At 37.3% G+C, this 288,358-nt stretch overlaps 2 pseudogenes; both read left to right on the top strand.

The window, feature by feature from the left end:
- The first annotated feature begins 111,229 nt into the window (after positions 1-111,229).
- Positions 111,230-212,039, top strand: LOC131046001 (general transcription and DNA repair factor IIH subunit TFB1-3-like; annotated as a pseudogene).
- Positions 151,182-153,393, top strand: LOC131046036 (potassium channel SKOR-like; annotated as a pseudogene).
- Positions 212,040-288,358: the final 76,319 nt, after the last annotated feature.

The raw sequence follows: 288,358 nt of genomic DNA, 5'->3' as shown, positions 1-288,358 counted from the left end.
GACAACTGAAAGTATGTCCAAGTGGGTGTCTCTGTCTATTGATTTTCCCAAAAGATCATCAACATAATCTTCCACGGTTATGTGCATGAGATCATGAAAGATAGTAGTCATCGCTCGTTGATAAGTGGCGCCTGCATTTTTCAACCCAAAGGGCATGACGTTCCAACAGAAGGTTCCCCATGGACAAGTGAATGATGTTTTATGTTGATCTTCAGGTGCAATCCTGATTTGATTATATCCAGAAAATCCGTCCATTAAGGATAACATTTCATGACCTGCTGTGAGATCAACGATCAAGTCTATGTTTGGTAATGGGAAATCGTCCTTTGAGCAAGCCTTGTTGATATCTCTGAAGTCTGTACATATTCGGATACTGCGATCTGGTTTGCTGATAGGTACCAAATTGGAGATCCATTTGGGATAATCAATTGGTCGTATGAATCCGACATCCAATAATTTCTCCAGTTCTGCCTTGACGAGTAATGCCACTTGTGGATGCATTTTCCTCAATTTCTGTTTTACTGGTTTTGCCCCCGGTTTGACTGTCAAATGATGCATAACCAAATCCGGATCCAGTCCAGGCATATCAGCGTATGACCATGCAAAGTTAACTTGTCGTTCCTTGAAGAAGCTTATGAATCTTGCCCTCTTAGACTCTGTCAATGATTGCGCCAAGAATATGTTGTGTGGAACCTCTTCTATACCAATATTTGTCTTTATAGTCTCCTCTACCAACATGGATGATTTTTCCTCATATGATGCTGGGAGAATGTCGAGCCTTCCATCTTCGGGTGCCTCAGAGAGGTTTTCGCCCTCAGATACGTCCTTTCTTTTTACTTTTTTGGGGTCAGATAGCGCCATAGTGTGGTTTTCGCCATAAGACCCTTGTTTTGTTCTTATTTTCACATTTTTGCGACTAGAAGGCCCGACACCCTCATCGAAGTATGCCATGTTGTTGAGTTCTATGGTGTATCCTGCTTTGTGGTCTCCAGGGGGAAGATTATCTCGAATGCCAAGATAGTCAACAATAGCTTCGTCATTTTGAAATGTATCAAATTGTGCTGGTCCTTCATGATCCCAGTCAATGAGTTGGGGGTGAACAAGGGGAAGGTCATTAGTGTTTTCAAAGTTTGCTGGACTAATAGTGAAGATGTGGTTATATTCAGGTATGTCAAGGCAATCGTCGAGGTCATCGATGGCACTCTCCTCATCAGTTTCGATCGTGAGCGAATCCAAATTGTCATCTCTAGTAGCGCCTTCTGGGACAGGTGTCCTCATCCTATGCGATTTCAACCTAGGACCTTGAAACGAAGACTGTGCGGGATCCTTATGGGTTGGTTCTTGACCAACTCTGAACTTTTTGTAAAATTCCTCCTCCTCTGTAGGTTCATCTGGCTCTCTGAATGTCTCAGTGAGCTCATAGTCACTGGAGGATTTGTCTGAACCCCATTCCCACTCATTAGAATCTGTGGAAGGATAATCCTCTTGTTGAACTTTGGCAACTTTGATTCGCCATGCCTCTTTTGTTCTTTTATTGTGAATCTTGGAATTCAGAAAACCAAGTCCCTTGGAGCGTTCTCTTCTTGTAGTTAGCTCAGGTTGTAAGGGTTCCATGACACCTTCTTTGCGTAACCCGAGAGGGCTTTTTCCATCATACCTGAATTTTTGTAGAATTTTAAAGCCTTTGCCATAGTTCTCACAGGGTATAATAGTCTGATCATGTGTGTCCTCTTCAATATCTTTATAAAGCATTTTGTATAAATTTTCCTCCTCTAGTTCGCCTCGTCTTTGAAAGATGGTAGGATCCCATTTGAGTATCATGATGGAGATTTGCTTGTTAGGATGTGGCCTCCCATATTCTTTTGGAGAGCTCATGACTTGTCGTAAAAACATTGTTTGATTCAAAGTGTATTCTCCCATGCCTTTGTCTTGAAACTTGCCTCTAAGTTCACCTTGTTTGGATGTCGAGGGTTTTAATGACTCAGGATCAATGTATGCTGAAGAAGGAGTAGCCTCACGATTACTGGGAATGATAGTTTCAGTATGTGACCTCAAGTTATTGCAATATATGAATGGATTTGGATCACCATTGACTGTTACCTCGACTCCATTATGAGGAAACTTAATGCATTGATGGTATGTTGATGGGACTGCCCTCATTTCATGAATCCACGGACGTCCTAGCAATATGTTATACGTGAGATCTAGATCTAGGACTTGACAAACCACATCCTTTGTGACTGGTCCTATTCTTAGCGGTAAGGTGACTGTGCCCTTGGACGAACGCTCTTCATCATCATAAGCCTTAATGGTGATTTGGTTTGTAGAATTCACAGCCTTGTCAGAATATCCTAATTGTCTTATGGTACTCAAGGTACAAATATTTAGACCTGCTCCTCCATCTATCAGGACTCGCTTGATTCTATGTTTATGTATGAAAGCTTCAACGTGTAAAGGTGCATTATGTGGTTGACTTATGGAGGCGTCATCGGCTTCTGTGAACGTAAGGGAATGTGGAATGGATAGGTATCCCACCATGGCTTGAAACTGATCCACGTTCAGATCCGTAGGGACAGCAGTGTCTCTCAAGATTTTGTCAAGGATAGCTTTATGTGCAGGGGATATACATAGAAGCTCCAGAATGGAGATGAGCACGGGTGTCTTCCCTAATTGTTCTACAAGGTCGTACTCAGGCTTGATTGATAAAGGATTGGTATTCTTAGTGGAGGTACCTGGCAATGTAATCTTACCTCGACGGGTTGTAACATGACATTCAGAGGTAGATTCGGAGGAAGATCCCACACCTTTTAGGACAATCTTGGGTCTCTGAGAAGGATTCTCAGGATTTTTGTTTTTGATAGTGATAGTAGAAATATGATTGTCCATCGAGATGTGATTGATAGTAGAATCATAATTGTAAGGTGCTCTAGTGTAATTGGCTTGATCATCTGTGACTTTGCCTTTTCCTTTGTCATGTTTTGGGAATGGTTCCTTAAACATCTCATGCTCTTGATTAGATGAATGTCCCTCAATCTCAATGTCGCCTCTATCAATGAGATCTTGCACAATGTTTTTCAATCGATGGCAATTACTTGTCTTATGACCCTTGCTCTTATGAAACTCACAAAATTCATCATCATTCCACCAATTTGGTTTGACCTTTGGTTCATATGGAGGAAAATCTGGAACTGTGATCACTTTGTTTGCCACAAGCTTTTTGAATACTGATTCAAGTGGTTCTCCCAATGGGGTGTACTTCCTTCGCGGTTTAGCAGTTGTTTGATTGTTCACCTGATTGTTGGTAGAACTTGATCCAGAAAAGATGAACTTTGGTCTCACTGTATTGGCATCAACAACGCCATCATTAACTGTGTTCTTGTTCTTGTTCCAAAATTTTGGTTTGTCCTTTCCCTTAAAGTCCTCTTTGTTTTCTTTGAATAGCTTGGTAACTCCTTGTTCAATTAAGACCTTTTCTGTTGCTGGGCCCTTTTCAATAACATCCTTGAATGTAGACAAACAAGCTTTCCTGAGATCATATCCAATAGCCTTGTTAACATTTTGTGTGAACATTTCTACCATTTTTTTTTGCGGGATTTCGCAAGAGCATCTGCTAGCTAAGTTTCTCCATCTCTGTAAAAATGTTGCGAAAGATTCTCCTTCCTTTTGTTTCGTATTGCACAAGGTAGTAACTGAGACATCTGTTTCAATGTTGTAAGAGAAATGCTGAATGAATGCCTCTGCTAAGTCACCCCATGACTTAATACCAGGAGGTAATTGAGAAAACCATTCCATAGCTTGATCTCCTAAGCTCTGTGGGAACAACCTCATCAAGTATGTTTCTTCTGCTGCTACCTCAATGCAAGCTGTGAAGAATTGTCGTATGTGTGCCTTGGGGTCTCCTCTCCCTCTATATTTGTCAAATTTTGGCGTTACAAAGTGTGGAGGAAATGGAGGCATTGGAATGCTCTTATCAAAGGGATAAGGACATATATCTCTCATAGTGTATGTAGGTTTTGATGTACCCATGTCCTCCATTTTCTTTTGTAGATCCCTAATTTGTTTCTCCAAATTATTCTTGGGAGGGGATTGATTTCTTGTAGCATACCCCATGTTTGAAATGCCCATTTGAGGAGGAGCTTGTTGCATGTATGGATGATACTGATCGTAGACATGTCCATATGGAGGTCTATATTGTTGCGACATATATGGAGCACTTGGCATAACTTCATGTTGAGGGACTCCATATCTGTTTTGTGTATATAAACCATATTCAATAGGCCTTTCATTTTCCATTGTGTTGCCCCCAATTTTGACATGAGGTCTCCTTGTGTCAAAATTTTGAGGATGTCTTTGAGTATCCACTTGTTTTGATTGATCCACACCTTGAGCATGTGTTTGAGCATAAGGCCTCCATGATGGTCTTTGAGTGTAAGTATCATATGTTTGAGCTTGTGTATGTGGGATTGCTGGTTTTTGAAGCAAAACTGATGGTGACTCAGGCATCATATTTGGTCCTCTATTTCCTCCACTATTTGGTCTCCTTTGATCCATGTTGGATTGAGTTTGTTGTGAGGGTCGACTTTCTATAAGTTGAGATAAGTCAAAATCATGCGGTATTTTAGCTCCACTTTTTGCCATCATGTGTAAAAAGTATTGACGATCTCTCCTCATTATCTCTTCAACCAATCTATTGAAATGAGGATTCATTATGGATTCTTCTATGTCTGCTGATAGTATTGAAGAGTTGTCCACATTGTCATTGTGTGTAGTATTGTTGTTTATAGTGTTTGCACTTTCCACATTTGGATTGTTTCTATAAACATCCATGTCTGGTAATGTAGTGTGCTCAGGATTGAAGAATAAATCACTGTCATACTCATAAGAACTCATGTTCGCGGATTCTTGAGCTTCTTTAGCTATTCTCCTAGATTTTTGAAGGCGTGTTTCAACCATGAACTAGGTATTTGACCAAGATGTGAGAGACTAGATGAAAAATGGAAAAAGTATGGAAGACCAAGGGTTGTATGGAGTGTAAGTGAATCTTGAGGTGTACTTGCAATGTCCAAAGTGTAAGACCAAGTATGTAAGTAGTAGAGTAGGTGTGACTTCCAAAGAGAGGATCGTTTCTCTTGATGAGGTAAGCTGACCTTGACTCTAAGTAAGACCAAATGAGACCCAAAGGTAAGAAACCTTGATGAGGGACCACTTCGCAAAGTGTAGTTGTATGTAGTGTGTTGAAAGAGTATAGTGAGGACAAGCAAGTGACCTTTTTGACTCAAGTTTTTAGACAAGTATGAATGTAAAATGAGATGTAAAGCAATGATGGACTATATGAGACCCAAGGACAGGTTGAATGCTAGATGAAACCTGAAGAGACCACCTAGGAAGCTCAAGTATTCCGAAACTGATTTTCTTTGTTTGCTGGACTGTTAAAGTTTTCAATTCCTGACACAGACACCTCTGTATGCTTCACAGACGCGATTCCCAGACATAGACGCTTCTCTGTTGGACACAGACGCTGATAAAAACACAGACGCTATTCTGCCCTTCACAGACGCTCTTAGATTATGCAGACGCGGTTAAAACAGACATAGACGCGTTTTTGTAAACTTTGTGCAATTTTTCCAATCTGTGAAGTTGTTTTGTTGTGACCAAATCCGACTGTTTGACTATTTTTTTCGTGACAAGAGGACACAATGTTGATGACTCAATGTTTGCAAACTGTCTAGACTCCAAAAGTGTGTTGTTTGATGTAAAAAGTTTTGCATACACTTGAAGACACAAAAGACACAATGTTTTGTTGTTTAGTCTTGAATGTTTGAGTGTTTAGCATAAGACAAGCACAAATCTTAGGGTTGGCCAAGACAATAGTTGTTGATCCCACATAGGGTTTTACCCCCGAGGCTACGCTATTCAGAGCGGATACTTAGATGCTTGACCTCACTGGCTCCACCCTCGACACTCACTTCTCGGGTCAGCCAAGCATCAGTCCCCATGAAAACTCCCCATGGCGAACTTTGTATCTCTACTAAGAACCGTATGTGTGTGGGCCGCTACCAGAGGTCCGACCTCCTGCCTCAACAACTAGAAGGATTTGGGCTTCTAAAACAAAAAGGTGCTAGTAAGGGCATCCGCTCGTGTGGCCATACATGTGGCACTTTCAGCTTTGTAAATACCGAAGGCTCCCAGCCGGTAGGGGTTACGCCCTACAAATGATCAAATAAATTTGATCAAACGGGTTTATGGGGAGACAGTGTCGGTATGAACTAATCAGCACACGTTATTCATAGTTTTCACCATGAATACATTTGATTATAGTGGTTTGGATGAGGTGGGTTTTACTCGCTACCACTTGGGTCGTTCTCTTCTCACTAGTAGTCCTAATGACCACACGGGAAGACAGACCCTCTAAAGATTAAACAAAAAGAGCCTATTGCTCAAGACACAAAAGACAATGATTCAATTTTAGCACCAATTGAAGTGTTTGCTAGTCTATGAAAACAAGGCACACAATAAAAATCCAAAAACCCTTGCCAAGGACCTGCAACAAAGATTTATTAGTAGTTTGGATTGTTTCAAATGATCACCCCTTCCTGCAAGCACACAAGTTAGGTAAATTTTAGATCCAAAAGGCTTTGTGAAATAGGGGCCTTCAACAATGTGTTTTGTTGACCAATTCAAAGACCCGATTCATCATAAAAAAAGACCACCTGTAAAATTTTAAGAGATTTCCAGAAATGTAAGAAAATCCAAAAAATTTGCTAATTTGCTCCAAAAATTAATTTTTTATGAAAAATCATAAAAAATTAATATAAAATACAAAATCAATCCAAAAAATCTCAAATTTTTAGTGAAGAGTATTGATGGTCTTCCAAACCTGCACAAAAAATTTCCTGCAACAAATCCAAGCAGTTTGTGAGATATGAGTAAAATAATGCAAAACTCTAATTTTCAAAGATCTGATTTTTGAAGAATGATTTTGCATCAAATTTAAAATCACAAAGAACAGATCCTGTGTATAATTCTGAGAGATATCCAAAAATGTAAGAAAATCTGAAAAATTCTCTAATTTTCTATCAAAATTAATTTTTTATGAAAAATCATAAAAAATTCATATAAAATGCAAAATCGATCCAAAAAATATGAACGTTTTAATAAATCTTTTTGATACTGTTCCTGACTTGCACAAAAAATTTTATGGAAAAATTCAAAGCCGTTTGTGAGATCTGATCAAAATAAATAAAAACCCTAATTTTTAAAGATCCAATTTTTAGGGAAATATTTTGCATCAAAATTAAATTCACAAAGAACAGATCCTGTGTATAATTATGAGAGATTTCCAAAAATGTAAGAAAATCTGAAAAATTCTCTCATTTGCTCTCAAAATAAATTTTTTATGAAAAATCATAAAAAATTCCTAAAAATTGAAAATTTGCTCCAAAAATTCTGAATTTTGGATTGAGAGCTCCTGATACTTTCTTCAACCTGCAAAAATAAATTTGGTGTAAAATCTCCAAACCGTTTATGAGATATGATCGAATCTCTCCAAGATCTTGATTTTGTGTCCAAAACCCTAGCTGCACAAGGTTATTCTCCAAATTGTTTTACAAAACAACAATATAGGGTTAGAAAAATCTGCAAAAAAACATAGATCTAAGCAAAATTCATGTCCCACCGGGCGTGCCAAAATGTTTATGGTGAAAATGGATAACAATAATAACAAAATTGAAAGGCTAAATGAATTCAACCACCAAACCCTAGCCTAACAATCAACAAAGATCCACCATAACATATGAAGATTACCTAAGACAATGCAAATCAAATGAAATCACAAAGATTATACCATCACATGTCCAATAGGGTTTTGATCTCCATTCTTCCTATCTCCATTGATCTTGCTTGATATATTTGCTCTCAGATTTTTATATGCACAAGAGCTCAACAAAGAATGGAATGTGGTTGCAAGTAGGATCGTAGTGTAGCCAAGTACTCCCAAATTGTCGATTAGTCATTAGCATGAGTGATTAGGCATTAGGGTTTGACAATGAAGAAAGCATCTTCTTAAATAGAAGACACACTATGAAATGGAGGGTTAAGATTGAGAGGTGTAAAAAGAGAGGTCGGCTAGGATTAGAGGGTAGGTAGAAGAAATACCAAAATAATGAAAGGGGTAGGTAGTGTATGAATTAAGAGATGAATGACATGTATCATGTGTAGAAAAGGCTAATGAATTAATTAAATAAATAAAGATTTATTTAATTAATAGAAGAAATAGGATAATTAAATAAATAAAATATTTATTTAATTTAGGAAAGGAATAATTTAAATAAATAAATGTATTTATTTAAATGAGAAATAAGGCTAGAAGAGGATAAATGAATTAATTAAATAAATAAGGATTTATTTAATTAATAGAAGAATTAGGCTTAGATAATTAAATAAATAAAATATTTATTTAATTAGACATGACAATTTTAGGTGTCTACAGTTCTTATTGTTGTTGTTGTCCCGAGAAGAACCAGAGCCTTTCAACTAAGAAGATGGAGCCTTCCCTTTGTTCTTAGCAGAAGATTTGGTAGAGAATGCTTGCTCGGTGGAGGTGGAATTGGCACTACTTCCAAATTGTTGTCGCCACCGATCTTGTTGTAAAAGCTTTTTACAAAGATCAAGAAAATTCAAGTCAACGTCAGTAGAAGTGATATTTAGCGTTTCATTGAAATGCTCTTAAGATTTTGGCAAACTCTTCAAAGTGATGACGACCATGTCCTCTTTCTCCATTGTGCGACCAATCACCTCAAGTTGATCACGGATGTCCTTGATCTTTGTCAAGTGATCTTGTAGAGGTGTCCTTTCATCCATCATAATCGAAAAGAGCATGTTCTTCAGAAAGAATGCTCTGCTCTTGTCAGAGGTTTCATGGAGACTCTTCAAATGATCCCATATCTCCTTTGCAGTTTTTCTGGATGGAGCTTGAGGTAGCTTCTCATTGGTGACAAAGAGTTTAATGAGCATGATTGCTTCCCGGTTGCGCTCATCCCATTTGTCGCGATCTTTTTTGACAGTAGTTGGATGTTGAGACGTGCCCAGAACAATTGCATCAAGAAATTGATACTAAAAAATTGTCAACATGCGTTGCTTCCAAGTGTTGTAGTTGTGGCCGTTGAATTTATGGCTACTTTCAAGCACAATGTTTGTCAGAGATGCCATTGTTTATGGTGAAAGTGGAAACAATATTGAAAGACTAAATGAATTCAACCACAAAAACCTAGCCTAACAACAACAAAGATCCACCATAACATATGAAGATTACCTAAGACAATGCAGATCAAATGAAATCACAAAGATTATACCATCACATTTCCAATAGGGTTTGGATCTCCATTCTTCCTATCTCCATTGATCTTGCTTAATATATTTTCTCTCAGATTTTATATGTGCACAAGAGCTCAACAAAGAACGAAAATGTGGTTGCAAGTAGGTTTGATCGCATATGAAAGTCCGAATGCTAGAATTCTTGATTATATTGATTCGTCAGGGGGGGTTGATAATGAAGGAAACATCTCCTTATATAGAAGACAATATAAGAAATGGATTGAGAGGTGTAAAAGATAGATGGTCGGCTATGATTAGAGGGTAGGTAGAGGAAATAAGAAAATAATGAGAGGGTAGGTAGTGTAGGAATTAAGAGATGAATGACATGTGTCATAGGTAGAAAAGGCTAATGAATTAATTAAATAAATAAAGATTTATTTAATTAATAGAGGAAGTGGGATCAATTAAATAAATAAAATATTTATTTAATTTAGGAAAAGGATAATTTAAATAAACAAAGGTATTTATTTAAATGAGAAATAAGGCTAGAAGAGGATAAATGAATTAATTAAATAAAGAAAGATTTATTTAATTAATAGAAGAATTAGGCATAAAATAATTAATTAAATAAAGATATTTATTTAATTAGACATGACAATTTTAGGTGTCTACATTTTGCCCCTCTTTGAGACAATGCAACTTGTCGCGTTGTTTCAAAGAAGATAATATGAACTGATACAAAGTTGCCCCAAGATGGGAATGATATGCCCCCTCAAGAGATTGGATGAAAATGTCTGAAAAGATCACAGACAATCTCTCGATAAGAAAGAATGGATAGAATGGACTGACCAGATAGGATAGAGTGATAGAGTCATGGGATAAAGAAAATTGACCCAAGAGACTAGGGCTAGGGTAGTTTATAATATAGACTATGAGGGAAAACATCCTCATTGTCATCCACACATCCAAGAGATCAGAGTGCAAAGAGCAACCAATAGTCAGCAGCGATGGCATTGGTGCATAGATTCGATCGCGTTCGCCAATTTTAGAGGCTAGCAGATGCAGGAGAGCCGGTAAGTACCGTAAAACTTTCTTGTACTTTGTTGCAATAAATGTTGTCATTAATGCATGTTAGGTAGGGCATTAAATGCACTCTAGGTATGTATAGAAAAATGTCAAGCAGGGGGAAAACGTCAAGGTGCGTCTATGTTGGTGATAGGCGTGTTTGCGATTGTAATAGCGTTTGTGTTCAATGTGAGCGTGTTTGCGTCTTAAAGGACAAATTGACAGTTCTGTGATAAACATACACTGTTGATTGAATAAGCTGCTGAGAGGATACACTCAAACAGGTCCTCTAGGGAAGACTAGGATAGTAGATAGGGCTAGGATTGACAATTCTGTGATAGAACATAGTTGCCAATCAAGAAACTACTCAAGAGGATACACTCAAGCAGACGCACTTTATGATGAACATGGAGTACCAAAGAAATTGGCAATTCTGTGATAGAACATACGTTGCCAATTAGAATTAGGCTGAAATTGACAATTCTGTGATAGAACATACGTTGTCAATTAGATAAGCTACTCAAGAGGATTCACTCAAGTAGGTGCCCTAAAGAATAGGATCAAAGCAACAATTTGTGATGAATAGGGAATGCTACTAGGATAGAAAGCAGTGTTTTGTGATGAACAGGGAATGCCACTAGGATAAGAAGCAACACTTTGTGAAGAACAAAGAGTACCACTAGGATAAGAAGCAACACTTTGTGATGAACAAGGAGTACCACTAAGATAAGAAGCAACACTTTGTGATGAACAGGGAGTGCCACTAGGATAGAGTGCCATAAGTGCTAGGATAAAAAACAATATTTTGTGATGAACATGGAATGCCACTTTGTCTAACACAGTTGATTTTCTTGACTGCAGGAGGACCTACCTATGTTGGAGTCATGGGAGAGGTTCCTTTCGACTCAGAGTTTGTGAGCAGAGCTTACATTCAAGGATAGAGCAGCAGTGGAGGCTATGAGATTGCGATATATTTTGTATGTGCCTGAGGTTTTGAGTGAACATGGGATTGCCGACTGCGTTGGTTGAGAGATGGCACTCAGATACATGCATGTTTCATTTGTCGATGGGTGAGATGACAGTCACCTTAGAGGATGTGTAAAGGATACCGAGGATATTGATTGTTGGGGAGTTAGTTCCTTACGATCGAGAGGGAGACAAGGATGCACTGAGACAAGTGTTTCAGGATCCAGGACTAGATATGAGGGCGGGACATGTGGCTTGGGATACCATGACAATGATAGGATTGGCACTACCAGCAGTGTTGGCAGGAGTGATCAGTGGGTTCCTTTGTCCGGACAGGGCGACACGAGGGTTGGCTATGTAGCCATATGTATTTTGACATCATTGTATCATGACACTTATGATTTTGATATATGTATATGAGATGATTCATCTTTGCGGTGGCTATATGCATGTGTACCTATGTGATGCATGTTTATATGTGATACTAATATGTACATGATGAAATGCAATATGTTTTTGTTCTTTTATGTTTTTAATATGTTATGCATATGTGAATGTATGAAATGCAAATGAATATGATAATGCAAATGACTATTTACATGATGAGAATGTAAAATGTACTAACATGTGGTGTGTGCATGATGTGATGCAATTGTGATATCTATATGTATGTATGAAATGCTTAATATGTGGTAATGCAAGTGCAAACTACATGAAATGCAATTGTTTTTCGTGTGTCATTATACTCAGTCGTGTGATAGCGGGCTCCACAGACTCAAGAAGGAAGATGGAGGTCAATCAAGAAAGGGGGATGAAAGATAGAAGATATGGAAGTGAAAGAGCTTCTTGTGCGTTATCATCATTGAGGTTTATCATGGCAAATAGGTTATGACAATCTAGATATATGTTCGACCCAGAAAGTCATTGTACCCATTTGCATGGAGATAAGACAGTCACAAACAAGGAATGCCCCAGTTCACACTAGACTCTCAGTGTCCTCATATCCTTGGACAAGTCATAGCATTACTAAGAGACAATCCATGGACAACAAAGAAAAATAGGCGACGATACCCCATCCTTTCCTTTCTAGTCAAAGACATCCTGGAGATAGAATCTCTAGTCAGAGACACCCCGGAAAAGCTAAAAGACATGTCACCAAAAGATAAAATCAAAAGAAAACCAAGACTCGACACCAACATCCACTGTAGTCCTCAAGTTTAGTGTCTCTTGTCACTCGTATAAGTCTATTTGATTGTGGTCATAATGTTTTCATTCACAAAATGATAGATAGCACTGAACCATAATGTTGTCTGAGTCTGCTGAAAAATTTGATTTGTTGAAGCCCATTGTTGCTGTTGTGTCTCATCTAAAACTGACTTAATCCATGAAACTGATACTTTATTGCTGAGGACAAAACTTTATTGCTGATTGGCGATGCAAATGTTGCTTTGTTGTGGATTGTGCGCAGATAGACTGAAGAAAAAATGGAAGAAACTGTACTCCTCAGAACGTGTGAGGCTCTCAGTTCCACACCCATCACTAGACGTAGGATTTTCCTTAGCCACAGATAGGAGCTGATTTATTATGGATGGAAAGGGGTGAAAAAGAGGGATTATTATGAATGGCTAACCAATCTTAGGTAGATCAATAATAAGCCATGATGGGAATGGGTAAGTTTATTATGGATGAAGAGTTTGCGAGTGTGTGCAAAGTAAAAGGATGTGATTGAATCCTGAAGGAGGGAGGAGCAATGTCTCTACGCATGGCGCCGGTGACCCATTTTTCACCATGGTACTTGCCTAGGGCGCCATCGAAGTGGTTTTCACCGTTGGACGAAATGTTTTCTCTTTACTTGTTTTGATTTTTTTGATTTTTTTTTTGTGTCACAAGGCGCCTGTTTGCCAGGTTTTCACCAAGTAACGATTTTTTATGTTTATGATTTTTTTGTATTTTGATTTTTTTTTTTTTTTGTATTTTTGGATTAGGATAATCTGAAGAGCTATGTGTAAAACCTGCGAAGGTGCATGTTGTTAATAGGATCCTCCAAAGGTTCACCCTTTGTGGTTGAGAGTCGATATACACCGGATCCATAGGCTACTGTAATGATGTAAGGATCAAGCCAATTTGGTTTGAACTTGCCCTTCTTTTGTCTATCTTTCTGATTTTTAGGATTTTCTTTGAGAACTAAGTCACCTACCTCAAATGTGTGAGGCTTCACTTTATGATTGTAACTGCATTGTTCCTTGACTGAATGATGTGTAGCTCAAGTAACTGTCTTCCTTGATAAAGGAACTGAGATAGAATTACTAGAGTGTGAACTACATAGGCCCATATGCATGTCGCCTAAAGAAGTTTGGGCATCCCTGATAACAAAGTCCCTCAAGGAATTTCCATTAAAGGTCCATGATGTATCACCAGAAGGGAAAGGATGTATGGAACAAGTGGATGAGTTATGAAGGCTTATGATTGTGAAAAGAAGTGAAAGTAAGATGGCATGATGGAGACATAGGATCAACAAGTATGCGTTTTGATTTAAAATTGTAGAACTTTTGCTCCTAGTTATTTTGATATTAGGGGAGATCAACTCTTGTTCTTTTTCCTTTGTAGGATTTTTATCCTTGACTTTAATTTTTGCAGAGTCCATTAGCTTTTGATTTTGATTTGGACTAAAGGACTTTTCTTTATTTTTGACTTTTATATTTTTATTTTCATAGCTTGATTTTTGATCCCCAATGAATAAGGGGTTTTGTAATTCTTGTTGATCCAAGTCTGGGAGAGGAGTGGGAATGAAATGAGTGGATGAAATGGCACGGCTATGTGAGTTCTCAAGAGGGCTGGCAATACGCTCAACAGATTCTTTGTTGGAACCACTCTTAGGACTATTGATATCAAGAGTTGCTTGCACCACTTGAGGAGATTTGCATTCAGAATTAGTAGCCACAACACTAGGTGGTTCACACCCAATTCCTTGGTATTGCAAATTGTTTGTAGGTTGTTCTTGTTGACTGAATACCTTAGGAGATAGTGGGAGTTGATCAACATGAAAAATATACTCACCACATCCCAGCTCTTTAACCTTGAAATTTTCTTTGAGCTCTTCTTGTTTGGATGTCGAAGGTTTCAAGGATTCTGGATCCACATATGTCGAGGATGGAACAACTTCTCGATTGACTGGGATTGTTATTTTTGATCTAGGTCACATATTGTTGCAATATATGAATGGGTTAGGGTCAGATTTGAGGGTCACTTCAACTCCATTGTGTGGAAACTTGATACATCGATGATATGTAGATGGTACTACACTCATCTCATGAATCCATGGACGTCCTAGCAATATGTTGTATGTGAGATCAAGGTCTAGGACTTGACAAACCACATCCTTTGTAACTAGCCCAACCCTGAGAGGTAAGGTGACTGTGCCTTTGGATGAACGCTCTTCATCATCATATGCCTTGATGGTAATTTTGTTTGTAGAATTCACAGCTTTATCAGAATATCCCAATTGTATTATTGTGTTCAAAGTATAAATGTTTAGACCTGCTCCTCCATCTACCAGGACTCATTTTATTCGATGTTTGTGTAGGAAAGCTTCAATGTGTAAAGGTGCATTATGTGGTTGGCTCACGGAGGTGTCGTCAGCTTCTGTGAATGTAAGGGAGTGTGGAACAGAAAGGTATCCCACCATGACTTGAAACTAGTCCACGTTCAGATCAGTAGGGATAGAAGTGTCTCTCAAGCTTTTGTCAAGAATGGCTTTATGTGTGGGGGATATGCATAAGAGCTCAAGGATTGAGATAAGCACGGGTGTCTTCCCTAACTGTTCTACAAGGTCATACTCAGGTTTGGTTGTTAAAGAAGTAGTGTTTTTACTTGGAGCACCTTGCAAAGTGAATTTACCTCGATGATTTGTAACATTACATTCAGAGGTAGGTTCAGAAGAAGATCCAATTCTTTTTAGGACAATTTTGGGTCTTTGGGTAGAATTTTTCAGGCGTTTTGTCCTTGATGATAATGGTGGAGACATAATTGTCCATTGAAATGTGATTGACATTTGAATCATAGTTATAGGATGCTCTAGTATAGTTGGTTTGGTCATATGTGGCTTTGGCTTTTCCCTTGTCATGTTTTGGGAATGGTTCTTTAAACATTTCATGTTCTTGGTTAGATGAGCGTCCTTCAATCTCAATGTCACCTCTATCAATGAGATCTTGTATGATGTTCTTCAGTCGATGACAATTTCCTATCTTATGACCCTTGCTCTTATGAAATTCACAATACTCATCATAATTCCACCAATCTGGTTTAACCTTTGGCTCATATGGAGGAATATATGGAATTGTTATTATTTTGTTTCCCACTAGCTTCTTGAAAATTGACTCTAGTGGTTCTCCCAATGGGGTGTACTTCCTTCGTGATTTTGAAGTTGTTTGAGTATTCACTTGATTGTTTGTAGAGCTTGATCCCGAAAAAATGATTTTGGGTCGTACTGTATTGGCATCAACAACACCATCATTGACTGTGTTCTTATTTTTATTCCAAAATCTTGGCTTATCTTTTCCTTTAAAGTCATCTTTGTTTTCTGTGAATATTTTGACGATGCCTTGCTCAACTAAGACTTTCTCTGTTGCTAAGCCTTTTTCAATGACGTCCTTGAAGGTGGACTAACAAGCTTTTCTCAGGTCATAACCAATGTCTTTGTTAACATTCTGGGTGAACATTTCTACCATTTGTTTTTGTGGAATTTCACAAGAGCATCTACTGGCTATATTCCTCCATCTTTGTAAAAATGATGAAAAAGACTCTCCATCCTTTTGCTTGGTGTTGCACAAAGTAGTGACTGATATGTCTGTCTCTATGTTGTATGAGAAATGTTGGATAAAAGCCTCTCCTAAATCACCCCAATACTTAATTCCAGGTGGAATTTGAGAGAACCATTCCATAGCTTGATCACCTAAGCTTTGTGGGAATAATCTCATCAAATATGTCTCTTCTGCTGCTACCTCAATGCAAGCTGTGAAAAACTATCTTATCTGTGCCTTAGGATCCCCTTTTCCTCTATACTTATCAAACTTATTGGAATGCTTTTGTCAAATGGATAGGGACATATGCCTCTCATTGTGTAAGTTGGCTTTGGTGTATTTATGTCCTCCATTTTCTTTTGTAAGTCCTTTATTTGTTGTTCCAAACTGTTCTTAGGTGGAGATTGACTTCTTGGACCATATCCCATGCTTGATCCACTAGGTGGAGGAGGATGATACTTCATATATGGATGATATTGATCATACACATGTTCATATGGAGGAGGTCTATAATGATGTTGCGTATAAGGACCACTTGGTATAGAGTCATGATGAGGAATAGAATATCTATTTTATCCATGTATAGCATACTCTATAGGCATGTCATGAGTTTGTTCTAGTGTGTTGCCCCCAAATATGACATGGGGTTTCCTTGTGTCCAAATTTTGATCATGCCTTTGGATATCCAATTACTTTGATGGTTGGTCCTTAGCATTGGTATGTGATTGAGTGTATTGTTTTGCATAAGACTTCCATAATGGTCTGCGAAGGTGAGCATCATATGCTTGACCATGTGTATGCGGGAGCTTAGGTTTTTGAAACAAAGATGATGGTGATTCATGCACCATATGTGGTCCTCTATTGCCTCCATTACTAGGCCTCCTTTGATCCATGTTGAGGTGAGGTTGTTGCAAAGGTCGATGTTCCATTATTTGAGACATGTCAAAATCATGAGGAATCTTGGCTCCACTTTGTGCCATCACTTGTAAGAAATATTGTCTATCTCTCCTCATTATTTCCTCAACCAATCGATTGAAACAGGGATCCATAATGGAGTCTTCCACTTCTGCTGAATGTACAGAAAAGTTGTCCATATTGTCATTGTGTGTGTCATTTTTGTTTGTGTTATCCATGTTCTCAACATTTGGAATGTTTCTATAAGCATCAATGTCAGGTAATGTGGTATGATCAGAATTGAAAAAGACATCATTCTCATACTCATAGGCACTCATGTTTGCGGACTCTTGAGCCCCTTTAACTTCTCTCCTAGATTTTTGGGAACGGGTTTCAACCATAAACTAGGTCTTGACCAAGATGTGTGAGACTAGATGAAAATGGAAAGAGTATGGAAGACCAAGAGTTGGATGGAATGTAAATGAATCTAAGGTTTACTTGCAATGTCCAAAGTGTAAGACCAAGTATGTAAGTAGTAGAGTAGGTGTGACTTCCAAAGAGATGATAGTTTCTCGTGATGAGGTAAGTTGACCTTGACTCTAAGTAAGACCAAATGAGACCCAAAGGTGATAGACCTTGATGAGGGACCACTTAGCAAAATGTTGTTGTATGTAGTGTGTTGACAAAGCAAGATGAGGACAAGCAAGTGACCTTTTGACTCAAGTTTAGACAAATGTGAATGTAATGCAAGATGTAAAGCAATGATGGACTTTGTGAGACCCAAAGGTAGGTTGAATGCTAGATGAAAATCTAGAGAAATAACTTAGGAAGCTCAAGAATTCTGAAACTGATTGCTCTTGTTTGCTGGACTGTAATTTTTTCAATTTGTGAAGCTGTTTGTTGTGAGCAAATCTGAATTTTTTGACTATTTTTCGTGACAAGAGGACACAATGTTGATGAGGACTCAATGTTGGCAAGTGTCTGGACTCAAAATGACCCAAAGAAAAGTGTGTTGTTTGATGTAAAAATGTTTTGCATACACTTGAAGACACAAAAGACAAAATGTTTTGATGTTTGATCTTGAATGTTTGATTGTTCAAAATAAGACAAGTACAATTCTTATGGTTGGCCAGGACAATAGTTGTTGATCCCACATGGGGTTTCCCCCGAGGCTACGCTATTTAGAGCAGATACTTAGATGCTTGAACCCACTGGCTCCACCCTCGGCACTCACTTTTCTGGGGCAGCCAAACATTAGTCCCCACAAAAACTCCCCATGGTGAACTTTGTATCTTTACTATGAACCATATGTGTGTGGGTCGCTCTAGAGGTCCGACCTCCTGACCCAACAACTAGAAGGATTTTGGCTTCTAAAACAAAGGGTGCTAGTAAGGGCATCCACTTGTGTGACCATACATGTGACACTTTCAGCTCTGTAAATATAGAAGGCTCCCAGCCGATAGGGGTTACGCCCTACAACTAATCAAATAAATTTGATTAAACGGGTTTATGGGGAGACAATGTTGGTATGAACTAATCAACACACGTTATCCATAGTTTTCACCATGGATACAGTTGTTTATAGTAGTTCAAAAGATGATGGCTTTTCCTCGCTACCACTTGGGTCGTTCTCTCCTCACTAGTAGTCCTAATGACCACACGAAGAGACAGAACCTCTAAAGATGAAACAAAAAGAGCCCATTTCCCAAGACACAAAAGACATTGTTTCAATTTTAGTGCACCGATTGAAGTGTTTGATAATCTATGAAAAAAAAAGGCACACAATAAAAATAAAAAACCCTTGCCAAAATTCTGCAACAAATATTTGTTAGTAGTTTTGCAATAATACCCCTCCTACAAGCACACAAGTAAGGTAAATTTTAGATCCAAGACTTTGTGAAATAGGGGCCTTCAACAATGCATTTTTTTGACCAATTCAAAGATTCGATTCATCATAAAAAAAGACCACATGTAAAATTTCAAGAAATTTCCAGAAATGTAAGAAAATCCAAAAAAATTGCTAATTTGCTCCAAAAATTAATTTTTTATGAAAAATCATAACAAATTCATATAAAATGCAAAATTGATCAAAAAAAATCTAAGATTTTTACTGGACAGTCCTGATGGTCTTCCAAACCTGCATAAAAAAATTCCTACAAACAATCCAAACAGTTTGTGAGATATGAGCAAAATAATGCAAAACCCTAATTATCAAAGATCCGATTTTTGAGGAATGATTTTCAATCAAATTTAAAATAAAAAAAGAAAAATACTATGTATAATTCTGAGAGATTTCCAAAAATGTAAGAAAATCCGAAAAATTCGCTAATTTTTTCTCAAAATTATTTTTTTATGAAAATACATAAAAAAACTCATAGAAACTTCAAATATGCTCCAAAAAATATGAAATTTTTACTGAGCACCTCTGATAATGTTCTTAACTTGTAAAAAATATTTGATGCCACAATTCAAAGCCATTTGTGAGATTTGATCAAAATAATGAAAAACCCTAATTTTTAAAGATTCAATTTTTTAGGAAATATTTTGCATCAAAATTAAAATCACAAGGAACAGATCCTTTGTACAATTATGAGATATTTCCAAAAATGTAAGAAAATCCAAAAAATTCGCTCATTTTCTCTCATAATTAATTTTTTATGAAAAATCATAGAAAACGAAAATGTGCTCCAAAAATTCTGAATTTTGGATTGAGAACACTTGATACTGTCTTCAACTTGCAAACAAGAGTTTGTACAAAAATTCTAAGCCGTTTGTTAGATCAGATCAAATCTCTCCAAGATCTTGATTTTGTTTCCAAAACCTTAGCTGCACAAGGTTATTCTACAAATTGTTTTACAAAACAACAATATAGGGTTAGAAAAACCTGCAAAAAACATAGATCTAACAAAAATCCATGTCCCACGGGGCGTGCCAAAATGTTTATGGTAAAAGTGGAAACAATATTGAAAGACTAAATGAATTCAACCACAAAACCCTAGTGTAACAACAACAAAAATCCACCATAACATATGAAGATTACCTAAGGCAATGCAAATCAAATGAAATCACAAAGGTTATACCATCACATTTTCAATAGGGTTTGGATCTCCATTCTTCTTATCTCCATTGATCTTGATTGATATATTTGCTCTCAGATTTTATATGTGCACAAGAGCTCAATAAAGAGCGGAAATGTGGTTGCAAGTAGGTTTGATCGCATATGAAAGTCCGAATGTTAGAATGTTTGATTAGATTGATTCGTCAGGGAGGGTTGATAATGAAGGAAGCATCTCCTTATATAGAAGATACTATAAGAAATGGAGGGATAAGATTGAGAGGTGTAAAAGATAGATGGTCGGCTATGATTAGAGGGTAGGTAGAGGAAATAAGAAAATAATGAGAGGGTAGGTAGTGTAGGAATTAAGAGATGATTGATATGTGTCATAGGTAGAAAAGGCTAATGAATTAATTAATTAAATAAATATTTATTTAATTAATAGAGGAAGTGGGATCAATTAAATAAATAAAATATTTATTTAATTTAGGAAATGGATAATTTAAATAAATAAAGGTATTTATTTAAATGAGAAATAAGGCTAGAAGAGGATAAATGAATTAATTAAATAAAGAAAGATTTATTTAATTAATAGAAGAATTAGGCTTAAAATAATTAAATAAATAAATATATTTATTTAATTAGACATGACAATTTTAGGTGTCTATAGCCATCATGTACCCCGAGGTCGAACTAGTGAAGGCACAAATTCCAATGCATGAAAACTAGCAAATGAAAACAAAGGGTTTTTAAAAATTCTGCAAGTCAGATTCAAAGGCAGAAATTGAAACCCTAGCATGGTTTTTTAGGCAATTTTTTTTTGGAAGACCCATAAAAGTTCTCAAAAAACCCACTAAGAATCTGCAATTGAAATAAATGTTCGACTTGATCAGAGGGTTCAAAACCCTAGTCGAATTTGCAGAAACTCGTGAAAAAAAATCTGCAAACCCAGAAAATATTAATGGTCACCAAACATAAATTGGGGTTATTTGAAACCCTAGGCGGCGGAAATAAGACCAAGCTACAGAATAAACCGCCAAAACAATCGCAACGCCCAAAAAAAAACAAAAAAATCCCGTCGGCAGAGAGCAATAATTGCGATTTTTAAAACATGAAATTCGTCGGAAGAAGTCTCGAAACCCTAGGCTGTAGAAAATCGTGAAACCGCTGCCAGAAATAACCTAGAAAGTGAAAAAATGTCGCATCGCAATTTTATAGTCGCATAGAAAAAAGAAGCCGCTAGAAAAATGAAAGACCCTGGTCAGAATCGCGAAATAATGACAAACACACAGGCTGAGATGCAAAAACGGGAGGTCGTGGCAGAGAATAATGTGGGTTTTGTCAAGGAAATCGCGCAAAAAACAGAGAAACCCGACGCGAAACTATTAATTTTTTTCTTAAAAAATCCGTGATTTTAGGGTATAAAAGAAGAAAAAAATGATCTTCAAAGGCTTTTAATTTTTTTTTTTGAAATTTCTGAAGACCAAAATTTTATTTTTTTGGTGCTTGCGCTCTGATACCATGTTCAGGAAAGAAGTGGTAATTCTTCATTACATTAGCAAAAGAAGGATTACAATATAAAGGGATTACAAATTACTATAGATATTAATGAAACCGACTACCTCTAACAACCTGGTACTGTAGACATCTAATATGCCTACTAACTAATTACATATTGACCATTAACAGTAAAGAAATATTATTCTAACATAATATACTCACAAAATAGTGTGTGTATTTGTACGAATGATATCTTTAATTTTATTTATATGATGTAAACATTGATACTCTAAAACCAGAAAATATAAGAGTATTGTCATCTACAAATGACATTGACCAACCCTGAGAAAATCAATTCATTAAAATAAACCAGCAACAAGTATACCTTGGACAAAGGAGTACGGTAATTTATATTATAATAGGGCATACAAATCTAAACAGATTAAAATGTTGCTGCCATGCGAATTATGCCCTAAATGAATAAAAAAAATAAAAATGAGGAATTGGCTGAAATTAAACCTACTTAGATTTCACTGCCTCATACTATAGTTGTTCTTTATCAGATGGAGTCCTACACCTTCTTCCATTTTCTTATATGAAGGGCATTTCACAGCCTCACAAATAGTTTTTACTCTGATACTGTATTGAAATGGTGAGCTCATAAAAGTTGCATATAACACCATTTTTGCATAGGAGGCAGAAGGAAAAATACAAAATAATATTATTGATTTGGAATTTTATTCATTCAATCTTTTATATTGTTTGATTTAAGTGCTTCTTAATTTATTACATAGAATGATTGTTTACTCCCAAAGGGAACTTACTTGATTACATAGAGTAAACGGAATACAAAAATATAAACATAGCAGAAAATAATACCAATTAATAGTACTCAACACAACATATGGCAGAAATATATTCTTTATTATCAAAGTGTAATGTGTACGATCATGAATATTTTTCGATACAACAATTAGAATATATGTTGTGCCTGGCAGTTGGTTAAGACTGCCAACAGTTGGCAACTACCAACAACCTCTTGGGAACAAACCAATTACATTGCCAATTATGCTAACAAAACATTATTTATTATTACAACAGTTTTGCCAACTACATCAACACCCCCCCCCCCAAAAGAAGTCATCTTCTAGACGACAAAAACAAAATGGGGCTGGACTTTGCAAAATCTGTCATAACCAAAGTTCCCAGACTCGGACTCGACTTGGATTCGGCAAGGCTGACTCAACTCGTGACTCGGCAACGACTCGACAATGACTTGACAAAATAAAAAAACCTTGAAATTTAGAGATTTTTAACGATTTAAAACTTGTTTCATGCACCCATTATTGAATAAAGCTTAAAGATGTCTATAACATCATCAAATAGAAGCTAATTTGATCACATACATAAACATACATCCATCACATGCGTAGAAATGTAAATTGTAGCCGAAGGAAATAGAAACATAGATATATAGAGTTATAAATATTGTCAAATGTATATAAAATCCATGATATCAAATGTTCCCAAACATATATGTAACTGTAAACAAAAACAAGTCTATGGCTCAGGCTCTAGCTCTAGCTCATCCTCAGCCTCAACTTTAGAGTAGTTTGTCTCCCTCCTAAAAATGCATCTAAGGTAGGCCCTGGATGACCAAGTAGCCATAGTCTCCACCTGTGAGGAGCCACAATGATCAACATCAGTTGTGCCTGTGCCAGATCGTTCTCTATCCTCCTCCTCTGTCATAGCCACAACCTCAACCTCTCTGTCTTCCTGGTCAACCCACTCGTGGTCCTCCTAAGTGAAGACGAGATCAGTAGACTCAGTGACCCACTCAGAGTCTGGATCGATCTCTACTAAAGTGATCGGAGAGGAGTCAGTGTCCAAAATCTATCTGGTCCTAAGGCGGAGGTTGTAATGAACAAAAACAAGATCATTCAACCTCTGCATACATAATCTATTACGCCTCTTCGAGTGGATGTGCTCGAACATGGACCAATTGCGCTCACATCCATAAGCGTTGCATGGCTAACTCAAAATACAGATGGCAATTTTTTGAAGGTTTGAGGTTGAGGGCCCAAACATTTGCCACCATCTATTTGAAATAACGAAAAAAAATAAAAATCAATCTCATTTCCAACTTTAAGGCTAGATTATAAAATCAAAAACTAAAATGCATAAGCCACAAACTTAAGAATCTTAAGTTTACATATATTTCTACCTGGCTGCAATTGTGTCCGAGCCTCTATGCACATGCTGCTTGCGAAGATTGCCCCTTCTTGATTATAATATTTATCCAGTTGGAGCATTGTACTTGAGGCTGTGCCATTAGTTCACAACTTTTGTACCACTATATACAAGCCACTAAGAACCTCCTCATCCACCTTCAAGTCATCACGGAATCGAAATGCCAGATTGAGGTAATAGCCTGCTACATGGATGGGCCTGTGAAGCTGGTTCTGCCATCTCCTTATCCTCATCTACTGCATATATGGACCTAATGGCCTCCTTGGCCCTATCCATACCCTCATATATATAGCCCATAGAGGGCTTCCCCCCATCAACAACTCGTAGGAGAACTACGAGGGGTTTAGTGACCTACACATAATGTTAAACAAAAACAATTAAGTCACAAATTAAATTAAAAAAAGCAAAATTGCAAAGTTAAATTGTTAATAAATTAAAAGTAAATTACTAAATAGTAGATACTAAATGTTAAATTGTAATAAATTAACCTGCACGATTTCTCCACAAGGGGTCCAAAAACCTGGCTCATCAAAAATGCAATTTACCACATCTATCCTTGTAGTGATTGTAGCATAGGATGAGTAGGTCCACTCCTCACCAACAAACATACGCCTCAAAGCTGCCTTTGATTTCATCAAGGATTTTAGTGTGAGGAAGTTTGAGGCAAACCTTGTGATTCCAGGGTGAGCCAACTCCTTTTGCCCCGTATATTACCTCATAATGCCTAAGGACCAATGCATGATTGTAGATGATCTTGCTGATATTTTTGGCCCTTTCAACTATTGATTTCACCCATTCAAGATTACCAATTTCCTCCTGTATATGGTGAAAATGGATAACAAATAACAACAATATTGAAAGACTAAAATGGATTCAACCACTAAACCCTAGCCTAACAATGAACAAAGATCCACCATAACATATGAAGATAACCTAAGACAATGCAAAATAACTCAAAATCATAAAGATTATACCATCACATGTCCAATAGGGTTTTGATCTCCATTCTTCCTATCTCCATTGATCTTGTTTGATATGCTTGCTCTCATATTTTTGTATGCACAAGAGCTCAACAAAGAACGAAATGTGGTTGCAAGTAGGATCGTAGTGTAGCCAAGTACTCCAAAATCAGTCATTAGCATGTGTCATTAGGGTTTGACAATGAAGAAAGCATCTCCTTAAATAGAAGACACAATAAGAAATGGAGGGTTAAGATTGAGAGGTGTAAAAAGAGAGGTCGGCTAGGATTAGAGGGTAGGTAAAAGAAATAGCAAAATAATGAAAGAGGTAGGTAGTGTATGAATTAAGAGATGAATGACATGTGTCATGTGTAGAAAAAGATAATGAATTAATTAAATAAATAAAGATTTATTTAATTAATAGAAGAAGTGGGATCAATTAAATAAATAAGATATTTATTTAATTTAGGAAAAGGATAATTTAAATAAATAAATGTATTTATTTAAATGAGAAATAAGGCTAGAAGAGGATAAATGAATTAATTAAATAAATAAGGATTTATTTAATTAATAGAAGAATTAGGCTTAGGTAATTAAATAAATAAAATATTTATTTAATTAGACATGACAATTTTAGGTGTCTACATTTTGCCCCTCTTTGAGACAATGCGGCTTGTCGCGTTGTTTCAAAGAAGATAAGATGAACTGATACAAAGTTGCCCCAGTATGGGAATTATATGCCCCCTCGAGAGATTGGATGAAAATGTCTGAAAAGATTGCAGACAATCTCTCGATAAGAAAGATGGGATAGAATGGGTTGAGCGAATAAAGTGACAAAGTCACGGGATGAAGAATACTGACCCAGGAAATGAAGACGAGGGCAATCTATAAGATAAACCACGGGGGAAAATACATCCTCATTGTCATCTACACCCTTAGAAGATCATAGTGCAGAGCGAGAAAAGAGCAGCAGCAGTCAGCAGCGATGGCATCCATTCATAGATTCGACCGTGTTCGCCGATTCCAGCGACCAGCCGATGCAGGAGAGTTGGTAAGTACCTGAAAACCTCCTCGTACTTTCATGCATTTCAAGTTTTGTCATAAATGCATGTTTAGTAGCAATAAATGCGCTAGGAATAGGGTAGTTGAAAAATACAAAATCGCGCAACTGCGTCTGTGTCAGTGCCAGGCGCGTCTGTGTCCGGCAGGCGCGTCTGTGTCGGGTCCAGGCGCGTCTGTGCCTGGAACCGCGTTTGTGCTGAATGCGGACGCGTTTGTGAAATGTAGAAGCGTCTGTGATTTGTAGGAGCGTTTATGTCATGTAGGGACGTCTGTGTTCCCTGGTCACGTTTGTGCATGGCATAGGCACGTTTGTGTTCAGAAAATGCGTCTGTGTTGCAGAAGCGCGTTTATGCAGTCTATAAGCACGTTTATGAGTGAAAAGTGCGTTTGTGTGTCTAAATGCATGGTTTTAGTCTTCTAGGTCAAATCGGCAGTTCTGTGATGAACATCCGCTGTCGATTGGATAAGCTGCTGAGAGGATACACTCAAGCAGGTCCTCTAGGAAGAGTAGAATAGATCAAGGCACTTTGTGATGAACAGGGAGCACCAAGATAGGCAGCACTTTGTGATGAACAGGGAGTGCGAATGTGAGTGACACTTTGTGATGAACAGGGAATGTCACACACGTAGTACTTTGTGATGAACAGGGAGCACTACTAGGGTAGATAGCAACACTTTGTGATGAACAGTGAGTGTCACTAGGATAGATAACCAGATGCATTTAGGTAGCAAGTAGCATTTTGTGATAAACAATGAATGCCACGATAACGGACAAAATTAATTGTGTGACTGCAGGAGTATTTGCCGATGTTAGAGTCACGGGAGAGATTCCCGTCGACTCAGAGACTGCGACCAAAGTTGTCGATTCAGGACATGATATCCATTGAGGAGATGGGTCTCACACATGTGCTCTATGTGCTTGAGTTTCGGGCAAACATGGGGTTGCTGACTGCGTTAGCTGAGAGATGGCACTCGGAGATGTGCACGTTTCACCTGTCGATGGGTGAGATGACAGTTACATTAGAGGATGTCTACAGGATTCTGCATATCCCTATTGATGGAGAGTTGATTCCCTATGACCGTGACGGTGTCAGGGAGGCATTGAGACGGGTTTTTCAGGATCCCGGGTTGGAGATGCGAGCAGGTCATGTAGCCTAGGATACCATGACTGCCACAGGTTTAGCATTGCCGACAGTTATTGGGAGAGCCATCAGTGGGTATTTGTGTCCAGACAGGGCCACACGAGGATTGGCAGTGGGCTGGGGAGGGGCATTGGAGACGCTGATGACAGAGCACACCAGGTATGCATGGGGGCCATGTGTCCTGGCACATTTGTATTATGAGCTGCATCAGTTTGTGTACCACGGATCAGTGGGCTTGGGCTGCGGAGTGACTCTCCTTCAGGTGTGGGCATATGAGCACCTGCCGATCACACGACCCATTCATTTCAGAGGCAGAGGACAGGGACAGAGCTTCGTGCACTTGTACGACATGATTACTTCCCAGCCTCGGATTGGTAGATTGGAGCATTGGAGGCGCGTCATAGATGACATAGACATGGTCATCTGGAGGCCGTACCTGGGGTGCGAGGAGTGGGAGGACGACGCATTGGAGCTACCATATGTTTTCAGGAGCAGGTATCTGATGGGGCGGATGCCCTATATTCTGGAGAGGCAGCTTGTTGACAGGGTATGCAGGCAGTTTGGGCGGATCCAGCGGATGCCACGGGGCTCGGGCATGTATGCCCGTACGGTCAGAGATCAGGTGCAGTTTGGGCCGCTATTATCATATGATCAGGCGGTGACACAGCTAGCAGAGATGATGCCGATGCCATGGGACATGTGGCCAGAGGTAGATGATGCAGGGATGGACGCAGAGTACTCTGCGTATTGGGCAGAGTATCCGTTTCCCAGGTTGACAGATCCGGTAGAGCCACTGGAGGGAGAGGGTGGAGGAGATGATGATGATGGTGGAGGGGATGGAGGTAGGGGCCGACAGAGGCAGAGGGGAGTGGTGGGAGAGAGGCGAGTAGCACCTCGGAGGGAGGGAGGACAGGAGAGAGCAGCTCCGGTGGTGAGAGGACGGGGTGGACTGCCCCTACAGGTACCAGCAGCACAGGGTCCTAGACAGGGACCAAGACAGGTGCAGGGACAGGGACAGGTACAGGCACAGGTACCTATTCAGGCACCTAGACAGGTGCAGGCAGAGGCACAGGGACAGGCACCTGTAGAGGAGGAGCCACAGACAGAGGCTGAGGGCGGAGATCCTGAGGAGGATGAGTTGTTGAGGCTGCGAGAGATCTGCCAGGGCCAGGCAGATGAGATTGAGGATTTGGTGCGGGAGAGAGATCACCTCAGGATCAGGGTTAGAGACACAGAACGGGAGAGGGATCAGGCCATCCAGAGATATACTGAGGCCGAGACAGCTCTGAGGGCAGGGAGGCGGGCAGCAGAGGATGCAGGGGCAGGCTACGCATATGTCTTGCGAGCCGGAGAGGAGATCGCCTACTGGAGGGATCTATACTATGCAGCCGTGCCAGCAGATCAGCGGGCTAGGAGCTTCCATAGATCATCGCGCACAACGACGGCTACGGGAGGGAGTCGCAGGAGGCAGGCATCCAGCGGTGGGGTCATGGGGCCTCCACCACCACCAGAGAGACAGGGGGATCCTGGGGCGGGACCATCTACAGCTCAAGACTCCGTCGAGGCCAGCGGCTCCGAGGGAGGGAGTTCCTCATAGCTATAGTGGGCTCGCATTGTATCAGTATATATATCACTTCTTGTATTGTAGACACCTGCGGGTGATTCTTTGTAGCCAGATGATTCTTTTGACATCATTGTATCATGACACATTTTGATTATATATGAGAGATGATTCATTTTTGCGGCAGCTATATGCATGTGTACCTTATGTGATGAGATGCTTCTATGATGTATATGTTTTATGATATGGATGCTTATATGATGCAATGCAATATATTTTTGTTCTTTTATGTTGTATATGAGATGCATGATGCAAATGTGAATGTATGTAATGCAAATGAATATGATAATGCAAATGATTATTTACATAATGAAAATGTGAGATGTGCTAACATGTGTTATATGCAGGATGTGATGCAATTGTGATATCTATATGTATGTATGAAATGCTTATATGTGATGATGTAGGTGCAGCTACATGAAATGCAAATGTTTTTGGTGTGTCATTATACTCAGTCATGTGATAGCGGGCTACGCGGACTCGAGAAGGACAATGGAAGTCAATCAAGAAAGGGGGATGGAAGATAGAAGATATGAACGTGAAAGAGCTTCTTGTGCGGTATCATTATTGAGCTTATTATGGCAAAATAGGTTATGACAATCGAGGCATCTGTTCGACCCAGAAAGTCATTGTACCCATTTGCATGGAGATAAGACAGTCACAAACAAGGAATGCCCCAGTTCATACTAGACTCACAGTGTCCTCATATCCTTGGACAAATCATAGCATTACTAAAAGACAATCCACAGACAGCAAATGCAAATAGGTGATGATACCCCATCCTCGCCTTTCTAGTCAAAGACATCCTGGAGATAGAATCTCTAGTCAAAGACATCCTGGAAAAGCTAAAAGACATGTCACCAAAAGATAAAATCAAAAGAAAACCAAGACTCGACACCAACATCCACTGTAGTCCTCAAGTTTAGTGTCTCTTGTCACTTGTATAAGTCGAATTTTGATTGTGGTCACAATGTTCACTTTCACAAAAAGGGATAGATAGCACTGAACCATATGTTGTCTGAGTCTGTTGAAAGATTTGATTTGGTTGAAGCTCATTGTTGCTGCTGTGTCTCATTTGAAACTGACTGAATCCATGAAACTGATACTTTATTGTGGAGAAGATGGAACTTTATTGTGGACTGGCGATGCAGATGTTGCTTTATTGTGGATTGTGCGCGGATAGACTTGAAGGAAGCTGGAAGAAACTGTATTCCTCGAAACATGTGATGTTCTCAGTTCCACATCCATTACTAGACGTAGGATTTGCCTTAGTCATAGATAGGATCTGATTTATTATGGATGGAAAGGGAGTGAAAAGGGAGGGTTATGGATGGCTAACCAATCTTGGGTAGATCAATAACAAGCCATGATGGGAATGGGTAAGTTTATTGGTGAGTGAATAGGTTGTGAGTGTGTGCAAAGTGAAAGATGAAAGAGAATCCCGAAGGAGGGAGGAGCAAAGTCTCTCTACGCATGGCGTTGGTGACCCAGTTTTCACCATGGTACTTGCCCAGGGCGCCATCGAAGTGGTTTTCACCATTGGACGAAATTATTTCTCTTTACTTTTTTGATTTTTCAATTTTTTTTGTTGTCACAAGGCGCCTGTTTGCCAGGTTTTCACCAAGTAACGATTTTTTGTTTTTATAATTTTTTTGTATTTTTGAAATTTTTTGATTTTTTTTGTATTTTTGCATTAAGATATTCCAAAGAGCTTATGTGTAGAATCTGCGAAGGTGCATGCTGTTGATAGGATCCTCCAAGGGTTCACCTTCTGTAGTTGAGAGCTGATATGCCCCAGATCCATATACTGCTGTGATGATGTAAGGACCAAGCCAGTTGGGTTCAAATTTGCCCTTCTTATCTCTGTCTTGCTGATTCTTGGGGTTCTCTCTGAGGACTAAGTCACCTACCTCAAATGTGCGAGGCTTGACCTTGTGATTGTAACTGCGACTCATTCTTTGTTGGTAAGCCTTGAGATGATTAAAAGCAGTGTGTCGTCGTTCCTCCAGCAGTTCTAGTTCTTGTAAGCGAGAGACCCTGTAGTCTTCATCGTTGATTATGTTTCTCAAGGAGACCCGTAAAGAAGGTAACTCGACCTCAATAGGCAAGATGGCTTCAGCGCCGTAGACAAGTGAGTAGGGTGTAGCTCCTGTAGGTGTGCGGACACTGGTACGATAGGCCCAAAGTGCGGGATTGAGTTGGACATGCCAGTTACGGCCAGCGTCGTCGACTGTCTTTTTAAGGATTTTGAGAATTGTTTTATTAGACGCCTCAGCTTGGCCATTACCTTGGGGGTAGTATGGTGTGGAGAAACGGTGAGAGATATGGAAGTGCTCATAGAGTTCACGAACATCCTGATTTTTGAAGGGACGCCCGTTATCAGTAATAATGGAAGTAGGAATCCCGTATCGACAAATGATGTAGTTCAGGATGAAAGTAGCGATTTGTTTCCCAGTAACTTGTGTGAGAGGCACGGCTTCAATCCACTTTGTGAAATATTCTGTGGCTGTGATAATGAATTTATGTCCATTGGAAGAAGGAGGGTGAATCTTGCCTATGAGATCGAGTCCCCACTGACAAAAGGGCCAAGGAGATGCAAGTGGCTGTAGTTCCTGTGCTGGTGCATGTATAAGGTCTCCATGAATTTGACACTGCTTACACTTTTTGACAAACTGATATGCATCTTTTTCCATAGTAGGCCAGTAGTATCCAGTCCTGATGAGTTTCTTGGCCAAGGTAGGACCACTAGTATGCGGACCGCATATCCCTTCGTGCACTTCTCATAATGCAATCTGAGCTTCGTCACTCTCTAAACATCTAAGGAGGGTGCCATCTAGACCTCGTCGGTATAGGATATCAGCTAAAATGACGTATCGAGAGGATTGACGAATGAAAGTGCGGCGTTGGTTGTTCGATAGATCGGGAGGTAAGATATTATCGCGAAGGTATGTGAATATGGAACCATATAACTGGGATTCAGGACCAACAACACATATCATTTCCATAGGAGTGATCTCATATGAAGGAATCAGCAGGTTGTCTACCAGGAACTCATAGCAGGTCTCATTTTGCGGTAGATCAATGAGCGAAGCAATTGTAGCCATGGCATCAGCAGCACGATTCTGTTCTCTTGGTATCTGCTCAAACTCTATCTTTGCAAAGTGTTGTTTCAGATCATCTACCGGTTGTTTGTAAGGCATTAGCTTTTCATCTTTTGTTTGATAATCATCAGTTACTTGAAGGATGACCAGTTGAGAATCCCCAAAAACATGAAGCTCTTGGATCTTCCACTGAACTGCAATTCTTAGCCCAGTTGTTAATGCCTCGTATTCCGCTATATTGTTGGTGCAAGGAAATGATAAGCGGTATGACTTTGGTATAGAATCGCCTTGAGGAGTTATAAAGAGTATACCCACTCCTGCCCCATGCTGTGCGTATGAGCCGTCAAAGTATAGTTGCCATGGCTTTGCAGGTGATATTGTTAGAATGGACTCATCTGGAAATTCTGACTGTAGAGGAACATCATCTATCATGGGAGCATCTGCCAATTGATCTGCAATTGCTTGTCCTTTTATAGCTTTTCTGTCCACGTATTCAATGTCGAATTCACTCAAGATCATTACCCACTTGGCTAGCCGCCCAGTAAGTGTAGCTTTGTTGAGAAGATATTTTAGTGGATCAATTCTGGCAATCAACTTAGTCTTGTGAGTGAGCATATAATGTCATAATTTTTGTGAAGCGAAGACCACAGCGAGACATGCACGCTCAATTGGTGTATAGTTCAGCTCATATCCCACCAATGTGCGACTGATATAGTAGACTGCTTTTTCCTTGCCGTCAGGTATTTGCTGTGCTAGGAGTGCCCCCAATGCTGTTGGAGTAGCTGATATGTAAAGTAGCAATGGTTGATCTGGAATTGGTGGCATCAAAACTGGCGGGTTCAAAAGATAGTCTTTAAGGGCCTGAAAAGCCTGTTGACAGTTCTCATCCCATTTGAACTTGATGTTTTTGTGTAGCAGGTGCTGGAAAGGATTACACTTATCTGCAAGTTGTGCTATGAATCTTCGTATGGACTGGAGTCTCCCTTGTAAGGACCGAAGTTGACTGATATTCTTGGGTGGCGGCATGTCCAAGATAGCCTTGACTTTTGCTGGATTAGCTTCTATTCCTCTTTTAGACACAATGAATCCTAGGAGCTTCCCGGAGGTTACTCCAAAGACACATTTCTTAGGATTTAGCCTTACCTTGTACTTTTCCAACCGATCAAAAGCAACTGAAAGTATATCCAAGTGTGTATTTCTGTCTATTGATTTAACCAAAAGATCGTCAACATAAACTTCCACGGTTATGTGCATGAGATCATGGAAGATAGTAGTCATAGCTCGTTGATACGTGGCACCTGCATTTTTCAGCCCAAAGGGCATGACATTCCAGCAGAAGGTTCCCCATGGACAAGTGAATGATGTTTTATGTTGATCTTCGGGTGCTATCTTGATTTGATTATATCCAGAAAATCCGTCCATTAAGGATAACATCTCATGGCCTGCTGTGAGATCAACAATTAAATCAATATTTGGTAATGGGAAATCATCCTTTGGACAAGCCTTGTTGATATCCCTGAAGTCTGTACATATTCGGATGCTGCGATCTGGTTTGCTAACAGGTACTAAGTTGGAAATCCATTTGGGATAATCAATTGGACGTATGAATCCGACATCCAATAATTTCTCCAGCTCTGCCTTGACTAATAATGCCACTTGTGGATGCATTTTCCTCAATTCCTGCTTTACTGGTTTTGCCCCCGGTTTGACTGTTAAATGATGCATTACTAAATCCGGGTCTAGTCCAGGCATATCAGCATAAGACCATGCGAAGTTGACTTGTCGTTCCTTAAAGAAGCTTATGAATCTTGCTTTCTCGGCCTCTGTCAATGATTGAGCCAAAAATATGTTATGTGGAACCTCTGTTGTACCAATGTTTGTCTTTATAGTCTCCTCTACCAACATGGATGATTTTTCCTCGTATGATGCTGGGAGAATGTCAAGCCTTCCGTCTTCGGGCGCCTCAGAGAGGTTTTCACCCTCAGATACGTCCTTTCTTTTTACTTTTTTAGAGTCAGATAGCGCCACAGTGTGGTTTTCGCCATAAGACCCTTGTTTTGTTTTTATTTTCACATTTTTGCGACTAGAAGGCCCGACACCCTCACCAAAGTATGCCATGTTACTAAGCTCTATGGCGTATCCTGCTTTATGGTCTCCAGGAGGAAGATCATCGCGAATGCCAAGATAATCAACAATAGCTTCGTCATTTTGAAATGTATCAAACTATGCTGGTCTGTCATGATCCCAGTCAATGAGTTGGGGGTGAACGAGGGGAAGGTCTTTAGTGTTTTTAGAGTCCGCAAGGCTAATAGTGAAGATGTGGTTATATTCAGGTATGTCCAGATAGTCATCGAAGTCGTCAATGGCACTCTCCTCATCAGTTTTGATCGTGAGTGAGTCCAAATTATCATCACTAGTAGCACCCTCAGGGACAGGTGTCCTCATCCTATGTGATCTTGACCTAGGGCCTTGAAACGTCGACTGTGCGGGATCCTTATGGGTCGGTTCTTGACCAACTTTGAATTTCTTGTAAAACTCCTCCTCCTCTGTAGGTTCCTCTGACTCTCTAAATGTCTCGTTGAGCTCATAGTTGCTGGAGGATTTGTCTGAACCCCATTCCCATTCATTGGAATCTGTAGAATAGTCATCTTCTTGTTGAACTTCAGCCACTTTGACTCGCCATATCTGTTTTGTTCTTTTATTGTGAATCTTGGGATTTAGAAAACCAAGCCCCTTGGAGCGTTCCCTTCTTGTAGTTAGCTCAGGTTGTAAAGGCTCCATGACACCTTCTTTGCGTAGTCCAAGAGGACTTTTTCCATCATACCCGAATCTTTGCAGAATTTTGAAACCTTTGCCATAGTTCTCACAGGGTATTATAATTTGATCATGTGTATCCTCTTTAGCGTCCTTATATAGCATTTTATATAAATTTTCTTCCTCTAGTTCGCCCCATTTTTGAAAGACGGTAGGATCCCATTTGAGTAGCATGAGGGAGATTTTCTTATTAGGATGTGGCCTCCCATATTCCTTGGGGGAGTTCATGACTTGTCGTAAGAACATTGTTTGATTCAGAGTGTATTCTCCCATGCCTTTGTCTTGAAACTTGGCTCTAAGTTCACCTTGTTTGGATGTCGAGGGCTTTAATGACTCAGGATCAATATATGCTGAAGAAGGAGTAGCCTCACGATTGCTGGGAATGATAGTCTCAGTATGTGATCTCAAGTTATTGCAATATATGAATGGATTTGGATCACCATTGACCGTTACCTCGACTCCATTATGAGGAAACTTAATGCATTGGTGGTATGTTGATGGGACTGCCCTCATTTCATGAATCCACGGACGTCCTAGCAATATGTTATACATGAGGTCTAGATCCAGGACTTGACAAACGACGTCCTTTGTGACTGGCCCTATTCTTAGTGGTAAGATGACCGTGCCCTTGGACGAACGCTCTTCATCATCATAAGCCTTGATGGTGATTTGGTTTGTAGCATTCACAGCCTTGTCAGAATATCCCAATTGTCTGATGGTGCTCAATGTACAAATATTAAGACTTGCTCCTCCATCTATTAGGATTCGTTTTATTCGGTGTTTATGTATGAAGGCTTCAATGTGTAGAGGTGCATTATGAGGCTGACTTATGGAGGCATCATCGGCTTCTGTGAATGTGAGGGAGTGTGGAACAGATAAGTATCCCACCATGGCTTGAAACTGGTCCACGTTCAGATCAATAGGGACAGCAGTATCTCTCAAGGTTTTATCAAGGATAGCTTTATGTGCAGGAGATATACGTAAGAGCTCAAGAATAGATATGAGCGCAGGTGTCTTCCCTAGTTGTTCTACAAGGTCGTACTCAGGCTTGGTTGATGAAAGATTGGTATTCTTAGTAGAGGCACCTGGCAATGTAATCTTACCTCGACGGGTTGTAACATGACATTCAGAGGTAGATTCGGACGAAGATCCCACACCTTTTAGGACAATTTTGGGTTTCTGAGAAGGATTCTCAGGATTTTTGTTTTTGATAGTAATGGTAGAGATATGATTGTCCATTGAGATGTGATTAATAGTGGAATCATAATTGTAAGATGCTCTAGTGTAATTGGCTTGATCATCTGTGACTTTGCCTTTTCCCTTGTCATGTTTTGGGAATGGTTCCTTAAACACCTCATGCTCTTGGTTAGATGAATGTCCCTCAATCTCAATATCTCCTCTGTCAATGAGATCTTGTACAATGTTTTTCAATCGATGGCAATTACTTGTCTTATGACCCTTGCTCTTATGAAATTCACAAAATTCATCATCATTCCACCAATTTGGTTTTACCTTTGGTTCATATGGAGGAAAATCTGGGACCGTGATCACTTTGTTTGCTACAAGCTTTTTGAATACTGATTCAAGTGGTTCTCCCAATGGAGTATACTTCCTTCGTGGTTTAGAAGCCGTTTGATTGTTCACTTGATTGTTGGTAGAATTTGAACTAGAAAAGATGAACTTTGGTCTCACTGTATTGGCATCAACAACACCATCATTAACCGTGTTCTTGTTCTTGTTCCAAAATTTTGGTTTGTCCTTTCCTTTGAAGTCCTCTTTGTTTTCTTTGAATAGCTTGATAACTCCTTGTTCAATTAAGACTTTTTCTGTTGCTAGGCCCTTTTCAATGACATCCTTGAATGTAGACAAACAAGCTTTTCTGAGATCATAGCCAATAGTTTTATTAACGTTTTGTGTGAACATCTCCACCATTTGTTTTTGCGGGATCTCACAAGAGCATCTGCTAGCTAGATTTCTCCATCTCTGTAAAAATGTTGCGAAAGATTCTCCTTCCTTTTGTTTCGTATTGCACAAGGTAGTAACTGAGACATCTGTTTCAATGTTGTAAGAGAAATGCTGAATGAATGCCTCTGCTAAGTTGCCCCATGACTTAATACCGGGAGGTAATTGAGAAAACCATTCCATCGCTTGATCTCCTAAGCTCTGTGGGAACAACCTCATTAAGTATGTTTCTTCTGCGGCTACCTCAATGCAAGCTGTGAAGAATTGTCTTATATGTGCCTTGGGGTCTCCTCTCCCTCTATATTTGTCAAATTTTGGTGTTACAAAGTGCGGAGGAAACAGAGGCATTGGAATGCTCTTATCGAAGGGATAAGGGCATATATCTCTCATAGTATATGTGGGTTTTGATGTGCCCATGTCTTCCACTTTCTTTTGTAGATCTTTAATTTGTTGCTCCAAATTATTTTTGGGAGAAGATGGATTTCTTGTAGCATATCCCATGTTTGAAACACCCATTTGAGGAGGAGCTTGCTGCATATATGGATGATACTGATCGTAGACATGTCCATATGGAGGTCTATATTGTTGCGACATATATGGAGCACTTGGCATAACTTCTTGTTGAGGGACCCCATATCTGTTTTGTGTATATAAACCATATTCAATAGGCCTTTCATTTTCCATTGTGTTGCCCCCAATTTTGACATGAGGTCTCCTTGTGTCAAAATTTTGAGGATGTCCTTGTGTATCCACTTGTCTTAATTGACCCATATCTTGAGCATGTGTTTGAGCATAAGGCCTCCATGATGGTCTTTGAGTGTAAGTATCATATATTTGAGCTTGTGTATGTGGTATTGCTGGTTTTTGAAGCAAAACTGATGGTGACTCCGGCATCATATTATTTGGTCCTCCACTATTTGGTCTCCTTTGATCCATGTTAGGTTGAGTTTGTTGTGAAGGTCTACTTTCCATAAGTTGAGATAAGTCAAAATCATGCGGTATTTTGGCTCCACTTTGTGCCATCATGTTTAGAAAATATTGACGATCTCTTCCCATTATCTCTTCAACCAATCTATTGAATTGAGGGTCCATTATAGATTCTTGTATGTCTGCTGATAGTATTGAAGAATTTTCCACTGTGTCATTGTGTGTAGCATTGTTTATAGTGTTTGCGCTTTCCACATTTGGATTGTGTCTATAAACATTCATGTCTGGTAATGTAGTGTGCTCAGGATTGTAGAATACATCATTGTCATACTCATAAGAACTCATGTTTACGGATTCTTGAGCTTCTTTAGCTATTCTCTTAGATTTTTGAAGGCGGGTTTCAACCATGAACTAGGTGTTAGACAATATGTGAGAGACTAGACGAAAATGACAAGAGTATGGAAGACCAAGAGTTGTATGGAGTGTAAATGAATCTTGAGGTGTACTTGCAATGTCCAAAGTGTAAGACCAAGTATGTAAGTAGTAGAGTAGGTGTGACTTCCAAAGAGAGGATAGTTTCTCTTGATGAGGTAAGCTGACCTTGACTCTAAGTAAGACCAAATGAGACCCAAAGGTAAGAAACCTTGATGAGGGACCACTCAGCAAAGTGTAGTTGTATGTAGTGTGTTGACCAAGTATGATGAGGACAAGCAAGTGACCTTTTGACTCAAGTTTAAACAATTGTGAATGTAAAATGAGGTATGAAGCAATGATGGACTGTGTAAGACCTTAGAACAGGCTGAATGCTAGATTAAACCTGAAGAGACAACCTAGGAAGCTCAAGTATGCCGAAACTGATTTTCTTTGTTTGCTTGACTGTTAAAGTTTTCAAATCCTGACACAGACGCCTCTGTATACTTCACAGACGTGGTTTTAAGACACAGACGCTACTCTGTTTGATGCAGACGCTGTTAAAAACACAGACGCTATTCTGTACTTCACAGACGCGCTTATCCGACATAGATGCGGTTTGAACAGACACAGACGCGTTTCTGTAACCTTAGTGCAATTTTTCCTATCTGTGAAGTTGTTTTGTTGTGACCAAATCTGATTTTTTGACTGTTTTTTGTGACAAGAGGACACAATGTTGATGACTCAATGTTTGCAAACTGTTTAGACTCCAAAAGTGTGTTGTTTGATGTAAAAAGTTTTTGCATACACTTGAAGACACAAAAGACACAATGTTTTGCTGTTTTGTCTTGAATGTTTGAGTGTTTAGCATAAGACAAGCACAAATCTTAGGGCTGGCCAAGACAATAGTTGTTGATCCCACATAGGGTTTTACCCCCGAGGCTACGCTATTCAGAGCGGATACTTAGATGTTTGACCTCACTGGCTCCACCCTCGACACTCACTTCTCGGGTCAGCCAAGCATCAGTCCCCATGAAAACTCCCCATGGCGAATTTTGTATCTCTACTAAGAACCGTATGTGTGTGGGCCGCTACCAGAGGTCCGACCTCCTGCCTCAACAACTAGAAGGATTTGGGCATCTAAAACAAAGAGGTGGTAGTAAGGGCATCCGCTCGTGTGGCCATACATGCGGCACTTTCAACTCTGTAAATACAGAAGGCTCCCAGCCGATAGGGGTTACGCCCTACAAATGATCAAATAAATTTGATCAAACGGGTTTATGGGGAGACATAGTGTCGGTATGAACTAATCAACACACGTTATCCATAGTTTTCACTATGAATACATTTGATTATAGTGGTTTGGATGAGGTGGGTTTTCCTCGCTACCACTTGGGTCGTTCTCTTCTCACTAGTAGTCCTAATGACCACACGGGAAGACAGGCCCTCTAAAGAGTAAACAAAAAGAGCCTATTGCTCAAGACACAAAAGACAATGATTCAATTTTAGTGCACCAATTGAAGTGTTTGCTAAGCTATGAAACAAGGCACACAATAAAAATTACAAAACCCTAGCTAAGGCCCTGCAACAAAATTGTTAGTAGTTTGGGTTGTTTCAAATGATAACCCCTTCCTGCAAGCACACAAGTTAGGTAAATTTTAAAAAACCCAAAAAGACTTTGTGAAAAGGGGCCTTCAACAAAACGTATTTAGCCTCCAAAGCAAGTTGCACACAACCAGGTTAGCTAGATCTGCAAGGGTTAGCCGAAAATAAACCAGATCTGAAACCCTAAGTACAAAATCCGAAAACCCGAATCGAAGGAACTTGAAAAAGTTGCAAAACAGAAAGCACAGACGCCTTTATACCAGACACAGACGCGTCTGAACTACACAGACGCGGTTCTGTAGTTCACAGACGTGATCAGAGACCACAGACGCCTCTCCCTAACGCAGACGCGATAAGATCAGTCACAGACGCGGTTAAAATTCTCAGACGCGATTCCAGAAACCTGCAAAAATAAAAATCTGGCAAAAACACAGGCGCGATTCATGACATCACAGACGCTTCTAAAACACAAAAACGCGATCCGAACACTCGCAGACGCGGAAAAAAACCTAAAATGTCGTCGAAATCGTCCGATTTGCAACTTCAAAAATGCAAAATCTGCAACAAAAATGTTAAATGCAAAGGGACAAGAGTCCCACCGGGCGTGCCAAAATGTATATGGTGAAAATGGATAACAAATAACAACAATATTGAAAGACTAAAATGGATTCAACCACTAAACCCTAGCCTAACAATGAACAAAGATCCACCATAACATATGAAGATAACCTAAGACAATGCAAAATAACTCAAAATCATAAAGATTATACCATCACATGTCCAATAGGGTTTTGATCTCCATTCTTCCTATCTCCATTGATCTTGTTTGATATGCTTGCTCTCAGATTTTTGTATGCACAAGAGCTCAACAAAGAACGGAATGTGGTTGCAAGTAGGATCGTAGTGTAGCCAAGTACTCCAAAATCAGTCATTAGCATGTGTCATTAGGGTTTGACAATGAAGAAAGCATCTCCTTAAATAGAAGACACAATAAGAAATGGAGGGTTAAGATTGAGAGGTGTAAAAAGAGAGGTCGGCTAGGATTAGAGGGTAGGTAAAAGAAATAGCAAAATAATGAAAGAGGTAGGTAGTGTATGAATTAAGAGATGAATGACATGTGTCATGTGTAGAAAAAGATAATGAATTAATTAAATAAATAAAGATTTATTTAATTAATAGAAGAAGTGGGATCAATTAAATAAATAAGATATTTATTTAATTTAGGAAAGGGATAATTTAAATAAATAAATGTATTTATTTAAATGAGAAATAAGGCTAGAAGAGGATAAATGAATTAATTAAATAAATAAGGATTTATTTAATTAATAGAAGAATTAGGCTTAGGTAATTAAATAAATAAAATATTTATTTAATTAGACATGACAATTTTAGGTGTCTACACCTCCAACATGACTTCAAGGCAATGGGCCACACATGGAGACAAATTTTTTTTCGAGTGCCTCTCCATCAAAATTTTACCTACAATAATTTTAAATTAATTAAAATTTTTGATCTGTTAAGAAAATTTTAAATAATCATAGATGCCTCTCCATCAAGACTTGAAAAGTTCAAAGTTTACCTGTAACAACATAACTTGTTGCATTATCTGTCACCACTTGCACCACATTTTCTTCCCCCACCTCTTGTATGACTTACTCAATAGCCTCACATAAGTATGTGGCATTTTTCACATGTGAGGAAGCATCAATAAACTTCAGAAACATGGTGGATCATGAAAATAGAGCAAAATAATTATCAATTATCATGTATCAATCAAGTTTCAACAAATCAAAATTTAATTTTTTCAATGCATTTAGGGAAGTACAAATTAGAATGATCAATCACCTCCACAGGAAACAAGAAAATTTAGGAGTGTTCTATTCCTCCTATCCGTCCAACCATCTGACATGATGGTGCAACCCCTTTTTCTCCAAGACTGTCGGTGGTCCTCTAGCTCAACTTTCATATCCTCAACCATTTCTAACAAGAGGGGGCCACTTAACTCAGCATCAGTAGGGGCTTTAAACCTTGTACCACAAATGGTTATGGCATCTGCCATGCCTTGCTAATAAGGAGACTTGTCACAAATAGATTATGATTAGATAAAGTAGAGTTCAAATTCAAACTATAAATTTACTTTTAAACTTAAAACAATCAATTAAAAAAGAATTACATAAATGGAATGTTGCAAAAGTACCAAAACTTTCAAATTTGTTTATGTGTAGTATCATGAATCTCCTTGTTCCAACCCATGCTCTCAAGCGAGGGTTGTGCCCCAGGAGTATTGCGTGGCACAAAATAACTATCCAACCTAGATTTCCGAACTCTAGGGCCAAAGGTAATAGTGCCACTAGGAGGAGTAGAAGTAGAAGCACCAACACTTGTAGAAGCACTAGGACAAAAGGGAGCTATGGAAGAACCCTCTCCAACACAGCCTATGGATGTGGATGCAGGTGCATGGGAGCCAATAACACTTAACTCTTCCAATTACTTTTCTTGTTCATGTGTTTCTAATTGGACATAACATAAATGTTTCGCCTCAACAGTTTGTAATTTGTATACCTCAATATCATGGCCAGGTATGCCGACAATATGGTATTTAAATCTATTGATGCCACAAAAATTAATTTCTTTACAAAAAAACATTTTGTTTGATTTTTTTGTCTGCTAGGAAACTCTTCAGTATATTTCCAAGCCTCATCCTTTTTAGGCATTGTGAAAAATGAATGTTTTTAAAATGCAAAGGCTGCTGCAATAAGAAAATTTTATAAAGTTATAAAGTAATAGAAAAAATCAGCAAACCCTACTTTTTTTTAAGAAAAATTTGTAAATACATGTTTACAATTTTTTTCTAAAAAAATATAGGGTTTGCACTTTGCTATTATTTTACTTCTCATTGAAGTTAAACTAAAAAAATAAAAAACATTCAAGATTTGGAAAGTTAACTGTTAAACTAAAAAAACTTAACAAACAAATGAAAAAAATCCATTAACATACCTAAAAAAACCAACAAAATCTACAAAGTTTAACACTTACCTCTTTCAAATGAGTTGATAAGTCTGGCTATGGACTCCTTGATGCTCTCAATGCAAGCCTATGGCTTCCCCAATGTGATTTGTGGTCTCCTTGATGCTCTTCTTCCCTGCTGGTTGCAAACCTATGGCCTCTTGTTTTCCTTCGTCTATCTCACTTTTCATCTATTGTTCTCACAACTAGCAATTAGAAGACCTTTTAGGGTTAAATGAAAAAGAAATTAAAAAAAACATGTCAAAAAGATTTTTTTTTGCAAGTCAAAATTTGCACATGCTGCGGTGCGAGTCCTGGAGCTCGGACTCGATGAGTTTTTCTATAACTCGCCTAACTCGTGAGTCAGGAGAGTTATAGGCAAAGATCACCGAGTCTGAGTCTTGAGTTGAGAAAACTCGCCTAGCTTGGCTCGACGAGTCAGGCGAGCTATAGCAAAACTCATCGAGTCTGAGCCTTGAGTTGAGAAAACTCGTCGAGCTTGGCTTGACTCGGCAACTTGGTGAACTCGCGGCGAGTTTGGGAAATAACCTCTAATTTGAATTCCTAATTGTTTGACATGATGAAGGTTTGACACAAGGAAGGAAGTGATATCTGCATTATTGTGGGAAATAATAGAGCAAATGTATTAAATGATTGTGTGTTAAGTGTTAACAAATTGCTTTAAGGCAACAATCATGTCTAGAATGGAGACATCACCTTTCAAGGAGAAATTTTCCCAAGGGACACATCTTCCCACAATGGAAGAAGGATATAAAGGGAGGCATCGATGAGAAGTGAAGTGAGGATCAGAAACTCAAGAAAAAGGAAGAAAAGAAAAGTCTCAGCCAGTCCTTGATCCTTAGGAGATCAAACAACAACATTAAAAAGGGAAGATAGTTATCACAATCAGATAAAGTACTATATAGTCTTCTACTTGTTTTAGTTGAAAATTAATCATCATTCTGTGGTATAATTACTGCCTCTTTATTATCTACTAATAATTACTTGCATATGAACACTCTGCCTATATTTAATTAAGACTATGAATGTAATCTTATTGAGGAAAGAATAATTGGAAAGTGTGTCTGATTGAATACCACCATATAGGATGGGCCTCTAGTGTAAGCAATGAAGGATGAACTTGGAGGGTAAGATACTGTTCTAGGTGGATCAAAGGGATCCAAAGAACCAGGGGCACTTACCTAAAAGGCCAGGTAGTCCACTTACGATCCCGCCCAAGCCCCTTAAGCTGGCAAGTGACTTTAGGAGTTCTAATATGGATGGGGAATGCAGATACAAGACACCAAGGGGGAGGGCTGTGGTATACAACCCTCTTAGGCTTGGTATAGGAAAGTGCTTTGGGTGAACCCTCCACATCCCTTCTCCCATACTGCTGTATGTTTATATGTTTTAAAATATGAGAAGTAATCTAAAAGTGGAATATATCTATGTATATCTGCATGTGTTCTTTAAGATGTGCTTGTAGGTTTCAGGCTTTGGGACTGCACCATCAAAAGAGACTCATTTGGTAAGATGACATTCTAATCTTAACTGATCACAAATATGTCTTTAGGGTAAATCTTAGGGAAGTACAGTAAGGGGACATCACAAAATCACTGGGAAGTAGGAGGGTGAGAGGACCTCCTTGGTAGTAGAGATGATGTTGGGGTGGATGGCTCCTACCTTGCTCATATGACTCCTTCCTTCAGCTATACGCCTCATTCCTCTCTCTGTACGAGGTCCTTCACACATCGCACAAAATCTTCCTCCTTTGCTACGTACAATGATTTGTTTATGTGCAGTAATGTCCTTACTCATACAATGTCCAGATTCAACCCTTTGTGATATCCTCATCTATATGTAATGTCCTTTCTCGTACGATGTAGAGATTCAACCGTCTACAATTTTTTTGTCCCTAAGGTTGTTTTGCAATTTCGTGGCCACCTACTGCTCCCCATACAATGTATGTGTTGGCATTTCTGTTGTTTATGTTGTGATTGTCATTGATGGACACACACTTGTATTGAGATCCCCTTTATATGTATGAGCTTGTGCTCAACCGGTATTTGTTCCAACCGGTATGTTGTATACTAGTCTTTAGACTAGTGGTGATTTTCTAGAATGTGTTTCCCAGTCTGAAGCGGCATGTCGACCCTAAGCGTTTCATAGATTCCAAGCAGTATGAGGTAGCAAAGCGGCACAACACATTCTTACCAGTCTTCATTTTTGTCAAACCGGCAACTGGTATTTTGTATGAACCAGTAACACTCTGTGATGAGTTACCAACTGACATTTTGTGATGAGTTACCAATCCACCGATTGTTTGATGGTGTCGACACATTGACGGTGCTTCTTGTGTCATGTTACTGAGTATGTCTAGATTCATTCAACCTAGGAAATTGTAATGTAATCCTATTGGACCAACATGAAATCAGATTCCTTTAAAAGGACATCATGTCTAGGGTTTTAAGTTGTTGCTGAAAGGGTTAATGTCGAGCTAGGGTTTAAGGTGGAAGTTGAGAATGATCTTATCTGAGAAGATCAAATTGTAACTGTGTGAGAGAGAGAGAGAAGACTGAAGTAATGTTGGAATGCATTAGCTGTGAGCAATACTAGATCTAACCAAGCAGTTTGTGCTATTAGATAGATCAAACACTTGTTGATTACTCACATCTTTGACAAGTCTGTAGCCCTTAACCGGGTAGGCCTCAAAGCCTTTGTAAAATCCTCTAACAAGGTGGTTCACACATGTGAATCTAAAATCCTCTAACAAGGTATTCTTTAATCAGACTTATCTCCTAATAGAGATTGAGATTCCTAATAGGATTTGTTCTGGTGAAGAACATTGTAAGACCTTAACCGGTCTGACCTTAACCAGTCTGGTTTCTATTCTGTAGATAGTGACTTGTGAGTTCCATCTCACCGTGGTTTTTCCCAGATGGGTTTCCACGTCAAATATCTTGTGTTATGGCTGTATTGCTTTTGTGGGTGAATGCTTTATTTGCTTTTTGGTTTACATGTGTGGTAATCGGTTTGACTGTTAGACTGCTTTACCGGTTTATCTTTAGACTATGTAAGTGTTTTCGTGCAGTGATTTTTGGCATACTAATTCACCCCCCTCCTCTTAGTATTCATCAATTGGTATCAGAGCCTACCTTTCTATAAGTTTAACCACTTGGAAAGAGATATGGGGGAATACACCATGAGGGAACTTACTCAATGTCTCACTAAGTCTGAGCAAGCCTATGATGATCTTATGGTCAAATACAAGGCATCTCAAGCAAAAAGGAGAGAACATGCAGAAAAGCTGATGGAACTATCTGATAGTAGTTCTGAAGATGAAGCTAACATGGAAGCCATGATTGCTGAAGTAAATAAACTAAATGATTCAAACTCCAATCTGAGAAAGGAGTTGGAAGGACTGACTATTAGGTTTAGTCAAGAGCTTGAGAACCGGAGAAAAGGTGAAGATCGGATAAAGGATAGAGATCATGAGATCTCCAAGTTGAAACAAGAGATCAGTGCACTGACTGCTCACCTTCATGAGAGCAGAATGGAAAAAGAAGACATGCAAGGAGAACTGAACATAGCCATCTCAAAAAATGCAAGTCTAATGGAGACAAACACTGCTATTTCCAAAGAACTCTTTGAGTCAAAGGAAATACTTGCTAAGTTTGGCAAAAAAACTGTCAAGCTAGAGCAAAAGCTTGAGGCATCTAGACTGGCAAAGAATACCAATGGTCTTGGTTTTTCTGGACATGAAGAAGGAGAATCCTTAGGAACAAATGCTGAAGCATCAAATAAGCAACTGACACTCAAAGGAAAAGGTAAGCGAAAATTCAAACCTGTTTGCTTTAACTATCTTAAAGAAGGACACACTGCCAATGTATGTAGGAGCAAAGCCTACAATAATTTTCCTTATTTTATCAACAATGTACCTAGATCCAATAAGTTCAATGGTCATTGTTATGCATGTAACAAGTTTGGGCATAGAGCATTTGAATGCAGGTCTGTAATGGATAACACTGGAAGATATCCTCAGAGGACCCAAGGAACTGGTCCTAAATCTTTTATGAACTGGAACCACAACCGGTTTAATGTCTTCAATCATCAGTCAAGAAGCGGTGGCCATCAAGCGGCAACCAGATGGAGAGAAAGTTGTATGATCTGTCATGGTCATGGTCACACTACTGCAACATTCAAAAGGAAGAATGGAAACATGTACAATGGACCTTGGAGAGCACCTGGAATTGTTTTCTATCATTGCAACAAATCAGGTAACATTGCAAGATTCTGCAGAAGCAGAAAAAGTATATCTGATGATATACTAGTCACTCAGGAACGAGAAATCGATGTTGAAAAAGTTCAAGGGGGCATGAAGAAAACATGGAGGAAGAAACCAATAATGTCGGAAGAGGAACCAATTTCTGCACGTAGTGTGGAAATATCAGAATCGGCAAACTAAGCCTTAAAGGCTTAGGGGGAGCAAACGGCGAAATGCTTTCGAACCCCCGGTTGACACCGGTAAAAGACCTTAACCAGTATGCGACACCTGTCGCTTGGCAGAAGATCAAAAACAATAAAGAGGCAAATTAGGGTTCACGCCCTAATAGAGGAGCATTAATGGCGGTAGGTGAGAGACATGTATAAATATATTTTTCAAATCATTTCTCACTGTCTGTTTTCGAGCGAAGAAAAGTTTTCAAGTGCAGAACGAAGAAAAGGCGATTTGAGCTTAGATTTCAAGAAATTGAATAACCTTGAAAGAGATTCAAATCTAGTTTGCAAGCGGTAGTAGAGAACATAAAGCAGTGATTTGGCATCCGACAGAGAGTGAAGTGAAGCAGAATCAGGAAGCCCTAAATTTGCGTTTGAAAGATATTTTTCGTGTTCTTGAAATACTCTTCAATGGCTTCCGCATCTCATACCAGTTCGATTACATCAATTGAGTCGGAAAGTTTTATTCAGAGGAAGTCTAAATATAATGTTGTCACAAGTTCCGACTGGAGTCATAGCCGAAAAAGGAATTTCGGATTATATTGATTGCAAAATAGAAGGCCTAGGGTCTTTAGCTATTCATACTCAGTTAGGTCTATTTTGTGGCAAGGACAAAAAGATCAAACCGGAGTTCAGTATCTTAGAGAAGAAGAAACTCCATAATGCAATATATTTTCTGGAAGACTTCACAGAGGATCACATCAGGATCATCTTGAGCAGAGTCCATGGTGACAAGATGTACCTGGAGAGGACGCATGATATCACGCCTCAGGAAATTCATGCAGTCATCAGTTTCTGCAACACAGGGGAAGTGCCAGCCCTAAGAACGGTAAGCAAAACGGAAATGACCAAGCTCACCAATTCATCTAGTGATTCACGAGGTATGACAATTAATCCTATCAAGGATGATCTGGTGAAATACACCTGTAAGGTGATAGGCTATAGAACATTCTGAACCAGCAGGATTAATTCTATATCTGCTACAACGATAAATGTCGCTTACTGAATGATTAAAGAGGATAAATCATTTGACCTATGCATCGGTATGCAAAGGCACCTCCTGTTAAATCTTAAGGCAATCAAACATGACAATTCATTGAGGTTTAAGTTTGGACAACTACTGGTAGGGTTGTTCTTTTATTTCCAAGGCTACTTTTCGGGTGTAGGAGATGTCCAGTGGTCCCCTGACCAACCAGTAACCAAGCAGATAAAAGAAAGTGTACAAGCCATTGGAACCGGCTACCTCGAGGTATTGAACAAATATTTTGATGAGTTCAGAAGAAAGATGAGTCAGAGGGTAAGAATCTCAGGTGACATAGTGAAGAAATACGAAGATGACATCTGTTTCACTATTCAGGTGGACAAATGTTTAATGGAGGTTGTTGAGCCTAGAATGGAGGAGGTAGAGCCAATGGGCTATGAAGTTATGTTTGACATGATGGAAGGGTATGCCTCAACCCTTATTGCCTCGCCTCTTGATCCAAAGGCTAAGAGGACCGAAACCTACTTGGAGAGGATTGCACAGGTTGAAGAACCATCGGTGAAGAAGGGAACAAAACCGACAGCTAAGAAAGCTAAGGCAGTGCCTGCAGCATTGACACCGGCTACCATTGCAACTCCAAGAGTGACCAAGTGGTCACCGGCAAAGAAGAAATCGGAGGTAAAACCGGCAAAAGTCTTCGAAAGAAAGAGGAAGACTAAGGCAAATGAACTGGACTCCGAAGAAACTAAGTCTGATGAACATCCAAAGAAGGCAAGACAGACAAAGAAGATGAAGAAGAATGAACCGGTAGCATCCGCACCGGTAAATATAGACATCTCCTCATACAAACCTTTGACACATTGTCAAAGAACAGTAAAAAATATTAGGAGAAAGTTACTTCATGATCTAGTAGACTATTATGATGAATTTAATAGTGAGGAAAAAGATGAAGTACTACAGGAAATCATTCTTTATTTATGTAAAAATGACTGGTCACCATTAGAGATTAAATCTCAGACACCGGATCCATTATTTAAAGCATTAGATAATAAATGGTGCATTGCCATTGAAAAGGAACAGGAGATTAGGGAGAAAGTCTTTGCACAGTACTTCCCCGAACTCTCAAATTTTATTTGATGCCCTGGATCAAAATAAAGGTCTCTTCTTCACAAGGAGAAGAAGACTCTGGTTGTTGGAGGGGAGAGTTGATGATGTTGAAAAAGATACTCATCAGCATATGGCTCATGCTATCAGCTCTCACAAAGCACAAATGGCCAACCTCCAAGCGGAAAAGGAACTGGTTATTTCCAAACCGGATGAGGTCTTTGATGAGGAAGGAAACTTGGTGGAAGAACCAATCGACACCATCGATGTCGATGCCCTAGATGTAGAAGATGTCACTCAGGACATACCTTCTGAGGGAACTAAATAGGGGCAACAAGCAGATCAGGGTGGTGAACAGGCCGAGGACACACAACAAGTGGCAAAGGAACAGGAAGAGAAAAAGAAGAGGGATGAAGATGAGCAAAAGAAGAAAGAGGAAGAGAAGAGAAAAGAGGAAGAGGAGAAACAAAAAGATGAAGAAAAGAAGAAGCAAGAAGATGATAGGAAGAAGAAAGAAGAAGAGGATAAGGAAGAAAAGAGAAAGAAGGAAGATGAAGAGAAGAAGAAGAAGGAACAGGAAGAGAAGAAGAAGAAGGAAGAGGAAGAGAAGAAGAAGAAGGAAGAGGAAGAACAGAAGAAGAAGGAAGAGGAAGCACAGAAGAAGAAGGAAGAGGAAGCAAAGAAGAAGGCAGAAGTAGAGAAGAAGCAAAAAGAAGAGGAAGACAAGAAGAAGATGGAAGAGGAAGAGAAGAAAAAGAGAGAAGAGAAAGAGAAAGAAGAGAAGGAGAGGAAAAAGAAGGAAGAAGCGGACAAGACAATTGAAGCAATGAAGAGCACACATATGGAGACTCCTAAGGCAACCAAGAGCCAAGCCAAACCGACTGCCATCTTGATTCCTATTGATCTCCAATCTGCAAGTGAGTCTGAGCTTATGCAGAGTATCAAGGTTGCCCAAGAGCGCCTTGAAGGCATTCACAGGAAAAGGGAACAAGATATTATTCAGGCGGCTGTAGACACACTTACCAGTTTAATCCTCGGTACTAATCTTCCTGACAGTGAATCATCACTAGCACAACTCAAACTTCTGTGTACTGTAGTGGATGATCAGGTGCAAAGTCTGGAAGAAGCAACAGAGGCCAATGTAAAGAAAGAGCACCAAAAGGCTCTTAATGTTGCTCTAGTGAAGAAGTTGAATGAGCTTAGGACTGAACTGCTGAAAGATCAAAAGGACATAAGGAATGCCTTGGATGAGGGGAACTTGCTACTTAGCAAAATCTGTCAACCTCATTTGTTCTATGATGATGTGCTAGCCAAGAAGCCACAGCTTCAAACGGACTTACAGTCCTACTTGGGCACATTCAAGATGCCTTATGATTCCTTTGTAGCATATGGGCAAACCGTTCACCGGTTCCAGATCCAGTTAGCCAAGTTGGAGCAAGAGATCAGCACACGGTCTAGGGATTTGCAGGAGCTTCAACTGGTATTACTTCCACGACTGCAAATTCTTCAGAAGTGTTATCTAAACCTGGATGCCCTGACAGTCACACAGGAACTGAGCACAGTAGATGCCATGGAGGAACAGGTATCCCAGATGCAGTCAGAGAAGGAAGTGGCAACCTCCCTACTTGATTCTTGGTCCCTATCCATGAAACAATTTTTGCAGGACTATAAATCAGTTTTTGACAAGTATTATTCATTATTGTCATAAAATTATATATATATATATATGGAAACAGGGTTTTCAAGCGGTACTTTGTCATTGTTGGCAAAGGGGGAGAAGTATATCTGGTTTTTGGTTTTAAAATTTTGATCTTCTGCCACAAGGGGAGAAGTATCTGTTTTGAAATTTTGATATATGCTATGATATATGCTATATGCTCTGATGATTATGCTCTGTATGCAAAATTGCTATACACCGTGTTGTTTAAGGGATAGTGTATATGCTTAGGGGGAGCAATTTTGTTAATGGCAAGTTTTTGTTGTAAAACACTTAGATGTCAAAATTTTATTTTCCTAAATGTTGCCATCAATGCCAAAGAGGGAGATTGTTGGCATTTCTTTTGTTTATGTTGTGATTGTCATTGATAGACACACACTTGTATTGAGATCCCCTTTATATGTATGAGCTTGTGCTCAACCAGTATTTGTTCCAATTGGTATGTTGTATACTAGTCTTTAGACTAGTGGTGATTTTGCAGAATGTGTTTCCCGGTCTGAAGCGGCATGTCGACCCCAAGCGGTTCGTAGATTCCAAGTGGTACGAGGGAGAAAAGTGGCACAACACATTCTTACCAGTCTTCATTTTTGTCAAACCGACAATCGGTATTTTGTATGAACTGGTAACACTCTGTGCTGAGTTACCAACCGGCATTTTGTGATGAGTTACCAATCCACCGATTGTTTGACGGTGCCGACACATTGACAGTGCTTCTTGTGTCGTGTTACTAAGTATGTCTAGATTCATTGAACCTAGGAAATTGTAATGTAATCCTATTGGATCGACATGAAATTAGATTCCTTTAAAAGGACATCATGTCTAGGGTTTTAAGTTGTTGCTGAAAGGGTTAATGTCGAGCTAGGGTTTAAGGTGGAAGTTGAGAATGATCTTATCTGAGAAGATCAAGTTGTAACTATGAGAGAGAGAGAGAGAGAAGACTGAAGTAATGCTAGAATGCATTAGCTGTGAGCAATACTGGATCTAACCAAGCAGTTTGTGCTATTAGATAGATCAAACACTTGTTGATTACTCACATCTTTGACAAGTCTGTAGCCCTTAACCGGGTAGGCCTCAAAGCCTTTGTAAAATCCTCTAACAAGGTGGTTCACACATGTGAATCTAAAATCCTCTAACAAGGTAGTCTTTAATCAGACTTATCTCCTAACAGAGATTGAGATTCCTAACAGGATTTGTTCTGGTGAAGAACATTGTAAGACCTTAACCAATCTGACCTTAACTGGTCTGGTTTCTATTTTGCAGATAGTGACTTGTGAGTTCCATCTCACCGTGGTTTTTCCTAGTTGGGTTTCCACATCAAATATCTTGTGTTATGGTTGTATTGCTTTTGTGGGTGAATGCTTTATTCGCTTTTTGGTTTGCATGTGTGGTAACCGGTTTGACTGTTAGATTGATTTACCGGTTTATCTTTAGACTGTGTAAGTGTTTTCATGCAGTGATTTTTGGCATACTAATTCACCCCCCCCTCTTAGTATTCATCAGTATGGATTTTGCTCTCCTAGTCTCCGTACAATGTATGGACTTGATGTTGCAATGTTCTGTTCTCGTTCTTCGTATGGTGTACGAACTTGATGTTGCAATGTTCTGTTCTCCTATTCTTCGTATAGTGTATGGACTTGATCCTACACTCATTTTTTGGGACTTGGCAATTTGTACCCTGCCGAGTTTAGCTTTTTGTGCTCGTATCCTTGGTATGGGAAAATGTCTTCATGCTCTTTCTTTATAATGATTTTCGTCTTTTAGGGTTAGGGTTAGCTTTTTGATATGCAATTTATTAAATTTATAAAAGATAATCACCTCCTTTTGATTTCCTTTGCATTTTTTACTGTTAATTTTTTGCCATCTTTTATTTTTAGCCTTCGCACTTCTACCACATTTTAAAACTTTTTCATAAAAAACATTTTCCTTATTCTTTTCATGTTTAACTTTTTAATGTCCAACACTTTGTAAAAATTATTATGTTTTAATTTCTTGAAGTGCGAACAACTTTTGCTTACCTCCACCACTTTGCTTTTTTATTTCCCTTGTCCTTTTTTCTTTTAATTTCTTAATTTTCAGGATGTCATAATAACTTTTTCTTTTGAATTTTCTAATAATCTTGCTAGCTTTTCTTTTCTTGTCTTTTGCCTTCTGCCTTTTGTCCCTTATGTTGGCTTCGTCAACTATTTGTCTCTTTGTCCCTCTAGGCTCATCTTGGGGTCTCATTTCAGTCTTGAAGTCATATTCCCACCAACATGTGAACGAGATGCTTATAGCACTCCTACTCACAACACGTGCCCACGTATTCTAAGTCAAAAAATATGTCTACCAAAGGTGCGGGCCCAATACCTTTGTAGTGCTCATCGATGTATCGACCTCCACACTATTGGTACCACGTCACTTCTTCTCCATTAACTTGTGGTGGCCCAACTGGGTTGGGGATCCCTCGCCATAGCAAGTTGGATGTAGGTTCCATATCACCAGAATGCATTTCTGCGATAAATCAATCCTCCACCTTGATTACAACTTTTAAACGTGACCCAAGAGTCCATATTTAGTGAGGTCAATTTATTCTTCGAAGTCCTTTGTTAGTTCTTCTTCCTTCGTCACTTGTTCGTCCTTTCTTTTCTTCTTGACTTCCTCGTTGATCTCATAGGCCAAGTATCCTTGGCAGGTTCTTTGGTACACAGCCTTCCATTTCTAGCATCCCCAAGGCCATACCTATGATGCAGGTGCACCAAATAGGCATTTGTCAAATGTTTGTATATGCGTGGTACAAAAATGCCTTCCATGTGCTTCTGTACCAACCTTTCCTCTAGTGTTGTTATAGGTTCGGCCTAGGCCTCATTTGGTCTATATGGTTACTCCTTGATCATTGGGTCTTCCTCCAAGACTGCCTCCCTTCCGATCGTCCAATCTTCCTGAGTGGAATATCCCAAAATGTTTATTATGATGGTGAGTCCTTTCCTTTCCTAGTAAATTTTGAGTTTTGAGTCGTTTACTGGGTCCCAAATGGGGTTATCATCAAGTGTTTCCAGTTTAATGGCCCCATTCTAAGCAACTTCCCTCACTTTATAGTGTTCCACTCCCAACCAGTGAACTCAAAAGTTCCTCAGTTTGAGTTCGTTGCAATTGTTATACTTCAACATTAACTGCCCTGGTTTAAAGTTCATTCATTGGAGATGTTTGTCATGCCAAATTTTCTGCCAACATTGGACAACCTCTATCACCCATTGTGCCATCACCCATTGATCATCCAGCTTGGTGAGATTCAAAAGAGGATCCTTTAGGCTCTCGGTGTCCCTGAGATGATTCTCCATAGAAATTCCCCGGTTGGGAACCATGTAATCCATCAGATTCACCGCCTCTTGTCCGTACATGAGTTGGAATGGAGTGTGTCCTATTGTCACCTTGTACGTGGTGCTATACGCCCATAATATTGCTGAGAGTCTTCCACCTCAACATTGTATGACTTATATATGATAGAGATGAGGACTTTGTTTGTGGACTCGACTTGGCCATTGGTTTGAGGTTAGCATGGACTAGAGAGATTGTGGATTATTTTGAACTCCGTCGTCATGGATTGAATGACGTGATTCATGAAATGCATTCCTCGATCACTTGTAATCTGGATGGGGATTCCGAACCGTGTCACAATCTGTTTGTAGATGAACCTCGCTGTACTGATGGTAGTGTTGTCCAAAATTGCTCTGGCCTCTACCCATTTTGTGAGGTACTTTGTTTGCACTACAATGTACTTACATTGATGCATGTAGCTCACCTTCAGTGTTCCAAAGAAGTCAAGACCCCACCTTTCAAACAACTCCTGGGGCTGTGAGGGTAATAGTGGCATGAAATTCTGCTTTAGTGGTTCATTGATTGTTTGGCATGTGTCACACCCCACTACCTACTCACAAGTGTCTGTGTGCAGTGTTGGCCACCACAGTATTGCCAATAGTACTTTACATGCGGTGGAATCTAGCCCCATGTTGCCTCTTGCCAACTCCTCATGAGACTCCATTGGAATATTCTCCTACATCATGCACCTCTATATTAGTACTTGGTCTGTACCCATCTTGTATAGCAACCCATTAATGAGTTGGAAGGTTTTACTCTTCAGGGTCATTTTCCTTCTTTCAGTCAGTTACATGTCCTTTGAGGTGGAATTGGACATTCTCATACCATGGCGACAACGCAACAATTTGGAATAGGTGAGCATCAGGAAAGTCCTCATTCATCTCGTCAGGTAGGTCTCTTGACTTAATCTACAATAACTGTTCAATGATGAAATGACTCTTCCTTGGCCGTACAATGATGGTAAAAGTGAATTCTTGCAACAAGATCAACCACCTACTCACCCTCCCTTGGATGATGGGCTTGTTTACAAGGTACATTGATGCTTGAAGGTCCACATGAAATGTAAAGGGTGTTGCTAGTAGGTACTGGTGGAAATATAAATGGAGTATACCATAGCAATTGCCTCTCTCTCCATTGTATTGTAATTCCTTTCGGCCTTGGAAAGTAGGCGGTTTGCAAAGAAAATTGGATGGTCCAATCCCTACATGCCAATTTGTGCCATTGTGGCCCGAATCGCGTAATTGGAGGCATCCATGTGCACATGAAATTCTTTGTCCCAATCCAAGTATGCCAGGATTGGTGCACTCACCAGCGTGGACTTTAAGTCATTGAACACCCTCTCTTGTTCAACTTCCCACGTGAACGGTTCTCCCTTCAGTGTTAGCATGTCCAATGGGTATGAAATTTGTGCAAAGTTTTTTATGAATCATTGGTAGTAGCCTTGCCCAAGGAATGACTTTACTTCTGTTACATGTTCGGGGCTTGCATCTGAATGATGACCCCCACCTTGTCAGGGTTTGTCTTCAGCCTCTCCTTTCACACTATGTGGCCAAGCAATTTCCCTTGTGGCACTATAAATCTACACTTTTTTGGATTTAAAGCAAATTGTGCCCTTTGGAACCTTTCCATACATTCCTGAAGTGCGGTGGGGTGGGTCTCCTGCATGCTGTATATTGTCTAGTCATCCAAGAAAGCATTGAAGTTGCCCATCGATATTTTATCAAAGATGTGAAATATTATTTGATGGAAAGTGACAGGGGCATTGCACAAGCTGAACAACATCTTGTTGTATGCATACCCATCTTCCAGCATGAAGGTAGTCTTGAGTTTGTCTTCCTCAACAATTCTTATTTGATTGTACTTGGAGAATCCATCCATGAAGGATTATATCTCATAGCCTGCAACATCTTCTAATATGGTGTCAGTGAATGGAATCGGGAAGGGGTCCTTGATCATTATCACATTAAGACACATGAAGTCCACATAGATCCTTATTTGGTTCGCTTCCTTCTTGAGGGATATGGGGATTGGGGAGACCCATTTAGTCGTTTCCACTTTGAAGATTATGCTTTCCTCCAATATTTTTTTAATTTCTTCCTGTAACTTGGTGGCATAGTTCTTATTCATTTGGTACAACCTCTTTTATACGTGTTGTGCACCCAATATGAGGGGGATTCTATGTACGCACAACTTTGGAGGTATGCCCTTTAGATCCTTGTGTGTTCATGCAAAGTTGTCCTTGTACTCCATGAAGATTTTGAATGCAGAGGCCTTCAATACAAGATTCTAGTCATCACCATCCAATATCATCTTTGGATTGTCTTCATCATTGAGGTTCACCTTCTTCACATTCGGTTCTTCATACTTTATGGTTTCATCTCATTCCAAGTGGTGTGCTGGTGTGTTGTCTACTCATGCCACTCCATCCTTAGATTCTTTATACTTCAAGGAAATTTGGCACTCTTTGTACCCTTATCAACCTCCTCAATCTCTGAGATCTATAACATGTTACACTCAAGGTGGAATACTTCGTACTCCTCTATTGCCAATGAAACAACTCATTCAAAGAACTTGTATTATCCTTCAAGCAATCTTCTAGTTCAAGTACACCTTCGTCGTTGGGTTCCATCGGCTTCCACCCTTCATCCATGCCGAAATCTCCACTCTTAGTCTTTGAGTCGATGCTAGTTCTTGTCTCACCGCTTGTTTCCTCAAGTCGATGATGCACAAAGTATATGCAATGCTTGGTGGTTGGTTAAGGTTGCCAACCATCAGCAACTACTAGCAACCTCTTGGGAACAAACCAATTACACTGCCAATTATACTAAAAAAACATTATTTATTATTATAGCAGTTTTGCCGACTACAATGATGTAATATACTTATAAAGCATTGCATTCCCATGAAATTCCTAAACTATCTCAAACTACTCCAAACCACCTACGGGAAACTATTTCCATACTAATTATAACTAACTTTTAAATATATTATAGAATCTTGTAACTAACTTGCATAATTTCTCTCATAGGATTATCTGTTTCTTGGCACTTGTGTGTGGGGCAATAAAGGCATTTCTTCATTTATTTCCTCATAAGGTGCTTATTCTTGCTTCTAACATTGCATTTGTCCTATGAGTTGCTATTGTGATGAAGATTGTCAATCTATGCACTTAAGGTTCCATTTCATTTTGTTCAATTTACTTACTTCCTTGTGCTTTATGTGCAAAGATTATTGTTATTTCCTTCGATGGAGCAAACATGAGTTTCTTGCATCTAGGAGTCCTTTAATGATTGACACCCATTGCCATTCTTGAAATCCCTCTTGGTGCACTCTCTATTAGGAAAAGCCCCTCTTTAGACATTGACACTAAGCTTTTGTGTACTAATGTTAGTTCTTTTTATTTTATTCTAATTTAATGTATTCTCAAAATCTTGTCGTTACCCCTTGTCTTTGTCCTCTTCATACATTGTTGGAAGAATTATTTTGGAGTTGTGCACTAGGAAAGTGGCTGATGGTGAGGAGATTTAGTGGAGTTCATCAAATAGGTATGTTGCCCTCCCCAAGACAAAGATATTTGATGAGGTTGTTTGTTCAATGTTCAATCGTCTACCAAAAACATATCATCCATCACATTTGTAATACAATTGATAGTTCTATTCCTAATAAGGATACATTTATTATTTAATGCTCTTGCCAAGCTTCATCTTTTTGTATTAGATATGGAGGTTTTTGAACATTTGGAGAGCAATAATCTTGTAAGGGGCTTTGTAGCTTTGCTAGAGACTTCTATATTATTGATTATTGTAGCGTCGTAAATTGTACGCACTTGCTAGGGTGGTACAATTTCACACCTAGTTTAGCACCCGCCTTGGCGCATTTTGCATTTTGCATTGCATTTCCCCTTTAGCACTTAATTAGTCAAAATTAATTAGGTCTAAGGTTCTATTTCATCATCTCCCACATCATAAAGTTGGGCCCTTTCATTAAAGTGTGCCCCTTTCATTTTATTCTTCCAATACATCATTTAATCAAAAACCCTAATTAGGTCCTATTTTGAACTCGGGGGCTTGGTTTTGGGATTCAAAACATCTCGAAATCAGCTGTAACTTCAGGATTCTCTCTAAAATCATCACATCCGATGGCCCTGAAAATTTGGTGAAAAGTTGTTGGGACCATGGCGCCCGGAGTGCAACATGGTCCCGGACATTTTTCCCAAAATTTTAGGAGTGCGATCCAATCATAAAATAAAGCTTAACCCCAAGAAATTGGCAGGAGATTCAATCTCTAGGTCGGCCAAAAGTCGAAATTAAGACCTAGGGTTTCATATATAAGAGCTCTCTTTCTTCATTTGAAAGGATCCAATTTTCGTTTTCACGAACCTCATATGCAGCGAAAGAGTAGATCTTTGAAGACTTCAATAACATTCAACATCCATCCATCAAGCATTCATCAATTTCATTCATTTAGGGCTTGGGAGACATTGAAGAACAATAGGAGATTACCGACTGAAGATTGGCTTGTACTCCTCCCTTAAGGGTTGGGTATGATTTCATGTCTTTGCATAAGCTTCAATATATCCTTTATTCACTTTGCATCTTGATTTAGAGCATTTACATTATCATTTACAAACAATTAGGGTTTACTTTCTAGGTTGCTCTAGTTTGCTTTCTTGCATTTAAGGACCTTGCACACACACTAGGTCTGCACACACAATACATTTTACAATACAACTTGGCTATTCGTGGAGGTGGAAATCACCGAAGCGGGGGTTTGACTAAGGCAAAACCCTATATAGCCGCCCACCACACCTTTTCAGATATAAGTGCAGGTTTCGGAATTCGGACGACGCCGCAAGTTACAGATCCGGAAGAAGCAGACGAAGACCGAACTTCACACCAAATCTCAGAGCAAAAGACCAGGACAGGGGCGTGGGGCGCCCTGGTCCTGCCAGGACAGGGGCGCTGGGCGCCCTGGTCCTTCTGACAACATTTTCAGCATTTTTTGATAGCTTTTTCCAGAGTGCAAAACAACAGTTTTTGGAGCAGTTTTAGGGGCAGAATCAGGACAGTGGCGCCCGCGCCCCCGTCCCGAACATTTTCAGTCAGATTTTAACTCCAGGTACGCATTTGCATTCTTGTCTTATCCTTGTATTTACAGCTTTCCATTGTTTAAGTTCAATTCTGCAATCTTGTTATTAACTCATACTTACATTTTGGGGTTAGGAATTGAACTTGTATCATTTTATCTTTCAATTACAACAAAGGAATAGAAATCCTAATAGGTAGCCCGTGGCTCTCTCTTCCACAAGAAGAAGTAGCCAATTGTGTGATACCTCTAGGCTCTTTCGTATTCCACAAGTGTGTGGTTGAAAGTGAGATTAGGGCATGTTTGCTTAGTGTCACTTTTTCTCCCACACATTTTGGTGAACCCGACGTGAATCTATCATTGCTTCCTCTTGCATTGCATTTGTTAGATCTAGATCTAGATTTAGTGTGTTTTCATTTCATTTTCATTAAAAAGAAAAAAAAAAAGTGTTTTTCTTTGCATTGTGTGTTTAAATTTTATGCAATTTCAAAATGTCAGATTTTTATTTGCAAGATGTTCATATTTGTGATGATTATGAGTTAGATGAAGCTTTAGATGAATTTTTCAAACCTAAATATACCAAACCTTCATTTTACCAAAAACTCATAAACATTGTTACTATGCCATTTCGTTGTGATGAGAAAGATAAGTCGAATGATTCCTCTCAAGGGTACATTCCTATCAGCTCTTCCACTAAATCTAGTAACATGGTTGTTTTCAATGATCCCCTCTATGAAGAGATATCTCCTTTTGAATCAAAAGATAAACCTTTTAATAGATATGATCATGCTTTGTTGAATGATGCCCTTGATGCCTTTACGTCCCCTAAAAAACACTCCCTTCATGAGGATCCTGTTGTGCAAGAAGATGGCATTATCCCTACATTTCCTAGTGATGGCCTTTCCTTTTCCAACAAAATTCCCACTAGAGATGATGAATTAATGATAAATGCTTACCCTTCTCCTAAAGTTTGTCTTACCCATAAGCATCCCTTAGAGAAAGAAGATGAAATAATAAGCAATTTCCTTAATTCTCTCTCCCCTAAAGATCATATTGAACATATTTTGAGGAAAGAGGATGAGTTTAACACATCTATTGGTGCTCTCCCTCCTAAGGATGAGGAATTAATAAACAATGTTATCTCCTCTCCCGAAATTGACAATACTTCAAACATTCCTTTCAACAACCTCACTATTTGGGATGAACCGTTAGAGGAAGGTATAGATTATTCTCTACCCCTAGCCAAAGGGGATGAAATCAAGATTGAAAACTCCCTTGATAGTTTCTCCCCTTCCTTGAATCTCAATTATTCTCCCTCTAAAAATAAAGCATATCCCTCTCCTCAACTTGGTTCTACTCATAAGGAAACCCTAGTTCAAAGCAAGATGGTTAACATTTCTTTCAAAGACCTCCCTCTCAAAAGTGAGACTTTAGAGAGTAGTGTTGGTCCTTCTCCTAGAGAGTTTATTCCCCATGTAGATCCTTTGATAGAGGATGATATGACTTTTCCTAGTATTACCCTTCCTACTAGAACATCAATGCCTATCCCTTGTCTCTCTGCTAAAATTGATCTAATCTATGATAAGATTTTAGTGCAAGAGAAGACTATCAATAATTCTTCCAACACTTTTGTTCATTCCTCTAAACCATCCTCAATCAATTTGATACATGTGAATGAAACACCTAACAAACCTCTCTTCATTGTCCAAGGTGCTTGTCCTTCTCAAAATTCTCAACCTTTAAATAAGCCTATCTTAGTAGTTCAAGGTGGTTATGCTAATGATTCTTTTTGCACTCCTAAGAAACCGGTTATTACTGTGCAAGGAGGTTATTCCTCTAAGAGCCCTTATGAGTATGCTAAGCAATTGACTAGATAGAGTTATCATGCGGTTGCCCATACTTATAATACTAGAAACAATAGGCAACCTAATCCTCCTCCAGTTATCCCAACTTCACTTCCTCCTTCCCAACCTATTCTTCCTCAAGCTCCTCGTATTTCACAAGTTCTCGGTAAGGAATATGATCTCATAGAACAACTTAAAGCTACCCCTGCTAAGATATCCCTTTGGGATTTGATCCAAACTTTTTCTGCTCATCATGGAATGTTACAAGATGCCTTGAAAGATTTGAATGTTCCTCCACCTAATACATCTAGTAATATAGTGTCTTTGGTTAACTCTGTGATGAATCCTAAAGCTCAAATTGTGTTTACCCAAGATGAGTTGCCTACTAGTGAAATTCAACATCAATATGATCCCTTGATGATTGTGGTTATCATAAATGACACTGCTATAAGACGAACACTGGTAGATAATGGCTCTGGCCTTAATGTGTGTAGCATTAATCTATTGCATAAGATGAATGTGGATACATCCCTTATTGAGCCTGACTCTCGTCCCATTCGAGGCTTTGATAATGTGGCTAAGTCTTCATTAGGTATTATCACCTTACCCATCACAGTGGGACCTGTTACTTTGCCTACTCCTATCCATGTTATGTCGGGAAATTTAACATACAACTTGTTATTAGGGAGACCTTGGATTCACAGTATGCAAGCTGTCCCCTCTACATTGCATAGACAAGTTAAATTTATTTATAACAATAAGACATATACCTTGATAGGTGATACTAATCTTTAGGCTTGTTTGCAAACATCTACTTCCAAAGGGAGTTCTTCTAAGCCTTCCTCTTCTAGTAATGACTCTTTGAACAAGATACCTATGGATGAATCCTTACCCTCTGATAATCAAAATTCTTTGGATGAGTCTGAAGCTCCTGAAGAAGATCCTTCTCGACTTGAATATACGCATAAAAAGGCTTTTGATCCTGAGAAGGTTCTCGCAGAAGATGATTGGGGATCTCTTGACTTTAATCCCACCTTTGTAGGTGAGTATAGGGTTCCTCCTAGAGAGTTTAAAGTTAAAAAGAGGGAAGAAACTAAAAAACAATCAATCTTACTTGAACCTATGAGCAATAATTTTGTGGCCGCTTCTCAAACTTCTTCTCCTCACACCTCTGATTATGAAGGGTTTGATTCTTTGTCTTATGAAAAACCACCTTCTCTTCCTGAAATGGTTGATCGCTATGGTCGTGGCTTTCGCATTTTTGCTAAGCATGGGTATCATGGAAATGGTTGTGGCGCTCATGAACAAGGGATAAAAGTTCCTCTAGAGACTAATTTTCACAATTATGCCTTTGGACTCGGCTATAATCCCTGCAAACGTACCAAAGCATCTAAAAGACCATCTCTCAATGTGAATGCTATATTTAGTAGTGATGATGATCTCACTTCAACTAAATCATCTTCTACTTTTATCAACTCTCATTCCCCTCATGAGGAAATCTTGGCGATGAACAAATCTCTTTATGACTCCCCTCAAATTTCTAAATCCACTTATGAATCTTTATCTCCTATTCATCATAAAGCCCTTTCCTCCAGGGATAAGGCTCTAATAAATTACACTTATCCCTCGTCTAAGATTTCATGTGACTTTTCTTCTTCAATCTTTATCATTTTATACATGTTCTTGATCTCACTTATAGTTGAGCATTTAACATGTCATATTCAAATACCTCATTTAGTCTATCATGTCTTTAAATAACATTAATGGCTATTATGTTGCTCATCATTATGTGACATTGGTAGCTCATTTACTGGGGGCTCATTGTCATTCATGATGGTACAATTTCAAGTGCAATCATATTTTTTGAAGCAACATAATAGCCTAATTTTCTTGTTCCTATGGGGACAAGAATGATTTCATACATCTCTTCTTTTGCTTATGTCCAAATCTCTCCCTAGAAGATTGTGTAAGTCCTTCTCATTTTCCTTATCCTTGGGAGGCAATGATCTTTCCTTATTTTTATCTAAGGATCCACTTTTTCCTATTTCGTGGATGGTGTGAACTTTATTATTTGATGTTATTCCTTGTATGCATTTGTTGTTGTTTGTTCAAGGATTCTCTCTTACAAGAGGTGTAAGTCCTTGACTACAACCTCTTTTGCACTTGGTAAAATACATCCATAATGAATTCACTCTCTCGATTGGGTTAAAAAGAGCGTCATCCTTCATTAAGAATCACTTTCACCTCGCAAAAGAAGGAAGTATTGCATTCTTATTCTCTTCTTTGTCTTATTCTAGAAGATGTTATATTTGTCTAAGACAATTTCTCTCAGGGATAGGTGTCTTTTGTACAAATATCTCTTCTCCTCTAAGGATCTCCTTTACACATACTACAAGATATCCCTTTTCAACTATCTAATCCTTGCTTAAAACTCTCTTGCTTGGATCTATGACATTGTTGCATTTTTTGGGGTATCTTCTTTTGTGATGAAGGTAGGTATCCTTGTTCTACTTTGCTTATGACATTACACTTTTTGAGCAACGGGTCATTCTCGGAACCAGAGCACAGACTCTTAGAGCGAGATGTCTCCATTTTTTTCTTTTATGCAAAGTGATTATTCTCGGAACCAGAGCACAGACTCTTAGAGCGAGATGTCACACTTTTGTACTATACATATACAGGTTGTAGCATACTCGGGCATAGACTCCTATGAGATGCTTCTAACCTCACTTACACACACATGCACGAGGTTGAGTGGAACTAGCGGCATAAGGCTAGACTTTCTCACTCTCCTCCCTTACATGGATCACCTAGACAGACTCTAGGGGCTAGTTTTCCATGTCCTTGTTCCCATGGATCACCTAGACAAGATCTAGGGGCGAGAAGTCCATGTTTTTCTCTCTCACTATTCTTCTCATGGATCACCAATGTGTGTATTCATGCTTTTCTCCTTTCTTTTCTTCTCTTTGCATTTTGTTTCCATTTACATCCTTCATCTTGTGTTAGAGAACTCTCGAAACCTCACACTCTTTGTTGTGTTGGAATTGAGATTTAGTCCTCTTTCTTACCAAATGATTCTCCATTAGTTTTTGATCTCATATCAAATCTTCTTGTGAGCATTTGTCATCAATTTTCTTTAACAATTCGAAGTGGTAAACATGATACCTTGTTTCAACTCACTAAAATTAGCAAGCCGAAATAGGGGGGGGCATATAGCTACCCTCGAATTTTCATCACCTTCCTTCATAAGCATTAGGTGATTTTGTGATCTAACGTGTGTTTTGTAGGGTGCGGTTCCTAACCGTGTACTGCAGATACCTCTGGGGGCTTCCTTCGACAGACTTATGGATATATCCTTTTTCAAATAATGTTTACTTTTCTGTACTTTAGCTTGCATATGCACGTAGTGTTCATATGACCGCTAAAGTGGGGGCTAAATGTAGCATCGTAAATTGTACGCACTTGCTAGGGTGGTACAATTTCACACCTAGTTTGGCACCCGCCTTGGCGCATTTTGCATTTTGCATTGCATTTCCCCTTTAGCACTTAATTAGTTAAAATTAATTAGGTCTAAGGTTCTATTTCATCATCTCCCACATCATAAAGTTGGGCCCTTTCATTAAAGTGTGCCCCTTTCATTTTATTCTTCCAATACATCATTTAATAAAAAACCCTAATTAGGTCCTATTTTGAACTCGGGGGCTTGGTTTTGGGGGTCAAAACATCTCGAAATCAGCTGTAACTTCGGGATTCTCTCTAAAATCATCACATCCGACGGCCCTGAAAATTTGGTGAAAAGTTGTTGGGACCATGGTGCCCGGAGTGCAACATGGTCCCGGACATTTTTCCCGAAATTTTAGGAGCGCAATCCAATCATAAAATAAAGCTTAACCCCAAGAAATTGGCAGGAGATTCAATCTCTAGGTCGGCCAAAAGTCGAAATTAAGACCTAGGGTTTCATATATAAGAGCTCTCTTTCTTCATTTGAAAGGATCCAATTTTCGTTTTCAGGAACCTCATATGCAGCGAAAGAGCAGATCTTTGAAGACTTCAATAACATTCAACATCCATCCATCAAGCATTCATCAATTTCATTCATTTAGGGCTTGGGAGACATTGAAGAACAATAGGAGATTACCGACTGAAGATTGGCTTGTACTCCTCCCTTAAGGGTTGGGTATGATTTCATGTTGTTTTCATGTCTTTGCATAAGCTTCAATATATCCTTTATTCATGCTTTAGATCACTTTGCATCTTGATTTAGAGCATTTACATTATCATTTACAAGCAATTAGGGTTTACTTTCTAGGTTGCTCTAGTTTGCTTTCTTGCATTTAAGGACCTTGCACACACACTAGGTCTGCACACACAATACATTTTACAATACAACTTGGCTATTCGTGGAGGTGGAAATCACCGAAGTGGGGGTTTGACTAAGGCAAAACCCTATATAGCCGCCCACCACACCTTTTCAGATATAAGTGCAGGTTTTGGAATTCGGACGACGCCGCAAGTTACAGATCCGGAAGAAGCAGATGGAGACCGAACTTCACACCAAATCTCAGAGCAAAAGACTAGGACAGGGGCGTGGGGCGCCCTGGTCCTGCCAGGACAGGGGCGCTGGGCGCCCTGGTCCCTGGGATAGGGGCGCTGGGCGCCCTCGTCCTTCTGACAGCATTTTCAGCATTTTTTGACAGCTTTTTCCAGAGTGCAAAACAACAGTTTCTGGAGCAGTTTAAGGGGTAGAATCAGGACAGTGGCACCCGCGCCCCCATCCCGAACATTTTCAGTCAGATTTTAACTCTGGGTACGCATTTGCATTCTTGTCTTATCCTTGTATTTACAGCTTTCCATTGTTTAAGTTCAATTCTGCAATCTTGTTATTAGCTCATACTTGCATTTTGGGGTTAGGAATTGAACTTGTATCATTTTATCTTTCAATTACAACAAAGGAATAGAAATCCTAATAGGTAGCCCGTGGCTCTCTCTTCCACAAGAAGAAGTAGCCAATTGTGTGATACCTCTAGGCTCTTTCGTATTCCACAAGTGTGTGGTTGAAAGTGAGATTAGGGCATGTTTGCTTAGTGTCACTTTTTCTCCCACACAATTATATTTTAACCTGTTTGGCTATTAATTTGGAAGCTTGTTAATGTTATTTCAAAATCTTTTGTTTATTTATTTATTTTAGGAATATTTTTGATGCAATTCATTAATGCTTAACCAAAACCTACAAGATCTTGGTGTTTTCTATTTCCTTCACACAAGTCTCCTTGATATGGTTATTAGCTAATTTTAGGCTATGCATGGTCTTTTTAGCTTTGTCGAGAGTACCATTAGAGCCAAGGAGAAGTTCAATCTTTAACCATTTGTTATTGGTATATACATAGATGGCTTGAGGATGTTCTTTGATAATATATGTTTGTTGGCTATAGTTATATATTATATTATATATTTAGATTGTCATAATATTCTTTGTTTATGATATGCTCCCACTATCTCAGTGTCCTAATTGTTTATGGGGACAAATTGATGCTCTTTCTCACTTTTGTGACCTTGCCAGCTAGTGGTCACAAGCTTGAACACTTCCATGGATGCTCTTTCTATATTTCAGTTCCATTACAAAGGGAAACTTGTGGACATCATGATGGGGTGCACCTACTTTGGTTTGCAATTTAATGGGCTATTTTTACCTACCTCCTATTTTATATTAATATCTTTGCAAGAGGTATGTCTCACTTTCTATTTTGGATAATAATTACTTCCAAGTACATTTTCACAATATCTTGTTGAAGCACTTCTTGAATGCATTGACTAAACGTACAATTTTCTTTGGGTGATAGTTTTGGGATCTATTCAAGGATTTAGTGAAAGGAACATATTGAGAGGGTTTAAGCCATCATATTTCAATCTATGATCTAATGTACATATATACTCCCCAATGCATTGCTCATGGCATGTTTTCTTCCTAGCCTATTGGCATCAAGAGTATCTTAGACATGTATTTAACATTCACAAACTCAAACCCTTATGCAGATCAACCTTTGGATGTAAGAGAGCCATATTTAATTCTTGCATCTTCTGAATTAGTTTGCTTTCTTGGGTCTCTCTACTAGCATTTCTTTGCTTAAGTATAAACATACTTTGTCCACAACTATTACTTTGTTCTCATATCAATGATGGGCATGCCTTACTTTTTACAAGCTTCAAACTCATTCAACCTCTCTTGAACTTGCACTTGCGTTTGGACTCATCTTCTTAGTGAAGTTCTCTTGTATTAATGATTTCTTAATTCATTCTTTCTTTCTTTTGTTGTGGCCATGGCATCATTAAATTGAAGGGACAAAAGCAAAATAAGTCTCAAAAGTAGATTTTTAAATAGAAAAATGAGTTGCTCAATTTTCAGAATTCTGAATATATGCTAAGTTTTCATCTGTCATCTTAGGATGCTTCCCATTATACCTTTTTAAGAGTTACATGTAATGTCCCCACTTTAGCAGTTGACCAAGTGTATGTGCGTTAGCCTAGTTCTACATTGTACCAAGGGCTAACAAAGGGTTTAAGGGGATCTTGGAGTTTTTGGCCTAGTCATTTCCAGTTTGGGCCAAAACGGAGTTGATTTACTTAGTTTCAAGCATACTTACTATTTTTAGTAAGTCAGCAGGACACAACAGAGGCTAGTTTTGGTGATTGGATTCGATACTCCTCGGTGAGAGCTTTTTGACGAGCTCTCACTCATGCTATTCGGAGTCCGATTGCTAATATATTTTAATGCCTGAAGTGTTATTAAAGTAACATTTAATTTAATTGTAAAATATTAAAGTGTTACTTTAATATATATTTTATGGGGATGTGTGCAAATCAAAGGGGCACCCAAGGGAGACATAAGTGAATATTTTAATATGTTTTATATTGCACATCTTTTATCCCACATTGCTCAAGTGAGTTGGCTCGACCCTTGGAGAAAGAATAAAAGGAAGCTTTTGTGGCTTCATTCAACATGTTGAATATGAGAAGAAATTGATGTGTGAGTTGTAGGTCCATTCTTGGTATTAGGGGACATCTATCCTCTCTTGTGACATTCTAGATGTCATTCCTTTGGGGTTTGGCCTTTGGAATCCATTGCTATCACCTTCATTAGTAGGTAGATTGGGTGCATCTCCAGCTACAGGCAGATTTGATGTTTTGCTCATACCTTCTTCACTTCTTGTCCAATGCTTATGCCATTCTGAAGGGATGATTTTATGAAGATATTGGATTGATTGAAGACTAATTAATACTATAGTAGCACTGTAGCACAACACTATTCATGTTACTGTAGTACGTCACTATTCACGCCACTGTAGCGTGACACTATTCACGTTACTGTAGCATGACACTATTCACGTTACTGTAGCATGACACTATTCATGTTACTGTAGCAGCAAGATGGGAAGTCATTGTTGGAACATTATGTCAAAAATGCTGGAGTATTTAGCGAGTTGAAAAATCTGCTATGTATTTGATTTAATAAATTCAGGAAATAATATCATATCAACAGTAGTTCAATCTTCATGTTGCATATTATTGTAATTTCCTTCTAGTTCATGTTATGTGATTTCAAATCTATGCAAAGACTTAAAAACAAACAAACATTTTATCTCCGAAGCCATAATGGGTCTAAACATTAAAAGGAGAAATAAGGAGTTGGATGCAAACTGTTTGACTAAATTCCTATCAGCAGTTGGTTTAGTTTTTGGGCATTCTAGGGTGCCCATTATAGTTCCTACCATCCTGTGAGGGTTTCATGCGTCCAACACATCAATATTACTTGAGGAGAAACAGGTCAAACCCAAACTTACAAAATTCACCAGAGATTGAAGAGGAGGGTGACCCTTTTTCAGCACCAGCCATGGGTGACAGAGATGGGGAAAGGGGAGAACCTAGCACTAGGGAGATGCTCAGTGATCTTGCTAGGGGTCAGAGGGAACTCTAGGCTACATTGCAGCAGATGGCTATAGCCATTACACAACATTTGATGAGAGCAGATCAAGGCAATAATCCCAACCAAGGTAATAATGGCAACCAAGGTAATAATACCAACCAGGGTAATAATGCTAACTAGGGAGGTGGACAGGGTAATGGAGGTAATGAAGACACATCGGTTAATAGGGGAACCAGGACATATGCTAGAGCAGGTTCTTCTACTACGAGACCACTCATGCCACAGTTTCCTCCGAGATAAAATGACTAGAATAATGCCGGTCCTACACAACAAGAGATTCAAGATATGATTATGGATGATTGGAGGGAGTCTAGCCCTGAGTTACAGGTTGAGATGACATTCAGGGAATATATGGATGTCAGACTCAAGAATATGCCCATGAGAGGAAACCAACAACAAAATTATGAGATGAGGAAGAAGTTGGGAAAGTTGTCTATTCCATACTATGATGGTACAGGGAAGGCTTCAGCACGAACATGGGTCCAAAAATTAGATACTTATTTCCAGCTTAATTTCATGCTTGAGGAGGATGCGATTAAGTATGCTGCATTGCACTTGGATGGAAGTGCACATGAGTGGTGGCACCATGGTATGGTCACATTGGGCCATAACCAGGTAAACACATACGCAGAGTTCATTGAGAGGTTGATTGACAGGTTTGATACAAAGGATCCAGAACTCCATTTCAAGGAGTTAGCCCAGTTGAGATAGTGGGGTCCTATCGACAGTTACATCTCAGATTTCCAGAGTCTATCAGTGTTGGTTGCAGACATTTTGGAGAGGAGGTTGATTGTAGTGTTTGTGGATGGATTGTCAGAGCCTCTTCGTGGTTGGGTGAAGGGACATGATCCCCTCACATTGCATGATGCCATTCGGAAGGTGAGAGATCTTGCACCTTCTGCTTCTAGGAGTAAGTTCACTCCTAAGGATCCACACTTCAAGAAGGATAAGGATGAGAAACCTCTACATAAGGATTCTCAACCTCAGAAAAAAGAATCAAATACGTTAGATGATGAGACACTGAACGAGTTGAGGCGGAAAAAACTATGTTTTCAGTGTAGGGAACTGTGGAATTTATCTCACAAGTGTCCTCTGAAGGCTAAGGCCAACCAGATGGAGTACTTCTCTGCTGAGGAGTCACAGTCAAAGGATGAGGAGCAACAGTCAGAGTCTGATGGTGAGAGCAGTGCCACTGAGGAGGGTTCAGGGGATGAGAAGTCCCTAGCTAGATTGACATGTGCTCAAAAGGAAATTACTTTTAAGGTGCATGGCACCATATAGGGACAAAAGGTGGTTGCTTTGTTGGACATTGGGGCCACACATAATTTCATAGATTCACAGTTAGTGGCTAGGAGAGGGTGGCAAACTGAAGAACATTTAGGATTTCGAGTCATGGTAGCTAGTGGTCACAAGTTACTATGCACACAGAGGATTACAAATCTTCACATCAGATTGGGAGATGGTTATGAGCTCTAGGATGAGTTCTATGTTGTGGACATGGGTGATTATGATGTTATCTTAGGGATGACTTGGATGGCATCATTGAGAGAGTTTACTCTCAACATGGAGAGAGTAGAAATGAGGTTCCAGCATGAGGGCAGGACCGTGGTACTTAGAGGATTATTAGATGGCAGTTGTAGGGTAGTTTCTTTGAGGAGGATGGAGAGGTTGTTCAGACATGATGATGTTGAGTGGCAGCAAAGTGCTTGATTATGCCAGCATCACTAGAGCCATAGGTTAAGAGTCATCCACCTAATATGCAGGACATCCTTGATAGACATGCCAAGGTATTTGGTAGTATTCCACATGGCATTCCTCCAGATAGGGGGATAGAGCACGTCATTGAATTAGAAGAGGGGGCTAAGCCCATTATGATCACGCCCTATCGTCATCCAAAGAAACACAAGGATGAGATAGAGAAATCCATCAAGGAGTTGTTGGAGATGGGGCACATTGGGCCAAGCAAAAGCTCTTTTGCTTCAGCAGTTGTTTTGGTTAAGAAGAAGGATGGAACAATGCGCATGTGTATTGACTACAGGGCCTTGAACATGAAAATCATTAAGAACAGGTACCCCATTCTGAGGATAGATGAGTTGATAGATGAGCTACATGGGGCATGCTTCTTCACAAAGATAGATTTGAGATCAGGGTATCATCAGATCAGTATGAGGGCAGAGGATATTGAGAAGACAACTTTTCGATGTCACTATGGTCATTTCGAGTTTCTGGTTATGCCATTTGGGCTAACCAATGCTCCTCCTACTTTTCAAAGTTGCATGAACCACACTAGTACATTCGGAGCTGATTTCTGACGGCCGTTTGTCGGATTTTTGACGAATTTTCGTCGAAGTGTCAACAAAATCCACCGTCAAAAACTCAGCGTCGGATTGGTCAACGATGCCATGCCCGTCGGAAATTTGACAATCCAATGGACTCTATCGACGGTCAAAGAAGTCATCGATCGAAAGCTTGGTATTCGTCATAATTCCGACGATGATCATTTTTATTATAAAAAATAATTATCATCGATAGAAGCCATCTCTCTTTGTTTCATCTGATCGGACGGACAACGTGGTTTCGTGATATCAAGCTAAACGTGTTTAAACCTTAACGAAGTGGCAAAAGGGTTTGGTGGGTCCCAGAGATAAGCGGTCTTCTTTGGTTAAAGAATGATTGGGTTGGAAAAAGATCAATGGCTTCTCGTTGTTTCATGGCCAGGAGATGCACGAGCTATACCTTCAGCGAAATAGCGAAAAGGTGGAGGGTCCCGCTAAGAGTGGTAGTAAATGTGGTAACCCCAGTTGGTGATGACATGGCGGTGACAAGGCACTCAATTGGTCCAGGCAAGTTTGTCATAAAAAGAGTAAACAACGAGCAAGTTCTTGAGATCTAACGGCTTGCGTGAATTCGCGAAGATAAGATGCTAGCAAGTTAGTCATTGCGAAGTAGCGAAAAGGTCGATGGGCCCAAGGGACAGGCATGGCATGAAGTTAAAAGTAGATCAGGTTTGTTTTGATCTAACGGTTCTCATGGTTTTGTGGCTGCAAGCCAAACGAAGAATAATGTTCACGAAGTCACAAAAGATAGGTGGAAATCACACGGAGGAGTGATGTGGCATAACAACTGCCACTTTTTGTAGAGCTTGATAGTAATGTGTTGAGTGACACGTGGTTTAAAAAAGTGGTTGAGGGCCCGCCTAGGTGTAACCGATAGTTATGTGGTAATAGTAAAAGAGAACATGTGGCGGATTAAGGGTGGAACCAAAATGAGTTTCCAGGGTTAATGGCTGACTGCCATGTGGCGTTTATTAACCGGAGAACAAGTGGGGTAAGTAATTCTTGGATAAAGGGCCCACTTAAAAGGCATTCATCTCAAGATTGATCCAACGCTTCTCGTTGTTTCGTGATCCGAAGATGCCCACATCTTAACCTCAGCGAAATGGCAAAAACTGTTAGTTGTCAAGATGAGGCGTGGTTAGTTAAAAGGATTGACGGTCTCGGTTGGAGTTAAAGGCCGGGTGATTTGAGTTTGATCTAACGCTTGGCGCGGCCTCGTGAAGGAAAAGTGCACGACTGTTAAACTCCGTGAAGTGGCGAAAAGGAGGTAGGGCCCGACACTAAAGCAAAGAGATTAAACGAAGATAAAGGTGATGTAAGTTCTCAAGATCCAACAACCAGCGTTGTTTTGCGAAATAAAAGAGCACGGGTTTTATGTTCTGCGAAGTAGCGAAAGAGCAAAACAGAGGAAAGACTTAGAGAAATTATGACCCGTTGGAGCCTATTTTGAATTTGATTTGGCTAACTTAATTCTAAAAAGAAAGCCAAAGCATGCAGAGTTAATATCTAAAAACTTAAATGCCAACTTGCCCTTTTGAGTCCACATCAACTTGATTGCTAAGTATTGTTTCATCGAAGTTTGTTGCAGAGCGATTTTCTTCAGGCGAATAATCAAGCTTCTTGTGCTTTTCTTGATAACTCTTGGTTTGTTCTCAACTACTGTTGTGTGAATTACTTCATTAGAGGTCTATGTTAGCTTCTAGTGGTATAATTGTTTGACCAGAATGACACCCAGAAGAGAATTTACAGGGAAACTGGATTACTAGGACCGAAATATCTATGATGATTTTTTAGGGCAATTAACCATGTCCACCAATGCTAGGGCTAAGGCCAAAGAGCTAGTACCTAAGAACCCTCATCTAAAAATTGGAGATGGCCTTTATGATAAGGGTAATTGGTTGAGGGACCCTGAAATAGGATTGTCAGGCTTAGGAATCTTCAAAGTTGGTTTTGGGTAGAGGAATTCCCTAGCTCCTTTGAATGGCATATGGGAGCAGGATGTAGGAAAGCTTGTGGTTCAAGGTGTTTTTATGGATGTAGATCTATTAGCCTTGATTGCACAGAATTATGACTCTGTGGCAAGATGCATCAGGAACATAAAGGGATCAGTCTTGATTGAGATAAACGAAGATGAATTCAGGAAAGTGTTTAAACTCAGTGAGTCCTCCAATTTGTTAGAACCTATTGACTTTGAGTTGTTAGCCCAGGTTTACAACACAAAAAGGGACCATCTTAGAAGTGGCCCATTGAAAGAATTCTTTGTAAAGATAGGGGGGTTAACAGTTGTAGGCCCCAACACAATGGAACCATTCTCTCTCAACCTATTCATTGTGAGAGATAAGGGTATGTATTGGGCATTATGCCAGATTTTTGGAGAGGACACTGAAAAGAATATGCCAACCCATTATATGTTAATGATTGCACAAATTCTAAACCCCTCCCTAGCAATAACATTTGATTATGTCTCATACCTTGCTGATGCAATTCATAAAGGGCTAGTAGGAATAAAAAATGGTAAGGTGGATAGGCCATTTGGATGGTACTCCATGTTAATGAATATGTTTTTGTTCAAAGGGGCTGATTATTTTGGAAAGGAGATGGACTTGATTAAGGTCAAGGATAAAGAGGAGATGCCAGTGCAATTGTGGAGTACTATTCTATCTTGGGATAGAGAAGATGCAAGTTATTTAAAGTTTGATAGATGCTTTGCATCTAAAATTAGGATTCTTCTATGCAGAGAAAACCCTAGAATTCCTAAGGCTCTTTTGGAGTTTCTCAGACCAAAGGAGTTTGCAGAGGATATCAAGATTGTTCACAATTGGGGAGACATATATTGGTACCCTGTGTCTACTATTTTTAGAGTGTTTGGATTTAGAGGCACCCCCTTTTTACTACCGTATCAGGTTCCATTGAAGATAGGGATTGCAGAAGTCCTGAGATAAATTGGGGGAGTACAAGAAGCAGAGCTAACCAATAAAGGTAAAGGGACTATTTTCCCAACTATTACCATGGCTCACCATTTTGTGATCACTAAGGGTGGATGGATATTTTTTGAAGAATTCTTTAAGCCATATAGGCTGTCTACTGTAGTGTCAAGATGTGCAGACCCCAAGGATTTTTTCAATGGAAAGTTCAGAAAAAGAGCAATGTGCAGAGGTAGGCCACATCAATTTTAGTTCCCAGAAGATCTGATTAGAAATGAATTTAGCTTAGATGAGCAAGAATTGAGGAAGGAGAAGTGAGTGGCATATAAGAAAGACCTTGATTTTATCCATCAATTTGACACTGGCTATGACCCCCTTTCTAGCTTTAATCCATTTGAGGAGAAAATAGAATTCCTGATTCTTTATTTTGAAGATCTCATGCAGACCCTAAAAGAAAAGAGGGAGGCCATAATGCAAAATGAGCCTGATAAGGCTAAGATGGTATTGGCTAAGCCTGCCTTTGCTAGAGATATCCCACATGGTGACTATGTAATGCAAAAAGGTCAAAGTACACTGTGATAATGCCAGTGATAGGTGAGCCTTCCACTTCAAAAGGGAAGAGGAAAATTGAAGATGTCATTGACATCTGGGATTCCCCTAAGAAGCAGAGAGTGGGAAAGGAAATTGAAACTAATGAGCCTCAATATTCTCCATCTTAGTCTCCTATCCACATTGGAGATGAACAAGTTGTGGCTGAACAATTATTGCAGTTAGGGAGTCTCGGTGAGATTGCCTATACCTATGAGGAGACCCAAGAGGGGATGCCCGAAGAGCCACCTAATGCTGAAATGGATATGACTGATGGTGAGTTAAAGGGCCAAGAAATGGACCTTACTGTTAAGAAATCTAGTGAAGAATTCCTAGCTGACAGTAATTTTGTCACATCAGGAGCTTTTATACAGTTTCTATGGATGCAAAATATTGATCAATTCAAGACTAGATGTGAACAACCTCTTAAAAATATAACATAGGTAGAAGAAGAGGTTAAGCAAGAAATGATGGAGGAGTTCAAAGTAATCACCCCTGAGAAAGAAAGAGAAATGGTAGCAAAGGCTGGTGTGTTGATTCTCCCTGAATGGGATATAGCTGATGCCTTAGTGCTTGATGCAGTGAGGAAAGAAACAAAGCCTATGGAAGGAGTGACATTCATCAAAGATAATGCTGCTCTTGTCATGTGGTGTTTAAAGAAGGATGAAAACAAAAGAAGGAAGTATGCATTGGATTCTAGCCTCTTAGGAGGCATGATAGTTAAAAGAGTCCAAGGCACAGGGGTAGTGGAAGCTGCAAGCACAATCCTAGAGACTGCAAAATTTAGTGTTGCGGTGGCAGAGAAAGAGGCACAAGAAAAGGCTAATCTCCAATTGAAGTTGGAGACTATTTTAAAAGCTTTCAATGATGCTAAAGAAGGAATAGCCAATAGAGACAACATAATTGCTAGACTCCAGAGTCAACTGGCAAGTCAATGTCATCCCGGTGAATCTTCTACACTCATGATAGCCTCCTCTCCAGCAAGACCCCCTCCTACTAGTCCCATCATTGAATATCCCCCTTCTCCTATGCCTTTTAGTTCCCAATTACCTAAAAATGTCCAACATGAGTTGGAAAAATTGAAACAAGCTCAGACATTGTATGCAAACAAATATGAGGAGAAGGTGAAAGCCACCATCTTGAAGTTTGCTAATGTAGTCAAAACCTCCAATGTATACATAAATATGAAGATGATTCTTGAGATTTTGAACAAATTGAGAGAAGAAGAAGCCACTTTGGAACCAATCCTGAATAAGTGGGTGCCTAGAGGTAAAGAGTTAGAGCTCATGTGTTCTTCCCATGCAGATGCAGAAGATAATGACAATCTAAGGTCCGCATGTGAGTTTATAAAAGAGATGAGTATTCTTTCAGTGGAAGGAGCAGGTATAAAAAGAAAAGCTCAATTTTATAGGAAAGAATACTCAAATCATAAATTTGAAATGTTTCCAAGAGGTTTCATTGGTCCTGTCCAGCTAAAGGAAGAGAAGACTTGGTTAAAGGAGGTGGACCACAATTTGTCCCTAAGGATCAATTAGATTATTAGTATTGATGACACATCCTTATTTGTCCAAACAATTGAGGAAATTGAAAAAGTGAAATCTCATTATGGTTTCATAGAAACAGAGATTGGGCAAGTACGAGTCACTTGGAAGTGGCTAGAAGATATGAAACAAAAGATTGCTAGTTTTACTTGGCCTAGTGATGATGTGTATCAGGAGTGGAAAGATAAGTATATGGGATAGAAAGAAGATGCTCAGGAGTAGTTACAAGAGGTAGCAATAGAACAACAAGCAGAGGAAGCCACAAATGCTGAAAAAGACTTATAACTGCTTCTTGAAAATGACCGGTTGTTTGTAACAAACTTTCTTTTGAAGGGTCCAAAGCTTGTATGCATCCATACTATTATAAATGGATGCCAGGAATCCTAAAAAAATGATCACAAGTAATTGTAAGAAAATGTTGCAGAAATTTATCTGAGCTTTTTTCTAGTCTTATGGAGAATACTCTGAGTTTTGTAATATTTTCGCAAAATTAATATCAATATATAGACTAGAAATAGTGTATATACATAAATGTGCATAGCAGTCATAGAGAAACTCATGTCAAATGTGCAACTCAATATAATAAATAATCTTAGTTTGTAGCCCTATAGCATCATAATGCAGTCTTTGACTAAGTGTGCATACAAGAAACATCTAGTTCTATTAAGGCACAAGCATCAAAGTCAGAGGTTATGACAACTAGTGAAAAACATCAAGAACAAAAAGTTTAGTATCAAGAATTAGGAGTTGTAATAAAAAAACTTACAAGGATGAGGCATATTCATAACTTTTGCAGTCCCACCTTGGATATCAACACTAGAAGCAACTCATATTGTTCGTGTATAGACAAGACAATATGGGAGTTCATTATACCCAACAACTCGTGGTGTTGTTGTTCGTGTTGGCTCTATTGGACCCTGCAATTAAGATTCAATATACATTATTCAATAAGATTAACTGTGCAACATAATGAAATACTGAAAAGTGTGTTACCTTGTTGAGCTTCGCTTGGTTTCGAGAATAGTTTAATATTCTCTACTTAACAGGGCCAACCACGTGAAGGTGGAAGCTCATTTGCCCCCCCCCCCCAAAACATCACTCTAAATTCCCCATTAACATCTTATAACATTCATTCATTAATTCTTTCTACCATTAATAAAATATAACATTCATTCATTAATATCACATAATGTTCATTAACACATAACATTGATTAACATTAATTAACACACAACATTCATCAATAATAATTAACACATATAATCCATAACCATTAATTAGCACATAATTACATTCATTAACACATAAAAATCAGTCATTATCAAATAAGTTAGATTACAATCATTTCTTTCTTTGTTTTTTCTTTGAAGCTATGAAAAGACTAAGTGGAACATCGGTGTCTTCATCATTTCCCCCCTCTGCAGATGTTCCACCAACTGCTCGTGATCTCAATGTATGCCTATTCCTATACTGAGGACGAGGACACTGAAGCGAAGGGGGGTCCTCTGCAATAACAAAGAAATGGGTTAAATTCAAAAAATAAATAAATTATTGTTACAAGTATTTCATTAATTTAGAGAACATAATTGTTGTGCTCTTTACCTGATGGGGCCACATCATTTTGTGTAGCCTCAACCTCAACATGCTGAACACCACGGTCCTCTTTACCTGAGTGGGGAACATCACATTCTTGAGGTTGTGTACCCAGATCATGCTCCACTTGCTCACCACCGACTACATGCTCTAAAATATTAACAAGAAAGGTTACATTAATTACTACTCTAATTACAAATTAAGATGTTTAATTGTATTAATAGCTAAATAAATAAATTTGAATAGCAAATGAATACCTCCACTACTAGGATGCACATCTGGACCTTCATGTGCAGGTGGTGTTTCACAATTAGCAGGTTGCATTCCAATGACATGCACATTGTTATCATTGCTTGCTTATTTAAAACAAATATAGTCACTTTATGTTGGAACTCAACATCAATTAGATTATTGGTAAAGTAGTCAATTTGAAACAACTTCCATTTAGCATATTTACCTGTGTGATGGATGCACTTGAATATTGTGTATGCCCACTCAATTCTTGTAGCCGATTAGCCACGACTGAATAGCCTTGCTGGTAGGCAATTCTCTTGTCATCTTCTGTGGGCGCTCTATTGAATTCAGAGCCTTGCATTTTTGCTTGGTACCGTGAATTTTGCTTGCATTGTTTGATAAAAAAAAACGTTTGCAATTTATTAATATTTTGAGACAATATGGGAGTTTACATGAGATACTTACAATTCGTGCAACAAGTTTCATGTAACCACCAGAGCTTTGTTTGTGTTGCTCGTGCTTTTCTTGCCTTGCCTTGGTTGCCATTGACGTGTCACTTAGTCTATAAAAAGTTTGAAATATGTTAGGTTATATAAATATAAAGAGTAATTAATTAGTACATAATTACATTCTTAATAGTATCTCGTACCTTCTTCTGTCGTCTACTGGTGTATTTCCTTTTTTCCTTTCAATTATCTCCTTGGCATCCAAAATCAGGTCCTTCCACTCCCTCTCTGGAATCGTGGGGGGATGCTCGTACTTTAGATTCCTCGCCAAATGGGTCTTGTATTGGTCCCTCACATACTTTAGATATGTGCTAGCTTTTTCAAGGAGCCTGGTTTTGTCAAAGGTGTCATTTCCAAACCACTCAACCATTTGGTTTGTCAATTCATCTTTTAACCTTTTTTCTTGGTCATTCCACCTTTTAAAACAAAAACAAACCTATTAGATTCAGAAATGAACTGAAGCTACATTTATTACACTTCAAGAAATGGATCAAAGGAAAAGCATTCTAGCAATGATATGAAATCAAAAGTGGATAAGGGTTAGTTCACATATGATGTACCACCTTTTACGTATGGTGGGCCTAAATATCTGCAATGCAATGTCACTAAGATGTTTATAGAAAATATCATTGCTTGCAAAAAATTCATGGGATCAATATTAGTCCAAAATGAGTGATCATAAAGTAAATTACAATTAGAGTATATATAATAATAATTTTAAAGTACCTGGAACCTTTTGTATCTTTAAGGGAAGCATTTATTCGTCGCTCACCATGAATGTGGCCTGCAATGTTCCCATACTAGCAATACGAGAAGATCCAGGAAACAATGCTGTGTTATTAGCAGTAGTCGCCTGTGGCACATCCTCATGTGCATCTCCTCCTGCAAAAGATGAATCCACTATGAAATGGGATTATAATTCAAGAAAGAACGCTTGAAGGGAAATAAACACATGACAAAAGATAGAGCAAAAGAGGGATCTACCAACAGTGGGCGGATGAATATGACGTGCATGAGAGGATGTCTGCATGCTATGTGTTGCCGACATTGCAGTCGACAATACAGGTGAGGGTTACCTCTGATGAGGCGGCGTCGGCAATTGCATAGTAACATTGACAACACCTAAAGAATAATACATTAAATATATCAAACATTAAATATATGAAAAGTGCAAGAATTGTAAACAAGGATGAACCTTTATTTTGAAAATTGAAAGTATCAAGTATGATGTGTCATCAAGTATCATCACCTGATCCTGCAACACCCTGATCATAGGAACGACTTTCATGAGGGCGGATAAATTGTTGTAAAAATAATACGTACATATTTTAGTTAATGACATAAAAAGAAAATAAAATATAAACCATTATTGAACTTTTGTTATAATTAAAGCTTTCATTACTGCTTACTTGCAAGTTTTCTGCTGTCTTATACAATAATTCCACCCTTTGTCATATGTCATCAGTGGTAGGATGCACGACTACCAAAGCAACAATCTCTTTTCTAATTTTTATAAGAGGCATTTTAAAGAATTTTGCAAGGTCTGTGGGATCTTCAGGGTCATCATTGGTTAACCCTAATGATTCCACATCCGTAGAAAGGTGCTTAGGTACTGCAACTCCCTTTCCCTTTCCCCAAACATCCGTTTGTGTCAAGAATATCATTAACAATTACAAAATTAGTATAAATCACTAAAAAAAAGAACATAATAATGTAACAGTTTGCTTCTACCTAATTTGTACAATTACAATGAGGTTTACCTGCTCGGTAGAAGTGTCGCAAGTTACATCTCTGTTTGCGATATGTGATGGATCCATGTCGGCATGTGACAAAGAAAAAATATAAAAAAGGTTAGCGCAATTACATCATACACAACATGAACAACATGAACTTTGTAGACAAAAAGAGTATTAAATAATAAAAAGATGTTGTCATCAAAATCATTGTAAATTTTATAATTCCTTACCTTTACTTTATGTAGACTATGCAGGATCCTCAACTAAATGGTCACATAAATAGACACCTAGCTAATAAACAATCCAATTTCCATAAATAAACACAGTTTAAAAATTGTCACATAAATAGTCACACCCCCTATCTCCATCTCCATATTAAAAGGTGCATCATGAATTAATTATGTAATGGCATTAGAATTCAAAACATAATGAATTAATTATGTAAAAAAAATTCTATCAAGAAGTCAATATTCAATAGATAATATACTAATCGCATTCCTCATACATTTCATTCATCATCATCATGAACATCAAGGTCATCATCACCATCATCACCATCATCATCATCATCATCATCATCATCATCATCATCATCATCATCATCACCATCATCATTATCATCATCATCATCATCATTGTCATCATCATCATCATCAACGTCTTCGCCATCATCATGACCATCATGACCATCGCCGCCATTGCCACCATCATCATCATCATCATCATCATCATCATCATCATCATCATCATCATCATCATCATCATCATCATCATCTTCTTCTTCTTCTTCTTCTTGTTCTTCTTCATCGTCATTGTGAAACTGTCGATCATGATCATCATCCACTTCATCTTCTACTTCTTCGGTATCTTCTTCTTTGGTATCTTCTTCTTCCATCACATTATACTTTATCGGCCTTCCTCTTGGATCATGTCTAACAACAAATGACCAACCCGGTTTATGTGGAACCTTTGAGTAAAATACTTGCTCACATTGGCTTGGAAGAACATAGGGCTCATCCCCAACTGGTTCAAATGACCTTGTATTTAACATTATAAAACCATTATCATGTTCAATAACAGTTCTATCGGGATCATTTTTATTCAATCGTAGCCTGTACCATTTGACGACGAACAAAACTAATTTGAAGGAATTAAAGTCACACTCAAGTATATCATCCAAAATGCCATAGTATTGATTTTGAGACTGTTGAGGATGAATGTCATTTCTCGATGAAATATTTGTCACCTCAAAGACTGCAGTGATGCCAGAATCACAAGTTTTCTTCGTGTCATCCAATTTTTTATGCGAAATTTATGACCATTGTAGCACATAGCATTGTGGTGTTTGACCTGCGATATGTCAAACATGTAAAATTTATTGCATTGTGAGTTGATAAACATATGGGTGATTAATAAATTTATACGTACCTGTTTATCTCTTAAACCATATGCTAAATCAATTTTCCTTTGCATAACATTGGAATCTCCATTATGATGTGCTTCTTTAACCAATGAAGCCACATCTTCCCATGTTAACGTGCGTCCAGAATGTTGACAACGTTCAATCCATACCGTCATCCAATCAAGATTGTTTGCAATATACAAATGTAGTGCATTCCACTCTTGACCAACTATACAAAAAATAAATAGACGACTTACAATCGATTTATTTTGAAGATTAAGAATTAATTAACTACAATAACATCTTATAATTACCTCTCACTTTCCTCAATCTACCTTTCCCTGTCAAGTACTCCCCTTCGAATTTGTTAATGGTCTTGGGATCCCAAATGCGATCCATGTGGATCTTTGCTGCAAACTTAGGAAGACATTCATAAATGTACACCATAGTCTGGTATACCATATATCCCTCCACCATAGAACCCTCAGGATGTGCTCTTTGTCGAACCAAAGCCTTCAAAAATTTCAAGTGCCTCTCAACCATCCACATTGACCTAGTGTGTACAGGTCCACACAATTCAATCTCCTCAACTTGGTGTATGAGGTAGTGTTCTTGTGCATTGAAAAAAGCCGGAGATAACCACTTTTGCATTTCACACATTAAATGAGGAATTTTTCTCTTCCAATATTTTATATCGTCTTTATGGATTTCTTTACATGACAACCACCTACAAGGTACTCAAGACACAAAAAAATATATTACATAAGAAGTAAAACAAATCGCAAATATAATATCTATACAACGAACTAAACAAATATCATTACTTACCTCATGTATTTTCCAAGATCATATATGACTTGCTTGACATTATTGTTGAAGTCGTCTGGGAGAGATAGAGGTAGAACGTACTGCAACAATTATAAAATTATCTTTTCATTTTTTTGTAACATAATGAAAAGTACACGTACGCTCAGTACTAAAATACATACTAAAAACACAAGAACATGAATTACCTTAATGAAGGTATGCCAATCATGCGTTTTCATCCCTGACCCAAATTCACTTTTCTTTGATATGAGATTGTTTATGTTCGTAACAAATCCTGTGGGAAATCAATTTTTCGTATGACTTCTTTTATAGCATTGCTTTGCTGGTCCGTTAATAACCAAGGAAGCTCACTTATATTAATCTGGTCTCCATGGCTATTTGATTGAATGACATTTATCATTGCATGATTGGAATCCTGAATGTCACTACATATTTTGACAATTTTTTCTTTGTCACGCCTTCCATCCAATATTTTCCATAATGTCACTGTTATATTCTTTCCAATATGCATACTATCAAACAAATGAACAATTTATAACTGCTCGTAGTAGGGCAACCTACTAAATTGTTGGGGATAACTTTTTATTCCCTTAGGAAGGTGGTCATTTATGCCTTCACGACCTTCATAATCATCAATCACATCATCAGTAAACAAAACAAAATAGAAAAGATGTTTTATGACAAACCAATAGATGGAATGACATTACCTTGACGATTAATTCTATTATATTCCAAATTCCATAGGTGAGGTGTCATTCTTCATGGCTTTGATGTATTCTCTTCTTTCCCATTGAAAATATGTTTTTTAGTATTTCGATACTTATGATTTTTGTGGAGAAAGTGCCTATACTCATCAAACACCTGCTTTCCTAAACTTTTTGGATGATGAGATTTCATCTTTGGACCACAAACAGGACATGCAAATTTTCCCTTTGTTTGAAGACCTACAAGATAATGTATAATTGGATTAAATATGATAATTTTTTGAATTATAATGTTCATTCACAACTTAAACACTATAACATACCACAAAAATGTGTTAGCCCCAGGGCATCGTGTATTGTCCATAGAAGCATCGCATGGAATTGAAATTGTCTTTGTCCTATTGGTCTAGAGATGTCATACATAGTGACACCATTCCATAACTCCAGCAACTCGTCGATAAGAGGCTCGATATATACATTCATATCTTTAACTTGGTACTTACCTAATCGAATGAACAAAAACATTACATAATTATTATGACCATTTTACTGCAATATTTATAATTAAATTTAGATGACTATATTTAAAAGATAAAATACTTGGAACAATCATTGCCAACATTATATGCTCCCTCTTTATTGACATCCATGGAGGAATATTATTATTGATAACAAAAACATGCCATACTGAGTTAACAGATCTCATCTCTCCAAATGGATTGACACCGTCCGTTGCCAATGAAAGCCTGAGATTACGAGGTTCTTCTTTAAAGTGTGGCCACTTTTCCTCTATGTCCATAAATGCTGAACCATCCACAGGCATTCGAATAATGTCATCTCAACTTCTATTGAGTGCATGGTAATCCATAAATTGTGCCAAGCTAGTGCACTTGAATAATCATTGCATACGTGGAATAATGGGAATATAGCCAAGAACCTTACGAGGAACCCTTTTTGTTATTTGATCTGTTCGATATCTATTGATATGACATTCAGGGCATTCAGTTCAGAATTCATGTTGTTTGTGATATATAATATGATCATTGGGACAAGCATCTATTGCTTGATACTCCATTCCAATATCTTTCATAACGGCAGATAATTCTCGGTATGAGCAAGGTAGAATATTTGATGGTGGTAACAAAAACTCACCTATCAATCTACAACAACAAAATATAATTTGTTATAATAAATAATATTAATGGTACAACATGATTCACAGTTTATTATGACATATATGACATGCCTTAACATACGTGACATTGTTATGTTGGATATACCATTCATAACCTTCAAGTTCACCAACAACAATACAACGGAGAGAAGAGTTTCCTGCGAGCCTTCATAAAGGGCCTCAGATGCCTTCTCAAGTAGAGGGACATCATGAACAACATCAAGGTCATCTTCATCATCATGATCAGCTGCGTGAGTACTAAATGAGTCATGGATCAATGTATTTGTACCATCATCTTCAATTGTGTTTTCTGGCTCATGATCGTCATCTTCCATGGGATCATTATCTTCAGCTTTGATATTCACACCTCCATGTTCGTCCACTTCAAAAACCATATTCTCAGGGTTGTGTTGATCCATACCATATGCTCTAGGGTGCTCGACCTATATAAAATTGATATACATAAATAAACCATGATCATGATCTCATCATCACGTGATTTATTATGTATATAAATTGTCAAAACGATATAATGAAAAACTTACCAATGGATGATAATCATGTCCACCTTCAATGTGACCATGCACCCTACAATGTTTCTTCGCTGTTTTGATTAGAAGTCTTCTAGTCTTTAACCCCTTACAAATTTTGCACGGACAATAACATTTTCCATCACCTTTTCTTTTCAAGTTAGACCACAATCTAGCAATTGTCTCCTTATTTTGTTGTTTGTTGATATTGTCTAACATGGTCTTTCTTCACAGGCAAGAAAATAGAAATTATTGTCTGACATGGTCTTTCCCTCAGGAGCTGGCAGATCCTGCTTCTATACTTTAATTCTGTTTTCTAAAAGGACAATCCTAAAAATCCATGCATTGCAAACAACTTTTTACACCTTTGTTGGTTGTGGTGGCGTCACAGAGAGTTTACATCAATAAATGAAGAACATGCCAATGCTTTTAATGCAGTAGTAGAAGTCTATCTCTTATTCAATATCTCTAGTGATCTTTTGTTGGAGTAGAATTTGTTATATTCTAGAAAGGGTCTTGTCCTTTGTTGATGGGATATTCATCTACCTCAAGAAATAACTGTTCTTTTCTCCAACAAGAAGTGGAACTAAATGAAGATCTAGCACCATGAAATGAATCCTCCAAAGGATTACTATAGTTAGTTCTGGTAGATAATGATCTGGGTAAAATCCTAATGTGGCTTTACGAAACATTATGTACTAGCTTAGCATACTCTAACAACTTTGGTGCGACATGATACATCCAATTAAGTCTCCATTGGTATCTCTATTGTGTTTATGGATTGGGATTCAATGTACTCTTTTTATACATAGATTTTACGTTCAACTGAGGAGGTTTGTGTGTACTTACTTGTCTTTCAATTGTATCCCTATTTCAAGAATTTCTTCTATCAACAAATCATTTGTTGTAAGTTGTACAAGTGGAAGCTTGAACATGCCTTCCATGCTAGCCTTGTTGATACATTGAACACCATCTTGTGCAACAAATCTTTAGAACTCCATTTTTCCGAATTGAAGAGTGAGTAGTAGGGACAATCTAGGACACTTATAGAAGTTTTGCAAGAGAGATAAATAGACCTAAATATTATGGCTTATTAATGATCAATAGGTAAACAGATAAGAAACTCTTAGAATCAAAATGACTTTCTCAATTGTCTTTACTAGAAATGGATAGATCTACTAATACTGGCTTTGTGACTATATGTCAACTTTAGACTCAATCCAAGAAGAGCTATAACTAATATGCGATATCTAGATTTATGATCTCTATAATATAACAATCCCATAATTATGTTTCCACGCATCTATACCACAACACAAACATCATGCTAGTGTTCAGCCATAGCAATTTATATCCTAATTATAGAATGTGAAATATGCACATAACTATGAATAAAGATTAAGAAAAACAAAGAAAGATGCTTATTGCAAACATAAATGACTAATGGACAAGAATTGAATTCATTGTAGATACTAGTTTTGAATATCAAATTCACTTATTTGTGTGCATTTAGTAACTCATGTACTTGTGGCCAACCATTTATCTCTTTCATAAATTAAACACTTATTAATAACATTAAATGGCTGAGTAATTATGTTTTAGTTGAAATTGAAAATAAAATATTTTATTTCAGGACAACTCACACTATTCCCTATCATATTTTAGACTCTCGGTTTTGTTAGTAGTGGTTTCATGTCTTTGGAGCTGATCATTGCATTTCTTTAGTTACGTTTGCCAGCCTACTCTCAACCTATGCCAAAATGGGAGCTTTGGAATAGGGTATGGACATCCATCAAAGCATAAAAGATAGAGGAATTTTGTTAGATGTAGTTGCAACTGCACAAAATGGATTTGTTGAGAAGGCTTTAGAAACTTTCAAGCAAATTCAATCGACAGGTGTAAAGCCAAATTCCATGACCATTGCTACTATCCTCCCTGCCTGTGCCAAAATGGGAGATTTGGAACAGGGTATGGACATTCATCGAAGCATAAAGTATAGAGAAATTTTGTCAGATGTTGTAGTTGTAACTGCCTTGGTAGACATGTATGCAAAATGTGGAAGCATAGACAAGGCACATGAACTATTTGATAGAATGCCTGAAAGAAATGTTGTCTCGTGGACTGTAACGATTGCTGGATATGCACAAAATGGATTTGTCAAAAAGGCTTTAGACACTTTCAAGCAAATGAAATTGGAAGGCATAACACCAAATTCCACAACCTTTTCCAGCATCCTCCTTGCCTGTGCAAAAATGGGAGCTTTGGAATAGGGTATGGACATCCATCAAAGCATAACAGATAGAGGAATTTTGTTAGGTGTTGTACTTGCAAATGCCTTGCTTGACATGAATGCAAAATGTGGAAACATGGACAAGGCTCGTGAATTGTTTGATACGATGCCGTAAAGAGATGTGATCTCATGTGAACAATCAACATGCACGTATATGGGAGGAAGGGATTGCTGATACAAAATTGAACGCTCACTCCTCAATCAAAGTTCTATGGTTTTACGAGATTAAACTAGGACAATTAACCACCACATGTATGTTTTTTGCAACATGAAATTAAAAACTAGGGCAATTTGAATCTACCTCCTGCATGGGATTGCCTTCGACGAGGGTTTGATGTTCTTGGGGGTTGAAGTCGCCACGGATGCCTATGCGGGATTGCAATTCACAAATGAATTCCCCGCCTCTTTTTTTATTTTGTAATGGCCGCTGTCGTCGGAATTACGACGAACTCGAGCACTTTTTTGAAAAAAAGAAAATTCTCATTGCTAATGCCTTCTTCGTCGAAACCAAATGGGTAATTTCCATCGGAATTACGACGAATGAGGGCATTTTTTTCGAAAAAAGTCAAATTTGGCCACAGTATACCTTCTCTATCAAAAACCTCAGTCAGAAATCTAGTCCAAATGTATTAGTGCTAGGTGTTCAGGGGACAATTGAGGAGATTTGTTTTGATTTTCTTTGACGATATTTTGGTCTTTAGCAAGACATGGGAGGAGCATTTGTAGCATCTTGAGGAAGTGCTATGTATTTTGGAGAGAGAGTCATTGTATGCCAAGGAGTCTAAGTGTGAGTTTAGGATGACAGATCTTTTGTACCTTGGTCATATTATCAGTGCAAAGGGAGTTCGGGTGGATCCTGAAAAGATTAGAGCTATTGTTGGTTGGCCCATGCCTATGAACCTTACTCAGCTTAAGGGGTTCTTTGGCTTATGTGGTTTTTATAGAAGGTTTGTTAAGGGGTTTTCTCAGACAGTTGCTCCCTTGACAAATCTTACTAAGAAGGGGGCCTTCATGTGGACCGAGGCAACATAAAGGTGTTTTGAGCATTTCAAGCAGGTGATGTCTTCATGTCCAGTTCTAGCTCTACTAGACTTCACGAAGCCTTTTGAGCTTCATTGTGATGCATCGGGTGATGGGGTTGGAGCAGTATTGATGCAGGAGAAGCACCCCATCATTTTTGAGAGTAGGAAGCTCTGAGGTGTGGAGAGGAGCTATTCTATTTATGATCGTGAGATGTTGGCTGTCATGCATGCCTTGGCCAAATTCTGATCCTACTTTGTTGGAGGGAAGTTTGTGATCAAGACGGATCACAACATCATAAAGTATTTCATGAGCCAACGAGACTTGAATGACAGGCATCAAGAGTGGGTCACTAAGTTGCAGGCTTATGACTTCGACATTGAGTTTGTCAAAGGGAAGAAGAATGTAGTAGCTGATACCTTATCCAGAAGACCTCACATTTGTGCTCTTGTAGATATTATAGGAGATTGGAGGGATAAGATTATAACAGAGTATGTCAGAGATACTTGGGCTTCTAGTTTGATTTCAGGTACTATACAAGATGATCGCTATGAGGTGATAGATGGATTAATCAGATTTCAGGACAGGGTTTATTTGATTTCGTCATCACAGTTGCGAGAGGCGATATTGAGGGAATTTCATGATGCACCTACAGCTGGGCATCCTGATGGGACGACTCTTGGGATAGACTAGCCTAGTCTATGCTCTTTGATCCTTACCTTGGATCACCGAGTGCTCTTTGGCACACCCCAGGGTCTCTAGGACTTCCCTTTCCTGTGGAATCCCCTGACCTTGCCCAATCCACCCACCAATAATAACTGTTTCTTCTCCTAAGCTCTCAGCTACACACTAGCTCCAAAAACCCTTACATAGACTAATAAGGGCTTAACTCTTCCTACACCTTCTCAGGTTCTAGCAAGGATAGGATAGGTCTTAGACATGTTTTTGCAACCCTTCATGTGCCCTCAAGAGGTTTTGACAATCCTCTTTGTTACCAATTTCACCATTTTGTCTTTTTCTTACAAAATAGGGCTACAAGGAATGAGCCCCTATTAGGCCTCCATTCCAGACTTCTAGGGCTTCCTCTTGCAAACAATGTCTAATATTTCAAAACTCCCCAAAAGGACTGCTATTCATTTGTCCAAGGCTCAAGTATTTTCCTGGTTTTGGGACCCCCAAGTGTTCGTACACCGCCCTAGGTGAATTTAGGGTTTTTAAGGGTTTCTAAGCTTGCCAGGGTCACAGAGATGGTTTGCTGTCTTCACCACCTCATTTGTATTGGTGGGAACTCCTCCTTCTCACCAATGATGCACAACACACTCTTTTTCAACTCCTCCAAAGGATGGCTCCTTACTTGACCTTCCTTGCTATTTACTGAGCTCGATAACCTTGACCCTTCCTAGCCGGGCACAGACCAGTCTCGCCTAGGAGTGGGTCTTTGATAGGCTTCCCTGCATCTTCCAGGGGCTTGCTTCCTTTGAGCTACTGTACAAGGTTTGAACTCCTTTTCCCCATGGTTTCATGGTGTTTCCACAATGGGGAAAGGAGTGCTCAGCCCATTCTCACAAAACAGTCCAAAACTGGACAGTAAAGAAGGAAACTACAAAATATTTACAAACACTCAACACTGACAAAGAAAAACCTAGATAAAATGCTCAAAAAGGAAGTATATACACCATACAAGTTTCTCAACATGGTTTTGTTTGCAAATCAAGCCGTTAACTTTCTTTCTTTACTCCATTTGTGTCGACTGGCAACAACAAAACAATTACAGTCCAGGTCTTTTTCCTTCTGCCGTACAAATTGACATTCCAACCCCTCTTTTTAGGGTTTGAAACAATTTATATTATCTATGCCTCAATTTGTGCACCAGGGTTAGGGTTCCCAATGCCAAACTTAGGTTTAAGACCTATTCGGAGGAAAAGTTGCATGACAACTTTGAAAAGTTGTCAAGCAACTTTTTGCAACTTTTGCAATGTTGCTTTTCTTGGCTTTTAAGCCTACATTGGTCTATTCTATGGACTCAACCATGCTAAAGGGACCCTAAACTCATCAAATAGGCTCACATACCTCAGCTGCAAAAGAAAACTCAACCTAGATCTGAGACCCTAGGACCTAAACTAGGACCTAAAATAAAACCAACGAGCTCTTGGCTCTTATTACATTTACAGGGCTTCATTAAGAAGCAAAATCACAACAAAATCAAATGGTGGGAGCCCTTAGAAGGGTTCTCCTGCACCATACTCCCCCTCTACACAAAATTAAGGAACTAAGGGAGAGATGAGAGCCAGATCAATATCAAGCTTCTTGAACCTGCCCTCTTCAACCCAAGTAGCTTCAGACACAGGTTGACCAGCCCACTTCACCAAGTGTTCCATGTAGACCTGGTGTCTAGTAGACTTCTTCACTCTTGACTCCAAGACCTCCTTTGCTATGGGCTGCTTCACTTGAGGCAAAGCATTCACATCCAAGTCCTATAGTACCTTGGCTTGATTCTCAGTCTACCTTGCTATCTCTCCTTTGTACAATGTCAGATCAGCAACATTGAATACAGGTGATATGGCTAAATCTGAAGGAAGATCCACCTTGTAGGCATTCTCACCATATTTGGACAAAATCTTACAAGGTCCTACCCTCTTCATCTGCAACTTAGTAGTCTTGCCGCTTTGCATTCTAGCTTTGCTCAAATGGACCATCACATAGTCACCCACCTTGAACTGAACCTCTCTCCTTTTCTCAGCCACTTTAGCTTTCAGTTTTTGAGTAGACTCTATGATGACTCTCTTAACCTGTTCTTGTACTTCCTTGATGGTTTGAGTGAAATCCTCTGCTTGTCCACTCTTCATCTCAATTGAACCAAGTTCTCTTAGTTCACACACTCCTCTAGGATGGCTGCCATAGACAACCTCAAAAGGACTCCTTCTAGTGGTCCTATTTACACTATCATTGTAGGCATACTCAGCTTGTGGAATAACTAGATCCCAAGTCTGCCCATACTCCTTGGTTAGACACCTCAACAAGTTGCTTAACACCTTGTTAATGACTTCAGTTTGACCATCAGTTTGAGGATGGTAAGCTGAGCTGAATGATAGATTAGCTCCTAGTCTTCTCCATAAGGTTTTCCAAAAATGGCCCATGAACTTGTTGTCCCTATCTGAAACAATACTTAATGGGAGTCCATGAATCCTCTTCTTGAGAGACTGAACTAGAGCATACAACTCTAAATCATATGCTAAATACCTCTTCTTCGCCTCATTAAGCTTCTGACTAAAAAATGCCACAGGCCTTCCCTCTTGACTCAATACACCTCCTACTGCAATTCCACTTGCATCACACTCCACTGTGAATAGATTGTCAAAAGTAGGTAAGAGTGGGATGGGTTTTGTGGCTATTTCTTGCTTCAACAATTTGAATGCTTCATTGGCTTGTTCAGTCCATCTGAACTTAGTTTTTAGTCCTCCTTTTATAGTGTCAAGTACTGGTGCACATATGCCATTGAAGTTCCTCACAAACTTCCTATAGAATTGGGCTAAACCATGGAAACTCCTAACTTCAGTCTCTATTTTAGGAGCAGGCCAATTCAAGATTGCCTCCACTTTGCTTGGATCCATCTTCAAGGTTCCCTTAGACACCACAAATCCCAAGTAAACTAACTGTTGCTTCATGAAGTCACATTTCTCTAAGTTGATTGCCAACTTCTCTTCATGCAACCTCTCTAGACCTAACCTTAAATGTTCAAGGTGTTCCTCTTTGGTTCTGCTATAGATAAGTATGTCATCTAAGTACACCACCACAAATCTGCCTGTGTAGTCCTTCAACACTTCATTCATCAACCTCATGAAGGTGCTAGGGGCATTGGAAAGTCCAAATGGCGTCACAAGCCATTCATACAACCCTTTTGTGGTCTTAAAAGTGGTCTTCCACTCATCACCCTCCTTAATCCTAATTTGATGATAACCACTTTTAAGCTCCAACTTAGTAAAATACAAAGCACCTCCTAAACAGTCCATTATCCTCTATTCTAGGAATTGGAAATCTGTACCTTATTGTGATCCTATTTATTGCCCTTGAATCAGTGCAAAGTATCCACTTACCTCCCTTCTTTGTTGCTAGCACTGTCGGGACTGCACATGGGCTGATGCTCTTCTTGATCAGTCCTTGATCCAACAATTCCTGCACTTGCCTTGCCACCTCCTTGAAATGTTCAGGTGTCAGCTTATATGCTGCCTTATTGGGCAGGGATGCTCCGGGTACAAAGTCTATTTGATGTCTTATAGACCTTCTTGGTGGAAGTGTTGCAGGTGCTCCATCACTCACAATGTCCTTGTATTCTTGCAACATTTTCTTTACCTCCTTAGGTACTTCTGACTGCAACTTACCTTCCTCCTCCTTTGGCTTCACAAAGATGGCACATCCCATTGTCTCCTCTTCATGCAGCAAGTGTAAGAATTATTTACCAATGTTAAGTAAGACACTAGGTGTTCTTGAGGTTCCTCCCTCATTCTCTGTCAGAGACTGAATCTTAAAGGTTCTACTATCCTTCTTGAAGGAAATGGAGTTCTCCACTCCATCATAGATCACCTTCCTATCAAATTGCCAGGGTCTACCGAGTAGCAGATGATAAGCATCCATGGGTAACACATCACAAAGGATCTTGTCCTTGTACCCTCTAATAGAAAACTCCACCCAAGTTTGTTCATTGACAAGCACACTCTGCTCTTGATTCAACCATGTCACCTTGTAGGGACTAGTGTGGGGTATCTTAGTGAGTTTCAACTTCTTGGCTGCCTCCTCTGATATGATGTTATCAGTTGACCTTGAATCAACTATCACCTTGCAAACCTTACCAAGGATTTTGCATCTCACCCTAAACAATGCTCTCCTATGCTTAGGTTCTTTCTTAACCGGCTGTCTCATCAGGACCCTATTGAACATCATGTTTTCTCCAATTTCTGACTCAATATGGTCCACCTCAAGTGTTTTTCTACTTGATGTGTCTTCATGAGCATAAGCAACCCTCTTTCCACTGTTTGATGAGGTAGGCTTGTCAGGACATCTATAGGCCGAGTGTCCCAATTGACCATAATTGTAGCATTTCATGGTTGCAAAGTAGGAATTACCTCTATCGGTACCTCTGCCCCTGTTTGGACCCCCTTGTGCACCTCTTCCTCTAGAATGGCCTCCTCTGAGATTGGTTTCGTTGTTATGCTCAGTCAACTTGGACTCTCCTTGATTCCTTTGCTCATTTCCCTTGCTTTGGTAACCACCTCGGTGATTCATTTGTTCTCTACCTCTGCCTCTATCCCTATTGTTGGAGTCTCCCTTCCTTTTGTTCCTCTTTTCCAACTTAACAGCAAGTTGATGACACTTTTGGACAGTGGTAGGAGTCCATAGACTTATCTCCTCTTGAATGTTTCACTTTAGACCACCTAGATACCTAGCCACCTTGATTGATTCCTCTTCTTGGACTTTGGATCTAAGACAAAGCTTCTGAAACTCTTATGTGTAAGAGGCTACATCAAGGTCTTTCTACTTCAATCCCTGTCTCTTCTTATGAAGTTGAACTTCATAATCTCTGGCAAGTAGTTCTCCTTGATCTTACTCACCATGGCCTTCCAATTTGCAATAGGTAGCTTTCCCATGCTGATTCTCTCTTCTTGCAAGTACTTCCACCATGTCAAGGCTGCTCCCCTTAGTCTTGATTTGGCAACCTTAACCTTTTGAGCTTCTATCGCACCTTCACACTCAAAATGGTTCTCCATACCCTCAATCCATTCCATGACGGTATCAATATCCATCCTTCCACTGAAAAGTGGCAATCCTTCAAAAGATTTTGTATTCAAGGCCTTGATGGCCTTTAGAAAAGGTTCTTCATTGATCAAGGGGTCTGGTTCAGGTATGATATCATCTATATCAATATCTTTCTTGCCTCTATCACTGGTGTCCACATTCCAGAGTCCTTGTGCCCTCTGATCAACCACTTCTTGCAGCTTATCCCTTATCTCACTCATAGCATCTTCAAGGAGTCTATTTTTCTCCTTTTGTTCTTCTACCTCCTTAGCCAACTCTGCATTAGTGACCATTATGTTCTCCCCTACTGATTCACCAAAATATAGAGACATGCATGGTCCACCAAATCTTTAACTCGCTCTGATACCAATCTGATGGGACGGCTCTTGGGATAGACTAGCCTAGTCTATGCTCTTTGATCCTTTCCTTGGATCACCGGGTGCTATTTGCCACACCCCAAGGTCTCTAGGACTTCCCTTGCCTATGGAATCCCCTGATCTTGCCCAATCCACCCACCAATAATAACTATTTCTTCTCCTAAGCTCTCAGCTAACACACTAGCTCCAAAAACCCTTACATAGACTAATAAGGGCTTAACTCTTCCTACACCTTCTCAGGTTCTAGCAAGGATAGGACAGGTCTTAGACATGTTTTTGCAACCCTTCATGTGCCCCCAAGAGGTTTTGACAATCCTCTTTGTTACCGATTTCACCATTTTGTCTTTTTCCTACAAAATAGGGCTACAAGGAATGAGCCCCTATTAGGCCTCCATTTCAGACTTCTAGGGATTCCTCTTGCAAACAATGTCTAATATTTCAAAACTCCCCAAAGGGACTGCTATTCATTTGTCCAATGCTCAAGTATTTTCCTGGTTTTGGGACCCCCAAGTGTCCGTACACTGCCCTAGGTGAATTTAGGGTTTTTAAGGGTTTCTAAGCTTGCCAGGGTCACAAAGATGGTTTGCTGTCTTCACCACCTCGTTTGGATTGGTGGGAACTCCTCCTTCTCACCAGTGATGCACAACACACTCTTTTTCAACTCCTCCAAAGGATGCCTCCTTCCTTGACCTTCCTTGCTATTTACCGAGCTCGGTAACCTTGACCCTTCCTAGCCGGGCACAGACCAGTCTCGCCTAGGAGTGGGTCTTTGATAGGCTTCCCTGCATCTTCCAGGGGCCTGCTTCCTCTGAGCTACTGTACAAGGTCTGAACTTCTGTTCCCCATGGTTTCATGGTGTTTCCACAATGGGGAAAGGAGTGCTCAACCCATTCTCACAAAATAGTCCAAAACTGGACAGTAAAGAAGGAAACTACAAAATATTTACAAACACTCAACACTGACAAAGCAAAACCTAGATAAAATGCTCAAAAAGGAAGTATATACACCATACAAGTTTCTCAACATGGTTTTGTCTGCAAATCAAGCCGTTAACTTTCTTTCTTTACTCCATTTGTGTCGACTGGCAACAACAAAACAATTACAGTCCAGGTCTTTTTCCTTCTGCCGTACAAACTGACATTCCAACCCCTCTTTTTAGGGTTTGAAACAATTTATATTATCTATGCCTCGGTTTGTGCGCTAGGGTTAGGGTTCCCAACGCCAAACTTAGGTTTAAGACCTATTCGGAGGAAAAGTTGCATGACAACTTTGAAAAGTTGTCAAGCAACTTTTTGCAACTTTTGAGCAACTTTTGCAATGTTGCTTTTCTTGGATTTTAAGCCTACATTGGTCTATCCTATGGACTCAACCATGCTAAAGGGACCCTAAATTCATCAAATAGGCTCACATACCTCAGCTGCAAAAGAAAACTCAACCTAGATCTGAGACCCTAGGACCTAAAATAAAACCAACGAGCTCTTGGCTCTTATTACATTTACAGGGCTTCATTAAGAAGCAAATCACAACAAAATCAAATGGTGGGAGCCCTTAGAAGGGTGCTCCTGCACCACATCCGGAGGTCTTCAAGACCTACAGGTAGATCCGAGAGCGGTTCTCATGGAGAGGGCTCAAGGATGATGTTCAGAGGTATGTCAGGGAGTGTGCAGTTTGTCAGCAGAATAAGGGAGAGAACACGTTTCCTGCAGGTTTACTACAACCCTTGTCCATTCCGGACAGGAAATGGGAAAGCATTTCTATGGACTTCATCATTGGTTTACCATGAGTGCAGGGAAGAGATTGCATTTATGTGGTTGTAGACAGATTGATGAAGTTCGCTCACTTCTTTGCTACTCCTTTTACTTACACAACAACTCAAGTAGCATATTTGTTCTTTAGAGAGATTTTTAGGTTGCATGGGCTACTGAGATTTATTGTTAGTGACAGGGATAGCAAGTTCATGAGCGCATTTTGGCAAGAGTTGTTCACGCTATGCGGTACAGATCTTACACCTAGTACGAGCTACCATCCTTAGACAGATGGGCAGACGAAGATAGTAAATAAATGGGTGGAAGGTTATTTACAGAACTATGTGACTGCACAACAGAGAGCTTGGGTCAGATGGTTACACATGGGGGAGTATTTTTACATTACCACATATCACATGACCATCAAGATGACTCCATTTATGGCATTGTATGGGTATGAAGCACCAAGCTTCATGGATTTGGCTTTGGGGGACAACAGAGTGCCCAAAGCCAAGGATCTGTTGCAGCATAGTCAGGATATCCTGAGAGCGCTCAAGGAGAATATATAGCAAGCTCAAAATCAGTAGAAGTTGTATGCTGACCAACATAGGGTAGAATGCAGTTTCGAGGTGGGGGACATGGTGTATTTGAGGCTACATCCATATAGGCAGTCATCGCTCAAGAGGAGCGGAGCAGAGAAGCTGAAGCCTAGATTTTATGGTCCATACAGGGTGATTTGCAGAGTGGGCGAAGTCGCCTATGAGCTTGAGCTTCCAGAGGGTAGTCGAGTACACAATGTATTTCATGTGTCTAGGCTTAAGAAAGCCATTGGTCAGAATGTAGTGCCTTTTGAAGATTTACCCCCTTTGGATGAGGAGGGGAAGCTCGTGTTAGTACCTGAGGCTATTCTGGACACCAGAGAGAGGAAACTCAAAAACGGGATAGTGAAGGAGTATTTGGTCAGATGGAGAGACCTGCCGGAGGAAGATGCTACATGGGAGAATGAGCAGATGATACAACAGGCTGGACTGAGATTGCTTGAGGACAAGCAATTTCAAGGGGGGCGGACTGTAATGTCCCCACTTTAGCAATTGACCAAGTGTATGTGCGTTAGCCCAACTCTACATGGTCTCGAGGGCTAACGAAGGGTTTAAGGGGATCCTGGAGTGTTTTGGCCTAGTCATTTCCAGTTTGGGCCAAAACAGAGTTGATTTACTTAGTTTTAGGCATACTTACTATTTTTAGTAAGTCAACAGGACACAACAGAGGCTAGTTTTAGTGATTGGATTCGATACTCCTCGGCAAGAGCTTTCTAACGAGCTATCACTCGTGCTATTTGGAGTCCGATTGCTAATATATTTTAATGCCTGAAGTGTTATTAAAGTAACATTTAATTTAATTGTAAAATATTAAAGTGTTACTTTAATATTTATTTTATGGGGATGTGTGCAAATTAAAGGGGCACCCAAGGGAGACATAAGTGAATATTTTAATATGTTTTATATTGCACATCTTTTATCCCACATTGCTCAAGTGAGTTGGCTCGACCCTTGGAGAAAGAATAAAAGGAAGCTTTTGTGGCTTCATTCAGCATGTTGAATATGAGAAGAAATTGATGTGTGAGTTGCAGGTCTGTTCTTGGCATTAGGGGACGTCTATCCTCTCTTGTGACATTCTAGACATCATTCCTTTGGGGTTTGGCCTTTGGAATCCATTGCTATCAGCTTCATTAGCAGGTAGATTGGGTACATCTCCAGCTACAGGCAGATTTGGTGTTTTGCTCATACCTTCTTCACTTCTTGTCCAATGCTTATACCATTCTGAAGGGATGATTTTATGAAGATATTGGACTGATTGAAGACTAATTAATACTGTAGCAGCATTGTAGCGCAACACTATTCATGTTATTGTAGCACGACACTATTCACGCCACTATAGCACAACACTATTCACGTTACTGTAGCATGACACTATTCATGTTACTGTAGTAGCAAGATGGGAAGTCATTGTTGGAACATTATGTCAAAAATGCTGGAGTATTTAGTGAGTTGAAAAATCTGCTATGTATTTGATTTTATAAATTCTAGAAATAATATCGTATCAGCAGTAGTTCAATCTTCATCTTGCATATTAGTGTAATTTCTTTCTAGTTCATGCTATGTGATTTCAAATCTATGTAAAGACTTAAAAACAGACAAACATTTCATTTCCGAAGCCATAAGGAGTTTAAACATTAAATGAAGAAATAAGGAGTTGGATGCAAACTGTTTGACTAAATTCCTATCAGTAGTTGGTTTAGTTTTTGGGCATTCTAGAGTGCCCATTACATTACACCACTGTTTGATTAAACACTTAAGGTTGACCATTCATTTGTGGATGAAAAATATAAAATCCCAATGAAAATTCCTATCCTAATGACATAAAAGAAATCGATGTTGGAAAATACAATTCCAAGATTCTTTCATTAGGCTTGCTTATGCTAAACAAAACACACCGACTTATGAATTTTGCAACATGAATTTGCATGTTTGACGAGTTACACTGATGTTTGATTAGCGACTTCAGTTTGACCATTCATTTGTGGATGAAAAATACAAAATATATTTCTATCCTAATTGCATAAAAGAAACCAATGTTGGTACATACAATTCCAAGATTCTTTCATTAGGCTTGCTTATTCTAAACAGTCTACACTCCCTTATGAATTTTGCAACATGAATTTGCATGTTTGGGCCTATACATACGCCTTTGCAAATGTGCCACTGTATTTGTCATATCAAATTGACTTGCAACATATGATAGATGAGGCTTCTTCATTGGCTAAACTCTTACCTCTTGAGGCACACAAAGCCATCCCAACTTTTAGAGGAAACCTCCTTTGCTTTAGTAAAATTCTTTCAGCTCAAAATATGCACTCCTATCCCCTTGCAAATGTGGGAATAAATCCCCACAGTTTGTATCATGTTCTTATTCTTAACTATATGCTTCATGGACAATGGTTCAAGATGGTATACACTGCCCAAAACAAAAATAAAAGGTTGTGTATACAATACATTAACCAATTTGATAGTCATCTTTTTTAGACTTGATAACCAAATAAAATTTTTGCAATAAACCTATACATTTATAATGTCACATTTGCTGCAATTTGAATGGTGCTAGCAAACATTGAAGTAGTTTGTGATCTGTGTGGGTGGTTTTTTGTTTTCCCATTAAATAATATTTTCTTTTCTCAAGTTATTGAAAAGGGGCACAAAAATACTTGTCGTAGGTGTAGTAATTCAAAATTCCTCCATTAAGCAACTTTGTATGATAACAAACAAGCTTATTTCCTCACAGTAAGACAACACCTATAATATAATTTACTTGCATATGTTTTCACCTCAAATGTCAGTTGCAAGTTAAGTAGTGCCAAATTTGGACCATTGTTAATCTTTTGCCACAGCTCAACATATGGATTTTATTGATCTCTTCCGAGCAAAGGATTTATTCCTTGTTGTAATGGAAGTGATACTCTTACAGAAAAGGATATGTTTCTTTTTTTCAAGAATTAAACTCTCAATACAAATCTCACTTTGGCAGGCTTGAGCCAGTTAAAATGGCTTTTACTTTCTCTGGATTAACTTTATACGCATGAATCATGCGCTCCAGATAGACTAGTATACTCACATATCTTGTCGCTGAGGAATAACTTGAAAAATATTGATCATATGTGTCAGATGCTTATGATAAGATTTGCTAATACCAACAAATTGCCTCAATGTCATTTATTTCTTAAAATTTTCTATCTAATTTATTAAAACAATGCCACCTAATCCTTATAATAGCTGGCTTGTCCAATTTCCCTTATAATTTTCCTAAGATCAAATTTGTGGTTAGAGTTGAGATGGTGAAGTGCAGTGATAACAGATTATTGTATGGATAATTTACATCAAATAGGAATTAAAAGCACAAGAACAAAGCATAAACATCAGGTTATCTTTGAGAACTAAATGTTGGAAAGAACTCTAGGTGAGTAAGGACCTTTTCTTTCTCTTGCCACTTTCTCTTTGCAATCTTATGAGGTACTGGCTATAATGGCACATTCAACATGATTACAGTATATTTACACTTGCGATTGCTATGCACCTCACTGCAAATACAAACTCTCTCACTCAACTCTGTAGAGCATTCTTAATCAAGATCCTTATAATTTCTTAGAAACTCAATAAACTTGGCTTTCCGTGGAAATTTTCCTTTCATTCCCATGCCAATTGTCCTTCTCTCCCTTCATGAATATTCTTACATGCTTCTGCAATACATCTTTGCCTAATTCTTTTTGAGAATTAGGTAATAGATCTTCAATGTAGGACAACGGAATCCCTTCTTTGTCATCTAGCAGAGAAGGAATACCTAATGTATGGAGGGAGATATAATCTGAATTTATTTTTACCAACTTGTTCAAGAATTTAAAATGAACCACACATAAGGGTTTCAACTTTGTTTCTTAACTTGGAGGCTTTGTTTGGTTGAGCAATCATGCTTTGTCTGTAATCTGGAACTTTTGGTAAACTCCATGCCTATCATGTTGCTCTTTGTACTTAGATTTATCATCCGTTAACCTCTTACACTTGAGGTTTATTTATTCCATCTTGTCAATAATGATCTTAGTGCTACAGGTTTTTGAATTCACTTTTTCAGATTTTCTTACTTTTCTTGTGACAGTTCCATCACTATGTCTGAACTACTAGGAAGCAAATAACGAAACCATGTTTAAGGATGCTCTGCTACAGGATTGCTGATGTATAATCTTAATATTTAAGATGATTCCTATTATAAACAAGTGCTGCACTAATGTTATATTGATCAATTTGGTCTGATCATCTGTTTGTGGATTAAACAAAGTTGATCTCTTTAACTTTGTATCCTTTGTTTCTCACAATGTGGCCTGACACTTTCTCATGATATCCATTAATGAAATGATAGAACTAGGTTCACAAAAAGTAAACCCAATCATTAGTGAAAAACCAAATCAACCAGACAATTGCCTTTAGTTGTTTGCTTGCATGAAATGAGAAAACACACCTTACCGGTCTCTAAATGGTAAAAAAAGTAATCACTTGTTTTTGTTGACAAAGACAAAGTTACTGCAAAATCTTTGAAGCTCCTTTGCTATGGTCTAGAAGGAACCGGTAGGGGCATACACTATCCCGACTTTTTTTTTTCTAGGCTTACTAGTTCTACAAAAAGTAAATCCAATCATCAGTGCAACAAAAAATCAGCCACACCATTTCTTTTATTGGTTTTCTTCATGGAATGAGAAAGCAAGTCTTACCGAATCGGCCTACAATGGTTAAAAAGTAATCACATTGTAATGTCCCCTTTTTGGGATTACCCTATATTTTGCTCTAGAATCACAAGTTCAATAAAAACAAAGAACATAATATAGTTAAAGATATAACTTTACCCAAAGAATGTAAAAGAAAGATATATCCTGGTTGAGATCCTGCAATCATGGTAGACAATTATTGAAGATACAATTTATAAAATCAATTATTACCTCTAGGGTTAAAGAACATATATTCAAAATCATCTTAATTATATAATATCTGTAATTCATTATACGGGTTCAACCATAGCGGGACTCGGATAAGGAGACATGATAGGGTGCTTGAAGTGATCCTCACACTAGGCCCAAGAGTGGATATAGCATCCCTCTTGGCCTCATGTGGCCTTCCGCCATCCATATTTCATGAGGTCATGTACCTAGTGAGGAAGCTTGTACCTGCCCTCCCTATTCGTGCCACCTTATTCACCCTCCTATGATTGAGACTTCTTTGAATCCATTCCAACAATCAACCATTGTAGAGGTTGGAGGGGAAACTACAATAGGGTTCCCGGATCATCCTTCCCATCTAAGCCTAAGGGCGGGATACACCTTGCCCCCCTTGGGCTCATGTGGCAGGCCACCAACCATCCACCATGAGGTGTACTTAGAAGAGGATCTCATATCAGTTTCTCCCTCCTTGTATTCCCTCACTCAATTCACCATGATTGATTGCAGCAATTTGATAAATAGACTAGAAATCTAGATATTCCACATTATCTTTTATAAGATGTTATGCATCAAATATATTTATTGTTGTATGCATATTGTTTCTTATATTAGTATCTGAGGAAGGATGCATTAAAAACATTATCACGCTGCATACATCAAGCATACATTTTAACATATATCCTTTCATACCACAATGTTTACTAGATCAGGTATGGCTATATTCTGAATTGCAGATTTCCTTAATTTTACCTGCCTATTGTTATCTTCCTTGTTATTTGATCCTCCTGCTTGATTTCTGATTATATACTTATTTTTGTCTTGTTAGTTGCCCCCTCTTCCTTGATATGGTGATCCTTTTATATCCCTCAAGAGGGAATGGAGAGTCGTGTCCCTCACCTCCGGTCACCTCTTTTCCAATACAGGTGTCTCTTGTGGACTACCCAATGCCCTTTTGTTAACAAAATCGCTGCTTAATCATCACTCTTTGACAACCACTTTGTGTGGTGATTAAGTATTTTATATGATGATTAAGTTTATTTACTTGTCGATTGGTGATCTCCTTAGGTAGTGGATCTTATGCATTGTTTTATTCCCTTCTAGGAGATGGTGGAGAATGTAATCCTAGTGGGGCCATGATACAGATGCCTTTATTGACAAAGAAAGTTACTGCAAAATCTATGAAGTTTCTTTCTTATGGTCGATAAGGAATCGATAGTGGCATACACAATCCCAATTTCTTCTTTTCTAGGTTTACTTGTTCTACACAAAACTCATTCCCTTGTGAATCTATCAATGTTGACTTGTATATTTGGCCAATATAAATAGCTTTGTAAATGTGCCAATATCTTTATCATACCGATGTGATCAACAACCTTTGAAGTGTGAGGCTCTCTCATTAGCTGAATTCTTCTTTTGAGGCACCCAATACTTCACCAACTTGTAGCATAAACCTCTCTGGATATGGTAATCTTCCTTGGAATTAAAATCTTCACTCTGAGCTCCATATAAACGTTAATGCATTAGATGGTCATAATCAATTTGGCCAAAAATCAGTATATCATTCAAGACAGAATGGCAAATACCTCATGAAATTAGTCGGAGCATTATGAAATGCAAAAGGAAGTACAAGCCACTGATACAAAACTTGCTTTGTTTTGAATATAATTTTCCATGCATCACCCTCCTTGAGTCTCACTTGATGATAATTGGATGCAAATCTTCATTTAGGAGAGCTCAGTCACAATAGCAATTTATTGACTTAAGATTGTTTTCAACTTTAGTTAATATCAAATATAGACAATTGCTTGTCTCCAACTTATATGATATTGATACAAATAGAAAAGGATGAAGTCATAGACTTAGTTTTTTCATATGGTTCAAGAGAAAGAGTTACCAGTATCAGGAAATGCTATTGTTTTTGAGACAGAATGGCAAATACCTCGTGAAATTAGTCAGAGCAGTATGAAATGCAAAAGGAAGTACAAGCCACTGATACAAAACTTGCTTTGTTTTGCATATGATTTTCCATGGATCACCCTCCTTGAGTGTGACTTAATGATAATTGGATGCAAATCTTCATTTAGGAGAGCTCAGTCACAATAGCAACTTATTGACTTAAGATTGTTTTCAACTTTAGTTAATATAAAATATAGACAATTGCTTGTCTCCAACTTATATGATATTGATACAAATAGAAAAGGATGAAGTCATAGACTTAGTTTTTTCATATGGTTCAAGAGAAAGAGTTCTAGCATCAGGAAATGCTTTTGTTTGTGTTAATACTGAATGGTTGATGATGAAAAATAAATTGAATGAATGATTCAATAATCGGATAATTACATTGAATGCTATACACACGTATATATAGAGGTTACAAGACGATGTTCTATAATTAGAACATAACGTTAAAGTAAAAGACTAAAGAGCTAAACGCTAAATTAAGCGTGAAAGCTAAATTAAGCTTAAAAGCTAATTACATAAAAAAAGTAAATTTAACAAGCTAAATAAGTCGACTAAAAGCTAAATAGCTAAATAAGTCGACAACTAAGATGACTGCTAAAAATAGAAGATGACCATTATAGAAGATACTAATATTATTTTAACAGATGAATTGGTGAAAGAAAAAGGAGTGGCAGCAAAATATGTTGATAAAGGAAATGAGTGTACACGACTGCACTTTGTATCTATATGTTCTGTAATGTCCCCTTTTTAGCTCGTTCCTATTCTTGAGTGATTAGCCTATCATTCTGATCCTCATAGGCTAATAATTGTGGATAGAGGGTCTTCTAAGGCAGAGGCTTGGTTAATGGAGGTTCTTGTTGTTAAGGATATAGCTTCATTCGGATTGAAGCAAGTAATATATATAACGACATTGAACGAAGGGTCATGTCCCCGTAGGGTGGTCATGTTCTCGTAGGGTCATGACTCTACATAGCATAAGCCACGTAGAAGTCATGCCCCTAAGTGGACATGACTCTTCATCCTTTTATTTATAGGCATCGATACTTGTTGTGAACCGAAACCAACAACTGTGGCAGTTTCACGAACCAACAAGCTGTCGATATTATCATAGAAAATTAATAGTTAGAGTTATATATATATATATATATATATATATACACATTGGAGGTAAAACATACTCATTGCAGTGATCTTATTAAAGTCTATCCTCACTACATATTACCAGACTATTGTATTCCCTATCTTTGATCTAAATTCCTTAACATGGTATCAGAGCCACGTTGGTAGAGAAATAATAAAATAGTGACACCTCTTTTCTAAAAAAAATTCAGACTTGCACTCAGTATCAAAGGAAAATCAATCATGGTGAATAGTGTTAGAGTGGAGGATAGACTCGAAGGCGCATCCAACTTCGTCTCATGGAGAATTCGAATAACAACATTATTCAAGAACTCGAACTAGATGCATACATAGAAGAAGATACGAAGATGCCCAAAGACGAGCCAGATAAAACAACCTGGAAAAGACACAACAACAAGGCTAAGAAAATCATAATTGATGCTGTTAAAGATCACATTCTCCCAACCATCTCAAAACTAACTACAACTTATGATATGTTCAAGACCATTCAAAACTCATATGAAATAAATAATACAAGCAGATTGCTCACTTTAAAACAGCAATTAATGCATATCTACATGAACAAAGGAGAAACAATCACATCCTATTTCATGAGGATTTCAGAATTAAAAGATCAATTGTCAACTATTGGGAATAATATAGATGATATGGAGCTATCTCTAATAGCACTTAAGGGATTGCCATCTAGTTAGGAATCCTTTATTCAAGGCATTAGTGCTCGTCTGACACTACCAAAATTCGATCAACTCAAGAATGATTGTAAGAGGAATCTCGACTAATCACAAGAGGATTGGGTCCAAACAAAGGGGGAGAAATTCAAGCACTACATGCTAACACAAGAAACAAAAGGAAGAAAAGGAAGTTCGAACGGAAGAGAGGAAATAATCACAAAAGCAAAGACTTCTCCAAGATTCAATGCTACAAGTGTGATAAATTTGGACACACTCACAGGTTCTGCCCAGAAAGAAAGAAAGCTCAAGAAACCATAGTTGAAGTCAAGGAAGTAGAAAATCCTCTATTTTCCTTAGCCTTATCAAGCAAACTAAACTCAAAAAAACATATGTGGATAATTGACAGTGGAGCATCTCGACACATAACCAATTTTAGAGATCAATTCAAAACCTTTGAAGGCCACTCAACTGAAGAAGTTACAATGGAGACAATTCGACCTATCCAATGAAAAGAATTGGGACTTGCTCAATTCAATTAAGAACATAAGTTACATTACAATTGAAAGATGTTCTCTTTGTACTAGGTATCAAAAGGAATTTGGTCTCTATTTCAGGACTAGCTAATCAAGGATATCGTGTCACCTTCCATGAGGATAAAGTTCTACTCTGGCCTAAAAACTCTAACATAAAGAACGCTATTCCTATAGGATCTAGAGATGGTAGTTTATACAAATTATGTGATACTAAAAAACAAGCACTAAATCATGAAGTATCAAACTCTAATAAAATTTGGCATAGAAGATTAGGACATCTTCGATTTAGTGCCCTACCTTCTATAGGAAAAATTACGGATTACCCAAACTAAAATCTGATCATGTTGGAACTTGTAAAGGATGTGCTCTAGGGAAGAATTCAAAAGGGTCCTTTCCCTCAAGTGAACACAAATCAAAAGTTGTCCTAGAACTTGTCCACACTGATTTGTGTGGTCCAATGTCATTACCATCACTAGGGGGATTCTTGTATTACCTGATATTTGTTGATGATTACTCTAGGAAAACTTGGATCTATTTCATTAAACTCAAAGAATCAAATGAGGTGTTATTGAAATTTAAAGAATTTAAGGCACTAGTGAAAAATCAAACTGGAAAGAAAATAAAGACTCTAAGATCAGATAATGGTGGTGAATATATCTTTGAAAATATTAAAGAATTCTGCATTTCTGTTGGGATTAAGAGGGAGTGTACTGTACCTTATAATCCTCAACAAAATGGAGTTGCAGAAAGAAAAAACAGAACCATCATCGAAGCTGCTAAAGCCATGATGCATGATCAAAATCTACATATCTCATTTTGGGCTGAAGCCTCAAATACAACTGTGTACATTCAAAATAGATGCCCTCATTCAATCCTAGAGAATATAACACCTGAAGAAGCCTTTACAGGAAATAAACCAAATTTAAGGCATCTAAGAATCTTTGGTTGCCACGTGTATATTCACGTTTCTAAAGAAAAGAGAACCAAACTAGAATCCTCTAGAAAGAAAGGCATATTTGTTGGTTACAGTGAAACCACTAAAGGATACTGAGTCTATATTTCAGGATGAAGATCCATTGAAATCAGTAGAGATGTCAAATTTGTTGAAGATGTTGCTTATAATCTATCTCTAAGTGCAGAAGATGATCTAACCGCAAAATCATATGAAAATCCTACAATTGAAAATTAGAGGGAGAATGGCATAGAAAATCATGAACTTCAATCACCTAATTTCGAGAATGAGTAAAATCCTAACAACAAGAAAAGACCACTATGGGCAAGAAAGTTGATTGAAGAAAATAATGTGCAACCCGATGAAATCTTCAAAGAGAATAAGAAAACAAGAAGTCAATCATCCTATGTTTCCCTCATGACCGAATTTACAAAATCTGAACCATCAAATGTTGAGGAGGCTTTAACATGTCAAGCTTGGAAAGATGCAATGATTGAGGAATACCAATCTATCTTAAAAAATGATGTCTGGGACATTGTACCTAGACCAAAAGACAAATCAATTGTCTTATCAAAGTGGTTATTCAAAATCAAATATGCACCAGATGGTAGTATTCAAAAACACAAAGCCAGATTCGTTGCCAGTGGGTTCTCTCAAAAGGCTGGAATTGATTACAAAGAGACATTTGATCCAGTTGCTCGATATACTTCTGTAAGAACCATCATTGCCATTGCAGCTTCCAAAGGGTGGAAGATACACCAAATGGATGTGAAGACCGCATTTTTGAATGATGTTATTGAGGAAGAAGTATATATAGAACAACCTAAAGGCTTTGCTACACATGATAGAAATCTCTGTGTGTAGACTAAAAAAAGCTCTCTATGACCTTAAGCAAGCTCCCAGGTGGTGCAGGAGCACCTTCACAATTTTGGTTTGTTTGACCCTGATGGGATCAAGAATTGAATAAAGGACTATTGTAAGAGTCCAAGTGTGTGTTTTAGGTTTCATTATGGTTTAGGTTTATCTTAGAGTGTTTAGATAGTTTTTCTCAAGTTTTCTTTTCAGTTTTGACCTTACAACTACCTCTCATAACCAACTTTTAACCCCTTTTGCAACTTTTGTTGCATTTTTGCAACTTTGCTTGACAACATTTTGTTGTCAAGTTGACAACTTTTACACTTTTGCACAAGTGACTTCATGGATTTATAAAAACACTCAATACATGTCCAAATGAACTATTTAATTCCTTTTACATACTTGCTAGCCTTCTCGTGGCCTTTTATACGATTTTGACCTTTTGACCAATCTAGGCCTCTAGTGGACAACTTTTGCAAATTGGCTTGATAGCCTTACATATGTTGGTTCAATGACCTTAGTAACATTATAACAATATCAAAAATGACTTGATTGTCTTCCAATCTTCCTTTATTGAAAATGTACCTCCTGGTAGTGCTCTTGTGCCTAGGTGCTCCTGCACCACCAGGGCATGGTACGGAAGGATAGATAGTTATCTCTCCAAACTAGGATATTCCAAAAATGAAGCAGACTCTAACATATACTTCAAAATATCGGATGGTGACATGTTAATACTTGTTCTCTATGTTGATGACTTGTTGATAATAGGAGAAGATCACCTCATTGCAAAATGCAAACAAGATCTTGTGGCTGAATTTGATATGAAGGATCTAGGTCTACTACACTATTTTTTGGGCCTAGAAGTATGGCTAAAAGAGAATTATATTTTCCTAAATCAAAGAAAATACATCACTGATATCCTGACCGGATTTCGTATGATAGATTGTAAGTCTCTATCCATTCCAATGGAAATAAATCTTCATAAGCTCAAAAGTGAAGCAGTAGATTCAGAACCTATAGATCTTACATACTATAGACAAATTATTGGATCTCTTATGTACTTGGTAAACACTCGCCCTGATATTTGTTACACTACCAATGTGTTATGTCATTTCATGTGCGAACCTAAGAAGATTCACCTAATGGCTGCTAAGCATATTCTGAGATACTTACATGGCACTATTTGACTTGGCCTGAAGTGTAAAAATGTTGAGATACAACTCCAAGGGTATCCTGATTCCGACTGGGCAGGAAGTTCCATTGATCGTAAAAGTACAATGGGGTGTTGCTTTAGTCTTGGATCAGCTATGATATTCTGGTTTAGCAGAAAACAGTTAGCAGTTGCTCAGAGTTCCACTGAAGCCGAATATATGGCTACCTCCATGGGAGCACGTGAGGTAGTATGGTTAAGGAAATTGCTAGTTGGACTATTTGGGAAGCCCCTGAACCCCACTATAATTCACTATGATAATCAAAGCTGCATCAAACTTCTGTAAATCCAGTTTTTCATAGTCGATCCAAGCATATAGAAATCCCATATCATTACATAAGAGATATGGTAGACAGAGATGTCATCAAATTGACCTACATCAACACTGAAGAGCAAAGTGTCGACATATTCACCAAACCTCTTGCAAAGTTGAAAGTGGAGTACTTTAGAGGTAAACTTGGTATGACTAAATTATAATGGAAATGTCTAATATTAATCTTAATCATATGTAATTGATATATTCATGAATATCTTGAATGCAATATTGCATGTATGTGTTATGTCATGGAAGGTGACAATCTTTGATGTGATGTAAGTGTAAGATTGCTATTGTAAGGTGACGACTTTCACAATAGCCTGATTTGTTATCAAGATTGACTACATTAAGTTGTTGTCCCAGAATGTGTCGAAAATCTTGATACTAAATTTGCTATGATGAGTTATTGAATTGTTATCATTAAATGATTGTTCCAAAATATGTCGGAAATTTTTGATAACAATCATATCATGATTGACTACATTAATTTACTGTCCCATAATGTGTCGAATATCATGATACTAAAATTATTTCACCTGTGATAATGATTATGTTACAATTGTCACTAGAATCAAGGTTGTAATCTGATAAGACTTCAAGTAGTTGTTGTCCCAGAGTGCTGGATATCAGATAATCCATATTTCTCTAAGATATGAAGTATTTCACTAGTAAGTGTTACTAAGTGAATGATCACGTCAAATGAATGTGTATATCTAGAATGTTGTTCCTTAAAACTTAATTATGAAATTCAATCCTCTTTTGCAAAGAGGAAGTGTTAAGGATATAGCTTCATTCGGATTGAAGCAAGTAATATATATAACGACATTGAACGAAGGGTCATGTCCCCGTAGGGTCATGACTCTACGTGGCATAAGCCACGTAGAAGTCATGCCCCTACATGGACATGACTCTTCATCCCTTTATTTATAGGCATCGACACTTACTATGAACCGAAACCAACAACTGTGGCAGTTTCACGAACCAGCAAGCTGTCGATATTATCATAGAAGATTAATAGTTAGAGTTATATATATATATATATATACATCGGAGGTAAAACATACTCATTGTAGTGATCTTATTAAAGTCTATCCTCCCTACATATTACCAGACTATTGTATTCTCTATCTTTGATCTAAATTCCTTAACACTTGTCTTCTCCAGAATTCAGTTTGTTCTAGTTTGGTCTTCGTTTGGCTCAGATTGGACTTCATTTGGGCTCAGTTCCATATACTTACTATTTATAGTAAGTCAGTGGATGTTAGAGAGGGACCCTTACTATTTTAGTAAGGCGGTTGGATGCGCAATGGATGCAGCGTGTTACCTCCTAGAGAAGACAAAATTGAATTATATGCATTATTGTGGAAGTTATGGCATTTTCATTATTATTAAAGTTGTACTTTAATAATAATAATTAATTAATTAATTAAAAAATGCACATCATTTAAATATCTATTTGACTTTAATAAGAGGGGATTATTTAATGAATGATGAAGTCAATTATTTAAAGTGCATTTAAGTTATATTGGGGGCCCACTTTAAGAGATGATATATTAAATTCTTTAAAAATATACTTTATTATAAGTGATAAAGTGTTATTTAAAGTTAGATATAAGTGTTAATAACTTAAACATCAAACGGAGGGAAAAGTAAATGAAATTAAAGTGAAATTTAATGAGATGAAGCCAAATGCAAATTAAATATTATATAAAGGCATTTGAAAAGGGATTTCATTCATTCTGGGAGCATTTGTTATTTCTTCATTCATGAACTGTGGAAGAAGATGAGGGTTATCTGCCATATCTAGCATTGGAGAACGTAGCCTCTTCAGTGTTTAGCAATTTTGAGGCTGTGAGATACCAGCTGAGATTATTGCCGGAGTGTGGGCTTCATCCAGGAGTCCAATTTGTGCCTAAAGTGAAGGATTTTATCAAGGGTTTGGGGAGCAATAAAGGTTAATCAACTGTAGACCTGAAGGTTCATTATTGTAGCCATTATAGATCAGACTGAAGCTTCATTTCCATATTTTATTGTTGCTACAGCCTGCAACATTCATCAGTAGGTTTAGGCGTGTTCTTCATCAGACCTAAACGCCTATCAAAATGTGCCTCTCTGTTCATCTTGGTGGACACCACAACTAGTGCAGCCTTGGTGAATGTTATATGTTGAAGAATTCTTTACTAGCAGGCGCACTGTCAAGTATTTTCAACAGCAAACTGCCATTACATTCCAGGTTTCTCATTATATATTAACATTATTTAGTTTGACACGTTGTACTTGGCTTTGGCATTCGAAAACAAGGAGCTACAAGGTTGCACAATAACTGTTTGATGAAATGCCTTTTCTGTAGTTATTCATTTCAGTTTATATTGAATCACTAGTATGCATGCCAAGTGTTTGTAGAAATGCTTATTGGCTGTAGGAATCAGTAACAATCATTTTCAATCTTCATAAGCCATTGGAAATCCAAAAGAGAAGTCTTGCATTGCATCTCTGTTATTTGTTAAGCTTATTTACATTCTTTTTAAGCCTTTGGTCATCATTGGCAATCATCAAAACAAAACCAAACAAACTGAAACAAAGAACAACAAGTATAGACTTTGCAAGACAAGTGTTTGACAATATTCCTTGGAGCTCAAATCATCACAACATGATCAGATTTACCAAGGGATATTACATGTTCTTTGCCCCTAGGTTTAACATTCTATGTCAGTAATTGAGTACATAACTCTCATTTCAATGGCAACAATGATTAGAAATAAATTATGTTTTTGCTTGAATTTGTCTTCCATTTATAAAAAAATTAGCTAAACTGAAATGTGAGATCATACAATTAATATGATTTTTTATTGATTTACTATCATATTCTTCATATGCTTGAGATGTTTCAGTTTTTCTCCACATTTGGGCCATACGTTCTGATTTTATCTATTGTTCTTTTACAGATTAGGAAGGTCAACCCAACTGTAGACATGGCCTCAGATTTTGCAAACGATTATACACACTTACTGGTAATCCAATTTTCTAATATAACTCAAAAAAGTATTAGAATAATGTTAAATATTAAAAGATATGGTTTACAGTTGTGATATTAAGCCACCTTTGTGGTTAGTGTTTTCTTTTGATTTTTTTCGTTTTCTTTTTAGTGAGTCGTGTAATGTTTTTCTTTTTGGGCGAAAGTTGTAATATTAAGCCACCTTAGTGACAAGTGTTTTCTTTCTATTTTTCTAGTGTGCTTTTTAGTGAGTCATGTAATGTTTATTTGTTTGGGTGGTTTTTTCTCGAATCTCTATATAACACGATGAAACTCTTTGTAATAGTCAATCTTGTTATTTGATATAATATTAAAATATTGTGCTATATTAATTTTGACAATATGATATGAGCAGGGGTTGACCTACCATTCGAGTTCCCGTAGTTCAATGACATGGTTAGGGGATTCATTCTGAGGGTCATGGAGCTTTGCAGGGGCTTTGTGAGCTCTTTTGGACCTTCAGGCGATAGTTCCTACATTCTAGGGAGGTCTCCTATTGTTTAGGGAGAACTGGCAGTTGATTGAATGACAACCTGGGGGACCAAGGAGTAGAGCATGATCCTTTTGAGCAGTTATAGGCATTTGGAGAGAGGTTCCTACTTTTTAGGGCAATTCCCTACTTTATAGGAGGTTGTGGCAGTCTCCATATTTGAGGTTCCACGGGACCATACCATGGTTTCGGTTTTAGGAAGATTGGGTGTGTTTCCTAGTTTCTAGGAGCATCCCTCGATTTTAGGGATGGGACTGGCAGTTGGCCCATCTTGTCCGGCATCAGTCACAGACAGTTGGACATAAAAAGAATCATCATGACGAGGTTATGTAAAAATAAACAAACAAGAAGGGAATTTGATCAAACACTTTGAAAGAGTTCAAGACACACTAGAGGTACAACTACATCTAAAAGTACAAGGAGGCCTGCTGTTAAAACATTCAATGATACAGTCATAAGCAACTATCATGGGTATTGCTCCCTTCCAAAAAAGCTACAAGATATGCTTACCTTCACCCAATTTATGGGTATTCTAGATGAAGCTGAAGATGCTATGAATTCATATCAGCGGCAAATAAAAAGAGAAGAACCAATTGACTCATCCATAAATGAGGTTTGTAAAAATCTCTATGAGGAATTTGATGAACATGCTACAAGGGATGAAGTGGTGCCTATGAATGTTGAAAACATGTCACAAAGGTATGGCAACCATTCTGACTTTTATAATAGCAGTCCTTCATATGAACACAATGATAATTCAAAGGTCATGGCACATGAGGATGAAGTTGTAGGAGGGATTCCTACAGTTGGCTTGCAATATATGAGTGTTAAACAAGAGGGATGCAAGGGGAAAACAAGCCATAGCAGCCCTGACTTTTATGACAGCAGTCTTGCTACTAAGCATAATCAAGATTTCGATGCTTTGGTGCATGAGGATGATGGTTGTGAGGGGTCATCTCATGCAAACACTCATTGTTTAGGTGTTACTGATGCTTTTGATATTGAAGATACATGTCATAATGAGTCTGATTTTTCAAATTAGACCTTAGAAGATGGGAACGAAACAGAAAATGTGCCTAATGGTGATGGTTCCGGGGAGAGTTTGACGGATGTGTGTGAGTCTATCTTGATAGGGGAGGTGTATGTTGAACTTGGCAAATCAACAGCCTCTAGCATGTCATTCGAGCCACCCCACGAGGTTCATAACAAAAGTGATATAACTTCTCTTCCTCAAGATATGGCAGCCTTTGGTCAAGAAGAGAATAATGATTTGCATTCTAGACTTGAAGGTACACATGGTGCAATCATGGGTTATGATAATGTGATTAATACAATCCATCATAAATCAGATTTTGTGCATTTTGGGACAGCTGATATAGAGCAATCTCAGAGGATGAATGAAGGATGGTTGGCAAGAGCCAAGCAAGCCAAGTTGATAGCTCATCAGGCCAAGCTTCAACTTCAGCACATTCATGATACTCATCACCATATTGGTAAGGAGGAACAAGAGCTATCTATTTCTGATTTTTCAGCTGATATTGGTTATTTTTTTTATGGCGGTGATGGAATTGATAGTGAGGCTCATAGTGGACCAGCCACTAATGGGTTATCCTTGATTGGCATAGGTGTTCCCTATGCACCTTTGATTTTGTCACCTCTTTCATATGATAAGGCAGCGTTGTACTTATTGATTGGTGACTCAGTTTTCTTAGATTTGATAGTCGGCTATGAAGATCAGCATGTAAGGGACTTCATTTGTTACATGACTCAACAAAACATTTACTTAGCAACCTTTAATGAAGGCACATTAGTTTGTGAAAATATAGGTAAAGTTACAACAACTGTCTGGAGGTATTGGAAAAGTATTCAACACACTTTACTTGTTGGAAATTGGCTCATTGATGGATTCATATCAGCATTGATGGTTGGTAGTACTTGTGGCTTCAATTGGAGTGAAGTTCTTAGCTGGTTAGATGATGTTCAGGTTCATAACAGCAGTATAATGAGTATTGACATGATGGATGGATATGACAGTGCAAAGATTTTGGATCCTAGTATTGTCATGTGTGGTGTATTTCTTCAGTGGATCCATGATGAGTGTTTCACTTTGGGTATACAAATGTTTATATCAGAGTAGCGCAGCGGTTGGGTGAAGCAACGTTTATCAGATTGATATGGGATCCAGTGAATTGGTTTTCAGCGTGCAGGTGCAGATTGCTTGAGGGCAAGCAATCTTCGGAAAGGGAGTTGTAATGTCCCCTTTTCTAGGTGACATGAGATGAGCAGGGGTTGACCTACCATTCGAGTTCCCATAGGTCAATGACATGGTTAGGGAACTCATTCTGAGGGTCATGGAGCTTTGCAGGGGCTCTGTGAGCCGTTTTGGACCTTCAAACGACAGTTCCTACATTTTAGGGAGGTCTCCTATTTTTTAGGGAGAACTGGCAATTGATTGAATGACCACCTGGGGGACCAAGGAGTAGAGCAGGATCCTTTTGAACAGTTACAGGTGTTTGGAGAGAGGTTCCTATTTTTATGGCGATTCCCTACTTTTTAGGAGGTTGTGGCAGTTTCCATATTTGAGGTTCCACAGGACCATACCATGGTTTCAGTGTCAGGAAGATTGGGTGTGTTTCCTAGTTTCTAGGAGCATCCCTAGATTTTAGGGATGGGACTGGCAGTTGGCCCATCTTGTCCGGCATCAGTCACAGATAGGTGACAAAGTCAGATTCATGTTTGGTTGGTTATTTTGGGCTATTATTGGATCTATGGAAATATTTTAATATATTTACATATTTCCTAAGTTAGCGATTAAATAAATTAAAATTAAGGCTATGTATATAGCCATTTCAGAGTAATAAGGGGTTTTTGGCTTCATCTAGTTTGATATGCCTATGTGTTATAGCTCGTTAGAAAGGTCTTGAACTTTGCTACATGATTCTCACCTCTCGGAGTCTTTTTGGATGCTTGAAGCTATTTATTCACAATAAAGTGATATTTTTCTATAGTTTGACGTCATAATTGGGAAAGTGTCACTTTAATTATAAAGCGCAAGCTTTATTATTCTTTAAGGTTCGACTTGCAAAGGGAAAGGAGTTATAAGGAGATGAAAACCTAATTGATAGCATCTTTGATCATTTTGAAACTTGCGAATTTGGGAATTGCTCTGGAAGAGTGATTTTGGTTTGGGACGCAAACCCCAGGTCTGAGCTTGCTAGGACGTAGCCCTCAACAGGAGTTGACAGTGGATTTATCTAGGATTGCACAGAGATTGTCAGAGGTAGAAGACACATCTTCTTGGCCTGAAGATTCAGCATGCATATTGGGGGTTTCAACAGGGCAGCTGGTCTATTTTAGCTGGCACGTGATTTGCAACAGCTTCCACACCTCCTTTGCAACCACGCTTTGTTTGTATGTTGACTTGAAGGGTTGTATTCAACTTATTTGGTCTTCCTTGTTCGTTGCCAGTAATATTCCTCCATCTGGCATCAATCCAGATTGAGAACAACTCCAAATAAATGTATGGATTCTTGCTGAATACAAAACTAGGTTATTTGCTTGGTATGATTTGCAGTATTTTCAGATTGCTTAAGTGTTCTTACATATGAACATTGTTTACTATTTTATTTCACAGTTGTTGCTATTTATCACATACTTTACTTATAACATCAAAACCCAAAAAGAAACAATCCCTTTCTGCAACTTCTGTCTATTCTATAAGATCACCGAAAAATTACAAAAATATAGTATGTTTAATTAAGAATTTACAGTAGCAACAGCAAAAGGATCCATTTGGGATCTTTCATAACGTGATGAAACTCTTTGTAATAGTCAATCTTGTTATTTGATATAATATTAAAATATTGTGCTATATTAATTTTGACAATATGATATCAGAGCAGGGGGTCACATGCATTTACTAGTTGAAACAAAGGGTGAAAATCTCAAGTAGTTCTAATCATTGTTGCTTTTAGTAGTTTGGGAGTCTAATTATGGTTTAATCATGGGTTGGCTTTTTTTTTTTTGTGTCAGTAGATTTTTTTATTTATTTAAAGAATCATGTAAGAATTTTGATGCAAAATAACTTGCATGTGCACATATGTGAGTTGTGTGTACTTGCATTTTGCTTGCTTGCCACTGCATGCGAAGGATTAATGTGCTTGAAGTTTTGAGCATTTCTTCTATTATAATTTTTTAGCCTCGCTAGCTTTTGGGAATTTATTTGAAGGAATTGCAAATTGTTAAAGGCTTGTGGATTGCAGTGGATGTTTTGTGTGATGCTTTTATGCAGATCAGTTTCTTAAAGTTATTCAAAATTTCATCAAGAAGGCACTAAGGTTTGAAAATATTCAGTCTTATTATATTTTTTCGCAAATGGAAATTTTTGTTGGTGTTGCTTTACACGACCAACACAATGAAGATGGAGTAGACTTGGAAGGTTGGAAAACCATGCACTCGGTCTATGGGTATCTTGAAGTAAAATTTGTTGAGGTACTTCCTGAAGCTAATGCCAACGCACTTTGTCGCCATGTTGAAGATCGTCCAGATGCATTTCTAGGAGATCTAGGAAAGATTACAATGCCAAATGAATCACACATGTTGAAAGAATCTCACACTTTGAAGACAATAAGGGATTCATAATAGATAAAACTCAAAATGGATGGTTGCAGTTAGTAGTTTGGGAGTCTGTGATCTTGGGAATAATACTTTTATGAGGGTTATGAGACAACTTGATGGAGCTCAGTGCAGTAGCTCAACATGGATTTTCGTCCATGTTAGAATATTGTCATTTATGTCAAAAGGTATGGGAAAGATTGTTGTCATTGATGACGAAGGTGTATGAGAAAGATTAGTTGTCATTGATGTCAAAGTAATTGTCTGAGTTTGTCATTGATGCTAAAGGTGAATTAGAAACAATGGCCTCACAAGGCTACAAAGTAAAACAAGTGAGACGTTTCTGTAAAACAATCAGAAGAAAAGAAGTCTGCAGATGTACAAAAGAAAACATTATGGAAACAAACGCAAAATAAGTAAGATTTTGATGGGCGTAGTTCTTATCATTCAGGGACTGCATCCAATATCAAATATGTTAGAAAGTTTGTGGCACGAGAGCTTGTTTGTAGAGAACAATGTGGCTGCTATTGAGAAGAATTATAAGTGTCAAGATGCAACAAAAGAATAAGATTGATAGCATTGATGGCATCATTATTAATAGGACTGATTATTGGTTAAGGCGATAATACGACAGCGATGGTGTTGGATAAAATATTAATAATCAGTGCTTTACATTATGGAGCAAGTTCACAATTAATAAACATACAATCGAATTGATGTTTATCTCCATCAAAGACAACTCTATTGGCGATAAAGAATATATGAAATTTAAATTAAATATTTAAATTTATTTGTTTTGGCCGAAACCCATGATAGTGATCAACAGCAATTCTCATCCAAACATGGACAACGATCATGAACAGCAATATATGGATATAAAATTAATATTAGCAGCAGCGTATTAGATGATTAATATGAGCCACCATACATAATTAATTTGTATAAAATCAATATCGGCATCACCCAAATAAAGCAGCAGCTAAGATAAGAATTCGTTTTGTTTATATTAACCAGCGATTTCATCATGAGCAGTGATGAGATAATGAAAAGACAATAACTCAAAAGGTGCAGTGATTAAAGGAAGTGATCCATATTAGATAAGAGAAGTGATTAGTCAATGAGATATTAAGTCACTTATTAAAGGACAGCAGTGATTAATATAAGTCATCAGTATTTCTCATTAACAAAAGGCAGTGATTTATTATAAAAAGGTAGTGATTATCAAAGTTTGAGATTACATTTTCAAAGGCAGTGACTATATGGAAAGGCTGTGAACCTTTCAACATAATTGATATAAAGAATAAGACACTTGTGAGATGAGTAAGTGTGGAGATTTGAAGATATAAAAGGAAATAAGGAATATGTAGAGAGCAGATCGGGTATGGAAGAAAAAATGCATCAAATGGATATATAAAGAAATACAAAGAATACTATTTAATTGGGAGTGTTGTGTCAGTGAAATACAAAGAAAAATTCATTCTTCATAAGAAGATCGTATGAAGAGTTAGGGAGATTACTTTATGCAAATTGGTATGAAGAGATTGAGTTAAGGCAAATTTGTTCGTGAAAGACATGACTATTCAAATGGTTGTATCCATTTCACAGTGTTGCATCCATTCATAGAATCATTAAAAGAAATAAAGACAGATTGTTCAAGTGGAGTAGAAGTGAGGAATAAAAGGTATATATCATATGCGTACAGCAGATTAAGGAATTGAGAAGAAGCAGATGTAAAGCGTATATATGCAGATATATATAGGGAACATTTGCAAGAATATATGAAGAAGTGGAAGAAGAATGTATGCAGATTTGTTAGCAAGAATATATGAAGATTGTAAGACAGATTTATAATATATTTTCTGAGGAGACTATGATCAGTTTTGTGGCAGATTTATGATCACTGTTATAGCAGATTGGAGAAGAGAATTATAGCAGAATTTAGAGGAGAAAATGAAGGGTTTTTGCCTCTAGTGGGTTGGTGCTCACAAATCAAGTGAGGGGTTTGTGCCTACAAAGTTTGTGAGAAGATTTTATATAAAAGCGACATTTTTGTGTGTTTTTCTCCCACAAGGATTTCCATGTAAACCTTGTGTTCTACTTGTATTGTGTAATTGTTGCATCTTATGTTGTTGAATTTGTGCAATTGATATGCTTATGGTATTAAGTTTTAAAAGGTAAAAATTGTTGTTATACTGATTCCTCCCCCTGCCCCGCCCCGCCGCCCATCACAGTATAACTGTGTTCTCATCAGTCCAATGGCGTGAGAGATTTATGGTTCAGGATTTCGGGTAGGTGGTAATTCGGGAAGTTAACAATTCACCTCAGGAGCTACACTTTTATGGAGGTTCAAGGCAGCTTGATGGAGTCTACCTGGTGTATGGTCTTCTTTCAAAGAAAAGCTTCTGAAGAATGGAAATCTATAGATCAGGGTGTTTTTAGTTTGATATGTTTTGTTTTGAGTGAAATAAGCCTTAAGGGGGTTTATTAGAATAATATTAAATTACTAAAAGAAAAGGCTTACATTTGTAATAGAGCCAGCTCAGTGGCAAGTCTTTTCTTTCTAATTTTTTAGTTTGCTTTTTAGTGAGTCATGTAATGTTTATCCGTTTGGGTTGTTTCTTCTCCAATCTCTATATAAGGAGATGAAACTCTTTGTATTAATCAATCCTGTTATTTAATAGAAAATTAACAAGAAAAGGTTCCACATTTGAATCAACAAGAAAAAGTCTTCATTTATAGGATTATGCTATCGGTGAAATTTTGTTTTCCTTCTAATGGGAATTCAACATTTCTTATTTTTAAGATTTGTGATACTAATTTATTATAGTTAAAAAGGTGGATCGTAGTCTGTGGCACTTAAGTGATGCTTTACCCACACAGTCTATCCAATAAAAGATATTATTGCCCAAGGACTCGAGGTTGACATTACAAACTATTTGTTTTAACTAATCAAATAATGTAATTGTGCAATAATGGAAGGGAAATGAAAAAATGTTTATATTTGGCCTGACATCTCTTTCTATAATGCAAGAAATTTTTGTTATTTGGTGACAGATGTGGTCTTTTTGTTGTGATTTTTTTTTTGATTAAGATGCTTTGTCAAAATTGTATCAGGTTTCATGCTATAATATAATAGATAAAAGTTGTCTCTTAAGAAGAAAGAAAATATACTGTTGTCCACAAATAGATTAGTGGAAGTTGAAACTACAGTTTGAGATTTTTCTTTTATTTAAACTACTTTGTCAAATTTATTTCAATGGTTGATTTGTATAAGTGTGCGTTTTCCTTGTAGGTAGATGGAAAGAAGAAAATATGAGTGTTCATGAATGCTCAAGTAGATCAAAGGGAATTTAAACTACTTGCTTTTTGGATTGAATTACTTACACCTTGGTAAAGAATTAATATGATTGTTGTGAATTTCTCTATGTTCACGCCCACGTTTTCTAACAGTGTGGGAGCAACTTGTGGCCTTGAAAATATACTTTTCAGATGCATATATTTTCATGAACATAGACACTTGTCTCGGGTATGTCATTGCCAATCACACTTCGAGAATCCAATTCTAGAAAATCTGGATCTTAGAGATCAAACTGGTAGGCCAGCCCTTTAAATGAAAGCTAGGTTGTCAATTCGGGTATGGGTTTAGGGCTCGAGTTTGCTGGTACGATACTTATTTTTCTTAGGTTTGTTTTATTGTAGAACTCACAATCTTGTCAAAGATACTCTATTGCATTTGGTGATTATGTGAATTACACTTGGCGTATGAGTCTCATATGATTGATGTCGTTGATAGATGGACTCATGAGTTGAACTGACTCACAACAAGTTTGGATTGAGTTTCTAGCTATGGCATCACATTAGCATAAAATGGAACAATGGAGTAGAATTGTAGGGCTCTTTGCAGATATGTCAAACTAGGCATTGAGCTAAAGATTGAGAATCTCAGCATTAAAGGTAACCTACTACTCTTAATCAACATGATTTGCAAGTTCCAAAAGAATTCTTGTTATTTCATGATACCTTAGATTGTTCTATTCATGAATGAAATGCAAGAATGCCACCATCAACACTATAAACATCACCACAATGTGGCCAATTTTTTGGCCAAAGAATTAGTTGGCACTGATCATGTTAGTGATCTAACTATCATACTATTATGATCAATCCTCTCCTTGAAATTTTTTTTGGGAGCATTATTGAATGTAGAATCAGTGGGTGGGCTGAAAAATAAGGAACGAGAGCAAATGGACAGTCTGACTTTAGGCCAAGACACGTGACCATTGACCACTGCATCACTCTTAGACACTTCATAGAAAAGGTTTGGGATGCTCAAGGAGGAGAAACCTTTTGTTGCTTCGTTGATTTCAAAAAAGCCTTTGACATTGTTCCTAGGAACAAGCTTTGGAGCAGAATGGAGGAGCTTGGGATTCCAAACAAATTTGGAGCAGCAGTCCACAAACTTTATCAGCAGGTTAGAGCCAAAATCAGAGCTAAAGAGGGCATGTTAGAGTGTTTTGGCAACAATATTAAGTCAAACAAAGATTTCCTTTATCCCCTACATTGTTTGTCTTATATATTGATAAACTTGAAGAATGGTTAAACAAGACCATGGGAGAAAGCTTCCTTTGGGCAAGTTTCGTGGTGAAGTTACTTTTGTATGTAGATGACCTTATTCTAATTGCAAAATCTGCTCATGTTTTGAGAGAACACTTGAAGGCTTTAGTGCTCTTTTGTCAAGAGGTCAGGATGCAGGTAAACACCAGCAAGACCAAAGTCATACTCTTTTATTTGAAAAGAAAGAAGCAATAGGTTAACTTTATCTTTGAGGGTAGCCCATTGGAGATAGTGGAAGAATACAAGTACCTAGGAATTGATTTTCACAATAGATTCAGTTGGGAGACTTGCAGGATAAAAAGGATCCAAGGAGGATGGAGAGCTTCTTACCTACTTCAAAACAAGTGCAAGAAAGTGGAGCTATGGGATTAGTAAACCAAGAAAACTCTTTTTGGTTTGTTGGTTATGCTAGTTGTCCTTTATGGTTGTGAGGTTTGGGGGAGTAGCATGTCAAACCTCAAATGGAGACAATTTGAAAGAATCTAAAAACATTTAATCACTAGCAGTCTTAAAGTCAAATATACAATTCCCTATAAGATCCATTTGGCTGAAGCGGAGATGTTTCCAATGGAAGCATCTGCAATAATATGTTTGCTAAGCTATTTAAAATAAAGTTAAAAACATGGACAAGCATTGTTGGCCCAAAATGGTTGTTGAGGAGGAGCTAGGCCATAGGAAGAAGACTTAGATGAAGCAGAACAAGAAGTGGATGAACAAATGGGACATTAAAGCACATGAATGTCCTAATACCATAGTTACTAGGAAGACCTGTTTCCTACCCCTGGAGATCCATACTGGTACCGGAGATGTACCAGAGACATGTCTTCGGTCTCGGATACTTCTTCAGAAACTTCTTGACACATAAGGTGCTTTTGGCTGCCATCTCTGAAGTCTCCCAACTAAAAATTGACATCTCCTCCTAGGAAACTTAGGGCAAAGTGCAGTAAAAAGGCAAAAAACTAAAGCAAACAAATAAGATAAGCTTGCAACAAAGCAAAGTCGTAGGGAAATGACTAATAAGGAAATTGTTTCACAAGAAGACAAAAATCCATGCAAAGTTATAATGATCAGATCTATTGATAGTTTAGACTTTTTGAGAGGACTGATTTCTTATCATTGTAATAGTCTAAAGAGAAATTGCCTTTATTATTTAGCTGACAATATTGAGTGTACTCAACATCTATATTACCTTACTTTCACTAAACAATTTAGACTGGCTATGGTATGAGCAATATAAGCAATTTTAATTTCAATTTTTGGTCAATTTTGACGTTAATGTTTAACTTTACCATTGCCCTTGTTTTCAAAGTTTTCTATCATGATATGTTTTGGAAATTATTAAATATTATTTATTAAAACAATTGGTGTCTCCAAGTACACCTGTCTCCTATTTTTGAAAATCAATCGTACTAGTCTTCGGAGTCTCCAAGTACCTCTGTCTCTTGGTAACCTTGCCTAATACCAACAAAGAGATAAAAAGCTTGTAGACAAAACAAACTTGGATGAAAAAAAACACATTATATCAAAGAGTTCAACACCTTGTGGGAAAATGATGAAGAAGCTTATTTAAAGGCTGCAATTAAGGGAGGAGTAAGGATTTTAGTTGCTCAGCTGAGGACTGGGTCTCATCATCTTAGATGCGAGATGGGCAAATGGGCGGTCCTCAAGGAAGATTGGGAAGAACGAATCTGTATTTTCTGCAACAAAGTGGTGTTTGAAACTGAATGACACTTCATCCTTGATTGCACAACATATGAAGATATTCGTATTCAGTTTGGAAACATTTTGCAAGTGGACAGTCTGAATGAGATCTTTGAAGAGACAATGGTCCACAATATCGCAAGTTTCTCAATCAAGATACACAATAAAAGAGTCGACATTGAAAGAAACATGAAAATGGATTTTTAATCTGCCTCTCTTGGCGACCACCTATTTGTGGATATAATTAAAATTCATTCATTCATTGTTTCCCCTACTTTTGACTGTATGTCCTTGCAAATTTTTAAAGACATTGCCTTATAGAATCAACGTTTATAGATTACCCTTGCATCCATATCCAAAAATGTTGTCATCTTGGATTCACTTTTTCTTAGAATTTCTAAGTGATTCCTTAAGTGCTCTACTCAACCTGTTATATTGGCATTAATTTCACTCACCCTTGTGTGGCAATCCACACCAAAAGGCACCGTAGTCCCTTATATTTTTATCTCCTTATTCTTTTCTCAATTGCATCTCTTTTCATGATTGGTTGACCTTCACCCTTTTATCATCCCTTACCATCATAAGATTCTCATCTATTATTGTTTAAAAATATTGATGGGAAACGATTGAACATTAAATCATAGCAAACAAAAAAACAAAAAACAAATTAACACAAAACCATATAATAGAACAAACATATACCATCTCTAAACAATGGAACTGTTATTGTGGCATTTGTTTATATATCTTTTTTATGTGCTCCAAGAAACAAGAGTATAGGTTACCATTAAATTAAATTGTCGGGAGACTTTGATGATTGTTTTCAGTTGCTTATAGGAAATCCCATTAAGCAGGCTAGTTATATCTTACTTTCTTAGAAAGTAATATTGGTTTAGTATAATGAATATGATTTTCTAAACACTATCATGGTTAGCATCAATTTGCTTTACATTGCTTTGTGGTGACATATCTGTGACAATGCAAATGTCTGTTGCTAACTACTTGATCTTGTGTTCTCATGATTGTATACCATTTGTCATAGGATCATGGAATTGTTCGGGATGCTGGTAGAGAAGGAGCTGAAATAGGTATCAAACAGCCAAAACGAACTTTATTACAAGATATCAATCGACATGCAGCTGTCGTTCTTGAAGGGAAGGCTTTTGGTAGGAATTTTTCAATGGTTATGGTTCAGAATTTTTTCATTTTTGTATATTTGAATGATGACTTTTTTATTGACTTCTTGTTGTGTCCACAATCTTTGCATTCTCAGAGCCTTGGAGTGTTCTGTTTGGATTCTGGACTATATTCTTAACTTTATGTTTTAAATATTCAAATTAATTTGTTGCCACCTAAGAATTTAGGATTGCAGTTGCTGCAGTATATTTGCTCTTATGATTCAATAGCATGTGTGAACTTTTTAGCCATTAGTGCTGAGCAAGATTTCCTTCTAGTTGCTTGACCTAAAACTTTCCTGATTCTTAACTCTAAAATATTGAGTTATCTATACTTTCAATGTTTTCTTGGATGAGAAAGGAGATTGTAGTGATGGACCTTTTCATAATCAATGTTGTGTGGGAATATGGCAAAGAGAGATTTCGTCATGAATGATTGGTTTTAAAAGTTCTTAGATGTTCACATTGCGTAGTTCAATCCTCATTTTTTTGGCAAACTAGCAGGTTATGAGTTACACTAGTATTTTCATGTTTTGAGAGACTTTCTCTTATATGTAGGCTTGTAGTTAGAACTTACAGATTTTTTCTTCAAAGTTATATGTCACCAAGGTTTCTCTTGTCAGCAGTTAAACCATATTGTTAGTAATCTTTTGGCAAACAAGAGTAGTACTGATCACATTTTAGAGGTTACAGTATTTCTCTAGGCAACGTTCAAGGAATTTGGGAAGTTGGTTTATGTGAATTTTTAGCTCATATAATCTATGATAGGAAAAGCGAAGTGAATTGTTCAGTTAGTAGACAATAATGTGTCTGCTAACATGACAATTAGCAATATTTGATGTGATGTCCCCACTTTGAATAAGATTTAATTAATAAATAATAATAATAATAAAATTGAAAGATCCCTAATAGATTCCCTTGCTGATCTGCTGTAATTTTTAAATTAATAAACTATATTTTCCTGTGATTTTGCTGATGGTCTTACAGAATAGAGAGAAGTTGCAGAATGTTTGGTTTCTTTTTGTATTTTTTTGAATATATAAGCAAGAAATGAATAAAGAACAGCAAATAAGGAAGGAAGCTGAAACAAGTATGAACATTCAATTAAATCTGAATTGATACAAATTGTACCAGGCAGATTTCTGATTTATAATATCTAGATTATTCCCCACGCATTGGGGATGTGCTTACATCCAATAATGGAGCCAACTAAAGGGTAGATGATGAACACAAACCAAGAACACCAGCTATGGCTGAATGAAAGTATTCACCACTTCCAGTGTAAAGTGTACCTGCTGTAATGGTGGCATCAAGCTGAAACAATCACGCCCCAGCTGGGAAATTCAACCACCTTGCTGAAACCCTCACCAAGCAATCTGAATCTCCACAAGGAATAGCGCATACACTCTGACCAATAATGTCAATGCCAAAAGAATCCACTGCCAATCAATAGCTGAGGGCTACGTCCCAACCAATACCAATCATGGGGTTTGCGTCCTAGATTGAAGAATTTTCTCTATCAGAGCAATATCGCACCAAACAAGTTTTCAATATGTAAAAGATAATGAGAAATTAAGTTTCCTTCTCTTTATATCTCTTTCCTTCCAAATCGAACCCTGAAGATATATGAAAAGTGCGCTTTAATATAAAGTCATATTTCCCAATATTGGGCACCCAAGTATAGAGAAAACACCACTTTTTCAATATAAAATAACGCCAAGCACCAAAAGGACCCTGGAAAGTGAAAATCATTTAGAAAATTTCAAGTCCTTTCCAATGAGCTATAACACATGGGCATACGAATCCAGATGAAGCCAAAAACCCCTTATTACTCCGAAATGGCTATAGACATAGCCTTATTTAAAAAATTAAAACGCTAACTTAGGAAATATTTAAATATATTAAAAATTTAACCCAAATAGCTATAGAAAGTTCGAAACACACCAAAAGCCTGAAACTGGACCTGTCACCTGTCTGTGACTGATGTCGAAAATCATGGATCAACTGGCAGTCTCATCCCTAAAATCTAGGGATGCTCCTAGAAACTAGGAAACACACCCAAATCTCTTGAAACTGAAACCAAGGAATGGTCTCATGGAACCCCAACCCTGGACGCTATCACAACCTCCTAAAAAGTAGGAACTGCCTCCTAAAATGTAGGAACTACTCCCTAAAATCAAAGAACTGATCCAAATTGGTCTACTACTACCAGAAACACCAAATCCAAACACTGAATATCCTAACTGAGTCTCTATATGCACTGAATGAGTCCCAATCAACCTCTGCTAGCCTACGAGACTCCAATGATAGGCCAACTCCTCCATCTCTGATGTCCACTCTAGAAAGGGGACATGACAAAAATTAAAATACAAAAGAATTCTAATGTCCCCTTTTTGGGATGATATGGTTTATGATTGGATTAGTCTATTATTGGCCCTTGTAGGCTAAGACTGATGGTTAGAGGGTCCCAGTTGGCATTGCAAGAGGCTTATTCCCATTCTGGAGGTCAAAAGTGTTCAGGATCGCTCTTCGTTTGGCTCAATTTCACACACTTACTATTTATAGAAAGTCAGTGGTTGATTGAGAGGGACCCTTTTTATTTTTAGTAAGGCATCCAAATGAATAGTGGATGCAATGGGCTACCTTTTGATGTGTTTTTTATGCACATGCGAACACAGAATAAAATACCCCAAAGTATCTTATCCTCTTTTGAACAAAGTTACTTAAATGCCGAAGATTAGCTTAAGGATCACTTGAGACAACTCTAAGGTTCTGGTATGTTGGGTCACGACATGTGGATAAGCTCAATAGTTTGATGTGATTATGCTAGAATCACAAGGGGACTTACATTGAATTGAATGCTTGAATTGTTGGAACTTGATCATCTGATGTTACAATCTTGTGATGTTTTTTATCCTAAACTAGATTGAGTTTGAAAAAAAGGGGCAAAAGAAATAGGGTTGAGGAATTCTATCCTAAAGCCAAGAATGCAAGGAGATGGGTGAATGATTAGATGGAAACCTACTGGGCAAGGTCTCACCAGTTTGAACGATTTGACAGAAGCTCAGTGCAATCTTCTAAGGTGAAATTCAGAGATGTTTAAATCATTACCATCAAACATTGATTACCATTCAAGTTAATGCATAAACAATGGATGCATAGCAATTGAAGTTAAGCTCATATAATTCCAATTGACCACACAAGGCACACTTACAATCAACAAGAGGCTAGTGGTATGGACTAAACGGATTCCACACAAATGCATTCAACAAATTCTTCCATTCAATTTAATAACATGAAAATGAATAAGAAGTAGAAACCATGGGACTTGTTGAAATAAAACATTTCACCATAACTTCAATGAAAAAAGTATCTCATTTACAAGTCATAACAACAATTTCTTCTTCTCCTACTCTATTCTAATTACTTGCTATTTAACATCTATCAACTATTCACTATTTCTATGCTACTAACTCTTCTCTATTCACTATTAACCTTTACAAATGAGAAGCTTGAGCCTTATATAGAGAGCTCATTACAATTCTGTTGGTGTAAATAATTATTCATCATGGATATTATTACACTTACTTAAGTTTACTTAGGATAATGCATTTCATAGTAGTTTGGATATGAGACACTTGGGTGTTTGTGTCACATTGGGATAGTGTGTGTAGGAGAAATTCCACCTCTTATGGTGTTGATCTTGTTATTACACTATCATATCCACTTATTGTGGAGTGATAATTCCACCTTCGGTGGGTGATCCACCTCATGTGGAATATTATATTATTTCTCCTACCTACCCACACCTATTTCCTACCTACCCTTGTTTCTTATTGAGCCACATGTCATATTTGTGTGCTCATACATATCCCTAGCCTTGCCTATATAAGCAGGCTCATCTACATTGTATGTAAGAACGATAATCCAGTTGATTGTTGATCATTTTTCTATTGATGAGAATACAGTTTTTTCTTGTCCCATATTATGTCTCTATCTTGTACATTTCAATGACTTCTTGATCTTGGCAAAATCCAACATGGTATCAGAGCTATTGGAGTCTCATTGATTCGTCTTGAAGAGGCATTATTGTGACGTCAAGAGGCAGATCTGAGGAGCAGCATCATTTGGAGGCATCCTAGACCAGATCCGACCTCGCCATTGCGTCCGGAAGGCCATTTCCATGAATTTTGGTTATAAAGTTGGCCTATTTTGGTGAGGAAAATTTTTTTCCCCAATTTTGCTAATCGTACGGATTTTTCGAATATTCATATTTTTTCAAAAAAAAAATTTCATTTCTCTGAAAATGTTTTGAAAAATCGAAAAAATCAAAAAAAAATTCGAAAAAAAAAATCAAAAAAATTGAAAAAGTGATCAAAAATTGAAAAGGCAAAAAAAAAATCAAAAATTGTTTTTTTGGGGGGTCCGCAGACCCCCCCCGTGCCGATTGTACCATTTTTTGCAGGTTCGGCAGCCCGTACCTGTCACACCGCCGGCGTCTCGTACCCTGTCTGCGCGTTGAAGCCCGCGCCACGCTCCCGGCTCCGCTCCCGGCAGTCTCCAGCGCCTCCCAACTCCGGCGTTCTCCGTCCGCGCCGCGCCGAAAACCCTCGCGCCGCCTCCCGACACCGGCAGCACCTCCTCGGCGCTCCGCTCCCGCGTCCTCGCCTCCCCGTGCCCGAGGCTCCCTCCTCCGCCGGCTCCTCCTGCGAGCCGCCTCCACGCCACTCGTCTCAGACTCCTCGGATCCTAGCGCCTCCTCCACTAGCGGCTTAGCCTCCGGGCACCGCCACGCGGACACAAACCGGCGAATACCGCGCCCGCCACGTGGCAGGCGGCCACTGGCCCGCGGGTACCCTCCGTACAGACATGTCGGATTTTTCCGTACAGTGCCACATAGAAAACCGTACATACAGTCAGCAGTACGGACTGCCACATCACTCTGCACAGTCATCATTTCCGTACAGTACGGAATATCCAGTCAGCTTGCCATGCAGTCTGTCCGTATGGTACGAACGCCCAGACAGCCAGGCAGCGAAGTTTTGGCGACGGTCATATGGCCGTCAAATTTAACACAGTGAATTGCTGACGTCAGTGCCACATCAGCAGGGTTTGAAAATTTTTGGACCCCCTCTCATTTGCATTTTTGATTTTGCAGTTCAACTTCAAATGGCCATAACTTGCTCATTTTTGCTCCTTTTTTTGTGCAATTTTTTTTGAAATGGGCTAGAATTTCGTTCTCTCCGTAGTGGTGAAGAAATTTTTTGATTTTGATGCACGGATTTTTCAGAAAATACAGTTTTTGGTGACTGTCCCTGAGTAATCCCAGTTTTTGCAACTTCAGAGGCTTCGTTTGGGGTCATCCGACCTCCTTTTTAGGTGCCGTTTTTTTTGAAAGTGCGTATTTTTTCGTCTAATTTCACATGATGCTATCAGATTGATGTCATTGTAAGTAGAAATTGTACTTTCAGATTTAGGCCATTTTTGGCTCTCTTGGTACTTGTATATTTGCTTGAATCTCAGTTAGATTCATTGCACTATTGATTGAAGTCTCTTGTATCTCATTTGAGAAGTTGTAAAATTTGCATCATAAGCCCACTTTGCCTTGTTTTGCAAGTGGCTCATTGTAATCGCACTAAGTATAAAGTGCCAAAATCATCACTTTTGGGGGGGGTACTTTGATTGATTGAATTTGGGGGGTGTCTCTTGTGCTCTTGTGCTCTTGTGTTCTTTCCTTTTTGCTGCTATGGGTTCTTCTAAGTTTCCTCTCTTAACTCCACATAACTATGCTACTTGGAAAATTGATGCATGGAGTAAACTTATGGAAAAAGGACTCACTCATTACATTGATGGAACTATTGTTGCTCCAGCTGATCCTAAGGCTGATCCAGTTGGTCACTTAGATTGGCTCACTAAAAATATCATGGCAATTGGTACCTTAAGAAAGTATGTATCAAAGGATCTCATATTTCATATTGAGAAATGTACTCTAATCAAGGATGCTTGGCAAAAGTTTCAAGACTTGTATGGTCAAGTTGATGAGATTAGGGGATATCAAATTGATAGTGATCTCACCATGTTAGATCCCAAGAACTTTGATACTATACAAGATTATGTCACTAAGGCAAATGAGTTGAGGGCACAACTCAAAGATTGTGGCATTGATAAGAAGGATACTCAATTGATATTCAACTTGATAGGAAAACTTCCACAAGAATATGCAGCATTTGTTTCTAGTTTCCAAACTTATAGGATGACAATGGGTTCAAGCTACAAAATGCCTACATTTGATGCTTTCAATGAAATGTTGATGATGGAACAAACTAAGTTGATAAGCATGGGCATTCTTAAGGCTTCTTCTAAGTCTCAAGCATTAGTGGCAAATCAAGGGAACAAAGGAAATCAAGGAAAGGACAACTCAAACAAGAAGAAATGGCAATCAAAGCCTAAGGACAAAGCACCATCTTCTCCACAACAAGGAGATTCATCTTCTTCCAAGAAAGATAATTCACCAAAGAGAGAGAGACCTACTTGTGCTTATTGTAAAAAGATTGGTCATGAGGAACATCGTTGCCATACTAAGAAGATTGATGAGCTCACACATATCATCAAAAAGCATAACATTGATTTGCCTAAAGTCTACAAGAAGGATGATTCATCAACTTCCACTTCCTCACATTCAAAAGGAAAAGGGCAAGCATTCATGGCTTCTACAAGTGGAAAAACTCACTCTTTTGGAACAAGAAAAGGAAAAGCTCTATGTGCTACTATCAGTCATGATTCAGAGAGATGGCTTCTAGATTCAGGGGCTTCTCATCATATGGCATCTTCACAGTCTATGTTCTCTACATTTGAGCCTTGCAACATGCCTCAGATTTTGATGGGCAATCATACATACATGGATGTGATTGGGAAAGGATCTATTGACATTGGGGATAACTCCTTCAATGATGTGTTGTGTGTACCCCACTTGACAAACAATCTCCTTTCTATCTATCAAATCACACATGGCACAACTAAGAGAGTTGTGGAATTCACACCTGACTCAGTTTTCATTAGAGACATGGAGACTAGAGCTATCATTGCAACTGGGGTGGTTGATCATGCATCTCGGTTATACACCTTTTCAGATTTTGTTGATGATGATGATTTCACATTTGATGATTCTACACATGTTGATCACACTTATTGTGATGGTTCAGACTTTGAGGAGAACTTTGGACACTTGAACATGGGGATTCTCACATGTAACCCCGTTCTTGAGTCTTGTATTTCATCTTCTCATATTGATATCACATCACCTATTGCACCTGATGATGCAGATAGTGCGACAGTTTTGCCTTCATGTGATTCAGTGCAGCAGGATATTCATTGTCTTCCAGCTTCAGATTCATGGGATGATTACTTGACAGATATTGCAGGTTTGTTTGTGGAATCCTACATTGCAGATTTGGGAGACATCATTGATGACATTCATCTTCTCTTTGATGAAGATGATCCTTCTTCGATTGTTGCGAGGGCACACTCTGACCCTCTTGTTCATTCTCTACATGATCATTCTTTCGAGGTTGACATGATTGTGGATACTTATGTACAGCAGTCGGAGGAGGTCTCTTTATTCTTTGAGGAGACACATGAGTCTTTGGACATTGTTCTACATTCATCTTCACTAGATGTTGGAGTGCCTTTTTCAGCAGCGTGGAGCAGTTCACCACCTTTGGAAGGGGTATCTTTCAGCATCGACATGGGGACACTTGAGCAGTTTTCAGAGATTCCTTTCATCATGAGTTTTCTTCATACATCTTCCCTTCATGATTGGGGAGACTTCATGGATACACCTTTGGTTTTGTTTCTTCCTAAGGGGAGGAATGTTGTTCGACGTTCGTGGAGTAGTTTCTTCATACATCGAGCTTCTATCATTGGTGCAGATTCTTCATTGAGGGAGGATCACAGTTTGACTTCTCTTCTTCTCTCATATGGGGGGGACTTTTTCCTCACATTGGGTTTTGTTCCTCACATACTTCTTTGAGAGTTCTCTTGTATAGCTTTCATCTCTCTTTTTGAGGGAGGGTTTTTTCCCATTGGGTTTTTCTCTCTTTCCCCACTTTGTGAGAGATTTCATTGCATTGGTTTGCATGCATTTGCATTTGTGCATGGGTACCTAACATGGCCTCGTAGCCAGGACCCATCTTGCATTGCTTAGTTGCATTGTAGACTTAAGTGCATTCCCCTAAGTTGCACTTAAGGGGGGGTGTTGGTGTAAATAATTATTCATCATGGATATTATTACACTTACTTAAGTTTACTTAGGATAATGCATTTCATAGTAGTTTGGATATGAGACACTTGGGTGTTTGTGTCACATTGGGATAGTGTGTGTAGGAGAAATTCCACCTCTTATGGTGTTGATCTTGTTATTACACTATCATATCCACTTATTGTGGAGTGATAATTCCACCTTCGGTGGGTGATCCACCTCATGTGGAATATTATATTATTTCTCCTACCTACCCACACCTATTTCCTACCTACCCTTGTTTCTTATTGAGCCACATGTCATATTTGTGTGCTCATACATATCCCTAGCCTTGCCTATATAAGCAGGCTCATCTACATTGTATGTAAGAACGATAATCCAGTTGATTGTTGATCATTTTTCTATTGATGAGAATACAGTTTTTTCTTGTCCCATATTATGTCTCTATCTTGTACATTTCAATGACTTCTTGATCTTGGCAAAATCCAACAAATTCAAAGGCTCAGATTGATTTGAGATCAATGGCCGAGATTTTACAATAAAACCCTAATTAGGGTTTGTTACAACAAACTCTATTTTGGCCAATGAAACAATTACAACCCTTGGACACATGTCCTATTTAGAATATCCGACCAATAGATAGTGGGAGTAGGTACATTGGAGTTTGTGCCCTCATATGATGAGTCTGGTGCATTGCATTTAGATATGCTGATGTGGAACTCTTTTGATTGGTGGGATGATGACTGGGATGCCACCTCAATCTACTTGTTCTTGTAGACTTGATTCATCATCATGAAGGAATGTTTGAGCAATATCTCTTGATACTCAACATTATCCAGTTTGCTCAATGTGATGATGATGTGAAGCATTGTTATGATCTAGCAAATTTTGATTAACTCTTCTGAAACTATCTATTTCCTTGATCATGCTTGATATAGACTTTGTGTGATGACCTTGATTGATCCTCCCTTCAATGAATGGTGCAACTGGTTGGGGTTAACTCCTTAATGCATTGACTTTGATTCTTGGATTTCCGAAGGGAATTCAAGATTGTAAAACTTTCTTTCATCATGTAAGTTACCTTTTCATGCTCCAGAACTTTGACTCTGATCTTTGCATTGCAAGTCTCGAACTTGGTCTTGATGTTGAACGGTCTTTGATTCAATACTTAATCACCTCTTTATAGCGCGAACCTTGTTTTGATATTGTCTTCTTATTGAACCCATGTCCTTCATCTTTTTAATATCCCGAATCTTCCTCCATGCTCTTGAATTGTTCTTGATGTTGTTTGCAGTTTGTATCTTCATCCTTTGTCACCTGCAAAATGAACACAGATGGTATTAAACATACATAGATAGATTTCCCAAATCTATAATTTGGTAAATCCTCAAGACAATGATGAGATGATGATTCTATCTTTCATTTCCATATCTGATTTTGAAGTGCTCTGAAGTCTGAGTCACATGTTTGGAGATCTCGTTCCACCTCTTATATGCAGATGTAAAAGTGATTATACACAGATTTTGATCTGAAATGTCTTCAAAATTCAAATAAGGATTCTCAAATTGACCCCTTGTGAATGTGTTTGATCAATGAAATGATCAAACTTGTATCTAAAATCGCTAATATGGATAACTTAACCATTGATGCTTGCTGTCAAAATTGCAGAATGTGGATGAACTTGTTCTTCAAAGTAGTGATCTCAGGGATAAAGATCTGAATGTTGCTCTTTGAAATCGATGTTTCCTTCCTATGCACCCTTCTTAAAAATCAGAGAATTCCCCTTATGTAATTTGTTGCCTCTTTAATTTGCAGAGCTGATTGAGTTTGTTTGTTATTTCAAAATGGGACTGAGTCTTCTTATATAGGCTTTAAGACTAAGAGGTGTGTCCTTTCACTTCTCAAACCTCCTAGGGTGACTTTGTATCCTTATTAATTATTATTTTTAATTCTTGCAACTTTGGCAGATTTTAGGAGTGTAATTGCAATTTTCGGAAATCAAGGGGGTCTTTGCAACTTTCAGAAATGAAGGGAGTCTTTGCAACTTTTTGGAAATGAAGGGGGTCTTTGCAACTTTCGAAAATCAAGGGGGTCTTTGCAACTTTCAGAAATCAAGGGGGTTTTTGCAATCAAAGATCAATTTCGGAAATCAGGGAGGTCATTGCAATCAAAGATGAATTTTGAAAATTAGGGGGGTCTTTGCAAATTTTGGAAATCAGTCTTTGCAACTTTTTGGAAATCAGGGGGGTCTTTGCAAATTTCGGAAATGAAGGGGGTCTTTGAAACTTTTTGGAAATGAAGGGGGTCTTCGCAAATAATTACCTTAGCAAAAATTTGAAAGAGCATTGCAAGTTGATCTTCGCGTCAGAATTTAGACTCCCCTTTGCAACTAGACATCAATTCGGTTTTCGCACTCACCTTTGCAATTTGATGGTTGAGTCAATATTTTAAGACATCATTACAGGTCATTACTGTAGGTAGCATTTTAAGTGAGTATTGCAATTTTTAACTTGGGCGGCAATTTGGGATACCATTGCAAGATTTGCTTCAAATTAGAATTCAGTATATCATTTGCTTTAAGAGGTAATTTGGAGTAGCTTTGTATCTCAATCTCTAAGTCGGATTTCAAAGGCACCTTTGCAAGTCAATCACTTGATCAACCAACTTAACTAGCTTTGCAATTTACTTCTTTAGTCGATCAATCAGGTGATATTTGCAACTTGTCATCAAGGCGGATTTAGGAAACACCTTTGCAGTGCAAAGCTCAAGTGGTGAAATTGACTTGCTTTGCAGTTTGAGACTTGATCGATCAAATTAGATAGCTTTGCGATACAAACTTGAAATTGTTAAGCTTAACATTTATCAAGATCGATCTTTTGAGTAAACTCGTGGCTTTGTCAAGTTTCACACCAAAATCCTAGTTCATGCCATCTCGAACCCCTAATGCTCTCTAACTTGCAAATTGACAACCTTCAACAACATTAACCACCTTGACAAGGTTGACAACACAACCTCAATCATGACTTGACAAGACATATTCACTCCTCATAGACAAGGGTTAATAGCTACTAAGCCTATCACGCTAAGACGACCTAACTAAACACCTAAGCCTAAGCAAAAAGTGGGGGGTCCCCATTTGCAATGAGGTGATGTGTGAAAACATCAAAACACTACCCTATGGTGTTTGCAGAATTGAGAAATATTGGTTATTATTGGAGTTATGATACTTTAATAATGATTAATTATAAGTGAATAATAATGATTAACATTTATGAAATAAAGTTAAATATTAATACAAAAGTTATATCTTAATGTTATATTTGCACTTTATAACTCAAGGGTCCATTCATCATTAAAAGGGGGCTGTTACCTATTTTTCGCTTCTAGCTGAAAAATAGGTTAAGAGATGCTAGTTTTTACAAAATGAAACAAGTGTGTACTACTTCTCTATTTTTTTGTTTCCAACTGCACTAAGGAGTGAGCTAAAGATGGTATTTTTAAATACTTCTAGTCTGTAACGACAAAAGAGAGAGACATCTCATCAAAAGGAGAAGTATTTTTTTTATTAATATTCAAACATGCATCCCACACAGAGCCGTGAGACTAGCTACATGCATCCAGTGCAGAAAGGAAATATACAGATATGTATACACAAGTACAAAAAAAAAAAATGAAGAAGGCATGTTGAGAATGGAACCAGTCATTGCCTGAATGACTGGAACAATTGAAGTAGACTCAATGTTGCCTTTGTCTTGCTGCTTAACCCCGGTCCGTATCTGCAAAAGAGTTAAAATATGCAATGCATTAGAACATTTTGTTCTAAGCAATGGCTGACTACATTCCTAACATGTGTATTAATGCGCATATATATATATATATATATATATATATATATATATATATATATATATATATATATATATATATATATATATATATATATATATATATATATATATATATATATATATATATATATATATATATATATATATGATCCCTACATGCATCAGATGCATATAACTCACATCACAAAGGGATCTCGAAAGGCAAATATCAGATCAAAGGAAAATCACCATACATATGTATATTTTTGCTAACATGTTTGTTTCATGTGCAGGATTAGGAAAAAGGACAGCTTGCTGGTCATAAAATTCACAAAAATGAGTGGAGATGAATGAGGCTCCCACAAGGGTTGAGCCCAGCTCATGTGAAACGATAGCAAGGTCTCATACAATGAAATTATATCAGAGCTGGTGATAGAAAAAGAGTAGCAAAATGTGAGTATGCGATCGCATGATCAGCCAATAAGCATGATAAGACTCTCCTTTTAAAGGACGTGGACAAGGTATTTATGCATGCTAATGGGATATGCAGTGCATACAGAAAGCTGTACACTAAGTATAGAAAATGCAACATTCAGTTTTTCAGACTCAGTGGGCAGCGAATAATAAGGAATACAATGCATTTTCAGAATCATAACGAAGACATTTTCTAACACAATGCAAGATACCATTAAACACAATTATAGAAGGGATGCATATAATCAAAGATACAATCACAGTGATCAATTCACAAAGGCATGCAGTCATATTTCAGAAAATGATACAGACAAGAAATAAAGTCAGCATGGACAGCAATCATTCACGCCACAGGTCACATGTCTTAGAGGATGTAAGCAAGGATAGTGAAATCCTATCAAGCAAATGTTGCTGTTGTTGATACATACAAACCCTTGCAAATACGATGCAGTCACTTTATAAGGAGTACAGGGGATAGTCAAAGACAGCAACAGATCAAGAAGGACAATCATTTGGAACAGTCATAAAAGGAATAACAAGTGACAGTTACAAAGGGGTCAAAGCTTGCATCAATAAAGGAAAGACATGAAGAGGATCTCAAAACATCTAATGTTAGCCCTCATAAAAGAAAAAGTCAATACAACCTGCCCAATGCATTCACTGTAGACAGGGAGCAACCCAAAGAACAGTTGACAAGCACAAATGTGGCAGTGACGGCAACATCTCACAGCCATTTAGAGTTTTTCAAGACTGTTATTTAAAAAGGGCAGCATGCATGAAGATAGTCCACATGAAAGTCTGAAGGACTTAAAGGTCACCCAAGGAAATCAAAGAAGCACAGAAAAGTTCAGTCCTGAAACTTGTAGAGGACAGCAAATGAACACACTACCAAACATAATTGTTAGAGGGATCAAGGTTGCAGTTTTTTAAAAATAAAAGTCCATATGACTCATAAGGTCATGACAGAGAGCTCCGTGGTGAAACAAGAAAGAACCTGAAGTGATCTATCATTATTGATATCATGAGTGCATAGTTACAAGGTCTTGTAGAGGAAGGAGATATTAGTCTTATTCAAGACACTAATAAGATGAGATGCCACAGTCACAAGTAACAGTGGCAATGTTAAGGGGAAACAGTCTATTGGCGACATTATGGGAAAGCATTCTACAGGATTAGTTATCTTTGACAAGCTAAAGTGAGTGTTTTTCCTTATATTGCAGTTAGAAGATGACTTTGAAGAATATTTGGATTGTGAAGAGTTATCTTTGACAAGCTAAAGTATGGACAAAGGTTCAGGTTTATGGAAAGTATCAAGAACTTCATTATGCATGTAACCGAAGAGGCACGAAAAGACAAACATATCATAGTCAAAAGAAAGCAGAGTCTTTTAAGAAGAAATCATGTTCAATGCATGAATAAGAAGCATAAAAGCACAAGGGATAAAGAGCAAAAGATAGCGCACTTCTAAAATCTTAAGGGTTCATTGGCATGTCATGTGGTAGAGCCTTCATGTTAGTAGATCATACTATGGAATATCTATCTCAATTACAGATCATTTGGAGTAACAATAATCAGTTTGAGGGTAGTAAATGTTAACAGTGTGGACTGTTAGAGATTACTATTCTTAAATTAGTTGTCTTCCTCTAAAATTTTGTGGAATCCAAAATGAATGGCAATAATTTCATATACATGGAGATTAAAGCCATTATTTTCGGAAAATTATTCTCAGAAAACCAGAACCAGAACAAAAAATGTCAAAGGGGGTAAGCAGTGGCAGCCATTAATGGCAAAGATACCTGCAATTCTTTCTAAAAACCCATGGAGACCTGAAAGTGTGCAAGAAATCAGACAAAAAGCGCCCAACTTCCAAAAGTTTGCATCGCAGCAACAGGAGGGAGTCTCAAATACCAAGGAATGAAGAAATTCGCAGATTTGGCGCCCAACACGCACAGAAAGTCATCAAATTGCACTTCGTTTTGCAATTAATTGTTTCCAGCAGAGCCCAAACCCCAGCCCCTAGCGGTGCCCAGAGCTTTACAGCAACAAGGATGAATATCGAACGCCCAGGAAATACACAAAAAATACAAGAAAATCTCCGCGGCGGCTCCCTAAAATATGCCCAGAATCAACAAAAACACAGAAAGGAGATCAGGCTGTAAACACCCCATAGGCCCAACACTCACAATTACGCCCAGCAACATCAAATGACTGATATTTTCCTCCTTCCATGCCCAGTTCAAACCCTAGCGGCGCCCAGCAGAGCTTCCAAGTGAAGTTTCCAGAATGTCGAATGAAGTGGGGAATGAAGACTTTAGGTTTTCATTTAGCCTTTGTTCTTTTTCATTTCCTCTCTCTTTCTCCTCTTGAAATACCTAAGAGGAGGGGAGCGATTTAATGTAACATTTACATTTCTTCTTAAGTGATTTAATATCACTTATTTTTTATTTATTTCCACATATCTTATTAAGTGATTTTAAATCACTTAAGAAGTATGTCCTTCAATAAATGTAAATGAATGTTTTTTTTAAAGTATTTTAAAAAATAAAATAAAAAAAATCATTACCTAATTAAACATGTGTTTTTTCCCATTTTATTTTATGTTTATAGTAAAAATGTAATAAATATAATAAAGAAAAATTATTTACTAAAGTGTAAAATAAAACACTTTAATTAAATATATTTTTTATTATTACATTTATTATTTAATAAATAAAGATAATAAAATTATCTTATTAAAGTGATTTATTTTTATTTATCACTTTAAATAAAATAATTTTATTGTTTTTATGTTATTAAAACCTTTACTTTAAATATAAATAAAATAAAATCAAACAAATGTTCAATTAGGTAATGATAATTTTTAAAATCACTTTATCAGATATTTGTTTTCATTTATTTGGAGGTCAGGGAGAGATATTTTTGCATTTATGAGGGCTTGCAGGCCTGTCAGAGATATTTCAGAGTCATTTATGATGCATTTATGGGGTTTTATGGTTGCAGAATGGGTGGCTTGACTTTTTGGCTCAAGTACATTCCTTTTCAGACATGTTTGGGGCCCTAAAGGTGGGTTTTTTGAGTCTGCTCGACCTAAAAAGAGGAGGTGGAGCCTTTTTGATTGCCTTGGAAAAAAGCATATATACTAGAAGCCTTCTTTTTGGTTGGGGTTCTTCTTCATTCATCTTTTTAGCAGACTATAATTTCTGAGTTCTCTCTGTAGGAAGGAATGTTTTTGTAAGACATTTTCAGGACTTATAAAGCTTGGTGATACCTTTTTGGTAGGGATAATAGCTTGGCTTACCTCTCTACTTCTCATCTTTTCTGTTATTGTGTCTTTAGTGTTAGTTAGTTCTTTGTGGTTGGCTTTTTGCCCCCCTTAAAATTGCACTTTCTATTGATGCCTTATACAGAAATACATATGTTCTTGCAGGTCATAAGCTGTGTTTTTTTTTTAGTAATTATCAGTCATAGGTTGTGAAAGGAGTTTTTCCTCTTAGGACTGTGATTATCCAGCCTTCTTATGAAGCATTGATGCAAAGATCATGGGTTGTTGGTTAGTGTAAAAGAGCTTTATTATCACTGTTATACTGTGTATCTTTTGCTTAGTTGGATTTCAACATATCATCTGGTGCAATCACCTTAGATTTAGATTTCAGTTTTACATGTTCTCCTCCTTACTCTTTTCCCTAAAGAAACTGTTAGTTTAGGTGCAGAATTTGAAAAGAACCAGCTTACTCTGGAGGTTCACTCCAATTTTTAGGCAACCCACAAGCCTAGGAGGGTTCCCATGTGTCACAAGCCTGCTGAGTTGATAGCTTAGCAAACAGGGGTGCAGGTTCAAGGATAACAGGGGCCATTTTATTTAATTATTTAGGGGCCTAAACCAAGGAGGATATTAATTGTTAATAAAGTGCAAACTTGGTAATGTTATTAAATGATTTAAAAGGTGCTTTTTAGAGGGAAATTGACCCTTTCATGAGAAATATATAAAGTGCCAAGAGAAGATTGAATTCATTATGATTGAGCATTTGTTATTCCTCTTTCTTGAGCGGTGGGAAGAAACCAAGGGTTTCCAACACTTCCAACCATTAGAGAACGTCAACTCCTCAGTGTTTGTGAAATTTTGAGGCTGTGAGATACCAATTAAGATTATTGCCTGAGTGTGGGCTTTATCCATGAGTCCAAGTTGTGCTAATAGGTGGAAGATTTCATCTAGGGTTTGAAGGATTGGGAGGTATATCTACAATAGACGTGGAGATTCACTTTGGCTACCATTATACAACAAGAAATCAAGCATTTAATTTAGAGATTATATACAGCTACAGCAGGGACGTGTTTCTTCAGATTCTTCATTGTGGAGGCATCTTCATTTCTGCTAGGTCTCCCTTGGCATCATCGAATTATAACAGCATATTACTCCAGGTTCATTACTTGCATTTTTATTTGTCTAAAAGAATAAATCTGATCGCTGCCATCAATAGTGTTGTATGTGCACATTTTATATTAGTCATTGGAACGACCTTTGATTGTAAGCCAAGAGACTTGGCATTGCAAATAGATCAGTTGTATATCAACATTATACTTGTTTTAGCATATAAATGAAGGAGATACAGAGTTGCATGCCATTTGTTTGTCAAAATGCTTAATTTCTGTAAGTGACTAATTGGCATAAAGATTTGCATTTGGGAATTGAAAGATGCATGCTAAGTGTTTGCATTAATACCTAGTTTCTGTAGGTGTATATTGGTTATCCTAGGATGCATGGAAAGTGTTTGACAATATGTCAACTCGCTGTACAAGTTGATTTCAGTCACTTATATGTATGAGAAAGGTCAAAAACAGTTAGTGTATCTTTCTATTATATTATCAACCAATCGTGCATCATTAATATAAAAGGGGAGAAGGTTTCATTTGATGAGGACATCCAAGAGAGATCAACTTGAGAAATAATTTATTATTCTCAAAGGTAGCAATGAAGGGTGGTGATTCAAGTCTTATGAAAGGTGGTGACCCTTTCACCAATGAAGTATAAAATAGATAATTCCAATCATTCAAGGATCACTAATCAATCATCATTCCAATCATTTAAATCAAGCAAACAATCAATCAACAAATCATTCAGTCATCATCCTCTAATATATCAAACCAGTAATTCATTACATTATCACTCACCTATACGTTAAATCATACAATGAAAGATATTCATTCAATCAATCAATCACTCATCAATCATTCAATCAATTGAACAGAAGAAGTAATCATCTATACAACAGATTATATATATATATATATGCAAGACTGTATGCAGAATTTGTTTTTCAATATTCTATATGCTTATAATGATTATATGTGAGTGAATGCATATTTATGTCTATAAAGTTGATAATATAATATACCTACAATAATCGACCATAATAGGGAATGAAAGGAAGTGCAAGTAGGGGGAATGGTGAGACCTTACTAGGTACACCATCTCATGAGAATGGTTAAGGACCACATGAGGCCAAGGGGGATAGAGGTTCCACTCTTGGGCCTAGGGTCAAGTTAAGGGCACCCTATTTCAGTCTTTCCTACGAGCCCTATATGGGTTAGTTATTGAGGTAAACTAGAAGGGATCTTCAATCATAAGAGGTGAGAAGGATAACGTGATGGAGGGGAACAATGTACAAGCTTTGGAAGTACACCACCTCATGAGCATGGTTAAGACCACATGAGGCCAAGGGGGACAGAGTTTCCGCTCTTGGGCCTAGGGCCGGGGATATTTAGGGCACCTCATCATGGCCCTCCTATCTCAACCCTCGTTATGGTTGAACCCATGAGATCATTTAGATTTATGTGCTATAAGTGTCTTCCTCCCTTGACCATAGAAATGGATGCATTACATGTATTATGTCTATATTATCATCTAATTTGGTTGCAGGTTTCCAAGACAGACTTATCTCATCCTATTCTTAGGTGAGGATTATATCTTTAACTATATTATGTTCCTTGTTTCATTTGGATTTTGGGAATTTAGGGCAAATTACAAGGTAATCCAGAAAAAGGGACATTACATTTGAACTGGCCTATTCTTCAATTCCACAAATTAAATTTGGGATGCTATACATTTATGGGTTTGCTTTGTGTTTTGTCATGATGGTCAAGTCAACTGTGAAGTGGCAAAGCCCATGATATTTTAGTTTATATCTTTGAGATATTGCACTCTTATGTATAATGAACGTTTCTCCAACAAAGAAAGGGAATGAAATCAAACTAAATTACAGGTTCTGTAAATCTTTTGTGGGCTCAATGTCTTCGATTGACACTAAATCTTGAATAAACATGGTTGACTGGATGAGGGATCAAGTCCAATATCATGATTGGCATTTCTCCTTACATTTTTAGTCTCACAATTGGCATTTGTCCCTGTTCTGGACATGTTTATCTTGTGAGATCTTGTACAGGCTGTCTATGTGTCATGGACTGTGTGTTGTTTGTTTCTTTCTTGGCAGGGTGTAAAGATCTTTCATGGTGTTGCTTGGTGGTCCCATAGACCTGCAATCTTTTTGATTTTATTAAAATCTTTCATTTCATTTCAATTTGTGTCACAATTTGTTGATGGTTAATAGTTCCAAGGGTTTTATTCAACTCATCATCCAATATTCAGGTGATCATTCATAAAGCCATCACATGCATGTTCAAGTGTATCAGCATTTTAGCAGATTCCGTAATCTCCTTTCTGGACTAATCTTTTTTTTTCAGTCTTAATTGTTTATTAGCATGAATTATACACTAGATCTCCTGATGCTTGTAGATCCCATGCCAACATTTCAGTGGCATTAATATGCTCATCAACAAGTCTTGCCTCATGATATCAACATTTTAGAGCTGCACAACAACATTCACAAGTCCAGAAACAGTCAAACTTTTCAAGAAGTCTAAGAAGTGGAACATACTCACAAGTTTGTAATGAATTTGTCTACTTGAGAAGCATTATAAATTGGATGGTTAGTGACTTTGGGCAAGCTTGAGAGTAGCAAATCATGCACAACTTGGTATTTATGAATGAATATAAATGCTCAATTTCTCCGAGTGAAATGCTGCATATGTTAGAGGTTACATGTTAATCTTGTAATTCACAAGTTTTGAAATTAAATTCACATGTTATTTTGTAGAATATTGTTAAGCATGTGCCTGTGGTTCTTTAATGGAGTCTAATATTGTTAGATAAGCTCGCTTTCACTGACTGATACAAGTAGACTATAATAGATTTAGACATTTAGTATCTGTGGAATATTGTCTTTACTGTGGAATATTGTCTTTACTTGTGTCCACTTACAGTGCCAATTAAATCTGTAGAGAAAATTTCTTATAAGATGCAAATGCGGTGTTTATGCATTTAGACGATGTTTAAAATAGGAAGCAATGGTCTATAACAATGAATTGTAGTTTCTAAAATGTGAAAGATAGCTAGTGGTACAAAAAAGATATGATTATATCCTGTTGGTGTTTTCAGAGAGGAAATAAAATATCCATTGAAATATATAATATCATGTAAAAAATACAGAAAACCAAGCTCTGCTATTTCCTGTACAAATAGACACATATACATGAGACATTATATCCTGTTAGTGTTTTCGGAGAGGAAAATAAAATATCCATCGAAATATATAATATCATGCAAAAAATACAGAAAACCAAGTTCTGCTGTTTTGTGTACTAGTAGATAACGTATCCATGAGTCAAGACTAAGAAGCAAAATACTTGATTTTTCTCTATCCAGTTAGCAATGTCTGCTCGATGAAGTATGAAATCTCCAAGTGGTCCTTTAGCTTTGGAACCTACAATGTGAAAAAAAATATGCCCTTATTCTTTCTGATTTTGACTATAAAACTGTGGGTCATTCCTCAATAGTTGAACTACTCCATCTAATGTTACAAGAAAGACTAAAAGATTGGAAGTTGTCTATGGTGTAGCTTTGAGCATTAGTGATAAGCATAGAAAATTTAGGCTGATTTACCTTAGTAGAACATTGGAATAAGGTGTTGGAATATTACATCTTTGGAATATCTCAATAAAGGCAAGAAGATGCTACAAGGTGGTCAAGACCATGAGATCAAGTGATCTTTAATGATCATGAAGCAAAGGGAATGAAGGAGACGATTAGAAGAAACACTTGAGGAAAATGCAAATGTATGATTACCAAGTCAGAGCCCTTCTCAAGAACACAGTTAAGTTGAAAAGTCAAGACAATCTTCTCTGGACGAGGGAAGTTTGGAGACAAAGCCGCATTCCTTCATAGAATTGTACAAGAGTAGCCTTTGAGGTATTGAAAGGCTATCAATTGAATGAGAAGAAGCTGAGCCAAGAGTGTATAAAAAAATCTGAAGGCGAAACAATTGTGCAAAAGGTAGAAGTTGAGGGAAGAGTTGTGTTGAGCTGAGTTTGCAAGAGAAGCATAGAATGTTTGAACCAAAACTCCTTGGCAAGTAGATTCTTGGTGCTAGATTGTGTTGTGACCTTTTTCACACATCGCCCCATTGCAAATGGGGACCCTCTTTTTTCCTGCTTTCTAGGGTTTTGTTAGTGTCTCGTGACCTTCTGCTGCAGTTTCACCAAGCCTTGCTCAGTTTTGAGCAATTCAGGTCCTCACGATTGAAAGTTAGTTTTTGCAAACCATGTGATTCCAGAGTATGAACACCACCAGAGTGCTTAGAAAGGCCAAAGGATGAAGATCGCAATTGATTTGGATGAATTTGGACAACTTTCTATTTTTAGAAAGTTTGCTTTTTTGCTTTTTCCTATTTTGTAGGGAGTTTTGTTTTTGGCACTTTCAGCCCGATCCCCGGTATGGCTATTTTTAGAAAGTTTTTCCTATTTTTTAGGGATGCTTGCTTTTTGCTTTTTCGGGATGGGAATCTAGGGTTTGCACTTGCACCACTGACCGGGACTCGAGAATTCCAAGTTTTGACCTAAAAAGCCAAATCCCTAGATTTTAGGGATCATACTGCTTTTTGCTTTTTCAGGATGCGAATCTAAGGTTTGCACTTACACCACTGACCAACTTTGATCGGAACTCAAAAATTCCAAGTTTGACCTAAAAAGCCAAATCCCTAGATTTTAGGGGGCGTGATGCCTTAGATGAGCCACCTAGGCATGGATTTCAAATTTCAAGTTAATCCGGTTAAATTTGATTAAGCTGTGAAATTTTGAATTTTTTCTAAGAAATTTGGCAACTCTGGAATGTCATCCTAATCTTGAAATTTGACTGTCTGGAAAATTGGAGAATCCTCCAACAACTAGATTTTGCATTATTAGTCCTAGAGATCTGAAACCACTCTCAAACATCCTGACAATATATATAAAATATAACTTAAAGTATAAGAACATACTTAAATGTTATATTTCATATATAGTCCGCCCTCTTGAGAGCCTTCAAAAAGTTCGCCTTGAAGAGAGAGCTCTAAACTCCACCCTATGTTGAGAGATGTCTAAAGTCTGCCCATGAGGGAGCACCTTCCAAAGTCTGCCATGTGTGTGTGGGGTGCTTGGGGAGATGCCTCCAAAGTCCACCATGCCTTGAGCCCCCTCCAAAGTCCGCCATGTTGGAGGGAACTCCAAAGTCCACCATGCATGAGGAAGTAGTCAAAAGTCTGCCTTGGTGATGTTTTAAAACTCCACCCTCCAAGCATGTGGGAGCCTTCCTAAACTCCGCCCTATGTTGATGACCAACACTTAAAATCTGCCATGCAAAGGAAGGGCATCAAAGTCCACCAAGATTCTAGCAATGGAGAGGTTCGCCTTGTTAAGGTCACCCAAAGTCCGCCTTGGTGGGGGTAACACCAAAGTCCGCCCTATCCAAGGAGATGATAGAGAGCTTCTAGAAGTCCGCCATGCTGGTTGAAGACCAGAAAAAGTTCACCATGTTGAGGAAGATAGAACTCTGTCCTAGGCCTTCAAAGGTTGTAAAAGATGTCATAGAAGTCCGCCATATAGAGGTTAAGTCCAAAGTCCGCCATGTAGAGGTTGACTTAAAAGTCCGCCATACCTTGGAGAAGCCTTGGGAGTGGTCTTAAAACTCTGCCATGCAAAGGAAGAGCATCAAAGAAGACCTTCAAAACTCCGCTCTAGGCCATGTGAAGGCCTTCTCAAAGTCCGCCATGCCTTAGTTAAAAGGTCCATCCTATGCTTGAAGGAAAAGTCTTCAAACTCTGCCCTTGGTAACCATGTCTTAAAAGTCCGCCATGCCTTGGAGAGGTAAGGAAAGTCCGTCAAAGTTTGATGAATATGAAGGTGAGTCTTCAAAAGTCCGCCTAAACATAAAAGTCAAACAAAATCAACAAAAATGCAAGTGATGTCATAAAATCCTCCAAGATTTCGAACTTAAAAAAAAAACCAAAATGGAAAGTTTTCAAAAGGAGAGTATTGGAAGATTGTTAAGGATTTCAAACCTAAATCCAAAATAGAGAGTTATGAAAGAGAATATTGGAAGATTAATAAATATTTCAACGTATAAACCAAATTGGAAACTTTTGGAAGATATTTTCTTCAAACTTGGAAACATGACAACACTTTCCTAAAGAGTGAAGATAGAATTGGAAGTATGAGTTGGAAGATTTTAAGGGTTTCCAATTGAAGAGTTAATTTTATTTACAAATACTTCATTACAAACTTCATTTTTAAACCAAGAAGTTCGAAGATATTAAGGAGAGCATAGTAAAATACTTTCAGTTTGGAGTTCATCTGGAGAAAGTTTTGGATATTGCTGGAAGTTGGATAAACTTTTTGACAAAAGTTTCACAGATTTTTGGAGAAAGACAACCAGTATAAGGAAGAATTATTGAATCTCTCCTGAATTTTTGAGTATTTTTGAGAAATTTCTAGCCTTACTTTTGTTTATTCGAAGGTGAAATTAAATTCATGATGCAGATTTATGTATTTTCTGAGTTTCTTTCTAGAGTTTGAGAAATGATTTTTAGTGAATTTGTTCGAATTTCTAAGGGGTGAAAATCCATTTTTTATGGCTAAGTATGAAAATGAAATGAAATCTCCAAACACTTAGCCATTCGCAACCTCGATTTTCATTAATCCAAGATAGATTTCTAACTTATTTTCCTTTGGTTTTACAGGTCGCAGGATGAAATAGAAGCGGGATCATCATAGAGATCGTAGCTGGATTTTCAAGCCAAATGGAGGATTGTGGACAAGTTCATGGGCAAGGTTCATCCGGGCGTGAAGATGGCCAAAATTTGGCTAAGTATGGGAAATGTTTCACAGAGAAAATTCCGATTTCCCCAATTATGATAAAGGCATGGAGAAATCCTTCTCCAAATTTCAGGGTATCAAGAAGGAGGGCATGATCACAGGGAATGTCTGAATAGCTTGATCCCATCATTTTATATTTGCAAGAGGTTATCTAGAGCTTTTACCCTCCTCCCACGCAACATAAATTGGCAGCTGAAGGCAGGATCATCACAAAAAACACAAATGGAGTTTCAAGCCAAATTCAGAATTGAAGACGAGACCACGAGCAAGGTTCGTCCGAGCATAGAGAGGGCCAAAATTTGGCTAAGTATGAGAAATACTTCGCGAAGAGATTTCTTCTCCAAATTCGAGGCACTTGAAAGAATCTCAAGGTATTAAGAAAGAAAAGTTCTCAGACTTGGTGAAAATATGGAAAATCTAAATAAACTTCCAACTTCTTGAAGGATTTCATCTTTGGAAGGAATTGAAAAAGACAAGCTCCCAAGAAAAATCAAATGGCGAGAAGAAGGAATCAAATTTCGATACTTAGACAATTTCTTGACACAAATTGGAGAATTCAAGGAAGACGTCCAACACGTTGAGGTGGCGCCTCATCATCTTTCGACCAATCAAATTGCTCCAAGTCAACATGTCTAGGTTCAATGAACCTGACTTATCCAGAAGCTTCTAGAAGGGCACACTTCACAATGCAACAACCTTCTATTTTCATTGATGGTTCATATTTAGCAAGAAGGACAAGTGTCTCAAATGTAAATTTCTCATTGGTCGAGGGTAGTCAGTTTTGAGAAACCCTAATTAGGGTTTGTAGCTTTCAATCTGGGCCCTTGATTGCTGTTTGATCTCGGCCGTTCATTTATATTTGAAGAACTATATAAGGCTACCTCCTCTTATTGGAGGGTGTGAGGTTTTTGATGTATTGTTGCTTAAGGTCATTTCTAGATAATATATTGCATGTGCGCTGCTTTGTAATCTCTATTATTTGAATGATTTGCATGGTTTCAATTTCCTCAACACTTAGTTAGAATTAATCTAGATTTGCTTTCATTGTTGTTAATTTGAATGAAGGATTTGATAAGTGTCGATTGATGGTGTATCTCCGCTCATACTTTTGGTAAATGGATGATTTCCATTTTATTGTGCAAAGTTAGTCTGAGCCCATCCTCTGTGCATCCCAACATCTCGATCATAAGCACAACCCATTGAAGATTGCACCCGCTTTGTGTAGTTGTCCCTAGTGTGGCAAAGCAAGGTTTGGTTTCTCGAGAACACCCAATTGATACCTGTTACCTATTTTTCGCTCCTGGCTGAAAAATAGGTTGAGAAATGCTAGCATGAACAAAAGAAAGCTAGTGTATACTTATTCTCTATTTTTGTGTTTTAAAGATGGTGTTTCTAAGTACTTCTATTCTGTAACAACAAAGAGAGAAGCATCTCATTGCAAAAGAAAAGTATTTTATTCATATTCAAAATTGCGTCCCACACAAGGAGCCGTGGGACTAGCTACGTGCATCCAGTGCAGAAAGGAAATATACATATATGTATGCACAAGTACAAAGGAAAAAATGAGGAAAAGGCATGTCAAGAATGGAACCAGTCATTGCCTGAATGACTGGAACAGTTGAGGGACGCTCGTCGTCGCCTTTGTCTTGCTGCTCCACCCTGGTCCGTTGATGTTTTCCTTTTGATATCTGCAAAAAGTTGAAAACAAACAATGTATTAGAACATTTTGTTCTAAGCAATAGCTGGCTGCATTTCTGACATATATACTAATGCACGCATATATATATATGATCCCTATGTACATCAAATGCATATAGCTCGCATCACAAAGGAATCTCGAAAGGCAAAAAATCAGATCAAAGGAAGGTCACCATACATATGCATTTTTTGCTAACAGGTTTGTTTCATGTGCAGGAAAAGGAAAAGGGACAGCTTGCTGGTTATGAAATTCACTAAGATGAGTGGAGATGAATGCGGCTCCCACAAGGGTTGAGCCCAGCTCATGTGGAGAATGGCAAGGTTTCATGCAAATGATCAACAAAACGACATTTTATGCATCAAGCCTAAAAGATTTTTTATGATAAGCTGGAAAAGGCGTGATTGATCAGACATTTCAACAAATTCAAGTCAGCTGCGTCCTTGGAAATAATATTCAGATTTTAAGAGAATAATGTTTAAATGGCAGCTACAGTTTTTATAAAATATCTATTTTTAATGCACAGCATTGAATGGCAAATGACAAAAGGATGGTTTCTAGTGTTTGTTTTTCACCATTTTCAGTCCAAACAGTCATTCAAAGATGCACACAGCAGTAAAGTTATCAAAGGAGTACACAGTGGTCATGATCAGACAAGGATGTACTTGAATCAGCTGTGAGTGTCAATGGCAATCAACTTTTAGAATGGTGAGACAACCAAGATGGGGGCACATTAAAGATCTACATAGAGCCATTAAACCTTGTGAACCAGCTACGATAAGCTCAGACCCTAAATATCGCTATTTTGGACCTGGTTTAGAGGCACACCTTTACTACACAGACTCAGAAACATATTCAGCATTCATTGCCAATACTGATCAGACAAAAGATTTAGCTACAACATTTGATGGAAACACTTATAGCTTGTCTGCATGGTCTATGAGCATCCTTCCGGATTGTAAAAATGTTGTTTTCAATACAACCCTTCCAGAATCAAAGGAAGGATTTACATGGATTGGGAGCTTAACTTTGGGTGATTACCACTTTGGAGATTTCAGAGAGATCAGTGTTGAGAGGCGGTACATAACATCACTTTATTTTGCCATTGTTACCATGGCTACTGTTGGTTATGGTGACATACATGCTGTGAACACAAGGGAGATGATATTTGTTATGATATATGTTTCATTTGACATGATTCTTGGTGCCTATTTGATTGGTAACATGTCAGCACTAATTGTTAAGGGATCCAAGACTGAAAGATTTAGAGATAGAATGACCGATCTCATCAGATACATGAATAGAAATAAGCTTGGGAGGGACATAAGGGCACAAATTAAGGGCCATGTGCGTTTGCAGTATGAGAGTAGTTATAGTGAAGCTATTGTTCTTCATGATATTCCAATATCTATTCATGCAAAGGTCTCCCAATCATTATATATGTCAGAGGTTGAACAGGTGCCTCTTTTCAAGGAATGTAGCTCTGAATTTATAAGTCAGATTGTAACGAGATTTCATGAGGAGTTTTTTCTTCCTGGTGAAGTCATAATGGAGCAAGGAAATGCGGTAGATCAACTTTACATTATTTCTAGTGGTTCTTTGGAAGAAATACTTGCTGCTGGGGATGGATTGGAGGGTACTATTTCACGGCTTGAACCACATAGCATATTTGGTGAAATTGCTGTGCTTTGCAAGATTCCACAGCCTTACACAGTTCGTGTTTGTGAGTTGTGTAGGCTTTTGCGACTAGAAAAAACAATCTTTTGTTAATAATTCTACAACTTTATTTCAAAGATGGACGACAAGTCCTAACCAACCTCCTTGAGGGAAAAGAAACAGATCTGAGAATCAAGCAGCTGGAATCAGATATCACTCTTCTAATTGCAAAGCAAGAAGCCGAATTAGCATTACAAGTAAACAGCGCCGCTTACCATGGTGATTTATATCATCTAAAGAATTTGATTAGGGCTGGTCAAGATCCAGCTCGGGATGACTATGATGGAAGGACAGCTTTGCATTTGACTGCATCTAAAGTATATGAAGAAACACCAGAAGTCTGATTCAGACAACCCAGAGAAGCTAGGCAAGGCAGGCCTCCAAACAGTGAAATGGAGAAGTTGCACAATTACTCAGAAAAATGGAAAACACAACAGTTCGAACTATTATTCTCATAAGTATGATAGAAAAAGGAAAGATAATCCTGCAGTGCTGAGTTAATAGCTTACAGAAAGTGCAACAAATCACATAAGTAGATTTTTTACAAATAGAAGCAAATGCCGAGCAAAGTCGAATGCCATGAAATATTTCAGAAAGACACAGAGAGGAAAGCCATGCATATTACATTGAAAAGCATTTTTTCCTTCCAGAATCGGTAAAGAATGGTGAACCTGTGAGGAATAACAGATGCAAGGTGAAAGGATCGCGCCCAGCAAGGAAGGAGTCACTTCGAACACCCAAAAAATGCTCAGAAACGCAACAGATTTTCACAGCGACTCCATAAAATGAGCCCGAAACTAGCAAAAATGCAGTCAAAGAGTAGGCCGTAAGGAGAAAAAGAGGCCCAGCAATCATTTCGGCACCCAGAACAGAGAAGAAATCGACATTTTTCTTCTTTCCACGCCCAGCTCAAACCCTAAGCGGCGCCCAGAAGGATGCAGAGCCAGTTTCCAGAATTGTCGAAAGACAAAAGTGAAGAGCAAATGAACTTTAGGGTTATGTTTTCCCTAAAATATCTTCATAAAAAAAATCGCCATGTTTCCTTCGCATTCTTTCTCTTCTTTTCCATGCCACGCATTATGCATGAGGGCCACATGGTAAGGTTCGCAACATGCTTCCAAGTGATTTTAATCACTTTATAACTTTGTAATTCTTTCTTGTTTCCTAAGTGATTTCATATCACTTAATGTCTCCCCTTGCAAATTTCTTAGCAAGGTAACTTTTAAAACTCAAGAAATACGCCCTCTAAGAGATGTAAACAAATAAATTTTTTTAAAGTTTTTCTTTTTAAATTTTTTTTTTTTTTATTATTATTTGATCAAACATAGGTTTGGTTTTATTTTTATTTTATATTTAAAAAATTAATAAAATATAATAAAAAGATTTTATTTATTAAAGTGTAAATCAACACTTTTATTAAATATATTTTTTATTACATTTTATTATTTAATAAATAAAAATAATAAAATTGTGTTATTAAAGTGATTTATTTATTTTGTCACTTTAAATAAAACGATTTTATTATTTTTATGTTATTAAGATCTTTAAATATAAATGAAAAATAAAGTCAAACAAATGTCTGACCAGATAATAATAAATTTTTTTAAAAAAATCACTTTATTAGATATTTTGTTTGGAGATCAGGGAGGGATATTTTTTGCATTTATGAGGGCTTGCAGGCCTGTCAGAGACATTTCAAGGTCATTTATGTTGCATTTATGAGGTTTTATGGTTGCAGAATGGATGACTTAGCCTTTTGGCTCAGGTTTATCCCTTTTCAGATATTTTTGAGGCCCAAAAAGTAGGTTTTTTGAGTTTGCTCGACCTAAAATGAGGAGGTGGAGTCTTCTTGATAACTTTGGGAAAAAAGCATATATACTGGGAACCTTCATTTTTGTAAGGGTTCTGATTCATTCATCTTGGAGCAGACTGTAATTTTTTTTGTTCTCTCTGCAAGAAGGGATGTCTTTGTAACACATTTTCAGGAGTTATAAAGCTTGGTGATACCTGTTTGGCAAGGATAATAGCTTGGTTTGCTGCTCTACTTCTCATCTTTCTCTGTTACTGCATCTTCAGGGTTAGTCGGTTCTTTGGTGGTTGGCTTTTGCCCCCCTTAAAATTTACATTTCCTTTTGATGCCTTATGCAGAAACATATATACTACTTGCAGGTCATAAGCTGTGTTTTTAATGATTAATAGTCTTAGGTTGTGAAAAGGATTTTTCCCTCTTAGGACTGTGATTATCCAGCCTGCTTTTGAAGCATTGATGCAAGGGTCATGGGTTGTTGGTTAGTGTAAAAAAGGGTTTATTATCACTGTTGTACTGTGTGTCCTTTGCTTAGTTAGATTTCAAAAATACCATCTGGTGCAATCACCTTAGATTCAAATTTTAGTTTTACATTTTCTCCTCCTTACTCTTTTCCTTGAAGAAATTGTTAGTTTAGGTGCAGAATCTGAAAAGAACCAGCTTACTCTGGAGGTTCACTCCATTTTTTAGGCAACCCACAGGCCTAGGAGGGTTCCCATGTGTCACAAGCCTGCTGAGTTGATAGCTTAGCAAACAGGGGTGCAGGTTCAAGTGATAACAATACCATCTCTGGAGTTCCTAGGATTAGATTAGCCTTCTTGAACCCTATCCCTTTTCTCCTTTCTTTTCGAAAGTCTAAATCCCAGAAAATCCAAAAAAAAAAAAGAAGAGCCTAAAATTGCTAAATCCATATAAGTCCAGTAGTTCAAGACAGTTGTTAAACGTAAGTCCCCCTTGAAATTTCCAGCATACACTACCCAAGAAGCTATTCCACTAAAGTCGCTTGTTCGCACATATAGACCTTGGAATCAGTAGTGATTTTTCAGGAGAGGATAGAATACCTTCGGGTATCCTATTCTAATGTTGGGTAGATGATAAAACAGACACCAATAGGTTGCATATAAATAAAATCACGGTAAGACCTGGTGGAGAAAAGCTAAATTTGTCCAAGTTTATAGGCAATGGATCTGAGGATCTTGTTAGGCACTGTAAGACTTGTGAAACAATCTGGACAACAAATGGGGCAAGATGATAAAACAATATGGCTATGATCTTTTCCAGCCATAGTGCGAGGTGTAGCATTTGAGTGGTACACGAAAATTGACCAAGCATACCGAAATGCATGGGAGAGATTAAAGAAGGCCTTCAAAGAAGAGTTTAAATTACTTCGTGATGATAAGGAAATAGTAGCAGAAATTTACAATACAAAACATGGTAAGCACGAAAAACTACGAGCTTATCATCATAGACTTAAAGAATTGCTGGTAAAATTGGAAATAGAACTGGCTAATGATCTAAGTGGTGGTTCATTGAAGATATACTTCCATCATTAAGAAAAAAGATGAAGGTAGTACCACCCTTGTCCTATTTTGAAGCTTATAGTTGGGCAATGGACATAGAAAGTGAAGATATAATGTCCTTGCATAGTGAAAGAAAAATAGGGAAAGATGAAAGTTTGGATGACAATAGTGACAATGAATTGGGAATGGTACAAGCACTCCAAAGGGACATTCCCTAAATGATGAAAGAATTGATAGTGAAGAAGGAAACCAACACAAAAAGTAATGGACTTTGGTGTATTGAGGGCAAAATTGAGGGGCACACAAAAGATAATCATTTGTGAAAGATGTTTTGTGAGATTTGTCAAGTTATGGGTCATTCAATATTGGAGTGTCCATGCAATTTGAAGACTAGGAGTACACAAGTACTCTTTACGTAGGGAGAGAAGTATACTCCATTAAAGCAACAAAATATATCCCCAGATGATTATCGAAATTAAAGAGGAAGTTGAAGTAAAATATAGACCCCAAAGGATGTTGTATCATACAATGTCGACAATGTAGTGAATGGGGACACTTTGTGAGAGAATACTAAGACAAGTAGGACAAAGTGCAATAATTTTGCAAATGGTGTAGACTTGGAGACCATGAAGACATTGGATGTTCAAACCAAAAGGCTAGCATTAACCTAATTAACATTGATATGCAAAATTAAGTACCAACTATCACTCGTGCCCAAGCAAAGAAGGCTATGTATTTAGACCCACGTACAAAATAAGATTGGCTTTGTGAATCAAGGTTCGAAGTGGAGAATGATTTGGATACCAAACACTACCATTCAAATGCAAACGCAAGTATAGTAACAAATCAATTGCAATCCAAGAAAAATATTACAAGGCAAGTACTTCAAAATATTGTACTAGTTAAAGTAGTGGTTTTGTTACAAAGTACTTTTGAGCTTCAAAATACTATTGTATCAGGGGAGAATTGGACGGTACATGCAATGACCCAATTGGAATTTGATGAGTATGAATATCGAATAACCAAATCTCCACTATTGGGTAACCATGTGATTGATCCAATGTTAGTGACCGTTAATAGAGCAAGGAGGCCAACGGTGGTGAATATGGAGATCCTTGAAAGGAATCTCACCAATACAATTGTTGATGGTGGGTTTGGCACGAACATACTTCTAGAAGACAGTTGGAGAAGTCTTGGCAAGCTGACCATTTGGCCCCCAACCGTTTTTAGGCATTTTGCTCAAAGATTTTCCTTTGCATCGCAATCTAGGAGACTATACTTCATCATCATTGTCTGATCTTCCATACATAGGCCATGATGCTCTTCACATCTTTAATCAATTTGTTCCCATCAATCTTTACTTTTGGCTCCTGCTTGATTATGCACCTCCTCTTGCACTTATTCATCACACCCATAGATGGCACACTCGCAGAGTACTCGGCGAGTTTCAAAAATTCGCCGAGTTTTTGAGCTCTGCGAGTTTTTACGACTTTAACTTGAGGCAAAAACTCGCCGAGTTTTTTGCAAAAACTCGGCGAGTTTCTTTTAAAAATTCGGCTAGACTAAAAAAAGAGGCCCAAACATGTGAACAAATTATCAATTTTTGTTTTTTCAGGTCAGTTTCATTCTCTTCATTAGAATATTCACATGAAATATAACATTTAAGTATAAGTGGCATTTCAATATGTCTTTCACCTTGACCCCAACTTGGGGGCACTGCCCCCAAACCCCCGTCGAAAAATATAGGGGGAAACCGCGCTGATGGAAGTAGGGAAAATTTAACCTTCGAGTCTGATTAGGCTCCATGTAACAACTAATTAGCATTGAAGAAATCTTGGTATTATACATTTTAGAGTTGAAAGTTTGAAACTATGAGTATGAATGATGAAATTTCAAATATGATGAAAGTTTGAAACTAGTTTTAGCTAGAGCTGGGAAGAGGAAGTTGTAATTGTAATTTGTAATGATGTATTTACTTTTGGTTTTACAAAAACTATTTACTATTTTGCTTCCAGCCATCAACATTTCTCATGAGGATGTGATTTTGTAGACACTTTGCATTTAAATATATCTAGAATCAGCTTGTTTCTTTTGTGTTATCATTTATTGACTCATTGGATGCATCTTCTCATTAAATTTTGCAAAAAAAATGCATTTTTTATTAAAATTAAGCGTGTTTTTATGTTGCCGAGTTTTTCCGAGTTTTTGCCGAGTTTTTTTCTCAGGGACTTGGCGAGTTGAGCCGAGTCGCAAGTAGTCCAACTATGATCACACCCATTTATTAAACATTATTTTTTTCTGACAGATTAGATTATTGAAAGGCTGGCCACCCAGTTTTTAATTATTGTGTTTCAACTTCTTACATGTTTTTACCTTGGAACTAATTGATATCTTCTTGTTTATAACTCAACAACGCAGGCAAGTTAAGCTTTTTTTTACTAATGCTTGTTGATTTCCAAAGATAATTGTTTATTATATTGTTTCAGATCCTACACTACAATGTTCTTTGTTACCAAATGCACACTTCCACGATTCTAATCTTTGTGCTTGGAATGCAATAATTCTGAATCATTTATTTCATTGGGACACTGTATTTATTCAACCTGAAATGTTGTGTGCTGTAGCATAAAAACCAAAATATGTTCAGATTCTTTTTGGATAACTCTACCTAATTTTACATCCCAGGACAGGATCGAATCTTTTTCTAGTGGCATGTTATTTTAATATTTTGGAATGTTGCAGTTTTGCTCACCAACATTGGGTTAGGCATAATTGTCTTATGTTACTAGATAATATCTTTCATTATCTCAAAAATTCTTGACAATCATTATTTCACTAAATATAACAATTTCTATTTATTTACAATTTTAGATTCTGAGCTAGGAGATACAAGGACAGTAGCTGAGGCACTTAAAAGAACAAAGCAAGGTGAGGATGATGTATTTTGTATTTGTTTTTACTGTCCTTTTGTAATTTGAGTACATAATTGGAAATTTATTTGGGTTCTCCTTTTCATGCTTTCTTGTATAGAACAAAGGAAAATGAGATTGTTAATGATTTTGGCTTTTTACACAAGGCTTTTCTTTCTTACATTAGGTTGTATGTTCTCTCTGCAGCTGAAATAACAGCTGAAACAGTAGATCAAGGAACTGAGCAAAGACGTCTGGATAGTCTTAACAAAATGACTGAAATTGATGACTTACAGGGCCCTCGTGGCCTTCCATTTGTTCCACTCTACATAGAGGTGAATTGTTGTAACTTATCTTGTTTTCAATGTGACTGTTGCAGTATGACTGGTAGCTGCCTCTTAAACTTATAACTGGATTGCTTATTTCAGGATCCCCGTCAATATTTTGATTCACAACAAGCCAATGCAGTTAGAGCTCTAGGAGAGGCAGACTCTTCCATAAACTTAAATAGGGATCAATTTCATCCTGATGAAGTTTATACTTCCATAGGACGACAAATCTTGGAGATCAAAAAACATGGCATGAAAGATCCAGTAATTTATCCTGATGTAGCGCTTAAGGAAACTTGAAAACTCCCAATTCTACAACATCATATATTAGTTAAATGGGAATTTTGTAATAGAGAAGCTTTCTGAAGGTGTTAATGTTACCTAATGTTTTTTGGTTGCTGGTATTATATTTTGGCTATATTGTGAAGACTGTTGTTTCCTGCTATTTAAGGATATAAGGAATGAAGTTCACACATGAAAATATTAAAGTGGAGTTCTATCTTGTTGGATGACATTACTCGAGTCTTTGCCATAAGGCATATTTTTTAATTTGTAATGTGTCTCTTGAAATGGACCAAAATTTGGCTCAATGTCTAGCAAAATGCTTATGACACAGAACCTAGGAATCTTCTTGTTATTTTTCTGATCCATAATTTCTGCACCTTGATTAGGATATGATCAAAATAATTTTGGATAGCAAAGTTGAGTGTGAATAGAAACTTTCGGGATGACATAATGTGTTTTAGTAATGGAGTAATGCACAGGGATTGGCTATCAATAATAGACATTTTTAATATGATCTAAAAACTAGAAATGGTTACTTGATATTTTGATACTTCTAAGATAATATATAAGCATGCCATATAGTTATCAAATCTATTTGACTGTGAGCAACTAAGTTTCACAAAAAGTAGGATGTTTTTACTAAAAAATGGTCTCATCACTTTTACACATCTTTGAAATGGGATATTGGCTTATTTGCCATTTTTTGTTGTTCTTGGATTCCACAAACCTAGACTCTTGTTGCACTGGAACCTTATTTTGGGCCATTCTGCATTTCCAAATGGTTTGGTGCAGATATTATTTACCGCACTAAACTATTACACCACCAATTGCAATATATATAATGCATACCCATGGATACCAAGTGATTGTAGAAGAATCGTGATTGAGTTTTTTCTTGGTAGTGCTTTTTACATCAAAGTGTAGAATGAGGAGGACCGTGTATTGATGGTTGCCAATAATAACACAACCATCAAAAATCACTTAGAACTGCGCCAACAACCCTAGACAAGACTAGAAATTACACACATTTCTTTTTAACATGATTCTGTCAAATCATGATAACATAATGAGTAACTTTCATTCAGTGGCAGCAATACAAAGTATTTATGTAAATTCTCATTGTTCATATATACCCCATGTTATCTACAATATTACAATTTGATTACATCATGATGACCAATGGAGGGTTAATGGTCAATGATACCTAAAGCATACCATAAGTGCTAGCATGATCATGTAGACTCCTTTTATTTAATCTTCCATGGTTCACCTTGGGGTGCAATACGAACCCTTCAATGTGGATATAATCCCTATCTACCCCTCCAAATGGATTTTGTGGCCTGTGGTGAGAGTGGACATTTAGTTTTTCTTGCAATGCATAGGGATAACGTCCGAAAGACCAATAACCCAAGGTGCTCCTACCATTGGTAAACTAAGATATCAATTCCATATCAAGCTATACCATCTCAATGCTTCAAAGTGGGATTGATGTGTTACCTGCTTATGCTTCATTAGAAATTCTCTTTCTTGCAGTCCATTAGATGACTAAGCAACCAAGGACATCCATCGACAATGTGTTGTTGTCCCCAAGGCAGACATCCTCTTGGAAGAATCCGTTCTACTAAGTGGTATGAGTAACAATCTGTCAACATAATATGCTTCTCTACTATTGTCAATCTCAAGAATGGATAAACTTATCTTTGAACAGGTCATAAGATCTAACCATCGATGATCACTTAGATGGAGAAGGGTAGCTTGCATAATAGAAGTATACAACCCTTATAAGCCCTCATAGGGGCGTTACTCCATCCATTGGTGTAAAATTTAGCACCTGTAATCGACTTAGCACTATATCTGGAAGAGAAGATCCTAATTTGAAATAAGTAGTTCCCAAACCCAACCATCTCTATGGTTCAACTACTCATTCTGGTGTTGTATGACATGAAGTGTTCAATCCATTCATTCTTGAGTTGTTATGGCTATTAATCAACCAATAGGAGATAACCATTCCAATGAGATCCACAATGCCATTAGGACACAATGTATATATACTCATAATTCTCATTCATAATTAGTAGTTTTTACATAACATGATGATGATTAATTAATACTACCTAATTGTCTCACACTCACAGTTCAATTACATTGTAGGAGTTTTCTCCTCTTTGGGATCTTCCTCATCCAAGGTACCTATAGTTATAGTCATACTAGTATGGACATAGTTATCTTCCCGAATGGCTATTTTGGAGAGAGCAAGAGAATTGCATCTATAGCCGAAAGGGATGTCTCTAATAGCTGAGGGTTTTGTCTTCGCTATTGGACACAAAATTTCCTTTGGTGGCCCTTGACTCTTTGAAAGTTTGGCTAGTTTGTTTCCCTTTTGGATTTTGAGTCATTTGATGGTTTCTTCTAAAGGCATGGTGTTTGATATCATCTCTATTTTAATTTGTGGTGGTATGGCCGCAATTTTCTTGGATCCTTTTGAGTCAATTTGTTAGGGGTTCAATTTTCCTGTGGATTTCTTGTTTCCTTTTCTTTTACGACCCTTGGTTGCCAACACCAAGTAGCCATATTATTGCAAGGAAGGTGTCATCACCTAGGTCCTAAGGCCATAATCTGTGCTCTAATACCTAAGGAACCCAACTTCTGCTATTGTTTGATGGCCAATTGAGAGGCATAAATGAACAAAGAGGATGAGCATCCAAAATGAAGGATTTCAGCTTGGTATTACATATGACAATACTTAGATCAGTGTTACTATGACTATGGCATTTCATAGATAGTGAAAAAAGGGGTGATTGAAGATTTTTTAAAGTTAAAAGTGCAAAGCCACACCACCCAACACTCATAATAAAGACTTTAAATTGCTGTTAAATAATTTCTAACCCTTGCACAACATTGAAAATCAGAAATTCAACTAGACGAAGAGATATGAGTTGGACTAATGGCATTTGAGGGGTTTCCAAAGCTTGAAATAACAACTTCACCTTGTTGTTGTCATGCCCTCTGACCTAGCTTCCTATTTTCTGCTCTCCCTCTTACTTGACCAACTCCAAATTCTTCTTCTCTTGCTCTTGTTCCTCATGGTTTTCCTTCCTGAAGAAGAAATGAATAATGAAATCCATTACTGGGGGTTGTAGCAATTTTATAAATGCTAGGCACCATGTCTTTTCCTTTAAAACTTGCAATCTTCTGTTGAGTTTGAGGGTTTCCATTCTTCTTAATGGTACGGTTAACCGTTTCCTACATGCCCACGCCTTACCCATTTACTTCCTTGGTGATCTCTTGGCCACCAGAATCAATTTTTGCCCTTGTCCTTTCTTGTGAACGCATTTCTTCCTTTTGTTTGTTCTTTGGCTTATTTTTGCTTAACTTTATTTGTTTGGCAATTGATTTGAATTTCATTTAGCTAGCACCCTCCTTTCCACATGATGCATAAGGTTCATTAATTATAAATGTTTTTATTTATATCTTTATATATATTGTTGTCCATTATTTATGTATGTGTTTAATATATATTTGTTTAATTTGTTTAATTTGTCTTTTGCAGGAATATTGTTATCCATTACCTATTGTCAATAGGGACTAAATTTGGTGAATATCAATGTCTTGAAACATAATCGGAACAACTAAATAATATCGATAGAATAAACGTCTATGGTATTAGTGTTAAAAGAACTTTAGGTTATCGAAACTTATAGGCAAGGTGTAGCAACTAAAAGGGTGTTTCCGTTTGTCTATTTTTCATAATGCAACCGAAAAATCTACTTCATCTTGCACCCCGAGTACTTGCAACCAATAACAAACTTCACACAAGTTCAACCATTCATTAGTTCGGGTTAGTCTAAACAAAATCAATGCGTTAAATTTACAAATACATGATAAGGATAGCAATTACATTCAATATTATTAGCATAAGGTTTTACAATTGACACACATATGTGGCCCACATAACAAAATCAAAACTCCACCCCTAGTCCATATTACATCGAGGCTAGAAGGACATTTGTAGTTTGTTTAATTTTTGAAAATGGAAATTCCAACGGATAAATATTATGTTTTCAACTTTCACGCTTGGAAAGTATAAATCTAAATGCAATTTACACACAAGAACCAATGTGGAATAGTAAATGGAAATGAGAAACTTCCTATAGATCGTAATAAAGTATTACCAGTCTTACTCTCTTCGATTTTGAGATGCATCATATAGATTTGACAAAATCATGTAAGGAAATTTAGGAGAATTTGAATACACTATTTGAAGCAGCAATGGTTAATGCAAAAAATTCTTTAAAGTTTCAGCCTTTCAAGTTCAAGATGATTGGCAGAGTCACCATGTGAAAAGTTTGGGATCTCGTCTTCGACAACTAGAAGAAGTCAATGCTGTAGTGGATGATGAGGATGCTGAAGCCATTTTACTAAATAATTTATCTTCAATTTAGCAATATCATAGCTCAAAATGGATGGTTAACTAGCTAGCTTAGGAGATTGTGGATCTTGGGAATCATACATGTTGATATGTTTATATGCATTATGCAACATAGAATAAAATACCTGTTATCACTTGAACCTGCACCCCTGTTTGCTAAGCTATCAACTCAGCAGGCTTGTGACACATGGGAACCCTCCTAGGCCTGTGGGTTGCCTAAAAAATGGAGTGAACCTCCAGAGTAAGCTGGTTCTTTTCAGATTCTGCACCTAAACTAACAATTTCTTAAGGGAAAAGAGTAAGGAGGAGAACATGTAAAACTAAAAATTAAATCTAAGGTGATTGCACCAGATGGTATTTTTTGAAATCTAACTAAGCAAAAGACACACAGTACAACAGTGATAATAAACCTCTTTTACACTAACCAACAACCCATGATCTTTGCATCAATGCTTCATAAGAAGGCTGGATAATCACAGTCCTAAGAGGAAAATCCTTTTCACAACCTAAGACTATTAATCACTAAAACACAGCTTATGACCTGCAAGTAGTATATATGTTTCTGCATAAGGCATCAAAAGGAAATGTAAATTTTAAGGGGGGCAAAAGCCAACCACCAAAGAACTGACTAACCCTGAAGATGCAATAACAGAGAAAGATGAGAAGTAGAGAAGTAAACCAAGCTATTATCCTTGCCAAACAGGTATCACCAAGCTTTATAACTCCTGAAAATGTGTTACAAAGACATCCCTTCCTGCAGAGAGAACTAAAAAATTACAGTCTGCTCCAAGATGAATGAATCCAAACCCTTACCAAAATGAAGGCTCCCAGTATATATGCCTTTTTCCAAAGTTATCAAGAAGACTCCACCTCCTCATTTTAGGTCGAGCAAACTCAAAAAACCTACTTTTTGGGCCTCAAAAATATCTGAAAAGGGATAAACCTGAGCCAAAAGGTCAAGTCATGCATTCTGCAACCATAAAACCTCATAAATGCATCATAAATGACCCTAAAATGTCTCTGACAGGCTTGCAAGCCCTCATAAATGCAAAAATATCCCTCCCTTTGTCCAAACAAAATATCTAATAAAGTGATTTTTTTTTTAAAATTTATTATTATCTGGTCAGACATTTGTTTGATTTTATTTTCATTTATATTTAAAGGTTTTAATAATATAAAAATAATAGAATCGTTTTATTTAAAGTGATAAATAAATCACCTTAATAAGACAATTTTATTATTTTTATTTATTAAATAATAAAATGTAATAAAAATATATTTAATAAAAGTGTTTGATTTACACTTTAATAAATAAAATTTTTTATTATATTTTATTAATTTTTAAATATAAAATAAAAATAAAATAAAACCTATGTCTGATCAGATAATGATAAATAATAATAAAAAGAAAACTTTATTAAAACGTTTGCTTACATTAATTGGAGGGCGTATTTTTGAGTTTTAAAATTACTTGCTAAGTAATTTGCAAGTGGGGACATTAAGTGATATAAGATCACTTAGGAAACAAGAAAGTTTGCAAAACTTTAAAGTGATTAAAATCACTTAGAAGACATGGCGAACTCTACCATGTGGCCTCCATACATCTTGCGTGGCATAGAAGAGAAGGGAAAAAAAAATGCGAAGGAATTAAAGATGATTTTTTATGAAGATATTTTAGGGGAAACATAACCCTAAAAACTCATTTTGCCTCTTCACTTTTGATATGCGACACTTCTGGAAACTTCGCTCTGCATCTGGGCGTCGCTAGGGTTCGAACTGGGCATGGAAAGAAGGAAAAAATCTCGGTCTCTTCACTATTCTGGGTGCCGAAATGAGTGCTGGGCCTCTGTTTTTCCTTACGGCCTGCTCTTTGTCTGCGTTTTTGCTAGTTTCGAGCCTATTTATGGAGCCGCCGTGGAAATTTTCCTGTGTTTTTGAGCATTTTCTGGGCATTCAAACCTGGTTTCCTTGCTGGGCGCGATCTTTTCTCCCTGCATCCTTCATTCTTCACAGGTTCGCTATCTCTTACTGATTATGCTATTTGAAAATCGCTCCTCTGAATCATTTCATGGCGTTTGAACTTGCTTTCCATACTACCATGCTTTAAGACTTCTATTACATAACTGATAGCCCCTGCCTGAACAATCAATCCTTTGTTACTACTATGAATAGATAAATTTAGAAGTGCAGTCACGGCATGCTCCTGAATCTTCGCATCAGTTGATGATAACAACTTCACCAAGTGTGGAATAGCTCCTGCCTCTACAATTAAAATCCTGTTATCTGAATTTCTCTTTGCAAGTAATCGAATTTCTTCTGCAGCAGCTCTTTGCACATCTGTCTCTCTACAAGAAAGTTTCTGAACCAAAATATCTATACCTCTTTGATCTTCAAAACAAACATTAGAGCTGTTATTGCATACACTGGAGCCACTGGGACCTGCTTTACTTGGTACTTCAACACCATGAGTTTCACACCATTGAGCAATCAAGCTTTGAAGCACATAATTTGGTGTCAAAATTATGTGAGGCAAGACTTGTTGAGTCTTAGGGCATGTTTTGTGGCCTGAATCAAACCATTTCTGAATAAATAATCGGTCATACGTCTGTCCTGTAGCAACAATAATAGGATCTTTCATCAACTCTAATGAAATTGGGCAACAGAAATCTTCTGGAACAGTAGGGGAAGCAGTCTCTAAAGCAAGACATTCAACACCATACTTATCTTCTTCCAGGCTCCCAATCTCCTGAATACCTTTCATCTTTTTCAGAAGATAGATAATATGTTCAGCAGTTTCACCCATCTCACCACCTCTTTCTTTCAAGAGATCTTTCACTGCCCTTGACTCTGTTGTTAAATCGGAAATTGTTGATAGCTGCAGTTTGTCTGCTAGCCTTTCTAAAACAGAAGAATCTGCATTTCTACCATCCTTGTGTGAAAGGACAATCATGATATCCATGAAAAGCTCAATATCTTGTGTATCAACTCTTCCCTTGGATCTCTTTAATTGGAGGTGCATTAGTTCAACCTTGCAATCCAATCTGATATGTCCAATTTGTGGACAAGTCTATTGATCCATTTCGAAAGCCTTCTAATTTGACCTTGGAAATGCCTGCTCCCACAAAATCATAATGTGGTCCACCATTCTGTAAATCCACTGTCATGCTCAAGAAAACAATGTCATTTTTTCCTGCCCTTGAATGAATAGCTTTTTCATACTTGAATGTGATATCATCCCCATTCCCTGATGCACTTCCTATAAATTCATTATTGATGAAGAGGTGCATTGCATGTCCCCTTGACTCAACTATTAGCACTGGCAGCAACCCATTACTAAAAAAAAAAAATGGTTCCTTTTCATCAACCTGCAGACTTGTTGTGTACCACAAATAATCAGTGGTGTCTTTTGTTGTATTAATTTGGTCTATAAGAGTGTTAGTAGTAAAAGCATCATTTCCCCAAACTCCAACTTTTTCCTTGAATGTCTCCCAATGTATTGCTGCATTTGACTCTTCTTCTAGCAAGGAATTTGCGGACATCATATCTATAGACTGCATTTCTACAATAGAAGTCTGCACTCCAATCTTGCAATCCAATCTGATATGTCCGTTGCCACATTGAAAGATCTTGTGTACCACTTTTCAAGCCTTTCAAAGTAATCGGGCCAGTAATTCCTGCACCTTCTGTATCATAATATGGGCCAATATTCTTTAGGCCCACAGTCATACTTAATAGGTCCAATGTATTCTTTCCTGGTTTTACAAATATTGGCTTATACATTGTAAATTTTGGATTTGAATTACTACCAGTCCCAGTACCTATGTACTGTTTCTTGATAAAAATATGCAGTGCATGTCCCAATGTCTCGACATTTAGAAATGGCCAGGTGCCATCAGCAAGTTCATCGCTGGTAACTTCAAAACTTATTGGGTACCATAAGTAATCACTTGAGTCGCCTGTCATATTTATTTGGTCCACTAGACCATTTTTTGTAAATGCATTAGGCCCCCATATTCCTATAGGCTCTTTGTACCACTTCCATGTTGGGCCTATTGTCCCATTAGTGCTCTCCACAAATTCCAATTGTGCAGAAGTGGTGAGTGTGGTAACCTTTGCTGTATTGAAGACAACATTTTTACAATCCGGAAGGATGCTCACAGACCACGCAGGCAAGCTATAAGTGTTTCCATTAAATGTTGTAGTTAAATCTTTTGTCTTATCGGTATTGGCACTGAATGCTGAACATGTTCCTAAGTCTGTGTAGTAAAGGTGTGCCTCTAAACCAGGTCCAAGATAGCGATATTCAGGCTCTGAGCTTATCATAGCTGGTTCACAAAGTTTAATAGCTCTATGTAGATCTTTAATGTGCCCCCATTTTGGTTGTCTCATCATTCTAAAAGCTGATTGCCATTGACACTCACAGCTGATTCAAGTACATCCTTGTCTGATTCTGGAACAACATCACTCCAAGATTCTGGGTACCTCATGTCCACTCGGACCAATTTATACCTTGGAGCATTTTTATTTGTCTGGAATGTGAACTCAGTATCATTATTTGCAACAAGGGCATATTCTGCTTCAAAATTATCAATGAGCTTCTGGAATGGAAGCATCTCCTCCTTGCCTTTGAAACTCTCAATACCTTGAGGAAGGATATCGAGATCACAATAATAGAGCCTATTCACAGGATCACAACCCTCTGTAATATGTAAAAGAATATACTTTCCATCCTCAGATACATCGGCCCCAACAATTGATAATTAAGGTTGACATTAATTTCTGTTCCTGCATCTAGCTCTCCATCTGGAACAAAGCAAAATGGGTCAACAAGACTTGTCTGATCATGACCACTGTGTACTCCTTTGATAACTTCACTGCTGTGTGCATCTCTGAATGACTGTTTGGACTGAAAATGGTGAAAAAACAACATTAAAAACCCTCCCTTTGTCATCTGTCACCTAATGCTGTGCATCAAAAATAGATATTTTATGAAAACTGTAGCTGCCATTTAAACATTATTCTCTTAAAACCTGAATATTATTTCCAAGGACGCAGCTGTCTTGAATTTGTTGAAATGTCTGATCAATCACGCCTTTTCCAGCTTATCATAAAAAATCTTTTAGGCTTGATGCATAAAATGTCGTCTTGTTGATCATTTGTAGATATTTGCACATCTTATTCACGTTCTAAAAAGAAGTCTCATCATGTATATTGGCTGATAATGTGATTGCATACTTGCGTTTTCGTTACTCTTCTTCCTTTTATCACCAGCTCTGACATGATTTGATTGTATGAAACCTTGCCATTCTTCACATGAGCTGGGCTCAACCCTTGTGGGAGCCGCATTCATCTCCACTCATCTTAGTGAACTTCATGACCAGCAAGCTGTCCTTTTTCCTTTCCCTGCACATGAAACAAACCTGTTAGCAAAATATGCATATGTATGGTGATTTTCCTTTGATCTGATATTTGCCTTTCGAGATTCCTTTATGATTCGAGTTATATGCATCTGATGCATGTAGGGATCATATATATATATATGCGTGCATTAGTACACATGTTAGAAATGCAGTCAGCCATTGCTTAGAACAAAATGTTCTAACGCATTGCTTGTTTCAACTCTTTTGCAGATATCAGAAGGAAAACATCAACGGACCAGGGTGGAGCAGCAAGACAAAGGCGACATCGAGCGTACCTCAACTGTTCCAGTCATTCAGGCAATGACTGGTTCCATTCTCGACATGCCTTTCCTCATTTTTTTCTTTGTACTTGTGCATACATATATGTATATTTCCTTTCTGCACTGGATGCACGCAGCTAGTCTCACGGCTCTTTGTGTGGGACGCATGTTTGAATATGAATAAAATACTTCTCCTTTTGAATGAGATGTTTCTCTCTTTGTCGTTACAGACTAGAAGTACTCAGAAATACCATCTTTAAATCACTCCTTAGTACAATTGGAAACACAAAAATAGAGAATTGGTACACACTAGCCTTCTTTTGTTCATGCTAGCATTTCTTAACCTATTTTTCAGCCAGGAGCGAAAAATAGGTAACAATACCATAGGCACTTTATCCTCTCTTGATCAAAATCTCCTCAGATGCTAAATTATGTGATCAACCGAGATGACTCCAAGGTTTCTATTGTCAGATCTTGACATGTAGATAGCTCAATGGTTGATGTGATATTGCTGGAATCACAAGGGGACTTATGTTTATACTTGAATGTTGCTGGAACATGAAGACTTACTTGATTTGGAAAACAAGTAGAAAAAGGAATTAAGGGTTAAGAAAGCTAATCTAATCCTAAGAATGTAGGAACTAATTGTTGATTAGGTGTGACCAAACCAAACTTTGTTTCGCCATCAAGAAACGAGTATACAAAAATGGTGCAATCTCCTAAGGATAAACAAATGATTTTCATATCACCAATGCACATCAACCACACTAACAATGAGCATAAAGTAATAGAAGTTAACCTTTTACAAAAGTTCAGTTTACTACGCATTGCAATTTGCAATCAACAAATTACATGTAGTGTGAACATTAGGTACACCATTCATCAACAATGATATCTTCCATTCATCTAATCAACTTTGAAGCAAATGAGAAGTAGAGACCACACAACATGTTGAATTAACATAGAGAATTCACCATAACTTCAATGAAAACAAAATGTCTCTTACAACAAGATCTTAGCAACAATCTATGCCTTCTCCTACTCTACTCTAATTCCTAACTATTGATTGCTCTTGCTACTAGCAATTATCTATTCTTTCTATTACTCTACTCTTCTCTATTAACCCTTTACAATGAGAGAGTTGAGCCTTTTATGGTACTCTCAATACAATTCAATGGCTCAGATTGATTCTCCAATTAATGGCCGAGATTTACAAGGCAAAACCCTAATTAGGGTTTGTTACAACAAACTCTATTCTAGCCAATGAGATAATTAAAATATTTGGAACACATGTCCAACTTTGAATGGGAACCAATGAAATATGAGGTTAGGTATCTTGAAGTTTGTGCCATCATAGGATGAGTCAGATACATAGAACTTATACGAGTTGATGTGGAACCCTTTGATTGGTTGAATGATGACTGGGATGCCACCTCAACTTGCATTGTAGACTTGATACTTCATCATGATGCTTAGGTCTTGGTCTTCCTTTTCATAGCTCCCCTAGGGACGTAGACTATGTGATACCACATGGTTGCTTATCTTGCACAAGTTCACCTCCTAGCTTGGAAATATATGCTTGCATGGTGCTTGATCTCAACTTTCTCTCATTGAAGCCTTGAGTTCCTCACGTTGCAATGCTTAGCTCTTTGAATGCTTCACTGTGTTACCCTCGCTCCATGCCTTGGTTTTTGATGTTGTTGATTCATCTCATTGAGTAGTCTTTGTGAACTCTTCTCTTCAAGTCATCACCTTCCTTAAGCCCATGAGGTGTTCTTCTTTTCTATCTTCGCATCGAAATTTGAAAGATAAAAGACCTGTCATTATACACCAAGGTTTGAATGAGATAATATTAATACCTAACAAATCAGGTCACTATAAAAACCCTATCATTCTGAAAATAACATCGAGGAACACCAGGTGTTAAATCCGATTTTGCCCTTTCGAAGCTTTAGAGATTATCTGCAATCAGATCTACCTCCCTAAATCAAGTTTGCTCTTCAAATACTACACTCAAAAATAGAACGATTGATGTTTAAAATACACATTTGATCTTTTCTTTATAGCCCTGTCTGAATAACAATCCCTCATCAAAACATGCTTGGTATGCCTTGTATGTGCTAACTAGGTTTCAAATTTAGTCTGATTACTGAATTTTCTAGATCTGATTCTCATGTTTGGAGGTCTGAATTGATTGTTTGCAGGTCTGATCTTACTGTCTCTGGTCTGAGCGCATGATGTAGAACAGATTCTAGGTGGTGTTTTGCACAAACTTAACCCCTGAGCGCATAATGCCATGTGGCCTGCACAATGCAGAGCGTATAGTGCATATGGTGATCATGCACAGATGAATGGTCTTGCCCAGTGCACATAGCTGGTCGCACAATGGATATATACATACACTAAGCACCAAGGTTTAAACTTAGTAAATTTTGCCATGTTGTAATACTAGATTCTGAGTTTGGATATGGTACTAATTAGCCTTCCACCCTTTATGGCGCATAATGTATTAACCCTTGCACAAAGATTACATTGTTGCTTGCACAGCTATGGTGCAGATTACACCTGTGTATGCACAAACTTGAGTGCGTTTTTCATGTAGGTGCACAAGGATGGAGGCATTTTCGGGCTGATTTGCACAACTTAATGAGGGCGACAATTTGATCTTCATTTGCACAAGTTAGACCTATATTTGGCCTTTGCCTTAGACAAATTGATCATCAAGATGATCATTTTGATGCCACTTTCCCTCAAACCATCTCTAGCTTGGGCACAATTTCACCTCTCATTTGCACAAATTTGATCTTGGTAAGCACACTAGCATCATGACCACAACTTGAGAAAAAACCTGACTTGGTCAATTTTCGTTTTTGCACCCCAATTCATCAACCTTGAACACTTATATAACATTGCCCTAGCTTATCTCATGGTTCTTGCCTCTCTAGCATGGGTGCATTTCTAGGGTCCATTTGCACAAATACTGCTTGATGAGCAAGGTTGTATAAGGACCATGAACTAAGAAAAATTAAACTTAGATATTTTTCTCCTCCAAACTTGCGATGAGTTCATTGCTTTCACACTGTCACTTGGATGTATCTCACCATTGAAAGCAATTCTTGACAACATTAGAAACCTTGACATCACCTCGTGACCTAACTTAAACTACTCATCTTGGACTGACAGAATCAACCCCACTCATAATTAAAGGTTAACGACTAAGAGATTGACACTAAGTCAAGACCACCACACTAAAACCCTAAGCTAGGATCGAAAAAGTGGGGGTCCCCATTTGTAATGGGGCGATGTGTGAAAACATCACAACATCTAGCACCACCTCGAATAAATGTTCCTGAACATTTCAAAGATAAAAACTCAATCCACAGTTAGAACCCTCGAAAAATTTAATCCAACCTATCAAGAGACTAGGAAAAGTACTCAAAAGGAAGAATCCCCAAACTGGATCAGGGCACTTAGTCTTTGATTACCCCATGTGTGTGTGAGTGTATTCATTCCGACTCACAAGAGCATTGTGACTACTTAGAATCCACCATGACTAGCTACATAGTTTGGCCAAACTTCATAAGCATCCTGAATAGAGCCTCGTTGCCAGTGAGCGTGTATAGCCCCAATGAGGTTATCTCTGTAATCTCACGAATATTGCTCCATTGCCAGTCGGGCATCCATAGTCCCGATGGAGTTATTCTCATATCCCCAAAGCCAAATACTTTGATATTTCATTTTTCATTTCTTTTTCTTTTTTCTTGATTTTTATATAAAACCCGTGAGATGATTTGGGCATCAATTGACTAGGACGATAGATCATATTGGCTATGATCCTTCCCAGGAATCCTAAGAGGCATAGCTATTTATTGGTACATGGAGTTTGACTTGACTTCCTAAACTACTTGGGAAATATTGAAGAAAGCTTTTGAAGAGGAATTTAAGCTACTATAGGATGATAATGAAGCAAGGCAAACACAAGAATGCCAAAGCCTATAATCATAGGCTCAAAGAGTTCTTTGTAAAGTTAGACAAAATATGAACCAATAGCTTCAAGAAGAGATCTTCATTGAAGGCACTATGACAGAAGATGAAGGTAGTACCACCCTCTTCATATACATATGTGTACAATGGGGCTTCGGATATAGAAAATGCAGAGAAAATGTCTTCTTGTGGCAAAAGAAAAAAAGAAGATGATGAAAATTCGGATGATAGCAGCGAGAACAAATTTGGAACTGTACAAGCTTTAGAAGGGACATGATGCGAATGATGACTGAATTGAAGGAAGAAAAAAAGAAGATGAAAAAGACAAAGAACTATTATGTACAAAATACAATTGTGGAGGGCATATTCAAACAAATTGTTTCAAGAAACTTTTCTATGATATTTGTCAAGACTTGGGCCACTCAATCAAAGAATGCCCATATAATTTGAAAACGAGTACTCAAGTACTCTTCGCATAAGGCGTGCAGTCCACTCCACGAAGTACATTGCCATAGCAATAAATTATTAACAATGGAAATGGTGGAAGCATTTAGTCAAATACAATATGATTCTAAAAGACGCTCTATTATGGACATTGAAATCCAAGGTCTAATAATAGATTCAACATCAATACTAGTGGAAGAAAGAGTTAGATACAATATGATTGAAAAGGACACTCTATGAGTGGGGACACTTTGCGGGAGACTACTAAAGCATTCAAAATAAAGCAGGGCTCTTGTGCAAATGGTGTAAACTAGGAGACTATGAAGATACTGACAACCGAAAACAAAAAATCTACCATTGATATGGTTGGTATTTAGCAGAAAAACAAAGAGGTTTTAGCAATCATGAGGGCACACACCAAAAAAGCAATATATTTGAACTTGTGTAGGGAGAAAGAAATTCTTTGTGAAGCAAAAGTAGAAGTGGAACAAACCATAGAAAAAGAACAACGACCCTCTAATGGAAACATAATTGTTTCCTTTAAACTCTTGAGTTTGCTAAAAATATTGCAAGGCAATTATTGCAAACTACCATAGCCATCAAAATGGTAGATATTTTGCAAAGCATGCTGCAATTAAGAACTGCAATTACTACCACAATAGATAGCAATTGAAGAGAAGGAAAAGTGAGCCAAGAGAAGGGCAAAGATTCAATAATGGAATTTCCACTGCATGGTGACTAAATAATAGAACCCAACGTTGAAAAACACTTAGCAATAACTCTTTTGGCCCAAAAATTTCAAAAACTTGGGACTCAGGAAAAACTTAGAAATTTTATTGAACATTTTATATACATAAATGTTTAAAAATATTCATCAAAAACACACATATTACTAAATTTGTTGAGCATATTACTAATTTCAATCATATATAATTCAAGATTAGAATTTAATACATACAATAGACAAAAAAAAAAGTTCAATTCTAAATCAGTTATAATGCCATTTCCACTAACCATGTCATATATAGAAGTTGCCTCATGTAAAGAGATTTTTGGCAAGCTATGCAATAATAACATGCAAGTAGGCACACTCAAGAGTTATATCCCAATTCCCCATCACCCACTCATTACAATCAAGTTTTTTATTTGACATATTCCAATATCTAACGAGGATTTGGGAGTGGAGACTCAAATGAGATCGAGGGGTAGTGCCCCTCCTTGGGGTCAAGAGGCAATGCCCCTTGTGGGGGTTTGGGGGCAACACCCCCAATGGGGTCGTCGAGAGGCAACAGATTAAGGCCTTTGAAACCTGTATCACCAATGAAAATTGTGTTTTATCAACTGCAAGCAAGAAAAAAATAAATTTTATGAATTTGTAGGAGTTTTTAATACAAATCTTGAGATTTTTTGCATTTACTTGTGAGTTTTATAGGAAAAAATTGCCAAGAGTTTTTCAAAAACTCGTTGGAGAGTTTTTGGATGAGTAACTTGCCTAGCATTTTGGCTCAAGAGTAAGCACGAGTCAAAAGAGATTTTGGAGAGTTTTTCAAAAATGATATTAGAATCCATGTTGCTGATAGCTAATGTGATGAAGAAACTTGCAATAGTGCACATGGAGATTTTCAGGTAGAATCTAACAAACACAATCATCAATGTATGGTGTGGATTGAATGTACTTCTCAAAGATAAGTAATTAAGTCTTTGTAAACCTACTATTGGGCCATCGACCTTCCAATTTATGGGTGCCAATCAACAAGGAATTAATGTATTAGGGGTCCTAAAGTCCCAAAACATATTGATAGGGACTCAATCATTTTTGTTGAATTTGGTTGTTATTTCCTTACATAAAAAGAAGCATATAATGCATCATTGTCAGGGATTTCTGAAAGCATCCTAAGTTGACCACAATGGAAGACCACAATATCTATTGAAAAGAAAGGAAGAAGAATATGATAGATTTGAGAAACCAGATTGTAAGCAAGGAAGCAACTTTCTTAGACAGACTCGGACTTGAGAGAAGATTGTGTTGACAGAGGAAAGGGTCCCATTGCTCTGATTTGGTTTGTTGTTTCCAACCCATGGTTTGAGACCTTTTGTTATGGGTGCAAAGTTTATAGATAGGTTGTTACATCTTCCTCATCAATCTTTATTGCACTTGATTTGAACCCTCATGTTACAAGCCTAAATTCTTTGGCATTTATTGTTTATATACCTTGGGATATCGTCTTAGGCATTTATGGCCATCCTAAGTTTGGGGAATGTTCTGTTAACATGAATTTACTATATTAAGATAAGTTATGATGAACCTAACAGTTTTTTAATTGTTTTCATATTCGCTTTCGAAGTCATAAAATCAAGTCCTCGACCCTAAAGAGAAGACTACTGGGTGCAATTTCATGCTTTGCCGCTATTCAACCTGGCATAGTTATGATGACATTGTTGTCTTTGCCATAATGATCATTTCAATTTATTCATGAGAACTTTGTGTAGTAACCAATTCTTTTTGAAAAACAACACTTGAGGAGTGAAAAGAGAAAACACCTCTGCATCTATTGTTGCTTTGTGCCTGATTTATTCATGATCAAGTTGTGTTTAATGATCGAGTTGTACAGTTTAGTTTATGGCCAAAGTTGTTCAAATTTTTGTAATTCTTTATAAGATTATTGATGAAAAGTTGAGTCAACTATTTTGTTTATTTGCTTATTTATTAGTAGAAACTTTATTTATAATTTATTATTGTATTATATATTAAATTTATTAGTATTGTGTATGGTTTGTAAACATTTCTATACATTAAAAATATTAGGAAATAAAATTTTGTTATTAGGCATGCAAATACTTTGATACTTTTGCTATGTAATCTTCACTGAATAAATTTCTACTTATATAATTGCTTTCCCTAAAATTTAATTCTCAAGGCTATCGTTCTATCAACTGTACAAAAGCTCATTATGATAAATGTAAATATCACCTGACTTATTTGAAATGATGTGTTTTGGAAGTGGAAGATTCTACATATGGTGGGAGAAGATTGTCTTGTTCTTTCTTTTACAAAAGCAAAAGTAGATATGGAATCAAAACGTATAGTTTTTTGTAGTAAATAGAGAGGGTCTTCCATACTTTTATTTTCTTATCAACTATGTTTAATTCCAGGTTCTTAATAGCTTAACTCAATATATTTCAAGTACACGGTATCACCTTGGGAAGAACCCTGAAAAGGACATTCTGGATAAACTTTACAGGAAAACAAAGGATGAATTGTTGGAGGTAAGAACCCTTAGGCTTTACCATACATTTTACATTCATTTTGCTTTGGGTTTCAAGAGATGATATTGTATGTTCAGGTTAATTCTTGAAATTGATGTACATTTGAGAATTGCTTTGTATTGTGATGTTTTGTGTTATATTTAATGATATCATTATCTGCAGCAATGGACAACAATTCAGGAACTACTTCGACATTTTTAGGCTTCATATCCACTTACTACTGCATTCCTTACCAATAAGGTAACCTTATTTCTAGTCATCTATACAGATTGGATATTTTCACATATTGCATTTGATACAATGGGTTTAAGACAGACACAAATTTCACCTTTTAGATGAATTTTTCCCTTTAAATAAAAAGTTAGGAAGTAAATATGTTTAGTCCTTTCCCTAAAGAATTTACATGTAATATATTATTTTAGTCTTTACTGCTTGTTTATATCCATGCATAGTAAATATTGTGTTTGTTTGATGATATATAGGCCATAAATCTTGCCCCCTCTATTACTTTTACGATCTTTGTCACCTAGAAACATCAGGAATTTTTGTAGTTTTCTCATTTGCTTTGCTATTTTCTTTTCATGGATCATCAATGAGTGTGCATTTAAACCTATTCTTTTAACCCTGTATTTATGTTTGTTATCAATTGTTTATTTATTATTCTTATATATTGAAATCCTCCTTTGCATATATTTGAACGGACCCTCAAATAACTCATTATCAGACTGCTTTATATGAAAACTCATCTTGTAGACAATTCTGTACAACCAAACCATTAATCATCCATTCCCACAGTGTCACACCAAGAGGCCAAAACCTTCTTCCAGAGTCGAGGTCTTGGCCTTCTCACAAAGAACACATCCCAAAAGTCTAAATCAGAACTTAAGATCTTTGCAGAAGTTTTACAAGGATTTATCTGGTTCCGTGACAGAATGATAAAAATAAAATATGTGTTCCCTCAAGATGGATAGGTTACAAAAGAAATTATTCTCAACAGATGGCTCAGAGTAACAAAATAAAAGTTTTAGATTTGTTTATTTTGGGGAGTCTTCCTTGACCAACAACTTCAAGAATCTGGGCTCAGAAGAACAGGAAATGGTTAGACCTCATTGAGATCTTAATGATGCCAAAGGCAAATGTAATGGTGATTGTCTCAACCAAACAAGAAAAAGTTCAAACTTTTCAAGTTGCATCATCTCGTAAAGAAATCAGGTCTATTCATGAAACATTGGTCTTGTGCCTTGCAAATAAATAAGGATCTTCCAAGAAATCACAGTTTGGGTAAGATTGATTGTACATCCAAGAGAATAGAAAACAAAACACTCTAAAGAAGATATGAAATGCCGTTGAGGATATATAGCAGCTTCAACATTCACTAGAAATTGGGTACTCAACTATATATAAATTTGGGTCAGTTTGTATCTAGAGTAACCTTTTCCAAATATGATAATTCTGGAAACAGGAGGGAATTTAATAATGAAGCAGTGAACATGAGAATATCTCCTTTAGATGACAGATCTGTTATGAATGCTAACATCTTTGCTATGTTTTACCAAGTTTCTTGGAAGGGGATAACAGGGGACAACTATGGATTTTTGATATTTTTTAGGCTATTTTAGGGGATGGCAGGAAATGAGAATTAAAAATCAGGGAAGTTTAAAAAATATAGGGAAATCTGAAATATTGATATAATAACATTGATAAGGCATTCATCATATATATATATTATAGATCCTTAATACATAACAGTTACAACAAAATGTCCAAAGTGTCATGGCCCGATCCAAGTAGGGAATGAAACATTAGAGCACAAGGGTGGAATTGTCTTACGGAGTAAGACTTCACAATTTCTTGAACGTACTACCAATCACCTGTTGACTTGGCTAAAGTCGGATAACCAACTCCTTCTAGGCAACGCAAAATAGAATGTTCTTGCTGAGTATTCTATCCTCTCTTGTATAAGGAATCCCTAATGCTGTTTTAGTTGATCAAAGGGGACAACCTCAAGGTTCCAAATGTCAGGTCATGACTGCGAGATAGTTGGGATAGTTCAATGGTTGATGTGTTTTGCTGGTAACACAAGGGGCCTTACATTTACAACAAGTTGGTCCGCTGTGATTCTTAGACTGTGGAAAATAAAAGCAAAAGAGAAGGGTTTAGGGATCCTAAGTGCAATGATAGGAATGACTAGTGCTGCGGGTAGACAGATTTCCATAGCCAATTCTTGTTTCGCTAGAGACACCCTCCCAACTTGACAAGAATAGTGCAATCTCCAAGGGGATGAAGGATTTTTAGACCAGAGATACTCATTTAGGCACCCAATTGTGGCGCAACCTAAAACGAACACCTACAATTGAACTAAGCACAGTTTTGGGTTTAGAATAATCATGCACGGTGACCTACAATCAGTAGGTCCCCAATGGTATGGACATGAAATGCATCAAATACCCTCACACTTCGCTATTAAAATCATTGAACTCTAACTAACCAATTGAAAGGAAACCATGCAAACATAAGAAAACAAAGACAACAAACACCATATTTCAATTTTCATATATTTGCTTCAACTGCCATTACAACAATTTTTTCAGCAGCTCTATTCTATTTTTAGATATGCTAACTGCTAAATACTTCTAACTCCTAAAAATATAACTAACCATATGTCTACTCCCTACAATCTAACTAGAATCTAACCCTTTACAATAAGAGGCATCCTGCCTTTTATAGAGTTTACAAATTGAACCAGAGGCCAGGATTGACTACATCCAAGGGCCCTAATCTTCCTTCTAGAACTTGGCAACTTTAACCCATCCCCAGTTATTCTTCAGTTATCCTTCCAACCATATTTTCAACTACCTACAACTATTTTGCATCAATTCAGGTCAATCCAGTAGTTGGAAATAACTAACCTATGTCCCCTCATTTTAAATACATTAGATGGTGCCCACATGTAGTCCTTTTACAATAAAGCAGTTCAGTTTTTAAATTGATTTTTTGGAATTAAATCCAACTATGCATTTCTGAGAATGCATACACTTGTTGCATTCTCAGTGTTCTTTGTCTTCGGTCTTGAGGGTGGATCTCAGCTTTGTGGTTTAGGTGGTAGTGTGCTTCTCCGTGCTTCGTCGTTTTGATCCTCCGCTCCTGCATCTTCGCTTCCCGACGTTGATCGCGATCACGTCTCCAATTTGCGTTTCAGGTTGTCACCTTAACTCTTTTCAGCGACATCGATATGTAAACAAATGATTACGACTTGAATCAATCACTTCGAAATATTAAATAAATGATTTTAACAAATATTAAATTTTCAAGGCAATGTTGGGCATTGTTTCGACGAATAAGAGGGTAAAATGAAAGATATTTACTTTTTAAAACAATTTGAATCCCTTTACTTCATTTCACTTTTTGATTTAAAATTGTGCCACTTTTAGGGGAAAACTTAGGTTTTGAGAGCAAAAATGCAAGAAAGCCCCCTTTTCACTTTTTGGGCTTTTTTGTAAAAGTATTCAAATTTATGTTCAAAAGTTGAATGTTAAGGATTTTGTCTTTCTTTTAATTCCTTAGACAATATTCAATGCTATTAATGTACGCTCTCTAGTTATTTCTGATTATGAACTGAAACTTCTTTGTTTGCAGGTGGTTGTAGATAATATTTATTGATTTCGATATTTCTCCAGCATTCTTCATGACACATATATATAGGCATTGCCTTGTAAGATCAAGGCATGCCTTGACCGGACATGTCTCATGACATGTCCAATCAAGACATGTCTTGATCAAGGGTGGTGCCTCTTCATAATGCAAACCGATAACTATCGGTTAATATAAATGTCGATACATAACAAATGATAATCGACGCCAATCGGTTTGTAATTTAATGCAGTTTGATTATCATTGTAACCGATAATGAATCGGTTAGTTTCCAATGCAATTTTAGTTATCATTAACCGATCACTAATTGGTTTATTCTTAATGCTATTTCATGGTAATCGATGGTAAATGCAACCCGATTATGGATCGGTATAAGAGCAAAAATATGTTAATACAATAACTACTATTGTAGTTATCATATGACAACACTAATTAGTGTTGTCATATGACAACTAGAATAGATATGCAAAACCAATTACAATCACGACATATAAATGAAATCACTGCATAGCAAATACGATCATATCTCGATCAATGATAGAAATGCTTATAAAGATGATTATGATGTCTACCATTAGCATGTAGATTTATCGATAGGATAGATGATTGAATGAGAGACTTCATTTATCTCTCATTCAATCATTTATCTTACTGAAGCTACATTTTTCACCAAAATGTGCGATTTTGGATTTGACACTTTAAAATGCCTCTTAAGATGAAATTCGCCCATTTTACATTTTTTGCGATATTTTATATTGTAACAAATGCCTTCCTTTTTAAACCTTTGAGTGAATTGGTCAAAATGAGAGATTTTGTCTTTAACCTTAACTCTGTAAAATTTGGGCTAGTGGACCCTTTTGAGCAATTTTTTTTATATTTCCTTTAAGTTGCAAACTTTGCCCATTTTGGCTTTTTTGCGAGATTTTGACTTGTTCTCTTTGCAAACTTCGCCCATTTTGGCATTTTTGCGATATTTTGACTTATTCTCTTTCATCAAGTCTCAAACTTAGCCCATTTTGGCATTTTTGCAATATTTTGACTTATTCTCTTTTATCAAGTTGCAAACTTCGCCCATTTTGGCATTTTTGCGAGATTTTGACTTATTCTCTTTTCTCAAGTTGCAAACTTCTTCACCCATTTTGGCATTTTTGCGAAATTTTGACTTATTTTTTTTCTTCAAGTTGCAAACTTCGCCCATTTTGGCATTTTTGCGAGATTTAGCATTTAAGCTTTAAAGGCCTTTTTCCTTTCAATGTAACTTGCGCCTTTTGCTCCCTTTGTGTGGTTTACACTTAGCTTTCAAAATGCCTTACTCTTTAGTGAAATTCGACCAATTTAGCCAAAAGTGCAATTTTTATTTGCCTTAGGCATTTTCACTCAGATGGGCAAATTTCTCTTCAGTTTCAAAACCCCCTTGTTAGCTTGGTCAACCGAATTAGATGCAAAATTTTGCTTTCTCATTTTCTAGGTGTGAACCCTCTAGGATTTAGGACTCAGGCTAGCTCAATTTTTAGGTCAAATCATCTTTTCTAGCTCAAATTTCCCACTGCTACAGCTTACCCTGCCTACTTACAAAAATCCTACTCAGGACCTCAACGAGGCAAAGACGAAAAAAGGGGAGACCCTGTCGATGACGGGGAGTGTGTGCCATGAGCACAACATCACCAATCTTCAACAATTGGGAATATCGCAAGGTAAATATGATGAATTAATATGTAGCAAATAATATCTATTCAAAAGGAATCAATCCTTTCCTCCTTGTGGTGATCTCCTCTAAAATGGGATTGAGGAATTAGTTAGACCACAAAAATAGTGAATTAAGAAATGCGATTAAATTATGAAGAGGTGCGGTTGACAAGGAGAGGGCATATCTCACCCCAACGGTCAGAATAGTCGCATCATTGAATGAGGTCAGATTTGGCATTTATAAGAAATTGAATATACAACTATTTGATTTTGTACTATGGCTTTGGTATGAGTTCAAAATACATAACATCATGAATATTGTTTATATCTGCACATTGCTAAGTAATGATGTTGGTTGTTTATGACTGTTTAATATGGCATAATGAATATTATTTCTATTTGTTCATTGTTGATTCATATTATGCTGTTGCTTATGACTGTTTAATATATAGATGCATAGAATATGTGACGTAATATAGGATGTTCTATATATATTCTTCTTTTCAGCCATGGTAGGGGTAATAAGGGATTAGGAGGGGAATGGCAATGGGGTATGTTGTGAGGTATTCACACATCGCCCCATTGCAAATGGGGACCCCCACCTTTTCTTCTTTCTTGGGTAGTATTAGAGTCTTTTGCTATTAACCTTTGCATTGAGAGGTTTGGTTGGTTAAGGGGCCAGAAATCAGGAGGATAGTCCTTCTTGTCAGGGGTAGATTGAAGTGATGAGAGATGAGGAGTCAAGCAAGAGTTTGTTGGAGGAGCACTCAAAGAACAAGTCCAATCAACAATGCAAGAGTTTCTTCACCCTCGAGTGACTTATATGCATCTTAGTGAGAAGTGATCCCCATGAGTGAAGCAAGCAAGAGTTTGATGGAGGAGCACTCAAAGAACAATTCCAATCAACAATGAAAGAGTTTCTTCACCCCTGAGTGACTTATATACATCTCAGTGAGAGGTGACTTATATTGAGTAGGAGTGAATTTTGCTTCTATTGCTCCTCTTTGTTGGGGCTTGAAATTTCCAAATAATTTCAAGCACCCTACTATTGAAAATGGTGGTCACTTTATGGAATGATTTGAGCACCTAGAGAAAAGAAGGATAAGATAAGGATATGAATAAATCAATTCTAATGGACCTTCATGAAAGGTTATTAAGCTACCTTGTATTTCACATATATATCCATTCCCTTCAAGTCATAAAGAGTCTATATATTCTAGACAAATTGAAAAATTTCTCACTTAATGCATGAGCTAAGAAGTCCATTTAATCCTTCATCAACCCATCCTCATAACTCTAGGCATGTCATATATATTTGTTCCAAAGAGTGCTATCATTAGTCAATTTTCTTATGAGGACGATAACATCTCATAATAACTCGCCATCTCAAACTGTAGCATGTCATAACCTAATATGTTATTCCTACATGTTCCTAAACAAACTTAATACATATTAGACCTACTAATATGCTGTCCCAACCTATCAACTACCCAATATAAACTCTTGACCTGCTAATTTTACTTGCCAATTGTTGTAGATTGGTGTTTTTGACCTGCAGAAAAGATGATGTGGAAAGAGAATGAAAAAATTGAAACATGAAAATATAAGAAAGACCCATTTCAGAAAATCAAGTTTCCAAGCTCTAGTAAAAATATTAGGTTTGTATGATGTGTTTTTGGCTATAGACCATATAGAAGACCGTAAGTAGGCTGAAAAGCTTGTTATTTCGATTTGCATGGAAGATGTCGACTGGGCATGAAAATGTGTGAAAATATCAAATCTGATGAAGATCCATTTCAGAAAATGAAGTTTCCTACTTCGAGTAAAAATCTCAAGTGCTGAGGAGGTGTTTTGGGTTGTCGACCAAGAAAAAGACTGAAAGATAGCTTAAAATGGAGTTATCAACTAAACTAGTCTATTATCATTTTTCAAGGGTTCTTGTTAATTTTAATGTAAAATGGTGACTTTTCACCCCAAAAGGGGTATGGTACCCATTCAACCACATATATAAGTGGTGAAAAAACATAAATATGGGGGAGGGACATGAGAGGTATCAAATTTAATATTATTTTAAGTAATACAATTAGTATTTTCCTTTCAATTGTGCTGCGGAAAATCTTTGTTCAAGATTAGTTCTCTATGATTTCATCTTATGTAAATGAATGTTATCTTAAATCTTCTTATGAAAGAATTATTTGTTGTCATGGCAATTTGATAAACAAGAATCATTTGTGAGTTCCTTGTCCTTATGTTTCTTGTCTAATTGGCCTTTCAAGGAAATTTAAATTCAATTGGAGAAGTTATTGTGGCCAACATTAATTAAATAGTATTGAGGGTTGGATTATCTGACAGATTCATCCAAGTGGTGAATTTAAAAATAGTCTCACAGAGTTATACGTGAGGGTCTGGAAGAGGGTGACTCTGTAGCCCAAATGGAAAGATGGCACTGGTCTATTACATATAAATTTCAATTCAAGATCAATCAAATGATTACATATGTTTTTCAATTTCAGTTTCATGCAAGTAGGAGATAGGAGTAGGGTTAGAAGTTAAATTAATCTATTCCAGAAGTTCATGCCATTCTAAGATAGAGATAGAAGATAGGCTAAAGGAAGACTAAATCTGCTTGATTGGAAGGTGCAACCGCCTAGGTTTAGCAGAGCTTGAAGAGTAGGGAATTATAATCACATTGATTTATTCCGTTAGTTGGCCAAAATTGAATGTTGAAATTGAACACAAGGCTTGGCATACCTTTAGGGTTTGGCTTCCTGCAATTTTGAGCTCCAACACTCTTGAAGCTCTCCGAGTCACTCAAACAATCTCTAGGCATTGTGTAATCTCTCAATTTGATCAAGGAATGCAATGAAACAACAATTAGGTCAAGTGTCTAGGCAATTTCAAGTGCTCCCTAATTGGAGTGAAATTTGTTTCCATTGCACATAGTTGGGAGCAATGTTGATTTCTTGAGCAATATTTGAGGAAAATGAGTGAGTTTATAAATCTTTAACATCTTGATCATTGGAGAAGTGAATTCTATCATGAATTCAACCAAGGAATGAATAGAGATTGCTATTAGGGATTACTTCGATTGCTCCTCTCTAGGAGCGAAAAACTTCAACTACCCCTTTCTCAGAGTGAATTTCACTTCTATTGCCTCAGGTTGAAAGTGAAGTCATATTCAAGGTGAGTTTTAAGGTCTTTTGATGAATGGAAGCATAAATTGAGGCATAAGGTGATGAGATTGAACTCAAGGATGCATTCTCTAGTCACTTCTATTGCTCAAAGATGAGAGCGAAAAACAACTTCAAGTGCTCCTCAATAGGAGCGAAATTCACTTCAATTGCTCTTGATTGAGGGCAAAATTGTTCCTAGAATGCACCTTGAACCTAGTTTGAAACCTCGAATGGATGGATTGAAGGAGAGTGGACAAGGAAGTGCTAAGTGTCCAATCTCAGTCCACTTTAGGTGCTCCCCAGTAGGAGCGAATCCTACTTCGTGTGCTCAAGTCTTAGAGAAAATTTCCTCCTACGACCTCACATTGAGCATAGTTTGATGTATTTGAATTGAGAAAGTGAGTATAAGTGAGCAAAGGTGAGTTAGGTGTCAACTTGAGGGTCACTTCAAGTGCTCCTCTTTTGGAGTGAATTTCACTTCAAGTGCTCCTTTGGAGCGAATTTCATTTCAAGTGCTTCTTCTTTGGAGGGAATTTGCCCCTAAGCCTTGAATGAGTGCAATTTAGTGCATCTGAATTGTCATTAGTGAGCGAGACTTCATTTTGGAAAACAACTTCAGTTGCTCCTTCTTTGGAGCAATTTCAACTTCAAGTGCTCCCTAGTTGGAGGGAAATTTACTTCATGTGCCCAAGGTTAGGAGCGAAATTGCTTATATAGCTCTCTTCCAAGTTAATTTGATGCCTCCACTTGCATGAATGACAAAGTATTCAAACCTGAAATGATGAAGGGCGGAATTGGACTAGGTTTGAGAGAACTTCTATTGCCCCTTATTGGGAGTGAAATCCTCTTTTGTTGCCTCTATCTTGGAGCGAAGACATCCTCAATGCATTCAATGAAGGTGATATGATTAATTCTGCAAATGAAAACTAAATCTTAAGAGATCAATTGGTAGAGAAGTGATGAAATGATGGTAAGCCTCCTTTGCTTCTCATCATGAGCAAATTTGTTCCAACTTCCATTGCCCACCCTTAGGAGCGACCTCTTATCAAACTTACAAACCAAATCAAATCAGAAATCATGTCAAATTAAGAGATTATAGAGGTTATATATCCTGTGATGCTCATTTGTTTGTTTTGCAGGAGCTGAAGAAAGAAATAAAAAAGAATAGGTTGGATGAAGATTGGAACAAGTCTCTCATGAAGAAAACTTCAACATCAAGATCAAGATACAAGGAAGATATCCTCAAGGGAACTTCATAGACAAGCACAAGAAGGTGATTACACAAGAAACATTCACTAATACAAGGGCATGATCCAACTATTCAAGGTTTGATGCATTGAAATAATTGACAACATGAAGGGAGTCATAGAGAAGGAATTCCAAAGGAGAGAAGCAGTTGTGACATCAAGGGTTCATCCCAAGGCGGTATCAAGATCCAAAACTAAGAGGGAGTCAAAATCTACACCTTGCACCTCCATGATTGAGACATTCAAGAGGATAGTTTCAGAAGAGTTATTCAAAGTTAGAAGATCATCATCATCACTACTGAAGCTGGATAATGTTGAGTATCAAGAGATATTACTCAATACTCATTCATGATGATGAATTAAGTCTACAAGAGTAAGTAGAGGTGGCATCATAGTAACCACTCACCAAATCAAGGAATTCCACATCAACATGTCCAGATGCAATGCACCTAACTCATCTTAAAGAGGTACAAACTTTGAAGCACCTACCCCCATTATCCATTGGTTGAATATTCCAGAGAGGACATGTGTCCAAGCATTGTAATTATTTCATTGGTCAGAATTGAGTTTGTTGTAACAAACACTAATTAGGGTTTCATTGTAAAATCTTGGCCATTGATCTCAAATTGATCTTAGCCATTGAATTGTATTGAGAGCATTATAAAAGGCTCAAGCTCTTCATTTGTAAAGGTTAATAGAAGAATAGTTAAGAGTCAATAGAGAATAGTTAGTAGTGTAAGAATAGTTCAATAGCAGATAGTAGCTAGAGTAGAATAGGAGGACAAGGCAGAGATTGTTGCCAAAAGTTGTAAATAAACTTCCTTTTCATTGAAGTTATGGTGGAATGTGTTGTTTCTTTACAAAGTGCATGGTTTCTTGTGGGATCTTCATGTTAGATGATGATAATCAAATGGAATGGAAGAATTTGTTGAATGCATTTGTGTGGAATCCGTTTAGTCCATACCACTAGCCTCTTGCTGATTGTAAGTGTGCCTTGTGTGGTCAACTGGAATGATATGAGCTTAACATTGAATTTTTATACATCCATTGTTTATGCATTAACTTGAATTGTGATCAATGTTTGATAATAATGATTTAAATATCTTTGAATTATCCCTTAGAAAATTGCATTGAGCTTGTATCAAATTGTTTGGTTTGATGGTGAGACCTCGTCCAGTAGGATTCCATCCAATCATTCTCAGGATTAGAATAGGCTTCCTAAACCCCTTTCCTCTTGTCCATTTTTCAACTCAAGCTAGTTTAGGATAAAAAGCATCACAAGATTGCAACATCGGATGATCAAGTTCTAGCGATTCAAGCATTCAACAATTCAACGTAAGTCCTCTTTGTGATTCCAGCATAATCACATTAAACCATTGAGCTTATCCACACATCATGACCGGACATAGAAGAACCTTGGAGCTATCTCAAGTGATCCTTAAGCTAATCTTCAACATTTGAGTAACTTTGTTCAAGAGAGGATAAGATACTTTTGGATATTTTATTATGTGTTCTCATGTGCATAAAAACCAAATCAATAGGGTACTCTTCTAGATATGGCACCTCTTGATGGTGACCGAATAGCCCCATGAGGCCAAGGAGGTACAAGGGGCACTGCCTTTGGGCTTAGAAGGGATGGACTTCCAGGGCACCCTATTGTGAGTACGCCTCATCCCTCTTTTATGGTCAATTAATACACAAAGAAACCAATCATAGGAATTTGGAAATGGATGGCAAGATGAAGGGGAATGGTTATAGGACACCTCATTAGGTACACCACCTCATATGGATGACACGTGCCACATGAGGTCAAGAGGGATGACATATCCACTTTTGGGACTAGGGTAGAGGATCTCTAGGTCACCCTATCGAGTCACCTTATCCTAGCTTCCCTACAGTTGAATTCCATCAATTAATTAGGTATATCACGTGACTAAGTTCATGTTCCTATATTCCATTTCTTGTTTTACTTGGAAATTGTGGTTTAGGGCTAAATTAGGGTATTATACAAAAAGGGACATTACACAAAGGCTACAAGTTTCAACTGCAAAATGATAAAAAACATAGAAAATATTTTGCTACCCTTGAATTTGCAAAGAACTTGTGCAATCAAGGAACCTTTCTCCATTGCCTCAAAATTTTATTGGTTGACAAAAGAGAACAAGTTCTTGGCTTTATGGCTTTAGCACTTGCATTTTTTTAAGGGTTTCCCCATGAGGGAATTTGCGCCTTAACACTATTGGGGGAACTACCTCTAGATCCTAGTAGGGATGGGTTCTCTTGATCCTATTAGGGGATGCCTCTCATGCAGCTCTATTTTAGTTTTAAAAAGCAAAAAATAAATATAATGTTGGGCCGTGCTGGTGGAAATTAACTTTTTCTTCTATTCTTTTGAGTTTTTCTCAAACAAATTCCTAGCAATTGAATTACATTTATACTTTCCATTTGCTAAGTCTATCTTGATCTTGAGTAATGCTACTATGGTTTTAGCAACCTTGCAGGCTTGCCTTATATATAAGTGAAGGACACCACACAAAGCTAGTGATGTTGGGCCAAGTGATACAAGCTCCTATCTAGCATAGTTCATAATTCCATGTGATTTTTATTTTTGATTTCATGAATATCATAAAATCTCTATATTTGAAAATCTTGTTTCCTTCAACTCAAATTCACTTTTGCACGCATTTGATTGATGTATTAGTGTTTTAAATCTCACCTAGTGCTCACAAACATTTGATTAAGAGATGGCAAAGTGATGAAATAAGTGGCAAATATGTCATTTTGTCTGTCATGATATGTTTGTTGTATAGTTCACTAGGTTGTCATGTTTACTTAAAAATCAGCTACAGGTGCTTTTGGGAGTGTTATCACTTGAACCTGCACCCCTGTTTGCTAAGCTATCAACTCAGCAGGCTTGTGACACATGGGAACCCTCCTAGGCCTGTGGGTTGCCTAAAAAATGGAGTGAACCTCCAGAGTAAGCTGGTTCTTTTCAGATTCTGCACCTAAACTAACAATTTCTTCAAGGAAAAGAGTAAGGAGAACATGTAAAACTAAAATTTAAATCTAAGGTGATTGCACCAGATGGTATTTTTGAAATCTAACTAAGCAAAAGACACACAGTACAACAGTGATAATAAACCTCTTTTACACTAACCAACAACCCATGATCTTTGCATCAATGCTTCATAAGAAGGCTGGATAATCACAGTCCTAAGAGGAAAAATCCTTTTCACAACCTAAGACTATTAATCACTAAAACACAGCTTATGACCTGCAAGTAGTATATGTGTTTCTGCACAAGGCATCAAAAGAAAATGTAAATTTTAAGGGGGGCAAAAGCCAACCACAAAGAATTGACTAACCCTGAAGATGCAGTAACAGAGAAAGATGAGAAGTAGAGAGGTAAACCAAGCTATTACCGTTGCCAAACAGGTATCACCAAGCTTTATAACTCCTGAAAATGTGTTACAAAGACATCCCTTCCTGCAGAGAGAACTAAAAAATTACAGTCTGCTCCAAGATGAATAAATCAGAACCCTTACCAAAATGAAGGCTTCCAGTATATATGCCTTTTTCCAAAGTTATTAAGAAGACTCCACCTCCTCATTTTAGGTCGAGCAAACTCAAAAAACCTACTTTTTGGGCCTCAAAAATATCTGAAAAGGGATAAACCTGAGCCAAAAGGTCAAGTCATCCATTCTGCAACCATAAAACCTCATAAATGCATCATAAATGACCCTGAAATGTCTCTGATAGGCCTGCAAGCCCTCATAAATGCAAAAATATCCCTCCCTTTGTCCAAACAAAATATCTAATAAAGTGATTTTTTTTTTTAAATTTATTATTATCTGGTCAGACATTTGTTTGATTTTATTTTCATTTATATTGAAAGGTTTTAATAATATAAAAATAATAGAATCGTTTTATTTAAAGTGATAAATAAATCACCTTAATAAGGCAATTTTATTATTTTATTTATTAAATAATAAAATGTAATAAAAATATATTTAATAAAAGTGTTTGATTTACACTTTAATAAATAAAATTTTCTATTATATTTTATTAATTTTTAAATATAAAATAAAAATAAAATAAAACCTATGTCTAATCAGATAATGATAAATAATAATAAAAAGAAAACTTTATTAAAACGTTTGCTTACATTAATTGGAGGGTGTATTTTTGAGTTTTAAAATAACTTGCTAAGTAATTTGCAAGTGGGGACATTAAGTGATATAAAATCACTTAGGAAACAAGAAAGTTTACAAAAATTTTAAGTGATCTAAAATCACTTAGAAAACATGGCGAACTCTACCATGTGGCCTCCATTCATCTTGCGTGGCATAGAAAAGAAGGGAAAAAAGAATGCGAAGGAAATAGAGATGATTTTTTATGAAGATATTTTAGGAGAAACATAACCCTAAAATTTTCATTTGCCTCTTCACTTTTGATGTTCGACACTTCTGGAAACTTCGCTCTGCATCCTTCTGGGCGCTGCTAGGGTTCAAACTGGGCACGAAGGGAGGAAAAAATCACACATCCTTCAGTTCTGGGCACCGAAATGAGTGCTGGGCCTCCGTTTTTTGCTTACGACCTGCTCTTTGTCTGCGTTTTTTGCTAGTTTTGGGCTCAATTTAGGGAGCCGCCATGGAAATCTCTTGCGTTTCTGAGCATTTTCTGGGCATTCGAACTTGGTTTCCTTGCTTCCTTCATTCTTCACAGGTTCGCTATCCTTTACTGATTCTCTTCTTTTCGGAGGGCCACATATTTTTATTTATTTTTTTAAGAACTTATAACACTGAAACAGAAAGATTTCAATGAGTATGGGTTTTATCTCCTTGTTACAAAACAATCACATAGCTGTGAAAGTGTAGCTCCATGCTTTTCAATTTCTTCCCACAGGCTTTGTTGTATGGTGTGACATGTTCTAATAGGCTAATTCTGACTCTCTCATGCAATATTGCTGCTTGTTTTTGAGCATAAGAGAATTTCCTGAAAACATGAAATAACATATCGGACATCATCCTCGTATCCTTATTTATATTAGTATGCAACACTGAATATAGGAGATATGTCAACTCCTTCGACAAATTCAAGCTGATATAATCGTCCCCAAACTTCCTCAGGATAATACATGGTCCAACCTTCTTGAACTTCAATTTATTTAAAGCCCCTTTAGGAAACACTTTCCAATTCACACGATGACTAGGTCTCCTAATTTAATTTCCTTCTGCCTTTTATATCAATCAGTGTCTGTTTTATGCTTCAGAGTACTCTGTTCCCAATGTCTTTTCACATTCACATGCAATTGCTGCATTTGTTATGCATATTCTTCTGCATCATCACTATTTATTCCTTATTTTGGTGGGTTTATCAAATCTGTAATTCCTTTGAAATTGTTTCTTGTATGCTACATGAAATGGCATAGACCATGGTGAATTGTTGCATGCAAACTCTACCTGAGGTAATCCCTGGGTCCACTGTTTTGGCTTGTCTTCAGCTAGACATCTCAGTAGGTTCTTATGTAACCTATAAATGACTTTTGTCTGTCCATCTGTTTGTGGGTGGCATGCAGAACTGAATGGTAACTATGTATTCATCTTTTTTGGAAGAGTCTTCCAAGAGTAGCTACAAAACTTCATATTCCTGTCCATATTATTGCTTTTTGGTGGACCATAGATTCTCATTATCTCTTTGAAGAATGAATCATCAACCTGTGAAGCACCATTAGTCTTCCCACAAGGCATAAAATGGGCCATTCAATAATATCTACAAAACAACAATGAATACAGATTCTAAATATCACTGTGTTTTGGGTGGTCTAAAAATAAAATTCATTGAAATATTCTCCTATGGTCCATTAGGCAAAGGTAATGGAGTTTACACCCCTATTTTGACTTCTCCCTTTTGCAATCTGGCCAATCCTGCATCTTTCCACAATTCTGCTGACAACTCTCCTTAAGATAAGCATAATATTGCTCCTCTGCTGCTAATTTTTTGTCTTGACTAAAACGGCCTTCCAATCTCCTACTATGCAGCTTCCTAACCAACTGCTACCTCAATAAGCTTACTGGTATGCACAATTGTTTCGTCTCACACAGAAAAATGTCAGGATGAAGAAGATCCAGATATGAAGTCCTATTAAATGCTGCTGGAAATTTACAAACCTTTCATGATCCTTTAAAGTCTGTCATCTTCATATAGTTACTTCAGACTTGCGAATTAGTGAACCTGATTAATTTTGTGGCAAGCAATGTGACCCTTCTGCTTATAGCATCTGCAAAACAATTGGACTCTCCAGCTTGGTGCTTCAATGTGAAGGTATACTCCTTGCAATCCAATTTGATATGTCCAATCATTTGTGGACAAGTCTATTGATCCATCTCGAAAGCCTTCTAATTTGACCTTGGAAATGCCTCCTCCCACAAAATCATAATGTGGTCCACCATTTTGTAAACCCACCGTCATGCTCAAGAAAACAATGTCATTTTTTTCCTGCCCTTAAATGAATAGCTTTTTCATACTTGAATGTGATATCATCCCCATTCCCTGATGCACTTCCTATAAATTCATTATTGATGAAGAGGTGCATTGCATGTCCCCTTGACTCAACTATTAGCACTGGCAACAACCCATTACTAAAAAAAATTGGTTCCTTTTCATCAACCTGCAGACTTGTTGTGTACCACAAATAATCAGTGGTGTCTTTTGTTGTATTGAAGACAACATTTTTACAATCCGGAAGGATGCTCACAGACCATGCAGGCAAGCTATAAGTGTTTCCATTAAATGTTGTAGTTAAATCTTTTGTCTTATCGATATTGGCAATGAATGCTGAACATGTTCCTGAGTCTGTGTAGTAAAGGTGTGCCTCTAAACCAGGTCCAAGATAGCGATATTCATGCTCTGAGCTTATCATAGCTGGTTCACAAGGTTTAATAGCTCTATGTAGATCTTTAATGTGCCCCCATTTTGGTTATCTCACCATTCTAAAAGCTGATTGCCATTGACACTCACAGCTGATTCAAGTACATCCTTGTCTGATTCTGGAACAACATCACTCCAAGATTTTGGGTACCTCAAGTCCACTTGGACCAATTTATACCTTGGAGCATTTTTATTTGTCCGAGATGTGAACTCAGTATCATCATTTGCAACAAGGGCATATTCTGCTTCAAAATTATCAATGAGCTTCTGGAATGGAAGCATCTCCTCCTTGCCTTTGAAACTCTCAATACCTTGAGGAAGGGTATCGAGATCACAATAATAGAGCCTATTCACTGGATCACAACCCTCTGTAATATATAAAAGAATATGCTTTCCATCCTCAGATACATCGGCCCCAACTAACCACTCAGGATCTTTCCAACATAAAATATCTTCAGATTGCTCCGTATCCAAGAAATGATAAAACAATTGATAATTAAGGTTGACATTAATTTCTGTTCCTGCATCTAGCTCTCCATCTGGAACAAAACAAAATGGGTCAACAAGACTTGTCTGATCATGACCACTGTGTACTCCTTTGATAACTTCACTGCTGTGTGCATCTCTGAATGACTGTTTGGACTGAAAATGGTGAAAAACAACATCAAAAACCCTCCCTTTGTCATCTGCCACTTAATGCTGCGCATTAAAAATAGATATTTTATGAAAACTGTAGCTGCCATTTTAACATTATTCTCTTAAAATCTGAATATTATTTCCAAGGACGCAGCTGTCTTGAATTTGTTGAAATGTCTGATCAATCACGCCTTTTCCAGTTTATCATAAAAAATCTTTTAGGCTTGACGCATAAAATGTCGTCTTGTTGATCATTTGTAGATATTTGCACATCTTATTCACGTTCTAAAAAAAAAGTCTCATCATGCTTATTGGCTGATAATGTGATTGCATACTTGCGTTTTTGTTACTCTTCTTCCTTTTATCACCAGCTCTGACATGATTTGATTGTATGAAACCTTTCCATTCTTCACATGAGCTGGGCTCAACCCTTGTGGGAGCCGCATTCATCTCCACTCATCTTTGTGAATTTCATGACCAGCAAGCTGTCCCTTTTCCTTTTCCTGCACATGAAATGAACCTGTTAGCAAAAAATGCATATGTATGGTGATTTTCCTTTGATCTGATTTTTGCCTTTCGAGATTCCTTTATGATTCGAGTTATATGCATCCGATGCATGTAGGGATCATATATATATATGCGTGCATTAGTACACATGTTAGAAATGCAGTCAGCCATTGCTTAGAACAAAATGTTCTAACGCATTGCTTGTTTCAACTCTTTTGCAGATATCAGAAGGAAAACATCAACGGACCAGGGTGGAGCAGCAAGACAAAGGCGACATCGAGCGTACCTCAACTGTTCCAGTCATTCAGGCAATGACTGGTTCCATTCTCGACATGCCTTTCCTCATTTTTTTCTTTGTACTTGTGCATACATATATGTATATTTCCTTTCTGCACTGGATGCACGCAGCTAGTCTCACGGCTCTTTGTGTGGGACGCATGTTTGAATATGAATAAAATACTTCTCCTTTTGAATGAGATGTTTCTCTCTTTGTCGTTACAGACTAGAAGTACTTAAAAATACCATCTTTAAATCACTCCTTAGTACAGTTGGAAACACAAAAATAGAGAATTGGTACACACTAGCTTTCTTTTGTTCATGCTAGCATTTCTTAACCTATTTTTCAGCCAAGAGCGAAAAATAGGTAACAGGGAGCAATAGTTAAAATGTTTTAGTTTCTTTTGTTGTTTCTGGATGCTATTGTCTTATGTAATCCCTGCGATTCAGATATTGTATCAAGTTATCAACTTCAAGTATAAAGAGCAGTGATAGTTCTAACTGCTCATAGTTTTATGTATTTATAACTGATTTGTTGTATGTAAAATGATTTTATTTTAAAAAGATTTCCCTGGATCTTTTCTAGAAAGAAAAAGTCAGTCAGTATGACCTGATGTAAATTAATGGAGTGGGTTTTTAGTTTTACTTGTCAACTTTCTCTAGCATTCAATTTATTTGTGATTATACAGGTAGGTCGACTAAAAGATGCTATGACACAAATATATCAAAAATTACAGGTATTTTGTTTTGATTTATAATTCAAATTTTAATTAATTGCTATTCTTTTTCCTTTTTGGGATTAGTTAATTGAAGACTTGGGAACTCTCAGCCATATATACACTATACAATTATGATGTCTATCACATAGAATTTTCAGTATACAAAATCAGAGACAGAAATTGCAAAAATGCCTTATAGATTGGCAGAACTTGGTAGAACATCATCAACCTGCTATAAACAGTTAGATAGACTATAATACTATGAACCAAGGTTGCTGATTCCAGTTCAAGTTTGAGGGTTCGGTTTATGGGGTTTGGGCAAATATTTTTTGGGGGTTGTATCAACCCTATACTTGTCCCAAAGAGCATCAATACCACAATTATTTGTGCTTGCAAAACTCATGTTTTAGTCCTCAGTGCAGGCCGTATGTCACGGTGAAAGAGTCTACAAAGTGCTACCTTGTACCCTTGAGCATCTTCAGGATCTCTATATGGGGCAACTCTTGTGCCAATAAGGCGTTGTTGACTATAATACTTGGGACTCAATGCAAAGGCAAGGAGATGCAATGGAGTGGTCATTTTGTTCCATCTCTCCACCATGGTTTGCTATAGTTCTTTGAAGAATGTTTGTTTAGGATCTTGCTCTTCTTCATTTATGATGACTTTCATCTTTTCAATCATTGAGTCAATGCTATCTTATACCTCACTTGAACGAGACCTATCCATGTCAGTATAACAGACCATGCTCAATATAGGCTTAGGGAAACTCAGGAGGTACTCAGCATGATGTCACCAAATGTCATCTTGTATCATTTTCCTAATGTTTGTTGCCCTTGTGGTGAAAGATTGCCTCCATATGCTCCAATTAGGGATGATTACAATACTCGATAGTGCCTCACAAACATTAACAAGTTGTCTCAACACAATTGTGTTGGAGGTAAAATGAGTCTCACCAACCTATTTCAAAATCAAAATAATAAAAAATTAAAATTGAAATTAAATTAAAAAGTTTACTAAAGTAAAACATATTTATTATTTAGCTTACCTTCAACAGCTCCAATCTCGAGAATTGTCTAAATATGCCTTGTGACATATGGTGGTTGGTGATGAACATTTGGATCTCATTGGTATCGACATACACCTGTTTGATCCATTCAACTTTGTTGCCAATTTTTTGCAGCATTAGGTAGGGTGAGTGGACAGCATAGGGTGTCCAAAAAATGTGTGAATAATGCTTCTCAACCAATAACCCAACAACCCTATAATTTTTGGCATTGTCTGTTATAACTTGAACAACATTTCGAGGGCCATCTTCCTCAATGGCTTGGCAAATAATGTTAGCAATAAATGGACCATCCTTCGCTTGCTCTTCACAATACAGTGCTTTTAAAAACATTGCCCCTTTAGGGGACACTTTAATAACATTGATCAATGGGTGATTTGTTGCATCTTTCCTCCATTAGATATGAAGGACCCCCCTATTTCGACCAATGAATCCTTGATGGGCTTCAAGGAGTTCAATACATGTTTCACTTCTTTGTCCAATAAGGTAGTATGCACCTTCTCATAACTCGGGTCCTGGAACCCCCTTGGACCCTCGTTAATTGATCTCACCATTTTTTGCCAATAAAGTGAGTGAACAACATTAAATGCCAATCCATTAGCATAGATACATCTAGCTATGTCTTGGTCGGCAATCTCTCTACCCTCATTGTAAAGTGTTGCTTCCAATGGTCTCTTTGCTCTCTTATGTGTCACAATTTGTTCTTCTAATACTGGCAAGAATGGATGGCCCTATGTAGGCTCAAGATTGGAAGGTGATGGAGAGGGATTTGATTCTTTCTTAGTCTCTAGCAAAGTATGAGCACCTATAGCTATTTTCCTTGTTGCTTAGTTTGTTTTTGCTAACTCTTCAATATATGCCAATATTTGTTCTTCTACAAGAAGGCTTTTACCTTTTGGCTTGCATGGACAAAAATTGATGCCTTGTTGAGGGATAAAGCACAAGTGTGCTTTCACTTGACTATATGAGCTGTTATATTGTGCTTTGTAATGAGGACAAATCCAAGTGAAACCTCCACTTATAAGTTCTTGTACCATTTCTACATATCTTCGAAGGGGAGAGTGTGGGTTCGTTTTAAAGTGGGGTTGGCTCCTAGAGCTAGAAGCACTTGCCATTTTAATACCCAACACAAGTAATTCTATAAGCAACATGGATAGGCACAAAGCCACAAACCAAAATGAAAAAACAAAACAAAACTATAGAGTTCATTTCAATTTGTAAAAAAAAATGTAAGGGAAAATTAGAAAAACAAAAACAAAAACCAACAAAATACCTATTTCTTTCATTGAAATCTTCCTTTACATTGTCTTTGACAAGTAATCAATGCTTGCAAGTACATAGGAATTGCACAAGAACCAACTTGAAGCATAATGATAAATCTTCAACTCTCTTTGTGTAATGGCAAGTAAAAAAGAAATATCAGCAATGGAACAAAATGTTTTTTTGTTTTTTCATTTTGTTGAGCATAAATGAAATAGGTTTTAACTTTAACTTTATGTTGTTTTCAATGGTCGAATTAGGGTTGGGGGGTCGAAATTCACTTTTTGAAAAAAGAAGAAATTTTTTTTTAAAAAACGTTGAATTCTCCACGGGTTCAGCCGACGTAGTATTTTTCAGTGCAAATTTGCACCAGGTCCACCCAGGTTCAGTAGGATCCTACCCGGACCCACAGTGGACCAGCCTCAAACCTAGGCCTGATTCGAATTGGACTTCAACCCAGTGACCCAATAACCTTTCTATTAACATATATTACTTATGTTTTGCTAATCAAGATTTATAAACCTAGAAGATATTGGTGTGTGACTGTTCAACTAGTCCTATCCATTGGATGAGAAACTTAACTCCTTTCACCTCTTTCTTCATGTTGAAATGTTCTAGGTTAGAAAAGGCTTTGTATGGTGAACTCAATTCTCACAGATTCATTTTGGGGAAATATTTTCCTTCCTTGATACTCAAGTGGCCTTGAATATTGGTCACTTCTCCCTTTAGTTGCTTTCATATGCACCTCTACCTCCATAGGAATGCCCATAGGAGGTGTAAGTTGGCACCATTGATTAGCATGATTTATTGTAATCATGAAATAGACAAGTGCCAATCATTCCAAAGTAACTTTTGTCCTTGCCAAGAGTTGACATTAATATTAACTGTCATGACCCCTTTTAGAACTACAAGAATTTATAATAATTTTAGTTGAGTCTTGCCACTTTATTTTCAGAATATTATTGTAGGTTTTATGTAATGATTAAATAAGTGTATTGGATCTACTATAAAAATATTTTTAAATACTTGGAGAGGAAAATAAATCAAAATTAAACAAAATAGAGGGCTTGAAGCAAATCATTTGATTTTGTCATTTCATTATTCTTTTCATTTTAGATATTGAAGCATTCAAGAATGAAAACTCTTGGTGTTGGAGATTTGGAGGATAAAAACCCTCTTGGCTTTCCGTAGTGGATTTTAATTATGTAAAATAAATATTTATTTGCGGTGCATCTTTAGATGTGTTTAGCCATATTAAAATTTTATTTGGGTCCATTTCTAAAGTTGTATGTGACATTGGTTAGGTATTTTATATGTCAGATGTGTATTGGAAGAATATTTAACATTTGGAAAACTTAATACCGAAAAAAAAATTATTGGGTTCAATGGTTTTTGTGCACCCATAGTTAAAGTCACGTGGTTTTACCTTACAATTTGGTTATATTTGTGTGAATTTGAATCTATAAAATAAAGCACATGTTTATTGGTTGGGGTTGGCTAAATTGAGCAGGTTGTTATTTGTATTTAGCTTTCTTGTTGAGTGTATATTTGAAGTATGGCATGTGATGTGTGATTATATGCTTGGATATATGGAGGATGCATTGAAGAAGCTTGATGTTTCAGATGTATTTATGAAGACTCTATAGGTATATTGTAATGATTTTATTGTTGAATAATACATTGAGTGTGGATAATTTTGGAGGTTGGGTATTTTCTTTTAGGGGTTTCCCAGAGTATATGTTGTTGCAAATATTGTTGTCATTGATGTCAAAGGAGAGAAGGGAGTCATATTGTTGTCATTGATGTCAAAGGAAGAAATCGCTATGGATGAAAGGCCATAAATTGCTTCATTAAGATCATCTAAGGATCGCTAAGGATGGCTAACTTCTATGGTAGGCTGGGAGACCTTCATCATATTGGCACTTTCATCATATGAAAGTCTCTATCTACTGTTGGCTGACTTTGCAAATGAAATTAGTGTATTAACTAATCTTGGCGGGATATATATATATATATATATATATATAATAGAATTGAGACTCAAACTCGGCGCGAACTCGATGAGGGTGACTCGGCAAAAAAACTCGACGCAGACTCAACAAGTGAAAAACCCAAGAAATTTAGACATTTTTAAAGATTGAATTTTTTTCATGCACCCTTTATTAAATAAACCTTAAAGAAACAATACCATCATCTAGTAGAAGCTGATTTGATCACATACACAAGTATACATCGATCACTTAATTTTAAACACAAATTATAGTTGAAGGAAATAGCACACTTAGATATATAAATATTGTCAGATCTATATAAAGCTCATGGAATATGAAATCCATGACATCAAATGTTCCAAACAAATATCAAAACAATAAATCGAAGTAATTTAAGTGAAGGAATAACAATAATCATATTTCTTTGAGCAGCAATTAATTAATACAAGACAACAATAAAAACTAAGAGAAGTCAGATATAAGAGGTTATTAACAACAACAATTATATGGAGTAATTCAAGTTTGAAGAACAACGATTAAGATCATTAAAAAGGCAATGATAATATGTTCTAATAAGAAGCGAATAGAGGTCTAAAAGGATAGCAATTTTATATTAGATAACAACGATAAATTTATGAAAAGGTGGCAGAAATTATAGTCAATGAAGACAATGATCAAGGGATAAGAAAAGTCATGTCCATTTGGATGAACATCATCCTTCATAAGGGATGCATCTCTTCAATAGAAATATGAAGATATAAAATGGAATAAGAATTGTGTGGAGAGATGATAGAGGTGTAGAAATGAAATATGTGAAGAATAAACATTATGCAGTAGGAAGCAAGTGTGGAGAAAAAAAAAAAAAAGGTACATCATATAAACACAAGAAGAGTAGAATAAAGAATAAACATTTTATCAAGGCAGATGTGTTTATGAAGAAAAGAATAGAGGATAATTGAAAGGCAGATTCTGAATGAGATTATATGAAGATTTGAGAAGAAGAATATATGCAAAATTGTAAAGGAAATATATTGACTTGTGAAGGAACTATAATCAGATTTGTGAATAAAGTAGAGATTAGTATCTCTCACTAAGTTGGTGCTTAATAGTGGGGGTTAGCGCCTACATTTTGTTTTTCTTTCGTAAGGATTTCCACATAAATCTTTTGTTTCCTCGTGTCTCTCAATTGTTAGATCTTATGTGAATGTTGTTGAAATAATAACTAGTTCGGATCAAATATAAGTATTACTTGTATTGGGCTGGACACAAATGCATAATGTAACTTGTAATTACTATAGAGCCAACCCTATAATAGTCAATGCAACTTGTAATTTGGTCTGGCCCTATAATGGGTGATGTAACTTGTGAATAGGGCTAACCCTATATTGGACATTGTAACTTGTAAATGTAATGGGGCTGACCCTATATTGGTCGCCAAGTTTAGAGCATTATATTATTATTAATTGTTATCCTTGTGAGCCAACCTAGGATAAATTAGGTGGATAAAGTCACATATATAAGAAAAGTTCATTCATGCTTCAAATATATATTCATTCACTCATATTTAGTTAGTTTTGCGATCATCTACCTTTAGCAGAATAGCGAATTGTATCATCTCATCAACGAATCACTTACTGGGTTTGCGAATGACTTCTTTTGATCAGCAAGTCCATCTCTAAGGCCAATGAACCTACTGTCTGGTCAGCGAATACCTTTCCTAAGGCAGCAAGTTTTGTTCCAGGGACAACGAACTTATTCTGGGAGCTACGAATCATCTTCATGGTCTGCAAATTGGCTCCTTGACCAGCGAATTGTCTTCTCTGATTAGCACACCATTCCCAGTCAAGGATATTTGCAAAGAAGTTTGTCATAGTTCAGATTTTCATGTTGTTGTTCATACTACTGTTTGTGCCCTTGGTTGAAGTTATATTATGTTGTTCACATTGCTTCAAGTGTTGAAGCAAAGTTGTAAAGACACCAAGGATAACTTTAAGAAACCCCCCCCCCGCGGGCAACTGTGTAAAATCCTGGCAAATCAGACATTATTTTTGGGGGGAAATTTTCATATCGATGGCAAAAAAAATTTTAAAATGAGGAAAAAATTATTTTGTATTGGCAATTTTTTTCTAGGGTACGAAAAATGCCATAAATTTTTGGCGACTAATACCTTGTTCTATGGGGAGAATATTTATTGTGGGAGGCGAATAATTTTTGTTAAAAGGAACAAATATATAATTTTATGAGCGAAAAATTTTACTCCGAAGGAAAAATTATTTAAATGTATTGGCGATTTTTATCCACCACTTGAAAATTATTTAAATGTATAGGCGATTTTTTCCACCGCTTGAAAATTACTTAATTTGTTTTGGCCATATTTTGTTATTTATGGTACAATATATAATTCATTGGCGATTTCATGAATTCATTGCCATTAATAGAGTGTCAGACACATCACATCACATCATATAATACATTGAGTCCGGACTTTGCACGATGTATCAATAAGCGCGGCCTCTTTGACACGTGAAGGGTGACACATACCTAAAATCATCAATGATTTTAAACCGTTCGATGATTGTAGATCAATGGCTGAAGTTTTATTTCGGCCCAATTTTCTGAAGAGAACATAGCTCACTAGAAAGTGCTCGGAATGGAATTGGATTCAATAGACACGTATCAAATGTCATGAATCACGATCGATAATTTCGTTCATTTAATATATATCTAAAAAGATTTGCACATTAGTTCATTTCGTTCATTGCACATATGAATCACGATCGATAATTTCATTCATTTCGTTCATTTAATGTGGGGACTTCCATTTTTGCACAATAGTGCATTTATGGGAAAGATTTGGAGAGATACGAAAGATTTAAATTTTTTTATAGCAGTTAATACGATTAAAGAAGTAATTATTACAATCAAGAGCTTCAACAATTTATATACGATCTCTGCTTCTTTCATCTTCAATTAACCTTTGCCATTTGGTAGATAAATCATCGGAGCTCGCAGTATTTTAGGTTTATAGGCTCAGGTTGTTTAATTTGTTAATTTGTTTTCTCAAGATGGACACTCCCATCCGCTTGAGAAGCATTTCTGCAGAGGACCAGAGGGCCTTTCTAGGCTCCGTTAGAGACCCAACCCTCCAATCAGTCTACAAGGAGGTTGGGTCGTTCACCAATGAGGTTGTGCGGATGGTGCTGGGTAGAGAATTTCAGCGAAACGAAAATAGGTACCGTGTTAGCACGAACATTACATCCCACTTCTTAGCGTCTCTTCTGGACCTAGGAGAAGACAAGGTGGATATGTTGATGCTGTTGAGGAAGGTTTTTAAGGAAGACTTCCTTGGAGACGACATTACTCTTGTTGTCCTTGCAGAAGTAGGGGTGGGGATCCCTTGGACAAGTGAATTATCCAAGCTTCTCCTCCTTGACCAAACAGTGCCAGTGGTCAGGCAACCGTTTCTCCTAAACCTGAATGCGGAGCAGTTGACGCATCATAGGAAATGGGCGCAAATTGGCAAGGACTTCCTCCGGAAATGGTTCCTCTTGGATGGCTTTCCAAACTACATGTGGATTGAATAATTCTCTTAGCTTATGTTGTCTGAAGAATTCTACATGGAAGGAGGGCCAGATTATTAGGGCAAAATTGTAAACAATTCCACTACCTGTGCCCTAGCCCCGTCCCCCTATAGTTTTTTTTTCCTATGTCCTCGAACCCTAACAGGCTCAGTGCCAGTGGGTCACTCATTTTGGCTTTTAAGTTTTGGGGGGACTCAAGTCTTAGACGAAAAAATTGTAAATTTCAAAAGCATAAATATTAGTGATAATTTTTCAAATTCCAGTTTGTTTCAGTTTGCCTCTTACAGTCTTATGGATATAAAAATGCTTTCTATTATTCTATTTCATTTTTATTAATTAATTTATTTCAAATGCTTTTTGTATATGAGCTACGTTATTTCAATTATTTGTTAAACAATGGAAATAAATTTAATACTGTGATATTTTTTATGTAATGCTATAAAAAAAAAAATCAGTTCGTTCCATTAATTATTTGTACATTGCCTATGGTTGATTATAATTTTATAAATATATACTATATAGTCATTCAAAATACAAAATTTCAAAAGTTTCAAGATACAAAAGTTTATCGGTAAAGGGTTTTTCATTCTATTAATTCAAAAGTTTCAAGATACAAAATTTGCAGTCATTCATGCATAAACGCAGATAGAGAGAAAACCATACTGCCCACAGCTTATAGCAAGCAGACAAAATAACCAGTTCATTGCCGATAGGCCGCTCACTCAGTCTCACTATCCCCCTAGGTCGCCTCCTCCCAGTCCCTTCCCTCCTCGAAGGTTGATGCTTTGGCTTTCCCTTTTGCCGCTTCAGCTTTCATTTTTGGAATGCAGTTTAGGCACCCGAAGTCGGGGTCGCCCTCCAAGCTTGCCAGTAGCTGTATGGCCCTTCCTTCTTTAGCCCTATCTCTCAATTCCCTACCAACCTCCATCCTTGCGACCACATGCAAAGCCTTTAGGACTTCATCCACCCTCGTTAATTTCACAAAGAGTTTCATCGCTTCCCACCCCAGTCGGGCTCATTCACGGCACTAGTATTTGATTTCATCCTCTGGGCCACGAATAAAAGGAAGCAACTCCTCGTCGCCCCCTTCCTTAATTCGAATGCCAACTCTTGGCACCACCCACTCCAAGATTGAATCCAGGTTAATCAAAAAATCCCCATCAATCAATTTGACCAATGTGAGTTTTACATTTTCCACCTCTGGTTCGAATTCACAGGCCCACGCTAGAATCAGAGAGTAAACCTCCATGTTAGTTCGATACCGATGACTGATATGTGCCACCTCCTCCACAAGCATCAGTCGAGCTGCCACCCACAACTTCTCCTCCTTAAACTTGAACAATCCTTGCATTCGTTTATCAGATACTTTGCCCAAAAAGGGCACCAACTTCTTGTCTGTTCGAAGTGTGAAATTAGTCTCCATGGTCACCTGCAATTTCAAAAGCACTTCTTGCAAAAAAATGTCTTACAAAAGCTACGATTCTACGAACTACAGATTTGTTATGCTTCGAAGCAAAAACTGGTACACAAATCAAAAGGTAATAAACTCTGCCTCCATCTTATAGGCCAGGTTACGGGTAATGAATGTGCACGATAAGGCATTAATGCCATGAGATCAAGAAAAAGATTTCTTCCCATCCTCCCCTTCCTTCGTTTGTGCAACATGCCGCAGACAACTCCTTCTGCAACAATTAATCACCACCTTGGCATTTGTACTTTCCAAATTTGCTCGCCTTTATAGATTGAGGACTGCACATTTTTTAAAATTAATACACTAAATTTATGTTGAACTTTTATATATATTTTTAAACTATTTTTAAAATTATATATCGTAAACATATTTTCAAAGAAATTTGTTAAACTTTATATTAATATTTTAGATTTAATATTGAATGTTTTTTTTTATATTAAACTTTTACCTTTCAAATTGTATATCAAAATTTATATTTTTATTTAGTTATTTGTTTTATTCTAGAAACTAAGTTTCATGTTTTATACTATTTTTGAATTTCAATTTTTTACAAATAATATTAACATTATATTTAATAGTTATCTCAAACTATTGCACATCTTTAAAATTTAAATGTCTCTTATTATGGGACCGACGACGTCTGACAACACTCAAGTTCTCAACAAGTATCATCGTCCGTTGGATGAGCAAAGATCAACGGCTTAAGGTGGATTTTGGCCCAAATGTGGGTAGTGAACACATTTGTGAGAACTTCGCCCAAAATTGAACATTTTAAATTTAATTAAATATAATTAAGTCTATAGTCTATAGACTATAAATCTCTTTTTCGAGCGGAATTTTAAAATGATTAAATAGACTTTAAAAACAGACCTGAAAAGTGACACGAGTATGGTGACATGCCAGAAAAATGGCAGAAGTCATGGGACCTACTATATCTGAAAACAGGTACCATCGATCATTGGATGAACAAAGATCAACGACTTAGGGTGGATTTCAGGGTGAATGTGGGAAGTGAACAACTTTCTGAGAACTTTGCCCGAAAAAGTGACACGAGTATGGTGACGTGCTCGAAAACCGAAAACTGGCAGAAGTCATGGGACCCACGACAACTGACAATAGGTACCATCGTCTGTTGGATGAGCAAAGATCATCAGCTTAGGGTGGATTTTAGCCCGAATGTGGGAAGTGAACACATTTGGGAGGACTTCGCCCGGAATTGAAACGTTTTAAATTTAATTAAATATAATTAAGTTTATAAAGCACTTTTTTGGGCGGAAGTTTAAAATTATTAAATAGACTTAAAAAACAAACCTGTAAAGTCACAACGGGTACCTTGGTCCCTCGTCCGTTGGATGAGCAAAGATCAAGGGCTTGGGGTGGATTTTGGGGCGAATGTGGGAAGTGAACAACTTTCTAAGAACTTTGCTCGGAAAAGTGACACGAGTATGGTGACGTGCCCGAAAACCAAAAATTGACAGAAGTCATGGGACCCACGACAATTGACAATAGGTACCATCATTTGTTGGATGAGCAAAGATCAATGGCTTAGGGTGGATTTTAGCACGAATGTGGGAAGTGAACACATTTGAGAGAACTTCACCCAGAATTGAAACGTTTTAAATTTAATTAAATATAATTAAGTCTATAAAGCACTTTTTCGACCGAAAGATTAAAATTATTAAACAGACTTTAAAAACAGACCCGTAAAGTCACAACAGGTACCTTGGTCCCTCGTCTGTTGGATGAGCAAAGATCAAGGGCTTAGGATGGATTTTGGGGCGAATGTGGGAAGTGAACACATTTGGGAGAACTTCGAATTGAACATATTACATTTAATGTCCTTGGAATTTATACTGAAGTAGTGAATGTTTTGTGCTTTGGCATCGAATAGTTATTAATAATAATTAATAAAATTACAACATGATTCTTAATGTCCTTGGAATTTATATTGAAGTAATGAATGTTTTGTCCTTCGGCATAGAATAGTTATTAATAGTAATTAATAAAATTACAACATGATTCTAGATATTTTGCCCTTTAGGTTTTATTTTTCTACTTTTCAGAGTTTTCAAAATAAGAGACTCGTAAATCATAATCGTTTTTCATTTCATGGCCAAACCTATAAATCGAGGTTGATTTAGAAACAATTACTAGATTGAGGAATGCAAGTTGCAACAGAGACTGTCTGTCTCAATCTATTGAAATAAAAATTCCAATTTCTGGGTAAAATCTAGAACACCTACATCCTGCCTTTTTTTCTTTTGGTAATCTCATGGTCCAATTTGAGGGTTAGCATTTTCAGGTTTTTATCTAGCATTATTTTGAATTATTAACAATAATAGTGATGGGGAAAACAGGAAGCAGTAGTTCAATAAGAAGCCAAGTGAAAAACAAAATTTACCTAACCGAGCTGGTTAAAACACTAGGTTTCATTGATGAATACCATGATATTTATGACCCTGCTATCCATGGTGAAAAGCGTATCATAGATATTAGATATACATTGTCTAGTAAGGCGGCATATGCATCCAGGGCAAAATTGATTGTTTTCAACCCAATGTTAAAACAAAAAACAAATAAAATCGCATCATGGGACGTTGGATTGGGAATCATGGTGTTACCTGAAGTATTCCCTTGCCCTGATTTTGTCATGGTCTGCGCCGAAAATTATGATGAAGATAAAAAAGCAGTTGTCAATAAAAATACAAAAGAGGAAATTCTATCCATAAACGAGGGAGAATTTGCTCGTTTGTTGAACCTAGGATTTAAAGCCCAAAACTCAAACGTCCAAATTGACCTTGAAAAGCTGGCAGGGAATTGTGAGAGTCTCGATCCAAATCACAGAGATTCATTTATCAAAGCTCTAATAAAGAGTGGTACTGGCATTGTGTTGGATCAGAATCATAAGCCTCCTTATGATTCTAACATTTTTGTTCCATGGGTTGGGGATACTATTTTCTTGCTGTCGTTTTGCCTAGGATTGGAAAATGATAGGGAAGTGGGTGCAGCTTTCTTGAAATGATTTATAATATCCATTGTGCAGGTCAGCCAGTAAGATATAATTTTATTGAGCACATTGTAGAATCCATGCAAAAACAATTACTAATGATAAAAAAAGGTACTTGTAAGACATTTAGGTTCTCATCCTACTTGTGCTATCTCCTTCTATCCAAGTATCATGCAATATTCAAGACTAACAGGCTTCAAATTGTGAGATATAAGATTGATGAGAAGACTAGGAAGAGAACAGAGTGTCCAATTATTTGATTGGACGCCAAAGATAAGGATGCATGATAACATAAAGAACTACAACAATTTTGTAGACTTCTTTTTGGCACCAATGTATAATGAAATTACAAGCACTCCAATGCCTAGGTTGTCTGTGTCTTGTAGAGATTGCATTTAACTTGGAAGTCAAATAGAATTGGCTGACGAGTTCTTCATGGAAGAATTCACTGTGTTAAGGTTTTACGGATCGATAGTAAAACCATACAGACTTCCAATACATGTGACAGAGAGGGTATTTGCATTAGAGTATGTACGGCAATTGGAGAGCATAGATAGGCACTTCCATGGTCAACAAAAGAAGAGCATATTTCCTTCCTTGCCTTTCTCATGTGGAGGGTTCACATTTGAGAGAAAAGCATTCAATGTGGCACATGATTTTTTGACAGTTTTTAACTTTGGTGATGAGGGTCTCTGGCAGTATGATCCAATCGGTGTAGTTCAAGCAAGGCTTAAGAAAAATGGGAACTCTTCAACGTTATGTCAACATGAAAGTAAACCATTGATAGAAAAGCTTAGAAACATGGACTCCTGGGATGAGGTTAAAAAAGGGATGGAGAAAATTGCAGCTGACAATAACATTTCAACAGAAAAAATTTCATCACAAATTATGGCATTGCAAATGCACACAGAGAGGACAATAGAGGAGGGCTAGGGCATCCAAAATAGGAGGTCCTACAATTTCTACCTAAAATCTGCTAATCCATCTAACAAATCTATTCCCAAATCAATTCTGCATGAATGTAAAGAGGATTATTTCACTCAAACCAAAATAAATGATTTTTGGACTATGAGGAGGAATCTCGGTGAACCAAAGACAAGTGCAAAATTTGAGAGCATCGACGAGGATGCAAAGTTTAGCAAAATTGTGGGATATGGAGCATGGCAGGACTAAAGATGATGATGAGCATGAGGTTGTCGTTGAGTCCCCTCCAACAACTACTACAGTCCCGAAAAATATTAGGTGGAGTCAGTGAGTCCATGAAAGAAAAATATAGCAAAGGGGCAAACCTTGTGGAAAAAATGGGTTTTGAAGGTGGTGGTCTAGGTGCTAGAGGAGAGGGCATTTGGTATCCACTTCAGGTACAACTTCCATCACAGTCAAAATCAAAAGGTCATCTTAAACTAGTCATTGGACTTGATTCTTCAGATTCATCACGGATAGGTACTACTCATTACCCTCAGGGTCCACCTACATTTGTTTCAGGTTCAAATCCACAACCACCACCACATCATGGTATTCCCATTGGTGGTGAATCAAGTGCCACTGCCACTGGTGAGGATTCTGGGGATAGTATTCCTATTATTGTTCAGTCAAGTGTCGCTGTGATTGGTGGGGTTGGCATGGGTACTACTACTGATACTAGTTGTCTTGGTGTTGGACAAGGGCAACAACAAAATATCTCTCGCAAGAGGCCACTAGAGGTAGATACTCAATCTCATACTATTGAGAATCCTATATCAAGTGCCATTGACACTACAAATCAATCATTTGCAGCTTCAAATCACACACCTCAAAAGACTATGAAAACTACACATCAAAGTGTCAGTGGGAGTGGGACAACATCAGGAGCTGTTGTTGGTAATCCTGGTCAAGCATTAGTTAAAACCATAGGAATAAGTGGAACTAGAGCCTATGGTATTCCTATGTCACCTTTCAAACATTCAATTGCTTCAGCAAGCCCAGATTTTCAATTTCGTGATTACTATGAAAAATATGAACACACAACAAAAGCAAATAAAGAAAAAAAGAAAGCATTTCATAGGGTTTCTGTGGCTGAAGTTGTAAATGAACAACCTGCAAGGAACATGGTATTTCCAACATATGACCCACAGAAAGATATGATGGAGTTCATGGTGGTTATGCCCCCAGGCCCATCTAAAGATAAAAATCCACCACACAGTCAGATAGATCCCTCTCAATTTCAAGTTAGCACCCTCCAAATGGATTGTCCAAAGTACATAATGTGGACAAAATTAGTGTGTCAAAAAGGACTAACGAAGTGGTCTACACTTCACTACTAAAGGTGGAGAGAGAAAAAAATAAACTGGAGAAACAAATAGAAAAGTTATAGGCAGACCTGGAAAATGAAAAAATCAAGGAGGAAAGCAACAGATAACAAGTGCAATGATTTATAGAAAAGGATAAAAAATTCAGGCTCTGCAGTAGAAATTGCAGAGCAGGAGAAGAAGGATGCTGAATTGAAGGACCTGACAAAAAAACTGGTTAAAAGCAGTAAAAAAATTATTGAGGAAAAAGCCAGTTTTCAAAAATTATACAAAAGTTATGAGTCTGTTGCCGCCGAAATGAGAAAATTGCAGGACCTATTGGATCATGGGAAGGAAAAAGAAAAACATTTGCAAGAGGAAGTAGAGGAAGGAAAAAAAAAAAGTGCACAAATGAAAGAAGACCTACACAATGCAAATGATAAAATAAAAACTTTGGAGGATAGATTGAAAGATAATATAAAAAATACAATGAAGTATATACAAGAAAACATTTGGCGGCAAATAATGCAGAGGAGTGACAAGTTGTGTGAATGGTTTCAATTGACTGAAAGTCTAAGACTAATTTATATGAAAATCAAAGGGCACTATGAGAAGAGCACACATGTTTATTCAAAAGAGGATATGGCAAATAAAATTTTGAAAGTAGTCTATAGTTCTAGTGACAGCTACTTGGCATCCAAGGGAATTAAGAGTCGCATCGATGCCACAGTTAAGACATCATCTATCATTCAAAAATGCCAGAAGCTAAGGGAAACATCAGAAGTTATGGAAAATTGTGGAAAAAAGATATTGAAGCTGCAAGAAAAAAAAAAAATTTGATTAAACTTGGTTTGCCTAAGACCGTTGACCCATCAAATAAATTCATTGGAGAAGAAGCTTACAAAAAAAACATGGAGATAAAAATGAAGTCTGATTTAGATTTGCTTCCAAAGGACACAACTCCCCAAAGCTTTCTGGAATTCATCCAACCATTTACAACTCTAAATTCAGTATTGGATGAAACAATGATGTCAAGTAAATCTTCTAAATATGGAATGTTGACGAAGTTGGAGTTGACTTTCCATAGTTTACAGAATATTGACCTTCCATCAGACGAAGAGTGGAGCACCCTACAAAAACTGGCACAGAAATCTTAAGAATCATAGTATGTATTGCACAATTTTCTTTTTTTACTCTTAATTTCAAGGTTTTATGTTTTTTCTATTTGCTATTTTGCTAATCCAGCCTATGAATCTATGATGCACTTGCTACTGCTATTTTGCTAATCCAGCCTATGAATCTATTTTATGAATAGGAAAAAACTAGCACTCACTATTGCTATTTTGCTAATCCAACCTAAGAATCTATGATGCACAGTGCAAAACTTCAGCCAATAAATTTGTATTCTCAAATTCTCCTTTGCTTTAACATTTATGCATTTCTCTATTTCTGATTGGTAGGTTTTAGGCACTGCTATTATCTATGTTTAATTTTTCATGGCGTGAATTAATATTTAATTTTGAACTTTGTTTTTGAACAGGAGACATCAAACATGTAGTAGATGTTAAATTGCTAATATGGTATGTGATGGCCATATAAATCTATGTTGAGTTTGTGATTTTGATGTTCAGTCTTCACATGTTGCAAACTTGCAATTCGACCTGAAGCTGTTGTTGCTCCCTTATTTCTATAAAAGGGAATTCAGGGTCATTTGCAAAGGGTTCTAAAACTTTGTATTCACTTTTGCAATTTGCATGGAGAATCACATAGATTGGTGTATTACCATTGAATGAATTGTATCATATGGCTATATTTTGAAAGAATTAATTAAAATCTAAGTTCTCGACATGTGTATTACTATTGAATGAATTGTATAATATGGTTCTGAAATGTATCACACAGATTTGAGACTCAAACATGTATAAATAAACAATAAACATCTCTATATCAATAAACACATTATGTTTTTTTTTTATTATGCTTTTTTAAATCAGGAAATAGAAAGTTGAAAAATACAATTACAAATCAATATTAAATTCTAATTGAAAAAAGTAATATGATTTTGTAATATGAATGATGAGATAAGGTAATAAGATTAATAAATACCAATCTCTTACAGTTGCCATTCATCCTCATCAAATTCTGAGCTTTTTTTATTCTTGTCTGTGGTTTGAGTTTCTCCACTCTCAGTCTGCATACCTTTGCCGAACTGCATCTCAATGCTACCAGTAGGTCCAGTACATGAGTCAATAATCCCACTGGCACTTTGGTTTGAAGTGTTGCTCAAACCTCTTCTTTCACATTTGGACCTCCAGATTTGCAGTGCCCTATCGTAAGGAAAAGTGTGGACATCATACCTAGATGTATAGAGCCTCAAGCAATTTTCCAAATTTTTGTCTAGTTTGTTTCTTATCTTTGATTTTAGGAACCCCAAAGCACTGAAAACTCTCTCATCTTCCACCAAACCCAATATCATGGTAAGACATAAATCAGCAAGCTTCACATATTCTGGCATTGAATCATGCAACGTTTGGTTCTCAACTATAGTTTTCCAAAGCCTTGTTATTGATCCCTCTTTGTGGGGGTTCTCCATTTTGGCATATTGTTCTCTCATAGTGTATGCAAAATGAGATGATTGCTCTCAAAGATGAGTTTCATCTAATATTCCATTTATAGTTACTCCATTCAATTCTTTGGATGTGCAAAATTGTTTTATCAAAATCAGTAGCTTACTTCGAAAATCGGATGCAATGTTGAGGCTCCAATAATGAGGAAACACAATAGACATGGCTTCGAGAAGGTTGTCAAGAGGGAGTCTACTTCTAATTTGTGAGGAAAGATCATATGCAATTTTCTTCACAGAAGTAGTTACAGTCTCAACTATCTTGTCGAAATCTTCCCTTGTAACTCTTACTAGTTGCTTCCTAGGGCGCTTTCCTGGTTCCTTGGGGTCGACCATGGCATAGAAGTGCATTGGCATCTCAACTCCCCATACATTGGCACATACCTCCCCGTCTGCACCGATTTGTAAAAAGTTATCAAGATTGTTCAAATCTATGAGTGTCTGCCACTTAACAAATTTTTCATCAGATAGTGTTGGTTGATTTCGATAGAGATTGTCGAGGGTCATGCATGTCATCTTACACAGCCTAGCATATTATGCAATATACAGAGCTCTTTTTTGGGCAGCCTTCACAATATTCCTCATTTCCTCTACCATGGGCAGGAGAGCTGCTAAAGTTAAGAGTCTCTAAATTACTTAACCTGCGAAGAAGTTCAGGAAATTTTGGTTGATCTGATTTGTCACGAGTTGTGTGAAATAGTCCAATCAAGGATGGATATTCTGAAAACACTCTATGCGCTGGACCATCCAAAGAGATCCATCTGGTATCATTATCCTTGAGAAGCTTGTTCCCATCAATTATTCCATCAGCAAAGTGTTGAAATTCCATAAATCGCTTGGGACTTCGACAGAAGTGTGAGTAGAGCTCTCTGATTAAAATTTCAATTTTTTTAACCGAAGCAAACTTGCTCACAATTCCAAAAGCTAGATTCATTCTATGAGCCATGCAGTGAATTGCAGTAATGTACGGTGCAAATAAAGTTTCAATCTTTGTACAAAGACCATTCCTACTGAAGCTCCATCTTCTCCAACACAAACCAATTTTTTGGCTACAGTCATGTCATCCATACCTCCATATTCAATTAAACTTCTCTTTACTAGTTGAAATAAATTTTCCACTGTCGCATTCTCCTTCATTTTAGCAACAGATAGTAGATGAGGTTGACGGGTATGATTCTCTACAGTATAAACATGCATGCATACCCATGAAGTATTGTCTACTGTCATAACTTAGTCTAAAGAAAATGCAATAAAGTTTGACTCTCTTATTTTTTCCTTTACATCTTCTTTTTCAACCTCAGCAAGACAACTTGCCCATTCCCATCCACTATTTACTAACCAGTGTCTATTAGGATAGATAGGAACTTTCAAAAAGTGTAATAAACTACTAATTGATGGGAAATCTGTCATAGCACGCCCTCTGCTCAAAATATAAAAAACAACGCTTAAATGAACAACTTTTCCCAGTTGTTCTATTTGCATTGCTTTTCCAAAAATAACTTCAATAGAACTTGTAACTTCAGCAGGCTTCATCTATATTTTCTCATGAAAAAAATACTCTTCGGCATTCCTCACATGCTTACATTCCTCCTTTGTTTTCCATCTTATCACTGGTTTTTCAACCCCGTCTATCATTTGTTTTTCATAAACTTTACCCAAATGCTTTTCTATGGTGTCAAATTTTAGCTGCAACCTAATTTCCTTGTTATGTTTTTGTTACCCATTTTTCATTCTCCAGCTCAGTCAAGTGGAGCTGGTCAAGTTTTATAGTTTTAAGGGAACATGTTTGTTGTTTGTGTTTTGCCAAGAGATACTATAGAATGCTAAAAGATTTCCAATTAAATGCAAGTGTTCACAACCAATCAAGAACAATACAACATTGCATTTTTTAAAACAGGCATTTCTCTTTATTCATAAATGTTAAATGGGGTGCTCCCACACAAGCCATGGGAATGACTACCTATGATGCATTACAGCAGAAAATGATGCATGTAAAATAAAATATAAACAAAGTTAAGGGATCCGTCATTGCCTCATAATGACGAACCCCCCGCAGTTGAGTAGCTTCATATCCAGCTCCTTCGCAGAGGTCCCCTGCCGCTCCAAGTGTCTGCAAGAAGATCAGAGAATTGCATTAGAGCTCGGGATACCATATCCTTGCATATATATCATCAATGCATGCACAATCCACTCCTACAATGCATTATACCAGTCAAATCATTGTACGTATTAGAAGCAGTACGAAAAATATCTGAAAATTCATGGTGTTGCCTAACAATTTGTTCAATGTGCAGATCCAGGTAAAGTTTTATCGCTGATTTCTTCAATTAAATATGTGCATGTGGGAAAAATGGGCTCCCACGAGGGTTGAGCTCAACATGTATGGCATTAGGGACAGATTTCTATGACATCGTGCAATCAATCCTTACCCCTCTCCTACGGTGGTCACAATAAAGGAGTACATGTCGCTCATGGCATTAGGCTGATAAGAAACATGAGGGTCCTAAATGTCATCACTAGCATATTGTCATAAGCGAGGGGCGCTCATTCACAGAAACCATCGTACAAGCAGATCAAGGAAGATTGCATGATCATCATGATAATTGTAGTTAAGAAGTAAAGCTGATCATTTAATGTGCCAATATCAGAAAGATGTCATCACAGTGTTCCAGAAGGCTACATTTCTAAGAGGTCAAAGGCATAGCATCAATAAGATCTTCGTCAAAAGGTAGCAGTCAATTTTTCCACGCATTCACAGCAGTAAAGTAGACAGCCATAGATGGAATTACCAGAGCTTTCAAAGGGATTTGATAACCAAGATAGGGGTCAGCAGATTAACAATCAGGTTCACAGTAAGGTTTAGAGCAATATGAATAAAAAGATCAAATATTTAAAGGACCCCTATCAAGATTTCAAAATAGTGATCAAACCAAGTACTTTCATGGCGATGCAATTACGATGGAAAAATGTCTAAACTGTCAAAGTATCCAGGCAAAGCATTATAGTTGAGCTTGAGGGTTACAATATCACAGTGCAGTAGGTACTAAAAATAAGTATAGAATACCAAATGATTGTGTGAAATATAGCACCTACAGGTATGTTGATGACGATTTGTGAGTGCATAAATGTTTAATGCGAAGCTACAGCTGTTGGGGATTTTTTTTTTATATTATCATTTCCAGAAATTTGAAGCAAAAGATATGCCATGGCAATCAAAGGATAAATCAAAGATAATACCCAGCAGTATGCAAATATTTTCAGTCATGTTTCTGAATGATGCCATAGAGCATAAAAGGAAAGTGCAAGAGGATCGTATTTCTTTTCAGTTTTATACTGGAGGCAAGTTTTCAAAAATTCATTTTTAGAAAGGCTATGCTTAGAAAGTCAGTTTCAGAATTGGAAAAAATCACCTGGAGCAGCCATTGATGGCCGAAATACACAGCAGTATGAAACTAAACAAAAGCAAATGCAGCCACAAAGGTTATCCTTTTTATTCATGGTTCTGAGTTTTGCTAAAATGGTGAAGAAAAATGCAAGGGTTTCAACTTTAAATTCGTAGCAAGATCGCCAGAATATGACTGCACATTATGGCGGGCAGCATAGTTTTAAAAATCGCGGACTCGCCTCGGACTCGCCACGGACTCGCGAGTCCTTTGGCGCCGCGAGTCCACTCGCCTAGGACTCGCGAGGCGAGTCCAGGCGATTCCCTGCGAAAGACTCGCGAGTCTTTCGCAAAGACTCGCGCGAGTCTTTCGCTCGGACTCGCGAGTCTTTCACAGGGACTCGCGGGCCTAGAAAAACGCGCCCGTAAAGGGTTAAAACCAAGTTTTTTTTTAATTTTTGACTTCATTTTAGTTTTTTTTGGCTATAGAAAGTTAGAAGGGTTTGGAGGAGTAGAGGGAAGAAGGAAAAATCAGCAAGAGAGATCTAGGTAAGGATTTTTTCTCTTTCCTTTTTTTTTCATTTGAATCATTTCATTGTTTTGAAACTGAAAAAAATCTTGAAAAACAAGGGGATATGCTACCAAATTTTTTTCTATTTTCTTTCCTAAGTTATTTCCTCTTTTTTTTTTCTTGTTTTTGAATGCTATTTTTCCCAAATGATTCATTGTCATTTTTTTTGTTGATTTTCCATAAAACCCTGCTGATTTTTTTTTTTTCATGTTAAATCAGCAATGGCAAGTTCAACTCCAAGGGCAACCCCAAGGTCAGGAAGACAAAGAGATAAAGCTTGGAAATATGGGATTGCAGGAAGCAAAAAGGGGGAGGTCACTTGCACCGAATGCACAAAATGGATGACTGGTGGAATCAATAGATTAAAATACCACCTTGCACAAATACCTAGATATGGTGTGGAGGAATGCCCCAAATCAACTCCTGAAATTATTAGAGAGATGAAGGCCATTCTTGCTGAGAATGATATGCATAAGGAAGAAAGGCAAAAAACAAGAGAAGCCATGGCAGCTGCAATGAATCCCACATTGTCCACTTCGGGTCCCATTGGTCACAGTCAGGGTCGTCAGTCACTTTCATCTTTTGGTGACAATGAGGGTGAGGCTAGTGGCACTCCTGTTAGATCAGACCTTAATTTTTTTGTACCACGCAATGTTCCAGGTGCACAACTTTCACTTGAAGGTACAGGATGGAATAGAGAGAAGCATGAACAAGCACGGATAGCAGCTTCAAACTTTTGGTTTTACAATAATCTATCTTTCAATGCAGCAAACAATGTGTATTGGGAAAGTTTTGTTAATGCATGTACAGTGGCGGGTAAGGGGTTTAAGGCCCCAACAGGTCATGACTTGAGTGGGCCATTGCTAGAGAAAGCTATGAAAAATACAGAAGGTGTGGTTGATGATCAGAAAAGGTATTGGAAGAGAAAAGGATGCAGCATTTTATCTGATGGATGGACAGATGGACGGAATAGGACTCTTCTCAACTTCTTGGTGGCTTCAAATGGTGCAATGGTATTCATAAAGTCTGTTGATGCCTCAAATGAAATAAAAAATGCAGAGACTTTGTGTAATCTGTTGGATGGTGTGGTTCGGGAAGTTGGAGTTGAGAATGTTGTCCAAATTATCACAGACAACACAGCTGCATATGTATCTGCAAGTAGAATGCTTATGCAGAGGCATCCTTCGATTACATGGAGTCCTTGTGCTGCACATTGCTTGGACTTGGTGCTAGAGGACATTGGGAAGATTGGATGGGTGAAGAAGGTGGTTGAAGATGCAAAAAGTGTCACCAAATTCATCTACAACCATACTTGGGTGCTTGCTTTGATGAGAAAACAGACAAATGGCAAGGACCTTGTGCGACCTGGAGTGACACGATTTGCTAGCCACTTCATCACTTTGCAGAGCATTCTTAGTGCCATTCCTCATCTTAAGCAGATGTTTGTGTCAGATGCTTGGTTGGGGTCTGCATACTCCAAAAGACCTAAAGCAGAGAAGATTGTGAACATTGTTTTTGATGAAGGGTTCAATAAAAGTGGAGAGGAGTTGACTGCGGTAAGTAACAAACACAAAAGTAAAGTTTATACAATCTTGTCTATTTGCTGATTTTATTTTTTAGGGGTTGATTTTGTACTAATTTAAAATTTGTTTTAATTTTTTTAGGTGACAGAACCTTTGGTAAGGGTTCTTCGTATGGTGGATGGAGAGGGCATGCCAATGGGTTTCATTTATGAGGCCATGGATAGGGCCAAAAAGGCCATTTCACATTACTATCGTGGAAATACAAGAAAATGTGAAATCCTTTGGCGCATCATTGATCGTAGGTGGACAAACCAACTCCACCAACCGATACATGTCTTCACCTACTTTTTGAACCCGAAATTCTACTTCTCTGATTCATTTAGGGCTGATGAGGAGGTCATGGCAGGTGTCATTACATGCATCGATAAGATAACACCTGATCCTGAGTTGAGAGACAAGGTTCTTGATGAGTTGGAGGTGAGATTTGACATTTGCAATTGCTCTATCTTTATTTATGAATTCAGAAATGTTCATTATTGAATTTGTGTTTGACACTTTGACTATCTAGTATCTATTTCTGAATTTGGAAAAGTTCATTGTTCAAGATCTACAAAAGTGCAGAGGGGAGACTCTTCTCATCACAACTAGCAATTGATAGGAGAGAAAAACAACAACCAGGTAAAAAATTTAGTAACTTAGTTCAATAGTGCAAGAAAAAACCTACAAACTTGATTGTTACATTTTTTTCTCAATTCTAATATTTCTAAATGTTTTTTGTAGATTTATGGTGGGAGAATTATGGTGCCGGCATGCCTAATCTTCAAAAGATAGCTATCTGTGTTTTGTCTCAGCCATGCAGTGCTTCTGGGTGTGAATGAAATTGGAGTGTCTTTGAGAGCATTCACAAAAAGAAGAGAAATAGATTGTCACAAAAGCGGCTCAATGATCTAGTATTTGTTTGGTACAACCTTCACCTTCGAGTTAGACAGGTGGAGGGTGTTTCACATGAGGCCATTGACTTGGATGAAATTGATCCATATGGTGATTGGACCATGAATGAACAAAATGATGGTGATGATGTCCTCCTTACCGAAGAAGAAATTGTAGAAATAGAGAGAGGAGCAACACAAGATGTAGAAGGAGCAAGATTGGATGAAGATGAGGACGAAGATGAGGATGATGATGAGGACTTTGACTTTGAAGAAGAATCATCTCACCATTTAGATACCACAACACCCACTGCTACTACTTCTAGCTCAAGGCCTGAAAAATTGAGCTATATTAGGAAAAATACAAAGAGGAAGATGTAGTCTTCTCTTTGGTTTGTTCATTCACATTGTTGTTTTTCACATTTGCAGTTGGACTTGGACATATCATTATATGTAATTTTGTGAACATTTATATACTTATGCTGCCATTATACATTTTAGAGTTGAAACTTGAAACTTGAATATGCTGCCATGAATGATGAAATTTCAAATATTGCGTGTTTGTACTTTGTAGATCATATGGCATGTGTAATGTTTCAATTATGGCACTTATGTTCTCTAAATGCATTAATTTCTTTATGTTTTTTTTGTAAAACTACGGTTTTTTTTTTTTGCCGAGTCTTTCGCGAGTCTTTCACGAGTCCGAGTCCAAGTCCAAAATTTTGGTTTGCTGAGTCCGAGGCGAGTCCGAGATTTTCAACTATGGCGTGCAGATTCATTTATATGGTTCTAGAATTAAAAAGTAACCAAGAAAAAGATCTTAAGATATTCCATGGTAATTTTGCTTATGAAAAGCAGGTGATGGATACAGTTATGAGAAAAGAAATGACATATAGAATCAATTGTTCTGTAGGAGCATGCAGTCATCTCTCCGAATGTGTTCAACTGGATTGTGAAACACAATAAGAAGCATATTTGGAATCTTGAACAGTCAAACCTAAGAGTTGGTAACGCTGAGAGTAGTGCCTCAGTCACTGCAAACAGTGAAGGTTTTCCAAACAATATTTTATGCCAGAATTGGCAGGTACGAGGGAATGAGCTGCAAGAAGTTGACACTTCTTATGTATATGATGGTCCAGGTGTTCCCAATCGAGATTTGCATATGACTGAAGCATTAATGGACAATGATGCCATAGAGTCTAAGAGGAAAGGCATTAGTGTTGATACTCTTTTCCCAACATAGCTAGAATTGACATCAATCAGTCTATGATGAGCAATTCACTTTCTAGAAAAATAGAAATTCATTTGCTTTGTCAACATTTAAGAAAAAACAAGCTAAAGTCATTGTTGACCGAGCAAAGTCATTTTGTCATGTAAGAGACCGCCTGAAGCACAAGAGCCTAGTTGGAGGGAACAATCACTTAGTCTCTGTCAGTAATCAGTTTGATATGCCTTGTAATAGCAGAATTTAAAAAATCAAAAAAGGAATTCATGCAGGGATGGTGATGAAATAGAATCATCGGTTATGTTTTTGGAAGAGCTTGCTAATAAAGTTAAATGGTTGAAAGGTGTTGTGCAATTCGGATTCAATCAACAGTCAGTTATGACAGGATCATCATGGCAATTTGCAGAAAATCAAATGACGAATAAGGAAGTTAATTACAAACAGCACAACGATTTTCTATCATATTTGTTCATTTAATGGAATATGTGGAATATACAGAAATCAGGCCACAATCATACATGGCGCCCAGCAAGAAGACCACACTATAGCAGAAAATAAAAATGAAATGCCTAGTATTCATAGAAATCAGAAAATCGTTTCCAGAAATTCGAAAAAACCTTCAGAATGTGGCATGTACATGGCGGCCTGAGTGCTTGGTTTCGAAGCTCGAAATGCCCTTCATTCTCGCTCGAACCCTCATGTCGGCTACTTCGCGGCTAGAGAAGAAGCCCAGTAAACAAACAAAAAGTCACGCCCAGCACAAGGGACTTGCAGTGAATCAAGCATGGCGGCCAGCAAATTGCCCAAATTTCTTCCTTTCGTGCCGGTTCGAACCCTAGCATGGCGTGGAGTTCCTAGCAGCAGCAAGAAAAAAATACCGAATGCCAAGGAAATGAAGATAGATGAGATTTTTAGGGTTGCCTTAACCCTATATCCTCATCGATGACTTAAGGCTTTTTGGCCTTTGATTATTTTTTATCCTCAAGTTTCAAATACCCCCGTAAAATGCCTAGGGGAGGGACCAGTTTTTTTTATTTTATTTCATCATTTTATAATTTTCACATACAATATCTATTAATTAATTTATTAAACTATCACTGAATAAATATTTATTAATATAATTAAAATAAATATCTATTAAGTGAAAATTTATAAATTAATTAGTAAATGTTATATGTGAAAATCACGAATTGATAAATAAAATAAAAAATGAAATAGGTAAATATTCATCAAAGTGGAATTAATTTTGTCACTTTATTGAATTACTTATTATATTACTTGGTTTCTAATGTGTGAAAATATTTATTAAAGTGAAGTTGTTATCCCTTTATTAAAATTTTATCAATTTCTTGACTTTATTGTAAAAATAGATGAATAAATAGTTGATAAAGTGATCATTTTTATGATCACTTTATTAAGATATTTATTTACCTTTATTAGAAAGTCAAGAGGATATTTTTTGCATTAATGAAGGCTTGCAGGCCTGTCAGGGATATTGTGGGGGCCATTTATGATGAAATTAAGAGCTTTTATGGTAGCCACATGGGTTGGTTTGACTTTGGTTCAGATATGTTCCCTTTCAGACCTGTTTGAGGGCCTGAAAGGTGGATTTTTTGGTTTTGCTCACCCAAGAGGAGGTGGAATTCTTTATTCATTGTCTACTTTTTGGAAAGCATAAATACCTCCTTTAGTCTTCTTTTCAGGGGTTCTTCTTCATTCATCTTTTTAGCATACTGTAATTTCTGAGTTCTCTCTGCAGGAAGGAATGTTTTTGTAACACATTTTCAAGAATTATAAAGCTTGGTGATACCTTTTTGGCAGGGATAATAGCTTGGCTTACCTCTCTACTTCTCATCTTTTCTGTTATTGTGTCTTTAGTGTTAGTCAGTTCTTTGTGGTTGGCTTTTGCCCCCTTAAAATTGCACTTTTTGTTGATGCCTTATACAGAAATACATATGTTCTTGCAGGTCATAAGCTGTGTTTTTTTAGTAATTATCAGTCTTGGGTTGTGAAAGGAGTTTTTCCTCTTAGGACTGTGATTATCCAACCTTCTTATGAAGTATTGATGCAAAGATCATGGGTTGTTGGTTAGTGTAAAAGAGCTTTATTATCATTGTTATACTGTGTATCTTTTGCTTAGTTGAATTTCAACATATCATCTGGTGCAATCACCTTAGATTTAGATTTCAGTTTTACATGTTCTCGTCCTTACTCTTTTCCCTGAAGAAATTGTTAGTTTAGGTGCAGAATTTGAAAAGAACTAGCTTACTCTGGAGGTTCACTCCAATTTTTAGGCAACCCACAGGTCTAGGAGGGTTCCCATGTGTCACAAGCCTGCAGAGTTGATAGCTTAGCAAACAGGGGTGCAGGTTCAAGTGATAACAGTTTCCAAGTGCAAATCTTACACCTGCATTCTATTAGAGGCTTGCCTTCAATTGGATTCTCCACTGGTTCAATGAATGGTTACTTTGATGCCCAATTAATTTGAAAATTCGTCACTAACATATCCCACTCCCGATCCTTTTTTGATTGTGGTTCACCCTTTTTTGATATGGCTTTTCTTTTCCCCTTTCATGCATTATCATCAATGGAATTATCACCCAAGTCGATTATATCATTCCAGCTAACTTGGATATCTACTAGATAATCTTCTTCAAGATCATCCTGATCTGAGATATCAGGTTCACCGCTGTCTTCGACATGTGGTGTAGGTGGCGAATTTTGTACTTGTACTTGTGATGATGTACCTTCCTAATTTTCACCACAATCTTTTCCAATGCCAAAGTAGGAAGACAACGTTCTACTTTTTGTTGGCCTCTCCTGGCCTCTCCTGGCCTTCCCCACATTCAGGTTTCCTTCCCCTCTTCCTGTTCGACATCTCCAACGAAATAAAGGCTGCCAAAAAAATATCAATTTGTTGAAGAAGCAATAATAGACTATAATGTATGATATACCACTTCAAAAATATGATCACTCACCTTTAGGCTTTAGGTCACTACCAGTTGCCAATGCAATCAACAACAATGATTTTCCTTGGTCTGAAACTTCGCTATTGATCAGAATTCAAAGCCTAGAACCCACTAGATTGTGTTGAGATAGATCCGATCTTTGCATGTATTTATACCAATCCTTATATGGCGAATTCCGCGGGAATTTTATATGGTATACAAATATTTGGCGAATCTCGCGTAACTATAAGACGACTTATGTACTTTTTGAGGTGATTATAGGTTGTCCAAATATGACTTATATAATTTCCGATGCAATTATAGTTTGTCCAAATAATAGGCGAATACAACATAGCTGGCGAAAGTTGGGGTGAATGGAGACACGCATCGACAAGATGTTGGGCGAATTGGGTCCCCCTAGCTAACAAATCTTCACATGTCTATAGGCGAATTAAGGCCATCTATTAAGGCAACCTCGGAGAGTGTAGGCGAAACAATTAAATTTACCATGTGTCCACCATATATTGTATTGGCGAAATCATCACATAGAAACATTTAATTGCATAAAACATATGGCGATCGGGTCGTGACTTTGACGGAAATTGATAATGTGCTGGCGACATGGCCACCCCCAACCGATACAAAATATTTGCCATTTCCGACATGGCCTACGTGAAAAATTTGACATTGACGAATATTCACCATTAAAGTAATCTCTGAAAGACACATATCGATATTGTCTAGATATAAGCAAAGATTTAGTTGCTGGGTTTTTCACCTCCAAGAGGGAGGTTTTCCTAGGGGGCTCTTGTGTCCTGAGTGTTTATTGTGTCATTTTTTATTATTACTATTAATCTGATATAAAATTAACATGGTATCAGAGCCAAGTTCCTTCTATAAGGCCTAACAGCTTGAAGGAAGAACCTATACTTCTTGTGCAAATTAGGGTTGAAGAAGTCTACGGTGAATCAAAAAGTTCAACAACAATGTCTTCTTGACAAATTGAAGGCATTGATGGGACGATAGCAAGAATAAGATTTCAGGTGTTCTCATTCCTCTATTCTCAATTGTAGGGTCCACTTGGTTTGGAGACTTGCATTTGATTGCCTTATTGTTATTGGTGTCTTATCTAGTGCACAAGGTTATCTTGGTTGTTAACTACTTCATCTGAGGGTGCTTTCATATGTCGGTTTGTGCACTTGTTTTTCAGATCTTAGTATTGCTTTTATTCCTTTAAGGGTTGCATAACTATCTTCCTAGGGTTTGTAACAATCACCCTAGTTCGAGCTTTGTTCTTGTGTTAAGAATTTGTTCTAATCCAGTTTGAATTATTGAAGTTAGTATTTGGTTATGCCCTACTCTCTATTTTGAGTATGTTTATCTCTCAACCTATTTGATGTGGTTTGCTATGAATATCTAATGATCTGAATTGATGCATTGATCTAAATACATCCTTGACACTTAAGATTTCAGCATGTGTATTCAAATATAAAACTAAGAGTATTATGATGGATATAACAACAAGCACAAATAGGAAGATTGAAAGCTGAATAAACTTATAGGAGATTCAGAAACATGGTTGAAAACATATAGTGTCCTCTAATAATTGGTGTGGTAGGCATGTAAAGGTAAGATGTCTTAGTCATCCTATTTAGTATCTATGCCTAATGATGACCTTTCTATCTCCTTCTAATGAAACTTGCTGCATAGTTCAAATGCATCATATTCTATCTAAATGTTGAAATGCTTAATAGTCTTGCTGGTGTGTCTCCTAACATCATACGGATTGTAGTCTCTATTCTATAATAAGATTGGCATGTAGGACTGGGACTGTGTAACTCTTCATAAAAGGCTCTCATGTCTTTGTTATACATTTATTATAACCTTGCTCTGCTCTTCTTGTGTAGAGGATTGCCTTTATCTCTAATGCATTTTTTGTCATGGCTTTCACTATCATCACATAATATTCATTGTGATATTATCTTTTCAATTTGAGCATACTACCTATTACATTTTTTAAGAAAGTATTCTCTTGATGATGAAACCTAAGATGAATGAGGTATCTAATTTATTGACATTGTCTTTTGATCATACGTTTGTGCTCAACTACAATGTATATCTTTTTGAGTGGTTGATACTCATATCTAATTTTACGCATTGGCTAGAAAGAAAATTTGGCTTATATACCTTGCTTATGGATTTTCTAAAATGTTAGATTTTCAAAGTTTTCTGAAGTCATACACTTGCCTTATTTTTCTAATGTGATCAGGCACAACTAACTCTCTGTTATTCAACTATGGAAAATAATTTTACATTTAAAAAATGTTGTGTAGCTTTACAATATGATTGAAGTTGATCATAGACTGACAATATCCTTTTGACAAATCTTGGCATATGTTGTCAATGGTGTAAGTCTAGTCAATAAAGAGATATTTAATCATGTTGATTCTTCTCTTCAAGATATTCTTCAATTACCATGCCTTCAAGCTCAAGAGGGAGCTTGGTTTCTTCACCTGAAGGCATGCCATAATCATAATGATTGTACTGTGGGTCCATTTCATAAAAGTGAAGTAATGAAAAGATTGACATTTCTCATCTTATATTATGCAATCTTCATGAGACTTGGTTACCATAATTTTACATTAAGAATCAAGAGGGAGTTCCCGATGGAAGTTTTTGAGAAAATATGAAGCTAGATGTGTAGCTCATAGTTAGAAGGAAACATTTTCTCTTGCTGCTATATATACTAATTGATGCACTGCAAAAGGGGACAAGGTTAGTCAATGACAAATAACACACAATACACAAGAAATCGTTAGTGTTAGTCAATAAAAAACTAATCTAAATAGGCATATCAAAAGAGATACTAAAAACATGAAAAAATATTTAACTAAGAGAGTAAATATGATGAGACATCTCCAAATGCTTCCTAACATGTTTTTGGCTCCTTCTCCTTTGTTCCTCTCCTCTCCAAGTTCCAAAATAGTGTAGCTCTCAACAGCTTTTTGCACTATGGATGCTTATGGAGGATTGAGATTGAAATATTTGCTCTAAATGTGAATAAAAAGCTAATACTAGATGCTATTGATACTAAAATGATTTATTTTAAACCAAAATGACAAGATATTAGTGTTCTATGCTAAATGCTCTCTAAAATGCCTATAGGTTAAATGCATACAAATTTTCAAGATCTGGATTATGAAGAAATGAGCTCTATTTATAGGAAAAATGGAGCAATGGATGGTTGAGATTGAGCAATCTCAACAAGGGTCAGGATTGAATGATATTCAAACCATGTGAGGGCTTTCAACCCAATCCCAGGATGACAAGTGTCAACATGAGAGGGGTTGAGAGGAGAGGTAAGAAGCATTAAATGCTTGACATGACTTGAGGGTTACCTTGGGAGGTAAGGTTAAGATTAGGTTAGGGTTATCCATTGGATAAAGCTTTTATCCAAAGGGTAAACTCTTGTGCAAAGGCAAAAGGGATAACCATGGTCAAAGCAATAAATGCTTGAGGAGACACATGAGGGCAAGTTGAAATAACCATAAATGGTTATGTAAGAGCCATAAGTAGTTTAGAAGACTTTAGAGGTTAAATTGTTGAACACACAAAGCATTAAATGCTTTTCAATGAATTTGAGGTCTTTGAAAAGTGACTCCAAGTTGCTTAGAAATGTGACAATAAGTAGGGGATGTATTAGGCTAATTAGGAGAAGGGGGTTTAGGAATGCAAGTGGATTTGGTGGGTGAGGGAAAATAGGATTTTTATTAAAATAAAATTCATTTATTTCAATAAATAGGTGCAAGTTGCATTTGTAGGAAAATGCAAGTGGGGGGGATAAATGATTTAAATAAATGTTTTATTTAATTTATTTAAAAGAGAAAAGGGGATTAAATTGAATAAGTAGGATTTATTTATTTAATTGAGTGTGAGTTTGGTTTAATGAATGAATTAAAATAAATTGAATAATTTATTTAATTAATAGGAGAATGTTTAAGGATAAATTAATTAAATATTAATTTAATTAACTGGTGGCTAGTGGATTTTTAATCAAATAAATAACAAATATTCATTTAATTAAAATGGATAGATTTATGTGACTACATTTGCCCCTCTTTGAGATGGTGCGGTTTATCGCGTCATTTCAAAGAAAGAAAAATAGGTGTGAAGAAATGCCCCAGAAAATGTTAATTTAATGAGTGGTATGCCCCCTCGAGAGATGGGCCGAAAATTTTCGAAAAATCGGGCGATCTCTTGAAAAAGAGTGAAAATTGGCAGGGAGGTAGAAGAGAAGAGAAGAATTTAACAATACTAGTGAAAATAGAAGAAAGCGGAGATAACATAAAGAAATGGGAGGCTTGGGAAGTTCACGGGGACCACGGCGGTGAGCTGGGAAAAATTAGGGTTACGGCGAAGAGTTTAAATGGGGAGAAAGGGGTGAAAACATGGTCATTTGTAACCGCGACCATAGTGAAACTAGAGCTCTGATAGTGACATTTTGGAGGAGCAAGTAGCAGTCAGGATGCCAGTACTAGTTGCAGAGCACCGATTTGAGCGAGTCTGACGATTCCAACAGCCAGATGACTACAGACCAGCAGTAGGCAAATTTGAAAATTTGAATTTTATGCATTTTTTATATGTTTTTTGCTGAGTCCAAGTTGAGTCAAGACAATAGCGTTGAAACTATGTTTTGGCGCTTTTGTCAAACGAATTAGCGCTTTTGTGCCGCAATGACGCTATTGTGTTGTTGTTTGGGCGCTTTTGAAAGTAGTAGCGCTATTGTATAGGGGTTTGAGCGCTATTGCTTGTGTAACGCGATTGAGGGGTCAATTAAGCGCTTTTGATGTGATGTGGCACTTTTGCCTAGGTCCTTTAGCGCTTTTGTCATTTGAACACTTTTGTATAGTTGATTAAGTGCTTTTATTTTAGGAACAAGATGCCCCAATGCGTGAACAAAGATCTCTTGATGCGAATGATGGATGGATGGGGATGTGAGATGGGAGTTGTTTTGAACCATAGCAACCCTGATGAGACTTAGGTCATTAGGATAAATGCCCATTGAAGTCTACGTGTGTCATGATTGCTTACCTATTGAGACCCGAAGATACTTGATCAAAGTATCTGTTGATAGTCTAGGTTTAAACTTAAGAAAGTTTTAAACAAAATAATCAATGATGATGGTTGATGCACATGTGTAGGAGGATCTTCGCGTCTTACATATGCGTGAGAGGCATCTCGCCACACAGGTGTTGCATGATTGTCTGACAGAGGCTGAGGTAGATTGTGTTGCAGTGACTGGCCTGCACGATATGATGCATATGCTTGTGATTCAGACGAATCATGGTTTGATTACAACATTGGCAGAGAGATGGCATAGTGAGACATGCATGTTTCACTTGGCCCCAGGAGAGATGACAGTGACACTAGAGGATGTATCGCGCATCCTGCATATTCCTATGCGAGGAGAGTTTGTGAGCTATGACCGAGCGTGGGCGACCCTAGCAGTGAATAGATTTTTTGAGGAGGATGTCTATATTGATGATGGATCGATAGCTTGGGAGGACATAGCCACATTGTATGAGTCATTACCAGTAGTGCTATCAGGTATTTTTGGGGGACTACTATGCCTAGATCAACGATCGCATGGATTGGCCGTTGGATGGGGTCAGATGATCGAGCAGATGATTACAGAGGGGACCCGTTTTGCATGGGGACCGTGCGTGCTATCGCACTTATATCGAGAGTTGCATGAGGTAGCATACCAAAGAGTGAGCTCATTGGGAGTAGGGATCACGCTGCTACATATCTGGGCCTGTGAGCACTTACTGGTTACCCGACCTGTCAGTCTGAGATTTCAAACAGTGGATCAGCCATATGTATATATGTACAGCAGTATGATGAGTCAGCCCCACTTGGGGAAGTTAGAGTGGTGGCGGTGGGTATTGGATGATCTGGATGCAGTGATTTGGAGACTCTATATTGAGTGTGAGCCCTAGGAGGATGACGCAAAGGCATTACCGTATGTGTTTATGACCCGATTTCTCATTAGGAGGACATGCTATGATGTAGAGAGACAGGTGTTGGACAGAGTTATGAGACAGTTTGGAGGTCGGCAGGGATCGCCTAGGGGATCAGGAGAGTATGCCAAAGTGGTACGAGAGAGGTATGCATGGGGGCCAGTACTTCCTTATGATTAGGCATTGACAGAGTTCCAGATGCTACAGGCAAGGCCATGGGATATACGGCCGAGGGTGGTAGATGCAGGGGTATCGGAGGAGTATACGCAATATATGGTAGCTCATCCGATACTTCGGATATCAGATCCGGTGGAGCCGATTCCCAATTTTGAGGAGGATAGGGGGTGGAGACAGAGGCGGAGAGGAGGGTGAGGACCGATAGTAGGTGGACGGGGGAGAGGGGATGATGGAGATGGTGGAGGTGGTGGAGGAGGAGGTGGAGATGGGGGACGATTACAGCAGAGAGGGAGAGGTGGGTTGCCACTGCGGTTATCTTAGGGACCTTTGATACAGGGAGGTATGAGACCAGGTGTCAGGGATGCAGGTGAGGGACATGCACCTATGGAGGCAAGGGAGGGAGCTACTGGAGAGGGGGCCACTAGAGAGGCACCTATGGATATGGGGGAGGGAGCTACTGGTGTAGATCTGTGGGACCATATGATACTAGTTTTGCAGACTCGTGTAGAGGATTTGGAGGGGGAGGTTGCGGCTAGGGATGTGCAATTGTTTGCATGAGAGTCAGAGCTGACTATGGTGTTGCAGGAGAGAGATCAGGCCATGGACAGGGTGATCCATTTACAGGAGAGGATGCGGGGTTTGGAGGGTTTACAGGGACAGGGGCTAGCTATAGAGACATTGGTGAGGGAGATCCGGCGAGCACATGCGGAGATAGATTACTGGTGGGGTTTATATGAGCAGGTGGTGTCATCGATTCAGCGAGCACTGATCTATTCATAGATGTAGCAGGCCAGATCAGAGCGGTCTCAGAGGATGCATAGTAGTGGAGGTGTGCGGTCTCAGAGGATGCATAGCAGTGGAGGTGTGATGGGTCCTCCTCGGAGAGATAGATCAGGTGGTGCAGGGGGAGTGGGGGAGCAAGTCGTGATATTGTAGCATCAGGTCAGAGTGGCATCTAAGAGAGCATTTGTATGCATGTTTGTACTTTGTCATTTTGGACTATGTCTTGGATGGCTCTTGGTAGTCGATATTTTGGACTTCATTGTACTCTGATACATGTATTTTTGGTGATATGATGTGATATATGAGGAGATCCCATATTTGTGATGATATGCATGTTGGATATATGGATTGTAGTTAGGATGATGATCTTTTGAGTTTATGCTTAGATGGATACTTGTGCTTGCTATATGTATGCGTTTATGAGATGGTTCCTATATGCATGTTTTTATGATGGTTTATTCTTTATATGATGTCTATATGCATATTATATGCTGTAATGGATGCTAACATGCGGATGCAGGTTGATATGTGTGTGTATTGATGTGTTTGGATAGAATGCCTGATGTATGAAATGCGATGATGGTTATGTATGCATAATGATGATGATTTATGATGGTATAGATGATAAGACGATGCTATGCAATGATGTTAATGTATAATGCTTGGAATGAATGAGTTATTTATGGATATGCATCTAGATGATTGTATATGTGGATAAACAAATGTAAAGTACAAATGTTTAAATGATGATTTCTAAATGAATGTATATGTAAAATGTATGAACCAATGTTGGAGACAAATGGTTTTATTATGCTACTAAATAGTGAAAGATATGATGATGTGAAATGATAATGCAATGAATATGAATGTTGATGAATCTAAAATGCAAATGAGTGAATATACTAAATGGATAAATGAATGCTTTTTAACTAAAATGTATAAATAAATGTATGCAACAATGGAAGACTAAACAAATGTATGGTATACACCTGTTTAAATGATGATAAATGATAATCGGTAACTGATACTTTAAATGAATGTAGAGTAATGGCTAATGCAAATGAGGATAATTTTATCATATGGATGAACCTAACTGTCATAATTTATGCAATGATGAATTGAGATAATGAGATGTAATGATAATAAATGATAATGAGCAATATGTAGTTTTAAATAACTGATATTTAAATGATACTAACATGATAATGCAACTAAATGCAATGAAATGATGATGTGATCCCGATAGATGAATGCAAGGTTGCTTTAAACTCTTGCATGATGCATTGATGATGTATCAGAGTACTCCGTCATGATTGTATCCAAGACCAACTCAAATTTTCTCATAACTGCTAATATTAACTTCGTTCACTTTTGCCTTCAAAATTATGCTTATGAATAATGAGTGAGTGAATGGATGAGCCATATGCAACGAAATGCAATATAAACAGATGAGTCATCATATCAGCTCAACTATGAGCTCAAAAATGAAAGTTTGAATTTTAAACAAATAAAGAAATTAATCTAAACCTGCACAAGAAACAAACAATTTAGCAAAATCCAAATCTATGGGGGCTTCCACAAGCCTTAAAAAAATCATTTTTTCGGTTACAAGGTCTTTTTTACAACGTTTTGTTACAATAGCGCTACTCTGTGTGCAAACAGAAGCGCTATTTAACACAAACACCCCAGAAGAGAGACAAAAGCGCTAAAATAAGAATTTTAACAGCAAAGACAAAAGCACCAGAAAAAAACAAAAGCACTATTTAAGATACAAAAGCGCTAGATAAAGGTTAATAGCACCAAACTTGAGACAATAGCACTATTGTAACAATAATAGCGCTAGAATAGCAAGTTGCAATAGCGCTATAACGCGATCAAAAGCGCTAAAGTGCGACCTGTGTGATCAAAAGAAAGTTTTTTCAAGAAATAAAATGCTGCTGGGAGTTTGATTCACGTCGAGTTCACCAAATGATGCACTGCAAAAGGGGACAAGGTTAATCAATGACAAATAACACACAACACACAAGAAATCATTAGTGTTATTCAATCAAAAACCAATCTAAACAAGCATATCAAAAGAGATACTAAAAGCATGAGAAAATATTTAACTAAGAGAGTAAATATGATGAGGCATCTCTAAATGCCTCCTAACATGATCTTGGCTCCTTCTCCTTTGTTCCTCTCCTCTTCAAGTTCCAAACTAGTGTAGCTCTCAATAGCTTTTTGCACTATGGATGCTTATGGAGGATTGAGATTGAAGTATTTGCTTTAAATGTGAATAAAAAGCTAATACTAGATGCTACTGATACTAAAATGATTTATTTTAAACCAAAATGACAAGATATTAGTGTTATATGCTAAATGCTCTCTAAAATGCCTATAGGTTAAATGCATACAAGTTTTTAGGATCTGGATTATGAAGAAATGGGCTCTATTTATAGGAAAAATGGAGCAATGGATGGTTGAGATTGAGCAATCTCAACAAGCGTCGGGATTGAATGATATTCAATTCATGTGAGGGCTTTCAACCCAATCCCAGGATGACAAGTGTCAACATGAGAGGGGTTGAGAGGAGAGGTAAGAAGCATTAAATGCTTGACATGACCTGAGGGTTACCTTGGGAGGTAAGGTTAAGGTTAGGTTAGGGTTATCCATTGGATAAAGATTTTATCCAAAGGGTAAACTCTTGTGCAAAGGCAAAAGGGATAACCATGGTCAAAGCAATAAATGCTTGAGGAGACACATGACGGCAAGTTGAAATAACCATAAATAGTTATGTAAGAGCCATAAGTGGTCTAGAAGACTTTAGAGGTTAAATTGTTGAACACACAAAGCATTAAATGTTTTTCAAAGACTTTGAGGTCTTTGAGAAGTGACTCCAAGTTGCTTAGGAATGTGACAATAATTAGGGGATGGATTAGGCTAATTAGGAAGGGGTTAGAAGAATCCAAAAGGGGGTTAAGGAGTGCAAGTGGATTTGGCGGGCGAGGGAAAATAGGATTTTTATTAAAATAAAATTCATTTATTTCAATATATAGGTGCAAGTTGCATTTGTAGGAAAATGCAAGTGGGGGGGATAAATGATTTAAATAAATGTTTTATTTAATTTATTTAAAAGAGGAAAGGGGATTAAATTGAATAAATAGGATTTATTTATTTAATTGAGTGTGAGTTTGGTTTAATGAATTAATTAAAATAAATTGAATAATTTATTTAATTAAGAAGAGAATGTTTGAGGATAAATTAATTAAATATTAATTTAATTAACTGGTGGCTAGTGGATTTTTAATCAAATAAATAACAAATATTCATTTAATTAAAATGCATAGATTTATGTGACTACACTAATATTATAACCATTATAGCTAATGCTGCAAGCTGGAAGTTGGATATAAAGACTGTTTTTTTAATATTGTCTATATTGAATAACTAGAAGGTTATGAGAATCAAAATAGAGAATCTCATGTGTGCGGATTAAAGAAAAGCTCTTTACAGCCTCAAGCAAGCTTCTTGAGCTTGGTATGAGAGGATTGACAAGTATTTGATTAGTTTAGGATCTTGCAAGAATGATGTTGATTCTAACCTTTAATTTAAAGTATTCAATAGTGAACTGCTAATTTTGTTTCTTATATATATGTGGATGATTTATTTCTAACTGTTAGAGTCTTAGAGATAGTCTCATCATTAGATGTAAGAAAGAATTAGCCACCGAATTTGGAGTGAAGGATCTAGGCCTAATGCATTACTCTCTAGGACTAGAAGTATGGCAAAGATCTTATCCTTAGTCAAGAAAAATATGCCATTGATATGATGGATTGTAAACCTATGTCTACTCCTATAGAAATTGAGTTTATCTACAGCTAACTCTGATTTTGCAAATCCATCGGAGTACAAGTAGTTGATTGGATCGTCAATGCATCTAGTTAACATTAGACATAATATTTGTTATGCAGTGAGTGCCCTTCAGGCAGTTCATGAACAAACCTAAGCATGTTCATCTTGTTGCAACCAAGGATATCCTGAGATATTTGCGAGAAACAGTTGGCTACGGGCTGAAGTATCCAATCAACATTGTCATCACCCTAGAAGGCTACTCAGATTCTGATTGGGCAGGAAGTTTTAGAACACTTCAAGGATTTGCTTCAACTTGAGTTCTGCTCTAATCTCTTGGGTCAGCAGGAATCAATCCTGAGTTGCATTGAGCACTGCTGAAGTTGAGTATATTGTGAATTTGTGTGGCTTCACATAGCTTCTTGCTAGGTTGTTTGGGCAACCTTGGGAACCCTCAGTCATTAATTATAACAATTGGAATTGTATTGAGATGTTTGTCAATCTTGTGTTTCATGACAGGCCAAAACATGTGAAAACTCATTATCACTATATTCATGATATGGTACAAAAAGTTTCCATTCAGCTGAATATGTCATCACCGATGAGCAGATTGTAGTTGTTCTCGCCAAGCCTTGTGTTCGAGTGAAGTTTGTGTGCTTCAGAAAGAGACTTGGAAATTGTGGAGAACACAACCTTGGTTGAGAGGGAATCTTTGTCCTAGTGATACATTAAGTTGCATCTTCCACTCTTTGCAGGAAATGCAAGGTGGAGTCACCCTCTATGGGCAATGAAAGGTGACATTGAATCCTTCTTTGGGAGAATGTTGAGGCGAAAGACCTCCTCCAACCTCTGTGGGGAATGCAATGTGACATTAGATCCTTCTCTGGGAGAAGCTTGAGGTGAAAGACGTCCTCCACCCTCTACAGGCAATGCAAGGTGGAACCACCCTCTATGGAAAGCAAGGTGGCAGGTTATTCTTCTCAGTAGAGAAGTTTTGAGGTGTAAGACCTCTTCTCACCCTCTACGGGCATTACAAGGTGGATCTATCCTCTGCGGGCAATGCAAGATGGATATCATGAAAGATGTTCATGATGTGTATTTATATATTTGTGTGTATTCATTTCTTGCAAGTGTGCATAATAAAGCTTTTGGATCCATCCTTTGTGGGCAATGCAAGATGGATATCATGGAATGGTCCATGATGATTTGTTATTTGGCTAGAATCCTCCCTAGCTAAGAGGGAGTGTTGAAATAATAACTAGTTCGGATCAAATATAAGTATTACTTGTATTGGGTTGGACCCAAACACATAATGTAACTTGTAATTACTATAGAGCCGACCCTATAATAGTCAATGTAACTCGTAATTTGGTTTGGCCCTATAATGGGCGATGTAACTTGTGAATAGGGCTAACCCTATATTGAACATTATAACTTGGAAATGTAATGGGGCTGACCCTATATTGGGCGCCAAGTTTAGAGCATTATATTATTATTAATTGTTATCATTGTGAGTCGACCTAGGATGAATTAGGTGGATAAAGTCACATATATAAGCAAAGTTCATTCATGCTTCAAATATATATTCATTCACTCATTTTTTAGTTAGTTCTACGATCATCTACCTTTAGCAGAATAGTTAATTGTATCATCTCATCAACGAATCACTACTGGGTCTACGAATGACTTCTTTTGATCAGCAAGTCCATCTCTAAGACCAATGAACCTACTGTCTGATCAGCGAATACATTTCCTAAGGCAGCAAGTTTTGTTCTAGGGACAACAAACTTATTCTGGGAGCAACAAATCATCTTCATGGTCTGCAACTTGGCTCCTTGACTAGCGAATTGTCTTCTCTGATTAGCTCATCATTCTCAGTCAAGGATATTTGCAGATAAGTTTGTCATAGTTCAAATTTTCATGCTGGTGTTCATACTATTGTTTGTGCCCTTGGTTGAAGTTATATTATGTTGTTCACATTGCTTCAAGTGTTGAAGCAAAGTTGTAAAGACACATACTGATATTGTCTAAATATAAGTAGAGATTTAGTTGTTGGGGTTTTCACCTCCAAGAGGGAGGTTTTTCTGAAGGTGCTCTTGTGATCTGAGTGTTTATTGTGTTATTTTTTATTATTGATTATTGTTTTTCTCTGGTAAGGGTTTCCATATAAATCTTTTGTTTCCTCATGTCTCTCAATTGTTAGATCTTATGTGAATATTATGCAATTGACATTATTGTGGTTGTTAGTTTGAAAAAGTAAAGGATGTCTTATATTGATTCACCCCCTTCCCCTCTCCCTCCACCCTCTTAGTATAAGTGTGTGCTCATCATATAATGTGCAATGTTGTGGTATGTCTTTGATCTTTGTACTATCATTCTATTCTCCCGTGGAGTGATGGAGGAAATGGTTTGATCAACCTGTTATTTTTTCCTAACATTATTGGTTGATTGAAAAGAATTTTAAGATCATTTGTAGACCTAATATGAGTACTTTATGAGGGTTTGTTGTTGTTGTTGTTGCATACATTATTTTTAATATATTGGGTGTCATAAATAAAAATCAGATCCTGGGTCTCTTATCAGAGTATTTATCTAGCAACTGATTATCCAATTATACTTTCCTATTTGCTAGTTTTAGTGTATAAGGGTTTCATATAAAGATTGGTGAATCATAGTATCTCTCTCCATAAGAAATCAATCATATATCATCAATCATAATTGATATCTTCAACACACAATTCACATATGTTGTCTATTTTCCATTTTAGCATATATAGCAGTATTATAAGGGTTTGAATTTTTTGTTTGGAAGTGTAAGTTTGAATTAAAAGGGCTTGAATTATGTTTTGGCATCTACATTGGTGATTAGTTATTGTTTCAACTTGCATTTTTTTGATAAATCATTCATTTCCTAGAGTTGTCAGATAGGGGACGTTACATTAGCCTTTAAACCATTCTTATCATCAACCCTATGGTTTGATAGGAAATTTGACGCCTTATCTATTTTTTGGAGGATTCTTCAATTTTCCAAACTTAGTCAATCAGGAAGACATTCCAAACTTAGCCAAATTTCAGGGCATTTGAAGATTAGGATGGCATTCCAGACTTCATCACTCGCCAACTTGACCTAGCTCAGACCTTCAAGGATGATACTCACTCACCAAGCAAGACACAATTAGCAACAAGAGCAAAACCAGGCCCTAAGGAAGACTCTCAAAGAAACCCTAATTCTGGGGCCCCGTGGACTCACCCTAGCTCAAGAAGAGCCTACCATCCTAGTGATCCCCTGGCGACACTCAAAATGCAAGGCTGACAGACAAACCCTAAAAACCTAGAAAGAAAACCCCAGGAAGCAAAAAAGTAGGGGTTCCCACTTGCAATGGGGCGATGTGTGAATACGTCACAACATCTAGCGCCACCTTGAATAAATGTTCCTGAACATTTCAAAGATAAAGACTCAATTGACACTTAGAACCTCCAGAAAATTCAACCCAACTTATCAAGAGATTAGAAAATGTACTCAAAGTAGAAGGAAAATCCTTAACCAGATCCAGACATAGTCTTTGATTACCTAGGTGTGTGCAAGTGTATTCATTCCTCTCGACAAGACAATTATGACTTTCAGGTTCCCACGTGATTGGCTACATAGTATATCTAAACTTCATAAGCATCTTGGATAGAGTCTCGCTGCCAGCCAGACGTCCATAGTCCCGATGAGGTTATCACCGCAATCTCACGAACATTGCTCCATTTCCAAGCGGACGTCCATAGCCCCGATGGAGTTACTTGTATGTTCCCATTAGCCAATTTTGATTTCATTTTTTCTTGATTTTTCTCTTTCATCTTCTCATTTTTTCCTTTTGATATTGCTTTTTCATTCTGTCAATTCCTTTGGCTTGTAAGCAGTGAAGCTTACTAGGGTTTGAGGATTGCAGTGGCGATGAAGTCAGATTTCAGATTTTTCACCAAGGCTCGTAAGCAGTGAAGCTTACAAGGGTTTGAGGATAGCGGTGGCGATGAAGTCAGATTTTAGATTTTTCGCCAATCACAGCTTTGCTTGGAAACCATAATGACTCAGAGTCTATTAATGTGTGAAGATATAGTAATCAACAGATGTCGACATCAAGATACAGAAAATGATTCCCTTCCAAGTCAAATACAGGTCTTGATCAGATGATAAAGCTGGAGAGGAACAACCTCGGATTCTGAGTGCTTCATGAATAGATATCTGAGAAATGAATCTAACGTAAGATCCAAGATATTGCCAGTATGCGAGCAACAACACAAGTGCCTTTCTCATGAATGGAGGCTCCTACTCAAGACACCTAAACTAAAGCAAACAACTGACCCAAAAGCAAACTAAGCTAAAGCACACACCAAAAGGAAACTATCTAAAGAAAGAAAACAATTGAACTACCTGAGCCACTCAAGATCATGAGTAAAATGACTCAAAGCAGATTAAGAACAAGGCTCAAAAGACCTCTAACCTAAAACACATGAAAGGAAAACCTATTCTAAAAGCTATATACAAGACTCCCAAACTCAACACGACTCAAAGAAGCAAAATATGTACATGAATTTACATGGTTTCTCAGGTAGTGCAATAGGAGCATAGCAAATGTGATGGTTCTTAGTCGAGCAAATTCATCCTTAAACACAAAAAAGAAAGCTCTCACCATGCATCTCTCATATTCAGGCAAGTTTTCATTTAAAATGATCAATTGAGGTAATTCGTTAGGTCCATGATCTATCCAAATACAAGTTGTTTTCCTAAAACCCCCATAACCAAAATCATAATAACTGTCAAGGCTAGGATTAAGGAAAGAAACAACCTGGCATATTTCAGACTCAAATGGGACTGCATTGTCGGAAGCGAGGTCACTGGCTACTTTAGGAGGTCATCATTGATGATGAACCATTCCACGAGCATTTGCAACATGTTGATCTTTATTTAGAAGTTCCTCTTCAAACAAGCCCAACCCCCCTTCAAATAGCTCTACATTCTTAACCTTCATAGTGACATCTTGCATAAACCAAGCATCTTCATGAAATTTTGTTAGCATATCTTCAAAAATGAGAGTCTCCTTGATGGATTGAGCTTCAAACATCTCCTCTAGTTGATCAAATATAATCTCTGGTGGCATTTCATCTTCAAGTATAGTCTTGGGAGGTCAAAGCTGATGATGAATCACATCACTCACAGTAACTTGGTTATCTTGAAAAATTTTTGGCAGTGATTCCATTTGTACTTCTTCCATGAGACCTTTCAGTGCCTCCTCAAATATCATGATGATAATGGTGTCTTTGAGCACCTCCTCGAGTTGTTCTTCATATCTAAGCTCACTTATGATGGTTTGTATTTCCTCATTCAACATCTCAACTTGATTGTCCTCTTTAAGAATGCTATTTGAAACCTCTTGTAATTCACTCTCAAGGATCTCTTTTTGTAGCATAAATGAAAATTCCTCGAGGAATGAGTCATCTTCTCCTTTAATTGCTTGTTCATCTCTTAGATCTTCCTTTATCACTACCTGAGCATTCTCAACTGCTTCTTCAACTTTTGTTTCATGGTATTCTTCTTCAGGTGCAAGACATGGTGAGCTATCCATGCATTGATCATCAAGTGTATTTGTATCGTCAACCTGCAACTGGTCCTTCTCACAATCAGGTGCTGGAGAAATGTCCTTTTCAAAGGTTCTCCTAAGTTCAGCTGCAAGATGTGCACCCCAAGATCTGTTCACAATACACTCTTCCTCAGACAAAGTTGGCATTCCAAACTGATTTCTGACTTGATTGATGGCCATTTCACATACTGAGCAAGTAAATTCAGAGTGAGGTGAATTGTGAATCCTACACCACAATGGAATTAATATGTTCTCTAAACGCATTTCACCATTCAAAATAAGATGAATCTCGATCATCCATAACAAGCTTAGATCTTTGGTTTCTGGGACACTGAAATTGCTTTCTTCTGCCTCTAGTCTGGGGAAATCCCAAAAGAAGATCTTTCATTGCGTTGTCGATTCTATCCTTGACAAGTCTTTCAAGCAATGAATTTCATCATGTTCCTCTGTCTCATGGACTCGACACTTCCCTGGCCTTGCAAACTTAGACAATCTGCGTTGATAAAGCTATGTATCTAATCTCCACCAAAGTTGAGGAAAATCAACTTGTTGCTCCTCGTGAAACTGTTGCCGCTCCATTGAGAAATCTTTTCTTTTTGATTTTTTGATTTTTTTCAATTTTTTTTTTTTTGGATTTTCTATTTTCACTTTTTTTTGTATTTTTGGTTTTTTTACTTTTTTGGATTTTCTATTTTTCACTTTTTTATTTTATTTTCTAGAATAAGAGAGATCTTGAATATCTCAGATTCAACCTGAACTCTCAATTGGTTCCAGCTTGCTTCCTTGTTTTCACAAGTCCAACTAACAACCCAGCGATCACCTCCTTTCTCTGTACCACTTTCGTCGAGCATTGAAAAAAGGCTCTCCATTGATCTTCCTTGGGTTCAAGAATTCGCATTCACTGTCAGGCACTCTTAATTCTATCAGTTGTTCAAGCGTTTATCACGATCACCCCCTCCTTCTAGCGCCAATTCTGTTGAGCGCGGGAGGAGGGTAAAAAGCCTTTAGATGATTTCTTCAAATGCGATGTGACTTGTCAAGATCTGACGTTCAAATGCTCAGCCCTCCTAGCGCCAATTTTGTTGATGTGTTTTTCATGCACATGCGAACACAGAGTAAAATACCAAGGTATCTTATCCTCTCTTGAACAAAGTTTCCCGACTGCGGAAGATCTCGTCAAAGGATCAGTCTCTACGTGTGGATAAGCTTCTTGTGGTATAATGTGATTTTGCTGGAATCACAAGGGGACTTACGTTTAACTGCCTGAACATCTGATTTGCTTTGGATATTGTTGGACCGTGAGATTTTACTGGCTGTTAATTTTGAGAAAAAAAGGAAAAAGGAGAAAGGTTGAAATGGGATCTATTTGCAATACTAAGAATGAAAAAGCAATGAATGACCTTTGATGAAATTCTAACTAAGTCTTGCTCTGACATCCTAGGACCATCTCCACAAGGTTAGTGTGATCTTCTAAGGAAAGATTTATGATGTTCAAATCACCGCTACAAGCATGGACACCATTAGGTTGATGCATATCAATGAAGAAGCGACAATTGAAGTTATGCTTAAGCTAAATGATTCCAGTTGACTACACAAGGCAAGTCTGCAATCAACAAATTGCTAGTAGTATAGATATACATATTTAAACATTGATCATACACATTTCTTCTCATCTAATAACATGAAATCAAATTTGAGAAGTATAGAGACCATAAAAATTGTTGAATCGACCTATAGAATTCACCATTTCTTCAATGAAGTTTACAAGTCCTTTACAACAACATCTTGGCAACAATCTTTGCCTTCTCTTTCTATTCTACTTTAACTATTTCTTACTCTCTGACTATTCACTACTATCTATTCTCTATTAACCAACTATTATTTTTTAACTAACTATTATCCTTTACAAATGAGGAGCCAGGGATTTATATAGAGAACCCTTTACAAAGAGACGGTTCTGATTGATTTAGAATCAATGGCTAGGATTACAAGATAGAAACCCTAATTAGGGTTTGTTACAACAAACTTCCTTAGCTAATTAGAAAATTACATTCCAGGAGTGAGGACCAATAGGAAGAAGGGGTAGGTGCCTTGAAGTTTGTGCCACCTCTGGTAAATTAGGTACATTGAATTTGGACGTGCTGAGGTGGACCAATCCGACTGGAGGAATGATGACTGGGATGCCACCTTGTCTAACACTTGTAGCTTGGTTGATGTTAAATTTGATGAGGCTGAGAAGATAACTTTGATTAACTCTTTTGAGACTATCTACTTCTTCAAGGGACCATTGCACTGACCTTATTTGATTCTCCTCTATCTTTGACGTGATGAATGATTTACTTCCTTTGCTTGACCAGGCTTCCTTATTGTCAAGTCTTCCTTCTCCAGTAGCATATCCTGTCTTGAAGTGTTGGCAAAGCCTTTCTTTCTCATCTTGTGGTTCCTTAGTATGGCAAAGTGAAGGTTCTGGAGGTAACTGGAAATTCCTTGAACACCTTGAGTCTTCCCTTTTGCCCGTGGAACGTCCTTGACGATGATGGACTAGAATTGGTTGTCCTTGATGATGCTGGACTGGAAGTGGTCGTCCTTGATGATGCTAGATTAGAAGTGGTAATCCTTGATGATGATGGACTGGAAGAGGTCATCCTTGCCCTGACCTAGTTTTCTCCATCTGCAAAATAAACCAAAAGGTGATTTAAGTACATATGACATGTTCATTTCAACAAAGCATTTTCCACCTTAAATCATCAACAAGAAGACTTCAAAATAAAGTTCGCTCAAAATCCTTCCCAGGGACAGGCCCTATAAGAATTTTGCCCTGGACCCTTGGGAAGGGTCAAGAGAGAATTTGCAATTTTGCCAAATTTAGACCTCTTTTCAATATTATCTCACAACTAGCTCTTCGCCTAGTCCAAACAAGGTGAAAAATAGGAGTTTCAAAAGATTTTTCCCTGGACCCTCTGGAAGGGTCAGGAGCAAATTTTGCATTCCAGGATAATTCTATCACTTGTTTACTCCAAAATTATTCCCAAGGAAAACATATGATAGTTTTCCTTCCTCCAAAGCTTAGGGATCCATGCTTTGACCTTTATCATGAGCAAGTCAGGTGAAATTGAGGATTTCGCCCTGGACCCTCTAGAAGGGTCAAGAGCGAATTTCTTGATCATGGAAAAAACACTCACTTATTTCACTCACAAGACCTTCTAAGACATTCTTGTGGAAATATTTAAGCCCAATCTACCTTGATCACTGTCTTGGTATAGCACAAATTTGGAAGAAAAAGGACATTTGGTGAATTTCGCACTAGACCCTTTGGAAGGGTTAGGAGCAAAATTCATGATTTGCTTGTTTTCCTTCACCAAGGTCTATCTTTTTCACTTTCTGTACTTGGACTCTTATCCTTGGATCCTTCTCCCATGTTTGCAACATTTTGTTTGACTTCAAAATGACTAGAAAAGAGAAATTTGCTAGAAATCATAGCCAGGGACAGGACTTATAATGGATTTCGCCCTGGACCCTTTGGAAGGGTCAGGAGCGAATTTCTTCCTCTGGCCCAAAATCATCATTTTTGGAGACAAAAATCCATTCAAGGGAAATCTCAAGGGCTTCTATCATCTTTTTCTAGGCCTGGCTTGGCACAAATATGAAAGGAATAGGTGGATTTTAGGAATTTCGCTCATGACCCTTTGGAAGGGTCAGGAGAGAAATTCATGATTTGATCTTCTTTTCTCATTCTCTCAACTCTAATCTACCTTCAAGACCAAGGATACATCGCCTCACTCCTATCTAGGCCATAAAAACCAAAAACTCAACTTGTCTTGTAAAGAAAATAGGTGATCCTAGGAATTTCGCTCTGGACCCTTTGGAAGGGTCAGGAGCTAAATTCTTGATTTCGCTCAATTCCTTCATGTTCACGGATCACTAGGATCTCAAAGTTTTCCTCAAGGACTTCTCCAATCTTACCCCATCCCAACCGACACTTGACTTACCATAAAATTGAAAAAAAAAGGGTGGTTTTGGGGAATTTCGCTCTGGACCCTTTGGAAGGGTCAGGAGCGAAATTCAAGATTAGGACACAATTCCATCTCCTTCTTCCCTTGCTATGCCATTATTATCACCTTTGGACTCCTTCCTCATGAAGACAACACTTGTTTGACCCCCAAGAAGGCCTGGAAGGAGAAATTCGCTCAAGACCATGGCCAAAGACAAGACCCATTTGGATTCGGCTCTGGACCCTTTGGAAGGGTCAGGAGTGAAATTCATGTCCTAGCTCAAAATCATCATTGTTGATGGCAAAAATAAACTCCAAGGCATGCCTAGGGATCCTTCTGAGCTCTATTACTATTTATCCATGCTTAGCTTGACATAAAATGAAAGGAAAAGGTGGATTTTAGGAATTTCACTCTGGACCCTCTAGAAGGGTTAGGAGCAAAATTCTTGTTTTTAGCATATTCCTTCATTATTTCAACTCCAATTCACCCCCAAGACCAAGGAACAAGGTTTTAAGCCCAAACAAGGTAAAAAATAAGGTTAATAAAGAATTTCGCTTTGGACCCTTTGGAAGGGTCAAGAGTGAAATTTCATTCTTGGACAAAAACCCTCACATTCTTACATCCCATCACTTCAAAACTAGAATGTTGGTACAAACAAGGAAGGAAATGAGGTTTATGGGAAATTTCGCTCTGGACCCTTTGGAAGGGTTAAGAGCGAAATTTCCATTCTTGGACAAAATCCTTACTTTTCAATGCTTTCATTCACTTCTCAAGGCAAGAACACATCAATCCACCTTCCAACATGCCTTAGAGACCAACACTTAGCCAAAATTAGGAAGGAAATGAGGGTATGAGGATTTTCGCTCTAGACCCTTTGGAAGGGTCAGGAGCGAAAATCATGTTCTAGGCCAAAATTCTTCACATTTTCACATTCCATCACTTCAAAACTAGAATGTTGGTCTAAACAAGCGAGAAAATGAGGTTTATGAGGATTTTCACTCTGGACCCTTGGGAAGGACCAGGAGTGAAAAATCATGCTCTTGGACAAAATCCTCACCTCTCAGTGCCTTCAATCACTTCTCTTGGTAAGAGTACATCAATCTATCCCCACTATGTCCAAGGAACAAGGTTCGTAGTGCAAACAAGGAAGAAAAAAGGTTTTTATTGAGGATTTTGTTCTGGGCCCTTTGGAAGGGTCAGGAGCGAAAATCATCCTTGGGCTCAAATCCTGACTTCATTTTCACATTTCTTCACTCCAAATAAGTGTTTTGCCTTCACAAATGCATGAGAATGAGCTAGTTCATGACTTTGGGCAATGTAGAATGTCTTATGGAGAATTTCACTCTGGACCCTTTGGAAGGGTCAAGAGCGAAATTCGCTTTGGATCCTTTGGAAGGGTTAGGAGCGAAATTTGACATTTTGGTCTCTCCGTCAGGATTCATGTATGGAATATAACATTTAAGTATAACTTTCTTATACTTTGTTATATTCCATATATATTGTCAGGATGTTTGAGAGTGGTTTCGGACCTCCAGGAGTTATAATGCAAAATCTAGTTTTTGGAGGATTCTTCAGTTTTCCAAACTTAGTCAAATTTCAGGATCAAGAAGACATTCCAGACTTAGCCAAATTTCAGGGCATTTGAAGATCAAGGTGACATTCCAGACTTCATCACTCACCAACTTGACCTAACTCAGACCTTCAAGGATGATACTCACTCACCAAGCAAGACACAATTAGCAATAAGAGCAAAACCAGGCCCTAAGGAAGACTCTCAAAGAAACCCTAATTCTGGGGCCCCGTGGACTCACCCTGGCTCAAGCAGAGCCTGCCATCCTAGTGATCCCCTGGCGACACTCAAAATACAAGGCTGATAGACAAACCCTAAAAACCTAGAAAGCAAACCCCAGAAAGCAAAAAAGTAGGGGTCCCCACTTGCAATGGGGCGACGTGTGAATACATCACAACAAAGCCATATCTCTGGATTAGCTAGAGGCTAAGAGCTAATATTGAAGCCTTAGTTTTGTTATTAGTCTTTAACATGGCTTTTGTAATATCCCCAACAATTTTTTAAATTTGTTTCCAGTTACAATCACAACAAGAACCCGTTAAGGTTAGGAAATCAACATACAATAATGATGAAGTTGTAACCCTTCCACTTTTTGATCACCAAGTGCCCAATATGGGAAGGTGAGAGCATACGGTGAATAGGGGATTGTTAGATCTCAAACTACTGAAAGATGAAATGAAATACAATACTAGGCAGCAAGCCAGACCCTTCCACTTATCCAGCAGGAATGCAAGAAACTTGGCGGTCAACCAGCCAAGAGAAACACACAAGGCATAAATCACTCGATCATAATATTTCAGTGGGACGACTGAAATTACAAAACAAACTCAACTCAACCGCTTATGCAGTGGGAGGACCATTACAATCATACATCACTCAACCACTTATGCAGTGGGAGGACTGAATTATAATTTACTTGAAAATAGGCGGTAAACCAGCCTCTTCGACTTTTCAGCAGGGTGAGATTTACAAGGCCGAATTGGTTAGTAGTACTACTACTTGACCTTACAATAATCAAGATAATGTGAGAAGAGAGTAATGTTGAACATCCAATTAAGAACATGAAATTTATGCTAACATAAAAAATCTATAGGCTGGAATTGCAAAACCAACAGCCTATGGATTCACTAAAACGCTCATAACTCTCTCATTACTCACCCAATTCACCCAAAATCTGTTCTAAATAATTGTTATACCCGCCACAATGAGAACAAACCCAAGGAAATCCATCGAAACACCCATATTTATTTTGCATGCTTCCCAATGCATTCACAAAACCCAACACCTAACCTGGGAAGTTCAATGTGCAATATAAAAATCCACACTCAAAATAAGATGCTAAAAACTTACAATATGCATCACCAGTGGTAGGAAGGAAGGATGAGCCGGTACCCAGAATGATGAAATCGCTTGGTCAAGAGGTGTGAGCAAAATACACTTTCAGTAGTCCCACGACCAACAACCAGAAACACTCCAATCCCAAATAAAACACTCCACAATCTGCAACTCACTCACCAACAACATTGGGAATACATGAACACAGCTAGGTACTATCTTGCAAGTACGAAACTGAGACTTAGCTAGGAAGCCACACTTCGAAACTCAAATTTTTTCAATTGCCAATTCAACAACATAACAATGCAAATTTATTTGATATCCAAATGAGAAGCCCAACACTCTTATTTATAGATTTTGAGGGCTCAAATTCAAATTCACATTCCCTCCAAATGAACGCCAAATCCAGATGCACATTCACTTCACATTATTTTGAAATTACATTTCATTTCTCCTTTCTCCAAATCGACCTTGTCATAGGAGAAAATATTCTTTTTAAAAATGACAATTAAATCATAATGTGGCATCCAAGGTAGATAAGTGAAATAATATTATAAAATTAACTTATTTCTCCATAAGGCGTCCATCTTGCCATATTAATATTTCACTTTATAAAGTATTTTTCCTCAACAATAAATCACCCAATATATAATTAAGGAAATGACTTATATATCAATATAACTTGAGCAATCCCTTTTAAATAAATCATCCAACCTTTGCCTTAAGTTATAATTTAATTTAAAACACCATTTTTCATCAAATACTGAACCTGCCAAAACAAGCTCCAAGGATATGGGAAAACAAGCTGAGAGAATTGCCCTGCCAGAAATAGTCACTGAATTGAGCTAAGGAACCTTTGCCAAGAATAGCACCAAAAAATGAGGGAAGACCAATTGCTCAAACTAACCTGCCGGAAATAGCCATCTGAACAAGCCTATTGACATCCTGCTAAAAATAGTACTTACTAAAAATAGCATACTGCTAAAAATAGTAAGTGTTTCCAAAGTGATTTTAACCACATTCTAAGCAGCCGTTGCACTTACTAAAAATAGTAAGTCCAGAAAAAGTAACCCGATGCAGATGCATGTCGAACCATCCTGAAGCTCTCTTAAAACCCAGAAGGAATCCAAAATTTAAACTGTCAAACTCCCACATACACCCTGAAAACACCAAAGAATCCCCCTAAAAAATAGGAAACCCTAATTTCTGCTCCTGACTAGCCTACGAGCCTCCGAAATAGGCTAACGACCAGCTGAACTAATTGTTACCATTTCATTAAGTTGTCATTAGTTCTATGTCCAAAGTCATTCTATAGACTCTAGTCGGTTATTACTACGAAAATACTCAGTCGGTAAGAACAGAGAAGTCAGTTATAGAAGAAAATAGTCACAGAGACTAATTTACACCAAGCTATCTACCGAGTGACTTTCTATGTCTACCGAGCAGCTAGAATATTATACCAAGTGAACACACACCGAGTGAAACGTGTTACCAGATTCATTGAACCTAGACACACATGGGAAACATGTTACAAGATCGAGGTAACAGTAAGTCGTTATTACATTGGAAATTGCACTATAAGATTTTGTATGATTTTGAGGATATCTATCCAATGAAATATTTTGCATGGCTATTCATTTAATAAATCATGTTTGTAAGATCGAAGCAAGATCAGATCACCGTCATAAGAGATCTATTTATATAGCATGAATTATGGATCAGATATGAGTATGGGTATGAAAATCAGAATGAGAATGAGAATGTGTATGTGTGTGAAGCAAGACATAAGGAAGCAATGATTATTGACTGTCAAAGACACAAAGGTCACCATGAAGATTTTCAAAGAACAATCAAGGAACAGAGTAAACAGAAGGGTTTACCGAGTTACTCTATGGGTTACTGAGGTATGCTATAAGCAAGGTAATCTTATTATGAGCACATAGAATCTGCTATAACATTTCAAATGTGAAGTTGCAAATATTTGTAATATTGATTGTAATATTTTGAGTTGTAAGAGAAACCTTTAACAGGGTAAAAGACTCTAACAAAGTCTATAAATTGTAAATCCTTTAACCAGGTGCAGCATTTAGAATAAGTGTTGTAAAATCCTAGGTAGATCTAACGATTTTAATACTCCTAATAGGGTAAGCTATCAGAAGTAGCTAAACATGTAGCTCTAACCGAGCAACCTTTATTACTACAGTAGTGAAGTTGTGGGTGTCATCCCCACTGCATTTTTTCTCTCTAACCAAGAGTTTTTGTGTAACCAAAATACATGTGTTATGGATGTGAATCATGTATGATTGTTATTTATTTGTTTTATCAATTTTTGGTTTATGTTTAACAATAAAGTTATTGTTGAAGAAAAGTTTTGAAGTACTGATTCACCCCTCCCCTCTCAGTACATTAGCTTTCCATATTGAGCCTAACAATTGGTATCAGAGCTTCAATCTTGGAAAAGGGTTTAACTACCTAAAGAGAGAGATCTTATCAATGGAAGGCTTCAGACAATCTCAAAGAATTGTGAATCTTCAAAATGAATTGGATCATGCTAATCAAGTGATTGCTGACATGCAGAAACAAATGCAAAAATCTTTGAAAGTAAGAAGAAGATTATTTGATGATTTGCAGGACTCTCAAGAGTTAGTGGAACAAATTGAGACATCATCTGAGAACAGCATATCTGAAGAAACTGAAGAAATGATTGCAGAACTGAGAGAAAATAACAAAGTACTGTCTGATCAGCTAAAAGCAATGAAAAGAGAACATGAACAGTTCAGCATACAGATGAATGAAAATCTTGATGCACTGAGGACAACTGAGGATAAAGTAAGAGATCTAGAAAGAGGGAAACAATAGCTTGAAGCATTAGTATCTGAAAAGAATGATGAAATCACAAGGTTGACTGGGATTCAACAAAATCTATTAGATCAATTGGGTTATGCACATCATGAAGCAAATATGAAAGATGATGAGAATCAAGCATTGAAACTTGAAATATAAAGGTTGACCGATGAACTTGAAACAGAGAATAAGTCCAAAGAAACATTGAAAAAGAGTTATGAAGCATCAAAGATGTTGGATGAGCAACTAAATACAAAAAGACCCAACAAAGTTGCAAGACTCAGTTACAAAGGAAAAGACTCTATCGAGAAGGGAATTCATACTACCGAGAGAAGAGAATCATCAAAGCAAGCTGGAAATAGGAAGAACATCAAAGGAAAGACGCCTACTTGCAACTATTGTGGAAAACAAGGTCACACTGCTAACATGTGCCGAATCAGAAAAGGTAAGCAATCGAATATCACTAAGTCTAATGGTTATTGTTACAATTGCAAAAAATATGGTCACACATCTAACCAATGTAGGACAAAGTCTGCTAACAACTATCAGAAGGCAAAATTCAAAGGGTTTTGTAAAAACTGCAATAGATATGGACATAGTACCAAGAAGTGTTGGTTTAAGCAAAGGGACTATATGTGGTTTGCACACTGAGCAAATATAAGAGGCTACCGAACTCACACAGGTCCTAACCGACAGTATTCTGCAGTACCATGGGATTACAATACAAGGATATGGTGTGAATGTTGTGGAAGGTATGGACATATAAGTGCCAATTGTTTTATAAGGTTTAGAATGAACAACCGAAGATCATGGAGAAATCCTGGTATGGCATGTTTTCATTGTCACAAAGTTGGACACCTGACTAAAGATTGCAGAGATCAACCTAGAGAAGACACTAAAGAAATAAAAGGCAAATTACAGATGATTTGGAAAAAGAAGGAAATTGTGTCAAATGATGAAAGCACCTTACCTACTGAGTTAGGTGCATCCATTCCAAATTAATCGATAAAGGTATGAAGGGACTACATTTTATCAAGGTTAAATCTTAAACAGTTCCCATATTTGTTCATGTACTTAATGCAAAATCTGCATAGCTAAAGATGCATTAGGAATTTTGAAATTTTATTAAGTCTTTTGAGCACCAGTCTAGTCGGTAAATATAGCAAGCCAGTTTAGTCAGTAAACAAAGGAAATGACTGACTACTCGGTGAATGCACAAAAGGAAGTGGTACCAAGTGCATTTAATGTTTTCTGACCTAACCACACAGAACCCAATGAGGTAAAATTGTGTACTTAAAGCTTTTGCACGGTCATTTTCACTTACCAAGTTTTCAGAGAGCAAAGCAAAGCGATTCAAGGCGATCAAATCTCCTCTGAAGCAAATTTGAGGTATTTCACTTCAATCATATCACGTTGTTTTATTTGCTCAGTAGAAAGCGTCTGTTGTTTCAAATTCTTCAAACCCTAAGGATCTTTTGTTTAAGTGTTTGTCTAAAATCTGCAACGGCACCTAAGATCCAGAACCTCGTTGTTGTTGAGAACATTGAGAAACCATCATTAAAATACTCTTTGACTCCCAAAGTTGCATCTGAACCGGATGATAAAACTGCATTTTCGCTCATACTAGATAGGGTTTTGTTAGTTGAGGATGTCAGATTCTTCACCAAGTGTCGGATTGAGGAACTAGGTCATTTTGAGATCAAGGACACCTATGATGAACTGTGCATTGATAGGAAACTAGACAACAAGTATGAACACATTAGAGTTAAGGGTTTGACCGAAGCCCTAACCTACCCGCGTGTCTTCAAACCCCAGTGGGTTAAATTTGTTTTGAGCAAAGTGCATGATGATTTCATATGGCTAGAAGAGAAAGCATTCAAGATCACCAAGGAGATCATTCACTTGATCACCAGGTATCCTATTTTTGATCATGCCCAAGCACAAAAAATGATATCACAGAAGGAATTAATAAGCTTAACCGGAGTAGAATCAGACTGCAGAGGTCTAAAACTGAACAATGTCACAGATGCAGAACTGAAGTTTGCAATTAGAGTTGTAGGCTATTGCTTCTTCCAATCGGCAAGGGAAAACAATGTACCCTGTGCTGCTGTCGATCTAGCATACAAAATTGTAAAGAAAGGCATGAAAATAGATTTATGTGAAGTCTTGTTGAAAAACCTGTTTGAGAATCTTAATACCATAAGAAAGCCAAAGAAGAACAATTCAGCAAACACACTAAAGTTTGGATCACTTTTGGTCTGTATGTTTTTCTATTTTGAGAAATTCTTTCCATCAGTCGGTAAAGTAGTTTGGGAGCTACACCGACCAATCACCCATCAAATCAATGACTTCATCAAGAAGCTAGGTGATAATTTCAATGATATTATGGATGATTATTTCAGTAAGCTTCAAGAAAAGATGCATAACAGGTATATAATTCCACCACAACTGGTAAAGAAGTACAAAGATGATATATGTTTTGAAGTAGACACCGACTACTGCTATGTCAATGTTGTAGAAGCGAAAACTCAATCGTTGCCACCAATGGGTTATGAGATTGATTTTGAGATTACACAACAACAGATCGATGCTTTTCTTACTCTACCAAGGCATGCTACCGAGCTAAGATACGGTACATATGAAGAAGTTAAAGAGAAAGTTAAGATGAGCATTGTAGTACCCAAGGCTACAAGGAAGGCAACAAAAATGATCAAGGCATTGTCAGAGAAATTTGGAGAAGGTTCTTCCTCCACACCTGTCAAGGGCACTCCAGTCACCATCGAGGAGGAATCATAAGCTCAAGAGGCAGCTATCACACTGAGCACCAAATTACCTAAAGGAAAATTCTTGAAAAGAAAGAAACAAGACACATTATAGGTATCACTGACTCCACCAGTGATGAGACCGAACACAAGATCTTCTGTAGTAGCACCAAGTAGGAAAGAAAAGACTGTTGCCCCACCAAAAGTAACAAAGACTTACAAGAAAACTACTCGGAGACTCATTTTGGCTCAAGAGTCTAGTGATATTGAATCTGAAGATGCAAGTAAGTTTCAAATTGTTAAGAGCAAACAAGATAATGTACACAGTGTAGATAACTTTTGTACTAATCTAAAACAACATGGAGGATTTGGAGGTTTAGATATGTAAAATATGAATCCAGGAATAGTGATGAAAAGAGACAAATTGAAGAAGTTGTTATCTACACACTTCTAAAATTCCGTCTAGTCCCATTAGAAGTTTCTAGTTCTATTCCAAAAGAATTATATATTCATATCGATAATAGGTAGAAGTATGCAATGGATATGGAGAAACAGATGAGAGAAAGAAATCTTGTACATCTATTCTCCGACATGTCGGTGGATGAAATCAATGAACATCTGAAATCCCACCAAGCAAAATTTCTCATCAAGCAGAGAGCTTTGAAATTAATGAATGGACTTTATCTGGATGTAGAGAATGAGACCAAAGAAAAGTGGCAGGAAATCTTTAAAATCAAGAATGGTGGTGAAAAAGTTGAAGTTGAAACTGTCGATGTCACCGAGAAAGATACTGATATCACCGAGCTAGACCCTACTGACACTATACAAATAGATGAGGATATCATGGACACCGATGGACAAGAATAGGAAACGATAGAAGGGAATGCTTATGCTCAACTAGTTTCTAGTGAGTCAGTGTTGGAACAAGTTCAGCCCTATCTTTCGGTCATTCGGACTATCTCAACCGAGGCACCTCAGGATACGGAACAAGGTACAGAAGGTCACAAATCTATAGAAGGTGAAACTACTTCTCAGGCCATAGGGGAACAATCTTCACAAGCACCTTCTAGCACATAAAATGTTACTATTGAGACCCCGAGCAAAGACTCACTGAAGGCTATAATAGAGGTTAAAGAAATTGACACAAGTGTTGTCTCTACCGAGCGACCTACCCAGGGTCAACAAGCCTCACAAGCCATTGTTTTAGTTCAACCGGTGAGAGCTAAAGAGAAGAATTCAACCGGTGAGAGCTAAAGAGAAGAAATTGAAAAAGCATAGTTTCAAATTAGATCTGTCAAAACCAATGATGTTACCGAATGTGGACACTTCTAAATTAAAAGGGCAAGCACTCATTGACTTTGGAGAACTATGCAAGGCCAAAGCAGAACAAGAAAAGCAAATGGCTATTCAGAAGAAAAACAGAGTACTTCAGAAGGTAAAAGCACTCCTAACCGAAATGCTACCTGAAGCTACTATAACACAAGATGCAGCCATCTATGTTCAACTGGATGAACTCCTAAATAAGATAGAGACATCTGGAGTAGATGCATCCGAATATTTGAGCAAACTAAAGGATAAAGAGCTCACTACAAAAATGATTGAAGAAGTTCAAAAAGCTATTGCCATTGGTAAAGTAAAGCTTATCAAATTTATTGCTGAGTTGTCCCCTCAACTTAAGCACATTCTTTCATTATTTCAGAAACTTTGTACATTCTCTTTATTCATTAAGGACATTAAGAATAAAATAGAAGTGATTGAGAAAGAGATCACTGCTATGTCAAATCAGTTGACCACCGAGCCGAATTCGATTCAGAGTTACTATACCAAGCTACAAAAGCTTATGGCTCAACAATTAGAACTCAGGAATGAGGAGCATCAAATAAGGATGGACATAATGACACTTCAAACATTATTCATTCCACATTTATCATTAGTCCAAGAACAGATTAATAAAGCTACCTCCCTATCTACTCAGCCAGAGGGAAGCACATTAGATGGACTCATTTCACTGCTAGCTAACATTATAGCTCAGAACACACTCATGGATAGTGTTAAGAACGCCCTCTCTACTGCGGGCTCACCAATGCCCGAATGAAGTACAAATCTATTTTTGACCAGTTGCCTCCACCGAATGGTAACTAGTCTAGATGTTTGTCAAAAAGGGGGAGTATATGTATATAGATCATGTATAGAGATCAACATATTAGAGTATATAGATAATTTTGATAGGGGGAGTAGTGAACCAAACAGTGAACAGTGCAGTGGTTACCGAACAGAGAACTGAGTAGGAACACAGAACATTGATCACAGCGCATACATACAAGAGAATTTTTGAACAGTATATTGATAAGGGGAGTATACCTGAGGATACTATTTTTGACAATTGTATATACTGTCAATTTAGTAAATTTTGCAAGTATATAGATTTTTAAGTTATGACTTTGAAAAGTTTTTTTTTGTCAAACATCTCAACTAATGTCAAAAGGGGAGATTGTTACTATTTCATTAAGTTGTCATTAGTTTTATGTCCAAAGTCATTCTATAGACTCTAGTCGGTTATTACTACTGAAATACTCAGTCGGTAAGAATAGAGAAGTCGGTTATAGAAGAAAATAGTCACAAAGACTAGTTTACACTGAGCTGTCTATCGAGTGACTTTCTATGTCTACCGAGCAACTAGAATATTATACCGAGTGAAACGTGTTACCAGATTCATTGAACCTAGACACACATGGGAAACGTGTTACAAGATCGAGGTAACAGTAAGTCATTATTACATTGGAAATTGCACTATAATATTTTGTATGATTTTGAGGATATCTATCCAATGAAATATTTTGCATGGCTATTCATTTTAATAAATCATGTTTGTAAGATCGAAGCAAGATCAGATCATTGTCATAAGAGATCTATTTATACAGCATGAATTGTGGATCAGATATGAGTATGGGTATGAAAATCAGAATGAGAATGAGAATGTGTATGTGTGTGAAGCAAGACATAAGGAAGCACTGATTATTGACTGTCAGAAACACATAGGTCACCGTGAAGATTTTCAAAGAACAGTCAAGGAACAGAGTAAACAGAAGGGTTTACCGAGTTACTCTATGGGTTACTAAGGTATGCTATAAGCAAGGTAATCTTATTATGAGCACATAGAATCTGGTATAACATTTCAGATGTGAAGTTGTAGATATTTGTAATATTGATTGTAATATTTTGAGTTGTAAGATAAACCTTTAACAGGGTAAAAGACTCTAACAAAGTCTATAAATTGTAAATCCTTTAACCAGGTGCAGCATTTAGAATAAGTGTTGTAAAATCCTTTAGCAAGGTAGATCTAACGATCTTTATACTCCTAACAGGGTAAGCTATCAGAAGTAGCTAAACATGTAGCTCTAACAGAGCAACCTTTATTACTGCAGTAGTGAAGTTGTGGGTACCATCCCCACCGCAGTTTTTCTCTCTAACCAAGAGTTTCTGCGTAACCAAAATACATGTGTTATGGATGTGAATAATGTATGATTGTTATTTATTTGTTTTATGTTTAACAATAAAGTTATTGTTAAAGAAAAGTTTTGAAGTATTGATTCACCCCTCCCCTCTCAGTACATTAGCTTTCCATATTGGACCTAACACTAATCGCTGTGGAGAATGGGACATTACAGCTTTTCAGGATCCCTTAAAATTAGTCTATAGATTCCCTCAAGCAAAGGAATGTGCTAGAATTTATCATATTTTTCATTATAATGGGGCTTAATTTACATAGAGTAACATATAAATATATAGGCCTCTTGGATACATGAATTAAGAAGATGACATATCCAAGAGGTAAAAATGTAACTTCCAATTACTCCTAATTATGAGGGGAGTTAAACTCACTATAATTAGCATCATAGATGGAGTAGAACTAAACCTATAGTAAATATGTCAGGTAGGTGCATAAATCAAAGCACATGATTGATTGATGCAACTTTCTAAGTGTGTCTAAATAGAGTGAGTAAATTAAACATAAATGATATGTATTCTAGACTAGTGAACTAACATGAACTTAGATTAGTGACAATAATTTATCTTTTAAGTTTCAATACACCCCCCTTAATTACAATTTAGGGAAAGAGATAAAATAAGTATGAGTTTCAATGAAGATGTTTGATTACGTACTGATGTACAATGATAAACCCTCCGAATAGAGAATGAAGAGAGAGATTATGTAGCTGCCCTCCCATCACAAATATGACGCCCCTTGTGTTGATAAGCATATCTAAAAGTGATTGTAGAAGGTCTTCCCATTTTGAAAAGGATTATGTAGAAGGAAAATATAAAACTTCCAATTTTGGAAAAGAATATATAGGAAGAAAATACAAAATGTCTATGGTAACTACATATCAGCCTTCAAGTTGGTCATGAGAAGTGCCACCAAGATTGGATTAGGTGGCCTACACTTAATTGAAAATGATGATTGCTCAAGACTAGGTGCAAAGTGATGTACAATTGGTACCAAACAAGAAATGTATGGATGTGGAATATCGTGCATGCCATGTGGCTACACTACTTAGCCACAAGATGTCTTGTTGCATAGAATCTTTAGAAGCCCTTGGTGAAGTGCCTTTGAATTTTGTAGAAGTAATCGGTGATGGTCAAATCATGTTGCATTTTTATGTGACTACACTACTCGTCCCACAATATGTCTTGCTACAAAGAATCACAACTAGCCCTTGGTGAAGTGACTTTAAACTTTGTAGTGTTAGTAAGAGGTGGAATCACAGTGCATGCCTTGTGACTACACTGCTTATTCCATAATATGCCCATATCAAATGCTTGTATTAATAATTGGTGAAATTGTTGGAATCTCAATGCATGTCGAATGGCTGCATTGCACATCCACAAATCACTCATATTGGCGGTGTGAGTATGAATGATTGTAGATGGGATCATTAAATCATTTAGTTTCATCCACATGTGCAAGATTCTCTATGGCTTTGGGAACATCATAGATTGTTGGAGGTTCAAGATCTCCATATAGTTGCCTAATTATAGTTGTGGTAGTTATAGGGCAATCAATGTGCTCTGTGATGTAGGATGTCCTTAGAAACTGTAAGACTTTGTAGACCATCCATTGTAGTTTAACAAAACACTTTTTTCTTTATGGTTATTTAGGATAGTAACAAGTCCATGGAGATAGGGTAGTAGATTGTGTTCAAAGAAGTTGTAATGATCCCATCGTGCAAAGAGAAGATAACGGAAAGAGTGGGTAACATGTTAGAGAAGTTTTTATAAGCACTATAGTATCCATCTATTACTATCGCTTTGGAAGAAAGATTGAATAGTTTTGATCAGCTAGTCGCTTTGCAAAGAATGGTTATATCAAACATGAAATGTCACTCAACAAGCAAAACCAACATACTATCTTTATTGCCACTAAAGGAAAGATTAAGTTAACTAAATTATAAGTTAAGTAAATAAACCTATGTTACCCCGAGTTTCCAGGATGGGGGGATGGGTTTCTAGGACAGATTTTTTTTCCCAGTGTAGGGCACTGGGGACGACACTGGGGGCTCTGTTGATGGTTTGATGGATGCACCATGCACATCTATGGTATCCCATCCTGTACGGGCGTCGTCTCAGCAGGTCACTCACACCAGATGTTCTTTTCAAATTTATCTCCTCCCGCCCAATAATTAAACGCCCGCCCAAATCAAAATGAAAAGCAACTTTTCATGAGGGGAGCAGAAAAAATGAGTGTTTTCAGTATTCTGGAACTGTACATAAAAATGTTAGGATTGGGTGTATTAACCGTTTCCTGCAGTATTTTGTTTTTGTTTTTCAGCGTCATAGAATGTAGTTCTATTCATTTTTCTTTTTTTTTGGATTTGAGCTGCATTTTTGTTATCTGTCTTCATGGATCTTTCCCGGTTCTTAGTGAAGGATTGAAGAAGAAAAGAATATTTAAACAATACTAAAGAAATTCGATCAGAAATAAAAAACCATCACATTCAATCTCATATTATTGATTAAAAGACTACAATGACAAACTGCTGCTATTTAGATGAAGTTTAGCTTTTCTTTGATTATGATGGAGGCAACCATTAAACTTATAATATTTCTCTCTATTCTAGAATACTGATTTCCAGTGAAACGAACTCAGTTCTGCCTTAATCAATTTTTCTGAATCAAAATACTGGTTAGAGGCTTTTTTTCAATAAAAGATATTTTTATCTTTTATGGAGTCTATGGTAACATACCCAGTATCTTGACGTTCTCGTCTATTTCAACTTATATAATAGATGTCAAGATTAGTGTTTATTCTTATAACTATTAATACTACATTATAAAAATTGTTTCTATCATGTAAAATCTTCGATAAAAGAAATTGAAATATATTTTATTATAATAAAAAATCTAATTGCCTCATGACATGAATAACCCAAAATTAGAGTTAACATCGTAAGAGTTGTTAATAATGAGTATAAATAAAAAAAATTAATTGACAACTTACTCATTATTAATTAATACTATAAAAAATATTTCTGCCAAATTTGAATAATTGGTTCTAAGGTAATAGGGATCTAGCCCTTCTCCTTTTCTAAACTTTAGTCATTAAGTAAATAATTCTTATCTGGCTTCACTACTCCCCTCACATAAAGTAATTTGTACATTTTTAAAAGGGAAAATATCCATCTCACCATAAAACAAAGTATGGTTTAAGATGAGTCTATTCTCCTTTTCTTGATTACATTTTCTTTTAACTAAGAAAAAATATTGCTTATATGTCTTATCCACGATCTTATACTTTTATAAAATTTAACTCTAGTTATTTTCAATCCTACTCTAAATTGTAGCAATAATTATTAAATTTTTATTATAGTTTGTTTGATATGAGTTTTTTTATTCAATTGTGTAAGTCTTTCTACATGGATGCTTTAGATCACACTTAGTGATCCATCATTAGGTTGAGGATTGAAATAAGGGTTGGATTGCAAACTTAGCTCCCTAAATATGTTTTAATGACAATAAAGTGAAAAGGAGACATAAAAAAAAGAGGGAACCAAGAAAAAAGAAAAAGAAATCAAATATGTCATAATATCAATATTCATATCAATATTAATGGTTTGAATTTGGTTAAGTGAATTAAATCAAATAAATTGAATAGTTTATTTAATTAATAGGAGAAGAGGGTTAAGATGAATTAATTAAATATTAATTTAATTAATTATTAATCGATGGTTAAATAATCAAATAAATACTAAATAGTCATTAAATTAAGTGGATAGATTTATGTGACTAAATTTGCCCCTCTTTGAGACGGTGCGGTTTATCGAGTCATTTCAAATAAAGAAAGATAGGTATGAGAAATATGCCCCAGAAATGTTAATTTAGTGGTGGTATGCCCCCTCGGGAGATGGGCCGAAAATTTCAAAAAATCAGGCGATCTCTCGAAAAAGAATGAAAATTGGCGAGGTGATAGAAGAGAAGATTTTGCAATAACGGTGAAAGAATAGAAGAAATCGTAGTGAAACAGAGAAACAACAAGCTAGTGACTACCCGTAGGTCATGCAAGAGATACAGTAAAAATGTGGTGGTTGTGCTTTCGAGTGATGCTATACAATTGATCAAAATTGGTTGAACAATCTGGTGCAATTGGTTTAATTGCCCTAGGCGAGTCAAAGCATGACAGTTGATGCCAGTTGTTTGCTTGGACAGGATAAAGTATGAGTAAGTGAATCAAAGTGACCTGATGTGACTTAGACAATTGATGTAATTGCCCGATGAAGTCAAGGTATATGAAGCAAAATACTCGATGAGACTTAGACAATTGATGTAATTGTCTGTTTTGATTGTGTTTGATTGGTTGATCAATTGATAGTGTGTGTGTGTGTGATGGATGGTTGTGGGGAATTATAGCAGCCCCGTTGAGACTAGGTCATTATGATAAATGCCTGATGTATTCTAGGTTTGCCATAATCGATTACCTGTTGAGACTCGAAGATACTTGATCAGAGTATCTATTGATAGTCTAGGTGTGTGTGAGTCGATATACCTGTGCAGACAGAGTAATGTGCTTGATTGTGTGGATGACTTAGGATGGGAACCGTAGTCCCTCCTGTTAGAGAATGGATGGTGATGAACGTAGCTTGATTGAGTTGATGGGAAACGATGAAGGGATTATGATTAGGACCTAGATGGGGAGGGTGGGGGGGATTCAGTGTTAGATAGAAGATATGGAGGACCTAGGACCGAGTCCTATGGAAGAAGATGAGTAAAATAGAGTATGCATTGTTATGACTATGTATGCATGATATGCAGCTATTATGAATGTATGGATGGGTGAAATGCAACAGAATGCAATATATACATATGAGATGAAATGATGATCCATAGTGCTTTATTTTCATCATTGAGCTCTAAAATATTGTAAGAAAAATATAAGCAACTTGACATAATGATTCAAGATGACCTGAGTATTTCTTACATGGATTTTGATATAGCAAGTTAATCCAAGCAACTTGATATAATGGATCAAGTTGGCCTGAGTATTGCTTACAGAACAGACAAGGATTATCTCCTTTCATGCATGAATTGGAACGTCCTCCTTGATCTTTTGCCGATCAAATCCTGAGACAAGTTCATACCGTAGTAAGAGATAAACCATTATCGATTTTGGGATGAGGAAGTAGGAACAAAAGATGGAGCATTGTACCTGTAAGCAAACAACACATATAAAGAATAAATAATATGGATCCTCGATAATGGTTCATGCTCATATGGTCGAGGTATACGTTGTAGTCAGCAAGCCATAGTGATCCATGACTACATTTTGCATATGATCACGTAATTTAGTGAACTTCCCACGTAGACACCATTAGTACATGCCCCAGAACTTTATTGGAATAATTTTGCAGAAGACACACAAACAATGCTTAGGAACCATCCTGGCTACTCTAATCACTTGCGGATATCCCAAAGTAGTGTAGGAACTTGATATATATAAATGAATGAAGAACCTACAAATCAACCAAGTATTTGATAGCTTAAACATAATTTTCTTGTCAAAGAAAATGTCATCTTGTCTTTGTTTTGGTAAGGAAGGATGCATCCTTGTTGAAGACAGTTGGTGTGTCGATGTGGATTGTTGGGTTGATATGATAAGTGGTCATCGTTTTGAGTATTTCACAATGTTTGCTTGGTATCTGCGCTGAAAAACGTATGTACAATGCGTTGCCATGTTTTTGATTGATTTTGATGTTTTTGAAATGTTTTTGGATTTTGTGAGATAGTTTTCCAATGTTTTTGGTATTTTGATGATTGTTTTAAATGTTTTTTGGATTTTTTATGAGACAGTTTTCTGATGTTTTTGGTTGTTTTGATGATTGTTTTGAATGTTTTTAGATTTTGTGAGACAGTTTCGAATGAAGAACTCAATGAATCACAAAATAATGTAGAATCCACTTCCATCAACTAGATTAAGGGCATTACCCCCAGTTTAGATATGACTATAAAAAAGCGGGATGCAAGATGCGTGAAGTACTATCCTAGATTGTAGATCAATAACAAGCCATGGTTTGGACAGATGGATGAATAGATGAACTGAATGTGATCTCAACAAGTTTGAAAGACAATGGAGCCATAGCCTTTACGAGTGGCACCTGTTTGCCAAGTTTTCACCATCGTACTTACCCAAAGTGCCACCGGAGTGGTTTTCACCGTTTGGATGCATGATTTTTCTTTACTTTTTTGATATTTTTTGTATTTTCTTCAGGACATTTATTTGAATGTTTTTGGTGTTTTTCTGGTATGTATTGGAGCCTGATGCTCTGAACATCTTATGTATAAAACCATTTGAGTTGCATGTTGTTGATCGGATATGTTAGCGGTTCTCCTTCTAAAGTAGCCAATTGATATGCCCCGGACCCAAATACAGCAGTGATAATATATGGACCCAACCAGTTTGATTCAAACATGCCCTGATGTTCTCTGTTTGGTTGGTTACAAGGATTCTCTCAAAGAACAAGATCACCTACCTTGAATGTACGAGGTCTAACTTGATGATTATAGCTTCAGCTCATGCGTTGCTGATAGGCTTTGAGGTGATTGTATGCAACTTGTCGCTTCTCATCAAGTAGCTCTAAGTCCTGAAGATGTGATACTCTGTATGTTTCATCGTTTATGAGATTATGCAAGGAAACCTGTAGTGATGGTATCTCAACCTCAATAGGTAAGATAACTTCTGCACCATAAACTAGTGAGTAGGGAGTTGCGCCTGTAGGGGTTCGAATGCTAGTTCGATACGCCCATAGTGCTAGATTTAATTGAACATGCCAATCACGACCGGCATCATTGACTATCTTCTTGAGGATTCTTAATATGTTCTTGTTTGATGCTTCGGCCTGACCATTGCCTTGTGGGTAATAGGGAGTGGAAAAGCGGTGTTGGATGTAAAACTTCTCACAGAGCTCACAGACATCCTAATTTTTTAAAGGAAGCACGTTATCTGTGATGATAGACATGAGGACACCATACCGACAAATGATGTAATTAAGGATGAAGGAGGCAATCTTCTTGCCAGTGACTTGGGTGAGTGGAACAGCTTCGATCCACTTTGTGAAGTATTCGGTGGCGGTAATAATGAATTTGTGGCCGTTGGATGAAGATGGATGAATCTTACCCATAAGGTCAAGTCCCCATTGACAAAAAGGCCATGGTGTTGTGATTGGTTGTAATTCCTGTGCGGGTGCATGTATCAGGTCTCCATGAATTTGGCATTTCTTGCATTTTCTAACAAAGTAGTAAGAGTCCTTTTCCATGGACGACCAGTAGTATCCAGCGCGCATGATCTTCTTTGCTAAGGAAGGACCACTTGAGTGAGTCCCACAAATTCCTTCGTGTACCTCTTCCAAGGCCTTTGTTATCTCATCATGCTCTAAACATCGAAGGAGAGTACCATCAAGACTGCGCCAGTATAGGGTTTCAGCAATAATGGTATATCGAGCGGTTTGGCGAATGAAGGTTTTACGTTGGTTATTTGATTGGTTAGGAGGAAGGGTGTGATCATGGAGATAGGTGTAGAACTCACCGTACCATGGGGATTCGGAACCGATAAGGCGACATATCATCGCGGATTTGGGGATATCATAAGCGGGAATCCAAAGCTTCTCTACCAAGAACTCATAGCATGTTGAATTCTACGGAAGATCTAAGAGAGATGCAGTGGTAGCCAAAGCGTCAACAGCTCAATTCTGATCTCTGGGTATCTGCTCAAAGGTGATAGTAATGAATGATGTTTTTAATTTTTCCACCATTTATTTTTACGACATGAGTTTGTCATCCTTTGTCTGATATTCATCTGTTGCTTGTCGAATGACCAATTGAGAGTCGCCATATACCTGTAGTTCTTGTAACTTCCATTGTATGGCTAGCTTGAGTCCTATGATCAAGGCTTCGTACTCAGCTATGTTGTTTGTGCATGGAAATCTGAGCCTATAAGACTTTGGGATGTTGTCACCTTGAGGTGTGATAAATAGAATACCTGCCCCCGAGCCATGTCTAGTGTATGAACCATCAAAGTATAATTTCCATGGTTGTGTTGTTGTGATCATGAATATCTCTTCATCTCGAAAATTGGAAATGAGAGGATGATCACCTATGAGGGGTGCATCATCCAACTAATCTGCAATAACTTGACCTTTGATAGCCTTACGATCCACATACTCGATGTCAAATTCACTTAGAATCATCACCCATTTGGCCAAGCGCCCTGTCAATGCTGCTTTGCTGAGTAATTATTTGAGTGTATCAATCTTTGCAATTAGTTGTACTTTATGTGTCAATAGATAGTGCCTCAGTTTAGTAGTTGCCAAGATTACTGCTAGGCAAGCTCGCTCAATAGGTGTGTAATTAAGTTCATAGCCAACCAGGGTGCGAGAGATGTAGTAAACAACGCACTCTTTACCTTCTGTATTATGTTGTGCCAGTAGTACACCCAATGTTGTATTTCTTGCTGAGATATAGAGTAACTTGGATCTAGTGGAATCATCAATGGCGTATTCATGAGATAATCTTTAAGCATCTGGAATGCTTGCTGGCATCTGGCATCCCATTGAAAGTGGATGTTCTTGTGTAACAAGTGTGTAAATGGGTGACACTTGTCTGCCAGTTGTGCAATGAATCTTCAGATGGATTGTAGTTGTCCTTGTAATGTCCTTAGCTGACTGATGTTATTCGGAGGTGGCATATTCATGATTGCTTTGACTTTGGCAGGATCGACCTCAATGCCTTTGCTTGAGACAATGTATCCTAGAAGCTTCCCTGAGGTTACTCCAAAGACACATTTCTTTGGGTTGAGTCGAACATGATATTGTTCCAGTTTGTCAAAGATTTGCTCTAATATTTCTAGATGAACTTCTCTGGTGAGTGATTTTGCCAGCAAGTCATCAACATAATCTTCCATTATAGTATACATCATGTCATGAAAGATGGTGGTCATTTCTCTTTGATAGGTCACTCCTGCATTCTTTAGACCAAAAGGCATTACATTCCAGCAGTACGTTCCCCATGGACATGTGAAGGCTGTCTTATGTTGATCCTCTGGTGTGATCTTTATCTGATTGTACCCTGAAAAGCCATCCATGAGTGAAAGCATGGCATGTCTTGCTGTTAGGTCCACTATTATGTTGATGTTGGGTAGGGGGAAGTCGTCCTTAGGACATGCCTTGTTTAGATCTCTGAAGTCAGTATAGATACGGATGCCCCCATTTGGTTTGCCGACAAGCACAATATTGGATATCCAAACTGCATAGTCAATTGGTCTAGTAAAACCAACATCTAGGAGTTTCTTGAGTTCTGCTTTGACTAGTACAACAATCTGTAGGTGCATCTTGCGAAGTTTCTACTTGACAGGTTTGGCTCCTTCTGCGATGGTGAGGTGATGCATGACTAAATCAGGATCAAGCCCAAGCATGTCTGCATAGGACCATGCAAAGTTAATCTGGCGCTTCTGGAAGAATTCAACAAACTTAGGTTGTTCATTTGGAGTTAAAAGAGAGGCCAGATGTATGTGGTGAGGTATTTCAGGAGTCCCCACGTTGTATTCTTTTGTTTCCTCGATGAGAATTGTTGATCGTTCCTGTTGTGTACTAGAGGGGAGAATGTCAAACCTTTCATCCTCAGGCGCCTCAGAGAGGTTTTCACCGGTGGATACGCTCTTTCTTTTTACTTTTGTGGGATCAAACAGTGCCACAGTGTGGTTTTCACTGGAAGATTCATGTTTTATTATTATATTTTTGCAGCTGAAAGGTTTGGCATCCACCCCAAAGTATGTTGTGCTATTTAGTTCAATGGTGAATCCAGCTTTTTGATCCCCGATAGGTATGTTATCCCGTAGTTCCAAAAAGTCAATGACCGCCTCATCGTTTTGGAATTGGTCAAGACATGGGGGATTAGGTTGGTTCCATTTGATGAGTTTAGGATGAATAATGGCCATTACTTCATCGATTAGGTTAAGTTCATTAGATGTGTCAATGAGGGTTAAAACGTTGTGGTGAAGGTCGTTGATGGTACTCTCCCTGTCAGAATTGGATGTAGGATGTGACATAGGGTCTGTGGAAGGTATTTATAGTTCAGGAACCCAAGAGGTCTTTATCTATGCTTCTCCGTAAATAGGGATGTCTTTGTGAGGTGGAGATGGTGATGTGTCTTCCTCATTTGAAGTATTAAGTTGTACGGAATCAAATTCCCACTCATGTGAGTCAGTTTCTGAGTCACTTTCCAGTAGCCGATTATTGTACCATATTGGGATATCCTTTGAGTTAAACACTGCAGGTGTCATCGGTTGACATACCTTTGTAGATGAAAGGATTGGTGTTGTAGGAAGAATTATGGGGATCATTGAATCTGATACGGGGAGTATTGGTTGATATAGAGGTTGGTTGGGTTTTCCTTTGAATTTGAGCTTAGGAAGGATCTCCTTTTGAAAGCCTAAGCCTCTATTATCCTTGGGCTTTAATTCCAGTTGCAGCGGTTCATGTCTTCCTTGCTTGCAAGGTCCCAAAGCACTGTGACCATCATAACCCATTCTTTGCATAATGAGAAGGCCTTTGCCAAATTGATCTATGGGAAGTTTAGCTTGTGGGATGTCGACGGTGATGGGATCTTTATAGATCCATTCTGCTAAGTCTTCATCTCTAGTATCTTCTTCTTGACTCTTTCTAAGGATGAACAATGTCAAAGTACATGTTGGCTTGATCAGTGGTTGTTGAAGTAACCGTTGAGGTTTACCATGTGTTCTAGGAGAAGTGGGCATATGTCCAACACAAAAGAGTTGGCTGAGATTGTATTCCCCAGGACCTTCCTCTGCTATTTTCATCTTGAGCTTCTCTTGCTTGGGTATAGTGGTGTTTGAGTTGGAAAGAGAGGTTGGACTTACGTATGATGTGGATGAGATGGCTTCTCTATTGTTGGGAACGATAATCTCTGGTTGATTACTGATATTATGACAATATGCAAAAGAGATTTGCATCACCCAGAATTGTGATTTCTACACCATTATGCGGGAACTTGATACACTGATGGTAGGTGGATGGAACGGATTGCATGGCGTGTATCCATGGTCTTCCTAACAATAAATTATATGGAAAAGGAAGGTCCTGAACTTGACAGATGATATGTTTCACCACCGAGCCTACTCGGATTGGTAGCACAATAGCTCCTTTGGATGACCACTCTGCATCACCATAAGCTTTGATTGTTATCTTCTTACGGGGATCCTCTAATTCAATTGCATATCCTAAAGTTGTGACCAATTGTAGTGTACAAATATTCAGGCCTGCTCCATTGTCGATCAAGACTCACTTGATCCTATGTTGATTGACAAATCCTTCAATGTGGAGTGAGGCGTTATGAGGTTGCTGGAAAGATGTATTGTCGCTTTCAAAGAAAGTGAGACAAGGTGATGACCTTAGATTTCCAACCATGGCTTGGAACTGATATGTATTTAGGTTTGTAGGGAATGACGCTTCTTGGAGAGCTTGATCTAAGATTGTTTTATGGGATGGAGATAGGCACAATAGCTCTAAGATAGATATCAGTGCAGGCGTTTTATCTAACTGTTCCACAAGGTTATACTATAACAATATTGCACGTGGAGCTAAGATTCTTTATAGTAATAGTTGCAATTTGTTCACTGGCATCATATAGGTGGTTCACAGTGTAATTATATGCGGTGTGCGTATAATCAGTGGCATCTGTATTTCGCCCTGAAGTGGAAGGACCCCTTTGATCTAGTGATGGAAGTGGATTTTTAAACATGAGATGATCATTGTTTGTTGTCTTTGGGTCATGTCCTTCGATTTCAATTTCACCTCAGTCAATAAGATCCTGAATAAGATCTTTCAATCTGTGACAATTGCTTGTCTTATGCCCTTTCCCTTGATGGAAATCGCAATGTTAATTATCCCTCCACCATGCAGGTTTGACTTGAGGTTCATAATTTGATGTTTTGGGCAAGGTCACCAGATTTTGACAAACCAACTGATGTAACACTGTTTCGATAGGTTCCCCTAAGGGAGTGTATGTTCATTTTAGTTTAAAATTTTGTTGAAGTTGTCTGGGTTCCTCTTGAGATGGATTGCGGCCTTGATTTGGAGGAGCAACTGTGTTGTTCTTGGGTGGGGGGGTCTGTCCTGCAAATCGAACCACAAGTTGTGCACTTTTGATAGTTCTTGCATCCACAACCCCGTTGTCGACGATGTTCTTCTTTTTGCTCCAGAAGTTAGGCTTATCACTATTGAAGCGTGGGCGAGGACCATCTTTTGGCTCATTATATATCTTGATAAGACCTTTTCTGATAAGAGCTCGCTCACATTTGATGCCTTTTGTGATCATGTCATTGAAGGAGTCTGTGTCTTTTACGTCTAGGTGAAATTCCATTTCGTCATTTAAGTTGGAAATAAATATTTCCACTAGTTCTCGTTCAGGTAACTGAAGAGAACGTCTGCTAGACATTTGACGCCATTGTTGCAGAAAGACTAAAAATAGCTCACCTGGTTTTTGTTTAATGTTACATAGATTAACCATTGTGCTATCACGTTCAATGTTGTGTGAGTAATGTGCCTGGAATTTCTGGATGAGATCTTTAAATGTCCTAATGCCACCTGGTAATCAGGAAAACCATGATGTGGTTGTTCCTACCAAGCTTTGGGGAAAAAGCCACATTAGGTATGTATCCTCGTATGCCACTTCGAGGCAAGATGAATGGAATTCTCTAACATGATCACGAGGATCTCATTTTCCTCTATACTTTTCGAACTTGGGTATCTCAAACCCTCATGGAAAAGGTGGCATATGAAAATTCCTATCAAAGGGATAGGGACGAATTTCATTGAGTGAAAATTGATTAGTTTTTGCACCACTATGAAGTTGTTGGGTGAGATGTTCGATTTGTTTCCGCAACAAGTCTATTTCATTTGGAGGAGGAGGAGGTGGGGGATTACCTTGAGGAAGGTTATATCTGATGTGATCTCAACCTCTTTCATCCTCATTATGACTTTGGCATTTTGATGCTTGTCTTAGTTGTGCAACATCAAAGTCAGAGGGTAGTTTAGACCCCTCTTGAGCAAGTCTTAAAAAGTGAGCATCAGCATTGCTCCTGAGTATTTCATCAAAAAGTCTATTAAAGAGAGGGTTGTGTTGTGCCCTTTCTAGTGTTGCAGGAGTAGGAGTACTTGGATTTTCATCATTGATGTTTCCTCCAAGTGCTTCTTGGAATTCATTGATATTTTCCTCCTCTTCCTCTTCGATTTCTCATTGTCTAGACCTAGATCTGGTTTGAGACATTTTGTTTACAAGTTTTTATTGAAGTTTGGTGAAAATTATGATGAGTTGTTGATGAAATGAGAGATCAATGTTTGGTGAAGTGTTTTGCATATGGTTCTCTAGCACTGAAGGTAGATGTTACCAAAGTTCTTTCTTGAATTTTCTTGATGTGTTTGATTGACAAAGTATGATGTGATAAGGTTTAGAGAGATCTGAGACCTGTTACAGATTCAACTACCTAGTAATGAGAGGATTCACTCATATACTAGTTTTAACCTATGTAGAAATGTCTCTTTTAGGACGAGTTTATCCTAGATGTAGAGACACTCTAAAAGTGATGTGTTTGTGTTTGATTCAAGCAATATCGATAATAGAACTTAGGATAAAAACCTCTTGAGGTTTTGAGAGTGTGGAATGGATTGATGATGTGTGAATGTGACAATGGATGAAATGTTAACTTCAATAGAAACTCTGTGTTACAAAAGGAACAAACTCTTCTTCTTCTCTTTCAGGGGTTGGTGGTTCTTCCCTAGCTGAGTTATATGTGATACAAATGTCTAGAAAGAAGTTAGGATTGATTTTTCCTACCTTGTTCTTATGATAACTCAAAGCTCTATATTTAGTAAAAGCCCTCTGGTTTAATGACTCTTGATCAAACTCGCTTGATTTTCCTTGAATATATATGCGCATGTGATGTAAGAAGGTTCTATGAGAGACAAAGATTTGTCTATTAAGATAGAAGAATTTTCTCCTTTTGATAAGAGCCTTTGAGCTCAATGGCCTTTTCTTCAAGTTAATGTGTTGATGCAAATTCTCCTTTTTCAAAATGTGAAGAATGGTCATATAATTGATGCTTTTGTTGTTGCTCTTTGTTTTTGATCTCTTGTTTTGGAAAATGTTGATGTTGGATGAATACTTGGTTTGGAATTGGATTTTTTTATTTTTCTTTGACAAGAAAACAAAGCAAGCACACAAACAAAAGAATGTTACCTCAAAAGGCACAAATAGGTGTGGGTCTTGATCAACCCAATCTTTTGAATCTTTTTTATGACCCTTTCTTTTAGATGTATTTTAAGGTGTTTTCCAAAGCCTGAAGTCAGCTCAATTTGCACTTGGTCTTTGACTAAAATGAAAACACTTCAAACACTCTTTATCCCTAAGGTCAAATGGCCAGTTGCGATAATTTCAGCCCACATCTTGATATTTCTTTGACTTTGGTACTACATACCTTATGAATCCCTTCGTGCCAGGTAAGGATGTGATATACTAAGTCTTGCGTGAGCATAAAAAATAGATGATCCCTATGATGGGGGAGTCACCACTTTTATCGGGCTACAAGTAACCTTTCAAAAAGCTATGTTTCTACTCAAGGAAATATGTATGGTGAGTATCTTGGGAGCAAAACCTTCTATGCTCTTGCACTGAACTTTTCATAAATATCCTCAATCAATAGAACGGGTGGGCTACTACTTAAAGGTGTTTAGTAATTTTTGATATTTTTGGACATAAGTTCATTCTGCAGTGACTCACTTAAGAGCCTTGTAACTTGTGGTGGGGCCCATTTGTCCTTTCGGCAAGTTACACTATAGGAACAGCTATATCCAAGGCTACAGCTTTCGCTCACATCTGATTTCTATAGCAGCTCGAAGGATTTATCGTGCAAGGTCGTTCCCAAGAGTGATGTGTCTCTTGGCAGGGCTCTCTTAAAAAGATAAAACTTGAGTGTTACTAACACTTTTCTCTTGCACCTAGGACCACGAAAGCCAAGGGAGAGGATAGTGTGTGTTAGAAGTAGGACTACTCGACAAACTCTTTTGTACAAGTGTGCCAAACACCAAAAACACTTGTTCTTTTTAACTGATTTTCATTGCAATGTGATCTAACTATTTGGAGATGTTGCTCCAACAATCATGTTGTTCTTTTTAACCAAGATATCAAAATGTTTGACACTTGAAAAACTTTTGGAAAGCAAACCTAGTCAACAAAAATAAAGTCGTGTAGCCTTTGTAGCAAAAAAGGTAAATGTGAGGTTCCTTTTGTGCACCAAATGAAAATTTGAGTTTGTTTTAGTTTCACCAAATAGAAAATGTTAAGTTCTTTTTATCCATTTGTGAAAAACAAGAAAGATGGAGTTCTTTGTTATACACCAAATGAAAAAGTTCAGTTTGTTTTAGTTGCACCAACTACAAAATGTGAAGTTCTTTTTATCCCTTTGTGAAAAACAAGAACGATGAAGTTCTTTGTTATGCACCAAATGAAAAAGTTGAGTTTGTTTTAATTGCACCAAATAGAAAATCTGAAGTTATTTTTATGATCCCTTTGTGAAAAACAAGAAAGATGAAGTTCTTTGTTATGCACCAAATGAAAAAGTTGAGTTTGTTTTAGTTGCACCAAATAGAAAATGTGAAGTTCTTTTTATGATCCCTTTGTGAAAAACAAGAAAGATGAAGTTTTAAACCAAATAAATTTAAAATGTTTTAAAATAACTCCTTCCAAAACTTGCACAAAAAAATTATAAAATCTGCAACTAAAACATTCAAAAAAAGTTAGTACACGTGGTGGGCTCACAAGCCTAAAAAAGAATGTCCTCGAAGTTACAAAAGTGTTTGATTCATGTTGGGTTCACCAAATGATGTCATGGAAATGGGGACAAGGCAACAACAAAGTTCAATGTTAATAAGTTAGTTTTAACCATAAAACCAAAACAAAGAACTAAAAACCATTCCAAACATATCAAAAGAGATTTCAAAAAGCATGAAAGAAGTTTCACAAAATAAAAGAAAGGAGAAGAGCCTCCCTAAGATGCTTCCATGATACCTTTTGATGCTTCTCCCTTGTTTCTCCCCTCTCCAAGTCCCAAATGAGTGCAGCTCTCAGCTTTTAGCACTAGCCATGGATGTCATATGGAGATTCAAGATGGTTGAATATGATAAGAAAAATGCTATGCAAGTGTAGATAGTGATGCTATGAAAAAGCTCTATCTTAATATCAGTATAACAACAATACTCTAATGCTTCCTTCTTTGCTTGAGGAGAAGGGTTCTATTTATAGAAGAAATGGGAAAATGAAGGGTTAAGATTGAGAAATCTTAACAATGGTTAGGATTGAAAGATGTTCAATCCATGTGAGACTTTCAACCCAATCCCATGTTGACAAATGTCATCATGAGGAGGCTTGAGAGGAGAGATAAGGAGCATTAAATGCTTGAGGGTACATGATGGTTACCCTAGGGGGTTGGGTTAGGGTTAGGTTAATGGATATTCCTTTTATCTGAGGGATAAATGAATGTCCAAGGGTTAAATGGTTACCTTAGTCAAAGAAATAAATGCTTTGAAGAGACCCATGAGTCAAAATGATGGTTAAGTTAGAGGAAAGTCTCTAACCAAAGGTAAAAGGTGAGTTAACCATAAATGGATATGTAAGAGCCTTTAATGGTTTGGAAGACTTTAGAGGTTAATCATTTGAAGACATAAAGCCTTTAATGGTTATTGAAGACTTTGGAGGTTTTTGAGAAGTGACTTCTTTTTATTTAGGAATGTGAGAATGATTAGGATAGGATTAGGCTAATTAGAAGGAGTTAGAAGAATCTAGAAGGGATTTAGGCATGCAAGTGGATTTTGTAGGAGAATGCAAATGGGAGGAATTTTGGGATTTTCAATTAAAATAAAATCATTTATTTTAATTAAATAGTGTAATTTACATTTGGATAGATATAAATAAATCTAAATTTATTTACATGAGAAAAAGGAAGATAAAGCATTAAATGCTTGAAGGCTTTGAGGGAAACCATTAAAGGCTTAAGAAGACTCTAGAAGGAAGCCATTAAGTTTGAAGACTTTAAGGGAAACCATTAAAGGTTTGAGAAGACTCTAGAAGGAAGCCATTAAGTTTGAAGACTTTAAGGGAAGGCATTAAAGGCTTGAGAAGACTCTAGAAGGAAGCCACTAAGTTTGAAGACTTTAAGGGAAGCCATTAAAGGTTTCAAGTGGGCGAGGATAAATAGGATTTTAAATAAATAATTTTTTAATTTAAAATAGTTGTGCAACTTGCATTTGTAGGAAAATGCAAGTGGGTGGAGGATAAAGGTGATTTAAATAAATGTGAGAGAAGATTTAATTAAACAAATATGATTTATTTATTTAATTAGTGGTTTGAATTTGGTTAAGTGAATTAAATCAAATAATTTATTCAATTAATAGGAGAAGAGGGTCAAGATGAATTAATTAAATATTAATTTAATTAATTATTAATCGATGGTTAAATAATCAAATAAATACTAAATATTCATTTAATTAAGTGGACAGATTTATGTGACTACAATATCTAAGTTTGATGTTACTAAATATGATAACATCTAAGTTCAATTAGTGATGGATTCTCATGCCCTTCTGATAAGCCATTTTACATAGGATTTCTAAGTTGGACATGTAGGGATTAGATTGAATTGGATAAAATCAACAGCTAGGATTAGTTTGCATGGGTGTGTATTGTAGAATCTTGTCAAGAGATAGAAGGATGTGAGAGATCTTAGTTGGTGGCTCCATGGGATATATGTAGCATTTTGTATTCCTTAAATCATTTTAATTATTCATTGTTTTGCCCTAATATCACAATTGATGATCCATTTCAACTTAGAAAGAGGATAAACAATCCCATCCAGTTGAATCCAATTAGAATATTAGACCCTTTTCCATTAGGATTGAGATTGGATCTATTGGGTTCAATCCTCTTTCAATGTAATTAGGTCTATTAGGTTAGTTAATGGTTTTATTATCTTAAAACCCTAATTCTTAATTTTCCTCCATTAAAAAACCATGTTTAAACTCTTTAATATATTAAAATTGTTGATAAAATGCAACAACACAAACAAACTTTGTAGGTTGACCGCATAAGATGATTGGGTTTCCTATACGTTACCAAGAATAGTTTTAAGTTTCAAACTAATAAATACATGGAAATCGCCCTTAACAAGGTACAATGGATATGGTTTGGGGACATTGTAGCTAGTGTGTTATCTCTTGTTAACCACTGTTTGGATAGGGTATGATTAGACTTATGGAGGCGAGTAGAATCGATTCCTAGTACTTGCATTACTCAACAAATGTTAAGGGTACCTATGCATATACATCATAGCTCAAGTGCAAATAAATATTCCCTAATCAAGGCCAACAACATTAACATTGTCAATACATAATAACATATCATATCATCATGAGTATAATAATCACTAAACCTGACATGTATATTCAATAGCAATGACAAGAATATAATATCTTGAATGGATTATAATATCATAAAATATATCTTTGCTACCTTTTAATAACTAATCAATTAAACATTGTATTTCAACATTAGAATTAATATCTCAAGATAAGATAATTTAAAATAACAAAATTAATCTATCTTTACAAGCATCTCAATGTTGAAATCACAATTAATCCAAATTTAGTTGATATGTACCATCATTATAGGTTTCGTATCAAAATTAGGTAAAATGCCACATCACATTAATTTCGTATGTATCATTAGTTGGAAATACATTAAGTTCCCATATGTATTAGGTACTGACCATTTTTTTCTATCCATTCCCACTTTCCTACATGTCCAGACCATCTTGCAATTCAAGGACACATCATTCGTTGATCAAGCATGTCTCACCTCCTTCTACCTCTTTACAAGAGTCTACAATACACATCCATGCAAACCAATCCTAGCACTTGATTTTATCCAAGTCAATCTAATCCCTCCAAGGACAACTTAGATATCCTATTTAAGATGGCTTATCAAAAGGACATGGGCATCCATCACTCATTGGACTTAGATGTTATCAAATTTAGTAACATCAAAGTGAAGACCATCCACATATCAATAATTCAACTATTGGAGTGCATCACAAAGATCTAATAGAGGTATATTGCTCTTATTTTTGTTTTACTTGCATTCTTGCTCAAACTTGAGTGTGTAACTCCTATTTGAGTTTGAGTAATATTTTTTTATTATGCATCTTAGTCTCCATTCTAGCTCAAATTTGACATCTATAGTTAATATCAATAGTTTAAAAGAATTTATGTGAGAATCGTTTATTTTTTGTTAAGAGTATAAAATTACTAATTTTTAGACACTTATGTATATTAATATTGTGGAATTATATGGACCTTCAAATTTACATGCAAACAATTTTTTTATCAAATAAACCATTACAAAAAATTTAGGATCATTCCAAATCACTACCTACAATTTTTGACACCTCTTGTGAATGTTGATATTATGAAATATTTGATTTCTTTTTCCTTGTTCTTAGTTCCCTCTCTTTTTATGTGTATTTTCTTCACTTTATTGTCATTACAACATGTATTTACGGAGCTAAGTTTGCAATCGAACCCTTATTTCAATCCTCATCCTAATGATGGATCACTAAGTGTGATCTAAAACTTCAATGTAGAAAGACTTACATAATAAAATTAAAAAACTCATATCAAACAAACTATAATAAAAATTTGAAAATTATTCTAAATTATTGCTACAATTTAGAGAAGGGTTTAAAATAACTAGAGCAAAAAATTTCATAAAAGTATAAGATTGTGGATAAGAAATATAAGCAATAGTTTTTCTTAATCAAAAGAAAATATAATCAAGAAAAGGAGAAATAGAGCTCATCTTAAACAACAATCAATCAATTTTATGGTTTGATGAATATTTGCCCTTTCAAAAATATACAAAATTAGTTTATGTGAGGGGTGTAGTGAAGTGGGATAAGAATTATTTACTTAATGACTAAAGTTTAGAAAAGGAGAAGGGATAGATCCCTATTACCTGAGAACTAATTATTCAAATATGCCAGAAATATTTTTATTGTATTAATTAATAATGAGTAAGATGTCAATTATTTTTTTTATTCATGCTCATTATTAACAATGCTTAAGATGCTAACTCTAATTTGGGATTATCCATGCCTTGAAGCAATTAGATTCTTTATTATAATAACATATATTTCAATTTATTTTATCTAATATTTTACATGATAGAAGTTCAGTGGTTCTATCCACTTTTATCAACCAAAAAAAAAATTATAAGAATAAACACTAATCTTGACATCTATTATATAAGTTGAAATTGATGAAAAAAATTTGTTTCTCATATTTATATTATTTGTTAAATAAAGAAATTTTATTTTTAAAAATATTTTTATCATAGAATAAAAGTAATGAAAATTTATTTATCTAAATAAATTGAAATTGTAAAATCTATTAAATTTTTTATAATGAAATATTTTCATATAATTTTTTAATAAAATTATATTTTATATAATTTTTAAAATATTTTAGAAAGAAGTAATAAAATAAACTAATGGTGAAGAAAAGATGGAAACATCTCAAATGGACGAGAACGTCAAGATACTGGGTATGTTACCATAGACTCCATAAAGATCTTATTATCTTTTATTGAAAAAAGCCTCTAACCAGTATTTTGATTCACAAAATTTGATTAAGGCAGAACTGAGTTCGTTTCACTGGAAATCAGTATTCTAGACAAGAGAGAAATATTATAAGTTTAATAGTTGCCTCCATCATAATCAAAGAAAAAGCTAAACTTCATCTAAATAGACACAGAAATAAAGAACAATATTCAAATATCATTGTTAATTTTTATCTCTGTTTTCGCAGCAGGCTTGTCATTGGAGTCTTATGAGATTGAATGTGATGGTTTTTTATTTCTGATCTAATTTCTTTAGTATTGTTTAAATGTTCTTTTCTTCTTCGATCCTTCACTAAGAACCGGGAAAGATAAATAAATAGAACTACATTCTATGACGCTGAAAAACAAAAACAAAATACAGTAGGAAAAGGTTAATACACCCAATCCTAACATTTTTATGTACAGTTCCAGAATACTGAAAATACTCATTTTTCCTGCTCCCCTCATGAAAAGTTGCTTTTCATTTTGATTTGGGCGGGCGTTTAATTATTGGGCGGGAGGAGACAAATTTGAAAAGAACATCTGGTGTGAGTGACCTGCTGAGACGACGCCCGTACAGGATGGGATACCATAGATGTGCATGGTGCATCCATCAAACCATCAACCGAGCTTCTTAACGGAAAACGAGAGGGAGACGGATTATGGCTGGGCCCCACCTGAGACACTCTGACAATTCAAAGCTTCGAGTGTGCCGGTTAAGCCCAGCCCAAGCAATCAGGTTGATCAAGTAAATCACTTATATAGAACATCATCATTCCACCGTCATCTCAGATTATATTTTATAAGCAGGAGGAGGAGACCATTCACGTAATTTATAGAGCTATATATTGCAAATCAAAGTATAGTTTCATTCAGAGATACCCATTGCTTCAATATAATATTTGAATATTACATATTGATTAAGATTATGATCAAATACAATTGGTGTAAATCCAATTCATAAGTAGAGGTTTTAATTAGAAAGAAGTCTCTTGCAATTGATTTATGAGTAAATAAGTTTCATAATCTTAAGAACTTACTTTAGGGGACATTATAAGTGGTATCAGAGTGAGCTATCTTGCCTGCCTTTGAGGGTTAACAAGCTAAAAGAGACAGCATGGGAGAATTCAATAATAAAATGAGCCAATTCATGGAGGAACAACAAAATAAACAACAGATAAGACAATTATTACAAGCATTGACTCAAACTATGGTCATTTTTTATCGTAACAAACAGGAAGAAAGAAGAGGTAATGAAGGGTGTTCAAAACTTCATGCCTCAAAATTTAGACCAATGATTCCTACGTTTGCTTTGAAAATAGATTAACAAAGGAACAACGAACCTACCTTAGTTGAGCTACAAGAGCAATTCCGGTAAGATTAGATGAATGAAGGATTACAAATAGAAATGTCCCTCGAGGACTACATGGATTTGAGAATGAAGCACTTACCAAAGAAGGATCATCACTTGGGTCTAAAGAAGAAGATAGGAAAACTTAACCTACCATATTTTAATGGTTCAAGTGAAACCACGACACATGCTTGGGTACAAAAAGTTGACACCTATTTTCAATTCAATCCCATGACAAAAGAAGAAGCCATCAAATTTGCGGCTTTACACCTAGACGGACTTGCACATGAGTGGTGGTACCACAGCATGATCACCATGGATGACACTCAAATCACCTCATACATGGATTTTATAGAGAGGCTGATCAAAAGGTTGAACAACAAAGATCCTGAACTTTATTTTAAAGAGCTAGCACAATTAAAACAAGAGGGATCAATTGAGGAATTTATTAGAAATTTTCAAAGACTATCAGTGTTGGTTACCGACATATCTATTAAGAGATTGGTTGTATTGTTTGTAGATGGACTAAAGGATCCTCTCAGGGGTTGGGTCAAATCTCTCAACGCTAGTACCCCCCAAGAAGCTATCAAGAAAGCCTAAGATATGGAGTCTAGTACACCTAAGGCTAATGAAAAAACAAAACCACCATATCGGAAGGAAGCACCCAAGAAAGATACAAGAGAAGGAAGTGTCACCAAGGAGAAGAAACTTTTCTTTACATGCAAAGAACCATGGAAACCAAAGCACAACTGCAGGGGCAAGGGAAAAGTTCATTACATAGATGTAAGACCCAATAATGAGGAAGAAAATAAACTTGATAATAATCAAGTTGAAGAGCTTAAAGAGGAAGAACCTTATCCAAAAAAAGAAAGAGAGTATAATTTCTCCTATGTGTTGTGACCATTTCACACATCACCGCATTGCAGATGAAGACCCCCTTTTTGCTTGTAGTTTCAGTTTTGGGCAGCCTAGTAGTATTCCAGGTCTCTACTCAGGATGAAATGAGTCATATTAGTTCCTAGAGAAATTGGATTGGTGATTAAGATCAAGGTTGAGATGCGGTTGTTTGAGAGATTTGAATTCGATTGCTTGAGCTTGAAGTGGCATTCTTATGTGAAAATTGCCTAAATGTGAGAAAATTTTGAATTATAAGAGGTGAAGCATATCCTTCTTGCATCCTTCCATTCATTCTATATCCTCCATTTCATATCCTTATCCTTCACACCTTCCCTATCTGTGACATCCTTCATGCCTCTCTCTACCCATCTCTTCCGCCCATCCACCTCCATCTTCCTACCTCGCTTCCAACCAATCCTATCCCTTATCCATCCTTCATCCCTTTACTTCCCTTGGCCTAACCCCCCTATCTACCCACCTTCCTATTCTTCTATCTCTCCCCAACATATCCTAAACTTTATTCACTGCCCCCTTCATACCCCCATCCTAACCTCCCTACTCACCTACCTATCCTTCACTTTCTCACCTTCATTCACCAACTCCCATTTTCCTAACCCACACCTTATATCCTAAACCTCCCTTTATTTCCTTTAGCCTAAACCTAACTCCTATCCCATCCTTTACCACCCCTTTTCCCCCGGCACATCCTTACCTCACATCCCTCTCCAACTCCCCACCATGGCATTTTTCCCACTTCCTACCTTCCACACACCTTCTCCATCGCGGCACATGCTAGCCTAACATCCTTCACTACCTATTCACCGTGGTATGTGCTTTCAATTCTAAGCACCCGATGGAAAGGATGAAGTCATTAACGCCAGCTAGGATGGAGGAGGGCCCACACACAAAAAGAGATGTTTTATTAAAAATAAGACTGGTCACAATTTGACCCAAAAAACCAAGATAAGCATTGAAGGAACTCAGCGCCAGCTAAAAGGAAACGAAGGCCAGCGTGGATGAAGTATCATGTATTCAAACCAAAAGGCATTGAAAATTTGAACTTTGAAAACTCAAAAAATAAAACGAATTCATTTCAAAACAAGTGAACCTCCACTATTAATCGGTGCAAGGAGAATTTAAAGGAAATAAATTTAAATGAGAAAATTAAACAAAAAACACCAAGTCGGCTTTAAGGAGAATATGAAAAGAGCACCGATTCAAATAATCAACACCTATAAAGGGGGATGGTTGATCATTTGATTTGATCAACCATCCAATTAAATTTTAATTATTTCTTTATCAGGCAGCGAATCTGAGCTAAGTTGTTGTTCTTCATCAGCAGTCAAATTCATCATAAGTGGGGTGCAATTTGACCATTAAATAAGACAAGTGCAGCCTCCTGTGTAAAATTCAAAGAACTTCATCATTGCATCAAGCAAATTCGGCAAATTGCTACAAATAGAATGATTTTTCAAGGAGAATTTTGATTAATGAAGAGCAGATTTTGAACATCAGTTTTGTAAATTATTATCAGCAGCCTCTTGCAGGTCTGATTCTGATTTTGATATTTTGTGATCATTTTTCATCAGATCCAGGTTCATATTTATAGTCATAAACCAGGGTTTTGAGAGGGTTTTAATTGAGAATTTTTGTCATCGACTGATTCGTGTTTTAATCAAAATTTATTTACAAATTTGGTAAGCATCTTCGAAGCAAAGTCAGATTTTTCACTATTAAAGTATTAGGATCAGCAACTAAGTTTAGCAATTCATTAAGGTTTTAAATGAAGTATTCACTCTAAAAGTGTATTGCTAACCTAATAGAAGATTTTCAGTTGTGCAAACATTAATATCATATTAAAATCCTAACTTGGACGATTCTTCCAGGAGGTAGATGGCAGCCTCGAAAGCTGGAGGTCTCACAAGGCAAGCTCTCATCAAGGAAGATGTGAAAGGAGCACTACCTGAATCAAAGATTACCTCACTATGGGCAAATGTGGGAGACACCAAGTTGGGCAAGATTGACATGAAGAAATTTCAAGGCCTTCTCTACACAAGCAAGCCAACCGGGATTTCAGAGAAAATGATTGAAAGTGGAGTTGTCCAAGCGGTTGGTTTCTTTCCTACCATCCAATGTAATGAACTAATAGTTGAATGTGCGAGACACTATAATGTCAAAAGAAGACAAATAAAGGCACCTAATGGCAAAGTATTAGCATTCTTGTCAAAGACTGCTATCAGTGAGGCATTCAACATACCCAAGCCTAAGGATATGATATACAAAAATAAAGAAGCAACACTAGCAATCTATGAGGATGACCCCGACAAATGCCTAAGTATCATCAACAAGTATTGGTTGTCAAAGGCTTGGCCTACTCTTAGCAAAGTACCAAGCAAGCTCCATTGAATGGACTTCAAAGAGGAATTCAATGATCTGATTACTCTACTCAACAAGATCATGGGAAGTCCACATGCCTCCTCATTTGAGAATTGGATGTTCTACTTCATGGAAGTAGTGACAACCAGAAATGAAAAGATCACTTGGGCCAAGATTATAAGCAACAACCTTGATCTTCAATTGAGAAGACTTGAGCGCACCAAACAATTTCTTATGAGCTCCTACATCAAATGCAATAAGGGTATGTGAGAACTACACACAGCTGCATTCTCATAACAAGGCTCATTATTGGAGAGTGGATGATGCCTTCTCCATGCATATAACAAGAAAGCTGCAAGGCATCATCCATCAAAGGTTATCCCTGCCGGGCACAAGACTTGGTGAAGAAATACGGTGCTTGGTTCATTCAGTTTCCCAATTTCACTTACATACGAGTTCAAGGATGCTCATCTCCACCATACAAGCTTGGTGAGAATATCAACCAAGCTTCTAGGAACAATACTGAACATTAACATATCCACGAACATTAACATATTGCTTAGATACAGGTATGTGGCTCTGTTTGAAGATATCCTAATTATTAACATTACAAATAAATGAACATATCCTAATTATTAATCATGCAATCATAATCCTCATCCAAGCACAAGTAACCATCATAACATAAGATATATCCATAATATAGTGTACATACATTTGTAATGGTGAAAAATCGGGGTTTCCACCACAAGGTGGGAGAAGACAAACAATTTTTGCTTGGGGACCACTACATTAAAGAGGGTTGAATCCAATAGATGTAGCCTCAATCCCACAAGGATAGGGCTGAGAATTATGATTAGATTGATTGATTGGATATTTGATTCCCTCTTTTTAAGTTGAATTGTGAAAATGTTGAAATTAGGGTAAATGTGTTAAAATTGAAGGAATTATGCATAAACAATGAGCTACAATCTTCAAAGAGAGCCACGAACCTATATCTCAGCAATATGTTAATGTTGAGTATTGTTCCTAGAAGATCCTCACCATACAAGCTTGGTGAGAATATCCACGAGTTCAAGGATTGGACAGGTATAGCTAAGAAAATCTGAAAATTTTTAAAAAATCTATCCACCAAAATAATAAAATAACCACACCACTATAGAGAGCATGAAAAATTAGCCCAAATTAAAAAAAATTGCACCAAAAAAGGAGCAAAATTGAGCAAGTTATGGGACTCCAAAGTTGAGCCAAAAAATCAAATTGCTCAATGGTGAGGGGTCTAAATTTTTCTAAAAAGTGTTGACATAAGATGACATCAACAATTTACTTAGTTAAATTTGACGGTCGTCTAGCCGTCACAAAACCATCACACCTCCATGCTGAGTATACGAAAACCTGACGTGGTAGTGTATGGACAATGACGTAGCGCGTTGACCGTAGAGATCGTATTGTACAGCCCATATGACGTGGCATTGAGGTGTCTGCTAATAGTGGCAGGCTGTGTGGCAGTCTGTATGCCAAGGTGGCACCTATGTGTTTGCCTGTGTGGCGATCTAGTGGAGCTCGCGCGGCGTTGCATTGTCGCTGGCGTCTGCGTGGCGGTGCATGGTGGTTCATGTGGATGGGTTGGAGTTGAAAGTCATCGAGATTGAAGTCGGAGTAGGGAGCCAGGAGGATGCTGCCGCCAGGAGCCGAAGGTCACTGCCAAGGAGCCGAGAGCCAAGAGATCGTCGTCGTTGGGGAGCCAAGAGCGAGGAGGACATAGCCATGAGAGGACAAAGGTACAAGTACAGTCGACGGGACGTGCAAACGAAGGTCTGACAGTCTAGGGGTGGGATCAACGTAACTCCCCCCCCCACCCCCTGAAATATAGCAATTTTGATTTTTTTTTTTGATAAATAAAATACTTCTAGATAAAAAAATTCAGTAAATTTTCAAAATAAATGAAATTAAATAATTCATAGAATAAAAAAATATATGTATTTTTCTAGAATCTGTACCGTACTACCCAAATTGGGTAGATTTTTCCTCTGATGGCCCAAAATGCACTTTTGCCTAATATAGACAAATTTATACTCGATTTTAATGGAAACGGTCTTTCGGACACAATGATGAGGTCAAAATGCTCTAGGATGCCTCCAAAACACGCAATACCTCAGATCCGAAATTAGAAATGTAGTCACATAAATCTGTCCATTTTATTTAAATGAATATTTCGTATTTATTTGATTAAAAACCAACTAGCCATCAATTAATTAAATTAATATTTAATTAATTCATCTTCAAACATTCTCCTATTAATTAAATAAATTATTCAATTTATTTTAATTAATTCATTAAACCAAATTCACACTCAATTAAATGAATAAATACTATTTATTCAATTTAATCCCCTTTCCTCTTTTAAATAAATTAAATAAAACATTTATTTAAATCATTTATTCCCCCCACTTGCATTTCCTACAAATGCAACTTGCACCTATTTATTGAAATAAATGAATTTTATTTTAATTAAAATCTTATTTTCCCTCACCCACCAAACCCACTTGCAATCCTAACTCCCTTCTAGATTCTTCTAAACCCTTCCTAATTAACCTAATCCATCCCCTAATTATTGTCACATTCTTAAGCAACTTGGAGTCACTTCTCAAAGACTTCAAAGTCTTTGAAAAGCATTTAATGCTTTGTGTGTTCAACAATCTAACCTCTAAAGTCTTCCAAACCATTAGCTCTTACATGACCATTTATGGTTAAGCCCTAACTCAACCCTCATGTGACTCATGTGTCTCCTCAAACATTTATTGCTTTGACCATGGTTATCCCTTTAACCTTTGCACAAGAATTTATCCATTGGATAAAAACTTTATTCTTTGAATAAAGAAATTATTCACTCAACCCAACCTTAACCTTACCTCCCAAGTTAACCCTCAGGTCATATCAAGCATTTAATTCTTATTCCCTCTCCTCTCAACCTCTCTCATGTTGACACTTGTCATCCTAAGATTGGGTTGAAAGCCCTCACATGGATTGAATATCATTCAATCCTGACCCTTGTTAAGATTCTTCAATCTCAACCATCCATTGTTTCATTTTTCCTATAAATAGAGCCCATTTCTTCATAATCCAGATCCGGAAAACTTGTATGCATTTAATATATAGGCATTTTTAGAGAGAATTTAGCATCATATTCCCTCTTTTGGTTTAAAATCAATTAGCTAATTAGATAAATCTCTTATTTCAATTTTTGTTCATATTTGCATAGCATAAGTTCATAAGCATTTTCAATCTTGAACCTCCATAAGCATCCATAGTGCAAAAAGATGCTAAGAGCTACACTAATTTGGAACTTGGAGAGGACAGGAACAAGGAAGGAGAAGCTACCAGCATGGTAGAGAGCATATGGAGAAGTTTAGTTACTTTTTGTAGATTCCTTAAGCTTTCTTTTTGTTTAGTAGTGTCTTTCTTGATATGCTTGCTTAGGAAAGTTTTTAATTTGTGATTTCTAACACTAACATCTAACAATTGATTTCTTTTGTTTCTTGTCTTGTGTTTGTTTATCCTAACTAACATTGTCCTTTTTGCAGAGCATCATTTGGTGAACCTGGCGTGATCTAGACCCTATCCATTTATACCTTTTCAGGCAACGTTCTTGTGTTTGTGTGCTTGATTTGTTTTCTTGTCAAAGAAACATCATAAATACAAAATCCAAAACAAGTATTCATCCAACACAAAACATTTTCAAAAAGAACAAAAACAAAGAGCAATAACAGAAGTATCAAACTATATGACCATTCTTCACATCTTGAGAAAGAAGAATTTGCATCAACACATCAACTTGAAGAAAAGACCATTGAGCTCAAAGGCTCTCATCAAGAAGAGGAAATTCTTCTATCTTAATAGACAAATCTTTGTCTCTCATAGAACCTTCTTACATGGCATGCATCTATATCTTCAAGGAAAATCAAACGAGTTTGATCAAGAGTCATTAAACCGCAGGGCTTTTACTCAATATAGAGCTTTGAGTTATCATAAGAACCTGCCTTCTTTCCAGACATTTGTATCACATATAACTCAGCTAGGGAAGAACCACCAACCCTTGAAAGAGAAGAGGAAGAGTTTGTTCCTTTTGTAACACAGAGTTTCTATTGAAGTTAACATTTCATCCATTGTCACATTCACACATCATCAATCCATTCCAAAACTCTCAAAACATCAAGAGGTTTTTGTCCTAAGTTCTATTTTCGATATCACTTGAACCAAACACAAACACATCACTTTTTGGAGTGTCTCTACATCTAGGATAAACTCATCCTAAGAGGCATTTCTACGCAAGTTAAAACTAGTCTATGAGTGCATCCTCTCATTACTAGGTAGTTGGGTCTGTAACACATCTCGGATCTCTCTAAACCTTATCACATCATACTTTGTCAATCAAAAACATCAAGAAAATTCAAGAAAGAACTTTGGTAACATCTACCTTTAGTGCTAGAGAACCATATGCAAAACACTTCACCAAACATCAATCTCTCATTTCATCAACAACTCATCATAATTTTCACCAAACTTCAACAAAAACTTATAAACAAAATGGCTCAAACCAGATCTAGGTCTAGACAACGAGAAATCGAAGAGGGAGAGGAGGAAAATATCAATGAATTCCAAGAAGCACTTGGAGGAAACATCAATGATGAAAATCCAAGTACTCCTACTCCTACAGCATTAGAAAGCGCACAACACAACCCTCTCTTTAATAGACTTTTTGACGAAATACTCAAGAGCAATGCTAATGCTCACTTTTTAAGACTGTCTCAAGAGGGGGCTAAACTACCCTCTAACTTTGATGTTGCACAACTACGACAAGCATCAGAATGCAAAAGTCATAATGAGGATGAATGAGATCAAGATCACATCAGATATAACCTTCCTCAAGGTAATCCCCCACTTCCTCCTCCTCCAAATGAAATAGACATGTTGCGGCAACAAGTTGAAAATCTCGCCCAACAACTTCAAAGTGGTGTAAAAACTAATCAATTTTCAGTCAATGACATTTGTCCCTATCCCTTTGATAGGAATCTTCATATGCCACCTTTTCCACGAGGGTTTGAAACACCCAAGTTCGAAAAGTATAGAGGAAAAGGAGATCCTCGTGATCATGTTAGAGAATTCCATTCAGCTTGCCTTGAAGTGGCATACGAGGACACATACCTAATGCGACTTTTTCCCCAAAGCTTGGGAGGAAAAACCACATCATGGTTTTCCCGATTACCAGGTGCCATTAGAACATTTGAAGAACTCATCTAGAAATTCCTGGTACATTACTCACACAACATTGAACGTGATATCACAATGGCTGATCTATGTAACACTAAACAAAAATCAGGTGAGTTGTTTTCAGTATTTCTGCAACGATGGTGTCAAATGTCTAGCAGACGGTCTCTTCAGTTACCTGAATGAGAACTAGTGGAAATAGAAATGGAATTTCACCTAGACGTAAAAGACACATATTCCTTCAATGACATGATAACAAAAGGCATAAAATGTGAGCGATCTCTTATCAAAAAAGGTCTTATCAATATATATAATGAGCCAAAAGATGGCCCTTGCCCACGCTTCAATAGTGACAAGCCTAACTTTTGGGCCAAAAACAAAAACGTTGTCAACGACGGGGTTGTGGATGCAAGAACTATCAAAAGTGCACAACTTGTGGTTCAATTTGTAGGACAGAACCCCCCACCCACGAATAACACAGTTGCTCCTCCAAATCAAGGTCGCAACACATCTCAAGAGGAACCCAAACAACGTCAACAAAATTTTAAACCAAAACGAACATACACTCCCTTAGGGGAACCCATCGAAACAATGTTATGTCAGTTGGTTTCTCAAAATCTAGTGACATTGCCCAAAACATCAAATTATGAACCTCAAGTCAAACCTGTATGGTGGAGGGATAATGAACATTGTGATTTCCATCAAGGGAAAGGGCATAAGACAAGCAATTGTCACAGATTGAAAGATCTTATTCACGATCTTATTGACCGAGGTGAAATCGAAATCGAAGGACATGACCCAAAGACAACAAACAATGATCATCTCATGTTTAAAAATCCACTTCCATCACAAGATCAAAGGGGTCCTTCCACTTCAGGGCGCAATACAGATACCACTGATTATATGAACGTTGCATATAATTACACTGTGAACCACCTATATGATGCCAGTGAACAAATTGCAACTATTACCATAAAAAATCTCAACTCCACTTGCAATGTTGTTACACATCGCGGCAAGATCACTATAAAAGAAGCTCCACAAGGCACCCCATCTATCCCAAAGCAGTATAATATTGTGGAAAAGTTAGATAAAATGCCCACACTGATATCTATCTTAGAGCTATTGCACCTATCTCCATCCCATAAAACAATCTTGGATCAAGCTCTCCAAGAGGCCTCAGTCCCTGCAAACCTAAAAACATATCAGTTCCAAGCCATGGTTGTAAATCTAAGGTCATCACCTTGTCTCACTTTCTTTAAAAGTGACAATGCATCCTTCTAGCAACCTCATAACGCCTCACTCCACATTGAAGGATTTATCAATCAACATAGGATCAAGCGAGTCTTGATCAACAATGGAGCAGGCCTGAATATCTGTACACTACAATTAATTAGTCACAACTTTGGGATATGCAATTGAATCATTGGATCCCTGCAAGAAGATAACAATCAAAGCCTATGATGATGCAGAGCGGTCATCCAAAGGAGCTGTTGTGCTACCAATCCGAGTAGGCCCAGTGGTAAAACACATCATTTGTCAAGTTTTGGACCTTCCTCTGCCATACAATTTATTGTTAGGAAGACCTTGGATACAT

The sequence above is a fragment of the Cryptomeria japonica genome, chromosome 3 (assembly GCF_030272615.1).
Source record: "Cryptomeria japonica chromosome 3, Sugi_1.0, whole genome shotgun sequence".
Classification (NCBI taxonomy): Eukaryota; Viridiplantae; Streptophyta; class Pinopsida; order Cupressales; family Cupressaceae; genus Cryptomeria; species Cryptomeria japonica.
Note: the sequence above shows the minus strand (reverse complement) of the source record. Positions and strands in the feature narration are given on the sequence as shown.